This window comes from Macaca fascicularis, chromosome 2 (genome assembly GCF_037993035.2).
Source record: "Macaca fascicularis isolate 582-1 chromosome 2, T2T-MFA8v1.1".
In the NCBI taxonomy this organism is placed as follows: domain Eukaryota; kingdom Metazoa; phylum Chordata; class Mammalia; order Primates; family Cercopithecidae; genus Macaca; species Macaca fascicularis.
This window is the reverse complement of record NC_088376.1, coordinates 100501974-100752821: the sequence shown is the minus strand read 5'-3', so window position 1 is coordinate 100752821 and position 250848 is coordinate 100501974. Positions and strand designations below refer to the sequence as shown.

The 250848-nt window shown below is 47.0% G+C and overlaps 3 protein-coding genes and 1 pseudogene across 23 annotated transcripts; 2 read left to right on the top strand and 2 right to left on the bottom strand.

The window, feature by feature from the left end:
* The first annotated feature begins 38588 nt into the window (after positions 1-38588).
* Positions 38589-141214, top strand: SCN5A (sodium voltage-gated channel alpha subunit 5). 11 transcript variants are annotated; one of them, XM_065540364.2, is made up of 28 exons: positions 38589-38755; positions 54920-55244; positions 57851-57969; positions 65833-65922; positions 67329-67457; positions 74484-74575; positions 78357-78587; positions 80116-80179; positions 81501-81642; positions 82160-82357; positions 83326-83505; positions 84152-84523; positions 89001-89133; positions 90083-90321; positions 100974-101147; positions 102514-102801; positions 107218-107658; positions 109036-109200; positions 112270-112390; positions 113564-113718; positions 123064-123237; positions 127092-127214; positions 129166-129447; positions 131993-132046; positions 132698-132835; positions 133517-133621; positions 134698-134968; positions 137677-141214. In XM_065540364.2, exons 2-28 carry the CDS (start codon positions 54972-54974, stop codon positions 138912-138914), a joined length of 5991 nt encoding a protein of 1996 aa, XP_065396436.1. In that variant the 5' UTR covers positions 38589-38755; positions 54920-54971; the 3' UTR covers positions 138915-141214. The 11 variants fall into 11 exon arrangements, 9 of the variants coding, with proteins under 9 accessions (XP_065396436.1, XP_005546735.3, XP_073887812.1 ...); XM_005546678.4 differs by having other exon boundaries at positions 102514-102864; positions 109039-109200; XM_074031711.1 differs by having other exon boundaries at positions 102514-102864; positions 109039-109200; positions 132698-132839; positions 133521-133621.
* Positions 141215-161830: 20616 nt separating this feature from the next.
* On the top strand, positions 161831-162349 carry LOC123571846 (large ribosomal subunit protein eL20 pseudogene; annotated as a pseudogene).
* Positions 162350-162398: 49 nt separating this feature from the next.
* Positions 162399-191639, bottom strand: EXOG (exo/endonuclease G). Of its 7 annotated transcripts, none has more exons than XR_012430985.1 (7): positions 191470-191639; positions 190239-190388; positions 186535-186674; positions 184070-184146; positions 180860-180974; positions 175243-175361; positions 162399-165240 (listed from the first exon to the last, which is right to left on the bottom strand). XR_012430985.1 is itself a non-coding variant. In XM_074031715.1 (7 exons), exons 4-7 carry the CDS (start codon positions 186565-186567, stop codon positions 164797-164799), a joined length of 669 nt encoding a protein of 222 aa, XP_073887816.1. In that variant the 5' UTR covers positions 186568-186674; positions 188425-188476; positions 190239-190388; positions 191470-191639; the 3' UTR covers positions 162399-164796. The 7 variants fall into 7 exon arrangements, 6 of the variants coding, with proteins under 6 accessions (XP_073887816.1, XP_073887814.1, XP_073887817.1 ...); XM_074031715.1 differs by lacking the exon at positions 175243-175361 and adding an exon at positions 188425-188476; XM_074031713.1 differs by having other exon boundaries at positions 175243-175338.
* Positions 191640-204546: 12907 nt separating this feature from the next.
* On the bottom strand, positions 204547-234146 carry ACVR2B (activin A receptor type 2B). 5 transcript variants are annotated; one of them, XM_045386465.3, is made up of 11 exons: positions 233662-234146; positions 210488-210695; positions 210008-210117; positions 209686-209837; positions 209460-209603; positions 208708-208851; positions 208152-208300; positions 206508-206622; positions 205655-205793; positions 205431-205561; positions 204547-204865 (listed from the first exon to the last, which is right to left on the bottom strand). In XM_045386465.3, the coding sequence occupies exons 1-11, from the start codon at positions 233711-233713 to the stop codon at positions 204671-204673; spliced, it is 1539 nt and encodes a 512-aa protein (XP_045242400.1). In that variant the 5' UTR covers positions 233714-234146; the 3' UTR covers positions 204547-204670. The 5 variants fall into 5 exon arrangements, with proteins under 5 accessions (XP_045242400.1, XP_073887811.1, XP_015301160.1 ...); XM_074031710.1 differs by having other exon boundaries at positions 209686-209813; XM_015445674.4 differs by lacking the exon at positions 233662-234146 and adding an exon at positions 233352-233584.
* Between the last annotated feature and the right edge of the window lie 16702 nt (positions 234147-250848).

Here is a 250848-nt window from a genome sequence, read left to right as displayed (position 1 = left end):
AGATGTCATTACAACCGTTTCACATCATCGGGCCCTCACTCCTCCCTGACCTCATCTCCCCTCCACTCACTCCCTGTGCTTCGGCCCTGCTGTCCTCCTTGCTGTTCCTTAAACACACCAGGCATGCTCTTGCCTCAATGTCAAGTCCATGGAACTTGCTTTCCCTCAGTCAGTATAACCATAACACTCAGCCCTGCGCTTTCTTCAGTTCTTCTCCCACCAGCCTATCTAATCACGAGCCACATCCATAGCACTTAACACCCTCTGTCTCATACATGAACTTGGCTATGGCCTGTCTTCTCCACTAGAATGTAAGCTCTGTGGCGGCAAAGACTCTACTTTACTCATTGATGTATTCCTAGCCACCAGAACAGTATCAAAGTAAATTCAAAGATATTTGTCAAATGAGTGAAATGCTTTCTTCCTGATCAGTTTAGAGGTAGCTCCTCATGGCCCAGTACCCAAATGCTAACCATGTGATCGATAGTATAGGATAAACATGTTAGCTTCCATTTAGAAAGCACTATTTAGAAAAAGAGAAACCACATCCCAAAGTACCAATCCACAGTGTACCCTGAAGCATGTACTCCTTGACCTGAGAGTGGAGAGTTTTCTTGGTCTTGATCACTGGAAGAATTCCTCATCCACTGTCCTACTTCCTCATGAGACAAGAGCACTGGGAAGAGATTCCCTCTTGGGAATAGGCAGCTTATTGCACTTTATGTTGGCACCAATGGGCCCTAGAAATTGCCTTCAGGTTTGAGCAATCACAGGCCATTTCTTATCTGGACTGAAGTTTCTCTGGCAATGCAACTCACTCAAAACCCCAGTCTCAAAATATAAGAGATTTTTTCTGTTATATTTTACCAACTTGTGAGATCTAGTGGGTTATGCCCCTTCAATCTAGACTTAGACCTGTGTGTTACTGTCTTTTAACAATAGACCTCTTGCCCTCTCTCCCTCCAGCTCTCAGCTGAGTAGCCTTCATCATGGTTTTAGCCAGCCACTATATAAAGATACTGCTGAAAAAACATAGGCTTGGGTTTGGGGGCACAGTTTACTTCCCCATTACCCCAGTCTGTATCCCACTGGACAGCTCTTTAAATTGGGGTAAAGTCTCCCTTGCCTTACAGAGAGTGCAGGAGAGGGAAGGAGGTGTCAGGCTTCTCCCAGCTCCTATTCTTACCCCATCTCAATGTATCCAACCAGTGGTGTGCTAGTGTTTAAAAAATTAGCTCTTTAGGAGAAGAAAAAAACTGATACGTAGCATTTTCTGCCTTGTCTAGCGTAAACACTTCCACCATGGCCCATGTGAAACTACTAATGTGACCACCCTGAAGATAGAATTGGGAAGAGATGTCCAGAGTCAACTTGAGCCAATATGAGCCGGCTCTGGCACACTACCATTTCCAACCCCACTGCCTTCTCTCCACCATTATTAGCCTGGGACAGAAATTTGTTTTCTCTACTTTTCAATGCATAAGCCTATAAGATCTAGGGTTCTTGCCATAAAGAGAAAAGGCTTCCCCTTCTGCTTTAATATGGGCCAACTTAGGCAAAGTAAGTTTGTCTTTATTTGTATGACTTTGCTAAGGCTACAGAAAGTAGCCCACACCCTTCCAGATCCTAGAATTTTTCCATCAAGGCCCTAAAACTCCTACTGCAAGAGGCAGGTGGCCTGAGTCTCCAGATACAACAGGCTACAGCTAATGGTATAATAGAGATTTCCAGATTTGGATCTGGGGACAGGAAAGTCTCAGTGCTCTACGTTCAAACCTCAGTTTGGCCAATGACACATTTTAGAATCTGTTAACAGTAACAGTCATTTCCAGGTATCAATTTCTGCATCAGAATTATTCAGTTGCAAGCATAGAAAGAATCTACTAGAAGGCTATGGGAAGCTCAAAGAATGAAAGAAAATGCTGAAGAACCAGGGAGGATGGCATCCCAGGCTAGGTAAGTTTCTGGGCAGTAGGCACTGATAAAAAGTCTCTTCAGAGGCCAAGACCAAGGAGTTTCAGTTTTTTTCCCTTGTGAATCTCCCAGTTAGGATTCAAATTTCAGCTAGAGAGCACCTGATCGGCCCAGCTCCAGTGGAGGAAGACAGGGGCGTTTAGACTGATAGTTCCAACAAGACCACATGCAACTACCTCCTCTCTCCAACCCCTCCCCCCCAATAAAAACGTGAAGGTACTGTTACCGAAAGGACGAAGGAGGCTGGTGTGCAAAAATTCCCCATGAGTATTACAAGTTACAGGCTGTATTCATGTTTTGTAAAGACCCGTCTGGCCACAATTACAAATTACATAAAAGCTGAGCTTAGGTGCAGGGAGATTAGGTAGGAGGTTGTGTCCAGTGCTGACCTGATTTAGGGACTTTTGAGTCTCTCAACCAAACTAACTAAAAGCCACTAAGCCTGCTCAGATAGGATGCCAAGGACACGGACTAGGCTCCCCTTTCCCATCTTCATCTAAGGGGAGATGGCCAAGTACTTTTCGTCTGGATAAATGCTCCCTAGACCCCAAACATTGGCAGTGAACTCTGGCTCCAGAAAGCCATTCAAAGACTCCTTGAAATGGAAATATGTTTGAAATGTGTCCTCCTGAGGAGACCCAGATAAATCATCATTCACCTGAGTTCGGGTAGAAAAAGGCAGGATCTGCTGGGGGCATCAAATATACACCAAGGAAATTACCTGTCTACTGCTGACCCTTTAAATACCAGTTCTGACAACAGAACCAACAACAAAACCTGGTCCATATGCACACCACACAAAGATAAATTCTGAAGGGGGGTACATGAGGAAGACTCATTTTTTTTCCTTACCAGAACTGAGTTAATTGATTGTTAGAAATGTAGCTGTTCCTACTTCCAGCTTACAGATTTAATTGCATTATAAGGCAATATAAAGATGTGTGTGTGTGTGTGTGTGTGTACGTACTTGTTGAATAATTGTTTCTTGAAGCTAGAACAAGGAGCCTCAGAAACACTTGGAGGCCGAAGATATCTGGAAATGATCCACGCAGATGCATTCAAACTCATCTGCTAAGCGGTATGGCGCTCCAGACAGAGCTCTGCGTGAGAGGGCAGATGGTCCCAGTTTGATTCCAGGCCTTCTGTTGCTCATGTCACAAATTCCTTGAGCAAATTTTCTCATCTACACAACTAGAGGGAAGATTACTGCCCTACCAAACCCAGCAAAGAAGTTCAATGGGGATGAAAATGCTTTGCAAGGTTTGAAAGAGAAAAAACAGCTTTGGGAGGGGTTGTTATGGCGAGACCATTGTGAAATTCTGCAGCAGATAAGGAACATGCAAGGGAGTGCTTAACTTCCAGAGCTTCCTCCTAATGAAGTAGAATGGCAGAGCCTCCAAAACACCGGGCCCTTAAGAGGAAAAAGGGCTTGAGTCCTTCCTACAACACTCCCTCCTCTGAAAACATTCTCTTTCTTTCACTTTCTTTCCCTCTCCCTCTTTGAACACCTCTTCCTCTGGCCATCTTTAAATATCAGTGCTGGCCAGGTGTAGTGGCTCATGCTTATAATCCTAGCACTTTGGGTAGGCCAAGGCAGGAGGATCACCAGGAGCTCAAGAACAGCCTGGACAATATAGCAAGATGCCCATCTCTACAAAAAATTTTTTTAATTAGCTGGGTGTGGTGGTTTGCACCTATAGTTCCAACACTTTGGGAGGCTAACGTGAGAGGATCACTAGAGCCCAGGAGTTTGAGGATACAGCAGATATGGAATGTGCAAGGGAGTGCTTAACTCCCAGAGCTTCCTCCTAATGAAGTAGAGCTATGATTGCACCACTGCACTCCAGCCTGGGTGTCAGAGTGAGGCACTGTCTCTAAAGAAGAAAAATGTGAGTGCTCCCTAGAGTTCAAAGTCACCCCTCCTCAACTGGCTCCAGCACCTCCTGGTCATGTCCACCTGAATGTTCTCAGATCACTCCAACTCACACCTCTTTTCTCATAACAAGTCTCCAGTGCCCCCTGCCCTTTTCAAGATACCACTCACCTCCCAATCCACCTAGTTTGGACACTCAGAGCTAGCCATGCTTGCTGCCTTTCCACACACTCTGTCAGCTAAGTCCTGGGGTCTCTACGTCAAATCTCTACCTCTCACCATCCGTTATTTTTACTCCTCTAACTCAGGGTCTTACCTTCTCTCTAGAACAGTGTGATTACTTCCCCCAAACTCTTTGAAATATTAAATTTACTGCCTAGAAATGTATTGAGCCTCAAAACCTTCACCTCAGTCCAGTGCTGTAACTCCCATCATTCTGGCCCCGACCCACAGTGACTGAAAAGTCATGCCCACTCCACCCATGACCAAGTTTGCTTCTAGCTGACCCTAAACTGCTCTGAAGCAGAGGATGATGCTGGCGCTTCTTTGCTGCCCACTTAGGGTTGCCTTGCAGCCAGCCATAGCCCCGTTTTGCCCTCCCATTTTATGTTAAGTCGCTAAGTCCCATTGACCCCTACCCTGTATTCTTTAGGGAGGAGCACCTACAGGCCAACCATTTATTGACGTTGGCATAACTTCGAAACATTCTCATGCTAAGAGATGCCTTCCACTCCTGCCCAGAAGAAAGAAGCAGAAAGACAAAAGGGGGGGAAATTAGAGAGTCCATCCTGCCACACTGTGCCCCTCCCCAGGGGCAATGCTGCTGTCCCTGCCGCATTGAGTAGAGGGATGTTGGGTGGGACACTGTGCTCACACACAAAGGAGCATCTCACCACATTGCAGGGTCCTCTTTGAACATGCCCAGCACTTGGGTCATCAAAATAGAGGGCAGCTCCTCTAGAGCCCACTGTGGGAGGCTGTGCTCACATTCCACCATGTCAACCCTGTAGCATACACTACTGGGGCTCTGTGCCACATCCCTTGCCTCATCTGACTTGGGATGCAACTCTGCAGCTCTTCTGCCTCGGGGCCTTCTCCAAAGTCATTGGGCTTTTCTCCACTGCTATTTTCCAGGCACATGCAGCCCAGATGCACGAGGGTGGAGAGGCGAGTACCTGGGGATGTTGACACTCTTGAGGCTGACCCTCTACCCATGGAGGACAAGAGTTAGAAGATAAATATCCTAATCTCCTTGGAGAGACAGTTCTGAGCCAAACTCCTCAGAGAATCCACAGCAAGCCTAGGCTCTAGTGTAGGGCTAGGTTTTCATGAACCTGAGAGTGAGTGCCTCCTTAACTTCTGCACCCCAGGCCACTTTCTCAACTCGCCTTAGTCCCTGCCCTGCCCTCTTACCCAGGGCATTAACCAGCTTTTCTTGGAATTTCTTCCTTCATGGCTAACTCTCCCTGCTCCTTTACTTTTACTTCCTGGAATAGCCACCCAAATAAACTATCTGTCCCCAGATTCCTGTCTCAGCTCCTGTTTGGGGGAAAGCACAAATTAACACAAACCCTCAGACATCCTGCTGCTCAGAATTGGGAAGTCACTCTCCCATGCCATCCACATGCCCTTGCGCCCATCTCCAGACTTGCTACAGATGGCTCCTGGAGAAAGGAAATCACTTCCTCTAGCTTATGTGAGGTGTTGAAGGGTCCTACCCAGAAATAACAATGTCATCTCCAGCTCCCCACCCATCACCCATCACCCATCACCCATCACCCATCTGCTTCTGACCATTGTCATCTCCAGCTCCCCACCTATCACCCATCGCCCATCTGCTTCTGACCAAGGAGGTGGGTGAAACTCCTCTCTACACCTTCTCAAAGCACTATTGAAAGCTTTGATTTCGATGGTAACTGCTTTGGGACCAAGTAGATCCTCACCTCCCTTCTCAACTGTTCTGTGAGAAAGAAAAGGTTAATTATAAGCCCAAGTTCTAGCTTCTCACTGCCTCTTGTAAACCGACAAGACTCCCAACAAGTCTATAACCACCTATGGCCCCTTTTTCCATGAGTTTATTGTACTGAACTACTTTGGAAGTCACAGTTTGCAACAAGACTCTCCAAACTGGGACTGTACCCAGAAGCTGTCACGGTTCCTTTTCCTGGCACACAACATCAGGCTAAGTTGCTGTGGCTTACTGTTTATAAGCAGCTTAGCTATTGCTGCTCAGAGCAACAGAAGACTGTGGGAGAAACTCTTTGGCTTCCCCTTGTTGTTCACTTCATAAAAGAAGTCAGGGGGCAGCCAAGGCTCTCTCCTAAACATGGAGAAATAAGGGCTCCAACTGGTGGCTTCACTCCAGTGGCATCATATGTATGGACCATGAGGTCCACCTACCCCACTCACTGTCCCTGTTTTGGGCAGAGCCTCTACGGTATCTTACTAAGCTCTAAAGTCTTTCTAAATAGGGATCGCCTTGAGGATGATGGAGCACATTTCAGATATATTTATCCTGCCAGCTTGAACACTTCCTATAGTTCTCAAAATCCCTCCCTGAATCTCTTCCATACGGAGTCTATAGGACTAAGATGAACTGCTCCCGCAATGTGTTGCCATGGTGGGAAGAGCACCTCTGTGTCAATCTTGGTCCTCCAAGAGCCAGTGTCTCAAGTCAGAATTATATTGCAAGAGATTCATGGAGGGGGACATTTATAAAGAATAAAAGGGAGGGGAGCAGGAATCAGCAGGAAAAACCTCCGATGTGATGCAGGTCTGATGTCTATAAAAGGAGAGAAGGAAGGAAGTAGGATTAGATTGGAAAAGCCTCGGTCTGCAGTGCAGCCAGCAGTGGAAATGTCTCTAACAGGCTGGTGAGGAGTCTTAGAATAAAGAGTGGCCAGCAGAGGGGTCTTCAATGGGCAAGAATGGCCTAGTTCTAGAACCCCCACTCTCTTTAGTCATTGATGGAGGCAGCACCGGAAGAACATGGCTTCTGCATGAACATTATACAGTAGAGTAGATTCTGAAGGTATCACAGATGGAGGCCTTCAGAGCAGATGTTCAGCAGTATGTCATCTGAGCATCCGTAGTCATCTTGGACCAGAAAAGCTGCTTTCCAATTAGATCTAGCAACAACCCTTCCCCTCCCTGAGTGCCCACAGTCATCATGGATTGCCCTCAGCACTGTGAAGCAATGTTTCTGAAGCAGAGCCCCCATTCAAGAAACTCCCATCCAGTAATTTTGACATCCTCAAATCCGTACCTCAGGTCTAGGCTTCCCCTACCACCTGCAGGGTTGTGCTTTCTCCTCTAGTACTGCCCGTCAAGGTGGGGACCAGAGTGAGGCAAGCATGGTGCCCTGGACGCAGGATTGAAGGAGGCACTCACTCTCAAGTGCTGATCCTGCAGTTGCATGAGCCTGAGAGTTGGTGTCTCCTTAAATTTTGCTCCCTGGCACATTGCTTGCCTCTTACTTCTGTATTCAACAATGCAACTTCATTTTTGTCACTCATTGCCCCCTTAAATTTCATTCAGAATGGAAGTTGTAACACTTCTGAATTGAATCTTGATTGTCCCTTGCCTCTTCTGATTACGTTTATGTAACAAGAAGTCCACTGATCACTTTTGGTCACAAAATAAAGTCCCAATTTGGTACTTAGAATGCCAGTCCTATGTAATAACCAAGCTTTCAACCTCGTTCAAAGTTCCAGTTCCTGGAAAGGGGTGTTGCTTGTTTCCTCTCACTTGCCTTCTCCATCTTCTAGCTGCTGTCTCTGACCCTTATGAGGTTTGGGTGTTAGAAAGGAAAGGGAACTGGAAAATTCTTTCCAGCTGTCACTGTTGTGAGTTGACCTCCGGCTCTCTGAGCCTCACCAATGTTTAAATATGACTCTGTGGGAGATTTTATGGGTTTACCTCAAGCTCTCATTCCTGGAGCTCTCCCACCTGTAGTTTCTTCCTTTGGAGTAAGATGCTGTCCTCTAGCTCATCTGTCCCCTCCCCCTACTTCTATCCACAGCCCTGAGAAGCCCTGAGGTAGTCCCCTACAGATTTTTTTCTGCTGAGATCCCTTGGTTCTTCTGGGCATCCTGTTAGATGACAAATTGTAGGAAGGCTTATCTATCCCAACACAGCCACCCTGCATTCGGCCTCTATGCCAACAGTTAGCTAGCCTGTCTTCAGATGCATCACATACCAGGCATGAGAAACACCAGCCACTGCCCATCCTCAAATCAGTGCTTCAGGAATAGGTTGGTGATCAGCACTAGAGGGGAGGGAAAGCACCCTCAGGGGTCACAAAGTTGGCCTGTTGAAATGCTCCTCACAAGGCTCAGATACAAGCCAGGCAGTCCACCCACAAACACCACACATCCAGGTTCTACCCACTGTGAGACCTTGGATAAGTTACCTAGCCTCTTGGTGCCTTACCTTCCTCTTCTGCAAAAAGGGATAGTGTATTGTTATGAATATTAAGTGACTGAATCCAAGACTTGAATCTGTGCCTGGAGTATTGTAACTTCTTAAGAAATGCTGTCAATCACATTTGTTTCAGATATCTTCCTTTATTCTTGAAAGAATTCAAACATTAAAGAGTTGAGATATCCCTTGTATCCCTTCCCAGTCTGATTCTCTTTCCTTCCATCCTAGAGACAACCACTGTCATGAATTTAGAGCACATTTTTTTGCAAGATTTTTATCTTTATATTATATAACAAATGTTTTGTGTTTATATTATGCAAATTTGTTTAATGAGTAATATATGATATTTTGGGTATTTTATACACTTTTCATAAACAGCATAATATTTCCTGTATCTTTCAATAATTTACTTTTTTACTCAACATTTTTTAGCTCATCATTCATTTTAAGTTTTAATTATTTTTCATTTTTTGAACACACCACAATTAAACCATTTCCAACTGATGAATATTTACATTGTTTGAAATTTTTGCTACTCAAAACAGTGCTGATCAGAGCAATCTTATAAGCAATTACTTGTGCATATTTGTAAAAATTGCTCTAGGGTACCTACTTCAAGGTTTTCTGGGGTACATTCTGCACCTCAAGGACTGTATGTACTCCAAAGTGGTCAAACCAAATTATGCCAATAGTGTGGAAAGCTCCCACTTGCCCATGTCATTATCCGTACTAGATGTCAGAAACTTTTATTTTAAATTAATTTTAATTAAATTTCATCAATTTTAAATATGATGAAACGACAAATCGTTGGCATTTTAGTGATACTTTCCTGGTTCCTTTTTTTCTCTTATCACTTAGAATTTTTATTTTGTATTTATTGAAATAGCTCTGGGCCGGGCACGGTGGCTCAAGGCCTGTAATCCCAGGACTTTGGGAGGCCAAGGCAGGTGGATCATGAGGTCAGGAGATCGAGACCATCCTGGCTAACGTGGTGAAACCCCGTCTCTACTTAAAATACAAAAAAAAAAAGCTGGGCGTAGTGGAGGGCGCCTGTAGTCCCAGCTACTAGGGAGGCTGAGGCAGGAGAACGGCGTGAACCCAGGAAGTGGAGCTTGCAGTGAGCCGAGATCGCGCCACTGCACTCCAGCCTGGGCGACAGAGCGAGACTCAGTCTCAAAAAAAAAAAAGAAAAGAAAAGAAAAAGAAAAAAAGAAATAGTTCTTTTATATTATTTAGAGATAGATTATATATTATTTCTATGTGTATATGTGAAAGAGTATATAAGCAAAACTAAAAATTTAAGGGATTCCTAAAACTTCTTCACAGAGTCTCAGTAACTTAAAAACAAACAAAAAAACACCCTTGCACTCATTTGTGTGAGTGTGCCTGTGGGTATATTTTGTTCTATGAAGTTTTGTCACATATAGATTCATGTCACCAACACAGTGAAGATACAGAACAAAGATCCCTGTGCTACCCTTTTACAGGCACAGTCACCCCACCTCCTTTTTCCACCCCTAACCTCTGGCAACCACTAATCTGTTCTCCATTTCTATAATTTTGCCATCTCAGTAATATCAAATAAATAGAATCATACAGTATGTAAGCTTTGAGATTGGATTTTTTTTCACTCAGCATAATTCCCTAAAGATCCCTCCAAGTGGTTGTGTGTATTCATAGTTCATTCTTTTTTCATTGCTGAATAACATCTCATGGTATAGATGTATCACAGTTTGTTTAACCATTTACCCATTGAAAGACATCTTGGTTATTTTAAATCTTCATTAAGCATAATGCTACTATGAGTGTTCATGTACAGATTTTGTGTGAACATAAGTTTTCATTCCTTTGAAATAAATGCCCAGGAGTGCCATTACTGGTTCATACGGTAAGTGCATGTTTACTTTTGTAAGAAATTGCCAAGCTATCCTCAAGTGGCCGTACTATTTTACGCTCCCACCAGCAATGTATGGTTTCTGTACATCCTACTCAGCATTTGGTGTTATCACTATTTTGTATTTTAGACATTCTGATAGGTGCATAGTGATATCTCATTATGGTTTTAATTTGCACTTCCCTAATAGTTAATGATGTTGAACATCTTTTCATGTGTTTGTTTGCAACCTATAAATCCTCTTCAGCCAAATGTCTGTTTATGTATTTTGCTCATTTTCCCATTTGATTGAGACTTTTTTATTGTTGAGATTTGAAAATTCTGTATATATTCTAGATAATAGTTTTCCATTGTATATGTGATTTTCTCCCTATCTGTAGCTCATCTTTTCAACCCCTTAATGGTCTTTCACAGAACAAAAGATTTTAATTTTGATGAGGTGCAATTTATCAACTTTTTCGTTATGGATAATCTTTTTGGCATCAAGTCTAAGTCCAAATGTCTTGAAAGTTTTTACGTAAATATTTTTCTTAAAGTTCTTTTAGTTTTACATTTTACACTTAAATGTGTGATCTATTAGAGTTTATTTTGAGGTTGCGGTTCATGCTTGTTTTTTGTTTTGTTTGGTTTGGTTTTTTTTTTTTGAGACGTAGTCTTGCTCTGTCACCCAGGCTGGAGTGCAGTGGCCGGATCTCAGCTCACTGCAAGCTCCGCCTCCCGGGTTTACGCCATTCTCCTGCCTCAGCCTCCCGAGTAGCTGGGACTACAGGCGCCCGCCACCTCGCCCGGCTATTTTTTTTTTGTATTTTTTAGTAGAGACGGGGTTTCACCGTGTTAGCCGGGATCGTCTCTCGATCTCCTGACCTCGTGATCCGCCCGTCTCGGCCTCCCAAAGTGCTGGGATTACAGGCTTGAGCCACCGCGCCCGGCCTTTGTAGTTATTTTCTACTAGACAATTATGTCATCTGCAAATAGTAATTATTTTATTTCTTCTTTTTTGAATGCTTTTATTTCTTTTTATTGCTTTATGGCACTATCTAGAACTTCCAGTAGTAGTATGTTGCATAAGAACAGTGAGAATAGACATTTTTTCTTCATTCTCAATCTTAGGAGGGAAGCATTCAATCTTTCACCATTAAGTATGATGTTAGCCATAGGTTTTTCATAGATGCTTTTCATCAAGTTGAGGAAATTTCTCTCTATTTCTAACTTGCTGAGAGTTTTTATCATGAATGAGTGTTGGATTTTTACAATACTTTTTTTCTCAATCAATTAATATAATCATAGGATTTTCAGCCTGTTGATATGGTGATCATATTAATTGATTTTCCAAATCGTTTTCAAATCAGCCTTAAATACTTACAATAAATCCCACTTCATCATAGTGTGTAATAATTGTTAAGTGTTGCTGGATTCAGTTTATTAATATTTTGGTGAAGATTTTTGTGGCTAAGCTCATAAGAGACACTGATCTCTTTTTTTCTTTTTTGTACTTTCTATGTATGGTTTCGGTATCAGGGTAATAGTAGTTTCTTAAAATGAGTTCGGAAGTTCTCCCTCCTCTTCTGTTTTCTAGACTATTGTGTGAATGTGACTACTCTTAAAAACATTTTTTGGTTCTGTATTTTTTCTTCTATGTACTGCCTGTTTGTACTTGTTGTTCACTTGTCTATTGCATCAGTTGTCTTTTTCTTACACACTTTCGGGTATTCTTTGCATATATCTTTACCTGCTATAAATTGAAAATGTCTTCTCCCAGCCTATCGTCTGTCTTTCTAGTCCATTTAGAAATCAATAAGGAGCAGCATAAAGTTGTGGTCAAGTGTGTAACCTCCAGCACTTGATTGCCAAGGTTCAAACCCCCTTCTACTACTTATTAGCCCTGTGACCTTGGGCAAAGTATATGAACTCTCTGTGTCTTAATTTCCTCATTGTCAAAATGGAGATGGTAATAGCATACACCTCAGAGCACTGTTTTGACCATGAATATGTAATCACTGAAAAGAAATTTAGAAGAGTCACTTGCAAAGAATAAGCCTTCATCATATATAGTTACTATTGCTTTATTTCAATGATTTTTATAAAAAGAGGATTTTAATATAAATATAGTCGTATTTGTCAATCTTTTCCCTCTTTTGGTCTATATAAGAAATCATTCCTTATATAATTGAAATTTTAAATATATTCTCTTTTTCTTCTAAAAATTTCAAATTTTGTGTTTTGTTTTGGCTTTTTAATTCACCTTGAATTTTATATTTTAATACACAAGGTATATATTTATGTTAGTTAGGATATAGCCTTGGCTATTGTAACAAAGAGACCCCAAATCACGGAGGCTTAAACAGTTAGAGGTGCATTGCTTTGTCATATGAAAATCCAAGTGGGAAGTATAGGACTGAAGGCTCCACAGCCACCATGAACCAAAGACTCCTTTTACCATGCTGCTCTGACATCTGCATCATGAAGCTTTCATCTCAAGTCCCAGAAGGGCTGTTCTGGACCCCACTATTATATCCACATTTCAGCCAATGGGAAATGGAAAAGTGGAGGGCACATTTTCTCCCTTTAAAGGTATGATTGGAAGTCACCCACATTTCTTCTCTCATAGTCTCCCTTATAGCTAGGTGCTGCCACCTGACTAAGCTCTGGCAAGAACACATTCCCTTCCAGGTTCTGGTCTTTCACTCTGTCTATTTAGCACAGAGGACCAGCTCTGGCTGCACCCTCAGGCAATGACATACCATCCACAATGGAAAGTGACTTCTACAGAGCAGGCTTGGCCTGCCCATTTATTATGCCAATGGCGGGCCACTTGTAAAGACTAGCTCCTGTCCACACTCTGTGGCAAATTTCTTCACTACCAGTAGGCTGTGTTCCTGTGGTGGCCACACCATTTTCAAAGAGGTATTAATCTCAGCCTTGGGTCTGGGTCTGTGCCCAACGGAAAATATATTAATTTATGAAAACAGGGGAAGGATAATGGATATTAGAAGACAACCAATCATCTTCAACACAGAATCCAATATTTTTCCATATTAATAGTGATTTGTTCCAACACCATTTTGTAGAGAGCCATCCATTCCCTAAAATTTGAAATATCACCTCTGACACATGTAATATCAAGTTCCCATCCATGCTTGGGCCTGTTTATAGACACTCTGTTCAATCTCACTAATGTACCTCTCTGCCTTTTTACAGGAAAGACACTATATTACTATAGCTCTGTAATAAATCTGATAAGCAAAGTCTCTCACTTGGTTTTACTCAAAATTTTACTATCATTTGTGACCTTTTAGTTTTCCATATAAATCTTAGAATTATGATTTGTTCCATATAATCATCTATTAGAGTAATTTTTGCAAATACATTGAATTTATAGATTAGAAAAGAACTAACATTTTAAAAATATTCAATCTTCCAATCCAATATCAAGATATGCCTATTCATTTACTTAGATCTTTTATGCCCTTCAATAACACATGACATTAATTTTCATAAAGTACTTGCACAACTTTATTATATTTACTCCTAGGACATAGTTTGTTGCTACTACAAAAGGCATATTTTGCCTATTACTTTTTATGATTATTATTACTATTGTATAGGAACACTATTGATTTTCAAAAGTTGATCTTGTGTCTGGAAATTTTTCTGAACTCTCTTATTAAGTACTACAAGTTTATACATTCTTAGATTTTCCTTGTCGATAATTGGGTCTTATGTAAAAAATAATATATTTGTCTCTTCCTTTCAAGACTTAAGCCACCATTTCTTTTCTAGTCTTAATGCATGGAGGACCTCCTGCACGATGTGGAATAGAAAATGATAAGAGTGGGTATCATAATCTTGTTTCTGACTTTAGCACGTATATCTAAACCTTTCAGAATTTATTGAGATATTTGCTATCAGTTTTTGGTAGGTTTCCTCAATCACATAGTGGAATAAACAGCTAACTGCTTCCCAAAATCCAGTCTCTTCTTTTGCCTTGGTAACAGAATTCTGACAAGTATCCTCAGCTAGAACACAGCCTTCCCAGCTTCCCTTGCTGCTAGGTGTGGCTTTATAACTAAATTCTGATTAAAAGAGATATAACTAGAGGCATTTTTATGACTTTCAGAAAGCTCCTTAAAAGAGAGGAGGCGAACTATTTTGAGTTCTGTTTTAACTCCTCCATCCAGCTTACCATGCAAATGAGACAGATGGAGCAACCACCTTGGACTATGAGGTGACAGAAGCTGTGAATTAGGATGGTGAATTAGAAAGACAGAATTGATGGGTTCCTGATGATCATAGAACCACAAAACTTGGCCTAGACTGCCTATCTTCAAAATTAATTCACACAAAGGAGAAATAAACTTCTCTTGTGTTTAATCCCCTATTATGTTGAAGTTTTGTTAAGTCACTGGTCTTTATGTTAGCAGATACACAGGTTTAGAAACTTCTCCTAGTCATGTGCTGAGCAGCAGAGCCTTCCCAAAGCAGCAATTAAATCTAGTTTGCATTTTTTCCGCACTTGCAGAACCAACTCCTTCATGATTTTACCCTAGAAACACCTCTACTAGCCAGCCATAATCACCTCCTAAAAGTCCAAGTTTCAGCTCCTCAGGACCCCTCCTTCCAGGTCTTTCCTTTGTACCTCCAGCTCTATCTAATTATAATTATATCTGCTTCCTGTAGATCCTACTGCTGTGAGGCCTTAATGTTCTCTGTTTACCTTTTCGGTTACTTAGTTAACAGATTAATACCTACTTCATAATTCTCCATATTATATTATATCTACTAATTTATCTCTATTAAAATAGTGAGAACTTCCAGCTCAAGCTTGAAGATATAGAGAACTGGAAACAGCATTGCTCCCACCCTTATAAGAAAAAAGCCAAAAAAGTAGTGACTTTTCTTAAATCTATGAGAGAACTGAGATCACAGAGAACAACTAACCCAATATCTGGAGAGAAACAGGTGCCTGTAGGGAAAAACAAGACCGAAGCATTTGCTTACCTAGGACAGATGTTGCTAAATACCATATAAGCCAATGAGAAGATTTAACTAGAATTTTTTCTTTTTTTTTTTCTTTTTTTTTTTTTTTGAGACAGAGTCTCACTCTGTCTCCAGGCTGGAGTACAGTGGCGCAATCTCGGCTCACTGCAACCTTCGCTTTTTGGGTTCAAATGATTCTCCTGCCTCAGCCTCCCGAGTAGCTGGGACTATAGGCGTGTGCCACCACGCCCAGCTAATATTTGTATTTTTAGTAGAGACAGGGTTTCACCATGTTGGCCAGGATGGTCTTGACCTCCTGACCTTGTGATCTGCCTGCTTCAGCCTCCCAAAGTGCTGGGATTTCAGGCGTGAGTCACAGCACCTGGCCTAACTAGAAATTTTTAATAAATTGTAAAGTACAATGGGAGGGTAGCATGAAAGAGTAAAGCCTGTAGGGAGCGGAGAGGCACATAAACAGAGGAGTCTACATTCTCTTGCATCTTTTTATTCCGGGAACCCCAGCTGGTTCTCACAGGGAACATGGGTAAGAAACTTGCTAAAGCTCTCTCCCCATCTTTGCCTGGGGAAGGGAAACAGCAGTCACTGGAAAAAAAAAAAAAAGAAAAGAAAAGAAAACCTCTACCCAGACCCATGTTCTCTATCTCCCCTAGTTTTTTTTAAAAAAAGCCCTAGTCCACAGAGGACAGGTAACAAAATGATAGCCTTAAAACACTGGTGGAAACTCACTGCAGCCAGGGGAGGTCAAATAAATAAATAAAACCAAACAAACAAAAATCCTGTATCCCCAGAGCGGAGGAACTGGAGTATAACAAGGCCTAGTATTATAAGAAGCAGCAAGAATACTTTTGGAGACCACACTTCCAAGACCCAGGTTCTCAGTACCTGCCTAAGAATGAAGCTAAATTCATACATCAAAAAACATTTCCCTCTCCTGTCCACTAGCACCATGCTAACAAGTGTCATGTAAAAATACAGTGGAATACAACTGAGAGCTGCAAGAAATTCATTCTCTCTGAGGGGCAGCACAGGGAGATAACTCAAAGCCAAGTGGGGAGCAGCCCTCAACCCAGCCCAACTACTAACTAGATTAACACAAAACCCCAAACTAAAGCCCTAGCAAAAACAAAAGCATGTGCATGTCCAAGCATAAAAATATTTACCCCAGTTTCTACTGACTTACACATTGTGCCCAGCTTTTAATAATAAAAAAAATGTGAGGCATACAAAATGGCAAGACAAAACATAACCTGAAGACAAAAAGCAATAACCAAAACTAAACTCACATATGACATGGAAATTGGAAATATCAGACAGGGAATTCAAAATATGTATGGATAATATGTTGAAAGGTTTAATGGAAAATATAGACAATATACAAGATCAGATTTCAGCAGGAATGAAAACTGTAAGAGTCAAAGGAAATAGTATAAATTTAAACCACAACAAGAGCAGTGAAGAATAACTTCAACTGTTGCATTGGTGGATTCAAAACAGCTGAGGAAAGAAACAGTGAGTCTGAAGATAGGTCGACAGAAACTACTTACTGCAAAGAAGAGTCACTGCAATAAAGAGTCATAGCCTGTCACCCAGTTTCCAAACCTTAAGCAGTTCACAAACTAAGATTCCTTTGATTGTAGAGACACAGTGCTATTGAAAAAAGATTCTGCAGAATTTCCAAAAGTATATACTATAAATCTTTCACCAGGCTTTTTCCAAAGGAACTTGCAATCATTTACTATAGTAATTGTGCACTGGTGAAAAAGAAATATCCAGAGGGATTAAAAGACACTGACTCTGAACTGACAGTAATTCCTGGGAACCCAAAATGCCACTGCAATCTAAATGGAAAACGGGTACTTATGGAGGTCAGTGATTATGGAGATGTGACCAAAGTTCAAATCATAGTGGACGCAATAGGTCTATTGACATACTTCATGGTTACTGGATCTAGATCTGCATAGTCCAATATAGTCACCACTAGCCACCTGTGGCTACTTAAATTTAAACTTCCATTATCATGCTATCACAGAAAGTTTTATTGTATAGCGCTGGTCTAGACCAGAGGTTGGCAAACTACGACCTGGGCCAATTATGGCCTATAGCCTTCTTTCCTTCTTTCTTTCTTTCTTTCTTTCTTTCTTTCTTTCTTTCTTTCTTTCTTTCTTTCTTTCTTTCTTTCTCTCTTTCTTTCTTTCTTTCTTGGTACATCTTGTGAGGAAAGAATAGCTTCTATCTTTTTTAAAGGCTGAGAAGAAGAAGGAGGAGGAGGAGGAGGAGGAGGAGATGACAACAATGTGGCCCACAAAGCCTGCAACATTTACTATCTAGTCCTTCACAGGAGATGTTTCCTGACCCCTGACAGCTGGGAGAGGCATACCTGGAAGCAGGCAGAATCCTCATATTGGCTCATTGACACATGGAGTAAGGGCTATTACTGTAGCCCTTTGAAACCCCTGGGAGAATTTCAAAGATTAGTGCCACTAACAAAGACTTTAAAGTTGCACAGGTAGTGTTATCTATCACATCCCATTTAACTCGCTAATTTAGCTTGTTCAGAAGATAGGCAGATCTTAGAGAATAACTGCGGATTACTGTAAGCCTGATTACGTAGTTACTCTAATTGCAACAGCTATTTAAGATGTAGTATCTTTACTGGAACAAATCAACACAGGTTCTGAGTCCTGGATGCAGTTATTGACCTTGCAAATGCTTTTTCCTTCACATCAATTTGCAAAGATCAACAGAAGCAGCCTGCTTTTACCTAGCATGACTAACAATGCACCTGCAGTTTTGCTACAGGACTATTTAAACTTGCTTTCCCTGCAATTATATAGTCTGAAGAAATTTTCATAATATTGGTATTCTACATAACAGCAAACTGATTCACATCATTCTTGATATTATGCTGATTGGATATGATGAACACAAGTAGCAAGTTTTTTAGTTGCCTTAGTAAGACGGATGTGAATCAAAAGATGAGAGTAAACCCCATTAAAATGCAAGCACACGTAATCTCAGATTCCAAGAGTCCAGTGATCTGAAGCATGTTGAGATATCCCTTCCAAGGTGAAATATAAATTGAAATTTTAAAAAGTAAAATTTATAACAGCACCAAAAATCATCAAACACTTGGTATAAATCTAATAAAGTATGTACAGGAGTTGTATGTTGAAAACTATAAATATAGATGTAAAAAATCAAGTAAAATCTAAATAAATGAAGAGATATACCATGTTCATGAATTAAAAGACTTAATATTGCAAAGATGTCAATTCTCCCATAAGCTGATCTATAGATTCAACACAATCTTAGTCATAATCCAAGCAGGATTTTTTGTAGAACCTGACAAGCTGGCCAGACACAATAGCTCTTGCCTATAACCCCAACACTTTGGGAGGCTGAGGCAGGCAGATTACTAGAGCTTAGAAGTTTGAGACCAGCCTGGGCAAGATACGAAAACCCTATCTCTTAAAAAAAACACAAAAATTAGCCAGGCATGGTGGTGCATGCCTGTAATCCCAGGTACTCATGAGACTAAGGTGGGAGGATAATATGAGCCTGGGAGGCAGAGATTGCAGTGAGCTGAGATCATGCCACTGCACTGCAGCCTTGGCAACAAAGCCAGACCCTGCCTCAAAAAATAAAATAAAATAAAATAAAATAAGAAATTGACAAACTGAATCTAAAATTTATATCAAAACGTAAAGTAACTAGAATAGTCAAAAGAAGTTTTCCAAAAAAGAAAAAAGGAAAGAAATTCTTGTTACTTGATTAATTTATTATAAATCTTTAGTAACCAAGACAACACAGCATTGATGAAAGACGAGACATACAGATCAATGGAAAAGAATATAGTTTCCAAAAATAGACCCACATATACATGGTGAATTTATCTTTGACAAAAGCACAAAGACAATTTAATGGAGAAAGGATGGCCTTTTCAACAAATGGTGCTGGAACAATTTGATATCTATATGCAAAGAAAAAGAATTTCTATTCGTGTTTCACATCTTATACAAATATTAAACTATGCCTAATATATGCCCATATGTCTAAATATAAAATATAAAATTATAAAATTTCTAGAAGAAAACATAGGAGAATATATATTTTTGACCTTGGATTAGGCAGAGCTTTCTTAGATATAAACTCAAAAGCAATAAAATTTAAAAGAAAAAAATGATAAATTATAAATCATTAACATTTAAAATTTCTATTCTGCAAAAGACACTTTTTATTTGCTTGTTTTGTTTTTGTTTTTTGTAATCAGATTTTTTATTTTTTAAATTAATTATTTTTTATAGTGGTACATAATAGCTGTACATATTTTTACAGTACATGTGATAATTTGATACATTTATATAATTAAATCAAAGAAACTGGGATATCCATCACCTTAAATATTTATTTTTTCATTATGTTACGAATATTTGAATTATTCTATTCTAGCTATTTTTAAATGTACAATTAATTAATGTTAACTACTGTCACCCTAATAACTATCCAACACCAGGTCTATCTATCTTAGTACGTATTTGTATCCATTAATCAACTCTTCATTCTCCTCACTCTTACCCTTCCTGGCCTCTGGTAACCATTAATCTACTCTCTATCTTTAAGAGATTCACTTTTTTTAGCTCCTACATATGAGTGAAAACATGTGATATTTGTCTTTCTGTGCTTGGCTTATTTTACTTAACATAGTAACCTCCAGCTCCTTCCATGTTACTGAAAATGACAGGATTTCATTCTTTGGTGGCTGAATAATATTTCCTTGTGTTATTGTGAATAGTGCTGCAATAAACATAGAAGGGCAGATATCTCTGATATATTTATTTCCATACATATGAAATATATACATATATGTGTATTATATATACATACATATATATGTATACTCAGTAGTGGAATTGCTGGATCATATGATCATATCATAGTTCCATTATTAGTTCTTTGAGGAAACTTTATGCTATTTTCCATAGTGGCTGTACTAATTTACATTCCTGCCATGGGTCGGAACAAGGGTTTCCTTTTCTCCAGATCCTCACCAGCATCTGTTATTCCACATCTTTTTAATAAAAGCCATTCTAACTTGAGTGAGATGGTATCTCACTGTGGTTTTGATTTGTATATCTCTGATGATTAGAGATGTTGGGCATTTTCTCATATACCTGTTGGCCATTCATATGCCTTGTTTTGAGAAATTTCTATTCAGATATTTTGCCCCTTTTTAAATCAGATTTTTAAAATGTGGCTATTATAGCTTTGTAGTGTATCTTGAAGTCAGTTAGTGTAAAAATTCCAGCTTCATTCTTTTTGCTCAAGATTGCTCTGGCTATTCAGGGTTTTCTGTGGTTCCATATGTATTGGACCATTCTTGCATTGCTATGAAGAAATTCCTGAGACTGGGTAACTTATAAGAAAAAAAAGGTTTAACTGGCTCATGGTTCTGTAGGCTGTACAGGAAGCATGACACACATCTGCTCCCAGGGAGGCTTCAGGAAGCTTAAAATCATGGCAGAAAGTGAAGTGAGAGCAGTCACATCACATGGAAAAAGCAGAAACAAGAGAGAAAAAGAGACAAAGTGAGTGAGGGGGCAGGTGCTACACACTTTTAAATGACCATACCTCAAGTGAACTCACAGCGAGAACTCACTTATCACCAGTAGATGGCTCAAGCCATTCATGAGGAATCCATCTTCATTATACAAACACCTCCCGCCAAGCCCCACCTTCAACATTGGGGATTATATTTCAACATGAGATCTGGGCAGGAACAAATGTCCAAACTATATCACCATATAAGTTTTAGGATTTTTTTTCTACATCTGTGAAGAATATCCTTGGTATTTTGATAGGAATTGCATTGAATCTGTACATTGCTTTGAGTAGTACTGTCATTTTTAACAATATTAATTCTTCTATTCCATGAGCATGAAGTATTCTACCATCTTTTTTATTTATTTCATCAATGTTTTATAGAGTATTTTTGTACAGAACTTTCATGTCTTTGGTTATGTTGATTTCTAGGTATTCTATATTCTTTGTAGCTATTTTTAGTGGGATTGCTCTCTTGAAATTTTTTCAGATTGTTTGCTGTTAACATATGTATTAGTCCGTTTTCACACTGCTATGAAGAAATACCCAAGACTGGGTAATTTCTAAAGGGAAGAGGTTTAATTGACTCACCGTCCACCATTGCTGGGAAGCCTCAGGAAACTTACAATCGTGGCAGAAGGCAAAGAAGAAGCAAGCACCTTCTTCACAGGGCAGCAGGAAGGAGTCGGTGCAAGCAGAGGAAATGCCAGGTGCTTATAAAGCCATCAGATCTCGAGAGAGAACAGCATGGGGGAACCACTCCCATGATCCAATTACCTCCACCTAGACCCACTTTTGACATTGTGGGGATTAAGAGGATTACAATTCAAGATGAGATTTTGGGTGGGAACACAGCCAAACCATATCAACATATAAAAATGCTACCGATTTAGTGTGTTGATTTTGTATCCTGCAACTTCACTGAATTTCTGTATCAGTTCTAACAATTTTTTGATGTGCTCTTTAGGTTTTTCTGTTTCTTTCTCTTGACTAATTTTCTGACCAGGACTTCCAGTATTGTATTGAATAAAAGTGGTGAAAGTGGTAATCCTTGTCTTGTTCCAGATCTTAGAGGAAAGACCTCATTTTTTCCCCCATTCGGTATGATGTTGGCTGTGGGTTTGTCATATATGGCCTTCTTTTCAGGTATGTTCCTTCTATGCCCAGTTTGTTGAGGGTTTTTATCCTAAAGGAATGTTGAATTTTATTGGATTTGTCATCTACTGAAATAATCACATGATTATTGTTCTTGAGTCTTTAATGTGATATGTCACATTTATTGATTTGTGCATGTTAAACCATCCTTGCATCCCTAGGATGAACCCCACTTGATCATAATAAAAGATCTTGTTAATATGTTGTTGACTCCAGTTTGCTAGTATTTTGTTGATTATCAGGGGAACCCTACCTCCGATACTCAACGTGGGTTCTTTTGTATTTCCCTAAGTGTTGGCTGGTCTGAAAAATAAAGGGAAAGAATACAAAAGGAGAAATTTTAAAGCTGGGTGTCCGGGATGAACATCACATGTCGGCAGGTTCCATGATGCTCCTGAGCTGTAAAACCAGCAAGTTTTTATTAGCAGTTTTCAAAAGGGAGAGAGTATATGAATAGGGTGTGGGTCACAGAGATCACATGCTTCACAAGATAATAAAACATCACAAAGCAAATGGAGGCAGAGCGAGATCACAAGACCACAGGATGGGGCGAAATTAAAATTGCTAATGAAGTTTCAGGCACACATTGTCATTGATAACATGTTATCAGAAGGCAGGGTTTGAGGGCAGACAACCGGTCTGACCAAAATTTATTAGGCAGGAATTTCCTTGTCCTAATATGCCTGGGAGTGCTATGGGACACCGGGGCTTATTTCATCCCTTTGTCTATGACTATAAAAGACAGCCGTCCCCAAAGTGGCCATTTTAGAGGCCTCCCCTTAGGGACGCATTCTCTTTCTCAGGGATGTTCCTTGCTGTGAAAAAGAATTCAGCGATATTTCTCCTATTTGCTTTTGAAAGAAGAGAAATACCGCTCTGTTCCTCCCAGTTCACAAGCAGTCAGAGTTTAAAGTTATCTGCCTTGTTCCCTGAACATTGCTGTCATCCTGTTCTTTTTCCAAGGTGCCCAGATTTCATATTGTTCAAACACACATGCTCTACAAACAATTTGTGCAGTTAACGCAATCATCACAGGGTCCTGAGGTGACATACATCCTCCTCAGCTTACAAAGATGACAGGCTTAAGAGATTAAAGTAAAGACAGGCATAGGAAATCACAAGGGTATTGACTGGGAAAGTGATAAGTGTCCATGAAATCTTCACAATTTATGTTCAGAGATTGCAGTAAAGACAGGCATAAGAAATTATAAAAGTATTAATTTGGGAAACTAATAAACGTCCATGAAATCTTCACAATTTATGTTATTCTGCCATGCTTCAGCCAGTCCCTCTCTTCGGAGTCCCTGGCTTCCCACAACAGTTGGTAATTTTTGCTTCTGTATCCATCAGGGGTATTGACCTGTAGTTTTGTTTTTTTGGTTGTCTGTTTTTGGTATCAAGCTAATACTGGCCTCATATAATGAGTTTGAAAGTATTCTGTCTCTTCAATGTTTTTCAGAGTTTGAGTAGAATCGGTACTGGTTCTTCTTTAAATGTTTAGTAGAATTCAGCAGTAAGGCCATCAGGTCCTGGGCTTTTCTTTGATGGGAGACTTTGTAATTACAGTTTTGATCTTGTTACTCATTATTGACTTGTTGAGGTTTCTATTTCTTCATGGTTCCATCTTGGTAAGTTGTATGTGTCCAGAAATACATCCGTTTCTTCTAGGTTTTCCAATTTGTTGGCAATAATTTTCCATAATGGTCCTCAATGATTCATTGTATTTCTATGGTCTCAATTGTTATGTCCCTTTTTTCCTTTCTGATGTTATTTATTTGGGTCTCCTTTTTTTGTTAATCTAGCTAAAGGTTTGTTGATTTTATTTTTCTTCTCAAACAACCAACTTTTTATTTCATTGATCTTTTATAAGTTTTTTAGTCTTAATTTTATTTATTTCTGCTCCGATTTTTAGTTTCCCTTCTGCTAATTTTGAGTTTGGTTTGTTCTTGCTTTTCTAGTTTCTGCAAGTGCACCATTAGGTTGTTTATTTGAAGTCTTTCAACTTTTTTGATGTGGGCGTTTATTGCTACAGACTTCTCTCTTAGTACTGCCTTTGCTGTATTTCATCTTTTTGGTATGTGGTATTTCCATTTTCATTTGTTTCCAGGAATTTTTAAATTCCTTTTAATTAATTTTAGTTAATTAAAATTAATTAACATTAATTAATTTTAATTCAGGAGCATGTTGTTTAATTTTGATGTGTTTGCGTAGTTTCCAAAGTTCCTCTTGTTATTGATTTCTAGTTTTATTCAGTTGTGGTCAGAAAGTATCATTGGTATGAATTCTACTTTTTTTAATTTGTTGAGACTTGAGTTGTTCCATGTACTGATGAAAAGAATGTGTATTCTGCAGCAATTAAGTGAAATGTTCTGTAACTGTCAATTAGGCCTATTTTGTATAGTATGTACCTTAACTCTGGTGTTTCTTTGTTGTTTTCCTGTCTAGATAATCTGTCCATTACTGAGAATGGGGCATTGAATTCCTCTATTATTATTGTATTGCAGTCTAACTCTCCTTTAGATCTATTAATGTTTGCTTTATATACTTGGGTACTCCTGTACTGGGTGCATAGACATTTGTAATTGTTATATTCTCTTGCTGTACTGATCCTTTTGTAGACTGTTTTATCTGATACAAGTATAGTTATTCCTGCTCTTTTTCGGTTTCCACTGGCATTTCTTGTAAGATGGGTCTGGTGATGGTGAATTATCTTAGCTTTTGTTTGTCTGGGAAAGATTTCACCCTTATTTCATATTTCAAGGATCACTTTTCCAGATAGAGTATTATTGGGTGGCAGTTGTTTTCTTTTAGCACTTTGAAAATGTCATTCCATCCCTCCTAGCCTCTATGGCTTCCATTGAGAAGTTTGTTGCCAGATGAATTGGAGTTGCTTTATATATCATTTGTTTTTATTTTTCTGCCTTTAGAATCCTATTTGTCCTTGACCTTTGAGAGTTTGCTTATTATATGCCTTGACGGAGTCTTGTTTGGGTTGAAACCGTTCGGTGCTCTCTGACCTTTCTGTACCTAGATATTTATATCTTTCTCAAGTTTTGGAAAATAACCCATTATTATTGCTTGAATATGCCTTATACCCTTTGCCCTTGCTCGACTCCCTCTTGAACACCAATAATTATTAGGTTTGGCCTTTGAGGTAATTCTCTATATCTTGTAGGAAATCTTCATTCCTTTTTATTCTTGTTTCTTTTTTCTCCCTTGACCATGTCATTTCAAATAGCCTGTTTGTGAGTTCACTGATTCTTTCCTCTGCTTGATTCATTCTGCTGTTGAGAACCTCCAGCGAATTTTTCAATTCAGCAAGTGTATTTCTCTATTCCAAGATTTCTGTTTGATTTTTTAAAAATTATTTCAATGCCTTAACTAAATTTCTCTGATTAATTTCTGAATTATTTTTCTGTATTACCTTGAAGACCACTGTGTTTCTTTAAAACTGCTATTTCGAATTCTTGGTCAGAAAGCTCACATATAACTGTCTCATTAGGGTCATTCACTGTTTCCTTGCTTTGTCCATTTGCAAAGGTCATATTTCCCTGTATACAACTGTTTTTGCATTGAAGGATTAGTTACTTACTTATGCCTTGTATGACTTGCTTTCATTCTTGTTGGGTATATTTACTTAGACATTCTTCATAATCTACCTGTTGAATTTCTTACTTTTTTTATACTAGGTCACTGCCTCCCTTTTGGCACTAGATGGCACCTTAAGTCCAGGATTGCCTCAGCCCTAGCAAGTAATCAGAGAGCTGACAGTCAGGAAGAGGTCCCAAAGGGGATATTCAGCAATGTGGAAAGGCTGACAAGGGGTTTGTGCCCAGAGGACCTGTGCAATGTACCTCCTACGATGCATCGCTGCTGAACAACCACTCTGATTTGCCATCTCCTTCGGCTAAGTTACAAAGCAAATTTTCTAGAGCCAGGGGTGATAATCCTACCTCCCCACTTTGTCTCTTGCTGTCCTCAGGAATATGTCCCCTTTAGGCGCTCACACTACTTCCTGTGGGTTGAGGCATGGACAGAGCTCCTGCCAGGGAATCTAGAAAGTGGAGAAGCTGGTTATCCACCTTGGTATCACTTTTCCCAATGTAGAAACTATGATTTGGCACCTGTAATCCCAGCACTTTGGGAGGCCAAGGTGGGTGGATCACTTGAGGTCAAGAGTTTGAGACCAGCCTGGTAAACATGGTGAAACCCCGTCTCTACTAAAAATACAAAAAGTATCCAGGCATCGTGGTCTGCACCTGTAGTCCCAGCTACTCAAGAGGCTGAGGCATGAGAATCACTTGAACCCAGGAGGCAGATGTTACAATGAGCTGAGATCGTGCCACTCAAGCCTGGGTGACAGAGTAAGACTCTCTCAAAAAAAAAAAAAATTTTTTTTTTTTAGTTAAGAAGGCGTGGAATTTTGCATGCTTGCTGCTTGGCAGCTTGGGGGAAGGGGCATTGCAGATATGAAAATCTGGTTCTCCTACTGTCTGCTTGGAGTTTTTTCACTCTTTGTGGCCCCAGGAATTGACTCATTCTCATATTTGAGTTCTGGGATATTGCTGGTGATAATCCTAGCACTGTATAATTTGGGTTTGGTTTTCTGTTGTGAGGAGGGCAGTGAAGCTAGCTTGAATTTACGCTGCCATTTTGAAACCAGAAGTCCACAACACTGTAAAAAAAAAAAAAAAAAAAAGGAAAGACAAGCCACATACTGGAAAAAAATTGTAAAACACAAATTTGATAAAGGATTCAGAATATATAAAGAACTCTCAAAACTCAATAATAAGCAAATGATGATCAAATATTAAAATGGGTAAAAGATTTGAACAGACACTTCAAAAAGTAGATACCAGGATAGTAAACAGGCACACAAAAAGATGCTCAACATCATCAGTGATTAGGAAAATGCAAATTAAAATCACAATGATATACTATTAAACACTCAGCAAAAATTTTTAAAAACTGACCAGACCAGACCAAGTTTTGGGGAGGTAATGGAGGAAGTAGAACTTGCCACTGCTGGTGGGAATGATGTAACCACTTTAGAAAATAATTTTATGATTTCTCAAAAAATTAGACATTCCTCTACTATACAATCCACTCATTTCATTCCTTGATATTTACCCAACACAAATGAAAGCCTATGTTCATACAAAGATTTGCACATGAATGTTCATGGAAGCTTTATTTATTATAGCTAAGACTAGAAACAACCCAAATGTCCATCAACAGGTAAATGAGTAAACAAATTGTGATACAACCATACAATGAAATACTACTCAGCAATAAAAAAGAATGAGCTATCAATACGTAAAATGACATAAATAAATCTCAAAATAATTATACTTAAAAGAGACAGATAAAAAATAATAATAATAATTATCCCATTATTGAAAACTCCAGACAAGTACAGACTAATTTGTAGTAACAGAAAGCAAGGGCAGTAGATTAGCAGTTCCCTGGTGACAGGGGTGAGGAGGTGGGTGTGCAGGAAGGGACAAGAGGGAAGGATTGCAAAGGGGCACAAGAAACTATTGGAGGTAATGGGTATGTTCACTATCTTGATTGTAGTAACAATTTCATGGATGTACACATGTGTCAAAATTTACCAAGTTGTACACTTTAAACATTACCCCATGTAAATTATGTCTCCATTTAAAAAAGAGTACTAATTACAATAGCTTTAATCCAAGCATCAGTGTTTCAGTTGTCTATTGAGATACAACAATCTATCCCAAAATTTAATGGGCTTTAAAAAATTACCTTCTAGGTTGGGCACAGTGGCTCACGCTTGTAATCCCAGCATTTTGGGAGGCCGAGGCTGATGGATCACCTGAGGTCAGGAGTTTGAGACTAGCCTGGCCAACATAGTGAAACCCCATCTCTACTAAAAATACAAAAAAATTAGCCAGACGTGGTGGCGGGTGCCTGTAATCCCAGCTACTTGGAGGCTGAGGCAGGAGAATTGCTTGAATCTGGCAGACAGAAGTTGCAGTGAGCCAAGATCGCACCATTGCACTCCAGCCTGGGTGACACAGCGCGACTCTATCTAAAAACAAAAAACAAACAGAAAAAAAACCTTCTAATTTGGTCATAAGTTTGTGTGTTAGGAACCTGGGCAGGTTCAGCTGAGTGGTTCTTTTGCTGCATGTGGCATTAGCCAGGGTCATTCACTCAGCTGCATTCAGCTGTTGTTTAGGATGAGCTAGAACATCCAAGAATGCTTTACTCCCATCTTGGCATCTCATTGCTCTTTCACATGGACCATCTCTCTACCTATGGCAGTTCTGAGCTTCCTCACAGCATGGTGATCAAACTTTCTACATAATGTTTGACTTCCAAGAGAGTGCTTCAAAACATGAAGGGAGAATTCACCATGATAGGAAAGCCATTACACCTGCTACATGTTATTTTTTTATACTCATAAATCTAGTCACAGGTCACTGGAATACTGATAGAGAAAAGCCCAACATCTCTCTGACTATGCTTGCCAGGAGAAACAGCCAAAACAGTAGGAAGATGATTTCTGCTTTAAACTGCTATTCAAATCTCATGCCAGCACATCTAATTGGTGGAATCTAAATTTAAATCCAGAACTCTATCTGCAAAGGAGTCTGGGAAATCTAGTTGCTAGCCTTCTGGCTTGGGTTCAGAAAGGTGCACTAGAAGGATGTTGAAGTTGAGGTTGAGTGTCCCATCCACTCAGCCTCAGAAGCATTAAACAGTTCAATTTTGCTTCTTAGTGTGATCCAACAGGTATAGACCAGGCACATGAGCCAGGAGGCAAATGGAGGGCCTCTCCCTGCTATCCACCCCCAGAGGCTTGACAACAACCATAGGAGAATGCATTTCTATTGGATATTTATCTGCCTGGGAGAAGCATCCCAGGTGGGGCCCTAAAAGGCATTACAGCTAATGTCTGCACCCTGGAAATGAATGAGAGCTATTCAGTGGAAACTTCCAAAAGAACAAACGGCAAGCCCTGTGTTCACCCTGTTCCCATGGAAAGGTCCATCAATAAGGATGTGGTCCCACAGTTGGCCCAGGGCCCAAAGTTGGCCAACCTCCCTGGGAGTTGTGGCTGATTGGGCCCCCAACACTCCTTTCTCAGAATGGGAGCCACAGGGATTCTGTTCTCCACAGCACTCAGAAATTACAAGGCTGCCTCCATTTCACAGCTAAGTCCAGAGTAGCTCCACTCTTCCCCAGTGCACATTTAGGCGGACAGGTCCCCAGACTCTCCCCAGGGACCCCAGCAACAGCCGCTGCCACTTGCAGGCCCTGGGCAGGTCACTGCCGGTGCCCAGACCTGTCTCCCTTCATCAGAGCAGTGTGGGGGCTGGAATGGTTGACGTCTCCGCCCTGGCAGCCCGGATCTCCGTGCTGGTGAGAGTGGGAGGCAGCTCTTCTGTTCTCCTGTCAGCGTTCACTTGAGAAGCCTGCACTCCAGCCCCCTGCCTCTTATCTCTTTCAGAAGCCGATACACTTGCTGACAACAGGCAGCTTTTGTCAGCCACTGCCAGGTCTAAGCATTTTCTGGCCCGAAGCATTGACTTCCAGTAAAAAAAAAAAAAAAAAAAGAACCAAAGTCTCCTGAATTCTCTTGTCAGGTCTAACACCTTTGTTCATTCACTAATCTCAGGCAGCACGGGGTAGGCTAGGACACCCGGGACTCCTGTTAGCATTTGGCTGCAGAAGTGAAGGAGGTAGCCCCAGGCAGGGGAACCGCAGCAGGAGACGCTGAGTTGCTCCCTGTGTGCCTCCTTCATTCATTATGACTGCATTCTTGCTGAGTGGGGTGGGGCAACTGGAGGATTTCAGAATCCCACAATTTTGCCCCTAGAGATGGGGAAACTGAGGCCTGGGGCAGCCTCTCAGCTATCCTATGTAGTACTGGGACTTAAGTCAATGGTTCTGCTGACCCTGTATCCAACCCTCTTTCCAAATCCCTAATGTTTTTATTTTTAGAAATCTGGATGCTGGGGAAGGAACGGAACTGAGGGAGAGGCTCAGGAGTGCCCCCAGCGTGGGATCACTGGCTCCCTCGCTCATCGGCTCCCTCCCTCTTCTCTACCACCAAAGAGAGAGGGAAGAGTGCGTTAGGGAGAAAACGTCTGATCAACAAAACAAAACACAGTCTTTTGTTTCAAAGTCCAAACTCCTGTTTCTGGGCAACGAGAGCCCCTAGACCAGGCTTATGTACAGAGCAGCAGAGATGAAATACCTGAAATCCAGGGACTGTTCCAGAACGGCAGCTCTGACCACCATCTCTCTAAGAGCCAGAGATATCTCCTGTTTCTCCTCCACTCCACACACACCCACACACTCACACATTCCTGAAGGAAGCACCACTTCCGCTCACAAAGGTAAAAATGCCTCCTTTCTTGTTTTTTTAAACCATTTATTTATTTATATTTTAATTTACATTCAGGGAAATTCATTCCTTTTGGTGTCCAGTTCTGTGAGTTTTGACAAATGCAGAGTCATGGAACCACTATCAAGGTCAAGATATAGAACATCCCATCACCCTAAAATGCTCCCTCCCTCACTCTGCCCCTCTGTCGTCAGCCTACACCTCCCTCCATCCCCAGCCCCCACGGCCACTGATGTTTTCTGTTCCTTTAATTTTACCTTCCCCAAAATGCCACATAAATGAATTCATAACATCTACAAAACCTTTTGAGGCTGGTTTCTTTCACCTAACACAACAAATTTAAGATGCATCCATGTTGTGTGTGTGTATCAATAAAAACACTTCTCAAATGTATAAAAATAAAACGCTGGTAGAAACCCAATGCCCAACCACAGTTCCCATCCAGTGAGAGTCTCCAGCTCTGAACTCAGCTCACTAGCTCCTCTGTAACCAACGTCACCCTCCCCTCCATCCTCAGCCCCATTCCTGTCCCTGTCTGCTTGCTCATTGCAGCATGCAGCCTGCCCAGAGCCTACCCACCTCCTTCTGAGCCTAGTTCGTGTGGTCACACTGGGTGCTCCACAATCCTCTTGGTGCTGCTTGGTCTAATCCAAGAGAGAAAATCGCAAATGCTGGCAGAGCCAGGCAGGTAATTTAATAAACATAATACAACACGGAATGGTGGGGATCAAAGAGACCCGGCGAGTGCATGTCACAGACAAAGATATTCACATTGCTATAAACTATTTGACACCCTTTACCTACACACCAGTCTCCCTGCCCCCAAAAATACATCTGTGGGATGAATTCAGGCACCAGGATTCTGGATCTGCAGCCTCTAAATCTCTCACCCTGACCCTCTTACACAACTACACTACTGCCCTGATGTGAAATATGACAAAACAAAGGACAACCATCACACCTTTATGAAGGTGGCAGAACTCAGGGTGATCATATGTCCCCAGTGGAATGTAATGGAACATGGGGAAGCAGATCACCCCATGTGGACTTGAGAATATGCTTTGAATAGAATATGCTTTGAGCAGAGTCAGCTGCCAGAAAGGCCAGCTGAGTGAAAGGGATAATGCCCAGGAGACCCACCCCGGCCACAGCAGTCTGGTGCTTCTTACCCTACAAAGCTCAGACCCAGGAAGGCTGTGTAATGTACAGAATCAATGGTTGGCTCTTTTTCTTATGGCTTCCATATTGTGTGCACAAACAACACCCCCGACTCCACATATCCAACCAAGGGAAGAGAGCATGCTGCAGTGAGTTGCCCAGAGCCCCTCTTAGGATGGAGTTTCTCCATCTTGCTCCTCCTCCAGCTGCCAGGAGTGTGGCTGTAATCCTCTGTGCCCCTCTCTGGACATTGCCCTTGCCTCATGGGAGCTGCTCACCCGAGGTTATGGCCTCTGATCAGGAGCAGGCCACTGCCGATGACTGGTTGAAATGGAGGTAGACAAGCTTGCTCACACGACTCTGGCCTAACATTGGGACAACTCCAAGGGGTCATCCTGATTCCTGATCATCCCAGCTTCTAGGAGGCTTGGCTGAGGCTTTGGTTGCAACTGCATTAGAGTTCAACTTCCTCTGCCCAACCCTGCTTCTCTCACATCCTTACAAATATTGTTTCCAAGTGCACTCCCTAGAAACTTCCTGTGTGCAAATCTCCATTTTAGAGTCTGTTTTTAGGGTTTTTCGGGAACCCAATCGAAAGCAAAGGATGAATAGGCTTTAGATAGTATGACTGTCAAATTCAATCTGTAAAATATTTATTTTTAAAACATCTTCCCATATTATTTAATTTGCTCCTCTTAACAACTCAACTAGGTAAGTATAGAATTATCTCATTTTATATATGAGTAGAGTAAGACCCAGAAGGGTTGTGTGTTTAATACAAGGTCACATGGGTTATAAGTGAAGAAACCTATCTAGGCTTCTGGCCCTCCAAATCCTGCTCCCTAGTCACTACAATGGCCAGAGCTGATGGGTGAAGGACTGCATTTTGTAGCAAGGAGATGAGACAGGTGGAGGCAGGAGCCGATGCCAGGGACCGTCATGCTTCACATAACCTGGGTTACTATGCACATTCCTACTCATCAGAGATTTTTATTTTCTCTCAACTTTCCAGCAGATGGCAGTCAAGTGTCTTGAGGAAGGGGCGACTCCTCCTCATTTGCATATTTGCAGACTGGCATTATTTGAGTTACTGGGGCCACCGGTAGAGGCAAGAGCATGTGTGTCTGACTTGGGCTGAGGCTACATATAAGAGACAGCAGATGCTTCCCACATGGGAATGGTCCCTCAGCTAAGAGCATTACCTTGTCCATTGTCTAGGTATAAAGGCAGGATCGGGTCACCAGCCCTTTGGCAGCAGGTCATGGCCTCGACCTTGAATACATTTATTTTTTCTCTGCCCCTTCTAAGATAGAGGGTCTCAACTGCTCAGGCCTTCAAAATAAAGCAAGAATGCTCATAACCCATGAGGGTAGTATCTGGTTACTACTTAAAACTACCTGGGGTAGAAACTGAAATGGAAGACTTTCTTCAAAATATAGTGGAAGATATCTATTGAAATGTCACTAAAATGACAGTGAAATAATTTTGTTTGTTTATTTGTTTGTTCTGAGACAGGGTCTCATTCTGTTACCCAGGCTGGAGTGCAGTGGTGCGATTTCGGCTCACTGCAATTTCTGCCTCCCAGATTCAAGTGATTGTCCTGCCTCAGCTTCCCGAGTAGCTGGGATTACAGGCATCTACCACCACATCCGGCTAATTTTTGTATTTTTAGTAGAGATGGGTTTCACCATGTTGGCCAGGTTGGTCTCGAACTCCTGACCTCAGGTGATCCGCCCGCCTCAGCATCCCAAAGTGCTGGGATTACAGGCATGAGCCACCGTCCCCAACCAACAGTGAAATCATTCTAAAAGGACAAAATGTACGGAAGAGGGGCCAACAGCGGATATGATGACAACTTCCTGGAAGTTTGAGCCGTAACTGCCAGAGCAGAGTGTGCCTGCAGAGGGAAAGCTGGCAAAAGAAAGCAAGGGGTAGCCACTCTCTTCAAAACCCTGGAAAGTTCTCAGGATTCCAGGCATTGGGTATCTTCAAAAATGGGGAGGAAGAGTGAGGTTAAAAACACGAGACCTGGTAAACAGTTTGTATTCAGAGCAATTGAGCTACCAGGCCCCTCCTCACCCAACACAATCTGGCTGCAGGCGGCAGAGAATCCTGTCTTATTTGTTTAAACAAAGAGTGAAAGAGATGGCTGGGCGCGGTGGCTCACGCCTGTAATCCCAGCACTTCAGGAGGTTGAGGCAGGCAGATCATGAGGTCAGGAGTTCGAGACCAGCCTGGCTAACATGGTGAAACCCTGTCTTTATTAAAAATCCAAAAATTAGCTGGGTGTGGTGACGTATGCTTGTAATTCCAGTTACTCAGGAGGCTGAGGCAGGAGAATCGCTTGAACCCTGGAGGTGGAGGTTGCAGTGAGCCAAGATCGCACCACTGCACTCCAGCCTGGGCAACAGAGCAAGACTCCATCTCAAAAAAAAAAAAAAAAAGTGAAAGAGAAGTACAAAGGCATTAGTTCTATGGTTCACTGTTATCAGGGCCAATGTTTCTGCAAATCTCTCAGCCTTCCCTTCAAGGCTGAGAGAGGTTTTGTCAGCTCCAAGCATCACGTCCTCATTCAAGGTGGGGAGAATCAAGAAGAGGACGACAGTAGAGTCAGCAGCTCTTGTCCTCTTTTACCAGGAAAACAAATGCTCTCTCAGATGCTGCCCTTCCCCAGCAGAGGTTTGCTTCTGACCCTTGGCCCTCATCAAGTTACATGGCCACCACTGGGTACTGGAAAAACTGGAAAGGCAAATATTCTTTGCCTCTTACAGCCTTCATGGGAGAGGCAGGCAAGGAGAAAGAGGGGTGGGGATGAATGTGGAGCAGGCAGAGTCTCTTGACAAGTGGGCAGTATAGATGGTAATGTTGGTGCCCAGTATCAGAGATGTTTTCTCTTGGGCTGGTCAGTGTCTCAATGTGAAATTTCCCAGCCCCCTGCCTAGTGGGAAGTGCACGTTAAGAGTCAGAGTTCCAGCACTCAGCAGAAGGAGGAAGCCAGGGTTCTCACTAGACTCCCTTACTTTCAGTAAGGCTCCTCGAGTCTGCCTCCACTGCGCCAGATGCCCCCCATCTAGAGCTCAGAGATAGCCATCTGTATGAGGGAGGACCAGCCTCTGCCGGGGAGCGCTGAGCAAGGCATTTCTGGGTCTGCTGGCCTTTGTGTGGCCTTTCCCCCAGGCCTCCTGTTCTCAGCCTCAACCTGCACCTCCACAGTCTAAGATGCCTCCTGGTCCTGACTGTTTATGGATCTGAGACCCCACTTGCTTCTTTGTCCACCTCCACTCCTGGAATTAGCAGAGTGAAGAAAATAGGAACACAAAACAGTTACTTACCTTCTTCAATCTCTCACGTTGAGGGGAATGGATTAATAAAGTGTCATGGATGCAGAATACAGAACATTCTGCAGCTATCACAGATACAACTCAAAAGCAGGGTGTTGAGGGAGAAACATAAGGAAAAGAAGGAAATCTAGAACAATACCCATTCATATAAATAAAAAGCACATACACACCAACGGCCATTAATCATAAAAAATGTGCTCAATTTCATTAGTCACAGGGAAATGCCCATTAAACCCAGAATATGAAACCTCTGCACACCCACTGAAGGGGATAAAATGAAAATGACAAAAGTATTAAGTGTTAAAGAATGCATACATTCACTGCTGGTGGAGTGAATATTGGTGGAACCACTATGGAAAACTGTCTGGCAACATCTGCTAAAAGTGAACAAACACTATCCTGTGACTCAGCAATTCCACTCCCAGATATGTACCTGACGGAAATGGGTACATATGTTCATCAAAATTTCTGTACTAGAATGTTCATAGGTGTGCTACTCACGAACCCCAAACTAGAAACTACCCAAATGCCCATCAGCAGTAGAATGGGTAAAGTCTTGTATATGCATACAATAGGATTCTGTACAGCAACAAGAATGAACTACAACAAGCAGCAACATGTGACTCTCGTGAGCATAAAGCTGATCAAAAGAAGCCAGATGCAAAAGAGCCTATTATACAACTCCACTTTAAATAAATATCAAAACCAGGCAAAACTAGCAAGGGGAATTTGATGTGACTGTAGTAGTTAACTCTGGGTGGGTGTAGTGGTGGTGACGGAAAGAGAGCACAAAGAGGTCTTCTGTGGTACTGATAACGTTTGGTTTCTGTGTTGTACTGGTCACACGGATGTGTTCAACAACAGAAAACCCTTTCAAGTGAACACTTAGGATTTGTGCACTTTTCCATTATGTAGGTTCAATAGAAGTAAAATATAAAAAGGAAAGCTTTGGGCTGCTAGAAGAGAAAACGCATATGCACAAACAACAATACTACCTGTTTTACAAGGATGTGCACATAAAGACCTACTTTAGCTCTTAGAGAGGTGCCTGTGTGGAGAAGGAGATGGCAGTGGAGTGATGATGGGGGAAGAAATAAAACAAAAACACAAGAGAGGAGTAACGATATGGTTAACCCAACTTTGAACCTGAGGCAAAGTAAAGGCAAACCTTGGGTGGAACTGAGGGGTGAATAAAGGAAATACTAGTTTTTAAAAACATTTATCTCTGACAGCCAATGACATGTTCCTCTTATTGCTTTAATTAAAAAGGGTTAGCCAAGCATGGTGGCTCACGCCTGTAATCCCAGCACTTTGGGAGGCTGAGGTGGGCGAACCACGAGGTCAGGAGTTCGAGACCAGCCTGGCCAACATGGTGAAACCCCGTCTCTACTAAAAATACAAAAAATTAGCTGGGCATGGTGATAAGCACCTGTAATCCCAGAGACTCAGGAGGCTGAAGCAGAAGGATTGCTTGAACCTGGGAGGTGGAGGTTGCAGTGAGCCAAGATCACGCCACTGCATTTCAGCCCCGGAGATAGTGCAAGACTCTGTCTCATACAACAAAACAAAAAATTTAAATAGGGTCTGGCAAAGAGAAGGGAGTAGCCAAGATCTTGGCAAGGGCTCTTTGTAGGAAGTGCCTGTCTCCAGACACCTGTTGCCTTTCTCTGCACTCTGAGGCCTCTCTTGGACCACAAGGTGTGCTTTTATGGATGAACTTCTACAGGGTCAGAGCTCTGGTTCCCCATCCCCTGGGCTTCTCTCCCCCTGTTTAAATTCAGGGTGCATGTAGACTTACCAGGCTCAGCCCACCTCTCCTGCTGGCAACATCCAGTTGCCCAATACTAAACAGGAGACTGAAAACTCCACTTCTGCTACGTATGGAAGGAGGAGAGGCAGGTCTCCAACCCTACCCCCAGCAGCTTCTATCCGAGCCTTGTCTCCTGCTTGACCCAATGTCAGTTTGCAAGTAGAATCTTCATTCTGAGGCCGAGAAGCCCGTGAGGGAAGTTCTTAGGGGAGGTAGGACCTTCCTGCTACTGTACTCTCCTGCCTGGTAGGTGTGACTCTGGGAAGGCGGTACGGCACGGGGGCTGAAACGTTGACATTGCCTGCACTTCCCCTTCTGGCCGATAGTGGGAGCTGCTAGCCAACCTGAGGCTCGTCAGGCGCTAAAGACTGGCAGCCGACCTGTAGTCCATCCGTCTGTACCCCAAACACCCTACTCAATTCAGGGCCAGAAAGGCCCGTGTCCTGAACTTTCCCGTAGACTGACTTTCTTACTGATCCGTTCCCGCAAGCAGAGCAGCCCCTCCGTATGTACCTAAGGTGTCCAACGAAGCCCCACACCCAGGTCGCAAACTGATACTGTCCCTCACCCACCTCGTTGCCCTCCCACCTCTCCAAGATCCCCATCATGGAGGAGCAGGTCCCAGCCTCTGGGCTCCCAAACCCAGCACCTCTGTGCCCACCCTGGCACCCATTTGGCTCTCTAAGAGCGGTTCTTGCTTCTGGGAGCCCTGAAAATGTGGCAGAAAAGTGTACCATCACTACCAATGACTGTAGTGATCTGTGGGCAAAAGCTGATGACCTGTTTTGTTTTGTTTGTGTTTTGTTTTTGTTGTTGTTGTTGTTGTTTTGAGAAGCAGCAAGATTTATTGTGAAGAGGGAAAGAACAAAGCTTCTACAGCGTGGAAGGGGACCCAAGCGGGTTGCCCTGATGGCCTGTTTTGTTTAAACAAGAAGTGTGTCCCCATAGGTCCTGGGCATGGGCGTGTGAGCAACTGTTTGTCAGCATATGTCTCCGTGTGTGTGTGCCTGTGACCATGTCTCTGAGTGAGAAACAGTTGGTGTGTGGGTATGTGACTCCAGGCACACATATACATACATATATGTGTGTATACATGTATATATGTGTGTGTGTTTGTGTGTGCGCGTGTGGGTGTCTCTGTGTTGGTTGCCTGCTTCCTTCTGGGTCTGGGTGTGTGTTTGGTTCTGTGAGCATGTGCGTCAGTATGTTCAGGTAGTGTGTACCGTTGTGCAGATTTCTGTGGCATCACTAAGTGTGTCTCCAGGAAAGTGTGGTTCGAGTGAGTGTGTGTGTCTCTGTGTCAGTGTGTCAGTGGATGTGTGTCTAAGTCATGTGGGTGTCTAAGTTTGTCAGAGTGTCTTCCTCAGTGTCAGTGTGTGTCAATGATGTGTCTGTCTGGGTCTGTGTGGGTGTGTGGGGGTGTGTATCTGTCTCAGGGTGCATGTGTGTGTCTGTGTCAGTGCAGGTATGCCTATGGCAGCGTGTGTCTGTCTCGGCATGAGTGTCAGTATACGCCCATGTCCACGTGGGTGGGTGGGTGTCTGATGTAGCCTTTCCAAGTCAGCAAGGTTGTGTGTGTGTGTGTGTGTGTGTGTGTGTGTGTGTACTCCGGCGTGTGCTGGTGTATATGCCAGTGCTTGTTAATGTGTGTCTGTCCGCGTCCGCGTGGGTGGCCATCTGTGGCAAAGCGTCCCCGGGTCGGCGTGTGTGTACCCCCGCCTGTGTCTGTCTGTCCGCGGCCGCGTGGGCGGTTGTCTGTGGCTGTGCGCCCCCGGGTCAGTGTGGGAGTGTGTACCCCGGCGGGAGCCGGTGTATCCCCCACCTCCGAGCGGGCGGAGCGCCACGTGCGGAGCCTCGGGCGCGTCGCTCTGGGGCGGAGCCAGCCCGGGGCCCCAAGCCCCAGGCCGAGCCCAGGCGGGGCCCGCCCCGACCCCGCCCCCGACCCCGCCCCCAACCCGAGCCCGCGCGCCGCCTGCCCAGCCCGGGAGCCCGAACCGAGCCGCGGAGCCGAGACGGCGGCGGCGCCCGTAGGATGCGGGGATCGCTCCCCCGGGGCCACTGAGCCTGCGCCCAGTGCCCCGAGCCCCGCGCCGAGCCGAGTCCGCGCCGAGCAGCAGCCGCCCACCCCGGGGCCGGGCCGGGGGACCAGCAGGTGAGCGAGCGCCCCCGCGCCCGGCAGCCCTGGCCCGGCCGGAGCCCCCTCCGCCTGCCGCCGCCCAACTTTCCTCCCCGAGGGCCGAAGCCTCCAGCCCCAGCGTGCTCCTCCCCTGCCCGGGTCCACCCAGCCGCTCCCTCCCCGATCAGTGCCCCAGAGAAACGGAGGGGGAGAAGGGGCGCAGATCCGCCCGGCTGGAGGGGATCCCCGGGGGAGACGTCTCTAATCACCGTGCGCCCCCCTTCCCTTCTCTTTCCTTCCGGGTTTCCCGGTGCGCTGTCGAGGGCCGGGGGAGGGGGAGCTGCGGCCCCAGCTTCCCGGTCATCCCTGGCGCAGGCTCGGGGAGGGTCTGGGATTGGGACCCGGATTCCGGAGGCCGGAGACCCCAAGGTCAGAGCGGCGACTGGGCGCGCAGTGAATGTGGTTTCAGAGAGCGGGAGCTGCGGGGGCTGACTGAGCAGGGCTGGATATGGGGGAGGAAGCCACGCACCCCCTTTCTCTGGGCCCAGGGGGAACCGTCCGCTGGGGCTGTCCTCTCTGTGGGACGAGATCTCTGCGCGCTTAGACCACGTAGAGATCTCGGTGCCCTTTGACGCCCTAAAGGGGCCACATCTCCTCTATCTGATCTCTGTGCTTCTCGAAGGGGTAGAGATCTCTGTGCGCTGAGATTGGAGAGAGTTCTCTGCCCCCCTCTCTCTGAGCCGGACAGATCCACGCACCCTGATGGGAGGTGGCTCTTGACCTCTGTGTTATTTGATCGTCTTTGGTGGCGCCCTGGAAGAAAGTAGAGGTGTCAAGCCTTGTCCGAGACGCCAAGGGCTGGTGGGGGCCAGAGGTGTGGGCACTGTTAGTGGTGGTGATGAGGATGGGGGGAAATGATGTTGGGGACAAGTCGCTGGCTGTAGGCCTGACTTGCAAACACCTGTTGGAGAGCAGGGCACAGCCAGATCAGGACGCCATGGCTAAGATAGTGCAGGACTCACTCTTGTGCTCCTTAGTGCCTTCAGCCGAGCCCCGGGCCATGGGATCTATCTCCTCTTAAGGTCCTGGGCCTATGTTCCATTCCCAGGCATCTGCTTGCCTCCTGCTGAGACCCCAGGTGTCTCTCCCAGTGAGCCTAGGCAGTATCATCCCGACAGTCACACCACGTGACCCCCACCATGCCATGGCATCCAAAGCCCTCTCCCAAGTTCCAACCATCCTTCAGGATCTAGTGGGACCCTGAGCAGCAGAGGCCCCAGCTACTGGGGGCCCAGGCCCTTGCCACTGCCCTCAACTCCATTCGGTTAGAATTGGGCAGGTGCACATGAATTGATGGTAATGAGTGAGAGGTGGAATGAGGGTGGTCAGGCTGCTGTCGCAGGAGCACGGAGAGGGTGAAGTCAGGCGACAGACAGCCAGGGTGTGGAACACAGCTTCTATGTTACAGTGTCCAACTCTGTGCTGAAAAGAGCCTCATTAAACTTTTAATCATATCATCACCACCATATTGTACAAGTGGGGATACTGAGGCCCAGAGGAGCTCAAGGACTTATTCAAAGTCATCTAGAGAATCAGTGGATTGGGGGCACCACTCAGTGTGAAGATACCTTGAGATCCTAGAACTGAGCCAGGAGGATCTGGGCAGAAGGGGAACTGGCCCTGGGGTGCCAAGAGCCAGCATTCAGCCCAATGCAGCATGGGCAGCTGCTGGGCTCTAAGGTGCTCAGCCCCCTCTCTGTGTGTTGATCAAAGCTCCCCTGGAAAAATTCTAGGATTGACTCACTTAGCATGAAGATTGGGCTCGGAGGACTGGTGGGAAGCACCAAGACAGCTGGGGATGGGGGAACAGCGGAGGCTGGTGCCCAGGCAATCCAAAGAGAAGGGAGTCCTGAGGGCAGCCAGGGACAGTGCCAAATTGCAGTCTGTGTTCTGTTCAGAGGAGGCTGGCTTCTGCTCACTCTTGGGAAGGTTATTGGAAGGGTGTGCAGTGATAGAAGTGTGTCCCCAGAGCCCACTCACAGGAGAGGTGGTTACCTTTGACTGGGATAGTCAAGAGTCTTATTCTAACAAAAATAACCTTCCACACTGGGTTTTGAAGGGTGAATAGGAGTTTTCCAGGCAAGGACAATGTAGTCTAGCTGTTAGGACCAGTGTGTACAAAAGCACAGAAATGTGAAACAGCACAATTATTAGTTGAGTGATTCGTTGGGCCCCATGGTGTGAGGAAGAGAAGAGCGGAGTTAAAGCCAAGGTCACAGTCACGGGGGCCCTTGTGAGCTCTGCTCAGGAATTGGGAATTTATCCTCAGTAATGTTACTAAAAATAGCTAACATTCACTGAGTGCTTTCTGCAGGCCAGGCATGGCACTAAGCGCTTTATAAGGTTAATCTCACTGAATCCTTGCATCAACCCTAGAGATAGGGACCATCATAATGGCCATTTTGCAGATGGTGAAACTGGGGGTCCAGAAAGGTTAAATAGTTGCATACCATCACATTTTCTAAGTAGCAGAACTTGGGTTTGAGCCCAAGTGTCAATATCTGCTGTGTACTCTACCACCTCCCCAGCTCAGACCATGGGTGCCATCTGAAGTCTTTCCATTGAAGGAGAGGTGACTGGCAGTTTACCACAGGTAATAGAACTTATGGTGTCCCATCTTCCTTCTCTGTCAAGTGACATGATGCTCTCCCATTCCCCACCTCCAATGTCTTACTAAGTGAGATGTGCTGCCCCCTGGCGCACCATGAGAAGAAGAATGGGCAAGTTAAATTTGGGTTGGCAAACTTGATGAAGAGCAAAGGAGAAGTGACAGATGTTTCATGGTTCTGATTTGAACCTGGTGTACTTCCGGGGACAGATGCTGACATCCAGAAGGTAGTTGGAGGGAAGGGCCCAGGAAGGAAGTATGTTCAGGATGGAGATCTGGGCTGGAAATGGAAACTTGGAGTCTTCAGCAGAGGTTGGTCATTGGAGACATGGCACTGAATTAGATTGCCCAGCGAGAGTACAGACCTGGGGTTCTCAATCCTGGCGACATTAGCACTTGGAAAGCTTTAAATAAAAATACCTATGCTCAGGCTCTACCCCTAGACGTGCTAATTCATTTGGCCCTGGGATGGGGCCTGGGCATCAGGAGTTTTGAAAGCACTCAGGTGATTCTAACGTGGTGTAGAGGGTAAGAAGGAAGGGGGTTGAGTCAGGAGCCCAGAAACACTCCAACCATCAAAGCAGGAGAAGTCTGCAGAGAAGGCTGAGAAGGAGCAGCCAGAGAGGTAGGAGGAAAGCCAGGAGTAGGAGGTGCTGCAGAAGACAAGGAGAGTGCCCCGCTCAGGGGGGGAGGGAAAGTGCCCTGTTTCCTTCTGCTGAGAGACTTAAGGTGCATTCTCATAAGTTCATGAATAGATAGAAAAAGAATGAATAATTTAAAAAGAAGTGTCCATTAGATCGAGCCACGGTGAGGGTGCTGGTAACCTTGGTAGGAGAAACTCTACTCAGCGCCCGCAGAATGTATGCCCAGCACAGACAGGTTCTTGTTGAATGAATGAATGAGTGACTTGGTGGGAATGGAACCCAGTTTGGAGTGGGTTGAGAAGCGAGCTGGAGGTGAGGACGTGGAGACAGCATGTGTAGACAGCTCTTTCAAAGAGTTTGATGGTTGAAGAGGTAGGAGAGAGATAGAAGGGAGCTGGCGAGGGGTGGGGTCAGGGAGGGCTGTCGGGAGAGCCTTGAGTGGACACTGTAGACATGCGTGTCCATGCAGCACATCGCCATGCGGGAGGAAAGCCTTTCCCTCAGCCTCAGGTCTGTGAGTTAAGATTGTGCCAGTGAAGTGTGTAGTGGTTACTATTTGTTCATGGGGCAGTTGGGAAGGCCTGGGTAGGGGGAATAACTCTTTCTGTGAATCCCCGAGAGGGAGATTTTGATGGCAGGAACTGTGATTCCTGCTGTGGGTGATGGGCAAGAAGGGAAGGGAGCCCTTGCTCTGCAGAGAGAAGGGTGTTCCAGAAAGCCATGTGTGGGGACAAGATGAGGTTGTCTAGGGCAGGTATCCAGGGTGATAGGATTAGGAGAAGGGAGCTGGAGGAAAAGCCCTGTGGCTAAATACATGAAGAAGGCAGAGAGAGGAAAAAGCAGGGCGAGTGGGTAGCCTGTGGACAGAGACTGGGCCCTGTGGGAAGCAGACCCACTACAGGGCTGGCCAGGGCTGCAGGGGAAGCCTGGGATGGGAGAGCCCCATGGCCTACTGCCAGCCCAGTCTGCCCTGATGCAGAGGTCTGAGGCAGAGTTCATGCCTTTGGGCCACGGAAGGTTCTAGAAGGTGGACAAGCTATAACAATTGCTCTCATGAAGTTTACATGCAAGTAGGGAGATAACATTAAACCAATCCATGCAGAAGATAATTTGAGATAGGCGCTAGTGCTATGAAGGAAATACAACAGGACAATGTGATGGAGAGACATGGGGGTGACTCTAGACTCGGTGGGCAGGGAAAGCCCCTTGAAGGAGGAGACTGAACTGAGACCTGAATAACATGAAAAGAACCAAGCCTGAGGAGATCTAGGGAAAGAATGTTACAGAGGGAACTGCAAGTGCAAAGGCCCTGAGACGGGGCGAGCTCCGTGGGTTGGAGCAGAAGGAATGGGGTGGGGACGGAGAGGTTCTGTGCCTCTGTTTCTGACCCACCCCTTCAGACTGCCCATTCGGCTATACACAGCTTACACCACTTGCCTCAGGCTGGCAGCGGTTCCTAGGGATGAGACTATTTTTAGACACAACTCTCCTCTCCGTGGGCCTAGAACATACCGTGTCTTTTTAAGATGATCAATATGGAATGACGCTATTTATAGAGACCCCACGTCAATTCTCGGAGCCTGGGACCCCCAGTGTGGGGAAAGTCCCAGGACCAGGCTTTGTGGAGGTAGGCATCACCCCTGGCACATCACTGGGGCCGTCTGACATCAATTCTTTAACACTTATCTTACCTTCTCCACCCTGCCTGCTGTCACCTGCCTTCCCTGAAGAACCACAGCCATGGGCTGGGGAGCTTGGTACCACAGCCTCCCCCTGCAACTTCATTTCCCCAAGGGGTACCTGGTGTGCCCCAGGCCCAACATAAAATTTAGTTGTGATTTTCGAAGCCAGAGTCTGATAGAACAGTTTCTCAACCTCTCTTGTCCATTCCTCACTCTGTTTACTATTCTGGAGGGGCAGAAAAGGACAGTGAAAATCCTTAGGACCGGCTAGGTTCACCTCAGAGGGCCAGGGAGAGATCTGCCCAGGACAGGAAGAATGCAAGGTTGAACTTAGGGGCTGAGCTTCCCTGGTGGGAAGTCAGTGTGGCCCAGAGCAGCCAGGGGAAGCTGCCTGGAAGAGGTGGGACTGGAACCCCTCCACAGAGGATGCACAGAATTCGGAGAGGTGAGTGCTCAGATTATGTGGCTGGGCCTGTTGTCGAGAGAGAATGTCTATGCTCTGAGGCTTCAGTTCTTTCCCTCCTCTTCAGTTTCTTCTCCTGATTAAATCTCCTAGGGTGGCAGTGGAAAGTCATGTCCCCACAGAGCTATTAGCAGAGTGGAGGGATGGAGATGCTCTCAGCGTCCATGTGCACCCAGGAGGGTCCCTTGTCCACTCACAACCCCCTGTCATCATCACCAAGGGCTTTCCCTGGCCTCTGAACAGCCCTGGGTGGCCGAGGCTGGTGCTGGCTGCCCCATAGGCTCAAGGTCACACGGGGATGTGGGCAGAGCTCAGACAGGACCTCACCCTTGCGCTTGCCCAGGGAGCCCCCGTGGTTTCTGGGAATGGATTTTGAACAGGAGAGAGGCTTCTCCTGGCACCAGGAGAATGGTAAATGCCATTCTGGTGGGTATTGATTCCTCGAAGGCCTGTGCGAGGCAAGAGGCTGCTTTCAAAGAGAGGCAGAGCAGAGAGAGGTAATCTGGCTTCGGGCACCAAATCAGTTCTCAGGGTACTCAAGCTACATTAGCCATTCCCCTACACTCAGGCTAGGCCGGGAGGTACCCCAAATGATCTAAGATGGGGGAAAAAAATCAGACTATGGGTGGGACCAGCCCAGCCCAGCCCAATCAGTGCACCCTGCCTGGCCGTCAAAACCCCAGCCTCATCGACCTGGGCCAAGCGCAGGAAAGTGGCCCAGACAAGCCCCTCAGAGCCAAGGCGCCAGCCCTTGGTTGCCCAGCTCCGCTGCCTCTGGGCTTGCTCCTAGGAAGAACCCCAGCCCGTGTTCATTCTCTACTGAGCCCAGGGCTCCACTCAAGGGACACCAGCGGGTGTGGAGTACAAGGAGACTGAGGGCCAGAGGCTACCCACCCCAGCCTCTGTTCCTCATGTTCTGCTCATAGACGTGATCGGAAGAAGACACAGAGCTCAGGCGGCCGTTTGCAGCGACAGCCCTACCACTGTGCTGGGTTAGATGCAGCACAGACTGCCAGTTCAATAAAGCAACAGCTAGTTGCCAACAAAACTGAAAACCCAAAGAAAGCCCCCACTTGCTTGCTGAGCCCAGGTGCCTATTAGATGTCTAATTACTGAGCTTCTGTTTCAGGAAGTCTGAGGAAAAGAGAGAAAAAAATCTCTCTAAGGATCCCTTGAGGCCTACGGTCCCCAGAGATAGCTGGACTTCAGGTCCCTTCCAGTCCTCACCTTTTATGATCAAATTAAGGACATGTTCCCAGATGGGTGACTTGTATTCACAGTGCATTACACAGGGAGCTTAGCTCACACTCGCCAGCAAATAAAAAGTAAAACTCTCAAACATAGTGTTGAGCAAAAGCAGCCTGACACAAAAGAGCCCATAAGGTAGGATTCCATATGCATGAAGTGCTAGAACAGGCAAAACAAACCTAGGTGATAGAAATCAGAGCAGTTGACTGAAAGGAATAGTGGGAAACTTTCTGGGGTGAGGGGATGTTTACTGTCTTTTTGGAGTGGCACTTACACAGGTGTATGCGTTTGTCAAAACTCATCCAACTGTATACCCGAAGCATTTTCCTGTGTTTAAAGTATACCTCAGTATAAAAGAATATTAAGAAAAAAAGGTTGCACATTTGGCTATAATACATCATGGACACCTTTGTGGCATAAGTTTAGTGTATTGGTTGATTGGCTTATTTCCCTCTGGACACTAAGAGACCCTAGAGGTGGGCCTCCCAGGTTTCCATCTCCCTTAGTGCACACAGTAGGTACCCCATAAATGCCTCAGTTGCCATGGCATCAATGCACAGTTCCTCTGTGAAGCTCTTTTTCAGCTCAAGTATTGAGAAAAATGAGTTGGAAGGAATTGAGCTAGAAAGAGACTTAGAATGCTGATTGCTGTCTCAGGCACCTGTGTTCCATGAGGGTGTTTCCTGGGCCACATGTGGGCACCTTTTGGCCTGATTATGTGTACCATGTGGGTGTACACAGAGATGGTCTGGCGTCTGGGGTGAGATGCCCTTGGTGACTGAGCTGGCTCTCCAACTCTGCATCTCTGTGGTTTCAGGGTATTAGACCATCCAGGTCCCCACTCTGGAGACCCAGGGCCAGGGCAGTGCTGCCTTGGCTGACAGCGAAGTGCCACTCAGCATATTCTAGATCCCCTGTGGATGGACCTGGGCATGTGTAAAGGGACTGACAAAGAAGACTCGGGCCTGAGGGAGGGGGATGCCCTGTACCCTGTGGAGGAGGTACCTGAACGATCTGGGCCTTTTGCAGTTCCCCTGGCCTGACACTCAGACACTGATGAACAGTCGAGGGGTTGAATAAGCTGCTGCCAAGCCCCCGACCCCCATCCTTACTGTGGGGAAGGGCTCTGAAGAAAAAATCAGGGCAGCCCGCCTTTCAGGGAAGAGAGTGGCTACCCCTAGGCCAGTTTGTCCTTGGGAGGTGGGCTAAATTCAGGGCTCAGGCCGAAGGGCCCACTCTTCCTCAGTTCTCACCTCTGGAGGAGGACCCTGTCTTAGGGACCCCCATTTCATTTCATCCCTGCCGGGGGAATCACTTCAGCAGAGCAACAGAGCTAAAGCGGGTAGGGTTTTCCTGTCAGCTGAATTAGCCTCGGTTTCAGCCTGGGTGTTGGAATAAATGAGATGCAAATGCATGTAAATGAGGGCATTCCCCGGCTTCAGGGTGGGTGTGTTCTCCTCCACCTCCGGGAGGGATGGGGATGATTCTGAAGGACTTAGCAAGATCGCTGGAGGCAGAGATTAAGAGTAGAGAAGGACAGGCTCCTCAGACTCCCAGCTCCCCTAGAACTGGGCTGCAGACTGGACAGGGTTAATGCCTATGCAGCCTCAAAGGAGCGGAGCCTGTGGGGAGCTGGTTAGCTGAGGCCCCGTGCAAGGACGGACCAATGTGCCTTTGATCTGGGAGCAAGGACCTGAAAGCACAGGCCACCAGCACCAGCTGGCACCCCTACCGAGCCTTTGTCCAAGCTGTTAGCCCGGGAGAGCCGAGACTGTGCAGATAATTGCCTGGGCGGGAGGGATGGTCTGAAACTTACTGTCGATCCCTCCTACTTACATCCCCCACCATCCCAACCTGTGGCTTGAGCCTCCACAACCACCCACAGCCACTGCCAGAAACCAGGATGGCCACTTTCTGGTCTGTGGAGGACAATGTTCTTTCAATTCTTCCCTACAGCCCCAGCCTCCCAGCTCCACCCCCACCCATCACTTATCTCCCCCAGAGACTAGCTTGAGGTTCAGCCCCAAAGCAGGTAGAAATCTTTTTTTTTTTTTTTTTTTTTTGAGATGGAGTCTCGCTCTGTCACCCAAGCTGGAGTGCAGTGCAGTGGTGCAATCTTCGCTCACTGCAACCTCCACCTCCCGGGTTCAAGCGATTCTCCTGCCTTAGCCTCCCGAATACCTGGGATTACAGGCACCCGCCACCACGCCCGGCTAATTTTTTATATTTTTAGTAGAGACAGGGTTTCACCATGTTGGCCAGGCTGGTCTCAAACTCCTGACCTCAGGTGATCCACCTGCCCTGGCCTCCCAAAGTGCTGGAATTACAGGCGTGAGCCACTGTGCCCGGCCTCAGGTAGAATTTTTTAAGGGCTTAGGGCCTGGTGGCTGGAACTTGATGTCAGTGCCATCCAATAGAAATATGAGTCACAAATGCAAGCCACATTTGCAATTTTAAATTTTCTAATAGCCATATTTTTAAACCAAAAAAAGTGAAATTAAACTTGAACACATTTTATTTAATCCAGTATAATACTATCAAATATTATCTGTTTAACCTGTAATCAGTATTAAAAATTATTAACGAAATAGTCAACATTCCTTATTGTACTAAGCCTGCAAAATGGGTGTGACTTTACAATAGCACAACTCAGTCCACAGTAGCACTTGGTCGCCACATGCAGTGAATGAGTGGCCGCCCTGTTGTTGGATAGTGCTTGAGCTGGAGAGAAAAACTGCTAGGGAATCGGTTCTGCCAGGAAAACTGCTGACTCTTCGGGCATGGGCAGAAATCAGCTAGGTCTCCCTGGGAGCATCTGGGCTGCATAGAGGGAGAACCAGGCCCAGATGAGGCTGACAGGGCTGACTCTTAGCCTTGAAGTGGGGGTCACAGACCCAGTCCAGGCAGGTGGGCCATAGGCAAGCCATGAGCCTTTATCCAACTCTCTGCACGCAGAGGTAGGAGGCAATGTGGTGCAATGGGTAGGCTCACAGGCCTGGCTTCAGACAGACTGAGACAACTTCATCCGTCCTAGAGTCAGATTTCCCATCTGTAAAACGAGGCTAATAACCCCCATCTTCCTAGGATTGTTGCAAGGATGAAGTAAGGTGATCCACCAACAGTACTAAGTGCAGCGCAGGGCACAGAATGAGCATGTGATGCTGCTGGGGCAGTCCTTAGTCCAGTGCCTGGGATTGGAAAAACTGAGGTCTAGAAAGGGCACTGAGTCACAACAGTGTGAGTGTGTATCCAGGCAATAGGAAGGTTAATCTCACACTCCCTCATTCTTTCATTCCTTCATTCACCAGTCCCTGCTTTGGGAGACCAGGACAAAAATCCAGGGGAGAGACAGGCATGCAAGTAAACTAATCCATCCTGTGCTGAGGTAGGAATGGGAATTCAAGTGTGCCAGGAATACAGAGAGGAGGGAAAGAGCCCAGGCAGGGAGGGCTGGTGTGGGCAACAAGGAGGCCTTCTGAGGTGGATCTCTCGTAAGAATAATAATACAGTAACCACAGTCGCAACTAAATTCATTTGGCACTTTCTGTGTGCCAAGCATGTACAAATATCAATACATTTATGTTTCACAGCAGCCCTGTGAAATAGATATTATTATTAACCCCATTTTACGAATGGAAAAACTGAGGTAGAGAAACATCAATCAATTCATCTGCCCAAAGACACAAGACAAATGCATGGCCAGGGCCCAGATTCACTCAGGTGAGCTGACTTCCAAGCACAGCCCTAACCACTTCCTTATCCCTAAGAACAGGAAATCTTCAAGAGGGTGAGTTGAGAGGCCAGAGGGGGAGGCAGAGGTGGATGCAAGGCCTGGTTCTCTGGCTCAGGGCATTTCCTCGTTGCCAATGTCAGCAAATCTGGGTGAATTTCCTTGCCAGCCACCACAGACTCTCTTTACTGATGACTCTTCCTCATCCCCCCATTATGCCTTGTTGATTTGGGATCCATCACTTTGGGAAGAAAAGTATTCTGTGTAGTCATTTTTAGGACCGTGTACATAATGGGTGCTGATTAAATGTTCACTGAATCATTCAATTAATAAAATGAGTCTGTGAGGTGTTGATGGGTTGACATGTTCTCAAGGAAGAAATGCAGTTGCCTTACAAGCAGGGCTAGAAGTTCTGATGGGCGACTCCCGGCAAGGAAGCCTGGAGTGAGCGAGGTTCCTAGCTGTCGTCTCCCCATTTGGAGGCCCGTGGATGACTGGGGTGAAGTTACAGCTTGTCAAGCTACATCTAGTCCCATTCTCCTGTCCCTGGTGTTGCCAGTCCAGGAGCACCCAGACTCGTCTTTGGAGGGTTTCCAGTCAGCCAGGGTAGAGAGCAGGGGCCCTGTGCTCATTTGTGGAGTGTGATCAGAGTATGATCAGGGAGTCCTGACCTCCACCTTTGGGGAGTGAGCTCCTGTTTTGAGGGCATCCACACCCTTTTCCTGAGCCTCTTCCTTAGCACTGAGGGGCAGGCAGAAGGGGAGTGCCCTGTGGCCGGGCAAAGCTGCACTGTGTTCTGGGGTTGGTGAGACTGCAAACCCTAGGTGCTGGGTGCTCCAGCCCAAGGTCACCCCAGCTGCAGGGCAGGAGAGAGGAGCACAGAGTGGAGGAATCCCACAGAGATTTTCTAGGAAGCCTGGGAACCACTTCCACACAATGCTTTGCATAAATTTACGTGGCAAAGAATATTCTTTGCATGCTGTGTTCCAGAGGCTCCGATTCCAAGGAGACCAAAATGCCAGACGTGACTCAGGAAGTTGAAGTGTGCTTTCCTTTGGGATCAGGGAGGGGAGTGAATAGGGAGGGGCTGCAAGGAAAGGGAAGGCTCCCCAGGGTGACCAGCTACCCTGGTTTGTCCAGGACTGGGGGTGTCCCAAGGTGCAGAAATTTTACTGCCAAAATGAGGAAAGTCCCATGTAAACCGGGACAAGTAGTTCACCCCACATCCATCTCCCACCTCAAACAGTGCCTACAGCTGCACTCTACCTGCCTGGCTGTTGTGTCCATGTCATAGCAGTGGCACCATTGCTGATTGAGCACCAGCTCTGTGCCTTTGCATTCAGAAAACCCTCCTTCAGGAAAGCCAGTTGAGAAAACAGTGCAGGGGGGTCTAGTTTCTGGTGTGAACAGTTAATATTCTCCCTGTGCAGCATCTCTACCTTGATGTGAATACACGTACTACAGGGCCTGTCAGTAACCAGCAGAGGCCAGGAAGGGGCCAGAGCTGGGTGAGGGGGCACACAGGAACGAGTCAGTTTGGGTGAGTGGGCAGTCAGGAGAGGTGTCCTGGAGGAGGTGGAGTGGAGAAGAGAGCAGGAGGTGACTCTGGCGTCACTCAGGGCACACAGAATGTTGGAGAATGTCTAAATCTAGGAGCAGGGGGCTGCATGTGTGGGATAGAAGGATAGAGGGAGGCACTGCCATGGTCCAAGCAGGGGCAAGGAGGCCTGTCCCAGGGCAGTGATGTTGGGTGAGGGTTGGAAGCTTGTGGCCAGTGCCAGAAGAAAGGGTGCCAGGAGGAGCCAGTCTGGAAAGGAAGATTCACAGTCTGCTCCCATCTTGTGCTCTCAGGAACCTTCCGGATGCAGGGAGGGATGCATCCAGTTCCAGAAGCTGATGAACCTGGGGCAGGATGGAGTTGGGGGTGGAGCTCTAGAGTGAAGCCCAAAGGACAGGGAAGCCTGGCCCGGGAAGAGTGCATAGCCGGATGGAGCAGTCCCAGCCTGATGAGCTGCGGTAGGGCTGGTGCAGATGGCCAAGCTGATGCATATGGAGCAGCTGTCCTGGGGGGTGGAGAATCATGAGGTGCTGGCATCTAGGGGATGAGCGACTGTGGTCTTACAATCAAGCCAGGTCCAGCTTCCCCAAACGCTGGGGCTATGTGAGACCAAGACCAGGGGCCCCTGCTTACCTATTTTCCCCTGCAACCTTCCACAGCCAGGGGATGGGTTCTGAAATCTGCAGGCCTGACATCCTAGGCCTGAGAGGTGTGGCTGAACCTGAGCACAGAGCATCCTCAGACCACCTCTGAGCCCTCTTCACCCTGGCAGCACCGGAAACCCTGCAGCCAGGACTCAGCCAGGCTTGGCCACAGCAGGGCGTGGGCCCTGAGTTGCTAAAGGAAGGGCAGGGCTGGAGCCAGGTGCAGGTGGCTGGAGAACAAGGGAGAAAGCAGATCCCACCCACCCACCAGGAGCTGCCTGGGGGCCCCAGAGACAAAGGACACTCTTGGTAGGTTTACTTTGGAACATGAGGCTGCCCAGCTGCTACAGCAGAGAGCTTCATCTGGAATCTGGTTTCAGCAGCTCCCCTGGACAGACTATACCCCTCCCAGGCCAGGGCCCCGAGGGGGTGGATGCTCTGCTGGAGGCCAGCCGGGATAGGATCTTCCTTAGGACCTAGGGCTTCTTCACCAGGCCTTGGATGGAGAAGATTGGAGAGGTTATGGAAGTGCTTGGACATAGGACATCTGCCTCTCTGGTCTTCGTCCATCCCACAGGGCTACTGCAAGACTCAGAACGGAATTTCTCAGGTCCAAGGGTGGGGCAGACTGGGGTCCCAATCCACACCCGGAAATGACACAAAGTCCAGGTAAGTCAGAGCCAGAGGCCAGGGTAGTGGCTGAAACCACTCACGATAAAGAGCGTTATAGAATCCCAGAAAGGACTTGGAGGCTCGCTCCATCCTTCTTTACAGATGAGAAGCTAAGGTGCAGAGGAGGGGACCCCACGGTCAGCATCTGAGCAAGGACCAAGCCAGGGTCTTAACCTTCCTCTACCAGTTGAATGAAGCCTATCTCAGAAGCACATATTTTGAGACAAAAGAAAACACATAGGATTTAAAAGGAAACCACCTATATTGAAATACAGCTCTCAGAACACAGAAACCAATTTTTGATAGATAGTATATGTCTTTATTCATGTTTTAAATATTGAGATCTAGCAGCAAATCTAAGTGCTGTAATTTTGAAGTCGTGATGAGTATTAATGTTATTTGAGAGGCCAGCAGCAACTGTAACACGACAGGGAAATATCTGCAGTTTCTTTTGGTCACAATTTCTGCTTTGTTGCCTACATTCACAACTGAAGGAAATGGTCAATTTGAATGAGAGGTTAATGAGAAGGAGATGTGATTTCTCCCCTAAATCTCTCTACCACCCCTTCACGGAGTCTGTTAAGAAGGGCCCCCTGAACTATTAATACATAGACAGGCAAAACTAATCTATGCCATTAGCAGCGAGGAGAGTGGTTCCCTGGGCAAAGGAGGGTGTTTAGTGACTGGAGGGCAGCCTAAGTCTGAGAGACTGGGAGCATTTTATCTCTTTTTCTGGGTGCTGGTTACCAGGTGTGTTCCGTTTGTGGAAATTCATCCATCTGTACACTTATGTGCACGTAACTGCGTGAATCCTTTGTTTAATACAAATTAAAAACACACCTTTACTGGAACAGACGTATGTGCAGGTGTCAGCTTGCACCCGCACAGGCGCACTCCCTCTCTCTCTCACACACAAACCCTTGCCAGTGTGTACCAGTGAGCCTCTGCAGATCCATGGGCGTGCATGTGTCCCCACAACCCTTGCAGGCATATGGACACAGATGGATACAGTGAGACAGAGAACACTATTTTTAGGAAGTCAGTCTAAGCAAAAGAGGTGGCTTCCCAATTTATGGAACTGATTGCTCATAGCGGGGAGGGTTGCCCTGTAAGAAGCTGCTGTCATCCAGACTTTTTTTTTTTATTTTTAAAATAAAAAGACGAATGAGTTTTATTGTTTCTGTAAAAATAATGCAAGCTCATTTTAAAGAATTCAAGCAGTGAAGACAAGTATAAAGAAAATAGTTTAAAATTAACCCAAATTTCCACAAGCTAAGAAAAAGAAGTCCTCACTCACATGCGTTGATGAGTGTTACGGATGTCTGTCTGTTCACGCAAAGATGGAAGGGAGACAGGGAAATGCTTTTATAGAGTGGAAACCTACTCCCTCACTTGCTATTTTTAACAAAGATGTTCCTTTAACTTTACTTGAATGAAACAAGAAAAAGACATAGAGTGGCTCTTCACGTGCAAGTCCTGGGACCTCTGTCCTGCCTCACTTCACAAATTTCAATCCACACTTCCCCGGGGACCAGAGGCGCCCTTGTGAGGTCTGAGTGTGTTGTGTTCGCTCACCGTTTACCTGTCTCTTGGCCAGGTGCCTGCTTCACAGCAATCCAGGGCTCAGGGCTGCGGCCCCAAAGTCCAGGCCCTTTGGCGGCCACGTGCAGGGGTTGCTACGGCAGCAGCTCGTTGGGGTCATCAGTGACGTGTTTTGCAGGAGTAAGATCAAGGCAAAGCTGACCCTCGCGAGGGAAAAGGATTTTGTTCTGGCAGAGATGTCCAACAGGTGTCCACCGTGCCCTCTTGAACGGGTGCCCACCATTCCCCGGTTTGATGTGGTCATTAGCGATGCAGCCTGCCGGCTTGGTGTCACGGTCAGGAGCTGTTCTGACCACATCCTGTTTTGGTGAGGCAGTTGGGGCTGCATTCTTTTGCCTTGGTGTCATAGGCAGAGTGTGTTCACACCAGGTTCTGGATTGTTTGAGGCCACCAGGGGCCACATTCTCCCGGTTTGGCGTCACATGCATGTGCCGGCTGGATGTCCTCGCTGATGAGTGGTCACCGTTTTCCAGTTCTGCTGTCACTTGGGATCAGCATTCATTTGTTCTCATTTGGAAGGAGGGGAGCAAGGAGCAGTGTGAGGAGCCAGAGATACTCCATCAGCTCTTCCCTTTTTTTTTTTTTTTTTTTTTTTGCAATATGATTCAATTTATTGCTAGAATTTTATTTGGTTATTACAAAATCTGTAAGCATGTATGTATTTTTAAAAGGGATGGGGGAGATGGAAGGCAGAGTTACCTGAAGTTCAAGTTACCTAAAGTGCCAGGCTAATTTTAACCTTTCCAAGGAAGGGAAATAGCTCAGATGGGCAAGGGAGGCATTGCCCATTTTTTGAGCCAGATTGTTTCGGAAGGTTTCTGCACCCTGGGGATTTCCTTGGGAGCCTCTCCGCAGGGGCTCCACCACAGCTGTGTACACCAGGGTGCCAACATGTGGATGACAACTCCAAGCTGAGAAATGTCTCAGGTGATGACAGCTAAGAAACCAAAAGATGCAAGTGTTTCCTCTTGTGTGGAATGGGACAAAAAGAAGGTGCTTGGATGACACAGTCACTCTTGCCTGCTTGAATTCAGACATGCTTGTTAGGAGGGGAAAGAGGAGGTGACCCTGCTGCCTGTCCACATGTGTGCCCCGTAGCCTGGGGGGCTTTGGGTTTACCCACGCCAGTGTTGCCCAGGTGTGCCTGTGGAGTTGTTGGCATCCTGGGGTCTGGAGCCTCTCTGCAGATGGTGTCCCTCCCTCCATCAGCACAGCCACCCCCAGGAGGTCTGCCCACCCTGCCCTCTGTCCCTGGGCATAGCATCAGGCCCATTGTCTGTGTCTTCCAGCTTCCCCGCAGGCAACGTGAGGAGAGCCTGTGCCCAGAAGCAGGATGAGAAGATGGCAAACTTCCTATTACCTCGGGGCACCAGCAGCTTCCGCAGGTTCACACGGGAGTCCCTGGCAGCCATCGAGAAGCGCATGGCGGAGAAGCAAGCCCGCGGCTCAACCACTTTGCAGGAGAGCCGAGAGGGGCTGCCTGAGGAGGAGGCTCCCCGGCCCCAGCTGGACCTGCAGGCCTCCAAAAAGCTGCCAGATCTCTATGGCAATCCACCCCGAGAGCTCATCGGAGAGCCCCTGGAGGACCTGGACCCCTTCTATAGCACCCAAAAGGTGACTACCACCCACCTCCAGCCCTGCCCACCCTTCTGTGCAACTCCCTTGTCCATGGAGCAGAGAGGAAAGAGGGCCTGGCCTGCATATGGGGCTCTGTTTAGGGGGGCTCACCAGGCTTTGGGGGAATGAGTCACTGGGGATCTGTATTCCAACCACCTTAATTTTGGAATTCAGGAATAAAAGACAGGAATTATGCAGCCTGAGATGCTGGTTTGGTGTCATGAAGAAGAGAGGGTACCCTCAGGGAAAACATGCCTCCTGTGACTACCTTCTTTGGGAATTACCTGTGGTTAGATTTTCACCCCTGAAGGACTCCTCCCCGTTGTGTGGTGTGTGTGTGAATTGGAGTCAAGCCCTGAGTTCTGGCCTGCGTTTGGGCCCTGCCTGAGTTTGGGCCACAAAGCGTAGCACGTGGTCCCTTCTCCCTACTGGGGACAGCATGTAGTCCCCACACCCACGAACTATGCATGGCTACGCTGACTGGCTCAGGCCACAGCCACAGCAGCAGTTTCCTGAGCTTTGAGGGCTGGCAACGGGACCAGGAAGACCAGTGGAAAATCTAAGAGGGATGGAGAGGGCAGTGATCACTGGGGGATTTTTGGAGGAGGGTGGCGTGTGACATTCTGCCATTGTCCCTTCTGATCATAGGGAAGGGAAGTGGCTTTTGTCCACTAGGGCAGGGAGACTCAGGCTTCCTCCTAGCATGGCTCCGACCCAAGAGGTAACTGCCCCTGTCTGAATCCCCTGCCTGGCCTCCCTCCTCCAGATCTCAGGTCCGTTTGTGCCCCAGCCCTGCACCCTACCACATACAGAACTCCTGCAGAGGCTTGGTCTCCAAGCTGCCCACGCTTCTGGGCCTTACTTCCAGAGGAAGGTGGATTTGAATTTGGGGGAGGTCTTTTTCCCAGAAGGCTGAGTACAAGGAAGACAGTGGCCAGGCACAGTACTGCAGTCAGCACCAGGCTGAGGAAGCCTGTGGGGGTCAGACAGGGCTGGTGTGGCCAGTGCAAGAATGTGACTGCAAAGGTGTGTGACTGTGGTTTAAGACCAAGCGCCTGGGGATGAGCCTGGGGTGCATCTTTGGGTGTGCATGCGTGCATTGGATGTGTGAGTGGGTGTGTGTGTGAAGTAAAAGCCCACCCAGTCCACATAAACAGGTGGGGGAGGAGGCCTTGAACTTGGTCCTGCTCCCAAGCCCCCAGCTGAACTTTCCCTTGGTACAAGTGACTCCAGTGGAGTCCAGGCAAGGTTGGGGCCACAGCTGGGGTCAGAGTGAGGCTGGAAGGTGGGCTTAGTCAAGGTGGGCAGGCCTAGGTCATGGTTGGTGAGAGATGGAAGTAGGAATTGGGGTTGGGGTTAAGGCCACAGCTGGTAGTAAGTCAAGGTTATGGGGAGAGGATGAGTGGCAATTAGGCTGAAGTTAGCTGGGACAGGCAGGCTCCACAGCAGGTGGACCCGACTGAGGTTGAGGTCAAGACTGGGCTGGGCTTTTGGGGGCTGGTGGCAGCTGAGCATGTGAGGGGTCAGGGGCACCATCTCTTCTGGCCTTGGGTCTGGGAATGCTTGAACAGCAGCTCCAGGGATGATCCCGGCCTCTCACTTGCTGTTTCCACTTGCTGATCCCTGGCCACACTGCTTGCAGCCTCCCAAGGCAATGGAGGCACCACAGCAGAACTTTTGGTCCTAATCTATCCAGTCAGCTTGTCTCTCCAGACCAGATTAGGTAGAACCTTGTCCCACCAGCTCATTCGGCAGGCCAGTGGACTCACTGCCTTGCCCTTGGGTGGAGGTGAGGGAGGTCTCAGGGGAATGTCAGGTTGTGATATTCCCCTAGACCTCTGTGAGGCCACAGAGCTGTGACCACCACACACCGGGGCAGGTGGGGAGGCACCGCTGTCCTCAAGGGCTCCTTGGGCACCTGATGTGCACATGTCTCAGCATTCAGCTCTCGTTGTCCGCTCCTGGGCCCCATTGTGCTGTGTAGAAAGGATCTTCCAGAAGCTCAGGGAGGGGTTGCATTGCTGTTCATGATCCCCTGGAGGGAGGCAGTAGGCTGTGTCCTGTGGGATGGGGCTGACATTTGTCCCAGACTCCAGGAGACAGGGTCCCAAGAAAAACTCTCGGGGGACTGCTTCTGCATTTTCCTTTTCTCTTCTCCTCACCTGTAAGTCCTCCCTGCTGACCCAGCTTCCCTATCACGTCCTCCCTCCAGGTGGGCCTGGTGGGGACCCCACGCAGGCTGAGGAGGGGTCAGCTAAGGGAGAAGGGGAGGGAGGAGGCATCCCCAGGTCTGCTGAGCCTCTGCTGTGACAACAGCTTGGCAAGGACTGGAAAAGATCCCTTCTTTTTGTGACTATAATTTTGAAACTAAATCTCAACCAAACTGACATTCCCCTGAGACCTCCCTCACTTCCACCCGTGGGCAAGGCAGTGAGTCCACTGACCTGCCAAATGTGCTGGCAGCCGCCCGTCCCCGTCTCCTCCCTCAGTCCCTCTCTTCCTCCTCCCACCCCACCCCTCAGCCACAGTCCAAGGGCTCTGAGCCAAAAGCTGCCCCCAAAAGCCTTTCTACACAAGGGCCTAATGCTACTGTCTGTCCCCAGACTTTCATCGTACTGAATAAAGGCAAGACCATCTTCCGGTTCAGTGCCACCAACGCCTTGTATGTCCTCAGTCCCTTCCACCCCATCCGGAGAGCGGCTGTGAAGATTCTGGTTCACTCATATCCTTTGCAGTTAATACCTGCTGAGTACCCCCTGGGGGCCCACACTGGGGATGTGCACGGGGTGCTGCCCCCAGCCCACCTGCATTCTAGTTTAGGAGAGTGGTGCTGATTCCCTGCTGGTCCTAAGACAAACTCATGGTCATGACCTGGGAGCTGGTTGGAAATGAAAAACCTCTGACCCTCCTTCAGACCTGCCAAGTCAGCATCTGCATTTGCATTTGATCCCCAGGGGATTCTTGGGCACGTGAAAGTTTGAGAAACCCTCTTCTGATTCTTCAGGAGAACATTCTAGAAGCTAAGCTACTGAGGATCCCAGAATAAATGGCATCTGTCAGGCTCTGATATTGGCTCCAAATGTCCCTTCCCACCACACCCCCTTGGGCCATCCTTCTCCCCACCCACTTGCAGGGACCTTCGAGCAGGTCACCAGAACTCAGCCAAGGAAAACTCATTTCCCAATAAAGAGGCCTCCAGTTTATTCACATGTGGGCATCTTTCGAGGGCGGCAACACTCGCTTTTTGATTAGGCGTTGACAAAATGTTTGCAGTTTCAGAGTATCTCAAAGAACTCTGGTTAACATTAAATTATATAAACCACAGCTGAAAAAAGCTCCAGCCTGCAGAGGAGAGCCATTGGAGTGATGCAGCGTAATGAGGGACTTACCGGGCTTGGGCCTGAGAGGGGCGTCATTTGGGCAGCACACGGCATGGGGCGCCAGCACCTAATCACTCTGTTCTCTGGACTTCAGAGAAGGGGCACCATAGATGGAGCCTTCCAGGAGGGCGGTGCCAGCTGCAGAGTCAGAGGCATGAGTGTTTCACTGCGAGGGCCTGGGCAGGCCTCCCTTTGGCCAGTGGCAACCGGGGTGAGTGCACGCGTGCAGGTGGCCCTGCTGTTCATTTAAGTGATGCCGCTAGGCTCAGCAGTGCGACTGACTGTGGGTCTAGTGGGCTGGCCCCACAGAGCTCCTCAAGGTCCCCTTCAGCCCCCTCTCTGAATGGACTTCTTTGAGGCCAAGACAAAGACTTCACTCACTAACCTCCAGCCAAGGTAGGAGGCATCAGGATTACAGATACCTAATGAGGGACTAAGTAACTGGGACTGAGGCTGGCAGGTCAGGAGCTTTTCCTGTTGGGGCAGGGATGGGGGATGCTCCTCCTATGGCTCCACTTTCTTCCCACCTGTTCCCAGTGCCTGATCCTGACCCCAGGGGTTCATTGGAGGGGCATGCACAGCAAGTAGTGTCTGCATGCAGATGTGCAGTAAAATGCATGCTTGCTTCCAACCACTGTCTGCTCTCCTCCGGCCCACCCTTGCCTTCCTGGTGGGGTTCCTGAGACAACCCCACATGCAAACCATGGCTGTGGCATGAGCAAGGTGGGAGGCAGACACTGTGGAGAGAGACCGTGTGTCGTGGGCAGCCTGCCATTCACAGCTGCATCTTATTCTGTGGGGCAAGTGTGGGCAAGTGTGTAGATTTCGTCTTGAGCCATCCTGAGTTTCCTGTAGGTGTCAGACTGTTTGCTGGACACGCTGGGGTATCAAGCCAAATAAGACCTGTCTGGGCCCTTGGCAATTTTATCGTCCCCTAAAAGTAATAAGGCAGCATTGCAAATAGTTATCATTTCTGCCAGAGTGTGGTCACAGCCTGGTAAGAAGAACAGAGCAGCAGGAGGAGGAAAAGCCAGCTTTTCTTGCTCTGAGCCTGTCTCCGGCCTCACTCCAGGGGCGTGGCCTCTCTAAAAGCATCCTCCAGCTCTCACCTGGGGCTTCTCCTCCAGGTATCTAACCAACCCAGTACTGTTTGGCAGCCACAGAAGCCCTCAGGGATGTAGCAGAAGCTCCAGGGCTCCTGCAAGGGGCTGAGCTGGGTCTTGAGGGAAATAAAAGGTCAGGGAGGTAGGTGGGCAAGGGAGGGAGTGGGGGGCCCTCGAGTGCCCAGCCTGGCCAGAGTGTCCATTGAGCAATGGCTCTGAGGCTGTGAGGTGCTGCTTCCACCTGGAAAAACTGGCCCTGAGGGCTCGGAGCCAGGCTCCATCCCCCAGGACAGCTGCCCCAGGGAAGTGTCGAGCATCAGTGAGGACCTGTACTGGGTTCCCAGTGGCTGCCTTGACACTGCTGCTGCCTGGGGATGGGAGCACATTGCTGGACCTCAACAGCGCCACTTGGTGGGCTCAGTGGGCACTGGGGGGAAGAAGAGGTCTAGATTTGTGGGGTTTGGGAGCAGCCCCTCTGCAACACTGTTGAGCCTTGACATTGAGTGTGGTATGTGGACCAGTAGCATCAGCTTCACCAGGATGTTATAGGAGTGGCCAAATCTGGAGCCTCACCCCAGAACCTGTGTTTTAGCAAGGTCCCATGTGCATGCCACCCTAGGGCAGTTGCTTCCAAATGCCAGTCTGAGGGCCACCTCAGTCTCACCTGGGAAGTTTGTAAAAATGCAAATTTTTAGCTCTAGAAAGACCAGAATTACCAGTGTGAGGCCTAGAAATCTATAAGCACTCCATGAAGGTTTTTAAAATTTGAGGTATACTACTTCATATACCATAAAATTTATCTTTTTTTTCTTTTTTTGGGAGGGGGGTACGGAGTCTCACTCTGCCACCCAGGCTGGAGTGTAGTGGTGCAATCTCAGCTCACTGCAACCTCTGCCTCCCAGATTCAAGCGATTCCCTGCTTCAGCCTCCCGAGTAGCTGGCATTACAGGCACTCGCCACCACAACCAGCTGATTTTTGTATTTTTAGTGAAGATAGGGTTTCACCATCTTGGCTAGGCTGGTCTTGAACTCCTGTCCTCGTGATCCATCCGCCTCGGCCTCCCAAAGTGCTGGGATTACAGCCATGAGCCACCACACCCAGCCAAAATTTACCATTTTTAAGTGCACAGTTCAGTGGTTTTTAGTATATTCATAAGGTTGTGCAACCATCACCACTATCTACTTCCAGAACATTTGCATCACCCCAAAAGAAATTCCATGCCCCTTATCAGTCACTATGCATTTCTAAAGAACATCAGATCTCGTGTTTTGAATGGTGAACTTTTGCTCTGCTTAAATTTTTATACTCATTCAAACATCTACTAAGTTCTATATGTGCAAAGTTCTGTGCTACGCCCTTTGGGAAGGGTAAGTGGGGCGAAGACAAACTTAAAAGTGGACAGGAATGCAGCCTGGTGAGAAAACCTGCTCACTCATGACGATCCAGGAGCTCACAGACTACAGCAAGTGTGCGGTGATTCCACTTGGCTTTGTTCTTGGCTCCATGCTTGCAGTGTGTCTCTGGGAGGTTACCAAAAAGTAAATATGGGCATGTGGAATGATTTTTTGTATGTATTTTTGTTATAATCCTGCAGAATGTGTTCCTGCTGGGGTTAAATAAAAGAAACCAACTGAACTCCATATCCTACCGCAGTCACATTCAGAGAGGCCTCACACACACACCAAGAAGCATTTTGCCTTCCTGGTTGTACAGGATCTGTGCACAAAATCCTCCCACGTTCCTCTACCGGATTCAAATGGGCAATCAAACCACATGTCCGTGTGTGTATGTGTGTGCGCATGTTGATTTAATAGCACAAATACATGAAAACACCCCTCCACAGTTAATTACCTTTTCTTTGGGAGTTTGTTGTTGTTGTTGTTGTTGTTGTTGTTGTTGTTGTTGTTGTTGTTTTAACTCCCTGGGATCTGAAGACTTAGGCAGCCCAAGTGTCAGGCATTCCCTACAACTCAGGCAGTCCTTGCTGGCATTTTAATCACGAGCCTCGGAGTTGGGTGTTTGGGGACAATGACATGACAAGATTGAAGATGTTCAGCCGAGCATAGACCTGGAGAGCTGGCGTTTGCCTCAGCCCACACAAGGGACCAGCTCAATCATCAGCCTGAAATTACGAGGCAGTGCAAACAGGTGTGCCCCGGCCAGGAGTTCAGTTGATTCATCTCTCTGGTGTTGGCTACATGCTGGGCGCCATGGGGGACCTGGGTATGCTTTAGGCAGAGTCATATGGACCAGGGGCTCAGTCTAGGAAGGAAGAGATCTCATATATGCAGAAGAAGGACTGACAATTGTGCAAGTGCTGTCCTCAAGGCCATGGGAACCAGGCAAGGATTTTGAGCAGTGAAGTGGCAGAGAGACAAGAGCTTGCTACACGTCACCCTAAGCCATTGCTGTGTCTGGAAAAGATAAAACCCAGGTAGATAGCTCCTGTCCTTGCCCACCATGGGACCCAGGCCCTGACTGGTGGGATTCAGAGGGCTGTGTACCCTGGCTCTTCCCTGAGTCTGGGTGTTCAAGTTCTCACTCACCTCTGTCTGGGTCCAGCCAAGTCCTGTAGTACAAGGCAGCCTGTTCACACCACTGCTCCCTGCAGTGGGGCCTGTTCCCCACTCTAAGGAGAGCTGTGAGTGGTTCCCCTAGAGGGACTTGGCTCTATCGAGAGGAGTCCACCACCCAGCCTTCAGCCCACGCTGCTTCACCATGACCAACTGGGCTGACTGGTTGCCGGAGCAACCCTGGCCAGCCTTGGTGCTTATCTAAACGCCTCCTCCAGGAAGCCTTCCTGCCCAGCCCAGCCAGAGGCCTGTCTGGTTTTTTCATAACATCCCATGTCAGAGCGTTTTGGGGACATGGCTCCATTGCCCCCCTGGCTCCCACTCAGAGCCAGATACACATGCTCAGGTGGGATTTCCTCTTACAAATAACAAATAATTTCCTCCTTCCTGTACGGTAGTCTCCCCACATTCGACAGTGCTCTTTACCTCGTTTGGTTTTCATACCGCCCCATGGGTGGCAGAGGCCAGGTGTGGAATAGCTTACCTGCTTGGCACGTGAGAGCCAGAAGCAGCATGACTCATGCAGGCCCTCCAGTCCGGAGGCAGGAGAGTGGACCAGGTGGCCTTGAATGTCATCTTGCAGAGGTGGTGCAGCATGGGGCCTCAGAGTGGGGCCCGGATCAGGAGAGCCAGGGTGCGGGCTGGCTCAGCCATTGATCAGCTTGGTACCGGGAGTACTTTCCCAGGACTGCTGTAACAAATTACCACCAACACAGTGGCTTAAAGCAACGCAAATTTATCATCTTACAACTTTGGAAGTCAGAGGTCCAAAATGGTTCTTGCTGGACTAAACTCAAGGTGTTGGCAGGGCTGCACTCCTTTTGGAGGCTCTAGGGGACAATGTGTTTCTGAGGCTTTTCCAGCCTCTGGAGGCTGCACCGGATTCTTGGTCTGTGGTCTCCTTTCATCATCAAGCCAGGAATGGCCGGTTGAGTTTCATGTCACAAAGCTCTGCCTCTCCCTCTTCCGCTTAAAAGGACCCCTGTGATTACACTGAGTCTACCTGGATAAGCCAGAATGATCTCCCCACCTCAGGATCCTTAATTTAGGGCCAGGAACAGTGGCTGATACTTGTAATCTCAGCACTTTGGGTGGCCGAGGTGGGAGGATTGCTTGAGCCCAGGAGTTCAAGACCAGCGTAAGCAATGTGGTAAGACGTTGTGTCTACAAAAAAAAAAATTAGAAATTAAAAATTAGCTGGCTATGGTAGTGCGCATCTGTAGTCCTAGCTACTCAGGAGGCTGAGGCGGGAGGATCTCTTGAGCCTAAGAGTTCAAGGCTGTGGTAAGCTATGATAATACCATTGCACTCCAGCCCCAGTGACAGAGCTAGACCCTGTCTCGTGGAGGCCACGGGAGATCCTTAATTTAATGACGTCTGCACAGTCTCATTTTGTCCTACAAATTAGCATATTCACAGTTTCCGGGGATTCATCCGTGGCTACCTTGGGGATGGTAGGGGCGTTATTCTGCCTACCACAGTGACCTTCAATTTAACCTCTTTGTGCCTCAGTCTTCTCATCACCTAAAACGGAAACAAAGTCTGCACCACATATTGTTGTTGGGAAAATTGAATTAGCTGATGGACACGGAGAGCAAATTCTGGTACCTAGGAAGGGCTCAATAAATATTCACTCTTGGTATCATTGCTTGCATATTTTAGGAGTCACCTGGACTCCTCAGTAGACGCTTAGCAGTAGATCCGTGGGGATGAACAAAGGCTGGTTGGGGGGCTTGTTAACCATCTGCCCAGTGAGGAAAGCCTTGGCACATAGCCCGCGTGTGGGCAGTATGTGTTTGTGTGTGTGTGTGTGTGTGTGTGTGTGTGTGTGTGTGTGTAAGGGAGAAAGCGTACTGATACTGAGATGATTTTCTGATCCTACCTTGAAAGCTGGAGAGGGACATAAGCCTGGCCCTGGAGACCCTCACACAGACAGAGGACTGGACAGATACCAAACTGATGGAGAGACCCCAGGGCCTGAAGTGATGCCTTCTGGTCAGGGAGAAACCAAGTCTTCCTGGAACCATGGCATTGGAGCCCAGCAGTCCTGTTGGCTCAGTCCTCGTTTGACTAAGGGAGATTCCCAAAACCTAATTCCCTCTCGTCCCAGATGAGAAATTAGATAATTATAAACTGGAGGCTGGTTTGAGATGCTGATTTCCTGATTGCCTGACTCCCTAGAAGAGGACTGGCAGCACGGAGGGCATCTACCTGGTTAGATTCCTGAGAGGCCTTCCCACTGTCCCTAGCTGGGGCAGTCGGCACCGCAGCCTGGCCTGGTCTGTGGTCTGACTGCACCGGCCTCCCCGTCGGGTGAGGTGGAGCTATGCTAGGGAGGAAAGAGGCAGTCCCTGGAGCTCAATTACTGCAGCTCCTGGGCGGCCTGAGGGAATCACCAGTTTGGCAGCTGTGCACATGGGGCTGAGGCCAGGCGTGGTGTTGAGTGCTTGGGGGCTGGGGAGGGATTTGTGAGAGAAGTACAGTGTCCCTGCTCTAGGCCAGGCCCCAAGGGGTGGTGAAGCCCACAGGAGGCCCAGAGTCTGCCCCTTTGTTCCTCTGCAGGCCTTGCAGAAGTGAGGCAGAGGTGGAGGAGGGTGGTCAGAGCTTTGTCTAGCCTGAAGCAGCAGCTAGGAATTGTAGCCAGAGTCAGGGTCAGAGAAGGCCTGGGCAGTTCAGTTCAAGGCCAAGAGCCCACAAGTCGACCTGAAGCACAGCTCTGGCATTGGAAGCACTCCCTTGTGATGGGAGACAGACGGACATTGCCGTTCAGTGAGCCACCATGGCTAAAAGAGGGGTGCCCGAAGCCCGCAGGGCACAGAGGTAGCACTGTGTTACCAGAAAGGCAGGACAGGCTGCTGGGGAGTTGGGTGGGGTCCTGCTGAGGGGCTCCTGCAGGGTGAGAAGGAGATTCCCAGGTGGAGCAGAGGGCTAGCTTGAAGAGTAGGTACACAGGCAGGGAGCAGCCAGAGGAACGGTCCCCTGCCTCCCCAGGGGTAGCAGGCCCTGGCCAGGTGTGCAGTTGGTTGGCAGCAGAGCATTCTGAGAGAACTTCTAGAGAAAGCCTGGCCTGGGCTGCTCCCCTAGAAGTCGGGGAGGGAACTCAGAGCCCTGCCACTCTGGCCTTGCCCTCCCCTGAGGAGCAATTTATAAATGCCCATTTCTCTCCTATGTGACTGAGGACAGGGCCCCTCGCCTGACTGCGGTTAAAAGCCTTTGAGGTCTAGGGCCCACCTTTCCTGCCTTCCCTCCACACAAGACCCTACCAGCAGTGTGGTTTCAGGTCTCTGGTGCCTATTAGGTATCATGGAGCAGGCCGGGGGCCAGCTGTCAGTGCCGGGGAAGGGACAGAGACCAGCCTGGGTGGAGGGGGGTTGGCATGGACTGGTCACAGCCCCAATGTGTCTCCTTGGAGACCCTGTTTATTGCTGTGGTAGCACTGTCCTGGCAGTGATGACTCCCAGGGGCAGGACCCCCCAGCGGTGGTGGCGTGGCCGGCCTGCACTGCTCGCTTTCCTTGACCCCACACACGCTCTTCAGCATGCTCATCATGTGCACCATCCTCACCAACTGCGTGTTCATGGCCCAGCACGACCCTCCACCCTGGACCAAGTATGTCGAGTAAGTAAATCTTCAGGGCCTCTTCTCCATGTGGCCCTCTCTCTTCCTTTCCATTCCATGCCATGGCTCCTGAAGCTGCCCCGGAAGGGGGCTGTGTCCAGGCCCAGGAACTTACCCGCGGTGGTGGGGCAGCCCTTGGCTCAGCTTCTACCCTCTTTTGCCTTTCCCAGTCCTGCCAACTTCTGGCATTCATTTGAGTCATGCCTTCTAGGGAGGAAGCTCTCCAGATTGGCAAAGCAGGGAGTTTCTCCCTGTTCTGCCTAAAGAGGAATGATGACATTGGAGAAGGCTCTGAAATAATAATAATTTATCGAGCATTTTGTACACGCCAGGCACTGTCATAAGAACAATAAGCATCATCTCCTTTAACCCTGATGGCCACCCAGTAGGGTGGGGGCAGCCACCTTCCCCATTCCACAGATAAGACTAAGAATTAGAGAAATAGCTGGCCTGATGTCATGCAGCTAGGAAGTGGACAGCTAGGAGGTGCCCCAGGGCTATCCCCACTTCAGTAACACAGTCCGCTGCCTTTTTTCCCAAGTCCTGCCTCCTATAACCATTTGCACAGTTCCAGAAACTGCTTCTGGTCTTTTCTTCCCAAACAAAAGTACCTTGCCTGGAGGTTCTAAGCAGATTTGATAGGCGCTTACTGCATTTGCCTGCAGTTTTCAGGAGACCAGCAGAATGTTGGGGCAGCCTCTCTTCCCAAAGCAGCCTGCCTGGTTGTTCTCCACGTTCACATAGATCCTAGCAGTGCTCTCAGCTGGTACGTGCAGCTGCTCTGAATCCTGGGATGCAGTCCTATCCCGCTTCAGCCCTGGGGGCCCCAGTCCTAGCATCCAGGCATTTTGGATTCTTCAGGCTGCCCTAGGCAGAGAGAACAGCACCCCAACTCCCACCAGCCCCATGCATTATAACATCACCCTTCAAGCCCAAGGTGGACAGCTGGACCCACCTACCCTGTAAGCAGTTGAGGATTGACTGGGCCCATTGCTAGCTGCTGAGGACCCACAAACAGAGGTGAGGGTCCATGTATATGTCCTATAGCACAGACCCTGTGGCCACTGTATGCCTGTTAGATGCACAGCCCCCCAGGGCTAGGGTAAGGAGATTGGGAGGAGGTCTTCTTCCACTAAGACAACTGAGAGAGAACACAGAGAGTTCAGATGGACACATGGCAGTTACACGATAATATGGAATAAACAAATTGGACGATGGATTCGTTAGCCAGATGTTTAGAGCAAAGCTCCATCCCCAACTCCAGCTCTACCATGGGGGCATTGCAGAGAGCCCTGTTTGATGGCCCCTGTTGAAGGGAGCTGTGTGGGCTCGCACCATGTAGGGAACCTGGAGAACCTGGCCTGCTCAGGCCTCCCTGAGAAACCCCATCGGCCTCTCCTGCCCAGGTACACCTTCACCGCCATTTACACCTTTGAGTCTCTGGTCAAGATTCTGGCTCGAGGCTTCTGCCTGCATGCGTTCACCTTCCTTCGGGACCCATGGAACTGGCTGGACTTCAGTGTGATTGTCATGGCGTAAGTATCTCGTTTGCCATGCTGTGCTATGCCATGCAGGCCACACTAGGGTGGAGTGTGCACACCCCAGGTCCCGGACCACCCCTCTCTTTCTGGCTTCCTCCCTGCAGTCCACATGCAGCTCTGTACACAGGCTGGAGGAAGGTAGGGTGGAGGCCCTCAGCTCATCCTGGTGGGGAGAGATGGCTCAGGCAGGCCTTGGTGGTCAGGCCTACTGGCTCACCTGGGGCTCCACAGCAGCTCTGGGCTCCAGGGACACCATTAAGATTCTGGTTTTGCATCCTCTGCTCTTTCCACCAAGAGAAAACAATATTTCAATCCCTGGCCCACTGCAAATGGTGACCTGGATTTCAAGATGATTAAGAATGAAATTGCAGTCAAGAGAAGGAGCCTGGAGAAGTGACTAAGCATCCCCAGGAACTCGCACCAGGCACACCAGCACATCAGCTTGCTCCATCCAGAGACTCAATGCTTGGCACATTTTAAAGCACCCGGCCACTGACACAATACAGTGGATCCTCACACCAGCCAGAGAAGTAGGGTACATGGGGATGGCTTAGCCCATTTTATGGGTGAGAAAACTGATGCCAAGAACACAGGGAGCCTGCCAGAAAGTAAATGTGACCCCAGGCCTGCCGCAGCCCAGGCCGAGGCCCCGCCTCTTTGCCTAGGAGAAACTCTTGCTGAGGGGTCAGTGTTGAGGCTGCACTCCACCATGGAAGTGTCAGGGAACAGATGCTGGGTTCTGATGGGACATCTGCAGAAGTCGTGATCAGAGGCTCAGCCACCAAAGCCTTTTTGAAGGCTGAGTGCAGTGGCACATGCCTGTAATTCCAGCACTTTGGGAGGTCGAGGTGAGCAGATTACTTGAGCTCAATACTAGCCTGGGCAACATAGCAAGACCCCATGTCTATGAAAAACACAAGAATTAGCAGGGCATTGTGGCGCACACCTGCAGTCTCAGCTACTCGGAAGGCTGAAGCAAGAGAGGATCGCTTGAGCCTGTGAAGTCAAGGATGCAGTGAGCTGTGATCACATCACTGCACTCCAGCCTGGGCAACAGAGCAAGACTGTCTCGAGAAAAAAGAAAAAAGCCTTTCTGAAGCAGAGGACCTAGTGTGTGCAGGGTTGAGCACTGCACCTCAGCAAGGAGCAGAGCTGGTGAGTCTCATACCCCCTGCCCTTGCAAACCTTCAGTTTCCCAACATGTGAAAGGATAGTGTTGGGTGCTGTGGTATCAGAAGCTCAGTTCAGCTCTCACTTTCTAGGATGCTTGGAATGCCTGAATCTACCTGTTGAAGACAGCCTTTAACCCCAGGCATAAACAGCCCTGAGCTCAGCCATGCTGTCGGGGAGAGAGGACAAAGAGGGAAGCTATACCCTGGTGAATGGGGCACTTTCAAACTAGATGGAGAACCTGGTAGTGGGAAAATGCATCAGAATCTCTGTTTCTAGGTATACTATTTGTGAGCCAACTCTAGCCCTCCATTTTACAAGTGGGAAAACTGACTCTGAGAGACAACATCACTTGCCCCAAACCCAGTATGGATTTAGGCCTGGGTGGAGTTGAGCGAGCAAGGAAAGAGTGACGGGAGATGAAGTTGCAGAGTAGTGGGATGGAGGACAGATTGTGGTAAAAGCCAGGTGTGATGGGAGTCACTGGGGTGTAAGAACAGGCAGAGCTGTGACCTGCTTTACATTCTGTAGAGACTTCCCCAGCTATGGTGTGGACCACAGACTGGAGAAGGTAGAGAAAGACGGAGTAGTTAGGAGGCTATATCTTGGTAGCCAGGAGAGAGAAGATAGTGACTGGAACCAAGGACCAAGTGGAGAAGGGGAGCACCTGGTCAGATTCTGGACATATTTTGCAGGTAGGGCTGATGGGAGGCCCCCAAGGTGGTTTTTGGTTTGAGCAGCTGCTGGGTGGACGGTGTTCCCATTGGTTGAAATGGAAAATTGGAGAGAGCGGCACTAGCTGAAGTAGGAAGAGAATCAAAAATCCAGTTAGGGATGTATGACATTTGAAGGCACCCAGGGTGAGATATTGAGTAGGCAACTGGATATTCCAGTATAGGGTTCAAGAAAGAGGTCTAAGGTGGAGGTATAAATTTAGAAACCGTGGGGATACAGATGGTGTTTAAAGCCAGGAGACCAGATGAGATCACCTAGGCATGAGTGTAACCTGTAGCCTGAATGTACTGTGGGACGCTTCAACATCTGGAGGCCAAGAGAGAAGACTGGAGGGCAGAGGCAAATCAGAAGAGGGTAATGTCTAGGAAGGAATGTGATTCCAATGGAAACCTGCCACCAGGAGGTTGGGGAAGGTGATGACTAAGAATGGACTATAGGATTTCACAGTGGGAAGGTCACTGGTGCCCTTGACAAGAGGGATTCCAGTGGAGAAAAAGGACATGCACCTGGTTAAGGAGGGTTCGAGAGAGAGTGGGAGGAGAGGAGGTGTGGCAAGTAGAGACATCTATTTTGTGGGGATTGCTATAACATGGGACCGAAAATGGTGTGGTGGTCCGTGCGGAATGTGGGTCAATCAAGGGAGGGCTTTTAAAGAAGGGGGGTATCTTTGCAGGCTGGTGAAAATGATCCAGTAGAGAGGGGATGCCAGATGATGTAGATGAGCAAGGGGATTGCAGGAGCAAAGCCCCTGAGCTGGCCCAAGAGGTTGGGAATCCAGTGCCAAGGGGGAGCGTCAACCTGAAGAGCGGGGAAGGCAGAATTTCAGGTGGAGATGGAGGTAGATTGATAGAGTTGATGATGAAAGAGAAAGGAATTTCTCTTCTGATTGCTTCTGTTTTCTCAGTGAAGTAAGAAGCTGGATCATCAGCTGAGAACAGAGTGGGGGGGCACATCTGAAGTCTCAGAGAGAGGGAGAACTTTTCATGTCAGAGCCGAGGAGGTTGCACTGACTTGGGAATGGAGTAAGATTGCCAGGCTGGGCCCTGGGGTGCCCTGTGGGTGGGAAGCAGTAATCCATGGGGTCCTGAGGCTGAGTGTCACAGGAAGGAAGGTGGCTTCGGGCAGGAGAGGATATAGCATCTGCCTGAGCCTTTCCTAGCTCCCCAACCTGGAGCCTGGGCAAGACAATGTCACCACAGAGGCAGCCCCAGATCCCAGGAAGTCATTGCCCTGGCCCAAGCTTTGGCTCAAGCTGTGTCTCTGGGAGATGCCCTGAGTGACCTCAGGCCCTTAAGCAGTCTTCTGCCCTGTCTCCTGGGAGAATCCTGGTTTCATTTCCAAACCACTTCTTCCACTGGGAGTCACAAAGCAGGTGTGCCTTCCTCGCCAAAACCTGCTTGCCTTCGCTGTGTGCCAGGGCCAGGGCTGACAAGGCAGAACTCAGCCTCAGAAGCTCAGACACTCTCCATGTTTCCAAGCACCTCACAGAAATGGCACATCCACTTCCCAAAGGGCTGTGTGACCTATTGGCACATCAGCTGTTGGGCCCTTGGCTGGCCTGGCCTGGCAGCTTCGATTGATGGGGATTCTGGCTTGTGAAAACCAGTTAATTACTGCATTTGAAATGCATTCTCTTAGAGATGCAATGGTTCAGTAACAAGGGACTCCAGGATAATCAAAGGAGACTTGAGTGAAGGGAAACATTCCATTCAGTGAAATCCTCCATCTGACCTCCATTACACAGATGGAGAAACTGAGGCTCAGAGAACCTCACACTTGTCCAAAGTTATAGACTGAATCAGAAGCAATGCTGAGACTAAAACCAAGTCTCTCAACTCCAAACCATGGGATGGATGGGAGAGGCATGCCGAGTCTGATGTTTCTGCTGGGGTGATCCTCCACCCCACTGATTTAGAGGCTGTGGGAGGGTCTGGGGCAGGGTGCTGGGAAGCCTGCCAGGCTCAGCTTGCAGCCCTCCAGCCAGAGCTCTTCCTGTGGCCCCACTCACAGAAGGGCATTACCTGCTAGTTAGCACAGCCTCCCACCTCCTGGGGTTGTTATGGAAACCAAACCTGGAGGGGAAGGGAGGAGGGCAGAGAGGAGGGTGGCAATTCCTGCAGTCACTAACGGCGTGGGCTTCACCATCTCAAGATAAGGGTGGGCAGGAAGAAGGCTTCCCTGCACTGGGGCTGGTGATGGGATAGGATTCTCACCCACCACCCTTTGCTCTTTTTGCCCCTGTCTGTTGTCCAGCGGTCTGCCCCTGGTCAGCAGCTTAGCCATCACTGAAGGAGCAGACTGGCTTGGAGGAGAGTTTTGCCAGCCTGAGAGGGGCAATGCTCTGTCTCCTCACGTGACCCCACACTTGCCACCTCTGCAACTGGCCCTGTGTCATACCAAGCATTCCTCCTGCCCTGCCACACTCAGAGGACCCAAAAGAGGCCTCGGTGGGGATCTGGGTGGAATAAGAGAGGCAACAGCCCACCATGTCACCAACATGGTCCCAGACATTCCACACCCTTACCCTGCAAGTCCTCTTTTAAGACTTCCTCTAACTCATGATTGCTCTCCCAGACAGACACACGGCCACCAGCTGCACTCCTATTTCCAGCCACTCAGCTGGCTTTGCAAGCCTGCCAGGAGCACAGATATGGTCCTCCCTTATTCTGTCACTAAGCTGTCCTTGTCACCTTGGGACACCAGCTGCCTAGAAGGCAGACAATGAATGGAGGCCAAGCACTGTCTGTGCTGGGGACACTGTGCTGGGGGCAGGTTCCACCCCAGGACAGGCAAAGATAGGCAGAATCTAAGCTAGAGATAGGCAGAGTTTTCAATGGAGACACCAGGGGACAGACTGGGTCTGTAAGGGACAGGAGGGAAGCAAGGACGGTTGGTTCCCTCTCTGACCTGCACAGTATTCCACTCACTCCCTGTAATTAGAAGAGACAGCCTTGAAACCAGTATCCTGGGCAAGGGGAGCTGCTGTCCCCAGGCACAGTTGGTAGAACAGCAACCAAAAAAGGAGCCCAGAGCCTCCAGCAGGCCAGAGCCGTGGTTTCCATGGGATGGCAATGTCAGCAATATCCCAGGCTCAGCCAGAAAGTCCTGTGGCAGCACCATGTCTGGAGAGAGACCGAGAGAAGAATGTGGGACAGAGGCCTTAGGGTCTGAGCCATCATGGAGAATGGAATAGCTCTCAGAAGTTGAGAGGGACCTTGGATCAAATTAGCAGGTGTATGTGGACCAAAACAAGCACAGTGACTTCTGCTCCCCAGCAGACGATGGGACTGCATCTGACTGCCACACTGGAGAAAGATGTACATGCTGAAGTGAATACAGGAGATGGAATGGAAACCACACCACAGAAAGGGTCTGGTGTCGCCAGAGGAAAGCAAGCTTTGGCAATGTGTCTGCTGACATCATCTGTGTAGGGCTTTGTGAGTAAGGAAAGATCAGCGTGGTGCATAGGGCCATGTGAAGATGGAGGGGCTCCTCCAGTGGACGTAGAGAAATCTGCTGTCAACCCAGTGTCAGTTAGAGCTGGACCTATGGACCCCAGGGCATTAAGCCCCTTGACTCAGCTGGCCAAGTTCTTTCCTGTAGATATTCAAAGCCCGAAGGGGAATTGGGAAGCTGGGAGCAGACTGGAAGGGCCTGGAGGTCCAGACTGCCCAGCAGAGTGAGTCTGGCAACAGTGCCAGCCCACCCTTGCACTCACCCAGAGCCACAGGGCTGACGTCCTATGTCTGACATCACTCAGACACCTGCGTCAGACGCACTTGGTTAAACATCAGACATCCCGAGTCCAGTGTCCTTTGTTAAACACCAGACACCTTCGGTTAAATGTCACACACCCTGGATGCAAAGCCTTTGATTAAATGTCACAAGTCACTTGCCACTGTCCCGATGGCCTTGGTTACACACTGTCCATGGTCCTCGTGGTCATGTGGCCCATCTACTGCATGTTCTCATGCTCTGCTTGGGCAGGTCCCTGCCCGCCAGCGACCACCTTCTTTCTCCTGTCCCTGTGGAGGCCACGGATCAGCAACTGTCCAAGTTCCAGGAGGGGGCCCACAGCCGCTCACCCTGTTGAGCCTCGCTCGGACCCAAGTAGGACAGACCCCAGGAAGGGCATCTTGCCTCTGGAGGCCAGTCCTCCGGTGGAGATCCAGAGCCATCCCTGGAAGATACCAAGGGTCTGGGGGTGGGACCGGTAGACTTGTTGGGAAGGCACTCCACTGCCTTGGGGCCCCTCATCCTGCCCTTTTCTCTTCTTGGGTTGCTCCTTGCCTGTGAGTAGTTGAAGAACTCAGGCAACCTCTCTTCCCATCTTCCAGCGCCTCTGTCTTGGGAACTCTGTTTTTTCCAATGAGTATTCAGGCCACCTCCGCCTCGTGACTTCAAGGACTTCTGAGCCAGGCACAAGCTGATCAACAGATGGAGGTTCCACAGAAGATGTAGACCAAAACTAGGACCAGAAAAGCACTTGCTTCCTGTATCACCTGACCTGAGCCTCTTGGAAAACAGGCTTCTCTCTTCACTCTGATGTGTCCCCAGCCCCAGACCCCACATGTGGCTTCATGTCATGGATCCCAGTGGTGTGGAGAGAGTGGCAAAGTGGTTGCCTCCTAGCACCAGTTATCCATGGCACCATCACCAAAAGAGTCGCCGGGAAGCTTGCCGTGTGGACATCCTTACGGCACTGAAGCTGAAGTCCTGTGTTAGGAGGGTTGAAATCCAGAAGAAAACCTGAGGGAGGTCCTGGGCTATCCACAGCACTGCCCCGCACCCCCATGGGAGGGGGCCAAGGGAGAGGGCTGGTCGGGGAGGGCAGGCGGAGGTTCTGCTTTGTAATTCCCAATAACTGTGGTTTGATTCTGCAGGTATGTATCAGAAAATATAAAACTAGGCAATTTGTCGGCTCTTCGAACTTTCAGAGTCCTGAGAGCTCTAAAAACTATTTCAGTTATCCCAGGTAAGATGCCCAGGTTTGCCTCTCAGATCTCAGCTACAAGTGACTCTCTCTCTGTCTTCCCCACCCCCTTTCCTCCTCTGACTGTGTGTCTCCTATTGGCGTGTTGTCATTGTCTCGTGTGTGAATTTCCCTTGTTACAGATACACAACTGAATTTGTGGACCTGGGCAATGTCTCAGCCTTACGCACCTTCCGAGTCCTCCGGGCCCTGAAAACTATATCAGTCATTTCAGGTGAAAATCAGGTTAAACGCCAAGGCTGGAGGGATACGCCTGGGCCTTTCCAGCCACCTGGGAGCCAAGGCAACCCTCCAGAAGGCCCTTCAAATGTGCCTGTCACCAGAATACCTTTCCTAGGGCTCAGGTGCCAGGGGCTAGTGGCAGTGGACATGCCTGTCCCCCTGGAGCCTCAGAATGGGCTTCAGGCTGCCCACCGCAGCAAAGCCCACTCTCACAGACACCAGGGGGCACAGAGCACCCCACGGTGGGGCCCACATTGAACCCAATTTTTTTCCAAGATAGTGGACTACTTTTCCAAACCACACTCAGCTATTTGAATAGCTAAAAGTTTTACATGAATTGCTTCAGCCTGAAATGTCAGCTTCTGATGAGGAAACCAAAAGAAATGCATTTGTGGGAACCCCCATACACACCTGGAATGAAAGAGGAAAACTCCAGCATGGTCTTTCATGACTGAGTGCCTCGGCCCGCCTTGTGCCCCATCTGGTGATATAAGTAGGGCCAGAGCCCCAGCCCCATTTTGCGAAACAAAGTGTAATCTGTGGACAGGCATCATCGGGCCTTGGTGTCTAACAGCCCTCGCTGCATGGTGCGGTAGAGGTTTAGCAAACCATGCATGGTAGCCTCAGGAAGAAATTCTCCTTGACAGATGTTGGCAATTGCATCTGGGAAATCTCCTAGGCCCAGATGACCTCTCTAGAAATCATTCCACCCATCCATTCAGGAAAACTCTGAAAAGACTTGTGATTTCTGAGCCTGCTTGTGCGATGTGCCGGTGCTGAAGCTGAGTTCCACCCAGGAGACATTCCTGTCCTAAGTTTGTATTCCCTCTCCCCAGACTCAAAGCTCCTCCTGTTTGGAGGAATTTGCTCTGGAGGGGCAGTGCCCAGAGGTTCATTCCAGAAGTCTTTTCCAAAAGCAGCCACACTTAGAATTGGGGGAGGCACTTCTTTTAAAAACGCAGCTTGGCCGGGCGCGGTGGCTCACGCCTGTAATCCCAGCACTTTGAGTGGCCGAGGCGGGTGGATCACTTGAGGTCAGGAGTTCAAGACCATCCTGGCCAATATGGTGAAACCCCGTCTCTACTAAAAATAGAAAAAGTAGTTGGGCATGGTAGCGCACTCATGTAATCCCAGCTACTCAGGAGGCTGAGGCAGGAGAATCGCTTCAGCCCAGAAGGTGGAGGTTGCAGTGAGCCGAGATCACACCACTGCACTCCAGCCTGGGCAACCTAATGAGACTCTGTCTCAAAAAAAAAAAAGAAGAAGAAGAAGAAGGCGGCTGGAAATAGGTTGCATGCCATCATTCTGGGGAGGTGTGAGAGCTGACAGGAGGATCGGTTGAACCAGATGGCTACATCCACTCCTGATGTGGAACCTGGTGGCTCCCAGGCCTATTGCCTGCTTTGAGCTATGTTGCCCCCAAGGAGTCAGAAGCACTGCTCTAAGCTCCAGTAAGAAATCTGGACTCCCCGTGGTAGGGCTAGTTATCTTGCCAGAGGAGTCCCCAGTTATGCTATGTTCACACTGAGCTTTCTAACCTCTAAACCCACTGTTTGTAAGGGCCGCATCTCCCCCAGGGCTCCTACAAGTGGCCCAGACCCCTGCCAAGGGCCAGTAGCAAGGGGACAGTCTGCTCCCGCTCAGTCCCACGGAGCCACCTGCATTGAGACAGACATCGTGGGCCTTGGCATGCATAGACTCAGAAACCACATGGTCTCTCCTCTAGGGCCAGGGGACGGCCTCACAAGCACACACCCCACCAAAGTAGACAAACACTGACCGCAGGACTTAAGGCATATTCCTGGTGTGTTTTATAAGAAACATTTACAAAGGGAAATATTTCTCTGTCCTGGGGAAAAGGAGGAAGCCCACCAATCTCAGCCTAGCTCCATGGGACCTCTTCAGAGCTGCCAGCAACCTAGTGAGCCAGCAGGCTCTGAAAGTGGCCAATAGAAAAATGCTGTGGTTGGCATTATGGAAGGCTCTCGGGAGGAGGTGTCCTCTGATCTGAGTCTGAAATAGCCCTAGTCCTCTCTAGACTCAAGTCGCTTTTCCATAAAATGAGAGTGAAATCAGAATTGGTGGTTTCCAAGGGCTCTTCCACCCAGCCCGTTAATTCAGTGGCAGGAGGATTTCCCAGTTGATATACTGGGGCGCATCCCTTCCTGGGTCTTTTCAGAAAGAATCCTGCAATTCTGTTGCAACCATTCTTGCCAGAAGTGAAATCTATCATCAGTATGAGAAATGTTCAAAGGGGTGAGTTATCCTTGGCCACTATGTCCACAGACCAGGTCAGGGGGTACTTTGCTGGCCTTGAATGGGATACTTCAGGCCAAAGAGACTTTAGCCTAACAATTGAGGCAGAGACCAGTTTGGGTATTAGAGCTGCTGTCCATCAGTCTTCACTTCGTTCCCCTCGAGACATGCAGGTGTCCAGCCCAGTAAACCCACCAAAGGGTACAGGAAGCTCCGTTACAGATGAGGAGCACTGGACCATGAAGAGCTTGTGGATCCCACCACCACCACTACTCTGGGCCCAGACCTGCGAGGTCCACCCACTGCCCAGGCAGTTGCCAACATCTGCCAGGACGATTTCCACAAGGAAGGCTGAGTGCCTCTGAGCGCTGGGCAGGCAGCAGTGTCAGTGGCACCATGGGGAGGTCATCGTCTCCCCATCTTGTATTTGCCCACCATGGCCTCCTTGCCTGTGGGTCACAGGCCCAGCAGCAGCAGGCACAGAAGCCACAGATGCTCCTAACACATTAACCAGCGGGACAGTGGATGGATGGAGCTTAATCTGAGATCTGGCCGCTTGGGACAGGGGCATGAGGGGCAGGGCCCTGCTGCTGGCAGAGGATCCCCCTCATTCCCCATGCTCTGCTTGCACTTGTCTTAGGACAGTCGCTAAGGGCCAGACTGGTGTCTACACATGCTTTTCTGTCATTCTGCTATGTGGTGCTGGCTTCTGCAGGGAGCTAGGCTGTGCAACTAACAGATCACAGCCTCTCAGCTATGGAGAATGGGATGGATGGGGGCGTGGGGAGGTCCTAGAGGGACAGGGTAAGTGGGAAGATGCAATGCAGGTCAGCCCTGTTTCTGAACCTTCCCTAAAGGTGGGCCTGAGCCAGCGCAGGCCCCTTAGACATCACCTACCATGACCCTGCCAGACCCTCACCCAGAGCCCCCAGCACACACCCGACCACAGCCCCTAGCCCCTACCCAATGAGACCCTGGGCCCCTAGTTTCCTCCAAACAATCCACACTCCCTGTGCATCAAATAGAACCAATCCCAGCTGTGGGGCAGGGGGAACCCCAGCAGGAATGGCTCTATTTCTCCCCATCTCAGGATCAAGGCTGAAGCCCCTCCATTGCCTCCATCTCCTTTTCCATGGACTACATTAAAAGGGGTAGGTCTGGCACACCTTCAGATCAGCCAAAGGGGGTGATGCTCTGAGTATGTGTTTTCTCAAGAAAACAGCACTTTCCATGCCCATGCCATATATTTGGCTGGTGGGCAGCAAAGAGGAGCAGGTTCCCTCTGAAACTACAAAGCCAGCCTAGACTCCTGCCCAGGGAAATCAAGACAGAATCTCAACTGCTGAGGAAAGTGGGGCTTGGGTCTCCAAGCCCAGGAGAAGCCGCCCTTATTCTGTCCCCACCTCTGGTTGCCTACTCAGGTCCCAACCCAGCTCATCTCAGGCCCAGCCCCCCACCAGTGGAGCACAGAGCTCAGCACCCCTGGGTGACCCCATGCTTGTTCTTGCCTTCCCTAGGGCTGAAGACCATCGTGGGGGCCCTGATTCAGTCTGTGAAGAAGCTGGCTGATGTGATGGTCCTCACGGTCTTCTGCCTCAGTGTCTTTGCCCTCATCGGCCTGCAGCTCTTCATGGGCAACCTAAGGCACAAGTGCGTGCGCAACTTCACAGCGCTCAACGGCACCAACGGCTCCGTGGAGGCCGATGGCTTGGTGTGGGAATCCCTGGACCTTTACCTCAGTGATCCAGGTGCGAACTCTCTCTGCAGCTGGGGAAGGCTTTGCGAGACCAGCAGGGCGGGGTCACCTCCCACACATGCGTCACCAGCGGGCAGGCCTCCAGGGTTGTTCGAGCCCTGTCTGATCCCCCAGAGACCCAGACAGAGGACAGATGGGGAGCAGACTTAGGGCCTGCCTTGTGACTTCCCAGGCTAGATGGGGAGGCGATGCTTGAGGAGTGGGAAGTACGGAGTTAGATGGAGGGCCAGCTGGGGTAAGAGCAGCTGCAGCATTTGGAGATGGGACTGACCCTAGAGTGTTGCAATGGCAAGGTGACCAGCCTGCCCACAGACTGTCAGCTTAGGAAAGGGCTGGACACGGAGCCGGAGTAGTTGATGAGGCTTCAGAGTGAAGCCCCACCTAGCTGGCATGGAGATCTCCCGGTTGACATCAGTGTTCCTTGCCAGGATGCTAATTCCATGTACGTGTACCCCAGAACCCTGCAAGGGAGTTGGAACAAGCCCAGTGATTGTGCCAAGTTGTGTGAGCCCCTCTGTTGTTTCACCGCCCTGTGGCTCACACTTCCATTCTCCAGGCTGAGGGCCAGCACCACTCTTGACGAGAGCCATTGGTCTGTTTCAGAGGTACATGCTGCTGCGAGGCCAGATTCCAGGCCACAGGACCCTGGGCCAGAATGACTCTGAGGGCCATTCTGAGGTTAGGGCCTCTTACATACACCAGCAGTCCACTTTGGAAAACGAAACATAGACACTCAGTGAGTAGTTCAGCAGTGGCCTCATAACAGTGGTTCTAAAACTTCCATGTGCACCCAAGTCACCTAGAAGGCTCTGGAAAACAGATTTCTGGGCCCCACCACCCCTAGAGTTTCTGAGTCAGTAGGTCTGGGTGGCAGTCAGGAAGTTGCATTTCTGAGCAGTTTCCAATTGACACTGATGATGATGGTTCGAGGACCACGCTTTGACAACTGTCGCCTAAGACAAAGCCAGGTAATGGTGAGTGTTGGGGACTGATGACTGCCACAGAGAGGAGAGGACAAGACAGGCAGTCCTGTTTGGTGCAGCTCCATCCAAACAGACCACAGCATTAGCATGGTGACTATGGCAGACATCACTTCTACCATTTTATGTGATGGAAGTGAGTACAGAATTGGGCAGTAGCCGGCCAAGGCCCCATGGTGACTCGGCAGCCAAGCTGGAACTCTGCCCAGACCCTTGCCTCCTGACCTTGGTGGGCCCCCTGAGTGGTTTCGGGTGGGGTGCAGAAGCTTCCTGTGGGGACAGCTGAGGCCCTGCCTAAGGCTTCCCGTGTCTTCTGAGAGCATGGGGACACTGGCAGCAGGATGTCTGCAGAGGAGCAGGAGGAAGGCCAGAGGCACAGCCAGAGTTGCCTGAAGCCTGGCCAGGCAGAGGGTAGGGGCAGGGAAGGGGCAGAGAAGAATGAAGACCACTAGTGAGGTCTCCACCTCCCCAAAACCCTGGATGCAAGGGAGAAACTTTTGGGCCAGCGTGCCCCTCACCAGCATGATGTTTCTCTTACAGAAAATTACCTGCTCAAGAACGGCACCTCCGACGTGTTGCTGTGTGGGAACAGCTCTGACGCTGGGTATGTGGCACCCACCGCCCCAGGTCTCTTTGTCCTGACAGGGGAGTCTCCTGGTGTTTTCTCAACTGATTCTATTTTCTATTGATGCCCTGACCCCAGGGACAGTGAGGCCTTCTTTTGTCTCCCTTCCCTGCCAGGACCCTTCCCCAGCTTCCCACCTTGCCCCCAGCACAGAGGAGACAGCTGTTGGAGAAAGGTCAGGGACAGAGCTGCAGGGAGAGCTAACGGAGCCCTGAAGGTGGGCTGGGACTGCGGGATAGCTCGGGATGCCTTCTACAGCCCCCCAGCCAGCCCACCCCCAACTCCATCCCTTCCAGAAGCTCCCCAGAACTGCTCCCTCCAGCTCCAGTCTTCCCTCCCTCGCTGCTGAGCTGTCTCTTGGAGTGAATGTGGTTTCCCCAGCAGCCTGGACTTTCCTTGAGATGCCCCAGTAGCCACGTGCAGCTTCCAGGGCCCTGTGCACACCAGGGTCTGGATCAGTGTGACAGTGCCATGGAGTGTTGGAGAAGGGGGTCACAGAGGGTCACCTCAAAGGAGAAGTACCAAGTTTGTTGCCTCCTTCCTGTCACCAAAGAGATTGTCTGAAAGGTCTTGGGACATTAACAAGACACAGAGGTCCCTTGGATGCATCCATCCACTTGCTAAGTCCGTGTGTGTGTGTATGTGTGTGTGTATCACACACACATACATGCACACATGACTCCAGACCAGCATTTCCTCTTTGGGAGAGAGGCTATCACCTCCAGCTCTGTGAACTGTGGATCTGCCTCACTGAACCAGTGACTGTGTGCACAGTTGTGCAAATGGGCTCCTGACATGGCCAAGCCCCAACCCATCCCCTCCAGAATCATTTCTCAACCCCATGGCCCTGCCTTTGCCCTGGGCTCATCCCGTTCAGCTCAGCCGAGGCTCACTGCTCTCCCCAACCCTGCTCTTCCCCATGCCCGTGCTGTACTCAACTCCTCATGGGGTAGACGGGCAGAGGAAGAGACATGAGCCAGGCTTGCATGCTTCCTCTCTGTGAGGAGAGGCAACTTAATAGTAGCTGGGGATGGTGTGTCATATGGGCAGAAGGGAGCTTGATTTAGGCCTAGCAGAGTACAGATAGGTAAAGAGGAAGATAGTGTCCCAGTGGGAGGCACGCACGAACAAAGTCACGGAGGCAGGATCCAGCCATGTGGCACTAGGCTTGTGAAGCTCAGCTTCACAGAGCAGTGGGGCATACACTGGGTTGCCCAGGGCGACAAGTCCAGCCCAGCAAGGGTCTCAAGGGCAGCAGACCCCTGACAGCATGGAACAAAGTCTCTGTGTGTGGCTGCAGGACATGTCCCGAGGGCTACCGGTGCCTAAAGGCAGGCGAGAACCCTGACCACGGCTACACCAGCTTCGATTCCTTTGCCTGGGCCTTTCTTGCACTCTTCCGCCTGATGACGCAGGACTGCTGGGAGCGCCTCTATCAGCAGGTGTGTGTGCCCACAGAGGGACAGCAACTGTGGGCTCAGGGTCCAGGCTACACGAGTGACTAGCCAGAAGCGGCCCCAGCAGCCTCCCCACTGGTGAGAGCTTTGGAGGGGACAGGGGACAAGGACCTTTGCTTCTGAGGGAGAAGGGATCCGCAAGCAAAGGAACTTTCTTTTTGCTGGTGATGAAGCACCAGTCCCTTCATATAGGATGCTGTCTGCTCTGTGAGTGGGACACTCTTTCTCCCTGTAGGATGGAATATTCTCCCTCTGTGGGCACAGCATGCCCTGAGTTGGGTGAGACATTCTGCCTCCCTCCTTGGGTGGGACACAGCCCCACTGTGTGCAGGTCATTCTCTGCAGGTCAGTACATGTCCCTCTCTATAGGTGGGACATCTCTACCCTCCTCCCTAGGCTATGGCTATTTGAACGCCTGGTACAACTAGACCAGGTGACTTGGAAATGCCATAACCCAGTAGGGGCCCCAGTGAGGGTGACCTCTGCCCCCTTGCTCCCCCAGACCCTCAGGTCTGCAGGGAAGATCTACATGATCTTCTTCATGCTTGTCATCTTCCTGGGGTCCTTCTACCTGGTGAACCTGATCCTGGCCGTGGTCGCCATGGCCTATGAGGAGCAAAACCAAGCCACCATCGCTGAGACCGAGGAGAAGGAAAAGCGCTTCCAGGAGGCCATGGAAATGCTCAAGAAAGAACACGAGGTGGGTGAGCAGTGCCACCAAGGAGCCTCTAAGCCCTCACCTGACTGTGGGTGCTTATAGGTGGGGTATATGCTGGGTAAAGCTGGTGCCTGCAGGCATGGTGCAGTCCCTGCTGGGTAAAGGTATTTTCTGTGAATGTGGTATCTGCTGAGTAAAAATTTGGAACCTGCTGGGTTAAGACATGCCTGTTAGTGAGGAGCCTACCAGGTAAAAGTGACATCTGCTGGGTAAGGTGGGTCCTATGAGTGGGGCTTGTGCTGGGTAAACTTGTTCCTATGGTCATCCTGTCTTCCAGATGAAAGTGGCGCCAGCTGGGTAAAAATGGTGCCTGCTGGGTGGTAGCTCCTGGGTGAAGATGGTCTCGGTGAGCACAGTGCATGCTGGATAAGAGATCCGTGTGTCCATGCACATAGTTTATTCCGGTCAAGGGATGCCTTCTGGTGGGGTAGTGAAGAAGGTCCAGTGTCAGAGAACAGAGCTGTCTCAGAAAATAAGCACTGACAATGCTGCCCTAGCCGTCCCCAGTCCCCCACATGGTGGAGCCTGGAGGCTGGCTATAGAGTGAGCTATTAGAAGCCAGGCTGTGGGCACCCACTTGTTCTTCTCACTGCCCCATGCCACATCTTCCAGTACACTTTTGGCCAGTTAAACCTTCTAGGAGAGCCTCTGCCCTCCGGTTCTGCCACTTCTCTGCTCATCCACACCCACCTCTCACCTGTTCCACACACTCCCCTCTTCCAAGACTGCCCACTTTAGCCACTCCTATTTTCCTTCCTGGATCTTGATCTTTCCCAGAATATTGTGGGGCTGTCTGAGTTTATCTCCATGATGTCCTCATTTTGGAGTAGGTGTGCAAGTCCACTTACTGATAGAGAAATCCAAGTCACTGAGAGTTGCCTGGCCTGCCTGAGCCTGAGGCTGCACAAAGTCTCAATGATGGAAACATCCCTTCCTCCACTCTTTTCCAGGCCCTCACCATCAGGGGTGTGGATACCGTGTCCCGTAGCTCCTTGGAGATGTCCCCTTTGGCCCCAGTAAACAGCCATGAGAGAAGAAGCAAGAGGAGAAAACGGATGTCTTCAGGAACTGAGGAGTGTGGGGAGGACAGGCTCCCCAAGTCTGACTCAGAAGATGGTCCCAGAGCAATGGTAATCCCAGCTGTGGTTCTAGCTTTTCCAGGGTGGGTCTGGCATGAAAAGCCCATCATGCTAGGCCCCTGTACAGTCACAGCCCCCGCGGTTGCTCCTCTCTGCCCTTCCTGTTTCCCATGGCCTTCCTTAGAGTAGGGGAGCTCTGGGCAGAGGGACAGGCTAGTTTTGGGTGTTGTGATATCCCCAACCTGAGGCCAGTATCCCAGCACTGGAGCTGGGGCCGGGGGACGAGGCCCCATGGTATGGGTTGGTAGGAGTTCAAGGACATGCCCATAAGAGTGAGGGGCCATTCCGAGTGCCCCAGGTCCTGCTCAGACCGGGCCTGTCTGCAACACCAGGAGCCTTCCTGCCTCCTTCTCCCTTACCCAACCTGAGCTCTAACTCCAAGCCCAGTTAAGTTTCAGGCTCCCAGCTCCAGAGACATAGATTTGAGGGGAGTAGAGATCCCAGAAGATACAGGATTATCTCTAACCCCACATCCCCTTTTCCAAGTACCCCTGGCCCAACCTACCCAGTTCCTGTGTGGCAAAAAAAAGCCCTCAATGCTCCGAGAAGTTTGGCTGAGGCCAATGGCACAAAAGACAGGCTGGGAGCACATGAAGAGCACATGTCATGGTCGTGTCCCCTCTCCTCGTGCCCTTAGAATCATCTCAGCCTCACCCACGGCCTCAGCAGGACTTCTGTGAAGCCACGTTCCAGCCGCGGGAGCATTTTCACCTTTCGCCGGCGAGACCTGGGTTCCGAAACAGATTTTGCAGATGATGAAAACAGCACAGCGGGGGACAGCGAGAGCCACCACACATCACTGCTGGTGCCCTGGCCCCTGCGCCGGACCAGTGCCCAGGGACAGCCCAGTCCTGGAACTTCGACTCCTGGCCACGCCCTCAATGGCAAAAAGAACAGCACAGTGGACTGCAATGGAGTGGTCTCCTTACTGGGGGCAGGTGACCCAGAGGCCACATCCCCAGGAAGCCACCTCCTCCGCCCTGTGATGCTAGAGCACCCACCAGACACGGTGAGCCAGCCCCGAGATGCAGGCACCAGGGCAGTTCTGGTCTCTCAAACCGATCACCAGTGCCAAGTCCAAAAATACTCACCAAATATTTGTTGAGCACCTATTATGTGCTGGGCTCTAGGTGCATAAACTTACAAAAAAAATCTCTGCCCTCATAGAGCATCCATGCTAATGGGGACAGACAGACAAAAATCAAAAGGTAGCCAGGTGCGATGGGGCATGCCTGTAATCCCAGCACTTTGGGAGGCCAAGGTGGGGAGATCATGTGAGGTCAGGAGTTCAAGACCAGCCTGGCCAACATGGTAAAACCCCATCTATACTAAAAATACAAAAATTAGCTGGGCGTGGAGGTGCATGCCTGAATCCCAGCTACTTGGGAGGCTGAGACAGGAGAATCACTTGAACTCAGGAGGCAGAGGTTGCAGTGAGCTGAGATCACGCCATTGCACTTCAGCCTGGGCAACTCCATCTCAAAAAAAAAAAAAATCAAAAAAGAAAAAATGTCTATATTGTGTGTGGTGGGGATAAAGAAGGATAATAGTTAAATATGTCACAGCTAGTAACGCTGCCATGACCATCATCTGGGGAAGCCTGTTCCGGGCACAAGGAACAGCAAGTGCGGAGGCCCTGAGGCAGAATCTGCCTGGTCTGTTGGAGTAGATGCCATGAGGTCAGTGTGGCTGGAACAGAGGGAGCGACGGCGAGAGAAGTTGCAGTGACTGTTCCAAAGGTGATAGGAAGGGACTGGCCAGATTGTGAAAGGCCAATCAGAACTTTGGTCACTTAGTCAATCCTATGACAGACTCATGGCTGCCCAATCAGCCATCAGGTGTCCTTGCGGACCCCGGGCCCCCAACACAATGACCAGAGCAGCCCACCCAGGAAAAAGCTGAACATCTGGCTCAGCCCCCGAGGCCTGCAGGGTACACTTGGAGAGGAAGGTAGAACAGATGGGAGGCTTGACCAGGAAGGTGGAGGGTGGCCTGAAGATGCAGGGCTCCCAGCCGCATGGCTTATTTCATGCCACTCAGACTCTTGCTCAGTCTGTGGAACATGGTACAGGTTAATTAATCTCTTTGTGCCTCAATTTCCTCATCTGTAAAGTGAAAATTATACGCCAGCAAGTTGTGGTGAGGACTGAAAGAGTGCAACTAGGTCCAGTGTTGAGACCCGGACTTGCCTGGTGTTGGAGTCATCAGTATTATCTGTTATCGGTATTAGTGAGCAGGAAGGAGTGAGGTTCCTGGGGCACACTGCAGAATGCCCAGGGTCCCACACTCCTCTGGAGCACAGTGTGAAGGGAGGAAACTGGGCACCCCTGGGGGCAGACCACAGCTTTAGGTAAAGCTGGGGAGGCCCTGGCCCATCTGAAGGGTGGGGTGTCTAGCTTCCAGGAACACTAAACCAGGCAGGTTCAGCCCTGGAGCTTCAGCCTCATGGAATCAGGTCAGCAGCTGCGAGCGCTAATAGAATTTCCTAATCTCGTTAAGGAGAAAATCATCTCATTGTACTGCACATGTCGGGAGGAATCCAAGTTCAAGCACTTCATTACCAGGAATTCTGACTTCACCCATTCTCACTTCTGTGGGGCCCATTTGTAACCTTAAAGGGATTAGCAGGCCAAGACAGGGTCATTTGCAAAGTTAAAGGAATTAGCGAACCAAGATGGAGACATTTGAAGAGTCAAAGAGATTAGCAGGCTGCAGGCCCAGGGAATGCCTTCTGTGCTTTCACTGGGTCCCCAGTGACACATTCCTGCCCACTTCTAGTCTGAAAACAGAGCACAGTGTTGGGCACACTGTGGATGCCTAATCAACAAGGATGGGGAGGAAGGGCCAGCCCAGCAGACAGCTCACGTTCAGTTTATCCAGATTGGGAGGTAGGGACTGAAGACTTACTTTGCCCTCTGCTTGTATGAGACTGCCTGGTTCCAAAAGTCTAGATGTAGGTGGGAGACGCACACTGAATATCCATTCCTTTTCTCCCCCTGCATGTTAAATCTTCATCCTCATTTCCTGTGGCCACCTAGCAAGTTAGGAACAGAGCTGGAACTCTAACCCAAGCCTTCTGATTGATTCCCAAGAATTTATCCATCTAATATTTATCTAGTGCCAGCCTGCCATGTGGAGTGCCAGGCAGTGTTGAGACTCCAGGGTTATATCAGCAAACAAAGAAGGCAAGATCACTGTCCTCTTGGAGTTTATACCATAGTTAGGAAAACAGTAAACTAATCAATATTTTCAGGTAGCAATAAGTCATGTGATAGCAAGTTGCTAAGGGGAGAGATGAGGGTGAGGGCTATTAGAATACTTGGGAAAGGCCTTCCCAAGGAGGTAACATTAAAATTGACAGGCAAATGATTTTAGGGAGCCAGCCCTAAAGATGCAGAGGAATAGCATTCAGGTAGAGGGAATAGCAAGTGCAAAGCCCCTGAGGAGGACACATCCAAGGGATGAGAGTGACTAACAGGGCCAGGTGTGGTGAAACATTAAAATGAGTTTCATGAGTTAGGATTTGGACTGTGCAGGACCTTCTAGACCATAGAAAAGTTTGGATATACTGTGTGAGTAAGATGGGGAGGAGTAGGATGGGAGGAGTTGTTGAACAGAGGAATGACATTATCTGATTCACTTTTTAAAGGAATCCCTTTCTACTATGCAGAGAATAGAGGGACGAGAAGAAGGAAAGAAGCCAGTTAGGAGGCTGTTGTAGTGGTTTTGGGAAAGGGATGATGACCACCTGGACTAGGATGGTGTATTAGTCAGCTACTGTCATAATAATGCCATGTAGCAAACTACCCCAGAAGTCAATATCTAGCAACAAGCCTTTATTCTCATGCTCACTTATCTGCAGGTTGACTACAGTGTGGCCCATGTAGGTTAGGCTTAGCTGGGAAGCCCTGCTCCAGACTGCACACTGGCTGGGCTGGGCTCCATGCTGTGGGTTAGGCTCAGGGCTGCTCCACGTCTTTGTTCTGAGGCCCAGGCTGAAAGGGTGACAGCTACCTGGGGAAGCTCTTTTCATGGAGAATTCCTGGAGCACAAGAGCAAGATAAACAGCACTAGCCCAGTTGAGGTTTCTGTTCACAGCGTGTCCACTAACATTCTGTTGTCCAAAGAAAGCCATTCATGCCCAGGGTAGGGAAGTTTAATTCACCTTCAGTGGGAGGGGAAAGAGAGTGCATTTGTGCCAAGTGATAACCAAACTATGATAGATGGCAAAGAAGGAGGGGAGAAGTTGGAAAACTTTAAAACTTGCTTGTGAGTTAAGCTGGCCAAATTCATGGTTGCGTTGGACCTAGGGTAGTACCGTTGCACCAGCCACCTCAGCCCTCTCAGGTGCCTCCACTTGAATACTTCCATGACTGGGAGTTCACTACCTCCCTAGGCAACATTTCAGAGCAGTCCTACCAATGGCCGGGATGTCCTTAACTTGAGCCCAGATCTATTTGGTACCCACCCTATGCCCTGCTTCTTCTGCCCTGGGTAGTCTAGGCCCATCTTCCCTCTGCCCTGCGAAGATTACAGAGTCTTGCTATTGCATGCTGAACAGCTCAGCGCCTGGGCTGTGGTCATGCAGGGCCCTGCTGAAGTGAAGGCTTTGTTGGCCCTCCTTCTCCCTCTCCCCTCCCCAACAATCCCATTCCCCAGATATGTCCACTTTAATCATTTGGTATGCATTTTCCAGATCTTTTTCTTGTTTTTTCATCAAACTGTTTGCCTTGGAGATGTCCCCATGGGAGCATACAAAGAACTGCCTCATTCTCTTTGTTGTCTATCAGAGCCCAGATTTGGATTGTGTCTATAATTGATTTGAATATGGTTGCTATTGATTGGTTGTTTTGTTCTTATGGTATTAGGAACAGTGCTGCAATGAACATCATTTATGTGTATTTCTGATGCATATATGTAATTATTTATGAAGTTAGATTACCAGATGAGGACTCGGAGGGCCAATTTAAAGTTTTCTTGGTAAATCCAGCCTAACTGCCCCCACAAAAGACACAGCCTCCCACCAGCCACGTGTAAGCATTGTACTTTATCCTTCTATTAGCATTATCTTAGAGCATGTTAGATTTTTTTTTCAGCTTCTTTATGCTCTTGACGCTAGGAAGCTTGTGGTCAATTAAGACTCCCAGATCATTTTTGCATGTACTAATGTGTATGACAGCATCAGGCTCAGGGAGGACCTGTGATATATGTAGCTTCCTGAACACACTCAGGAATCACTGCTGATGAGAGGCAGTGAAGAAGAAACGAGAATGAAGGAGACAGTGATTGGCAGGAGGGGTGGAGGGAGTTCTTAACTGGGAGGGAGTTGGGAACAGAGAAGCCCAGCATCCAGTGTCCCATCAAGACCTTCATCTTGATGGCATCCCCAGCCTGAGTCTGGACTGGCCACCCCAGCTCCAGCAGGACTAGAGCTAGAGTCAGGACCCCTTTCCCCAGGCTGACGCAAATCTCCTGATTGCACTCAGACCACACCATCGGAGGAGCCAGGCGGGCCCCAGATGCTGACCCCCCAGGTTCCATGTATAGATGGCTTCGAGGAGCCAGGAGCACGGCAGCGGGCTCTCAGCGCAGTCAGTGTCCTCACCAGCGCACTGGAAGGTCAGCACCCCCAGGTCATTTAAATACTCCCTACCTCTGCTGCAGGCACCCTTACCTTCATCCCAGCCTGATCCAGGCATCCCCCATTTGTCTTGGCCTGCTTTGGACATCCCCACACTGTCCCAGCCTTCTCTGTTCTGTGGAGCCTTGCCTGTCCTTCCGTCCCTTCTCATCTGTTTCAGCTTGTTCTCTCCTGGGCATCACTATGTCTGTGTTTCTCCCAAACACTCCCACATCTGGCCTGTCCCAGATGCTTATCAGTCTCATTCCATCGTCTCCCAACCATAACCATGTCTGTCTAGGACCATCCTGTCCTGAGCACACCCGTATCTGTTCTAGCTATTCCCATATCTACTTCAGGCTATTCCAGGCATCCCACATCTTTCCCAGCCATTCCTGCCCTAGGCAACTCCACATCCCTTCCAGTCTGAATTTGGCACCCCCATCCTGATCTTGTTCCCTCCTATCTCAGATGTATTCTCATCATTTCCAGCCTGTCCTCGGCATCCCCTCTCCCATTTGTCCTGACACATCCCAGATGTCCACATCTGTCCCTACCCATTCTGTCCCAGGTGTCCTTGTGTCCGAACTTGCCTGTCCCCATTACTGTTTCATCATTTTCAGCCTGTCCTCCCCTGAGTGTCCCCAGGTCTATGTGGGACTGTTGTCTTAAGCAGTTGTACGTTTGTCCTAATAATCTCTCCTGTCCCCATTTTCCCCGCCTCCATCTTTGTTTCCTGTCCCTATGGCCCTCTTCTCTCATATTTCCAGACTAAGGAGCCAAGACACAAGCCACCCATTCCCTCGGCCTTTGCTGCCCCCACTGTCCCACTGTCATGTAGCAGCCCTGTCATCTCCCAAAGCAAGTCATAAATCTTTTCTGGAAGGTATTCCAGATTCCTATGGCTCAGTCAACAGAATCAAACTAACTCACTGGCTGTCCCCTCAGAGTTAGAGGAGTCTCGCCGCAAGTGTCCACCATGCTGGAACCGCCTCGCCCAGCGCTACCTGATCTGGGAGTGCTGCCCACTGTGGATGTCCATCAAGCAGGGAGTGAAGTTGGTGGTCATGGACCCGTTTGCTGACCTCACCATCACTATGTGCATCGTGCTCAACACACTCTTCATGGCGCTGGAGCACTACAACATGACAAGTGAATTCGAGGAGATGCTGCAGGTCGGAAACCTGGTAAGAGCCACCTGCAGCTGGCTATCAAATGGGCATCCTGGCAGGAGGGAACCTCGGGCAGCTGGCACAGCCTTCATGGGTAAGGGAGAAGGGATCCTGCACACAGAAGGATCTTTTGAGGGTGGGAATCATCATATAATTCATCTTGGAGGAGGGAGGGAATCTCAAGGTCGGCTTCTAAGGAGCTGAGAAATGTAGATTTGGAGTGGGAGGGTGGAGTGAAAAGTTTATGCAGATGTTCACAGTCTAGAAAACAAAAGTGAGCTGGGGGTAAACCTGAAATGTGTGGAGACTTGAGATTTTGTAATTTGTAGATGGAGGAGAGTGTGTGCAGGAGGTAGTTCTCTTATGGACCGAGCTTGCATCAGTGTTGTTGGATGGGGGAAATTGTGGATGAATGGTTGGATAGAAGGAGGGAAAGATGGAGGGATGGGTGGGTGGATGGATGGATGGATGGATGGATGGATGGATGGATGGATGGGTGGATGGATAGCTGGGTGTAGTAAGTAAATCAGGCAGAGCCAGATTTGAATTCTGACTCAGCTCTTACTAACTAGCTGATCTCAAGCAATTTACTCAGTAATTGGCCCAATAAATATTTGTTGAATTCAATAAATGGGAAATTAGTATGACAATATCAACCTCATAGGAAGGTAATGAGGATTGAATAAGATAATATCTATAATCTGCTTGGCTCATAGATTGATAAGCAGTAAGCACTCAAAACAAATGATAGCTGTGCTATTGTTGTTGTTGTTAGATTGCTCCTGGAAGTCAGAATGTCTGGGTTCTAATTCCGATTTTTTTTTTCTTGATACTAAATCAAGTCCTGCCTCTTTATTATACGGATAGGGAAACCGAGGCCCAGAGACCGGAGGGATGACATGGCAGGGGCAGAGATGGGCATCTCTCAACTCCCAGGACAGGTCCATATTGGATCAGTCCAGGTAAACAGAGTCAGCTCATCTTTAGAGGATCCCAGGGCAGAGTTGCCATGAGCCCACTGGCCTCAAAAAGGAGCTTCTGAGATCACCACTGAGGTTGGTGTGAGGATGGTAGGGGGACTTCTGGCCCCATTTGATCTAAGCTTGCTCTTACTGCAGACCCAGCCTGTCTCAGGCCCAGCTGTTCAAGTGACCCCCACAGGCAGGTAGGTCTCTCACACTGTGGGGTATGAGGATTTTCTTTTCTTCTTACTTTCCAAACCCAGGACTCTAGATAGTTCTCTGCAGGGCCTATTGAGATTTTTTTCACCAATTTGAGTCCACTTGCTGTAATTTTACTTTTCTTTCCTTCTATGTGCAAACAGAAGGGAAAGCTACATCTCAGTGGGTAGAAGTCTCATGGCACTGTTGGGAATGTTGGGTGGTCTTCAGATGGTAGTTATGCAGGGTTTCAGTTGAGTGTGGTTTATCGGGTTGTGACCATTGGGTTGGACTGAGCAGCAAGTTAGGTGTGATGAACAGCACTGGTGGCTTCACTGGGTCAGCAAGTTGTGGCTAAACTGCAGTTGTATTAAACTTGTCATTAAATTATAGATAACAGGCGGTGTAGTTGGGTTATAGCTATATTTTGTTCTGTTTGAATAGCTTTATTGCTAGTATGTAAGGTTTTGATTTTATTGCATTTAATATATTCTAGGTAGTTTAAATATTAAGTGTTAAGAAATAATACCATAAAAATAAGCATGAGTAAATAATCAGCTTAGGAAAAGCCTTTCTAAGCATGTGTCTGAAGACAAATTCCATAAAGGAGAAGATTGATAGATTTAACTAACTTTTTAGCCCATCACACAAATAAAGATAAAAGGCAAATGAAACTTCTGTTTCCAGCAATATTATGGACAAGAAAATCTGAAAAGTCTCCTATTAATAAACAATTTAAAATACAGCAAACAGTCTTTGAATTATGTAGCTAAGTGCATGAGAAAGTATAGTAGTTCCTCCTATCCACAATTCTGCTTTCCATGGTTTCAGTTACCCATGGTCACCCATGATGTGAAAATATTAAATAGAAAATTCCAGAAATAAACAATTTATTAGTTTTAAATGGCACACCGTTTTGAGTATTACAATGAAATCTCACACTGTCTTGCTCCATTCTGCTCGGGGACATGAATTGTCCCTTTGTTCAGCGTATCGTGCTCTATATGCAACCTATCCATTAGTCATTTACTAGCGATCTCTGTTATCAAATAGACTGTTGTGGTATCACAGTGTTTGTGTTCAAGTAACCCTTATTGTACTCAATTGTTATTCTCCAAAGCAGAAGAGTAATGATGCTGGCAATACAGATGTGCCAAAGAGAAGCCAAATATATAACAAAGAGAAGTTGTTCATCTCTTATTGTGCCCAATTTATAAATCAAACTTTATCAGAGGTATGTCGATTTACGAAAAGGCATAGTATATATAGGGTTCAGTAATATCCATGGTTTCAGGCACTCACTAGGAGCCTTGTTGGAATGTATTCCCCATAGATAAGAGGGGGCTACTGTAACGGAAACCCGAAGTGCCAAAAACAAAAAGAAGCTTAAAAACCATAGCAGTAAACTTGTGAAATGGCTCTGTAGCTGCCGTGGGTAGGGTGGGGAGGTGTTGATTTGCATAATCTGGAGGCTTGGATTTTAATGAGCATGTAGAGACAAGACACTCAACCTTGGGACAGTGTGAGTAGGGGTCGAAACTGAGTAGCCCCATAAGAATATGACCATACATTCAGAAAAATGGTGATCCAGAAAAAACCTACACACAAACCCTGGGAAATGATAAAGAAGCCCTGTCTTAGCCAGGGCTGGAAAGAAAAAAAGTAACCCCTGAAAGGCTGTGACTATGGATTTGGCCTCATACAGATTTGGGGTTCATATTTACACCTGAGTAGTCCTGGAACCTACATCTAAAAAATTAACATAGAAAGTGATCCTAGAATAATGTCTTGGGGCCCCTAAAAGGGAACAAAACTTCTCTGGAAGGACACACCTTTAGCCCAGGTCAAACTGGATTTCCCAAATTATAAAACACAGAAGGAAATATTCCACCATGAGGAAGAGTCAGCAGACACACACACGGACAGACACAATCAGGCTATCCCCTTTAAAATGTCACATAGTAGAATTGCTTGATAGAGATTATAAAAATGTTCATAATTGGCCAGGTGCGGTATTTCACACCTGTAATTCCAGCACTTTGGGAGGCCGAGGCGGGCAGATTGCTTGAGCTCAGGAATTCGAGACCAGCCTGGACAACATGGCAAGACCCTGTCTCTACTACAAATACACAAAAATAGCCAGGTATGGTGGTGTGCACCTGTGGTCCTAGCTACTTGGGAGGCTGAGGTGGGAGGATCACTTGGACCCCCCAGTGGGGCCGAGATTACAGTGAGCTGAGATCATATCACTTCACTCCAGTCTTGGTGACAGGACGAGACTCTGCTCAAAAAAAAAAAAAAAAAAAAAAAAAAGTTCATAATAACCAGAGACATAAAATAAGAGATTAAAAACATAAGAAAATAATACAGCTTTGAAAAGGAACCAAATAAAATCTCCATAAATGAAAAATATAGCCATTGAGATTAAAATTTCAATGTACACATCAAATAGTATATTAATACAGTTGGGGAGATAATTAAATGATTGTAAATTTAGATCTAATACAGTTGCCCAGAATGTAATATAGAGAGATGAAGAGAAGAAATAGAAGAAAGAAGGAAGAAAAACATATCTGACATTATTTTCCAGATTATGTTGTTGTCTATTTAAATCATTTTAGAAAATCTACAGAGAGGCTGTTAGAACTAATACAAGAGTTCAACAATATTAGTGGGTACAGCTTCAGTATTCCAAATAGTGTTCCTAGTCACCATCAACAATCAATTGGAGAAAATAAATTTTTAAAGTTATCACTTATGATCACAATAAAAACATGAGAAATTTAGCAATAAATATAACAAAAGATATGCAAATTTCATATGAAAAAATATCAAATTGCCAAAAAACATAAAAGAAGACATAAAAGTGGAGAGATGTGCCATTTTCATGAATGAAAGTATGACTATTGTAGAGATACAAATTCTTCCCAAATTGACCTATAAGTTCAATGTAATTCCAGTCAAAATCTCAATACTTTTTTTAATGGAACTTGACAAGATAATCCTAAAACTCATATGGAAAGTAAAGCAGATCAAGACAAATTAAGGACTAAGGTAGGGAACTTACCATAGTATGTTAAGATATCTTAGAAAGCTAAAAATATTATAGTATTGGTGCAGGGATGGAAAAAAAGATTGTGCTACAGAATTGAGAACACAGAAATAGAACAATCCATATTTGGTAACTTGATAAATAACAGAGATGGTATTATAAATCAGTAGGAAAAGGCCGAGTGTGGTGGCTCATGCCTGTAATCTCAGCACTTTGGGAGGCCAGCCAAGGCGAGCAGATCATCTGAGGTCAGGAGTTAGAGACCAGCCTGGCCAACATGGTGAAAGCATGTCTCTACTAAAAATACAAAAATTAGCTGGGTATGGTGGCATGCACCTGTAGTCCCAGCTACTCAGGAGGCTGAAGCAGGAGAATCACTTGAACCTGGGAGGTGGAGGTTGCAGTGAGCTGAGATCGCACCACTACACCCCAGACTGGGTGACAGAGTGAGACCCTTTCTCAAAAAATACAATAGAATAGAATAGAATACAATAGAATACAATAGAATACAATACAATACAATAGAATACAATACAATACAATACAATACATCAGTAGGAAAAGGATGGGACTGTTTAATAAATGATGCTGGGAGAATGGTTATCTGTGTGGAAGAAAATCAATTTAGATCCCTACCTCACATCATATTCATAAATTAGATGCAGGGGAATTGTACTTAACACCTAAATGTGACAAAGCAAAACTTTAAAGTTTTTAGAATAACAACAGGAGAAAAAGCTTTAAGATCTTGGGGTTGGGAAGGCCTTCAATAATCCAAAAAAGCTTACATCATGAAAGAAAAGATTGCTAAATTATAAATTGTTAAAATTTGTAATCTCTGTACAACAAGGGATATTACAAACTAAGTGAAATCACTACCACAAACTGGAAATTGATATTATAGTAAGTATTTAACTAGAAATATATGGAATCCAGGCAATATTGAAGATTTACACATCAATAGGAAAAGAGGGATAGTGATAAAATGATAAAAACACAACCACAACAATGGACAAAGGAAATGACAAGCAAATCACAGAAGAGGTAATTCAGATGGTTATAAACAAATGAAGAGAAACAGAGGAATGGAAGTTAAAGCAACATTGAAATACTGTTTCTTGCCCTAACAGAATAAAAACTAGGCTTCTGTGTGTTGACAAGGATGTGAAACAGTGGGAATTCACAGCTTGTAAGAGTGTGGATTTGGTACAACCATTTGGGGAGCAATTGAACAATATCTGCTAAATCACAGATATATACTGTATACCCTACTACTCAACAATTCCATATATATATATATATATATATATATATATATATATATTCTTAAGAAAGTCTCACACATCTGTACAAGGAAACATGTATAAGAAAGTTCTTTACAGTATGTTTAGTCATAGGGGAAATTAGAATCAATATAAATGTCCATTAATTTTATAAAGTGGATAAATAAATTGTGGTGTACTCATACAATGAAATACTGTACACAATTAGAATGGATACATATACATGTGTCAATAAATCTCAAACACAATGTTAAAAATAAAAGGAACTTGAAAGAGAATATATAAAGCATAGCTTATTTACATAAAGTTAAAAGAATACAAAAATACTGGCCGGGCGCGGTGGCTCCCAAAGCCTGGCCGGGCGCGGTGGCTCCCAAAGCCTGTAATCCCAGCACTTTGGGAGGCCGAGACGGGCGGATCACGAGGTCAGGAGATCGAGACCATCCTGGCTAACTCGGTGAAACCCCGTCTCTACTAAAAAAAATACAAAAAACTAGCCAGGCGAGGTGGCAGGCGCCTGTAGTCCCAGCTACTGGAGAGGCTGAGGCAGGAGAATGGCCTAAACCCGGGAGGCGGAGCTTGCAGTGAGCTGAGATCCAGCCACTGCACTCCAGCCTGGGCGACAGAGCGAGACTCTGTCTCAAAAAAAAAAAAAAAAAAAAGAATACAAAAATACTATGTGGTGTTGTTATATACATTAAAAATGTAAAAATGTGTAGAAATGATAAACATCAAATTTGGGATAGTGATTACCTTGGAATGAATACAGTACTATGGGTGGCTCCTGGTTTATCTGTGATGGCATATGATAGGTAAGAATTCATAGTGGAAGCCATTATTTGAATTACTGGTTTAACTCCTTTATATCTCAGTTTCCCTATCTGTAAAATGAGGATGATAAACATTACATATCTCATAGGGTTACTGTGAGGGTTAAATGATTTAATATATGTAAAACACTAGAACAGTGCCTGGCATACATCAAATGCTATTTAAGTATTTGCTTTTTTTTTTTTTTTTTTGGTAAAGAAAAAGAAAACAAGATTTGAAACAAATATGGCAAGATGTTAACATTCGTTAGAGTTTGGTGGTAGGTGCACAGGTAATCATCTTATTATCCTATACTTAAAAAGTATTTTAAAGTGTAAACAAATACAATAAAGGTGAATGACAAATCAGGAAAATTGTGACGATACAAATAGTACTAATAGACAAAAGGGTAATATCCTTAATATATAAAGTATGTTTATAAACCATATAAAAAAGGAAACAGCTTAATAGAACAATTAAGAGCAAAGGATATGAACAGAAAATTTCACCAAATAAGAAATACAAAACAAAAAGAAATGTCCAATAAAACAAGAATGTCCTGTTGGATGAGAAAAGGTCATGGGAACGGAGTACCCAGTATTAGCATAGTTAAAGGGAAGCAGTTACTCACATGCAGCTCGTGGAATTGGTTAAAACCTTTCTCCGAGGATCATTTAGCACTATGTGTCAGAATCTCTGAAAAACATTCATTGACTACACAATTTCATCTCCAGAAATCTTTCCTAAGAAAAGAATTAGACAAGTTGCTTTAAAACAAGCATGTAAAAGGATATTTATTGTGGCAATGTTTTTAATAGGGGAAAAGGAATGACTATCACAGGGAAATGGCTAAACCAGTTATAGCATATCTGTACAGTGGAATGTGCCACAAATGTAAAAAAAAAAAAGAAAGAAAGAGAGAGAGGGAGGGAGGGAGGCAGGAAAGAAAGAAGGAAGGAAGGAGAAGGAAGGAAGGAAGGAAGGAAGGAAGGAAGGAAGGAAGGAAGGAAGGAAGGAAGGAAGGAAGGAAAGAAGGAAGGAAGGAAAAATGATGCTATAGATTGTGTTTAATTGGCATGGAAGGATGTTCACAAGGTACTATGTTTTAGATACAGGTCTATAGTGCATGGAATATGGTCCCATTAAAGTCATATGCCAAGGTCAAAGAGAATTTGGGGTTCCCCATAAGTTCCCCCAATTCCTGGAAAGCAGCCATTTGCACTCATTGCTCAGTGAACCTCCTGCCAGGAGTTAGGGGAAGTGGGTCACCATGCTCAGAGCCTCCATCTGCCAGATCCCAGTGAGCCTATAAAACATGCAGAGTTGTTTATATCTGAAGGCAGCCCCTGCCTGGGTCTGGAGCTCTTGGCCACTCTCAGCAATCACAATAAATGCTGCTGACAGTAACAGTAATCACCCTCTCATGCAGAGTATCCACTTCACAGCCATTAGCTATAACTCCTAGAAACCTCCTATGGAGTTGTTATTATTATCCCCATTTTATATATGAGGACCCTCAAGGCTCAGAGAGCTGAAGAAACTGGCCCAAGATCACACAGAGGCAGCCCCTGCTCTGGAATCCGGGCCTGGCCACCATTCTCTGCATATCTTAAACCATCCAGCTTTGATCACATGGCCTTAGAAAGCCTGGCATGAGCCTGTGGAAGGAGGAGGTCTGTTACCAAAATGTATGTACTTCTCAAGCTTAGCTACACATTAGAATCACCTGGGAAGTTTTTTTCTCTTTTTAATCCCCATAACTGGGTTCCACTGCAGTCCAATGTGAGTAGAATCTCTAGGATGCGACCCAGGCATCCATATTTTTAAAGCTCCCTACGTGATTACAGAGTGCACCAAGTTTGAGAGCTCATGGTCAAAAACAGCACTTGAACTTTAAATCCCAGGAATCTGGTCAAAACGTAGATTCTAATTCAGCAGGTCTGGGGCCTTACAAGATTCTGCATTTCCAAAGAGCTTCCAGGTGATGCTGTCGGTCCCTGAAAAACCTTTTATTGTTTCCCCGAAGGGCACTCCCCAAGAGCCTCTCCTGTCTTTTTTTCCTGAGTCCTAGCTCCACCTGATCACTGCCATCTCGCCACCAAAACAGCCGGGAGCCTGGACAAAGTGAGGTGCAGGGCTTTTCCTGAGCTGCCTTCTCTAGAAATGAGTGTCGGCACTCATGGGTGTCAGACCCACCCTGGTGCACCCCGGCAGTGCTGGGGAAGATCAGAAGGGGGGGTCCAAGGGAGGCGCTACCCGGGCCCCACCTGTAGGGGCTCTCAGAGAAACTGCGCAGGCTGTGCTGCTGAGTGAGGGCTCTAAGCACAGCTGTGTGTGTCTGAGGCTGGGTAGGGAAGGCTCCTGGAAGTAAGCAGAGCAGCACAGGACAGGCAGGACGTGGCGCACGGAAGGTCAAAGGCTCAAACATTCGTTCATGTATTCAACAGATACTAGTGGACCACCTATGGGCTGGGCATCGTTCCAGGTACAGTAGGGAAAGGTCCCTGCCATCACAAAGCCTATCTTCTAAACAGACGAGGCTCGATAAACAAATAGCTGTTAGATGGTGGTGTGAGGCAGAGGAAAATGAAGCAAGGATGGGAAATAAGGAATTTGGTGGGAGGCAGGCACATTTTAAGTTACCAGGACACCCATGGATCAGGTGGCTCTGAAGGGAGTGAGTTATGCGGCTGGGGAGAGGCATGACCCAGGGAAAGGGAGCAGCAAGTGCAAAGGCCCCGAGGAGGGGACAGCAAGGAACAGGCGTGGCTGGAACAGGAGAGCAACAGGCAATGGGGCGGGGGTTGGAAAATGTATGGAAACAGGTTTGGGTGCTGGGGAGAGAAGCAGGTCTCAAGGCTGTCTCTCTATGTGAGGAATGCAAACTGAGGCTGGAGGATTTCAGGGTCCCTCCCTTTCCCAAGACCTGGCTGATGGAGGAGCAGTTCCCTCTGGGCATAAGCACTAAAGGGACCCCTGAAGTCAGGAGGGCTGGGCTGGTGGGTGGTGCCCTGTGTGGCAGTGCTGAGAAGCCCGCCCACCTGCCCTCCTGGTGCCTACCCCTGAGCCAACAGCATCCTGCTGCCCTCCAGCCCACCTCCACAGGGCCTCTTCTGAGCTGATGGGGAGAGGATGGCACTGGGGTGGCCAGCAAATGCCTCTCTTTCTAGCACAGAGCTCTGTCAGGGCGGGTGCCCAGACCAGAGTGACCTCCCCACCTGATTGCCAACCCCGGTGAGGTGCCTCGGCAATGCCCGTCTCTGACCCCCACCTCCTCACAACTGCTGCAGGCCTGACACTGTTCTCAGGGGTCCTCTGGCCCTCTGGCTTTAGCCCTCCCCTCCAAAAGACCCTGAGTGCCTCCTCACTGCCCTCAGGACAGCCCCCCAGCTCTTCAGCATGGTCAAGAGGCCCTGCATACAGGACCCCCACTTCCTGCCATCCACACCGTCACAGAACATTCTCTCCTCAGTTGGCACACTGCAGGGCAGCTGGCACGGCTCTCTGGTCCTCTGCACCTTGGGATCCTTGACCACAGGGTTCTGCCGGCCAAGGCTGGGCAGCTTGGGACTCGTAAGTCCAGGCAAAGTTCAGCCTTGCCCACTCAGGAATGTTTCTGGAAGAGAAAGGAGGTTTCCCTAAATTCTGGAGAGCAGCACTGGGTTCCTCTCCTCATTCTCAAACCTAATAGCTACGTGGCCCCAGACAAGTTACTTAACCTCTCAGTTCCTCAGTTTCCTTACCTGTAAACTACAGGCAATGATACTTCCTAATGGGGTTGTTGGATGAATCAAAAGAAACCACATGTGCTGAGTGTTGTGACCAGCACTTGGCACGTAGCCCTCGGGAGGCAGTGGCTGCTGATTATCACAGCGGGCAGAGTCCAGTAGGTGGATGAGGAGGAAGGGCCTCCTGAGGAGCAGGAACAGCAAGGACAGAGACTCTGGGTCAGGGAGCCATGAGCGTCATGGTGATGCGTGGATTCGGCATGTGTTGGGTGAAAGCCCTTCCTGTGGACACACAGATCAGAAGTCTAGCGCTAGGTCATGTCACTGTCCACTGCAGGTGCCCCCTAGAGCTGTGAGTCTCTGTGGAGCCTGCAAAGGGCCCAGGCCCTTCCCGACAGCCAAGCTGTGTGCCTGGTGTGCTTGGTGAGCAGCTGCAAGGGCTGGGGGAGCAGGCTGGAGAAGAGAGCTGTCCCCAAGGGCTGGGCCATGGCCAAGCAAACCCCCACTGGGAGCCTGGGCACAGTCAGAGCTGGCAGCCCTGGAGGGAGCCCCTGCCACAGCGAGAGTCAGGAGGCAGGTGCCCCTGCTGGCCAGGGGCTCTTTCCATCCTGAACAATGCCTGCTCCCTCCTCAGGTCTTCACAGGGATTTTCACAGCAGAGATGACCTTCAAGATCATTGCCCTCGACCCCTACTACTACTTCCAACAAGGCTGGAACATCTTCGACAGCATCATCGTCATCCTTAGCCTCATGGAGCTGGGCCTGTCCCGCATGAGCAACTTGTCGGTGCTGCGCTCCTTCCGCCTGGTACCTGGCTGGACCCACCGCAAGCGGGGGTGGGCGGGGTGGGGTGGAGGGCCGGGCACAACCCAATCTGAGGTCATCACTTGGTCATCCCTACTTTGATCTGTCATGCCTTCACCCAACAGCTATTTGCTAGGTACCCCTGGATGCCTGGCCCGGTGCTGGTGATGGTAGGGTACAGAGGCAGGCAAGGCAGGAGACATTTCTCCAGAGGAGCAATTGTGGTGGCCATCCTGATGAATTGCAAAGCCCTTTGTGGTCCAATGTGACCCCTTTAGCCCTCACAGGATCCAGGAGTGGGGCTGGTATTACTACATTTCCATTTCACAGATGAGGAGACTCAGAGAGATGACACAAATTTCCCACAGCTACATGGCAGATAACAGAGGGAGCTGGGCTGCTAACTGCTCATCCGAGGTTCTGCCTGCTGGTTTCTGAATCAGCATCTTTAAAATATTAATGCACACACACATCACCTGGGGATCTTGTTAAAATGCATATGCTGATTCAGTGAGTCTCAGGTGATGTCAAAGCTGCTGGTCTGTGGACTACACTTGGAGCTTGAAATGCTTGAGAGGTCCAGACATGGGGAGGGAGGTGTAGTCAGGGAAGGCTTCCTGGAGGAGGTCCTGAGCACTGTGGGTTGCTGCACATACAGTGGATGGGTGTGGAGCAGCGGGGAGTGTGTAGGAAGGCAGGATGGTGGAGGCAGGAGGGAAAGCTAAGGCTGTGGGTTCTAGTCCTGACTCCACTGCTATGAACCAAGGGACTTAGACCTAAGTTACTCCACCTGTGAGGGTTGGCAGCTTCTTCTGTCAAATGAGGTAATGCCAGTGCCAACCTCATGTGGTTATTGGGAGTTCTGACTGAGTTCATCCATTCTAAGCACAAGGCCTGGCACGCAGACATTCAGTAAGTGTTAAGCACCTTCCCCCCTTTCTCTGTGATGACTGAGAGGCAGAGGTGACTGGACGACTCAGAGATGGTTTGAGCTGCCCCAAAGGATACCTGATGAGGACAGGTATGAAAGAGCAAGGACACTCCCTGTTGAGAGAATGTAGTGGGCAGTCCCTGGAAGTGAGGCCAAGGCAGAGAGGAGGCTGGTGTGGGGACGAAGAGAAGGGCTGAGCTGGGGAGGTGAGGCTGGAGCTGTTGACCTGACTCCCAGAGCAGTGCCCAGTGAAGCTGCCCTCAGGCTGTGGAGACAAACAGTAGTGGGTGCTCTGGGAAAAATGGGGGGAAAAATAGGTGTCAGTGCCCTCCAAGGACTCCCTGGACTTTCAGGCAGGAGTTAGAGAGAGTGAGGGTGACCGTGGGCAGCAGGAGCCAGAGACCCTCACAAGGTCCCCTGCTCTTCCTCCTTCCCCAGCTGCGGGTCTTCAAGCTGGCCAAATCGTGGCCCACCCTGAACACACTCATCAAGATCATCGGGAACTCAGTAGGGGCACTGGGGAACCTGACGCTGGTGCTAGCCATCATCGTGTTCATCTTTGCTGTGGTGGGCATGCAGCTCTTTGGCAAGAACTATTCAGAGCTGAGGGACAGCGACTCAGGCCTGCTGCCTCGCTGGCACATGATGGACTTCTTCCATGCCTTCCTCATCATCTTCCGCATCCTCTGTGGAGAGTGGATCGAGACCATGTGGGACTGCATGGAGGTGTCTGGGCAGTCATTGTGCCTGCTGGTCTTCTTGCTTGTTATGGTCATTGGCAACCTTGTGGTAAGTTGGCCAAGGGCCTCACACACACACACCATCCACTCATCTACACAGCTACCCACCCATCCAATTATCCATTTACTTACCCTTCTATCACTCCATCTACCCATCCATCTATCCATCTATTCATTTACCCACATTTCCATCTAACTACTCACTCATTTATTTCATCCACCCGCCATGCACTCACTTACTCATCCATCTATATACTTATCAACAAACCATCTATTCAATGTACCCATTTATTCTTGCACCTATATGCTCATACAGCTTGTCTACCTATTGATCATCCACTTTTCAATCACCCACCCACCAACAAACCCACCCATCCATCTATTCAGCACTCCAGCAATCAGAAGGATCAGCAGATCCTTCCCTAGTTACCAAGCCACCCATCCATTTTCCACTCATTCACCTTGTCATTCATCCATCAACCCCCTTTTGCTCATTCACTCATCCGTTCACTAATCTGCTTATCAGTCATCCATTCAACCCCCATTCACACACGCATCCATATGCCCATTCATCTATCCACCCATCCATTCACTTACACAACCATCCATCCCTTCCTTCATCCATCACCCATCTGTCCACTCACCCAACCATTCACTCCTCTACTCATTCATCCACCCCCATCTATGAACTCACCATTCACTCATTCACCAATTCCTTCTATCTACTCATCCGTCTATCTAGTTGTCTACTTACTCACTCATTGACCCATCCATCTATTCACTCACTCTTCACCACATTTTTTTTTGAGACTGAGTTTCACTCCTGCCGCCCAGGCTGGAGCGCAATGGCATCATCTCGGCTCACTACAACCTCTGTCTCCCAGGTTCAAGTGATTCTCCTGCCTCAGCCTCCCAAGTAGCTGGGATTACAGGCATGCACCACCATACCTGACTAATTTTTTGTATTTTTAGTAGAGACAGGGTTTCACCATGTTGGCCAGGCTGGTCTCAAACTCCTGACCTCAGGTGATCCGCCTACCTCGGCGTCCCAAAGTGCTGGGATTACACGTGTGAGCCACTGTGCCTGGCCTCTTCACTGCATTTTGCTCATTCATGCATTTACCCACTTACTTACCTATTATTCATTATTTACTCATTTTGTTTTCATTCATTTACTTATCTGTTCATCTACCCATTGTTTTACTGTCACACACTATCAATGAATTATCACATGGTTTTTCAATTTATCTTAAACATTTGCTAAGCCATTGTTGCATGGAAAACATTGTGCCACATGCTGTTGGGCATACAGAGGCAAATGAGGTCTAGCGCTAGCCCTGACATCACTCACCAGCTTGAGAGATGACTGGGGAGGTGGAGAGTTCAAACAGGCCTGAAATAACTCTCAGACTGGTCAGAGTGATCAGAGCCATTAAGGAGGAGACCGTGGGTACTGTTCCCACTCAGCTAGGAAAATCAAGGAAAGCTTCCTGGAAGGGATTTTGGAGCTGATCTGATAAACAGGCAATGCTGAAGAGGGAAGGAGCAGGATGAGCAAAGCACAGGTGCAGACAGGTGGTGGTCCAGGTAAGGTGGGGCCCATAGGAGCTTTATATGTCATCCTGAGTAGTGTGGTAGGAGTCTCTGCTGTCCCATCATGAGGGGCCCACACCGTTGCTCCTGTGGGTACCTGTCTGTCCTTGGGCAGGTGCATCTTGTCTTGTGTCTTTACAATGTGGGGAATTCTGGAACTGAGAAAGGTCAAAATTTAAATACCAGAGAAGGTGCCTTAGGAAGAGGCAAGGTTGGGGTCAGTCTGGTTCAGGCAGCAATCAGTGTCCACTTTGGATGTGAAGCTACCTTCCTGGGTACACAGGTGGCCCACACATGCTCAAGCAGCATACCTTCGTTGTCTGGCTCCCACCCATAGCTGTATGTCTCTGTTGTGGGCAGTGCGGTCACATCAGCTCATAGAGAGGTTTTACATTCACTTTTTCAGCCTGCTGTGGGGCAAGTACTATCGGCTATAGATTCCAGAGTCTTCCCCCAAACCTGTCTGACTTCTTCTCCCATGTGCCTTATCCAGGCCAGGACAGGGCCAGCCAATTTGGGATCATTCCCCCGCCGGCCCATGAGCCCAGAGGCCAAAGGAATGTGGAGCCCAGAGAGAGCGGAGCCAGGGCTCAGTGCACAATGCCACTAGAACCCTGCTCTTTGGCTGGCCCCCAGCCCCCGCTTATGTCCCCTCAAACTAGCTATCCCTTGGGGTGGACGGTTGCTCAGCCCATCCCAACCCCAGGGCCTGCCAGGCTGTCTATTCTAGGGAGAATGAGAGTTGCCAAGCACTCAGCCCAGGGCCACGCTGAGCCACCCCTCACACGGAGCCCTGCGATTTCCCAGCAGATCTGCCTGAGGATGAGAAAATTAGAGGCTGCTGGAGGAGGGAGCTAATGCCAGCCCACGCAGCCCCCTCCCCGGCCGCCTGAGGAATTGGGCCTCTGCTGGGCGTGGGAGGAAGCAAGATTGCCATTGAAATGGGAAGTGATGATCAGGCAGGGCTGGGAGCAGCAGCAGCACGATTGATGGGGAAAGCACTGGAAGAAGCTGAACTTCTGAAGCCAGCGACAAGGAGGGCCCTAGACTCCTGTGTGGGTGGGCATGGCTGCCTAGGTACTCACCCTCCGCCCCCTCACCCTACTCCCAGCCTAGGCCCAGGACTCCTGGAGGTTGGAGGATGCAGGGCCTGGTGTGAGTGAGGGCTGTGGGGGAAGGATCCAGTGGGCATTCTTCCTGGAAATAGAGGTGGCCATGCCTGGGTCCTTGTGGACAAAGGCCAGGGGCCAGGCCAGAGGTCGGTGTAGAGAGCAGCTCAGAATTGCATCACATGCTCTACCCCGTAGTAATGATAAAGAAGGCTGCCAGGTGTCAAAAGTGATCATCTCTCCGTAGAGAGAGTATGGGAGAGCCTACCTCTTCACCTTCCATACTGTCCGCATGAATATGTATTACTTTTAAGCCAAAGGCATGTTTCTGAGGCTGCTTTTGTCAGAATTCTCATTCCCAGCCTGCTGATAGGGATGAAGTCCCTGGTAGTGGCGTGTTTTAGAGGCTCTTGAGAAACCAGAACAGAGTCTCAGAGTGGATTTCCAAACAGAACTGTGCACCCATCCTCACACACCACGCTGCCATAAAGGCGCTGGGAGGGAGGAGACACCAAGCCCATGGTGGCCTGGCGGCCTGGTGAGCCATGGGCCAGTCTGACCCATGCATGTGGGAATCAGCCCACCGCCATCTTAACTGACCCTCCATGAGACTGGGAAATGGACACAAGCCCAGCCCCTTGCCACACAGCAAAGGCCTTCTTTTTAAACAAAAGCTAAAGCTTCACTCTTGTAGGAGGGCTTAACGGCAAGCAATTCTCCAGAACCATCCAAAGGCAGAGGGTTATGCAACCCCTCTTAAGAAGTCTCAAGTCCCTAAGCCCTGATGATAGACCTCAATAAAATACTGCACCCTGTGGAACCTCCAACACTGCACCCTCCCCTGGCTCCCTGCAGCATAGCAGGCCTTGACCTTCACACAGTACCCTTCCTAGCCTAGACTACCCTTCCTAGCCTACCCTCACAGCCTAGATATGGTCAGCTCTCAGTGGCCTGACCCCATGGTTAGTCCAAGTGCCTGAGGGCTGCGTGTGCCTTCCTGACCTCTTTTCCAGTAATTGCACCTTTCTCTGCCCAGTCCCAGCATCCCTCACCTGGAAAGCGTGGCAGACCTGGGCCTCAGGTGGCATGTGCCCTACAGCAGCAGCCCCAGGCCTCTGAGCACCAAGCTGGCTTCAGTGGGGAACTCAGAGGCAGGTCACTGCTCCCCCTCTTTCCAACAAAGTCCCAAAAGCTCTGGGTGGCTTCTCAGTGGGATACTGTCTTGTCCCCGGACTCACACTTCCCAGAAAGGAGACCTGTGCCCATCCTAACCCCACTGCCCCTCACTACTCGTAAGGCAGCAGGAAGAGGAAAAGGGAGAAGAAGGCTTGTGTGTAGAAGCCACTGGTGCCAAGACAGGGCTCAGTGTGTGTGACTGGGCTAGCCCCTCACTTTGACACTGAATGCACGCATAGTTCTCCCATGAACCTGAGCCAGGACACGACATCCTCAATTCAGACTGTGTCTGAGCCCTTGGAAAGAAGAATTCGAGTTTGTATTTTCTTTTATAGCCAAACCTTCCATATTCAAGAAAATGAGGGGTTAGGATGAGGGCTCAGGGCCCTGGATTCGAGCCTCGGAGCTGTTTGTCACAGGCAGTCTTAAAGGTCTCTAGCCCTCAGTTTCCCCATCATAGAACCGGGACTGGATGGCTTGGCATGACGCAGTGCCTTGGTGAGCCTGACCCATTATCTCAACAGGTCCTGAATCTCTTCCTGGCCTTGCTGCTCAGCTCCTTCAGTGCAGACAACCTCACAGCCCCTGATGAGGACAGAGAGATGAACAACCTCCAGCTGGCCCTGGCCCGCATCCAGCGGGGCCTGCGCTTTGTCAAGCGGACCACCTGGGACTTCTGCTGTGGGCTCCTGCGGCAGCGGCCTCAAAAGCCCGCAGCCCTTGCCGCCCAGGGCCAGCTGCCCAGCTGCATTGCCACCCCCTACTCCGCACCACCCCCAGAGACAGAGAAGGTGCCTCCCACCCGCAAGGAAACACGGTTTGAGGAAGGCGAGCAGCCGGGTCAGGGCACCCCCAGGGATCCAGAGCCTGTGTGTGTGCCCATCGCTGTGGCCGAGTCAGACACAGATGACCAGGAAGAGGATGAGGAGAACAGCCTGGACACGGAGGAGGAGTCCAGCAAGCAGGTGGGCCCCCACCCCTGCATGTATATACAGGGCCCAGAGCTCTGCTGTCCGGGCCACCCAGCCTCGCTCAAAGTGGCTGCCTCTGCCAGACTGCCTTGGCAGTGGGTAGGGGTAGAAGGCAGGCCCTCCGCACAACAGCCAGCCTCTCAGAGCGGTGCTGAGACCAGCCCTCAACCCTCTCTTCCTAACTCAGTCCAGAAGCCGACCTGGGGAGGCGCTGCTGTCCACCACTCACGCCCTGGCTGGGCATGGGGAGCTCATTGTACGACAGGGAGACTGAGGCATGGCAAGAGAGACTTGCTAGGTGTTCCTCATGAGTTTAGAACAGAGCCTGTAGCCCCCAGTCCCAACACTGACCATTGTCCCCCTCCAGGACTGGCAAGGTAGTGTCTTGGTGAAGGAGAAGTACAGTTTTCTGACCTCCAGACTGCCCCTTCCCCTCCTCCCACGGCCAGGGCTCATTCTGAGATTTAAAAATAAGCATCCCTAAGACTGAGGTGTCAGGGACAGCACTATCTTATCTCCCAACCTGTTATTTTTAACACTGGGGACCAGAGTCTGCACAAAGCAGGCAGGGCCCACCCCTCCCCTCCCCTCCATTTTCCCTTGGCCTGAGCCAGGCTCAGATGGCTTCTCCCTAGGGCTTTAGGTCAAGCCCCCAGGAGTGTTCTCCCTGTTGAGTCCGGCCCATCTTGGCTGCTTCCTCTGGGGCTGCACTGGGTGGGCCTGGCTGTGGAGAGCAGCGGCTCCCCATGTGTGGAACTTGATCTAAGGCTCTGGGCTTGGTTTCACGTCCTCCAGCCTCCCTGTGGTCCCAGAGGCCACCCTTTCAGTCAGGTTGTGGGGCAGTGGCAATGTCTGCTCAGGGAGGGGGCGTGTTGGTGTTGCCAAGACCACAGTTTCCAATGATCTCTAGCACAGGAGGGGAATTCCAGCTGCCTCTGCTTTCCCTTCTCCGTTCCTTCTCTTGAGCCCGTCGACTCTGGCTCTCTGGGGGATGTGTTTGTGTTCTCATCTGAGAGTGCCACGGGGACTTACGAGGGAAGTCAATGTGCCCTTCCTACAGTGGCCAGCATTTGTGAGCTGGCCATCGCGGCCCAGCTGCACCCTTCCAGGGAGTCTGGGGAGGAGGAGTTATGCCAGGCTGGCCAGGGGCTTCGTCTGGCTCTAGGCCCTTTGCCTGAACCTACCAGGAACCTCCCACCTGCCTGCTCAGGCCCCCTGAGGGAGGGGTCTTCAGTGAGATGGAGGCTCCATGAAGAGAGCTGGAGGCAGTGAGCGAGATGCACGGGCAGGGTCTGAAACCCCCAGGGTCAGGGCCCTGGAGACCTTCTGGCTGGGTGTGTGGACTCAGCTCATAGGCTGGGATCTTTTCAGCAGGAATCCCAGCCTGTGTCCGCTGGCCCAGAGGCCCCTCCGGATTCCAGGACCTGGAGCCAGGTGTCAGCGACTGCCTCCTCCGAGGCTGAGGCCAGTGTATCTCAGGCTGACTGGCAGCAGCAGCAGCGGAAAGAGGAATCCCAGGCCCCAGGGTGTGGTGAGGTAATGCATGCCTTTGTCCATGAAGCCAGCGGGGCACTGCTGCTTGGGTCAGAGCCAGGCTGTGAGAGGTGCACGCCTGCATTTGCTGTTGGGAGCCACAGCCACTGTCACAGGCAGCGTGGAAGACCAATCTGCAGAGGGGAGAGTGGGCATCCCTCTCCTGACAGGGGAGAGATGGTGCAGGGCCCAAGGCCAAGGGGAAATTCTGGAAATTCTGGTCCCAAACTCTGATGCAGTACTAACCTACTACCTCCATGTGTTCACCTTCTCCACACACTCCATCCCTGTGTTTTGGTCCTGTTTGGCAAATGTTTGTCCTGTGAATATCCTCATCCAAAGACTTCAGGAGGCTGGGCACAGTGGCTCGCACCTGCAATTTTAATACTTTGGGAGGCCAAGGCAGGTGGATCACTTGAGGTCAGGAGTTCAAGATCAGCCTGGCCAACATGGTGAAACCCCGTCTCTGCTAAAAATACCAAAATTAGCTGGGCATGGTGGTGCACGCCTGGTAATCCCAGCTACTCAGGAAGCTGAGGCCTGAGAATCACTTGAACCCTGGAGGTGGAGATTGCAGTGAGCCAAGATTGTACCACTGCACTCCCGCCTGGGTGACAGAGGGAGATCCTGTCTCAAAAACAAAAACAAAGAACAAAGAAGACTTCAGGGAGCTCTGAGAATGAGCACATTGCCCACCAGCAGCTTCTTATCTGCACCAGAGCAGAGGCCACAAGTGGGAGGCCCACCCAGCCTACCACTGCATTTTGATCTGGTCACAGAAAGGTTTTACTTTAAAATAGCTGCCACTATTTAAAAATTGGGAGCTTTTATGTAAAAATCTGCATTTCCGGCTTCTCTTGAAAAATCAGAAGACGTGCCACCCTGCCAGAGGCAAGTGAGAGCCACCTCCTGGATGCTGGCTGGAGTTCTCTAGTTTGCCACAGAGCCACCTGCCTGACTGCATTTTGTTACCTGCCTGATTCTGTAAGCACTGGAGTTTGCAACCCCTGAGCAAGAGGCTGGTGGCATTGCTGACTAAGCCGCCCAGCCTCACTCACATCTAGCCCACAGAAGGTGGAGGGCACATGTTCAGAATGCTTGGTGGCCACTGTCCTGCAGCCCGACCTCACTCAGTGCAGCACTTGTGCCTTTTCCTCTTTTGTGAGATGGGCCCATGTAAGTTTTGCAAGCATGGTCAGTTTTTGGAGCACAAGGGCCTACTAGAGTCATCTTCCTGACTGTGCAGATCACGGTTCTCCACTTGATGGTCTGAGCCGTGAAGGCACGTGGGGACAGGAAGACACAGGAGAGAGGCAGAATGTCATGGGAGAGAAGAGGCTCTCACACGGATGCTAACCTTTGAATGAATTTTAAAAGTCTTCCTTTCTTCAAATCAGTTCATGGGGGAGCCTATATAAGGGAGAGATAGGCTGGGGTTTTCCTGGGAAAGGGACTCCCTCGTCTCACCTGCAGTAGGACCTGAGAACATGTCCTCTCACTCCTCTCACATGACAGCCCCATGGACTTCAGACAGCTCCAGTGTTTGGAAAGAAAAAATAAGCATGCTGCTCTCCTCTGGCCTGCCTCTTTCATCCCCCAACTCCTTTCATCCCCTAACTGAGCTGGGAGGAGAGGGGAAGGAACCCTCAAAGCCACGGGGGACCACGAAAGGCTGAGCCCCATCTCTCTGGCCAAGGATCCACCTGCACTGAACAGTAGGCTCTGTTTTCCCTCCAGAATCCATCCCTTTCCCATCACAGATCTCAAAAATGGAAAAGAAGCCCCTGAGGCATCAGCAGATTGATTCATCAAAGGAAAAGAAAAGAAAGAAGGCAGCCGTAGGAGCATAGCCATGCCCAGGAATTCAGACAAGCCCCTCTCTAAATGGAGCCTGGGCCTGAGCTCATGTGAGGTGGTGGCAGCCAAGGTGGGGGCTTTGGACCTGACCTGAAGGGAATGATGGATTTTCCCCCAACATACCCATCTTTACGTCCCGTTCCCTAGAAGCAGAGGGATTCCTGTGCAAATGACTTGTTGAGGGTGTTCTCAGGAGAAACCCATGAGAAAGTAAGAGAAACAGGATGAGGCAAAGGAGGAAGCTACGGAAGGGCTTTCCAGCTGGAGTCAGCCTCATCCTGTCCCAAGTAGAGCTCTGGGGCACGAACTGCACCACAGCATTGTCCCAGCTCAAGGCTAGGGGCTGGCCTTCTGTATTCCTGTATCAGTGGCTGCTGGGCACTGGCCACCCCTTGGGACGGCAGCCCCCAGCTGAAGATGATTTTCTGGAGGAGGGCCAGCTGAGCAGCTAGTGTTCACAGTGGCTGGGAATGGGTGCACTAGTCTCATGCAATGGAATTGAGCAGGGTACCCACAGTGGCCCCTGTAACACCCCTCCACACCCACACCCACAAGTGACACACACGGACACTCACGAGGGCACACCTGCATGCACATGCCTCTCTGTAGCCTCCCTATAATCAAGTTATTGAGGTCAAGGCAGCAGACTTACAAGGGCAGGAAGTGGAGGGCTCCATCACCTTCCCAGTCTCCAGGCTCTGCCCAGCACACCAGAACCCATGGGAATTGGGCAAAACGTGTGGGTGGGGTTGCTGGCCTGTTCTCTGCAGTCTGACCTTGCTTCCTGTGTGTTGCCCGGGATCCGGGTTCTGACTTGTTCTGGATGTGGCACGCCTGTTTCCACTGTGTGTGCCATGCCACCACGATGTGTCCATGTCCCACCGTGTGTCCACGTTGCTACCCCATGTCCGTTTTGCTCCCAGCTAGATGCAGTCCCCATCCCCAGTGGCTTCTCAGACCCCTTTCACAGCCCCCACACCCTAGCCCCAGACTCCAGCAGACCAGAATCACAGACCCGGGAGCTCCCAGGTCCAGCCTTGGCCCAGCCCTGACCGGCCAATGGTGGCTCTGTGGCAGGTCCCAGGGTGCGTCATGAAGATGCTGCCTCCCGTCAGGGAGCCCCAAGCTCCTTCAGACTCTGGGCTCGAGGCCAAAGGCTGCTACTCAGCCCACACTCACACCCTTTCCCACCCTGCCCCACACCCCTGTCCACAGACCCAAGAGGACAGTGGCTCCGAGGGCAGCACAGCAGACATGACCAACACCGCTGAGCTCCTGGAGCAGATCCCTGACCTGGGCCAGGATGTCAAGGATCCAGAGGACTGCTTCACCGAAGGTAACGGCCCGGGCAACCCTCTGCCCCAGTCTCAGTTCCACCCAGAAGGGACAGGAGGACCAGCAGCTCTTCGGAGCCCAGGGCCACGTGGCACCAACACCCTGCCTTAGATATCTGCTCACCTCCTCCATTCCTCTGCTACCCTGGGGGTTCCTCTATCTGCCTGACGTGTCTGCCTACGGAGTGCTGGGCTGGACAGCTGCACCAAGGACTGGAAACACTGTGTTTGTGGTGTGTTAGCATCACTGTGTGCCCCACAGCAGCAGGGTCTGGGTCTAATTCGCTCCTGTACCACCAGGCCCTGGCACAGTGCCTGACACATAGTAGGCCCTCTGTAAATCCTTGAGGCAGGTATGACATGTGGCCATGCTGACTGGCATCTATAGTTTTTATGGATTGGTGGTATATTTGGAGGGTAACTGGGGATAAAATGAGAGCTTGGCTGGGCGTGGTGGCTCACGCTTGTAATCCCCACTATGGGAGGCCAAGGCGGATGGATGACCAGAGGTCAGGAGTTCAAAACCAGCCTGGCCAACATGGTGAAACCCCGTCTCTACTAAAAAAACAAAAAGTTGGGCGTGGTGGCGGGCACCTGCAATTCCAGCTACTCGGGAGGCTGAGGCAGGAGAATCGCTTGAACCCAGGAGGCGGAGGTTGCAGTAAGCCAAAATTGTGCCATTGCACTCCAGCCTGGGCAACAAGAGTGAAACATCTCAAAAAAAGAGAGAGAGAAAAAAAAAAAATGAGAGCTTGCCCTCCATGGGGGGTCTGCCCTTCCCAAGGCTCAGGAACTACAAACATGGAGAAGGCCCAGGGAATGCCCAGGAGTTCCTATCATTTCCCCAGGGGGACAGTTTCCCAGATGAGCAGCAGACAAGCTGGAACCTATCCCAGCCCAGCCTTGTCCCTGCCCAGGCCTGCCAGGCTATTCACCCACTCACTGGATGCTCAGTCCATCCATCCTCCTCACAGGGTGTCTGCAGAGTGTGCAGCCCCCCTGGGTGGTGCCCACGGCCCTCGCTCACACGGCCCTGCTCACCATATTGCCCTGTTCGCCACCCCCACCATCATAGCTCTTTCTGTCAGTCATCTCTTCATCCATTCAACCTTCTGCCATTAGACGTGGGCATTCACAGGTCCTGAGCTGGGCCTGACCCTCACCCTCTCCCATAGGCTGTGTCCGGCGCTGTCCCTGCTGTGCGGTGGACACCTCGCAGGCCCCAGGGAAGGTCTGGTGGCGGTTGCGCAAGACCTGCTACCACATCGTGGAGCACAGCTGGTTCGAGACATTCATCATCTTCATGATCCTGCTCAGCAGTGGAGCGCTGGTACCCTCCTGGGGATGCAGGGCTGGGGCAGGGACGGCTGGAGGAGGAGGGGAGGGCAGGGAAAGGAGGTCTCCAGCTGGAAAGTCAGATCAGAAACTGGGGCAGAGCCTCTGCTGAAAATGTGCTCCCCAGCCCCCGAGAGCAGGGAACAGCTCACAAACTCTCAACACCCACGGCACATATGGAAGCCAGAGCAGGAAGGGCTCGCAGAGGGCATGTGTCCAGGCCGTCGTCTTTGTTCCACAAAAGGGAAATGATTTGCCCCAGATCACCAGCCTCCTACACCAGAGCTCTGGTGACACACCCACCTGCACACAGCATCAGTGTTCGGTCAAGCTGTCACGGTGCAGTTAACCACGCTGGCTCATAGTACAGTGCTGGCTCCACTGAGTCCATGTCTTCAGGCTGGAGGCTGCGCCCTGTAGTTCACACATGGTGATGTTTAATCCCCATGACAACTCTTTGTAGAAACATTAAGTAACTTGCTCAAGGTCCCACCACTCAGGAACCACAGATCTGGTATTTGAACCCAAGCAGTCAGATTCCAGAGTCCTTTGTCTTGACCTCTCATTTGTTCGGTCAGTCTTCTAAGCTCTCTTTGTATCTAGTTCTGTGTATTCAGCCATGTGGGAGCCACAGGAGGAGGCCTCAGCCCTGGCCTCAGAAACACCCAATCAGGGTGATGGGAGGTCAGAGAAGGTGGAGCAATCAGGGTAGTCTCCCTGGAGGGAGCAGATAGAGCTGGACTGTGGAGAACAGGAAGGTGTTGAAGCCAGGAGGAGCAGTGAGGCCCTCCAGGGTTGCCCCATCTGGCTCCTAGGCACGCCGCTCTAATCTCTCAGAGCATTTCCAGGAAGAGATGGAACAGCCCTGAAGGGGGTTCTGAAAGATGCTGGTGAAGCAGGGAGAGGGGTGAATAAGAAGGCAGAAGACGGCCAGGCGCGCTAGCTCACACCTGTAATCCCAGCACTTTGGGAGGCCGAGGGATCACCTGAGGTCAGGAGTTCGAGACCAGCCTGGCCAACATGGCAAAACCCCATCTCTACTAAAAATACAACAATTAGCCAAGTGTGGTGGCGGGTGCCTGTAATCCCAGCTACTGGGAGGACTGAGGCACGAGAATCACTTGAACTCAGGAGGCAGAGGTTGCAGTGAGCCGAGGTCATGCCACTGTACTCCAGCCTGGGGGACACAGCGAGACTCAGTCTAAAAAAAAAAAGAGAGAGACATGGAAACTTTGCTGGACCAGGGGAAGTAAGAGCCTGTGGAAACTTTGCTGGACCAGGGAAAGCCTGTATTGCTGGGGAGGTGAGAACCCCATAGATGAGCAACTAACAGAATGCTTTAGACCACAGAGTGAGAGAAAGGGCACTTTGATCCAAAGCTATGTGCCTCCATTCCATGCTGCCTCCTCCTGTGGGGTTAGGCCATGGGGAAGCACTGTGGCTGTCACTTGGAAACCTCTGGGCCTCCCACCCGACCCCGTGCTGCCCCGCCCCTGTTCCAGAATGGGACTGGAGCCATGACTTGCAGCCTGCCTGCTGTTTTACCATTGGCAGCTAGAGCCAAATCTCTGTAGGCTTCAGAGAAAGATGGTTTGACAATATGTTAACGAGTTTTGTTTTTAAACAGCCACAAACAAGGGCAGCCAGAGCCATTTCGTCTGGGCTGTGGAGGGAAAGCTCAGCTTGGCATAAGTGAGGAGGAGTTTTGGCAAGCATCTGGTGAATCTAATCAGGGTAGACAGCCAAGCTCTGTTGTTAAAAAACCACGTCAATGATATATTGAGAAAAAGAGAAATCTGAGTGTGTTATTTAAAGTTGTAAACTTGTTTAACAGAAAGCAAACTATATCCTTTCCAAATTGCTGAGGGATTTTTTTTTTTAAAGGAAAAACAGAGATCTCACAGCAAAAGATAGAGGAAAAAAGAAGCAACAAGAAAACATAAAATCAGAAAACAAAATAGTATAATAGAGGCAAGATCAAACATGTGTTTTAATAATAAATGTAACTGGATAAAATTCGTCTTTTAAAAGGAAAGGACTCAGAATGGATCAAAAAAAATCTTCAGCCATGTGCTCTCAAATGACAAACCTAAAACAATGTGACTCAGAAATATTAAAAGCCACCAGGCATGGTGGCTCACGCCTGTAATTTCAGCACTTTGGGAGGCTAAGGCAGGAGGGTGACTTGAGCCCAGGAGTTCAAGACTAGCCTGAGCAACATAGTAAGACCCCACCTCCACAAAAAGATTTTTAAAAATTAGCCGGGCATGGTGGCATATGCCTGTGGTCCCAGCTACTCAGGAGGCTGAGGGGAGAGGATCACTCGAGCCTGAGAGGTTAAGGCTGCAGTGAGCCCTGTTCACACCAATGCCTTCCAGCCTGGGTGACTGAGCAAGACCTTGTCTAAAATATATATATATACACATACACACAAATATATATATATATAACATATATATGTATATATGTTATATATATAGTGAACTAATAAAGTAGATCAGGCAAATGCAAATAATGACAACAAATTCAGGGTGCTCTTTGTTTATTGAATTCAAGGTTAAAAGCTTGAGATGAGACACAGAGGGTCCAACCTATAATGAAAATATAACTATTGGCTGGGTGCAGTGGCTCATGCCTGTAATCCTAACACTTTGGGAGGCTGAGACAGGAGGACCGCTTGAGGCCAGGAATTCAAGACCAGCCTAGGCAACATAGTGAGACCCCCATCTCTACAAAAAAGAAAAATTAGCCAGGCATGATGGCACATGTCTGCAGTCCCAGTTTCTCAGGAGACTGAGGTGGGAGGATTGATTGAGCCCAGGAGGTGAAAGCTGTAGTGAGCCATGAACATGCCACTGCATTCCAACCTGGGTGACAGAGCAAAACCCTGTCTCAAAAAAAGAAAAAAAAATGTGTGTGTATGTGTGTGTGTATAAAATACATATATATTTACACACATAAATATAATATATAAATATCTATAAAAGAATATGGATTTATACAAAATATATAAATATAGATTATACAAAATATATAAATATATGTAGAAATATATAAATATATAAAATATATTTGTGTATTAAATATGTAACTATAATCTATATAAATATGTTCATATAATATATGAATATATCTTTATAAAAATATATATTTATATAATTATACATATAATTATATATACATATATATTTATATAATTATACATATAATTATATATACATATATATTTATATAATTATATACAATTATATAAACCTATATAAATATAAGTATATATTATAATATATAATCATGTATACCTATGTAAGTTCATATATATTATTATAGGTATAGCTATTATGTATACATTTGCTTGGGATTGCATAGCACTTCAATATACAAAACCAAAACCACTGGAGAAAAAAAACAGGAAAAAGTGACAACAGTGCACTAGTACTGGGAAACACTGCCATATTTCTATTAGTTCTCGACATTCCAGTGGAAAGAACAAGACAATCAGAGATCTAAATACATATATATTTATATATAATAAATTTGACCTAACATCATAATAATAAAGACAATAGCTAACTCTTAAATAGCACTTGCTATATTCCAGATACTGTTTTAAGCATTTTATAAGCATTAATTCATTTAATTCTCACAATAACCCTATAAGATAGGTACTATTATTAATCCTATTTTACAGATATGGAAAGTACTAGAAATGGAAAAAATAGGAGGATAAAAACAAACATCTGACCAGGCCTGGTGGCTGATGCCTGTAATCCCATCACGATGTCAGGAGATCTAGACTGTCCTGGCTAACACGGTGAAACCCCGTCTCTACTAAAAATACAAAAAATTAGCCGGGCGCGGGAGCGGGCGCGGGAGCGGGCGCCTGTAGCCCCAGCTGCTCGGGAGGCTGAGGCGGGAGAATGGCGTGAACCCGGGAGGCGGAGCTTGCAGGGAGCCAAGATCGCGCTACTGCACTCCACCACTGCACTCCAGCTTGGGCGACAGAGCGAGACTCCATCCCCCACAAAAAAAAAAAAAAAAAAAGAAAAGAAAAAACGCAGCTAAAATATAAAACCTTGGATCAAACAGAAAATAGTTTGGTGGTAGTTTAAGGGGGTTCAATTGATTGATTAACTAATTAACAAAAGAAGGCCATTCATGCACCAAAGGTGATAGTGTGCTGTAAATCAAAGATTGAGATTCCATTAATTCTGTCCACATGAGATCTGGAAAAATAAGAAAAGTGTAGAGGTAGAGAAAAAGCTGTGGCTGGTAGAAAAAAACTAGAAAATAACAGTATTGAGAATACTGCATGTGGAATACAGCCAAAGTTGTAATAAAAGGAAAATTCATTACTTAAATATTTTTATTATTAAATAGAAAGAACATAAATTATTTAACTCAAGAAATTAAAAATATAACAAAATAATCTTAAAGAAACCTAGGCAAGTAATTAATAAAATAAAAACATGTTTTCTTTGCCCCATATGATCTGCAGTAATAAAAACATATATTAATGAATTAGAAAATAAATAGTAAAATTGACATGAAATTCCAAAGCTGATTCCTTGAAAATGTAAAGCAACCAAATTGATAACCACTAGCTCATCGAATTTCTCACATCTCCAAAAACAGATTCTTTCACATTCTCAAGGAAGAAAATAATTCCAATGCTATTTAAAGTACTCTAGTGCATGAAAAAAGAAAGTCTAGAAATTGTTTTTTGTGTGTGTTTGTGTGTTTGTTTTTGAGATGAAGTTTTGCTCTTGTTGTTGCCCAGGCTGGAGTACAGTGGCATGATCTCAGCTCAATGCAACTTCTGCCTCCCGGGTTCAAGCCATTCGCCTGCCTCAGCCTCCTGAGTAGCTGGGATTACAAACGTGCGCCACCACACCTGGCTAATTTTGCGTTTTTAGTAGAGATGGGGTTTCTCCATGTTTGTCAGGCTGTTTTCGAACTCCCGACCTCAGGTGATCCGCCCACCTCCGCCTCCCAAAGCGCTGGGATTACAGATGTGAGCCACCGCGCTCGGCCTAGAAATTGTTTTTTTAACAGCTAAATAATGCTGATTTTTAAAACCTCACATATACCAAAAGAAAAACCTAGGCCAGTTTTCATGCTTCATACTCCGTACTTCTGATTAGTGATGCAAAAATCTTAAACAAAATACACGCAGATAGGATCTAGAAATATATTTAAAAGATTAGGCCGGGTGCAGTGGCTCACGCCTGTAATCCCAGCACTTTGGGAGGCTGAGGCGGGCGGATCACAAGGTCAGGAGATCGAGACCACGGTGAAACCTCGTCTCTACTAAAAATACAAAAAATTAACCGGGTGTGGTGGTGGGCGCCTGTAGTTCCAGCTACTCAGGAGGCTGAGGCAGGAGAATGGCATAAACCCGGGAGGCGGAGCTTGCAGTGAGCCGAGATGGCACCACTGCACTCCAGCCTGGGCAACAGAGCGAGACTCCGTCTCAAAAAAAAAAAAGATTGAGTACATCATATGACAAATGTATCATATCCTAAAATGTGAAAATAGTACCATATTAAGAAAACTATATTAATAGGACAAAGATGAAAAACCATATAATTATTTCAATGAATGCTTGATTTTCAAAACTCTTGTAAGAATAGAAATAAAATATATTTTATCCTACTGAATCCAAAGAACAAAAAAAAAGAAATAAAACGTGTTTTCTCAATTTAGTAAAAAACTGACTCTGAAATTAACTTATATCATCATTAGTAGTAAAACCACTTGAAATGTTTTCATTAAAGTGAAGAATAAGAAAAGGATGATTTAACTACCTTTTTAGCTATTGCTCATTATTTAATAATAGTATTGAATTATAGCCAGTGTAATTAAGAAAACTGAACACATGATATAAAAGTTGGGTAATAAAATAATTGAAGTTAATCCAGTCAAGTATAAAAGCAAGAGTTAAAAATGATAGAAATATATCATTATTTACAGATAATATGATTGCCTAGAAAAGAATTTAAACCTATTTTAAAAACATTATATAGCCAGTTATGAAATAAATATGCAAAGAATTGTTACTATTGTTGTTGTTTTATCCTAAGAGAAACCATTTAGTCACAAGTAACATCTCTCAAATATTTCTTACATGCCAAGCACTGCAAGCATAAAATAACTGGGAATAAATATAATAATAAATGTATAAGAGATGCATCAAGAAAACTGTAAAACTTTGCCAAGCAGTGTAAAACAGAACAAATAGATAAACATACCTTCATCTTGGGTAGGAAGACTTCATATTAGTTCCTAAAGTAATTAGTAGATTCAATGCAATAACAAGTTTGCAACATTTCTGAGGAAATCTGACAAAACATTGGTAAAGTTTATCCTGAAAATCATTTAAATGTCCAGGGAAATTCATGTGATACTAATTCAGGAATAGACAGAGAACAGTAGAACCACATAAAGAGATCTGAAGTAGATTTAAGTAAATAGAGAAATGTACTATATGATAAAGTTGACTTTTAATCAGTGGATTTTATTTTTTTGTTTGTTTTTTTTTTTTTTTTTGAGATGGAGTCTCGCTCTGTCGCCCAGGCTGGAGTGCAGTGGCCAGATCTCAGCTCACTGCAAGCTCCGCCTCCCGGGTTTACGGCATTCTCCTGCCTCAGCCTCCCGAGTAGCTGGGACAACAGGCGCCCACCACCTCGCCCGGCTAGTTTTTTGTATTTTTTTTAGTAGAGACGGGGTTTCACCATGTTAGCCAGGATGGTCTCGATCTCCTGACCTCGTGATCCACCGGTCTCGGCCTCCCAAAGTGCTGGGATTACAGGCTTGAGCCACCGCGCCCGGCCTAATCAGTGGATTTTAAATGGATTATTTAATAAAGTGTTGGGGCATTTGATGAGCCACATTCTGAAAAAAAGTATTAAATGGATATTTACTCCCTAGCAAACTATATTTAATGTTTTTAATGGTAATGTAAAACAATGAAACCACAAAAATTGTTTTCAGAAGCTCGGTTTTTCCTAGCCTCGGAATAGGGCTTTCTAAATGCAGCACCAAAAATTTTACTAAATGAAAATTATAATAAATGATATGATAATATTAAATAATATAATAATTGAAAATGAAGTACCTAGAACTTCAGTATGGTAAACAAAAGCAAGTGAGATTTACAGGCAGGTTGGTGCCACAACCCAGGCTTGTGTTACCAAACAAAGAGTTAATGTTCCCAAATAAACCAGACACCCAAGTACAAAAATAGGCAAAGGATATGAAGAGGTAATTCCCCCAAAAAACACAGCAAATATCCAAAGAAGCGATGTCAGCATCACTCCTAATAAAATAAATGAAAATGTAACGAAATACAAGTTTCTTTCATGAGGCTGGGAAAAGTGAAAAAGGAGAAGTGACAGCAATGTCGGTGGGGCAGTGGAGAACGGCCCCCTTCCTGGCCCAGAGATGGAGTGTCAATTGGTGTTGCCTTCAGAGAGGTCCATTCCCAGACTGTACCAAAAGCGCACCTTTCGCCTGGCAACCCAATTTATCCTCAACAATCCCCTGTCCATGCAACTTTATTTCTACTAGAGATAAACTGTAAATAACCGAAATGTGCGTTATTAATAAGGTTATTGGCTAAATAAATAGCAGTGTATGCAAATAATGAAATATGCAGCCCTTTAAAATAGTGATAGATATTATTGTATGTATTCATATTATTGAGTGGATAAATGTTCATAACATATTGTTTGATGGAGAAAGTAATTTCAAGGCAAATATTGAGTGTGTCTCATAAAATTGTGGTGATTGTGTGTGCACACATGTACACACTGTCAAAAATAATACTCACCTAAATGTTAGCAGTGGTTACTTTGGTGTCATGAAATTAGAGATGCCTTTTACTTTCTTTTTTATCATTTCCATATTATTTAATTTTTATAAGATGCACCCATTTTTATACTCAGAAAAAAAAAATACAATACCCCTACTTTTTTTTTTTTTTTTTATCTTGAACAACTCCCAAAATCCATTTTGGGAGCTGAATTATCCTGTTGTGCCGTCTACAGTGACCCAGTGAGCCATATGTATGCCCCGGCAGTGCCAACAGCACTGGTCTCTTGGGTCACTGTCGCTCACAGAGGCCCTGAAGTCGGATAGGGAGGCCCAGGAGTGGGAGGTGGAGGCAGCTACCCCAGAGCCCTAGTGACGCGTTCAGTTGCCTAGACAGGAACCTCAGAGCACACTCTGGACAGAGACAGAAACAGGAACAAATCAGTAGGCTGGAGGTAGAAGCCATCTGGGAGCCACTGGAATTTTTCTGTCAGCTCAGGAATTTGAGTTGAGGCAGAAATGAGGAAGTGGAGAAAGACTTACAACTCCTAGGATTTTGGAAACTGACTCTTAGAGCCTGAGAACTGCAGATTTGACTTTATCTACACCTGTGGTTCCTAAACATCATATCTACAAATGACTTTTACTCTAATTTCTTTAAAATTCAGCTTTACATCAACTCTCATTGGTTTTTGCTTATTTAAATAAATGTTTTGTAAAGTGAAACTTAATCATTATTATTAATTGGAAACCAATATTTTTCCCACGAAAAGTAAGTAACCGTATAAACAAAGCTAAAGCAAAATGGAGTGAAAACAAAAAATATTTTATGTTGTTTCCAACAGAAAGCTGTGAGCTGAGCCTACATACCCTCTCTCCTTGTTAAAATGGCAAGTTTTAGAAAGGCCTAGCCCAAAACTCAGACTTGATCTTTATTGCGCAGGGAGAGGGGATCACACCATTCATTCGCCTTACTATCCATCTACCATGTAAGGCCATCTCATGGCCTGCCAGTGGCACAGGCCCCGCTTGGAGGGCATTCTCATCTAGTCCAGCACTGCCCAGGAGGAACCCTGTCCACAGCATTCCTCACCCCTTCCCTGCTCTCCTGGGCAGCAGGAGGTATTGTCAGAAACAGTGCCTAGGCCAGGTGCGGTGGCTCACGCCTATAAACCCAACACTTTGGGAGGCCAAGGTGGGTGGATCACGAGGTCAGGAGCTCAAGACCAGCCTGACCAACATGGTGAAACCCCTTCCCTACTAAAAATACAAAAAATTAGCTGGGTGTGGTGGTGGGCATCTGTAATCCCAGCTACTCAGGAGACTGAAGCAGGAGAATCGCTTGAACCCGGGAGGCAGAGGTTGCAGTAAGCCAAGATTGCACCACTGCACTCCAGCCTGGGCAAAAGAGCAAGACTCTGTCTCAAAAAAAAAAAAAAGAAAAAAGAAATGAAACGAAACAGTGTCTGGTGCAGGGTGGAATCGGCAGTGGTCCAGACTTCATGTCCGCCTTGTCCGGCCTTGTCTGCAGGCCTTCGAGGACATCTACCTGGAGGAGCGGAAGACCATCAAGGTTCTGCTTGAGTATGCCGACAAGATGTTCACCTATGTCTTCGTGCTGGAGATGCTGCTTAAGTGGGTGGCCTACGGCTTCAAGAAGTACTTCACCAATGCCTGGTGCTGGCTCGACTTCCTAATCGTGGATGTGAGTGTGGGCACCCGAAGGGAACAGGAAGGGGAACCCCATTGCAGGTGTGGGAGAAGGAGGTGAGGTAGAGGGCCCGGTGGGAGCCAGCAGGCTGAAGGGGAGGCACGAGGCAGTGCTGCAGCGCAGACAGAGAGGAAGGAGGATGTGAGTCTGAGACTCAGGCCTTGTCCTCAGGTTCCCAGGCTCAGAGGAAGACAAGAAATAGGAGACGGGTCCTGCCTCTAGAGCCCCCAATTTGGAGCCACAGCAGGCAGAGACCTAGGCCCCTGCTTCTAGGGGAGATCGTTCGAGAGTAGTCAAGGTAGGGGTGTGAGCCAGGGCAGGGGCTGGGGGCTCAGGGTCCAGAAAGGGAAGTGAGCAGACAAGCTTGTGCTCTAGCACACACCACAGCAGACTGTAAGTGTCCATCGGGCCCACTAGACAGATGGCCAGTTCAGAGCCTCCATGCACACACGAGGGGCACAGTTCAGAGCCTCCATGCACACATGCCAGGGGGAGAAGGCTGCTGAAGGGATGCTGGGCAGGCAGGGGAGAGCCTCCAGCTCAGGGGGAAGGTACTGGCTGGGGAGGATGAGAGAGGGGTGGAGTCACCACAGAGGAGGAGGAAGCCGTGAACACTGGCTCGGGGGCTCTGGGTTGCTGCCCTAGACGATCAGGTAGCTGTGAGGGCTGCCTGCCCAGGCTGTGTCCAAGGAGGGCCTGGGGCAGGAGGTCAGCGTGGCTTCTGAACATCCAGTTGGCAGATGGAGTGTGAAGCCCCTGCCCCACAGCTACCCAGGCCCCAAGACACTGCTGGGTGCCAGGCAGCATGAATGCAGGGTTACAGGGAAAGTAACCAAGCAGGGAGAAACAGGTCGGTGCAGGGCAGCTCTGGGTCTGCACTCACTGAGGACAAAGAAAGAGAAGGCAAAGGGTGCAGGCAGAGGGACCTCTCTGGGGATCAAACAAAACAGAATGGGGGTCAGGATCTGCAGACTGAAAAGGGCTTTCCAGAAGGCTTTGTTGATGGCTTCCGGCCTTGACATCGGGCTCTGCACACCAGCAGGAGCTATCCTTCCTGTGCTTACAGGACAGGCTCAGGCCTGTGCGGTCTCCATACCCCACTCAGAGGCTCAGTCCCCAATAAGCCTGGTCAGAGTCCAGGTTGAGGCTACCAAGGCTGGATGGGAAGTCAAAGTGTGGGTGGCCGTGGTGGCAGAGGCACCTTGGGCTAGAGGGATGCGCAGAAATGCAGATCCAGGTCCTTGGACCTGCAGTTCAGGCCTCTTCCTATCACCCCAGGTGGCCAAGAGGATGCTGATGCTGGGGTGAGGGTGTGTTGTGGGTGGAAGAGGGGCGAGGAGAGCTCTAGACACACTGGGCTGCCTGGCCCAGCCCTCAGAGCCTCCCTGAGATGAAGGAGAGGCCCCTGAGGACTCCCCGTTGAGGGAACATGGGAGGGCCTGGGATCCTGGCCGCTCAGCCCTGAGGCTCCCTGACCCGCTGTTCCTGAAGCATCTTGGGCAGTTGGGTCTGCTGAGGGTCTCCAGCAAGGCAGGCCAGAGGGAATCTGCACAGACATCTGCAGAAGCCCATCCACCAGCCGCTGGCCACCTTGGGGAGCTCAGAGCCAAGTCAGGGGAAAGGGAACTGGCAGTGCTTCCCTGCTCAGGCCCAAGAGAGGAGAAGAAGCCTGTGGAGAAGGCAACCAAGGCTCACAGCAGGGAGGGGCCTTGCCCAAGGCTGAGCAGAAGGAAGTGGGTATGGAATGCAGCTTTCCTGACACTGGCCACACTGCTGTGCCTCTACCCCATCCACATGCTTCATGGGAAAGTTTGTCTCCCATGACAGAGTCTAGGGAAGGATATTTCCAAGAAGAATTCTGCATTATTTTTCAGTAAATGCTATTGGGTCTCTACTGTGTGCAAGCACGGTTATGGTGCTGGGGATCTTAGGGAACAAAACAAGAATGCTTCCCCACATGGAGGAAGGTGGCTGCAAACAATCAGCATAACCAACAAGCCACTTTTACATTATGTGGAAAAGTGGTATCTATCATGGAGCAAAGAGAACTCGGGAAGGGAAGTGGGTGGGGTGGAGGGGAAGGTGCAGGTTACCACGTTAAATAGGACTATCCGGGTAGGCCCACTTTGGTAACATTTGAGCGGGTTTGAAGTTGGGGTTAGCCAGGCCAGTGTCTGGCAGACGTTCCAAGCAGAGGTTGGAAGAGCAGTGCAAGGACGGTGTGTCGGGAGCACGCCTGGCATACTGGGGGAAATGCAGGGAGGCTAGAGCCACTAAGCAGAAGGAAGTGCAGGAGATGAGGCCAGATTGCAGGGAATGCAGCCAGATTGCCACCTTTGAAAAAATATGGGCTTTGATTTAGAATGAAATGACGGTAGCGGGGCAGAATTAGAAGGCTCTGAACAGAAGAGTGCCGTGAACTGACTGATTTTCTTTAGGGCTCACTCGGTCATGGAGGCCAGGGGAGACAGGAATGAGTAGAAGCAGGGAGAAGAGTTAGGAGGCTCAGGCCATGATCCAGGGAGAGACAATAGAGGCTGGGCCAGGATGGTGGCAGTAGAAGTGGTGAGAAATATTTGGACTTCAGATGTATTTTGAAGGCAGAGCCAACAGGAAATCCTGACGGGTTAGACACAGGGTGTCAGAGATAGAGAGGAGGCAGGGAGGACGCCAAGGATCGTGGCCTGCACAGCTAGAGGGATGGAGTTGCCGTCACCTGAGACGGGAGGCCATCACCGGGGCAGATGGGGCAAGCTTTGCAAAGAACAGACCGCAAGGCAGCCTGTTAGGAACTGGGCAGACGGACCAGCTGGACCTGGCACTCTGGAGGTCCTGCCCTCAAGGAGAGGTCCCTGAGAGATGCCCCCCGACTCTCCAGGATTGAGGGCCCATAGCCCAGCATCCTTGAGGGGTGAGTGAGGGCAACACCGAAATCAGTCTGGCGTGTCTTCCTCCCCTCGGCCTCTTTGCTCAGCTCCCTCCGACCTGGTGCTGCCAAGCCTGGGAGGAGGCTGTGGGAGTCAGGCCCCTGCCCCTAGCCTCTCCGAACCCCAGGCTGGCCTGAGCACCAGGGCAGTGTGAATAGTGACTACAGGGGAGGTCAGGCAGGAGGCCATTTTTGGCCTGTAATCACAGGCCAGCGGTGAAATAAGAAGGGAGTGGATACCCACGGAGCTTTAGAAGGACAAAATCCACAGAGTGGAAGTGCCCTGGGAGGGGTGGGCCAGAGGGAACAGAGAGCTGAGGCTCCTGGTGCCACCAAGTCCCCACCTTTGCTTTCCTCCTTTGAAGATGTTGAAATGCTGCACAGTCTGGCCTTGGGGAAATGCCCCGCAATTGTCTATTTGCTCCTACTCAACCCAGGACTGTCTCTCCTTCCTCAAAAAAGGCTTCTTTGGCGAAGAAGGAGATAGGTCCAAGAATTGGAATTGAAGGAAAGAATGTGGAGACCAAAAGCCTAGGCTTTGTGTCCCTGCTCCGCCACACCAGCGAAGTGGCTTTGGAATTCAGTTTTCCCATCTGTAGAACAGAGGTGACACATCGCAACATCGCAGGGTTAGTGGGGTTATTACAGAGTATGTATGTGAAGTGCACATAGCAGCCTCTCAGTAAAGGCCCAGAAGCCAGGACACTCTTGGGCTCGCCCCAGCTTGGGCTCTGGGAAGCCTGGCCCAGTGCAGAGCTGGCCTGTGATGACAGTCCACCCCAGGACTAATAAAGAGTGGACATGGGAGGCCTGTGGCTCTCTGGCACCCAGCGCCATCTTAGCAGGGCCAGGAGCCCTACTGTCTGTCCCCAACAGTGGGGAGCTGTTCCCATCCTCCCCATTTCTACTTTGCCTCCCCCAGGTCTCTCTGGTCAGCCTGGTGGCCAACACCCTGGGCTTTGCCGAGATGGGCCCCATCAAGTCACTGCGGACGCTGCGTGCACTCCGCCCCCTGAGAGCTCTGTCACGATTTGAGGGCATGAGGGTAAGAGAGGCGGCTGCCTTCCCACCAGGGAGTGGGAGGCGGTCCCACGGAGGGACCCCCAGCCTCAGCTTGCTGACCCACAGGCCCAGCGCACTGCTACCCAGGGCCCCTCCCTGTGTTTCTGATGTCCTGTGGCCACGGAGACTGTGGCTGAGGCTGACTTGGTAGGAGCATGGCCCAGAACCTCCAAGAGAGGCACAGCTGGACATGGAGGCACCCTGAGGGTAGGCAGCTGTGAGAACCCACCTCCAGGGCTCACCCTCCAGCCCTGTGAGCTCCTGTGCGGGCTGGGAGAGCACTGGACAAAGGAGAGGAAGCAAGAGACTTGCTGGGCACAGGGGTCTCAGCTGTACCCCAGGCCACTGGCACCAGGACCCCTGTATTTCTGCTGTCCCGTGGGGCTGCATCTCTGTGTGCCCACTCGGTGTGCCCCTCTGCATACTCTGCCTCCTGGCAGACACAGGCTGCCAGCCCTCTGTGATGGGCAGTGGGGCTGTGGTCGGGAGGGTGAGGGAAGAGGCATAGAGCAAGCTGCATTCCCAGCATCAGACAGAGGCTGTACAGGAAATGACCACGTGCTTAGTGATCTCCTGTGCACCATTTTCCTAGTGCAGATCCGTAAGCATTTTTCAAGTCACCACATTTTACCGAAGAATAAGAGCAGATAAGTCAGATTTGAAAGCCCACCAAGAAAAACATCAGCCGTGATATATAGCAAGAAAACAAATACACATGTGTGTGTTTGTGTGTACTTGTGTGGGGTATTTTTTTTTTAACAAAACATACACAGTTCTGTGTGGCTTCAGAAGACATGTTTGTTTGTCTCTCACTGACCCAGCAGGCACCACGCACAGCTCAGATTGATGGCTTTGAACCTTGCCCACGCCCCCAATCCATGGAGACACACAGAGCTCATTCCTGGTGGGAAACCATCCACAAGATATTATTCAGAGTTAAATATCTCTTTGGGAGCAAGGACATTTGATTCCAGAGGGACGCAAGGAGACACTAGGTGCCAGGGATGCCTCTGCGGTGGCCGTTGGCCACAGAGCCAGCCAAGGGCAAACTCCCAGGGCTTCCCCGCCTCACTCTACACCCAGATGTTCGGTGCCCTAAGAGCTTGTTTCCCACCCGGCTCCAGGGTTCAGCATGCCTTCTGGGGACCAGCATCCCCCAACCTGGCATCTGGGCCACACCACACGGTCCACACCAGCTTCACCTCCAGTCTGTGTGGCGCTTGTGTTCCTGGTGCATGGACAGCTGGGGACTTGGTCCATGAGTGGGGTGGAGGGTCCCAAATGCCTCTACTAGGGAATCTTCTACAGGGTGCTCTGAGTTTAGATGCAGAACATGAGGCTGTGGCTCCATGGGATGTGAGAGCCCCTCACTAGGGAGCGGGTATCACAGGGAGTGCCCATGCCACCTGCTCTCTGGCTCTGCTCTTATGGGAGCACTGGAGAACTGCCACAACACCCTCTAGACACTGCACTGAGGTCCCCTGGGTTACTTCAGGGGAGAACACACATCCATCCCAATAGCAACAACCTAAAATAAACCAGAATTTAGCTCCAAAAATGTAAGGACTCTTGGGATTGTTAGGAAACCCAGTCTTGGGGACATGTTTTGAGAGGTCTTTCCCATCAAGTTGCTGGCATCCTCAACCAGCACACACCGTGGTGAAAATCAGGTTTTAAAGATCACAGAATCAGGGCAGGGCCAAGAAGGGAAAGCAGATGTTCTGAAGCCACACCAGACTCTAGTGTGTACTCCCCTCACTCCCCACCAGGGCTTCCAGCCATGGAGCTGGCCTCTCCCATGAGTGTGGGATCTGCACACCCACCTGCACAGCCCCCTGCAGCCAGGGAGTTCATTCTTTCATGGGGGAGGGTCTTGAAAAAGGCATGCGCTTTGGGCCCCCCCAGGAACTGAGCCACTTCTCTGTCCACTTGAGGTGGTGGTCAATGCCCTGGTGGGCGCCATCCCGTCCATCATGAACGTCCTCCTCGTCTGCCTCATCTTCTGGCTCATCTTCAGCATCATGGGCGTGAACCTCTTCGCGGGGAAATTTGGGAGGTGCATCAACCAGACAGAGGGAGACTTGCCTTTGAACTACACCATCGTGAACAACAAGAGCCAGTGTGAGTCCTTGAACATGACTGGAGAATTGTACTGGACCAAGGTGAAAGTCAACTTTGACAACGTGGGGGCCGGGTACCTGGCCCTTCTGCAGGTGGTAAGTCCTGGAGAGAGGGACATCCTTCCTCCCAATAGCTGTCAAGCAGCATGGCCATCACCCATGATGTGGGCAGGAGTGGGGCAGTGGGGCCATGCTGGATTTTCACAGGAGGATCGTAGTGCCCAAAGGAGACTCAGGACTCTCCAGGGATTTGGCTCCTTGGGAAATCCCCAGACTTTCAGTTCTAGAACCAATACCACATTCTCCAAATTGCAGAGTATAGGGATGGCTCCGTGGTGCTATAGAACCAACTCCCCAGCCAGTAGTCAAGTTGACCTCTTCAGGCTATCAGTTAGGCAGTGTGATGGCACAGGTTAAAAAATGAAAGACCATAGACTACTCAGGAACTGAACTGTTAGCAAAGTTGTGACTGTGGCCACCCTCTGTTATAAAAGATAGTGTTAGCTCTTGTGTTATTTAAAAGAACATATTTCCATCTTTGATGTGCAATGTTTAAGCACACACAATCCTTCTAGGGTTTTCATTGATTTTGTGAGTACGATGGCTTCCGTGATTATAGCACATTCCATAAAATTAACCTACCATTAGCCTTGACTAATGCAGCAGAACCACAGTGCAAAAAGCTACAACTTGCTTGTCTTGCTATTCCAATCTTAAGCCCAGACACCTGTCTCTGGTTCCCAAAGCAGAGGAAAACTCAGCAGACTCTTACCTGGAAACTTGAGGCATCCACTCACACCTCCACCCATCCCTTAAGCCCCAGTGGTAGTCCCACAAAGACTCACCTGCACTGCCTACTGGAGAACGGTAGATTAGTGCCAAACCCAAGGATCTGTCTATTCCTGCAACTGTCCCTCAGAATGTTGGAACTTTGGAATAAAAGGCCTCGTTTTGTAGACTAAGAACTGCTCACCTTTCCAGACACAGCCGCTCGGTGTTTGGGAAGAATTCAATCATAAGTATCTCATACCCTTGGGTGGTCCCCAGCAGTTTCCAAAGTATTTCCGGGCCTATCTTTATAGGCAAGGGCCTGTTGGTACAGGGAGCTGGAGTAGCTTGCCTAATATGGGCGACCTCAGCTTCCCCTTCTGCCTTACCTGCCTCATAAGAATTCTTAGACACAGGAAGTTTGTGTTACTGAGCTTGTGCTTAGAAAGGAGGCTTGGGGACTGGCCACGGTGGCTCACACTTGTAATCCCAGCACATTGGGAGTCTGAGGTTGGTGGATCATTTGAGGTCAGGAGTTCGAGACCAGCCTGGCCAACATGGTGAAACCCCCGTCTCTACTAAAAACACAAAAATTAGCTGGGCATGGTGGTGTATGCCTGTAATCCCAGCTACTCAGGAGGCTGAGGCAGGAGAATCACTTGAACCCGGGAGGCAGAGGTTGTAGTGAGCTGAGATCACACCATTGTACTCCAGCCTGTTTGACAGAGTGAGACTCTGTCTCAAAAAAAAAAAAAAAAAAAAAGAGGCTTGGGGCAGGACAGGACTGGATTTGGCCAAAAACACAAATGAGACTTCACTGGGGAGTCAGTCTCACCACCAAGCATGTCTGTTGGGCTCTTTCTGCATAGCAGCCCAGACTAGGGCTGGTGCCACCAGCACCAGGGCCCTCTCTGGTTCATCCCCCCTCTTTGCTCCCTTGGTGTAGTGTGCTGGAGCCAGCTTGTGCCAGCTCACAAGAGCTCATCGTTACATTTTCAGAAATTTTGCAAGCTGTTTATTAAACATAGCCATTAAAAAAAATTAATTCTATAAACTTACAAAATTAACTAAATGATATTAAAGCAAAGGTAATAAACACTCAAGATTCATCATTACTTTTTAGTGTTATCATCTATGCTTTTGAGGTTTTTTACATCTAGTTTGTCTGTATAGTGGGAGTACCATAATGCTAAGCTCCTATGCATCTCTTCTCAACTCCATTGAGTAACTTCACATTGGTAACCTGAAATCAACCATGGTGGGAATATTTACACAAGAGAAATTGGCAAACCAACAATCAGGGTTTTTTCTTTTCTTCTGGGAAGTCAGCTGTTAACTATTTACCAATACACCGTTGACAAAAGAACCCCCTTAAGTACAAGGGAAGGTTGAGATTCTTCGGGAACTTCCTTTGAAAGTCCATGGAGCAGAAGCCACATGGTTCTCTGAGACATAGGACAAGAGGGACCAGGTCAGCCCTGGAGTCTAGAACACAGAGTTTAAGCTCCACCTCTGTCTCCCTGACAGAATCGCTGGCAGGATTCTGTGATGTTTTAGAAATGGAAATGAGTGTGGATCTGAAGGACAGACCTCCTGCAAGCCCCCTCAGACTCTTGGCCTCAATCAAGAAGCTTATTCCCTGCTGCATGGCCTTCTTGGGGCATCCGCTCAGTTGCTTCCCCTCCACCCCTAGCCCTAAACAAGGTCTTTCTCTGACCACCTGGGCATTCGGATGCTGCTGAAGGGGTGAGGTGGGGTGGCTTGCTTTTCATAAGAAGCTTGCTTCTGGCTTCATCCGTCCAGACCAGAGCCCTAAGTAACTCAAGCGAGGTGCAGAATTAAATGATTGTCCTAATCTTGTCTTTCCTCCCAGGCAACATTTAAAGGCTGGATGGACATTATGTATGCAGCTGTGGACTCCAGGGGGGTAGGTTGCCACAGTGGCCCCTTCCACCAAGTCAGGCACCTGAGGCTTCTGGTTGCTTGGCCACCAGGGAATCAGCGTCTGCATCTGAAAGCCCAGCCCACAAGGGCAAGATCTCGTGTCACTCTGGAGTACAACCTCTCTGGAATGCCCAAGCCTGGCTCTGGGGCAAGGTTGCTTGGTCTCCTAAAAAGTCCCAAAATTCTCAAATGTCTTTAATTAAACTCACTGTAGTTTACTGACTTTTACCCCCAGGAGGATGGGGTGGAAGCAACAGAGATGCAAATCAAGCTGCTTCTTTGTCCAGCACCCCACCCGGTCACACTGACAGTTCAGTGAAGACTGAAAGAGGTCCCCATGTACTCCAGCCTCCCATTGACCCAGGGCCAGAGCCAGGCACTGATACTCTGCCAGCCCTGAGCCCAGCATGTCTGCTGTCCTCACCTGCCACCATCCACTCCTCTCACCTCTATCGCCACCCACCTCTGGCCCACAGACTCACATAACTGGGCTAGTGACCTTCCTCTAGATACATCCTCTCTCCCACAGAATGGATGCCCCTAGCCAGCCCTCTGCCTCCACCCCCCACCCCTCCCCATGTGACCCCCGAGACCCCAGCCTGTCTGATCTCCCTGTGTGATTTCTCCCTCACAGTATGAAGAGCAGCCCCAGTGGGAATACAACCTCTACATGTACATCTATTTTGTCATTTTCATCATCTTCGGGTCTTTCTTCACCCTGAACCTCTTTATCGGTGTCATCATTGACAACTTCAACCAACAGAAGAAAAAGATATGTAGAGCACCAGCTCCCCGCTGGGCTGGGCAGAGCAGGGCTGGGTGCCAGGGGATTGAGGGGCCATTCGGGCTCCGGGCCCCATCTCACCTTCCCTGCTGGGGATGGTTCTCTTCTTGCTGCTGCTGGAATGAGGTGGGGAGAAGGGTGTGTCCAGGGATGTAACATGTCTAGGCCTGTAAGAACATAAGAAGGGGCTTTGGTGGGAGGCCCCATGTCTGCCCTAATCCACCTGAGAGATGAGACTCCTGGGAGAAGCTGGTGTGAGAGCTGCATCTGTTCACCTGGTCCATGATCAGAGGTCATGGGTAAAGCCTGTGCAGAGGCCCTGGGTCTTCCCAGAGCTTCATCAGAGCGGCTATAACTGGGTTGTAGACAAACTAAGTGAACAGAGAGAACATGAAGGCTGGTTGAGCTAGGAGGGGGAAAGGGCGGGGGGTGGATACTGGATTTGCAGGTCATAAAGCCAGAGAGATCTCAAGGTGAAAGGGGACAGGGCTCCTGGATAAATAGATTTGGGGAAGAATCTGTGGTGCAAAATAGGGACATATTTTGTCCAGGAGAGGAAGCCAGGAGGTGGTTGACCCTGGCATCCTCATCAAGGAGGCAAGATCCTGGTGCCCTCCATGCTGGGGCCTCTGAGAACCCCAGAATGAGGTTGGTGCCTTCTCTCTGCACTTAGGGGGCCAGGACATCTTCATGACAGAGGAGCAGAAGAAGTACTACAATGCCATGAAGAAGCTGGGCTCCAAGAAGCCCCAGAAGCCCATCCCACGGCCCTTGGTGAGCTAAGCTCCTGGTTCTGTGGGAGTGGGGAGGATCTTCTGGGGTCCCTGGGAAGCTTTCATGCCACACGGCCAGCCATCAGGGCCACCTCACAGTCTTTCAGCCCAGCCTGAGGGACGCTATCAGATGTCTGAGCATGAAGAGAGGTCCCAGCCTCATACAGATAGGGAGGAAGGTATGAGAAGGATGTAGCATCCCGGGACACTCTCCTCCCACAGGAACCCTCTGTCTCTGAGCAGGTCTCCTCCTTCCCCTCAAGGATGCAGGCTTTCCTCGGGAAAAGCAGGGCAGCCTTCACAGCCCCACCCCACCCCACTCAGAGCCTCATCCTTGGACCCCCAGAACAGTCAGGGAGCCGGATTCCTGAGTTAGCTGGTGGGGAGAGCCAAGAGCTCTGGAGAGTGGGGTCCTCTCAAAGACTGACTCCCTTGGCCCAATCAAGCCATTATCCAAAAAAATGTGTGTGTGTGTGTGTGTGTGTGTGTGTGTGTGTGTGTGTGTGTGTGTGTTTGTTTATAATATTTTCTAAGTGGGAGAACAGAAAAAAAAATGTGTATATATATATATATAAAAAATCTTATTTATTTCCCCAAATAATCTGGGCTGATTTACAATTAAAGACACATGTAAATATGGTTAGTACAATAAATAAATTACATTAAAAAGTAGAGAAAATATATTAATCTAAGCACTGACATAATTACTAGGGTTGAAGTTGAAATTTACCCTTGAGCCTTCAGACTGTGGCAACTGAAAGGGAAGCACAGTGAACAGTATGCTAAGGATGCTCAGGGCAGGAAAAATCTCCCCCTGAAGATCCATCATGGAAGTCCTCATGGAAGATGGAGCCTTGGAGCTGGGCCTTGAAGCCCAGGAAGCATTTCAGCAGGAGAGCCAATGGCTTTAACCTCCAGGAGTTTTTCCTCTGCACTCTCTGTGGCAGTGTGGCAGGGGTTTTGGGCTCACTAGAGGGAGAGTGGGAGGGTGGGTGGCCTGGGATGAGAGGCAGAAACGGGCATTTGCCAGCCTCCCAAGGGCCCTGCTGAGCGCTTTCCATTTGCCTCTCCTTTCAGAACAAGTACCAGGGCTTCATATTCGACATTGTGACCAAGCAGGCCTTTGATGTCACCATCATGTTTCTGATCTGCTTGAATATGGTGACCATGATGGTGGAGACAGATGACCAAAGTCCTGAGAAAATCAACATCTTGGCCAAGATCAACCTGCTCTTTGTGGCCATCTTCACAGGCGAGTGTATTGTCAAGCTGGCTGCCCTGCGCCACTATTACTTCACCAACAGCTGGAATATCTTCGACTTCGTGGTTGTCATCCTCTCCATCGTGGGTGGGTATACAAGTCAGCTGGACAGAAGCCCTCCCCAGCCAGGCCTCTCGTCCGGCCCCTGAGTCTCTGCTGAATGCCACGTACAACCCTAGGTTCTTTCATTCTTTTTTCAGTGCATTTCTCACCCCCCTCCCCTCATACATACATGCACACACACACCTCTCCAGAGAGAACTTATCTGGAAGGGTCCACTTGGGTCAAGGAGACCAACCTGGCAGAGGACCCAGCACTCCCTCCTGGCCCCACCCTCCAGAGGACCTGGGAACACAGTTCTCTAACTGCTTAGATAGCTTCAAGGATGAGTCTGGGAATGGGAGTGGGTGCTGTGGAGGCTAGTTCTGCCCGCACTTAGGTTGAAGGAGAAGGAAGCTCACTAAGGATGAGGTGGGTCCCCAAGGATGGGGAGTAGGTGGCCCTCCAGAGTAGAAGTTATCCCTGAAGATGGAAAATTCTGGAGCTAACCGCCAAGGTGTATGCCAGACTCTTTCAGACATACCTGCCTCATGCAATTCACCCAGTCAATTCAGCACTAAAGGAGGGAGATTGTACAGCTAGGGAGAAGCAGAGACCCAATCCTGACCCATGTCTGTTTGACCTCAGAGCTCAGATCTTTTTTTTTATATGACAGCTTTCCTGAGACATAATTCACATGCCATAAAATTCATGGTTAACTTTAAAGTCACTTTAAAGTATACATTTCAGTGTTTTTTAGTATATGCACAGAGCTTTGCAACCATCACCACTATCTAATTTTAGAATATTTTCCTTTCCCCAAAGGAAACTCTACCCATTTAATAGTCACTCCCCATTCATTTCCCCTCTCCCTCAGCCCCTGAAAGCCTCTTATCTAAAATTTTGAGGGACCACCAAACTGTTTTTCAATTTGGCTGCACCTTTTTACATTCTTACTGTCAATGTATGAGGATTCCGATTATTTCGCCCTCACCAACACTTGTTATTGCCTGCATTCTTTTTATGGGAGCCCTCCTAGTGGGTGTGAAGTGATATCTCCTTGAGGTTTTGATTTGCAAAACCAAATGACTGATGACTAACGATGCAGGACATCTTTCCATGTGTGTGTTGGTCATTTATATATCTTCCTTGGAGAAATCTCTATTCAGATCCTTAGCTCATTTTTTAATTGGGTTATTTCTCTTTTTAGTGTTGAGTTGTAAGAGTTTACATATTCTGGATCATAGTCTCTTATCAGATAGATGACTTGCAAATATTTTCTCCGAGTCTGTGAGTTTTTTCATTTCCTCGTGGTGTCTATTAAAGGACAAAAGTTTTAAATGTTAATCAAGTCCAGTTTACTTACATTTTTTCTTTTGTCACTTTGCTCAGAGCCCAAACTCTTAACTCCACCCCCATGGGGCTCTGCCTTACAGTGACTGTAACTTTCATCTTTCTGCCATATACAACCTCTGCCACTGGTAAATGCAAAGGATAATGCAGGGGCTAAGGCAGGCACTGCTGTGGCTATAGTGATGGGCAGATGGAAGCACAGAGTAGGGTCAGGAATCTCTGGGGGGTCTCAAGCAGGGTGAGGGTGAGAGCGTGCCTCATGGGACTGGAGAGGAACTTTAGAGAATGCAGGATGTGAGCAACAGGAATGGAACCATTGAGGGACAGTCTCAGAGGCTTTGGAAAGTGCAGCATGTACTTTAGGATCCTCTCCTGGCCCGGGGTTTGGGCAATACCAGAGAGGAGTGGTTAAGAGATGAACTTGGAGCCCGAATGTCTGAGTCAAATCCCAGCTTCTCACTCACTAGGTGGCAACTTGGGTAAGTTACCTCACCTCTGTTTCCTCTTCTGGAAGATGAGAATGATGGCATCTGCTCACTTCCTAGGACAACGGGAAGGACTAAATGAAATGATGGCTATAAAGTGCTTGGCCCATTGCTCCACTGACCGTAAACCCTGGACACATGTCAGTCAGTGACATTTTTATATGAGGAGTCTGGAAAGGGCACTTGGGCCATATAAGACAAGTTTATTTCACTCTTTATTCTATCATTTATATCCATGCCCCTTAAAACTCCAAACCCAGGTAGTCACTGGAGACCCAGGGGTAGTGAAGCCCTCAAAGGTGGCAGAGTTAGGAGGGTGATAAGAACCATCACAGACAGGCTGAGAGAAGACACTGGCCATGGTGTGGCATCAGGGAGCACTGACTTCTGGGCCAGTGTTTCATGCCCTTCGATGGGCCCATAAATCATCCGGGTGTATTAAGATGCAGCGGGCTGCGGTGGAACTGAGATTCTGCATTTCTGATAAGCACCCAGGAGATCCCAAGGCTGCTGGTCCTCACACCACACTTTGAATAGCAAGGAGCTAAAAGGCCTGAGTGCTAGTCCAAGCTGGGCGGGCAGGATGCTAAGCAGAGCCCCTCTGGCCTGAGAACCCAAGACACAGAAGATGGGCCTAGGACAGCTCTATTGTGCAGGTACACACTGAAGATTAAGGAATGAGGGGGCTGAGAAGGAACCCTGCAAAGGACCCATTTTTCTGGGTGACAGATGCAGACCTGGAGACTCAGACAGGCAGGAGCAGGCAGAGTCCTAGCATGCCCAGTGGACGCAATCCTCCTGGAAGGGCCACCTCTCCTTGGCTCCTTGCCTTACAGAGACTCCCCCACCCCTGCACAGTGATGCTGGCTAGAGGACCGAGGTACCACCAGTAGCCACAGTCTCTGTTGTTTCCCACAGGCACTGTGCTCTCGGACATCATCCAGAAGTACTTCTTCTCCCCGACGCTCTTCCGAGTCATCCGCCTGGCCCGAATCGGCCGCATCCTCAGACTTATCCGAGGGGCCAAGGGGATCCGCACACTGCTCTTTGCCCTCATGATGTCCCTGCCTGCACTCTTCAACATCGGGCTGCTGCTCTTCCTTGTCATGTTCATCTACTCCATCTTTGGCATGGCCAACTTCGCTTATGTCAAGTGGGAGGCTGGCATCGACGACATGTTCAACTTCCAGACCTTCGCCAACAGCATGCTGTGCCTCTTCCAGATCACCACGTCAGCCGGCTGGGATGGCCTCCTCAGCCCCATCCTCAACACCGGGCCCCCCTACTGTGACCCCACTCTGCCAAACAGCAATGGCTCTCGGGGGGACTGTGGGAGCCCAGCTGTGGGCATCCTCTTCTTCACCACCTACATCATCATCTCCTTCCTCATCGTGGTCAACATGTACATTGCCATCATCCTGGAGAACTTCAGTGTGGCCACAGAGGAGAGCACCGAGCCCCTAAGTGAGGACGACTTCGACATGTTCTATGAGATCTGGGAGAAGTTTGACCCAGAGGCCACTCAGTTTATTGAGTATTCGGTCCTGTCTGACTTTGCCGATGCCTTGTCTGAGCCACTCCGTATCGCCAAGCCCAACCAGATGAGCCTCATCAACATGGACCTGCCCATGGTGAGTGGGGACCGCATCCATTGCATGGACATCCTCTTTGCCTTTACCAAAAGGGTTCTGGGGGAGTCTGGGGAGATGGACGCCCTGAAGATCCAGATGGAGGAGAAGTTCATGGCAGCCAACCCATCCAAGATCTCCTATGAGCCCATCACCACCACACTCCGGCGCAAGCACGAGGAGGTGTCAGCCATGGTTATCCAGAGGGCCTTCCGCAGGCACCTGCTGCAACGCTCTGTGAAGCATGCCTCCTTCCTCTTCCGTCAGCAGACGGGCAGCAGCCTCTCCGAAGAGGATGCCCCTGAGCGAGAGGGCCTCATCGCCAATGTGATGAATGAGAACTTCTCCCGGCCCTTTGGCCCACCCTCCAGCTCCTCCATCTCCTCCACTTCCTTCCCACCCTCCTATGACAGTGTCACTAGAGCCACCAGCGATAACATCCAGGTGCCGGGTTCTGACTACAGCCACAGCGAAGATGTCGCCGACTTCCCCCCGTCTCCGGACAGGGACCGTGAGTCCATCGTGTGAGCCTCGGCCTGGACACATCATGTGAGCTGGCCAGGACACACCAAAAAGCAGCCTTTTGCACCGCGGCAAACCCAAATGCAGTCAGTCACAAACAGCCTGGGGCCTTCCTGGCTTTGGGAGTAAGAAATGGGCCTCAGCCCCGTGGATCAACCAGGCAGAGTTCTGTGGTGCTGCGTGGACAGCCGGAGCAGTTGGCCTGTGCCTGGAGGCCTCAGACAGACCTGTGACCTGGTCTGGTCAGGCAATGCCCTGGGGCTCTGGACAGCAACTTCATCCCAGCTGCTGAGACGAAATATAAAATTGAGACTGTATATGTTGTGAATGGGCTTTCATAAATTTATTATATTTGATATTTTTTTACTTGAGCAAAGAGCTAAAGATTTTTCCATGGACATGGGCAGCAATTCACGCTGTCTCTTCTTAACCCTGAACAAGAGTGTCTGTGGAGCAGCCGGAACTCTGTTCTCAAAGCAGAAGTGGAATCCAGTGTGGCTCCCACAGGTCTTCATTGCCCAGGGGTCGAATGAGGGCCCCTCCCACGTGACCTGAGATGCTGGGAGGGCTGAACCCCCCACTCACAAAAGCACACACACACAGTCCTCACACATGGAGGCCAGACACAGGCCATGGGACCCAGACTCCCACTCTAAGGGAGACAGGCCTTTCCCTGCCGGCCCCCCAAGGATGGGGCTCTTGTCCACGGGGCTCACTCTGGCTTTCTGTTGTCTCCAAGGTCCCATTTTCCCCCTGCATTTTCACACAGGTCATATTGTCAGTCCTACAAAAATAAAAGGCTTCCAGAGGAGAGTGGCCTGGGTCCCAGGGCTGGCCCTAGGCACTGATAGTTGCCTTTTCTTCCCCTCCCATAAGAGTATTAACCATAAAACCAAAGGGCACAAGGGTGCCAGCCCCACTCACGGCCCGGCATACAGCTTGTCCTTGCTCCTGGAACCTGGCAGGCCCTGCCCAACAGGCCAAGGGAAGAGAAGGCTGAGCCATGTGGGTTTGGGGCTAAGAAGTTCACCAGCCCTGAGCCATGGTGGCCCCTCAGCCTACCTGAAGAGAGAAAATTGGCCATCTCCCAGGGCTCTCTGGACCATGTGCGGAGGAGTGTTCTGTGTGGTCCCCAGCTCCCCTCCAGACACAGAGACACGGGAGTGGGGAGGGGAGCTTGGCCCTGTGCCCTCTGCAGGGAAAGGGATGGTCAGGCCCAGTTCTCATGTCCAGAGAGGGGAATGAACCATGGCTCCTCTGAGAGAGGGGGCACTGTGGTCAGGCCCAGCCTCTCTGGCTCAGCCCGGGATCCTGATGGCACCCACACACAGGACCTATTTGGGACAAGGTCCAGGTGGTCCTATAGGTCTTGTGAAAAGGCTTTTTCAGGGAAAAATATTTTACTAGTCCAATCACCCCTAGGACCTCTTCAGCTGCTGACAATCCTATTTAGCATATGCAAATCTTTTAACATAGAGAACTGTCACCCTGGGGTGACAGGGTCAACTGGCGGAGCCTGAGCAGGCAGGGGCTTGGCTGCCCCATTCCAGCTCTCCCACAGAGCCCCTCCATCAGGCGCATGCCTCCCAGGCCACCTCAGTCTCACCTGCCCGCTCTGGGCTGGCTGCTCCTAACCTACCTCGCCGAGCTGTCGGAGGGCTGGACATTTGTGGCAGTGCTGAAGGGGGGGCATTGCCGGCGAGTAAAGTATTATGTTTCTTCTTGTCACCCCAGTTCCCTTGGTGGCAACCCCAGACCCGACCCATGCCCCCGACAGATCTAGTTCTCTTCTCCTGTGTTCCCTTTGAGTCCAGTGTGGGGCATGGTTTAACTGTCCCAGCGACGTTTCTCCAAGTGGAAATCCTATTTTTGTAGATCTCTGTGCTTTGCTCTCAAGGTTTGGAGAGGTGTGTGCCCCTGCTGGGCGCTCACCGCCCGCTGCACAGGCAAGAATGCGGTTGGGAGGCAGGCCAGGCTGCCAGCCCAGCTGGCCGGAAGGAGACTGTGGTTTTATGTGTGTGGACAGCCCGTGAGCCTTGAGACAGGTGCCTGGGGCTGGCTGCAGACGGTGTGGCTGGGGGCAGGGGTGAGCCGGACCCAACCCTTAGCTTTTAGCCTGGCTGTCACTTTTTTGATTTCCAGAACTGCACGATGATCAGCAGGAGGGGAAAAGAGAGTAGGAAAAAGGAGGGAAAGACAGACATCAAGTGCCAGATATTGTCTGAATTAATAGAGCACTTCTCACCAAACTTCATGTATAAATAAAATACATATTTTTAAAACAAACCAATAAATGGCTTACATGACCTGGTCTAGGCTCTGTCCTTATGCTGAGATTTGACAAGAGTGGTAGCAGAGGCCCGAGGGCCTGGGAGATGGCCTCATCCCAAGCAAGTCTGGGGAACTTGCTGAGAGAGCATAACACTGACCATCATAACCATGGTTTAAGCCTACAGTTCTGTGGCAGTAAGCACATGCATACTGTGGTACCACAATCACCACCGTCCATGTCAGGAACGTTTGTGTCAGCCCAAATTACAACCCTGCGCCCATTAAACACTAACTCCCCACTCCTCCCTTCCCCCAGCCCGGGGAACTGCCATTCTGCTTTCCATCCCTACAAATTCGACTACCCTAAGTGCCTTATATAAGTGGAATCATACAATATTTGATGAATTCGACTATCCTAAGTGCCTTATATAAGTGGACTCATGCAATATTTGTCCTCTTGTGACTGGCTTATTTCACTTACCATAATGTTCTCAAGGTTCATCCAGGTTACAATATATTTCCTTCTCTTTTAGGATTTTTTTTTCAGAATTTTTTCTCAATTTTTTTCATAAATTTTCAGAATTTACATCCTTTTTAAGGCTGAATAAGATTCCATTGTATGTATTTTGCTTACCCTGTCACCCACTGAGGGACACTTGAGTTGCTTCCACATTTTAGTTATTGTAAATAATGTTGCTGTGAACCTGAGTGCACAACTCTCTGAGACCTTGCCTTCAATTCTTTCGGGTAGGTACTCAGAAGTGGAATTGCTGTTTCATATGGCAATTTTATTTTTAATTTTTTAAGGAACTGCCATACTGTCTCCCACAGCACAAGGGCTCCAGTTTGTCAACATCCTCATCAACTCTTGTTATTTTCTGTTTTGTTCAAAGAGCAGTCATCCTAATCTGTCTGAGATGGTATCTCATTGTAGTTTGTTTGTTTGTTTTTTATTTTTTGAGATGGAGTCCCAACTCTGTCACCCAGGCTAGAGTGCAATGACACGATCTCAGCTCACTGCAACCTCCGCCTCCCGGGTTCAAGTGATTCTCGTGCCTCAGCTTCCCGAGTAGCTGGAACTACAGGCACCAGCCACCACCAGCTAATTTTTGTGTTTTTAGTAGAGATGGGGTTTCACCATGTTGGCTGGGCTGGTCTCGAACTCCTGACCTCAGGTGATCCACCCGCCTTGGCCTCCCAAAGTGCTGGAATTACAGGCATGAGCCACTGTGCCCGACCTCATTGTAGTTTTGATCTGCATTTCCCTAATGATCAGTTATGCTGAATATATTTTCATGTGCTTATTGGTCATTTGTATTTCTTCTTTGGAGAAATGTCTATTCAGGTCCTTTGAATGTGGTTGTTTTCTTTGTCACTGTTGACTTTTAGAAGTTCTCTATATATTCTGGATATTCTTTATCAGATATATGATTTGCATATATTTTTCCCCATTCTGTGGGCTGCCCTTTTACTCTGTTGATACTGTCTTTGGATGCACAAAACTTTAATTTTCATGAATTCCATTGTCTATTTTTTCTTTGTTGCCTGTGCCTCTTCCCATCTTATTGACTGTTTTTTCAGCCTCCCTTGGCAGAACATCCTCTGGTGTCTAATGTTCAAGTTCTTTTTTTTTTTTTTTTTTTTTTTTTGAGACGGAGTCTCGCTCTGCCGCCCAGGCTGGAGTGCAGTGGCCGGATCTCAGCTCACTGCAAGCTCCGCCTCCCGGGTTCACGCCATTCTCCTGCCTTAGCCTCCCGAGTAGCTGGGACTACAGGCGCCGCCACCTCGCCCGGCTAGTTTTTTGTATTTTTAAAGTAGAGACGGGGTTTCACCGTGTCAGCCAGGATGGTCTCGATCTCCTGACCTCGTGATCCGCCCGTCTCGGCCTCCCAAAGTGCTGGGATTACAGGCTTGAGCCACCGCGCCCGGCCCTAATGTTCAAGTTCTTTAGGCCCTGTGCTCTATCCTAGAAAGACTGGAAAACACATTCTTTTCCCTTCCCATGGCTTTGAAGAGTCTTGATCTTTTCCTGAGGCCAGGTCTCTCCCTGGAGCCCCAGGCCAGCAGATTCAGCTGCTTACTTTGGACATCTCCAGAGCTTTCAGGCCCAGCCCAGCCAACTCTGAGCTCCTCTGCCTTACCCTGAGCCTATCTGTGAAGGTGCTCCTACAAATCCATCCTCAGCCACATGCAGCCCTCACCTCTCACCCCTCACCTGGTCCAAGCCCCGTTGGCTCCACCTCCTTCGTGTCTTTCAAATCCCACCTTTTGGCTCCATCTTATTGTCCCTTCCTTGGGTGAGGCCAGCATCTCACCTCATGGAGGCCACCAGGGAAGCTCCTTCCTCTAACCTCATCCATTCCAAACTCTTCTCCACTCAGCTACCAGAGTGATATAATTACCCCCTGGAGAAGACTGCACAGTGGCTTTCTGTTGCCTTAGGATCAAGGCAACCCCCTCAGAGGTCCCCCCAGCCCTGCCAACCTCTAACTGCATCTCTTCCAACCCCTCAAAGGCTCCAGACTCTTCCTCCTCCCAGCCTTGCCAGAACACTCTTCTCCTTTCCACTTGGCCTTCAGGCCTCCCTGCGTGTCCCTTCCTCTGGGAACCTCCCCTGACACAGCCCGGCCCCTCCCCACAATGTGCCCACTCTCGATGCTTCCCTGCAACAGCCCTCCACGCTCTGCGCAAACCCTGCAAAGCCATTGTGTGAACAAACACGATCCCGGATGTAATAGAACCCAGGCTTGGTCTCTATCCCTTCCTGTCCCCTTCAGCTTCATTCAGTGGTGGTCATCTTCCCTGACCCTGGGGAAAACCTGGGCAGATCCTGTAGCTTTGCAGCTCAGTCTTAGGTTATTTTACCTAATTAGTCAGTTTGTGTTGTAAATACAGACTCAGCCAGGCCAAGAGAGCATTTGATCCCATGACTTGTCAGAGACAGGGCGGCTGGTGGCTTCTCCTCCCCAGGCCAGGCAGATGGTTAGGGATGCTGTCACACAAGGCATGTTTGTGGGATCTCTCTTCTGGGTGCCCCCTTATGATCTCTTCCTTTGCCCATGGGAACCATGAGCCTAGCCCTTCCTGGCAAGGCCCCTTGTCCCTCCAGGTGGCCCTGTCATAGTGGTGCACACTGGCTCTCTCTCCATCTGCCCACCTCTGGCCCATAAGAAACACTTGGAGCACTTGCCCACCTACTCTGGGTAGTGGCCATGCCCTGACAGCAGTGCCTTCTGCAGCCAGCCCCAGCACTGCTGGCCCACAACCCTTCCTCTGGGTTCTCAGGGCAGGAGTCAGGCCACACTCGCTCATCCAGTTGAGCTTTCTTGGATCCTGCAGGCCCAGTTCTCTGTGTCTCCAACACCTCAAAGCTCTCTGAGAAGCTCTGGAGGCCCCTTGGCCTGCCCGGAGTTAGAAGGTGGTGTGTACCTGCCACAAGCCTTGCCAGAACCTCCTGCAAAGGAAGGCTCGGGTCCTGGAAACAGCACAGCAGCAGCTCTCTCCGAAGAAACTGGCTCCCAGGGTCCCGCAGCTCTCCACTCTCTCAGACCCCTTTTTATATCCTTGATGTGCCCAGGGGCCCAAGTGGGTGGCACCATTTATTTCCCTTGCAAACCAACTTCATAGGAGAGGCATGTGGTTCAGTGCCCTGAAACCTCCAATATTGGTTCCTTGGTCCAAACTGGGACAGGGATAGTCCATTCACCACTGGGTTAACCATCTTTCTCCAGCCACACAAGAACTTTTTCAAATGGCAGACTGTGTCCAGTTTTTTGGTTTTTTTTGTTTTTTAAAGAATATCAGAATTTAAAATAGCGGTGTATCTCATGTGGTAAGAGTGAGTGTTGTTTGGCGAAACTGTTGATTCAGCTCTATATAAAAGTTGGGTGAGTGCCCATGTGTGTGTCCTGGTGAGTGACAGAGAATAAACTTTTTACTAGGAATCTCAGTGAAAAGAACTTAAAAGCAGCACAAGAACAGAGTCTATGTCTGCTTTACTCAGCACTGCATCCTGGGACTAGCTCAGTGGCTGGCACATGGTGGTAACTCAATGACTATTGCGTGTGTGAGGTGAGGAGGGAAGCTGGAGACTACGACCCCACCGTGAGGCTGTGGGGGAGTCAGGTCTTTCTCACAAGCTCCAGGGATCCTAACTACCGCCTTGGTCTGGGCCAGCGGGAAGCTTCCTGCATTGTTCTTGAAACCAAGGCTTGGAGCCCGGGCTTCTCAGCCCCTTGGGTGGGGTCTTCCCTGGCTGCCTGAGGTGGGCCCTCACCTGGCCTGGGATGTGGGCGGGCTCACCTGGAAGGAGGAGTGAGTGAGGCTGGGACGTGGCTGAGGCCGGGAAAGGAGGCCTGTGCTTGCAGCAAGGCTGCAGCTGCCACTGGGTCACTCTGGGGTGAGGCTGAGGTCCAGGCAGAGGGTGGCTCTGTGAGTGATGGATGCGGCTCCTGTGTCAGCGGGAAAGCATGCAGCCCAGAGATCTCAGCCCTTGGCAGGGAGAGAGATGCTCCTGGACAGACGTCAGCTCTCACCCTGGGGGCCACGGCAGTGTTGGCAGCTTCCCTACCTCCGTGCCAGGAGCTCCTCTGACATCAGCCCTGATGGCCACGAGACTCAAAGCCCAGGAGGTTGGGAGGGGCCAGGGAGACAGAAGCCCAGGCACTCCTACAGGCAGAGACAGCAACTGGGGACAGTAACTGAGAGCGAGGCAAGGGTGTGGTGGCAAAGATGCCAAACAGCAGCCACTGATGGGCTCAGAGAAACAGCAGGGACTAGTGTCTCCTGACCCTGGCTGCTTCTGAGACTCTGTGTGTGCTGGCATGGTGCCTTTGCACCCTACCATTGCTCTAAGCACACTGTTACTGTGCAGCCCACCTGTGAGTCTAAGGGCTGTGCAAGGCCAGGCCAGACCTGTTTGTTCATAACACAGTCTTCAACCCCTGCCCCAGCACCTGGCACAGATAAGGAGCTGGGAATATTTGCAGAAGAAAAACTGATTGATCAGCCAATTCACTCTCTGCTGAGTTCCCCTGGACCTGCTCCTCTGTTTGAACCCTTCTTGTCCCCTCAAGTTTCCTGCCCCTTTTCTCACCAGCAGTCCCACCTTCCACTCTGTTTTTCTGGAAGGAGGTCAGACACAGGACCATTTGAAATTCTCGCCAGATGGAGAAACACACGTGGATTCACCATGCACTTGTGCACACACAAGGCACAGAGGCTGTAGTCAGTCTGTCAGGGATGAGGAGGGGCACAGGGAGATCCCTGAAATCCCAGGAATGAATGTCAGGCTTCCTGTCCCAAACCTCCTTGGGCCAGGGCCCTCAGGACTTTCCCAGGGACAGAGGCAGGCAGACAGGCCAGAGAACAATCAAACAGAGAGGATGGGTGAGGAACTTAGTTCAGAAATGATACTTAAAGGCTGGCAGTTGCCAGGTTCCATCTGAGAGCATCCCAGAGGGACCCCAGGGTCCCTTCAGGAAGCACCACCCTCCCAAGCCAGCCTGAGTGGCAGGGGTCAGGGCCAGGCCAGCCTGAGCCCAGCACATGTAATGGCCATCCTGACAAGCACTTCCTCCCATGCCAGCTCACGGAGCTGGCATCCCCGGGCAGCTGCCAGGCACCTGCTGCCGGAGAGAAAAACCCCATCATCCCGGCCTTTGTGGACAGACAGGCCGGCTCGGATTCCAGAAAGGCGTGCAAGGTCAGAGTGGAGCCCCCTTCCCCGGATGTGGGCTGAGCAGCCAGCAGTATATCCTGTCCTCCCGCCTGCCCTACTCCGTGCTGGCCTCTGTGTGAGGCAGGGCATCAGGGAGTGTGCACTGGGATCTTTGGTGCAACTGGCCAGGGGGCCGAGCTTGCCTCCAGTATTTGTCCTGGGAGCTGTCTCCCCTTGGGGCCCATGTCTGCCACTCATCCTCCCAGGCATCACTCCCTCCCTGGCAGAACCAGGCCACTTCTGTACGGAAGACTGTAGGACTTGTGGCAAGGAAGGCAGAGGGCAGGGAGGGCTTGCCCAAGAGCCCTCCCTGTTTAAGAGAAGCCAGTTTAAGAGAGATAATTGGGGCTCCTGTATCCTGTATCAATCTGTCACATTTATAGCCATCACTCCAGACAGGAGACGAGGAAATGACAAAAGCCAATAAGGCCAATAAATAAAGGGTAATGGAATAATCAGTATGTGCAGCCTATTCCCTGAGCCCCAGAGCCAGGAGCAGGGCTTAGCCCCTCCCTTCGGTCTCTGTCTCAGCTTCACCCACAGGCCCCAGGAGACAGTTAAAACCACTCAACAGCCCCCACGGGGGTGCCCGGCTGGATTTCCAGCTGCTCAGGCCAAAACCTTTGACATCATCCTTGCCTCCTCTCTTTTTCTCACACCCCACATCCAATCCGGCCGGAAATCCTGTTGTCTTTGCCTTCGAAATATATCCCAGGTTCAACCCCTTCTCAACATCTCCACTGCCACTGCGTTCGTCTGCACCGCCATCATCTCTCTCCTGGATTCTTGCAGCGGCCTCCTCACTGGTCCTTGTCCCCAACTGCTCTCAACACGGCAGCCAGCATGGTCCTATTAAAATCAAGTCAGATCATGCTCACCGAGAGCCCTCCAGCAGCCTCATCTCACCCAGAGGAAAAGCCTTTCCACAGCCCTCACCCAGACCTGATCCATCCCTTGCCCATTTGCCTGGCTGAGCCCCGCTATGGCCGGCCTCTTGCTCCACTTCAGCGACACCAACTCCTTACGGGTTCCTGAGCAGGCCGAGCATGTCCTGGCCTGGCACTGAAGTGCTGACTGTTCCCTCCCACCTGGAATGCCCTTCCCCCAGGGATCAGCCCTAGCTCCCCTGCTTTCTTTTCCAAGTCTTAGAGGTCACTTTTGCAATAAGGCCGACCATGACCATCCTATTTTCTTTGGTTTCCCAGCCCATTGTTTTTATTTTTTAATCAGTTTTAAGAAAGTATAACTTATATACAATAAAAGGCACCCTTCTTAAATGCACAGTTTGATGAGTTTCGACAAATGTTTAAGCGGTACAGCTGCCACCATAATTAAGATATGGAACATTTCCATCACATCAAGAAGTTGTCTCATCTCCTTCATGGTCAGTCCGCTGTTCCTGCCAATCACTGATCGATTTTCTGTTCCTATAGATTTGCCTTTTCTGGAGAGTTCATATAAGTGGAGTAATTTTCATATGTAGCCTTGTGTGCCTGGCTGTTTTCACTTAGCATAATGCATTAGAGATCCATCCATGTCATTGTCTGTATCAGTTGTTCCTTTTTATTGTTGAATAGTATTCCATTATATGGGCATACCACAGTTTGTTTTCCATTCAGTAGTTGAGGGACATGTGAGTTGTTTACCATTTTTTGTTATTGTGAATAAAGCTGCCATGAACATTTGTATATAGATGTTTTTGTGGGCTTATGTGTTTTGGGCATTTTTTTGTTTGTTTGTTTGTTTGAGACAGTCTCTGTCACTCAGACTAGAGTGCATTGGCACGACCTCCGCTCACTGCAACCTCATCTTCCCAGGCTCAAGCAATCCCCCCACCTCAGCCTCCCAAGTAGCTGGGACTACAGACATGCACCAACATGCCCAGATAATTTTTTTGGAGAAGAGACAGGGTTTTACCATGTTGCGCAGGCTGGTCTCAAACTCCTAAGCCCAAGTGATCTGTCTGCCTCAGACTCCCAGGCATGCTGGGATTATAGGTGTGAGGCACCACACCTGGCTATGTTTTTATCTCTTGGGTAAATACCTAGGAATTGAATTTCAGAGTTATATAAGTAGTGTATGTTTAACTTTATATGAAATTGTCAAAATGTTTTCCAAAGCATTTGTTTGCTTTTCATTCAGCAATGAGAGTTCCAGTTGCTATATATCCATGCCAGCATTTAGTATTGCCAGCCTTATCTTTCCTTTAACTTTAGCCATTTGAGTGTATCTTGTAATTTTAATTTGGATTTCCCTGATGACTAATGATGTTGAGCATGTCTTTTTCTTCTTCAAGAGACAGGGTCTCACTCTGTCACCCAGGCTGGAGTGCAGTGGCACAATCATAGCTCACTGTAACCTTGAACTCCCAGACTCAAGCGATCCTCCCACCTGAGGCTCCTGAGTAGCTGGGACTACAGGCATTAGCTATTTTTTAAAAAAATTTCTGTAGAGATGGGGGGTCTTGCTATGTTGCCCAAGCTGGTCTCAAACTCCTGGGCTCAAGCAGTCCTGCCTAGGCCTCCCAAAGTTCACGGATTACAGGCAGGGGCCACCGTGCCCATAATGTGAGCATCTTTCCATGTGCTTACTGGCTATTCCTCTATCTTCTTTGGTGAAATGTCTGCCACTGTTTTAAAGAGCTCTCAACAATGCTTATATGCTTACATCATCATTGGAAGGAGCAAGCCTCCCTGTGTGTAATAAACTCCCACTGCTCTGACACGGGCTTTCTGTGTGATCTGGGGAAACTGACCTCACTGTTCCGGTCTCTGTTCCCTTGTCTGTAAAATGGGGAAAATAACAACAGCTGCTTCCCAGGGTAGTGTGAGGACTATGAAAATTAAGATTTGTAAAGAATTTACAATGATCCCTGAAATACAGTAAGCACTTAATAAATGTCTAGTATGATGACAGTGATGATGATTACTAACCCCTATGTGACCCGTTCATGTCAATCCTATTTCCCTCTTAAAGCCTGATGTTTTCATCTATAAATGGTTGTGGGAGAGGGTGGGGGCTGGACAATCTCTAAGTCCTGTCCACAGTAGCATCCCTGAGTTCTAGAATAGCTCTGTTTATGGACACACCCTTACAGGTCCCTTTCCCCTCCCAGGGCACGCCCAGGAGCCACCCACCTACGGGACTCTAGAGTTACACACACAAGGCAACAGGAAGCTCACCTCGAACTACTGCCCTCCAGAAATGGCCTAGGGCCCAGCTCCTTAATCACCCACAAGAAGAACCATGAGAAACTGAAAGGATCAGGGGGAGATGGCTAAGTCAGAGGCAGAGCTGGGAAGGGCAGGTGACACCAAGCAAGACCAATAGACAGTGGGAAGCTGGGGAGAGCAGTGTGACCTTACAAGGCCGCATCTCCTGCCCCGCAGTGGCTCCGCATGCTCTCCCACTCCAGTCCTCTACCTCCCACTAGGCAGCTCCACAAGTCTGCAGGCCGAGGCCTCCAGCTGCCCTGCCTGCATCCCTCCCTGACTCAGGGGGAAAGCTGGGCCCCCCAGGGAAGCGTCTCAAGTCCTTGAGCCCCTCCCTTGGGGGCAGTGGGGTAGGGAGGAGGACAGGAATGTTGGGAAATCAGTGCACACAGATCTGGGGCTGGTGCCAGGGTGCCACAGGGAGCGAGGAGGAGGTGATGAGAGAAGGGCACGGCAGCTCAGCAGGGCCCAGGCCGCAGGCAGGGCAGGAGGAGCGGCGGGGATGTGACTGGGGGAGCGGAGGGGGCTGGGAGGCTGAGAGCAAGGGGTTATAGAGTTTCGAGGCCAGAGATTTCTGAAAGACCAGATCAGGGAGAAGAGGAGTTCCCGAACAGCCAGGGTGCAGGAGGGGTGAGGAAGATGAGAGCAAGGAGTAAGGGCGCCGTTACGCCCAAGGAGCAAGGGAGAAGAACTTCTGGTCCTCCCAGCCTCCCAGACCTTCACTTCCACTAAACATACTCTTCACACTCATTGTCACCTCCTTGATCATGGGCAGCCCTACCCAGCCTTCCCAGCTACCAGCCCCCGCCAGGACTCTCTTGGCACCCCAGCCACCCAATGTCCTCCTCCCTTCCAGGCCAGCCTCCACCTCCATGCGGCCCTCACCACCCACCTGCTGCAAGGCCCCCAGCACAGAGCCCCCCTAAGCCAATTTCTCTGCTCCCACACCCCAGCTGAAACCCACCCAGCCCCAAGCATAGGCTCACTATAAAGCCATGCATCTGCCCCCTGCCAGCCCTACCTGCCACCTTCTCTCTCCTGTGGACACTCTCACATTTGAAGAATCAATGAATACTGAGCAGCGGGGCCAAACGAGAGGCTCCAGAACCAGAGGGTCCCCTTCCTCACTCACTCACTCCCACCAAGTGAGATCAGCCCTCATAGGGACCAGCTGGGAAACCAAGGCATCTGTCCACTCTTTGTTTAGTAACCACATATTGAGCATCTTATAGATAAAACTAGACAAGGTCCCTGTCCTCAGGTAGCTCACAGTCAAGTTAGGAAAACAGGTATTCACCTCCAATCCACAAAGAAGGCTGTTTTTAGTTACAAAACTATATGGCGGGGTAGGGGAGTACAAAGTGCAATGAGGGAGAATAACCAGTCAGGTGATCTCTATAGGGAGAGATGAGCGTGGCTTGGACCAGGATGGGGATAGTAGAGAATGAGAAACCTGGGAGCTATTTTGGATGCAAAATTGGTAGAGTGCTCAGAAGTGGGAGAGGAGGTATCTCTGGTCTCTGGCTAGGACAGCCGTGAAAGTGCCACAAGAGGCTTCCTCAGATCACCTCCCAGGCAGCCCCTCAGGCCTCCTACACCTGCCCCACAGAGCCCTTGGCAAGCAGAATGGATGGCCATTTGGGGACCTATTCTAAGAATGAATCCCAGGTCCCATCCACCCAGATCCTGCCGCCTACAGCTACCACTGGGAACCAAGCTGTAAAAAAGAGCAAGTTCCCAACACCTGTTGAGGCAGCGCCCATACGTCGCTGGTGATGGTGAAGACACTGGCATCTCTGGTATCTGTGAATGCAGCTGTTTGAACTGTCCCTTGGGCACAGAGCACAAAGGTGGCCTCAGTCCACTTTTAATTTTTTCTGTTAACCAATCAGGAATTTACATGACACATCCAGTCCCTCCCTTAAGGAATTTTTACTTTCTGTTTTTTTGTTTTGTTTTGTTTTGTTTTTTAATAGAGATTGGGGGTCTGACCAGCACTGCCACATCACTATTGAGGACACTCATAGCATCCTCACAGGGACAGTATCACTCCTCAAAGTCAACTGGAGCCCAGGGGCTCCCCACTATGACTCATATCTAGGTGGCAGTCCCTGGCCAGGAACACAGGTACAATGTCAGCATGGCAGAGTCTCCAGAGCTCCCAGCAGTTAGCCTCACGCCATGCTAAGGACAGCCTTACCCCAGGAAACACATGTGGGTCCTTGTTGTAAGCCCCAGGCACCACCCTAGACTCACGTGTTCCTCATATTAATCTCATTTCAGAAGCCCCATGGCCCAACGCCTTTATTGTGGCCACCTCACTTCATCTCAACAAATTCCCTTCACTTCAAATCCCAGGAGCAGCAGTTGGATAGTGTTTTCTTCCCTCACAGAGGTTCTGGGCTCCCTGTGTCAACTGATGCACTTCCTCCAGGGAACAGCTTCGCATACCAGAGATCTCAGGGAGAGGAGGCTTTGGATCTAGTCTCAAAACAATAAACTAACTCCAAGTGGGGGACCAAGACTACTCATTCTTCACCCTATGTTTGCACAACTAAGAAAGCTATTTAAGTGGCTTTCACTAAACTCCAGTTATTTCATTTATGAAATATTTTCAGTTATGTCCCTGTGACTTGTGGACACAGAGAGTGAACTTCACCAGGCACGTAAATCCTCCTCATTGGTCCCCAGAGCCTTGAAGAGGCTTATCTGGAGAACAGACCTCCCACAGCACCCCATCCCAGCCTCCACACAGGCTCTGCTCTGAGTGCTTTTCAGGCAGGAAAAAGGAACACGTCCAGGTGGAAATCTTCCAAATGTGTCTTCCCCAATCACCTTGTCACTGGATTGTTCTCAGCAAAAATTTTCTCATAAATTATCTTTGCCTTTGGCTGTTCACACACAAAGGTCACATAGTTGTCTGCCTCTGGTATCACACGTGTAGCTGTAGAAATGGTTTCAGAGGTTCCCACAGCTGGAATCTCCAGAGGAATTTTGATCAAGAAAAGGGAAATGAGGTCATGATGAAGAAAGAAAGGGAGGAAAAGATAAGGTGGGGAAGACCTGGAGAGCTAGAGGAGGAGAGGGGAATCTCTACCTAGGTCATCTGGCTCCTTTCCCCCTTTCCATCCCTAAGCCACACTTTCTTCAGTGGCACCCTCACCATCGCATCCAAATGAATGGATAATAAAAAAGGCCAACTGGAAGCAATAACACACCAGTATGAATGAGCACCCACAGCACCCAAATCTTGGTTTCTAAATATCATTCTCCATTAAAAGGAACCAGGGCTTCTTGGTGAAATGGCTGATTCAGGGCTAGAGCCAGGAAAACACCAGAAAACCTGGAACATCTTATTGTGCCAGAAAGCAAAAAAGTGCTCAAAGACAGATAAGGATAAATGTCAAAAGACACAGGAGCCCGTATGAATGGGCCCACTAGTAAGTTTAGAAGTAATGATGGTGTAAAAATTATTAGTGGGCAAAAACTAGTGGGTAGAAGTTTGATGAGGAATACAGTCTCAAAGTATCTCCCCACAATTACTTAATAATTAGAAAGAGAACATAGTAATTCTACAGGAGGGAGAACAGACACCACTTAAACTAAGTGATCAAAGATGATATCACTAACAAATAGAAAAATTGACATAGTGTGCCTCCTGATGTAAGACTCTGAGACAGACACACCTTCAGTAATCATCCTCAAACATATCACCTGAAAGTCATAATGAGGACACATCCAACAGGATTCAAGCAACATTATTCTTCAAATAACTGGCCTGCACTTTTCAAAATTGTCAAATTCAAGAAACACAAAGAAAGGCTGAGGAACTCTCCCAGATTAAAGGAGGCGAAAGAGACATGAAAACTGAATACAATGAGTGGCCCTGGAACATTAAAAAGAAATAGAAATAGGTTGGGCTTGGTGGCTCATGCCTGTAATCCCGGCACTTTGGGAGGCCGAAGTGGGTGAATCATCTGAGGCCAGGAGTTCGAGACCAGCCTGGCCAACATGGTGAAACTACATCTCTACTAAAAATATAAAAATTAGCTGGTTGTTGTGGTGCATGCCTGTAATCCCAGCTACTTGGGAGGCTGAGGCAGGAGAATCACTTGAACCCAGGAGGCAGAGGTTGCAGTGAACCAGGATCACGCTACTGCACTCCAGCCTGGGCAACAGTGAGACTCTGACAAAAAGGAAGGAAGGAAGGAAGGAAGGAAGGAAGGAAGGAAGGAAGGAAGGAAGGAAGGAAGGAAGGAAGGAAGGGAAGAAGGAAAGAGAGAGAGAGAAAGAAAGAAGATATGATGAGACAACTGATGAAATGTACATATGGACTGTGGATTTGATAACAGTATTAATCAATGTTAGATTTTCTGATTTTGAACTGCACTATGGTTTTGTAAGAGAATATCCTTGTCCTTACCAACACACACAAGTATTTAGGGCAAAAAAGGCATGATGTATTCAACTTATTCTCACGTGATTCCAAAAAAATATGTGCGTGCATGTGCGTATATGTATATATACTATATATAGTAGATATGTAATATAGAGTACATCATAAACACACACATATGTATGAGGGAAGAGAGAATAAAATAAATGTGCAAAATATAAACAATTGCTGAATCTGCATAAAGGGCATATGGGAATTTCTTGCAACTTTTCTGTATCTAAGTTTGAAATTATATTAAAATAAAATTTACAAAAATATTACTAATGGCCAATGATTACATTGTATCCGATATGGTTTAAAACACTTTATGTATTTTAGCTCATTTGGTACTTAAAACAGTTCGACAAGGTATGTGGTATTATCTATCATCCATGTCATCATCTTCATTTTACAGATAGGGAAACCAAGGTACGGGGCAGTTACGCTACTTGCTCTAGCTCCCCCACCTGGTTCAGATGGCAGAGCTGAGATGTGACCCCAGGCTAATCGGCCTGGGTCAAGTCTGTGCTCTCAGGATGCTCTGATGCCTCCTAAGCTATGCAGAGGCTGAGAATGGAACCCATAGACAGGAATGCACACAGGGGAGGACAGGCACACCCTTCCCCACAGACACACACACAGTAGGGCTGCCTGGAAAGGTATGGTTACAGCCTGCTAATCAAAATAGTCTTCAGGTCTGAACACAGAGCCTTTTAGAGCATGGGAGGAAGTTCAGAGTTCAGTGTCATAGAGCTTGGGGGCTGGACACCTGGGCCAAGACCCTCCACCCTGAAGGGTTTCCTGTAGCCTCTGGCTTGGTCCTATTTGTCTTCTCCTTCCCCTTCCCTAGAGCTCCAAGTTTCTGTCTGTCTTTCTCTAAGACTCTTCTGCTCCCTCCACCCCATCCCAATGAACCCAGAAATAAGAAGTTTCTGGCATGGCCTTCTGGTGAACAGTAGCCTTAGAGGAAAGAGGTGGGCCCAGACAGAGAAATGGCCCAAAAGCCAGGGAGTTGGAGGGGGAAGACTGGAAGCTGATGGTCACAGTGATAGAGGAGATGGGGTAAGGAGAGGAGACAAGAGGATCAGCCATTCAAGTTTGCCCAGGGATAAGAAGCACTGTGTGTGTCAGGACCCAGCATCAGCAGTCACTGCAGGAACAGGTCTGATGGGGGTGGGAGGTGGTCATCCTCCTTGGCACTTCGCCAGAAAGGACTGAGGGAGATCTGTCTCCTACCATCTCTGAGAAGGCTGAGGCCACATGGAGCAGAAAGAAATCTCCAAGCCAGGGGCTCTCAGGAAGGGTGCTTGGTTGCTAGGGCCTGTCTAGTCTGACAGGGCAATGGGGGTTGGGGGAAAAAGATGCTGACATCTGAATTCAGAAGTGGAGTGGACCCCCACCATCACCCTCCCTGCCGAAGGGCCTGTCACAAGGCGGCCGTGGCTCACACCTGCTTATCAGCACTGGGGTGTGGAGAGGGTGTCGCAGACGGGAGATATGGCTGGGACAGGGCTGTCCACACCGGCCCTGCTCTACCTCCCTCATTCACACCTCCTCAGAGGCCCTCGGCCCACTTTGCCCCTGCGGCCTCCAGCCTGCCCCACTGTGCCTCTTCTGCAAACCACCCCAGCAGCCTGCCTTGCTCCAAGGATTGCTTTGCCCCGGACAATTAAGAGACACCAAAGAGGAGGGACGCTGGACACTGTCTAGCCCCAACCCCTCACTTTACAGACAGAGGAACTGGAGAGTGAGGAGCAGCCACTTACCTAAAATCCTATCGCAAGTACACCGAGGAGCCAGAACTAGAAGACAGGCTCTCACCCCAGACCAGAACATGAAAGAGTCTGAGTTTCAGCGGGGGCACCCCCGAGAGCAGGGTTCCAAGGGTCATAGTGAAGGAGGACTGAGGGGCACATTGATCCCTGAGGAGGGCATCTGTTCATATTTTAGCCTCATGCAGGGAGAGAGAGCACAATCACATCATCATATCATCGTGAGCTCCACCTGCCTTGGATGAGACCCCCCAGGGCAGGGCTCTTCCATCTCTGCCTCCAGACAAGCTCTCTTCCATCTGAGTGGTGATGGCTGGCAAGGGGTCAAAGGCTGTCTCTGAAGTGGTGGGCAGAGTAGGGGCACGGAGCACATCAATCAAGAGGCTAGTGTGAGAAGCCAGGGTCCCTTCACGGTTGTGGTGAGGGAACCCGAACATCATCCCATCTGGTGGTCTAAGGAGCCAGTTGGGCCCTAGTTGCACCAAGGCCTCAAAGGTGCTAGGGAGACTCAGCAAACTTAAGGCGACTGCATGCCATTGTTCCCACCCCTTCAGCCTCGGAGGACATTTGGGTAGATCTTTCTGTCCGGGCATCACAAGAGGTAGGACATTTCATCCTGTGCCTGTGGAGTAACTGGGGCTGAAGGAGGGAGAGGATGGGAATAATTCTGAGATCCTGGTTGGGGGTAGGTAAGGGGGTGGTGCTTCACACCTGCACACAACTGGAAGACCTAATTTTAGCTCTGCTTCTCCCAGGGTCAAACACACAAAAGCCCTTGCTCAGCGCACTCTGACTGCCACCTCCACACTTCCATCTTCACACCAGGGTGACTGCTTCAGACCAGAGACCAGACTGCAGAGCCTAACATAGGGTGCCCGGGGAAAGTGCCCTGGGAGTTAAGGCATGCGTTCAGCAATGCTCAGTACCCAGGTGTTATTCAAGACACAGGCTTGCCCACAGCCACAGAGCAGGACCCAGGTCCCCACCCTTCTGTGTCCCCACGCCCCCCACCCCAAGTAAATGAGCACATTAGCACTCAAGCAGGATAAGCTCCACCTTTCTGACTTGCTACGTAACTCCAAAACATTTCTTGAACACACACTATTTGCAAAACCCCGCAGGAACCTCAGAAAAGAATCAATTCCATTATGTGCCTGCCTCTAAAGAGTTAGCAGGGCACTGTAGGGCTAAAATGGGTAAATGCACAAATGACCGAATTAGAAAGCAAATGAAAATAACTACACAACAACTTTGAGGGACAAGGAGTTGAGGGCAAACATTAGATTGGAAGCTGGAAAATCGTGGTAAATTCCTAGTTTGTTTCTTTGTTTGTGAAATGGGATGAATCGCGCCGATTCAAATGCATAAATTCTGACTGGAAAGCGCTTTGCAAACTGTAAAGCATGGATATGCTCAAAGGGCTGGTAGCAACACATCACAGTCTTAGGATTTGGGAAGAGATTAAACCGCTTCCACCACCATAGGTTAACACCATACTGAGGTCTGGCTCTGTCCTTCACTCTCTCAGATCAGGATGACCTTTATCAGTCACCAATAATCATTCTCAAGAATTCACAGTAACTGGCTACTATTTATTAAGAGCTTACCAAACTGCTTATGTTATCTTACTCAATCCTCAACCAATCCTGCAGGTCTTTCTCAACTTGCTTGCAGATGAGGAACCTGATACAGAAGAATGAAGTCAGTTGTCCTCAACTGCCCCGCACTGATAAGTGGAAAAATGATTATGTGGGACCCCAAGTCTCCCCAGCAGCCTCCCCCCTCACTGCTGGTGTCCAAGGCATTGGCCCAGCCATGCCATGTGGACCCAGAGATGCGGCAGGCACTCTCCCTGTCCCAGAGTGACTCACAGGCAAATTGTGATGGAGACCTATTTCTCCATAGTGCAATCAATTCAGTGTTTTTCTTTCTAAAGAAACAGAAATGGGTTGAGTGACTTGGCTCAAGTCCATAATCCCAGCACTTAGGGAGGCCAAAGTGAGAGGATTGCTTGAGGCCAGGAGTTCAAGACCAGCCTGGGCAACATGGTGAGAACTCATCTCCAGAAAAAAAATTTTTTTTAATTAGCCAGGCATGCTGGTACATGCCTGTAGTCCTAGGTACTCAGAAGGCTGAGGCAGGAGGATTGCTTGAGCCCAGGAGTTCAAGGTTAGAGTGAACTGCAATCGCACCACTGCACTCCAGCCTGGGTGAGAAAGTGAGATGCTGTTTCTATAAATAAACAAACAAACAGAAATGAACTTAATAGAAAATATCAGAGCACATTATCACATGAAACTTGCTGGGTATGTGAAGCAGGTTGCCATGTAAAGTGAATTTTTTATCAGAGGGATTTTCCATGGCTCTGTCTTGTTCAATGTTTTTAACAAACACATTGAAGGCTTGTTTATCCAATCTGCTATCTCAAAGCTCGGATGCATAGCTAACATGTCAGATGGCCAAATCAGGATCATCAAGAATGTGAACTCACTTGAAGATGGGTAGAAACTGTAACAAGATGAAATCTTAACAGTTGGGCACACATCAAATCTCACATTTTCATCCAAAAATTGGCTATGTAAGTTCATAATGGGAAAGTGATTTGACAGCAGATTGATCATGTGAAAACGACTTGAGGCAGTTAGTTGGACCGAGTTCCACAGGAAGCAATGGTATATAGTGTGAAAAGTGGAGCGTCCCTGAGAAGAGTGGTCAATCCCCTGGACTCAGTTCAGCACTGCTCTCACTGCACCCTGAATGCTTTGCTCAGATGTGGCTGCCACATCATGACGGCATATAAAATCATGACGGTGAAGGGTCTCAAATTCATAAGCACCTGAGCACGACATGAGATGCCACATGTCTTTATAAGCTGCATATCTCGAAAGGACTATCAGGTGAAAGGAGGTGTCAGTCAGTTTTGTGTGGCCTGGAATGGCAGTTTGGGCCTGTCATTGATGGGTAGGAATCACAAGGGAAGGTTTCAACTTCATCTTATGAAGACCTACTACAAAGAAAACTGCATAGCTGGTAGCTGCAGACCCAAAGGGATAGGAGAACATACTCCCTTAGAGGTATTTGGAAGCTCAAAGACCACTTATCTGACAAAGGACTCCTGTATTGGGAGAGGGTGGAGGTATAGTAGGGGGCCAGTCTGGCTCCAAACCCTGGTTGATCAGCAGAATCACCAGTGTTGCTTGTTTAGAAAATACAAATTCCAGGCCAGGCGCAGTGGCTCACGCCTGTAATCCCAGCACTTTGGGAGGCCAAGGTGGGCAGATCACTTGAGGCCAGTTCAAGACCAGCTTGGCCAACATGGTGAAATCCCATCTCTACTAAAAATATATAAATTAGGCAGGTGTGGTGGCACTCGCCTATAGTTCCAGCTACTCAGGAGGCTGAGACAGGAGAATCGCTTGAGCCCAGGTAGCACAAGTGGCAGCATGCTGAGATCACGCCACTGCACTCCAGCCTGGCTGACAGAGCGAGACTCTCCCAAAAAAAAGAAAAGAAAATACTGATTCTAGCCTCACATCAAATCTACAGAATTAAAACCTCAAGAAAAGTTAGAGAATCTATTTTTTGAAGCAGATTATTCTAGATCGAGACTAGTTATAACAATATGAGCTTCAACTGAAACCTGTATTTAGGGAAAAAAATGTATAAATGACATTTTGGAATGCCTGGGCCAGTTTTAATAGGAATTGTTTATTAGATGATATTGAATTCTGGTAATTTTCTTAGATGTGATATTTTAGAATTATAGGGGAATGTTCTTATTCTTAGGTAACACAAGCTGAAGTATTAAAAAGGTAAGTGTCATGTCTATAATTTACCATTAAAAAAACAGCAAATTGCTTTTAATAATTTGGAAAACAGAGAAAGCAAACAAGACAAAATTTGGGGGAGGGGCAATCATTACACTCTTCTTTCAACTTTTCTGTGGGTTTGAAATTTCTCAAAGTTTGGGGGAACATTAAGCTGTGAGGCTATTCTGGTGTGAGCCAAACATGAGACCCACTGGACAAGATAACCTCTGTTATTCCATCCAGCCTGAGTGCCTGGTGCCTGATGTCTGAGGCTGAGTTCTCTGTGGCTTACAGAGCCACACTGGGGTGTGGTAAATTCCATACTGACTGGGGTGGTGCCACAGCTGAGACTAAGTCTTGCAGTGACACTAGGCCACAGTGACCCCTAGAGGTACTTGGCGCACTCAGGAGCAGTCCACCCCTTGCCACAATTGGCACGTTCAGGAGTAGGAAAGAGAAGCCCATGGGCACCCCCACTGTCCTGAATTGCATGGGGCCCGTGTCAATGCAGTCTATCTTGCTTGGCCCTAATGACCTGAGGTTTGCTCCCTGAAGGTGGGGCTAGACTAGAAAAAGGAATACCAGATCCCTGATAGACAATCTCCAAGAATGATGACACCCAGGAAAGCATGCCAGATGGAGGCTAGGCCTGGAGACAAGCAGGAGCAGGAGTTTCATGCCTGATATGAGCCCAGCCCTGACCAAATCCACCAGAATGAACTATAGTGAGGATACAGGAGGCACATGGAGGTGTGCCAGGATGGGGAAGGACACACGGGGTAAAGGTATGAAGGGGCAGGCAGGGAACAAATAGCACCCTGGGTGCAGGGTTAGGTTCAGGGATGGGCTGCTAATGGGAAGTTCGTGATTCATGGAGGTGATATCAAGGACACTTATGTACTCACGAGGATGAGGCCAGGGGACACAGGTAGGTGACATGGTAACACTCAGAGTCATTCCAAGTATAGAACTCAGCCTAGAGCTCTAATCAAAGGTCTGAAGGAAAGACAGTTTTCCGTTGCTTGAAGGTCAAGGTGCAAGGGGCAGAAATATTCACAGGTATTTAATTAAGGGCTGACATCCATTCTCCTAACCTTTGCAATTTGTTGTATTGCTACACACAACAATATTGGTGCAAGAGCCTTAATTCAGAGACCAAAGAGTTTGGAATTTCACAATAAAGATATAACTGAGGGCGGAGAGAAACTTGGGATGTAGGTTTCCAGCAGAAGAGCCTGTCCGGACTGCACTTCCTCCTCAGCTGCTTTCCCTCAGACCAGGGACTGTCTGAGGGAAAAGAGAACAGACAGGCAGAATCTAAGGCTCAGCCTATGCTGCATCTGAGTCCAGGATGATCAACAGTCACACTGAGGGCTGAAGCAGTATGACAGGAGGAAAATGCTAACCTCTAACCAATTATTTACATTTCAAGTTTGTTTGGGGGAACTCTTAATGAAAGCGTTGAGACAATTAAAACACCATTGTTACACACTAACAAACTTTTCCAAAGGCTGCCGGATTCGTGAATCACATAAATAAATAAATATAAATAAAAATGAGGACTGGCAGACTGCAACTTTGTATTACAACCTCTTACCTCCATTTTTCACAATGACCAGGCAACATCTTTCAAAATAAATAAAAACCTAAGAAACTGTATTGATCTGTCCTTTTGCAGGTGGCGGCGAGGGTGGAGAGGATGCCATGAAGGCCTCGAGCACACTATGAGAGTACAAGGTCGTGGGTCGCTGCCTGCCCACCCCCAAATGCCACACACCAACCCTCTACCACATGCAAATCTTTGCATCTAATCATGTCATTGCCAAGTCCTGCTTCTGGTACTTGGTATCTCAGTTAAAGATGAAGTCTTCAGGGTAGATCGTTACTGTAGGCAGGTGTTTGAGAAATGCCCCCTGTGGGTGAAGAACTTTGGCATCTGGCTGCGCTATGACACCCTGAGCAGCACCCATGTGCCGGGAATACAGGGACCTGACCACTGCAGGTGCTGTCATCCATTGCTACCGAGACATGGGCGCCTGGCACCATGCCTAGGCCCACTCCATCCAGACCATGAAGGTGGAGGAGACCACAGCCAGCAAGTGCCACCGGCCAGCTGTCAAGCAGTTCCATGACTCCAAGATCAAGTTCCTGCTGCCCCACTGGGTCCTACACTATCAGCACAAGCCATGCTTCGCCACCAAGAGACCCAACACCTTCTTCTAGGTGCAAGGCCTTCGCTTGGGTGTGCCCCAAATAAACTCAGGAATGCCCCGGGGGAAAAAAAAACTTTATTGATCTAAAATTAGAGATTCTACCATCTAGGTGAAGAGGCAGGAGCAAGAAGAGCATGAGAAGTAACTCCAAGGCTGCTGGCAATGCAGGTTGGCAGAACAGAGCATAGCAACAGGGGAAGGAAGTTGGGGGCCCGCCTCTAGAAATGGGCAGTAGGTACCTAGGACTTATCCCACAGAGCTGCCCACTTACACTCCTGGAGAAACACCCAGGCCACACCATCACCTCTCCATTGAGGAGAAAAAATAACAGATTGTTTGGTCACAGTGACATTTTGGCTCTACATCCCCGAGAAGAGGAGAACTGGCACAAGCTAATGGGGAACAGTGTGATAAAACAGAATGGTACGAATCAGGCTACTGTGTTCTGACCCCTCAACTTTTCTTTTTTACCCAAATAAAAGAGCAGAACAAGGTCAATCATTATTATCTTATCTTTATCTTAAAGCCTTGGCACTTCTCTTAGAACAAACACACCACAATAATCTTTCTTGTAATACCACTCGGAATGGCCTGACAGATTCAGACAAGCTTTTATGCCCCAAGACATTTTATTGACAATGCTCAGGATAGTCCACGAAAGGACTCCAGGTAAACCCAAATCAAGAGATCTGGCTCAGAAAAACAGCCACAATTTCCCTTAGGAATGCTAAATGCCTTTGGACCTTTGGCCCACTATGCTAGACAAGCAGGCACAGAGGAAGCAAATAATAAGCTGGTGATTTTGTGGACAGATCTTTCTCTTTTTTCTTTTTTTTTCTTTTCTTTTTTTTTTTTTTTGAGACAGGGTCTCCCTCTGCGGCCCAGGCTGGAGTCCAGTGGCATGACCATGTCCCATCGCAGCCTCGACCTGCCAGGCTCAAGCAATCCTCCCATCTCAGTCTCCCGAGTAGCTGGGACTACAGGTGTGCACCACCACGCCCAGCTAATTTTTGTATTTTTTTGAAAAGACAGGGTTTCATTATATTGCTCAGGCTAGTCTCAAACTCCTGGGCTCAAGCAATCCACCCACCTCGATTTCCCAAAGTGCTGAGATTACGGGCCTGAGCCACCATGCCTGGTCATAGACCCTTCTTAGGTTTCTTAATCTTAAGAACAAAAAGCTCACCTGGAAAGCAAGAACACATCAATTTGGCAGTATCTGGTCACTAAAAGAACTGCATCTCTGGAAGCAAGCATGGGCTCTAATAAACCCCACAAAATATTGCCCTCTAATTCCCAAATACTCCTGACTGTCTCTTTCCAAAGAGCTAAGGAGGGTTCAGTTCAAAGAACATTAAAGTCCCTTTGGCTTGCATAGCAGATGAGAAACCAGACTCTTCTCACCAAGCATGCCTTGGGCCCACAAATACTCATGGAAATAGGTATATATTTCTGAGTAAAAAGCCACCATCCATGTCAGAAAAAATCTGAATCTACCTCAGCTGTCTTTCTTCTCTTAGATCTGTCTGCCTCATACTTTGTGGATGACTACTTTGGAAAAGTGAAACTCGGGTAAGACACTAAGCTCTCTAAGCGTCAATTTTCTCTCAGGTAAAATGGGGATAGTGGTATTTACCTCAGAGGGTCATTGTGAGATAACACATGTAAAGCACTGAGCCTAGTATATAGAACAAATCTAGTCAGCAGAAACTAGTTGCTGAGTACTTCTACATAGACTGAAGTAGAAAAAAAGAGCAGATTCATGAGAGGAGAAAGAAGAAACAAATATACAGTGTCATGTGGACAGGAACTACATAGATGATTTCTAAAAGCCACCTCCAAGACCAATTCAGGTCCTAGGGGGAAAAATGTACAACACTGAGTTCTGAGAAGGCTAGGCAGATACATCAAAGACAATGCATGGTTTGGAGGTATGAAACTGAACAAATGCCTTCCCAATACTCTACATCCAGCGGGATGCAAATGCAGTGTCATCTGTGGGCAGTGTTCCTGTTAACTTGACACAAGATCAGTCCTCCATCTGCAGGTGTCAAAGCTCCCTTAATCATTAGTTCCTGAGTCAAATATAATACTGACAAAAACATTGTAGATCTTTCATCTTTTGGGAGAATTTTTAGTCGTAAATTTAGGATTCCATTTGTTTCTTTAAAGCAAAGCCACTAGTAGCTGAGGGTGATGGTGTGTGCCTGTAGTCTCAGCTGCTCGGGGGCAGAGGCAGGAGGATTGCTTAAGCCCAGAAGTTCGAGTCTATAGTGAGCTATGATTCCACCACTGCACTCCAGCCTGGATGACACAGCGAGACATCTCTTAAAGAGAAAAATTTTTTAAAAAGCAAAAAGCAAAGCCACTAAACTATGTTAGCCTAAAGAGGGCATGCCTGCTTCATTACAGACGGTATGACACATCTTGAGATAAAAACAAGGATGGCTTTCTTGTCTAGGTTCCTGACTGCTCCTTAGCTTTGAGTTCCTCTAGCTTCTTCTCATAGCGACTCATGAAGTAATCATCTGGTTCAATCCCTGCATTCTTCAAGTTTTCCATGATCTTTTCCAGTCTGAGCACTGATCGGGCTCCTTCAATCTTTCTTGTACTCAAGTACAAAGTGAACTCCTGGAAATCCAGAAGCTTACAGGTGTCCACAGAGCAGATATTCCGGATATCTCTAGTTCTATCCAAATGAGGAAAAAACACCAGTCCTGACAACTTCTCTAGGTCCTGGAGGCTCACTTGGAATTCAGTTAACTGAGGCTGGAAGCCGATGGCTTCGTTCGGTACCACAAAGGCCCCTAGTGCCAGTGGTTCGGTAGATACTGAGCTTCTGCGGGCCAGGATTACCTTATAAAGGTGTGAGGGGACTGCCACGTTGTCCTCGCCAATCACCTAAAAACAAAGCAGCCATATTAGTGATGCCAATTTGTGCTAACAGTTCGCAAATTTTTTCTGAAAAACTTATTTAACGCATTGCTGAAACGTACTTATAAGCCATCCCACTCTGTTCTAATGAATTTACATTCAACTGCCAAACATAATAAACTGATACAGAGATTCACATAGAAGATAAGTATCTAACAGGTCAATTCTGATCACATTCTTTAAAATAATATAACCCCAGGTGAGGCACGGTGGCTCATACCTGTAATCCCAGCACTTTGGGAGGCCAAGGTGGGCGGATCACTTGAGGTCAGGAGTTCAAGACCAGCCTGGCCAACATGGTGAAAGCCCATCTCTACTAAAAAAGAAACACAAAAATTAGCTGGGCGTGGTGGCAGGCACCTGTAATCCCAGCTACTTGGGAGGCTAAAGCTAGAGAATTGCTTGAACCCAGGAGGGGGAGGTTGGAGTGAGCCGAGATTGCACCACTGCACTCCAGCCTGGCTGACGGAGCAATACTCCATCTTGAAAGATAAAATAATGCCAACCCAAAGATCAGGGGTCAGAGTCTCCATTCTGTTTGTAGGACAAAGGACAAAGGAATGCCATGAGTGAGTCCTGGTTTTTTAATAGACAAGAAAAGCTGTAATTTTCTCTTCATCTCATAATCAGAACTTCTGGTGCTCCAAACATTCAAAGGTCAAAACTGCTAGCTTGGGTACTCCCAGCTCTAGAAATAAAAACATAGCCTTAGTTTATGAAATTCACTAGAGAACTAAATAGCCCTTAGAGAAGCAGCCAGGTGTCAAGTCAACATTACCATCTCCAGGATCACCTCAATTAGGGCTAATTTTTAAAATTAAATTACATAAATGTAAATGCTGTTTGCTCTGAGTTTTGCACATCCTTGGGCTTGTGATCAAAGAACTTCTAAATATGTTGTCATATCAAACACTTTGGAAAGGTATCCACACAATGAAGAAGCCAGGGTCAGGCCTAGATAAGATAAATTAGTTGTGTGGTTTGGCTGAAATTAATGAAATAACATTATTACCAAACCTTTTCAAATTTCCTTCCAATTGGCATCTCGGCTGGGTGCGGTGGCTCACGTCTGTAATCCCAGCACTTTGGGAGGCCAAGGCAGGCAGATCCCCTGAGGTTGGGAGTTTGAGACCAGCCTGACCAATATGGAGAAACCCCATCTCTACTAAAAATACAAAATTAGCTGGGCATGGTGGCGCAAACCTGTAAACCCAGCTACTTGGGAGGCTGACGCAAGAGAATCGCTTGAACCCAGGAGGTGGAGGTTGCAGTGAGCCGCGACTGTAGCATTGCACTCCAGCCTGGGCAATAAGAGTGAAACTCCATCTCAAAACAAAACAAAACAAAACAAAACAAAACAAAAAGCCTTTTTTGAAAAAGAAAATACTCAACATCTATTTACTTAATGGTCCCCAATAACTGACATAAACCAACTAAAATATGCTCATTGGTATTACTGCCCCTCCCGGGCCCTTCCCTGGTAAGAGTCAGTTTTCTTTCCCGATCAGACAGCTCTGCCTGCAGCAAGATTCCTTCTTGGGAGCCCAAATAACGCAGAGACACGACAGTTACAAAGGAAGTTTCTTTTCGGCTTTTTTCAAGCTCCTACCTACATGGCACACAGACTGGGGACTCCATGACCATCTGCTGTCTGTCACACATGAAGGTCCCACTGCCAAGACCAACTGCAGAGCTTCAGGGAAGACCCATGCACGGGAATGATTTCCATAACCAACTGTCTTCAAAGTTACTGAAAGTGGTTGGTCAGGGTGTGGTGTAAAGTCTATGAAACTATACAAACTAGAGACATAAAATCTCCATTTCACCCCAAAAATTCATTTATGCACCTGGGAAGATAAACATACTCTTCAAAGCAAAAAATATACTGCGGGAGAACCCTATGGAAGTCCACAATTAACTCACAAATCACCAAAAGATGTTAATTCAACAATGCAACTCAGAGGTCCTGTGCCTGGCATTGCTGGAAATACAGAAAAGAATATGCTTTCAAGTAGATGCAGCTGGTGCCTCCACTCAAGAAACTTACCACCTAGAGTGGGAACCTAGAGTGGGAACCAAGACTTACAGCTTTTGTATTGGTTAGGTGCCAATACAAAGCCCAAATAACAGCACTAAGGGGATTCAGGGGAAGCTGGGGACCAGAATTTAGGGCACAGATGCAGCTGAGCCATAGTTTGCGAAGAAGGAGAAGGTAAAAGGGGCTTCAAGTATTCCAGGTGCTAGCTAGGAATCCAACAGTTAAACAAAGTCTTGGTGCCACCACGTGGACATTCCCCATCACTGCAGTACAGTTCAAGAACATTCACTTGATTTTCTCTCCTCATGGACTCCTTGTCTACAAACGGCAATTTTCAAATATAATTAACATGCCCATTGCTGCCACGCAGAGCTTCTAATCAGACTTGTAAAATTCCAGCCAAAAGTAAAGACGTTGGACATTTTAAGTTCTACAGCTTTGCTTTATGCAAATGTACCATTTCTACAGGTGTTTAAAAACTCTTACGATTGCTAGAGGACCTCGATTCTACTTTTGAGAAACCTCATGGAAACAGAAATTCCTATTAGGAACCACAGGTGTGATCCTTCTACCCATGACCTTCTCACAATATTTCAAGGGGGTAAAATACTATCCCTAGAACTAAGGAGAAAAATAAAAACTTAGCCACTCACTGATCTCTTTTCTGATTCAGTCTGCTTTGTTCTTAGGAAGCAAACATCTTTAATCTGTCTAATATAGGGACAGGTCCTAGTAGGATATTCAGAAAAACCCACTGTTTCTTCCTTGAATTTAAGATAATTTTTTTAAACAATCAATCTTGAAATATTTTAGAGCTGTCTTCTTTAAAGACAACTCAACCTACATAATAAATTTTTCCTACTTTTGGAAAAATTGGAGACTTCCAAAAATGTTTCTAAACACTACCAGAGCTTCGGTGGACTGGAAGCCCAGAGACCTGGTCAAAACTGGCTTTGCCACTAAGCTGCAAGTCACATCCACCCATTTCTTATTTCTTCATTTATAAAATACATAGCAGCCATCCCCATGGGTGGATTGTTATTTATATTTTATAAATGCCTCTCTCATAGAATGGTTATGAAGATACAATGACAGGTTAGTTAAAAAAATTTCAAAATCTACAAGATCTTGTAAAAAGCTATTTTTGTATGGACATCATTCAAAAGATACAACAGCATTTGGTACAAAAGATGGTTTTACAGAGGGATGGGCAGGCGGAACGTATAATCAAGCAGGATTAGACTAGTTACAGGTCAGCAATGGGGTTTCAGGAGGAGAAAGCAACTTGGGCACAAATGATGTCCGTAACAAAGGACTCAAAGGCTTAACATAAACCAAGTGTAGTTAATCAGTGAGTCAGCAAACAACCCTTTTCATGTAAGATTTAGGCATAAAAATATCTTGCAAAGGAAACCCTTGCTGCTGTTAAATTCCCATGAAGCACTGAACTCTACTCAAGACTGTAGCAAAAACTGGAAGTCAACTGGGAGTTAACTAGAAAATACAATACATAAGCTGGCACTCATTTGCAACCTGAAGCTAGTTTTCTTATATGCTGACCTGAGCTTGTTTCCTTCCATCCAAGAGACAGAAATGACAATTTGCCACCACCACCCAGCCCCAGAAGAGACCCAAAACAAACAATACCACATTAAGCCTGCCATTTGTAAGGTCATACATACTGTAACTGTGCCTCCAATAAAATATTAAGCAGCATCAAGAGGAAAAAATATGTACCTGCTAGAATCAGATAGATATATTTGGTTACAGTCCCCTGGTAAGACAAAAAAAGAAACTCCAAAAATAAAACTAGAGGGACAGATCAAGAGACCAAGCCCTTAAAAAGTCATGCCAATCAAGTCAAAGAAAGAAACCATGGGAGTTTGATAAACAACAAATCCGAACCTGAGGGGGAGAAGGAACATGAAAAGTGAGGGAGTCACAAAGTGTGGTAAAGTCAACGAGATTGTGGTCGCCCCCTGTGTTAACTATAAAGCCTCAGCAGATGCTTGTGGCAGCACAAACCCTGGAAGACAGTACTTCTCACACTGGGGTACCTGTTCCAGGCCAAAGGGTAGGAGCCTACTAAGAGTAAAACAAGCACCCTCTTTCTAGGCTGTCAATGGTACTTGAAGATTTAGGGTGAGGGTAGAGAGACAATCAGTAAAATAATTTAACTTTCATTAAAAGAAATAGATATGGAAATGAACAAAAGCTTTCCCTAAATATAAACCAAGAGACTTAAAAAAATTATTACTCCCATATCACTTCAAGTGATGTCTCAAGACTCCTGAGGGCATTTTCAATTTCCTCCCCTTTAGGGTTAGTATAGTGGAAGTTTGCAAATTGCTGTTATAAAAGAACACAGATTGTTAAATATTTCTAACATTACCACCATCACTGAGTTCTAAAATCTGAAGCTCACTTTCTTGTCAGACCATTTATAATGTCCAAACCAGAATCTTCAGGTATGTTTCACTTGTCTGGAATCAACCTCTTCTTGAAACAGGAACATCAGAGAAAGCAGAGGGATGACCTCAGCTATAATAAAGGGTGTGATTCTGATTAGAACTGTCAGATGACTACTTCTGATAAAATCACTGCTACGAATCTTCCCTTAGGCTCATATTCACTCAAGTTCTATGATGATGTGATCCTTTCCTACATATTCTAACAGACAGTTCTGCCTGGCTATAAGGAATCCTCCTCTTGGCCCATTTTCTGTTATTTTTGCATGCTAGCAAGTATCACTTGTAACTCCTCTCTCCATCCACACCATCTTTTATTATCTGCTAACCTTAAGCTTTTGTATATATGAACAGCACAGCAATTCATTTACTATAAACTTGAGTGCTTCAAAGAGTAACACTGTAAATGACTGGCAATTATCAGACAGACTCATGTTTGGATACCCTCTTTGACAATTATAAGCTATATGCCTCAGACTCGATCCTTAAAGTCTTGATTTCCTTGTCTATAAAAGAAAATGGTCACTACTTTTTTTGTAAGGGTGTAGTGAAGATTGAATGAGACGCATGTATAAAGCTATTTACATACTGGCTGGTATACCTAGCTCTCAAGAAATGCCAGTTTATGTGCTTTACTTCCTCCAAAGTAAAAACACATATATGCTTCATTGCCTGGATAGAAAACTAAATAAGCCCTTTTATTGGGTACAACCTCCTAAAATAAGGTTCCAAGTATAGTTGTAAGCAAGCAGTAAATATTAAATGGCTAGATCTGAGAAAACAAAACACTTTCCAAGCATTCTGAATTGCTGTACGTAATTGTAAGACCCTGCCTTGGAAGCGGGAATTCATGATTCAAATTATTCATTGCTTGAGAGAAACAGACCAGTCTCTAGCACTGGGCAATGCTGTGTCCCCTTTCCCAGAAGAATAAAAGGACATCATTTTATCCATATTTGTTTTACAATTAATTGCCTGCTTTTCAAAGGCCCTGCTTGCTAGAAAATTATCTTGAAATTCTTGCCTGAACTTTTTAACTGGTCATTTGAAGTTTCTGCCACCAGGCCCCAAACTTTCCTTTTATTTTTGTCTCCTTCCCTACATGAATGCTCTAACTTAACTGTTTTCTCAGCACATATCCTATCTCTTCTCATCTCTTCACCTTGCCTAGGTAGACCTCACACGTCTGTATTTCTTAACCAAATTCTCCCAAGTTTATAGATACAAGTGTATGCATACATATAAAAATTTTGGCCCCACTAAATTCTTAAATCGGCAAGAATTTCAAGACAATTTTTCCAATTTATTTCACTAACAAACTATATTTTGCTTTCATCTAATAGATACACCAAAGATTTTTAGGTTTAAAATTCTACCTGAAATAAAGTTTGATTTGAAATATAATGCCAAATCTAACAAAAGCAGTATTATTATGGACATATTTGTTAGTGAAACACAAAAATATATAAAAGTAGACGTCAGTTTGATATGCTTCTCCAGAAATATGGATTCCTGGAGTCAATATTCAACTTTACATATACATACACAACACACAAACACAGTGAACTGCTTTCCTAACGAACAGTGTCTGTCAATCTCTGTTTTGAAATACAAGAACACAGAAAGCAGAGGAGAAAGGCCTTCTCAATGGTGAGCCACTAAAGGCAATAGAATTCATGTACTATGAGCTTTGGGGCTCTCTCCATCTACCACAAAAGATTAAAAACAAATGTGGTGAACATACCTGACAAACCAAACAGCAGAGCGAGCACTCAAGAATCAATCTGAATTGCTGTTCAGATCTCGGTTTCTGAACATCAGTCCCCACCAAAAGGATCCAGTGCTCCTTGGAGAAATGGCCGATGGCCAAGATGAACATGGAACATACATAGCCTTATGCCAGAAAGCAGGAAATGCTAAAAAATGATGAGGATGCATCAAAAGGACACAGGAGACACTTGAAGGAGCTCCCACTGGCTAAATCTGGGGCAATTTGAGCATCAAAATGAACAATCACAGTAAACATTAAAACTCTTTGAATAAAAATAAATCTGTGAGTCTACACTGAAAATGAGAAGCTCTAACAGTGGAATGTCAACTAATAAATGAAGGAGTAAGAATTAGAAAGTCAACATTTAGCAACTATCATAATAATAACTAATTCAGGCAAGAAATATCAATGGATACTAAAACTATTGAGTGAAAGTCTGAAGAGGAAAAAGATGCTTACATCACCTCAAAGTATTTCCACAGATTACTTACAAATTCCAAAGGGGGAAATGGTGAAGAAACCTGGTAGACACCACCTTAACCAAGTAAAGTTAAAATCATCAATAACCAGAGAAACTGATATTATGCACCTCCTGATGCGATGCACTGAGAAGGACACAAGATCACTGCTGCTACATTCTGCCAAAAACAAAACGAATCATGAGCAAACAGCAGACAAACCCAAAGGAGGGACACACTGTAAAACAACTGGCCCATACTCTTCAAAAATATCAAAGTCATTCAAGACAAAAGGCTGAGTCAGAAGCTAGTTCAGATTAAAGGAGACTACAGACATGATAATTAAATGCAACGCTCAATCCTGGTTGGATACCAAATCAGAAAAAGAAAAAAAAAAGTATAAAGGATATTATTGGGTAATTTGTAAAATTTGAATATGGACTAAATGTTAGATAATATTTCCATATGTTCTTTCATGAATTTGATAATTATTCTGTGGTTACATGACAGAATGCTTAGGAGGAAAGGAACAAGATATTTGCAACTAACTCAAATGGTTCAGAAAATAAAAACAGGTGTATGCCTATCTATATAGGGGAGCACAAATGTGGCAAAATGTTAACAACTAGTAAATCTAGGTGAAAGATACAGGGGAGTTCTTTTTATTGTTCTTACAATCTTTCTATAAATTTGAAATTATTTCCAAATAAAACATTAAGAAATATTAACCTGCTAAAAGCAAAGACAAAAAAAAAATCAACCTGCTTTGCAAAAAACTAATAAATAGAGATTAAAGTAGCGTTTCCAGTTAAAAAAGGCAATCTGAACATGGGTTTTTGGTCCTCTCCTCTGCAAATTAAAAGGAAAATACTTATACACACACACACACACACACACATATGGATATCCGTATACACATTCCATATAAATATATGAAATGGCAGTAAAAAGGTATAAAAGTTCTGACAAATGACAGAGTAGTGCATTAGTAGACTAAGAACTACCGTGAACTTATGGAAGATGAAAGATGGATGTGATAACATTGCTAAGATAAAACAAACTGGAAAAAGCCAAAGCTGACATTAATATTTTTGCCACCCCTTAAGTAGTATTCCAGCAAATAAAGGGTATCAAACTCAAAGTGTGTGACTGAAAAAAATTCATCTGCAGAATTATCGTGCAACTCACAAAAGTAGCAGGCCTTTGTTTTACCTTCACATGAGGATAGAAAAATACTCTCTAAAAGAATGGGTCTCTCTCTCTGCGGCTCATGCCCTTCCTAGAGCTAGACACGAACTTGCCTGCCAACCAAGTGCCTGCAGGGCTGGAGAAATGGCTCTGTGCCACGGCCTCCATCCTGGGCAAACCCAAGGATGGGAGCACGGGCCAGGGAGCACAGGACGAGGGCAGCATGTGAACATGATGGGTGTGGTGGGCCTGACCATGGTGCTGAGTAGGTCCACTGAGCCCTGGGCGCAGCTGTTCATCTCCTCCACCAGCGTGATGGACACCACTAAGGAGAACCGCAGCCACAGCACCCACTTCTTCGAGTTTCTCACTGAGGAGCTGGCCCTGGGCCAGGACCAGATAATTTTCCACTTTCCCCCGCTTGGAGCCCTGGCAGACTGGCAAGAAAGGGATGGTCATAACTTTTTAATGACTGGCCTCCAGGGATCCAGGGCATCTGTGAGCTGGCTGCCCCTTCCAGAGAGTCCTCCTGGCAGAGTGCCTGGTGTTACCAGCTTTGGGTAATTCCCCATGAGACATTCCTGTGACCTCATAATCCTCTTCTTCTCCATCCTCAAGTCAAATAAAGGGATCATCCTCATTAAAATAAAATAAAAATAAAAGAATGGTGCTATACATAAAACTATCCTAGAGAACTTGTCATACATAAAGATTCCTGAACCCATCTTCAGAGTTTTAGGACATTTTCAGACAAGCAAGGACTCAGAAAGGTTATCATCCATTGACTCTTCCAGAAAAAATTTGAGGATATACTCCACCAAAGCAAAAAAAGTTATCTATAAAAAAGGGTAGCCAGGTGCAGTGACTCATGCCTGTAATCCCAGCACTTTGGGAGGCTAAGGTGGGCAGATCACTTGCAGTCAGGAGTTCAAGACGAGCCTGGTCAACATGGTGAAACCCCGTCTCTACTAAAAATACAAAACATTAGCCAAACATGGTGGCAGGTGCCTGTAATCCCAGTTATTCAGGAGGCTGAGGCAGGAGAATTGCTTAAACCTGGGAGCTGGAGGCTGCAGTGAGCCAAGATCGCACCACTGCACTCCAGCCTGGGTGACAGAGTAAAACTCTGTCTTAAAAAAAAAAAAAAGTGGGGGGTTAGGGGGAGGGTGGAAAAGAGGGATTTAAGATAATATTTAAGAGGAAAAAGGAATTTAAGGACCCACGCTAGGAGTATAATAAGAAACAGAAGGACAGATACATAGATAACTTAAAACTAAAAAAGCTTACTGGGATTGCAAATGATCAGTTCTCAACTGATCATTGCCTCCTTGAAATGCTTTCTTCACTTGGCTTCTGGAACATTACTCTCCCCTAGTTTTTCTCCTACCTTAAAGGCTGCTGCTCTGACTCTTTTGCTGGATCTTCCTCTTCTTGACCTCTAAATGTCCAAGTGCTCCAGGGTTCAGAATTCAATCGATTGTTCTCTCCTGTCTATACTCACTTATATAATCTCATCATAGCTTTCAACATCATTGGTGTGCTGATCACTTCCAAGCACATCCTAAATCAGACCACTTCTCACCATTTCTAACATCACCATCCTACTCAAGTTATTATTTCTCATGTAGACAATTTCATTAGTCTCTTAACTGGCCTTCCAGTTTCCACACTTTCTTCTGTTCTTCACAAGAAGCCAGTGTGTGCTTTAAAAATGTAAACCAGATTATGCTACTAACCTGATCAAAACACTGTAAATGTCCCATCTCACTTAATACAATCCACATTTCTTGCCATCGCCCCCCTCTATAATTTACTTTCTTCTCCTCCTCGTGCTTACGCTGCTCTAGTCACACTGAGCAGAGCACTTGAATGTGCCAACCTCAGTTTCATCCATGTATCTGCACCTTCTCTAGCTGAAAAACTTCATATGGCTTGCTCCCTCACTTCACTTAGGCTTCTGTCCTATCTCACTTCCCCTTGTCTTTCTTTCCCACCCTAATACAATCCTTTACCGTGCTTTATTTTTCTACGTGGCATTTTACTTACTATATATCTCCTCCACTATAATGCATGCTCCATGAGGGTACTCCTTTCTGCCTTGTTTACTGCTGTATCAGAAGCACTCAGAACAGCACCAGGTACCTAGTAAAAGCTTAGTTAAGTCTCTGTTGAATAAAAGGAAGGAAAGAAGGGAATGAAGGAGAAAGGGATGGAGGGAGGAAACAAGTAATTCAAATTAAAACAGAAAGTCAGAGGGCTCCAAGAATATATCTTCAAGAAAAAACTAACTTACCTTTTTAAAAAATCATATGATGATATGCTTAAATGACCTAAATTATCTGAATTAGAAAGTAAAAACATATTCCATTTTTAAAAAGAGCAATTATAATACACTGCCACCCTTACCTTCCACTTCTCAGTTTTTCCGTTGTTTGTGGTAATACTTCTCCTCTCAAGTGGCACAGATTTAATGATGTAGAATTACATCTACTTCCTTATAGGTCCAAACATACTACTTACACACTTATAATAATATAAATGTTGGTTAAATATTTTCCAATAGATCTTGGATTACAAACTCAAAGACCAACAAGGGCTAGACAGGAAATGTAAATGAGTAAAATGGGGCAGGTAAAGACTACGGTGAATTGAAGATGTGTGTTCAATCTAAGGAAAGGTTGATACTCTTGTCTAGTAAACTGGTTGCCTATGGGAGTATATGCCAATTGTTATGGAGTCATCTGATTTAAGAGAGGCTAAAGTCTGGATTTATGTGAAATCTCCCAATTATTAAACATTATCAACTAATTAAAAAATAACATATAGTCAGGTTGGTGGCTCACGCCTTTAATTCCAGCCCTTTGAGGGGTGGAGGTGGGAGGATTACTTGAGGCCAGGAGTTTAAGGCCAGCTGGGGCAACACAGTGAGACCCCCATCTCTACAACACAAAAACTTAAAAATTAGCTGGGTGTGGTGGTGCATGCCTGTAGTCGTAGCTACTTGGTAGGCTGAGGTGGGAGGATCTCTTAAGCCCAGAAGATAAAGGTTATAGTGAGCTACAATCGTGTCACTGCACTCCAGCCTAGGACACAGAGGAAGACCCTATCTCTATGACAAACTTAAAAATATATATATATATATGTATATATATAACATGAGCCAAATAAAATACCTCTACGGGCTGGACTTGCCATAAGAGGCCTCAGTTTACAAACCCTGCTATAGGCAAAACTCAGACTACATTATCATTAGCAAACATAAATGTAAATGCTACAAACCTTGACCAGTATAAATGATAGATCAAGATTAAAGGTTTAAGTATATTATGTAAAGTATATGATGCAAAGTTTACCAACAGAAGAACTAAGTATATATGACTAGCAGAGTATGGTGCAGTGCAAGAAGTAAACTTAATAAATTTCATAATTTTATGGAGATAAATTAACTGTTAATAAGTGACAAGTCACAAGTTAAAAATATATTTTAGTGCTCATTATTCTGAGATATAGAAATAAGCACCAGAACAAATAAAAACTGGACAGTGGGATAAGGAGTATAAGTGAGACTTTACCTTTTCATCCTGCTTTGTACTGTTTAAATTTCATTACAATGTCATATACTTCCACAATCATGTTTTAACATTTAGCACTTTTACCATTATGCACATATAATTGCATAATTTAAAAAATTTTTAAAGTTTAAATTCAAGGAAAGATAGTTTGCCAATCATGACTTTAATGCCATGAGCGAAAAAAAAGCATCAAGACTAAACCATGTTTAATATAAAGTATCTAATTTCACAAGTCCTAACATAACATGAACTCACAAACTCAAAAGCATTATCTCTACTTAGAAGACTACAAAGATTGTGCTTTTAAATTAATAAAGAGGCACCTGAGCTTTGGGCTTCTGTGGATAAGAAAGGAGAAATAAAAAAGAATCTTAGAAATCATAGGTTTATGAGTACATGCACCAAAGAATACAAAAAACACTGGTCTTCATTCTTACGTTAGCCTCCAAGGGAGTAATAGTAGCTAATATTTACTGAACATTTCCTATGTGCTAACTACCAAGCTAACAATGATACTAGCAACTCAGTGAGGTAAACACTACTACTATCCAAATATCACAGATAAAACTGAACTTTACAGAAGTTAGGTCATTTTCCCAGGACCACATGCAAGCAAGTATCAAAGCAAAGATACAAGGCCAGATCTGACATGAAATATATAACTATAACCACCCTGCCTTTCCTACTATTGCAAGGTAAAGGGATAAACTCCAAGTTAAACACCAGAAATTTCTTCTGTGGTCTGCTACCGGTAGGTCTGAATTTCCTTACCAATTCTAGTACCCTGTCCCATGCTTTGATAAGAAGAGACATGTCAAATTAACATCCTTTATAATTTGGTCCAAATTTCACTTTATCTTGCAGATATTATTTGAAAAATTCCTTGATACCGGACTGTGAACATTCCCCAATTTCAGTATAAATGAAGTTCCCTTTTCTCTTCTTTTAATGTTATTCTTTTCTATGGTTCTGAGGATTAGGAAAGTAACTACGTATACTTTCTCTGTCACGGTTTCTGTACTCCAGATAGACTGGTAGCCAATGCAACTGGAAGCAGAGAAACTCATTAGAGGCCTCTGCAATACTGCAGGTGTTCAGAGCTTCAGTATGTCTAAGTAGAAGTTATTTTTAAAAAAGAGAATTAATAAAAGTTATTGGTTCAAAGTAATTAAGAGTGAGAGATGACTGCCAGGATGTGAAATACAGGAGAGGAAGAAAGTAATCAAGAATATAAGTTTGGGGCATGCCATTTACAGTTCTGTATACCTTCCTCCCACATGACAGGTACTTGAAGATTTGCTGCACTGATGATTTACCGAATTAAAGATTTGCCAGTGTGAGCATGGATAGGTCCTATAAATTAACAGACATATGGAAAACTAACGATATGGGCTAAGAAGCCCAGAATCTGAAAGAGAATACCTAAGACCAGCAAGCCTTTAAAATAAAAACAAGAAACAAGACTATTACTCAAAGTATACTCTTCAGGAAGCTGATCTTCACTGACCTCACACGACTGATCATTATGACACTAAACAGGGTGGGGAGACGTGAGAGGTCTTTTGAAACTCTTCAAGGCTAGCTTGAACATGCTTGAGTATCATTTCACCGATAAACTATTTTAATATATCTTTTAATATTTTATTTAAATATCTATATAATATTTAATATATAATTTTTAAATTCTGAATTAATTCAAAGCTTAGGATTTGTAAGAACAGCACAAAGAACTCCTTCCTTTATATCCTTCGATCAGATTTACCAATTGTTAACCTTTTGCTCTATTTGCTTTATCACTCTATTTTCCCCAAGCTTTTTAAAAGTCACAGACACACCCTTTTACTTCTAAACACTTCAGAATATAACTTCCTAAGAGCAAAGATATTTAGTTAATCACAGAACAATTTTAAAAATCAGGAAATTTAATACTGAAAATACACAATTATCTAATTTACAGACCTTGAATGTTGCCAATTCTCCCAATAACATCCTTTTTAGCAACTTTTTTCTGGTCTAGGATCTAATCTAAGATCATACTCTGTATTTTGTTTGCATGACTCTTTAATCCATTAATCTAGAACAGATAGTTTCTCAGCCTTTGTCTTTTATGACACCAACACTTTTGTAAAGTAGAAGTCAGCTGTTTCACAGAATGTCCCTCAATTGGGGTATGCCTGATATTTTATCCTGCTCAGTGCATCACACTAGGAAGTACAGCGTATCACTAAGTCCCATCACTAGCAATACTAAACTTGATCACTTGGGTACGGGGATGTTTCTTCACTGTAAAGTTACTTTTTACTTTGTGATTAATAAATAATTTATGAGGAGATACTTTCAGACTATGTAAATACTGTATTCCTCACAAAACATTCACTCACTAGTTTTAGCTAGTGATGATTCTTGCCTGAATCAATTATGGTGATGTGTGCAAAATGATTTGTATAACTCTTTCATTCTTGCAAATTTATTAATTGACATTCTATGGTAAGCCGAAGCTTTTCTTTACACCCTATATATTTACATATTTATTATGGATTCTTATTTAATTCAATAGGTTTATAATCCATTTTATTTTGATATTCAATAGCACCAGATACGGTAAATGGGAGCTCCTTCAAGCTGATTCACATGTCCTTCTGACATATTCCCACCCACCATTTGTCTGAGCACTTCCTTGGCTTACTCCTCTTCAGGTATACCACTTTGTAAACTACCAATATGGAAGGCTAGCTAAGAATTTCCCAGCAACATTAGATGTCTGAAGCTCTCACACCACTAATTACACTCTCCTATCTTTAATCTCTCTTTCAGTCTTAAAAGTGCTCACGTATTTTGCATATTTAAAAAAAGAAGCTTCTAGAAGAAAAGCTTTTCTTCCCATTTATTCAACTCACTGTAACACTGTAATCTGGTTGTTTTTATTTTATTTTTATTTTTATCTTTTTTGAGACAGTCTTGCTCTGTCGCCCAGGCTGGAGTGCAGCGGCGCGATCTCGGCCCACTGCAACCTCCGCCTCCTGGGTTCAAGCGATTCTTCTGCCTCAGACTCCCAAGTAGCTGGGACTACAGGCACGTGCCACCACACCCAGCTAATTTTTGTAGTTTTCGTAGAGATAGGGTTTCACCATATTGGCAAGGCTGGTCTCGAACTCCTGACCTCGTGATCTGCCCGCCTCAGCCTCCCAAAGTGCTGGGATTACAGGTGAGCCACTGCACCTGGCCTGCAATCTGGTTGTTATCTGGAACTTCTCCCTCTTCCTTACTCAAACAAGTTATTTACTCATGGTTACTCCTTCCTGTGTTCCTCTATTATTCCTCACTCCAACGGCTTGTATGTCTTAACTCATCTCCTTGCCTCCAATCTCTCCTTTAAATGCTCCCTTTTCCCACCTATCTCTTTACATGCTGCTGCCAGAATATTTTTTATAAAACCCAAATATCACATTTATCCCAGGCTTAAAACAAATCTATGACTTCTTAGTGCCTAAAAATTAAAAACCAAGTCTTCATCATAGAATAGAAAGTCGTGTATTATCTCACCCATCCACCAGTTGTTACAGAACTCTTCATCCCCCTTGAGCCACCCACACTGTTTTGCACCATAAACTCCAAACTTTATGAATGATATATAAATCCCAAAACCCTGATGTTGACCACAAATGTCCTGTGCTCATCCTGCTCCATCCTCTGGAATCCTCAGGGTCCACTCCTGACTCTTAACTGTCAAGGTATAGCTCAATATCACTTCCTCTTTTAAACATTCCGGACCCATATGAGTAGAGCCCATCAGTCCTTTCACAAGACCGCACCGTGTTTATCTCTATTACAGCATGTCACACTTTAATGTAATTGTTAACATCTGTCTTCCACTCTAAACTGTGAGTTCCTTGAAGTCAATAGTTGCTTTTATTCATCACTATATGCTCTATGCCTATCATTCCTAATAGGTGTTCAATAAATATTGTTGAATAAGTGAAATTAAAAAGTAGAATGCAAAATTTTTTAAATGATAAAAATAAAAAGCAGAATGCAAAGTGAGATTATAATATCATACAGATAACATAAACCTGACTGTTAAACATCCTTACCTGGTAACTAACTACTTTTTTTCCATCGCTTCTAGTCTGAGGTAACGTCAAAGGCCCAGATACCACCCAAACATCTTCAAACCTTTCTGTCAGTTCTCGACAGTACATTTCTATTCTGAAAAACAAATCAAAAAAAGTATGATATTCTCACATATATACGTGTAAGACAGCAGCAAATCATATCAATCCCTACGAAAGATACCAAGAAAAACTGCATTTGAGAAATTAACAAGAACATAGCACAAAACATTATAAGCATACAAACAATTATTTTCCCAGTTTGCTTACTGCACAGAAAAACCTTAAAAATCACATATACTAACAAAACTGTCTACATTTTTCTTCATGTGCACTCAGAGTACATTCTGGAATTCAAATTTCATGAACTTAAAACTTTTTTTATGCCATAATTCCCAACCAGCTTTCAAGAATTATATATCATTCCAACAAGATGATATACTTTATTTAACCATTCCTCTTGCAGGACGGTTGGGCTTGTTAACATTTCTTAAATAATGCAACACTGTATCAATTCCTTCAGATAAATTTCAAGGACCAGAATTACTGAATGTATTTATTTTAACTCGTCATCATATGTAAAACTAACATTTTTAATAGGGCTATATCAATTTACTCTATAAGCTCCAAAATACAACAGCAGTTTCACAACAATCTTTATAATGCTGGGATTTATCATTTAAAAACTGTTTTTGTCAATTTACCAGATAAAAATGGCAAGTATTTTTTTTTCTTTTTTCTTTTTTTGAGATAGAGTCTCACTCTGCCGCTCAGGCTGGAGTGCAATGGTCCAATCTCAGCTCACTGCAACCTCAACCTCTCGGGTCCAAGTGATTCTCCTGCCTCAATCTCCCGAGTAGCTGGGATTACAGGCGCCCAAATGGCAAGTAGTTTTAATATGTACTTTCTTACACTGCAGTTGGAAGATTTTTTTTTTTTTTTTGAGACGGAGTCTCACTCACTCTGTCACTAAGGCTCAGCTCACTGCAACCTCCGTCTCCTGGGTTTAAGCGATTCTCCTGCCTCAGCCTCCTGAGTAGCCGGGATTTTAAGTGTGTGCCATCACACCTGGCTAATTTTTTTTTATTTTTAGTAGACACATGGTTTCGCCATGTTGCCTAAACTGGTCTCTAACTCCTGACCTCAGGCGATCTGCCCACCTCGGCTTCCCAAAGTGCTGGCATTACAGGCATGAGCCACTGCGCCCGGCCCAGTTGGAAGAGATTTCTAAATGAGAGATAACAATGCATTTCCTCATTCCTCAGTTTCTTATCCAAAAAGTAAAATCCAATTATTTTTATAGGCTGGTATAAGTGCAGTGGTTTACAACTAATTGTTCACAACCGGTTATATACTTCCTTGTTCCTTCTCTACTCCCACTGCTTCACTTGACTGGCCTTAAAAAAAATTTTTTTAATTATTTTTAATAGAATATATATATGCCCAATTACAAGGTAAAGTTTTCCTCCCAGAAATTTATCTCTTGGGAAAAGAAAATGTTAAATGCTTCCACAGGTATGCAATCAGCAAATCCAGAATATGGAAAGGAAATTCTAGGACAAACATCCTAGATCTTCAACAGATAATTTGAATGGGGGGGGAGGAAAGAAAGGGAAACTTACAGATTAATAGGAACTAAAGAGATATATCAACCAAATTTTTGTGTCTATCTTGTTTGAATCCTGATTCAAACCAACCAACAACAACAAAAAATCAAAGACAACCAAGAAAATTTGAACTGACTATAAAATTGGTAATAAAGAATTATTGTTAAATTCTTTAAGGGCATTAATAATACTGTGGTTATATTTTAAAAGAATCCTTATATTCTAAATATATATAACAAAACATTTATGGATAAAATATCTGTCATCTGCTAAAAATAATCTGAGTGTATCAAAGTGATGGTATGTAGATGAAACAAATGTCGCCATGACTGATAACTGCTGAAGTCTCTCATTGGTGCAGGGTGCTCTCTTCATTATTTTAAACCACAAAGTACTATATGGGGAAAAACACAACAGCCTGAAAGAACCTCAAACTGTTAGTTTTAGATGCATAAAGAAACCACCTGACAGTGTCAGAAAAATGTAGAAGGCCCAGATTATTTTATAGTTAGGTTCTATCAAAAACTGGTTAATAGTGGTCAGGCATGGTGGCTCATGCCTGTAATCGCAGCACTTTGGAAGGCCAAGGTGGGCAAATCACGAGGTCAGCAGTTCGAGACTAGCCTGGCCAACACAGTGAAACCCCATGTCTGCTAAAAATACAAAAATTAGCCGGGTGTGGTGGTGTGTGCCTGTAATCCCAGCTACTCGGCAGGCTGAGGCAGGAGAATCGCTTGAACCCGGGAAGCGGAGGTTATAGCGAACTGAGATCGTGCCATTGCACACCAGCCCGGGCAACAATGTGAGACTTTGCCTCGGGGGAAAAAAAAAACAACAAAAAAAAACTGGTTAATAGTTATATTAAACTATGCCCCAATTTTTTTTCAAGTTCAGGAACTTTTTTTTTTTTTTTTGAGATAGGGTCTTGCTCTGTTGTCTAGGCTGGAGTGCAGAGGCACAATTACCACTCACTATAGCCTCAACCTCCTGGGCTCAAGTGATTGTTCCACCTCAGCCTCCTGAGTAGCTGGGATTACAGGCATGGACCAACACACTTGGTTCATTTTTTAAATTTTTAGTAGAGACAAGGCTTCAGTACGTTCCAGGTCAGTCTCAACTCCTGCTCAAGCAATCCTCCTGCCTCGGCCTCTCAAAATGCTGAGACTATAAACATGAACCACAGACCCTGGCCTAAAGCTCAGGAGCTCTTGAAATACAAAACTGTTTTTTTAAAAAAGCTAAGAAATATTGGAATACAAGAGAAAATAATAGTGTTCACTGAACATACTCAAAAAAGATGCTGCCTCAATTACTAAGATTATTATTTTGAGTCATTTCTTTTGGAACTTGACTTTTGAATAGTGGCAAACATGATCAAAAAAGCAGGCTATGTTTTGAAGTCTGATCTTCTGTAGAAGATTGTACTCCCAAAATACAGCAGAGAAAACTGGCCCAAAGTACTTACCTTCAGAGGCTTAGCTTTTGAAAAATAAAGACAGAAACAGCTAATAGGCACATTAGTACATTGTCCTGTCACTTCATTTATCTTCCACAGAATCATGTTTTTAAAACTCTCATCCCTCACCTGTTCCAATATCCAGAATTATTATCAAAATCCTGAGGCACAATGTTAGAAAGGTAAAAGGTTTCAGCCATGGCTTTCTGTAAAGAAAGAAACATAGTAACTTGCACTGAAATGTTTCCTCTTTAAAATACATTTTATTAAAAAGACACACAAAAAGTTTCCTATTTATACATTAGTGCTAGGCAATTATTGACTACTTGTTTCAATAAATGAAAGCCATAATTTGGATCACAAGGTCAGGAGATCAAGACCACGGTGAAACCCCGTCTCTACTAAAAAAAAAAATACAAAAAATTAGCTGGGCGCGGTGGCGGGCGCCTGTAGTCCCAGCTACTCAGGAGGCTGAGGCAGGAGAATGGCGGGAACCCGGGAGGCGGAGCTTGCAGTGAGCCGAGATCGCGCCACTGCACTCCAGCCTGGGCAACAGCGTGAGACTCCGTCTCAAAAAAAAAAAAAAAAAAAAAAAAAAAGAAAGCCATAATTATTCCAGGACAGAAAGCTCTTATAATAATTATTCAAAATGGGGACTACAAAGTAAGTAGTTAGCTATGCTTATCGATGATAAAATCCAAACCTATAACGTGAATTCTAAGAACTAAATATTTCCAACACAAAGCTTAAGGGCAAATTCTGGTTTTAAGCCTCTGGCAGAGTTTCTCAACAGAGATCAATTTTCACAAAAGTTATTTTAGTACAGTACAAACACACTAGTTCAAAAGTGGCAGAGAAAACGTCCTTTTTCTTCTGAATATCTGGCCACTATGTGTTCATTCACTTCACATTTCTGACCCAAATACCCAAGGCTCTACCTCACTGTAATTTCTTCACTGATCTATACTAACTGCCAATGCTACAAGTACCTTCTCTTCAAGCAGTCACTCTCAATCTTGGGTGCACACTGGAAAAATCTTGGAAGCTTTAAAAATATTGACATTGATGCCTGGGTCTCATCCCTGAGATATTCCAATTTTATAAGTATGAGGTTCAGATCTGGGCATCAGGATTGTGAAAACTTCTCCAGGTGATTATAATGAGTGTCCAAGGTAGAGAATTACCATCTTAATGACATAATCACCAATAGTTCACATAACAAATGTCAATATCATGAAAGACACTCCTCCACTTTTTGGCAGGAAAAGCATTCTAGATTAAAGAAGACTAAAGAAATATGGTAACTAAATATAATGCATGATTCATGATTGAATACTGAATCAAAAAAGCTATAAAGGACATAATTAGGACCATGTGGGAAAGCTGACTATACATTGTATTTTAGATAATATTACTGCACAAATATATAAAAATGTATTAATATACACTTCTTGATATACTTGTATTTATATATATTATATTCATATATACAAACATCCTTATTCTTAGATGATGCATACTCCTGAGCAATCTATTTAGAAATAAAACATTATGTCTGCAACTTTGTCAATGGTTGCAGAATTTACATATGTATACGTAAATGTATCAATATGTTTGTTGTATTATTTTTTCACCTTTTCTATGAATTTCTACAAATTTTCTGCAAATTAAAAGCATTTTCCAAAATAAATTAGCCATGCATGGTGGCACATGACTGTAGTCCTAGTTACTCGAGAAGCTGAGGAAAGAGAACCATATAAGCCTAGGAGTTCAAGACTACATTGAGCTATGATTCCACCACTGTACTTCAGCCTGGGCATCAAAGCGAGACTCTGTCTCTAATTAACTAATTAAAAATAAGTGAGTAGCTGAGCACAGTGGCTCACGCCTGTAATCCCAGCACTTTGGGAGGCCGAGGTGGGTGGATCACCTGAGGTCAGGAGTTTGAGACCAGCCTGGCCAACGTGGCGAAACCCCCCGTCTCTACTAAAAATACAAAAATTAGCTGGGTGTGGTAGCAGGCACCTGTAATCCCAGCTACTTGGGAGGCTGAGGCAGAAGAATCACTTGAACCCGGGAGGCAGAGTTTGCAGTGAGCTGAGATCGTGCCATTGCACTCCAGCCTGGGCAAGAGACAGAAAGACTCCATCTCAAAAAATAAACAAACAAACAAAAATTAGCTGAGCATAGTGATGCACACCTGTAATCCCAGCTACTCAGGAGGCTGAGGCACAAAAATTGCTTGAACCTGGGAGGCAAAGGTTGCAGTGCACCGAGATCAGGCCACTGTGTTCTGACCTGGGCAACCGAGTGAGTGAAACTCCGTCTCAAAAAAAAAAAAAAAAAAAAAGTGAGTAGCTTCAGCTCCCAGTGGCTTTCCAGTTCCCTTCATATACCACTTAGTTTTCCTCATTCAACCTGTTTAAAAATGTCTCAGCATGTGATTGAAAGAAGAGAAATAAAGTCAGGAAGAAAAATAAGAGTATGGAAATTCTCAAGTTTTAAGGTTTAGCTCCTAGGTTTTTAATCTCTAATTCCTGTTGTATGTATAACATCAGCCCCATATTTCCATCCCTCCCCCAAAGTATGCCTACACTTGAAAATTTGTTATTTCCTGCTGGAGCCATGTGTCCTCGTGACCACCCACTTCCAACATAATCTTCATTGAAGGCACTGAAGGTTGGAGGGATATTGGGATCAGGCTTAAATTTACAATGCTTTCTGTCTGCATCACCTGAAGAAAAACACACAAAATGGGTATGTTATCAGTAGACAAATGTCCCTCAAGATTCTCTAAGCAAGGCAAGCTGGCTGCTACTGGCTGGTATCTCTTCAAGCAATTAATATTAGGGACTGCATGCATGTCTCAAGTTCCTGGGATAGTTCAGATACTTCATCTGAATTTAGAAAGTACTAGTCTAGGAAAGAATGCTTTTCATACAGTGTAGCTATCTCCTACAATTTTGACTCTGGCCTTTCCAGTTAAAGAAAAACTCCTCTGAATAGTATTTAAGTAAAAACAATCAACAATCAAAACGCTAAACTATATAAAAAGCTTGGCTACTAAACAAATGCTTGTTTTTTAAAAAAGACACCCATGTACTGTATTTTGTATGATTGTATTTGACCAGTTTATGTGTACTAAAATAATGGATATATATAGACACGAAACAATTTGTTCTAGGCAGGCACAGCCTTGGGGAGAGGAGTGTCTCTGATATCTTGCTTACTGCCTCTTGAACCATGACAAAATAAACATTTAAGTTATGAGCTCCACCCAGAAGTTTCTAAAACAGAGTATCTTAGTACCACATAGGAAAGAAGAAATCTCAGATTTTATTTATTTTCTGACACCTCCAGAATGGTTTGTCACAGAGAACATTAGCAAATCCTAACATTACCTACTGCACTATCGTGAGGTGAGACCTTCTTAAACTACAAAAGTTATGACAACAAATGAAACATACTCAAGACTGTTATTCAAAGAAGTGTAAAATGGAGAACAGTGAAGTCACTGATTCCAAGGTGATTTCATCCAGCCAAGAAAAACTTAGTATCAGATCCCAAAGTTCACAGTAAAGTGTCATATACGTAAACTTTTTAGAATCACTTTATAAAGAATACAGGAAAATTATCATTAGTAAATTTCTAAGTGTCATTACCATTGGAATCACTTCCTTCTACAGCTAGTTATTTTTGGCTGGTGCTCACTGTCACATAGAAGCAACTTGTAGGAATTTCCAAAGGCCTAAAAAGATATCTTCCTTGAGAAAAGATGTAAATTTACTGCTGTAAGGTGTCTAGCAACATTACCAGTGGAGAACCATATTAAACCATGCTCAGGGATTAAGGTTCCCTGATCTCCTCTCGATGCACAAATTTGGGCTATAAGTCTGCATGATAGCCAGTTTTTGACCTTACCTTCTCTGGAACAAAGCTTTTATCTTTCTTTTGACCTTTCTCTGTTCAATGCCAAGACAACCTTCCATGTAGTCCCCAAGAGTGGGCAGGAAAGTTAGTTCTAGTTCACTCTTGCCTGAGGATGTAGCCCTTTGGAGTTCCAAGGTAACACAGGAAGGGTCTCCTACACTGCAGGACCTACAGGACAACCTACCTTGGGTGAGCCTTAGGTCTTTCCTTCAATCCTCCTCACCCCATAATGCTGTGAATTCAAAGGCAAATGTGGTTTCGGTTTGCCAAGACTGCGCTTACCTCTTTGGATTCTGGCTTTCTCCCATAAACACTAGCCTGGCAATTCTCCACTATGCTGCTGGCTCTTCATTTTTCGTAAGTGATTTTTTAAAAGATACGCTTTTAGTTGGGCATAGTGGCACATACCTGTAATCCCAGCTACTCAGGAGGCTGAGACAGGAGGGTCACTTGAACCCAGAAATTGAAGACTAGCCTAGGCAACATAGCAAAACCCCATCTCAAAAAAAAAGTAAAAAAATATAAATATGTATATACACTTTTTATATACTAACATTTTTGGTTTTCAGCAGGAAGATTCCATCTGAATAACTCAGTCCATCATTACTGAAAATAGAAGTCCTTTTACATTAAAATCAAGTAAAACACAGGTACATTGCTCCCTATTTTCAAACATTAATTGGCTCTATTTTATTGCCTCAAAAGTACACAGCTCACAAGATTTATTATACAATATAAAATGCCCAGGTTTTCTTATATGCTGGATAAAGTTTTCACTTACATCAGTTTCTCTCTAACAGCAAGTACATTCCAAGCCTCCTGTTATTCTGCTGGTTGCTATGCACTCTAGAATGGCACACACTTACTTTAATATCACCATTTTAATATGCACAGCCATAGCACACATTTTAAAGCAAAGGAGAATATGTGGAACACACAGCAAATTAAAAAGCAAATAACAAAAGGGAACAAAACAACTGTGACAAAAGGTAATCTCCTTAATAAATAAAAGAACTTCTAAAAATAAATTCAAAAGAGAATACCCCAACTGAAATGGGTAAAGAATAACTTACCAAAAAAGACTAATTCACAACATGTTAACTCTCACTAATAATCAATAAACACGAGTAAAATCAGCATTAAATTGGTAAAGCTGAGTAATGCTCACCATGGGTGAGGGTTGAGAGAGAGAACAAACAATGATGGTAGGAGTGTAAACTTGAAGAATCTACCTAGAAGCCAATTTGACATTAATTATCAAGATCTGGTAATTCTACAGGACCCTATCAAGACATAAGGACACGTGAATAAAGTGACACACCTGCCTATTTCTCCATCCTCATTTCACATCACCTTCTCCTTCATTCACCTACTGGCACTCTTTTAGTTCCCTAAAAGAACAAAACCCCTCTCCATATTAGGGGCCTCCAAAGATGCAAGTGTTCCTTTCTTTCTAGAATGCTCTTCTCCACATCCCATGGCACATTCAACCCCCTGCCTACGTAATTTCCATTCACTCTTCAGTCCACTTTTTCAGAGAAGCCTTACTAATCAAAATCAGGTTCTCCTGTTATAATCTCTCATCACACTTTTTTTTTTTTCGGAGACACGGTCTCCCTCTGTTGCCTAGGCTGGAGTGTGGTGCTGCACTCTTGGCTCACTGCAATCCCCACCTCCTGGGCTCAAGAGATCCTCCCATCTCAGTCCCCCAAGTAGCTGGGACCACAGAGGTGCACCACCACGCCCAGCTAATTTTTGTATTTTTTGTACAAACGGGGTTTTCCCATGTTAGCCAGGCTCATCTCAAACTCCTGAGCTCAAACGCCTCAGCCTCCCAAAGTACTGGGATTACAGGTGTGAGCCACCATGCCCAGCCTCTCATCAAACTTTTTACTGTTCCTTAATTATACTACACTAACTTGCAATCACTTCCTTTGGAAAAATTATTATAATTATACATTCATAATTATTTGTTTGATAGGTCAACCTACTCTCCCAACTCAAAGTGTCATGGGGGTAGAGATCCTCTACTCAGGTCACACATAGGTCCCCAAGTGTTATCACAGTGCCAGACACATAAATATTTGTTAAGGTAAAACTGAATGGTGCTCATTGCTGTAATATTTATGACAGAGCCTCCCAACTAGTGTGTCAAGATATGGATATTTTCCGCCCTGAAACAGCTGGAAAGGGTCTGGCTTACTGGCTGCCAGGCAGGGTTGATTTAACCAGTAAGCTATATAAATATAATTTTCTACATGTGCTATGATATGAAAAAGGTTGAGAATATTAATAATCATCTCTGTTTTACATTTGGAGACATCTTTCATAAATACTGTCACTTCAATTTTTTTGTCCAACCACCTACCCATTATCTTGCTTTTGGAAATATGTTCAAGAACCCATCTAGGCACCCGCTTTGCCTGATCATAAGACAAAGCGTGATTAGTGTAACACCTTGTCTCTGTTCCAGTTAAAGGGAATCCAAATTGTTCCAAGACAGCCTTTTCCGCAGATCCTAAAAATGAAAACAAAACAAAACAAAACAAAAACACAAACACACAATTAGTGGCTCTTAAGAACAAAAGATTATAAGGAAAAGGAGAGCGGTGTGATTTACAAAGGACTGGCTCAAAAGTCTAATCAACGAGAAAATCTCATTTTTGCAACTATGAGATGAAGAAAATAGTAGACAAAGTACGGATTTGCCTATAATCAATGAATAAACTGCAGCTACAGCGTTAACTTTTGAATAAAGACTTGATCTTATTAGTCTTTCACATCAAATTTCCAAATCATCTCTGAAGCACTGATATGTGTGCTGTTGCAAGATGACAGTAAAACTGGTACTGTTTTTCCGAGTGGGAGAAACCAAGCACACAATCAATAGTGAGTCGGTTTCGAGATAATCCTCCCCTGATGCCTTCTCAAATCCTCAACCCACCAAGGGGGTAGTTCTCTTGCTAGATGCCAAGTATCCAAAGGAGCAAGTTAAATTGGCACATCCACAAAGTGTAAGAAATGAGCACGTCTTAATTTTTTTTTTTTTTTTGGTCAAATGTAAGGTACTCATTGCAACATGAGTTTTTATACACTTTGGAGAGATAGCAGGTATTCTTCAACTGAACAATGACGAAAGAAGGGCAGTTAACTAATCTACTAAAACTATGTATTAATTTATTCCTTCATTCATACTTACTGAATGCCAATTATGTACCAGGTACTGTGCTGGTTAGATGATGGAGACCAAAACAGACATAGTCTCAAGTCTTACGGAGCTAACAATCTTAGTGGAGGACACAGACTTTTATTAAAACATAGATATCGCGATGAGTAATTTGGGGGAAGAAAGTCTGGCGGGGGTGGCTCTGTGAAGAAAACTAAGATGCCCGGGGTAAGGAAGGACATGAGGGAAGCCGGCCAGACGCGAGGTGGGGAAAGGAGGCCGAGCCGGGAGAAAAAAGGTCAGAAACCAAGGGCCGGGTTCGGGGCCCAGCAAACGGTGAAGGCTGTCCGTCAAGCACTGCCATTCACATTCCAGGTAGGAGTCGGAGCCTGAAACCTGGGCCAGGGAAGGGAGGACGGGCCCACAGACTTACCATCCGGCTGCTTCCCTGTCAACGCTCCCTCAGCGCCCTGACTCCGGAAGAACTGCAGGGCCGTGAGCCCAGCTCCCGCAGCGCCCACTACAGCCCCGGCCACGAAGCCACTCAGAAAACGCCGGGAGCCCCGGAGGCGGGAAGCGATACTCTTGGTAGCCATCTTGCCCGAGGTACCGGCCTTTTATCACGGCGCATGCGCGCGCAGGCCGGCCCCCGTCCCGCCGCCCGCCAAACTGAGGGCCTCGTACGCCCCCTGGTGACAAACCTGGATGCCCTGGCGCATCCCCGCTTCATCCCTGGTCCACTGGGCGGGGCGATGGATGGGGAATACGATGTCTAGACGGTTTAGTGGTGTGCTATGTATAGTCTTGAGAAGAAAATGCCTTTAGTCCCATTTAACAGCGAGTAAACACTTGCATATGGTTACACTAAGGTCTCCAGAGCCGATATTCCAACTCAGGTCTATTTATTTATTTTTTTAGCGACAGGGTCTCTGTTACCCAGGCTGCAGTACAGTGGAATGATCATAGTTCATTGCGATCTCGAACTCCTTGGCTCAAGCGATCCTCCTGCCTCAGCCTCCTGAGTAGCTGGGACTACAGGCACGTGCCACACTGCCTGGCTAATTTTTTTTGGCAGGAGTGGGGGAGTAGAGAAGGGGATCTCCTTATGCTGCCCAGGCTGGTATCCAACTTCTGGCCTCAAGCAATCTTCCTGCCTCGGCCTCCCAAAGTGCTGTAAGTCCAGGTGTGAGTCACTGTCCCCAACCTTCTCTTTTAAATTGGAATAACAATACTTAGACCATAGCGTTCTTGTGACGATTAAAGGAGATGACACATGTAAAATGTTTAGGGAAGTACCAGGGGCATGTCGTTAAGTGCTCTGTAAATGTTAGAAATGTTTGAGTCATCTCTACTCTTTGTCTTGATAGAATATAAAATCCAGATTGCTGAATGCCTGCTGGCAAAGAAAGGATAGATAGATTTCATGGACTACCACTCACAAATAAATGAGTTCATTTTGCAGCACAATCTCCAGCATTCCGTGTGGACTTAGTTCTTAGTAGAACTTTCAAGTTTCCTATTTCTTAGAAAACTGGTAGGAATAACTTTCATCTGATCCCACTGATGATTCACTGACCAGGAGGCCACTTCTAACAACCTACTGAAGTATGCACATTATTTTGACAGCCTCAAATGGGAAGTTACCCCCTTGCTAGGAATACCTGTTGTGAAGGACCCTGACTGGTTAAGCTACATCAACCAGAGTCCTTCCTAGGGATTTTGGATCTAGTACTCTCTCTGGGTAGCAAAGCTGTGATGTGAAACTCTGGCACTGGGCCAGGCACAGTGGCTCATGCCTGTAATCCCAGCATTTTGAGGGGCCGAGACTGGAGGATCACCTGAGGTCAGGAATTTGAGACCAGCCTGGCCAACATGGTGAAACCCCATCTCTACTAACAATACAAATATTAGCCGGGCGTGGTGGTGCGTGCCTGTAATCCCAGCTACTCGAAAGGCTGAGACAGAATTGCTTGAACCCAGGAGAGGGAGGTTGCAGTGAGCTGAGATCGTGCCACTGCACTCCAATCTGGGCAATAGAGTGAGACTGTTTCAAAAAAAACAAACAAACAAAAAATGCAAACCTCTGGCACTGTCTACAGCCTTGTTTCCTCCTAAGAAGTCAAAGGAGCAGATACATCTGGTCTTGCTCTGAGCAATAATGGAAGAAATACCAGGACACAGGTGGAGAAGGCCTGCAATGCTGTGACCCCAACTCCCAAGGCTCCTGAAGCCCACATACATCCTGCCTTTCTGAAGGCTTGGCTAGTCATTTCCCCCAGAATCCTTTCAGTGAAACCCCCTTTTTTGTCTAATGGTTTCTGTCACCTGCAATCAAGGATCCTGAAAAATACAACCAGACAACACTGGTATCTGTAGACTTCAAGGCTACTTCAGCAGCTTTCCCCAGAATTTACTAAATACACAATCACTGAGGTACTGTATTTCTTAAGGCTCTTTTAAGTGCCAGACACTGCTAAATACTAGAGAAATAAATAGTAGATGGCTTTTCCTAATCCAGATCCTCTACTTCTAAACAACAGTGTAACCCCACATTTGGTCCCAAGAGGTCAAGAACTGGAAGGGCTGCCTGCCTCTGGGTAGGAAAACTCCCTCTGGGCCTGTATGCCCACCTCTAAAATTGGCATTGGGCCAGCGATTTGTAAACTTTAAACAAGGTTCCTAGGTGTTCCATAGGGATGCCTGAGACTTAAAGGGATGAGAGGGTAAGTGAAATGGTCCCTTGGCCCTCTTCTACTTGCTCATTCAGACAAGCCTGGTTAATATAAACCAACTTCTGTGTCAAATTTCTTTTGGTGAAAGAAGTCCTTTGCTAAAGGGAAAGTTTGACCAGATGACTCCTAAGGTCCAACCTTTCAGCTTTTCCAGCTCCAAGATCCTGTGTCAAAAATGTCAGCCCTTTGCCCTCCTTCCTTCATTAGGGGCACTCACTAATAAAAGGTGAACTTTCTAAATGTGGAAGAGCAAAAACAGCCAAATATTGGGCAACTGGTTCCTGAATAAAGGGTCCTTTCATCAAAAACTTTCTCCAAAAGTATCAACAGTTGCTTAATTCTCATAATAAAGGGTGAATTAAAAGGGTGTTTCTCCACGTAGGCAAGTAAGAGTCATGGACCAAAACAACTTGTTAGTGCAGAAAGCAGTGAGATGATTTCTGGGGCCTTCCTGTTAAGTATTAAAGACTATCATTATTTTATTGTTGGGGAACCATGAGTTCCTTTAGTGAGATTAAGTCCAGATCTCTGAAACCGGAGACCTGCTTTGCTAATTCCAGGTTGGGGATAAGGACCCATAATTGTATTTTTTAATCGCTCAGCAAATGACTGCAGTACTCAGCAACGTTTGGGAATGGCAGTTTGTCATCTGCAGTAGTCCTGAATACAACTATTTTCAAGGCTTCTCTGCTCCACTTACAACAGTATTGCTCAGGGTTGTCTGCAAAGTACAGGACTGGTGGCAGAGGATGGGGGAACGGGGGAGTGTCTTGGACATTTGGAAAATATGCTACCCTGCAGAAACTTACCCAAAATCCCAGAACAGTTCGTTCAGGAGAACGGTCCCCATTCATAGTGTCCCCAACTAGACCCTGGACTTCCGAATGGCAGAAATGGAGACCTGTGCTTAGCTCCAGCCCACAGGACCATGGCAGACTAGGCATTCAGCCATTAACATCTGTTAGTATTACACATACCAAACAGGAACTGACTTGAGTCAGCCCTCTAAGCAAGGGAACGCCATTTTACTTCTAATCCTCATGAAAGGAAACTCCAATCCCCGCCACGTAATTAAGAGAGACAAGATTGTTTTATTATTATTTTATTTTCATATACAAAAAGATAAAACTTGAAATAGTTCTAGATTTTTCCTCCTATTGTTGGGGTGTAACTGCTTCTTCACACAGGGGGAAAAAACTACATTCACATCGGTTTATTTGAGGACCCAGTGCAGAGTTCAAGCAGCAAAACCCCAACTTAGCAGATCTAATTTCAAACTTGACACTCATTTCTAAAATTACCACAGTAAAAAGGAACAAAGATCCACTGCAAATGAATGAACTATGATACAATGTTCTTTCCAAAATGTTTTCATTTTGCAACTGTAATTACATGGATGTCTGCTTTAGGCCATTTTAGGGGTGTGTGTGTGTGTGTGTGTGTGTGTGTGTGTGTGTGTAATATATATATATAAATCAGCACACTTTTCAAATCCAGACAGGGTAACAGCAACAAGCTTAACTCTGTATATATATATATATATTTTTAAAACATGATACTTTAGTATAACTTTTGTTAATTCAGTAGTACAAGCTATTTCTGTTCTACAAAATTTTTATTTTATAGCTACAAGGGTGAAAAGTGACCTACTACATTTACATCTCACATATCCTGGCATACAAACAGTACTTATTGAATTTGAGCCAAAAACTAGAAGTCTTTAGTTTTAGCACTTGAAAGAGCTTCCTTGCTTCTATAGCCTTAAATCATATACTGTCACATTTCCAGAATTTGCAATTACTCATCATTTTAAACTGTGAGAAACAGGTGAACCCAAACTTTTAATTACAATTTTTATATACAAGTTAGGTAACACAGCTCAATAAGACTTAGCTATCCATCCTAAGCCCAACACACACATTCTCCACTAAGTTAGACAAGTCTTAGGGTTTTCCTTCTTTCCCTTACAAATAATGTACAAATTTAGAAGTAGCTGGTAAAACTGATATATATATATAAGATGGCAAATAAAAGGTGACATTTTCTGTTGGTTCCAAAACTGTTCCTGCAAATTTTGTTCTTTGCTGTGTTCTTTAACCGTATGTGTTACATGCAGAAAGCTCTTTTCATAAGAATTGACATCAAACTTGATGTAAGTTAAATTTACAGTACTGTATAAAGTTATTCAGATTCAAGGACAAATGTGGAAAAATATTAACAGGTGAAAAACTTGGCCTTTGACACTACCAATTAAGATCATGTCAAGTTCATAAGCAGATTTTTGTACAGTTGAAAAATGGCATTGTTGTGGATTTGTGGTTTGGAACTGAAATCTAGAAATATATTTCTACTCTGCGGTAACCCTCTCCCTCAATTCTGAAGTACCACTCAACTTTCTCTGCATTTTTACAGAATTATAGAAAAAAAAGAGAAAAAAAAAAAAAACCGCTGGCATTTTAACAATTCCTTTCCTCACTGGCAGTCTTAACATTTTCAGATGAGGTCTCCTAAAGAATCTCTAATAATCACTTGCTCCCAGTCGGCCTTTCATGATGACTTGGACACTTTTCCAATTAAAACTCAGATGTTGCCTAATCTTTCCTACTCTCATCTCTGTCATTGTTGGTAAAATTTGGGCGACTGCATTTTTCCCTTATGGAGAAATTATTTGGCTAAACACACACTTAACTTGTGGCAGTGCTCTGAGAAAACCCCACTCGGGCTAAAGCACTTGCAGGGACTGAAGTCAACAGTCCACTGAATGGGGCAGAGACCAAACACTTAAGATGACTGACTTAGGACCTTCACTGGGAACACACTGACCTTGTGTCCCATGGTCTGCGGAACAGCAGCTCTGCAGGACAGCAGGACAGCCCAGGAAGGTAGACCATGCTCATATGGCTGAGTTACCACTTTTAATCTTGGTCTGCCATCTACGCCCCAGAGACAAAAATTCAGATGTGGTGACTGCTGGTTAATTAAACTTTTTGAACTGGTAAAAAAGGCTCTTTAAAAAATATATATATTTATTTAAAATACATCAAAATGACAAACAGCCATATCCCACAAGGCCTAATTTCACAGCAACATATGCTACAGACATCTTCCCAAAATGCACTATGGTGGATAGTGGGTTTTTTATCCTGCCATTTAAAGGAATGTTCTACATTTGAGCATTAGCGACTGGAAATGTGTTACAAAGAGCTTATCTTTGGAACTAATTTGCGTGCAAGACCAGCCAATTAAATCGCTTTGCCTATTCAGATACACGAGAATACTGAAAATGGCAGAATTCAAAGAGGAACACAGGAAGCACCATTCAGATGACACTCTAGACCCATCCCACCACAGTGCCAGGACGAGCTTGCCAGAAGCCCTTTCTTCAGTCCTTGGGAAGAGTTTTGCTTTAAAACAAGTGCCCACGCTCAGTAGGGTTCCTGCATGTGTACGTTAAAAGTCTGCAGTATCAAGAGGACCCAGATGGTGACACTGTTCAACATGAGGTCTGAGGTAACTGGTTCTTAAAATATCTGGATCACAAAAGTGCATCCAGAAATTAGAGCTGGGAAAAAGGAAAAAGGTAGAGGTGGGGGACTAGAAAAGACAAGTAGAAAAAAGCTTACAGCAGTTGCTTTTGGGGGGAAGAGAGTGACAAAAACAAAGGCACAACAGAATTACATTCCAAGACACGTGGCTGCAGAGCAGAGAAATGTTCTTTTTATGGGGAACAGATGGGGTTGGTTTCTGGAGTGCTACTAGATCTGCTGGAACTAAATTTATTCCAAGTATAAAAAGGGTAAAGTGTAAACCTATACGCTTAACCAGAATGAATAATAAGCACAGCTGGTTTAAAATGACACATTAGGGATTCTCTTGATAAAACTATCCAGTCCAGTGCACCTCTGTCTGGAAGCAGCAGCTTGAAGCCAGCGGGCAGGGTCTGGGGGACAGGTCTTTAGCTGGGCCTCAGGACTGGCCATTATGCATACCAGAAATTAATTATTCATTATAGATCGCCATCAAAAGTCCCACACAAATAACCATCCACTCTCTGCCTAAAAATAAACAGGCTAAAATGAAGACCACTTTCCATATTGTGGCAGTGATGCTAAGCTTCCTAAGAAAAGCAGGAAAACTCTGGAGCTATTTGAAAGATGCTCTGCTGTTACTGGGGTTCCGAGCTTCTTCACTGGGCTCCTGGCTGACTCCACAGATTGAAGCAGCGAGCCAACCCAACCATTCTCACCTCCAAAAGAGCCCTGACCAGAGAGGACAAAATGTGCCTGGCAGCTCTCCATTTAATTGGATCACTGCATCCACATGCCACGCTCCCCACTTTTCTGAACAATTACTTAACTGGGTAATTCTGTCCCCCAACCTGGATAATGTGATCTTAGGTAATTCAGTTTGGTGGATTACTCAAACCACCAGATTCTCATTTCAAAGTTTTTGTACCTGAATCTTATTCGAGTCCCATCCCACCCCAATCTGCACCCCTATACAATTTCTGTTCCCCCAAACACTCTCACATGACTATGTCCTATAGCAAAAGCTTACAAACCAATTTTTGACCGCAGAACCCTTTGTTCAACAGAAATCTCAGGAGGAAGCACCAATGTAAAACACACTGCAGGCCCTCTCTCCTCCCAGTCTACAAGAAGCTGAGCTGAAGTATCACTGTCCTACACAAATACAAGTGGAGTTTTGGCCAAAAAAGACCCGCAAATTGACTCCAGTCTGCCAGTGTATCACAAGAATCCATATAAGCGCTAAGTAAAAGTTCCACACCACTCATGCTCCAGTGTACGTTTCTCTTGAAAGGTAAAGCTCATTAGCTCTGATTACAAAATCATTCAAATTCACTAACTTTATAAAAATAATCTGTGGTATAAAACAATCTCCACACTGTGTAGAAGAAATCTGTCAAGTGATATAACTAAATATATATGTAGAACTATCGATTTTTTTAAAGTAAAGTTTCAAGTGTTGTGTATCTATTATACAACCTATTCTTTTATTTACAATGCTAACATTCTGACGCAAACGTGATTAGGACAGTCAGGGAATGAGCCCACACCCAACCAACAGAGAAGTTCCCAGGACTCAAGACAGAACTCATGCATTTGCAAGAAGACCCATCCTCACCTACCTGAAAAACTTGCGGGTCATATTTTTCGTAACTGTGAGCTCAAAAATGTAAACTTTCCAAGTGAATGTAATACTCTTCTGTAGATGTCCAGCATAGCCCAGGTTTATATAACCCATTACGTGCACACACAGAGTGGTGTGTACATTGCTTTAGTGTCCTGTGGTTGGTTTACAGTAGTTCTCAGAATTACCTAGGCCCTAGACAATCCAAACACTGCCCTAGAGAAATAAAGGCAATGCAGGGCCCATCACCACACATTGGCATTTAGAGAATATGTGTTTCAATTACTGAGGAAAAATCACTTCAGTTATCTCTATGAGCTGCCGTAGGAGCAAATAAAGTATCACTGGTTTTGGCACTACAGGGGATACGGGAAGTACCACAATAAAAAAAGTCTTGTTTCATTCATACCTGGAAGATACCGTCATGAAAATGTAAAAACTTGGTAAGAATTTAAATAATGATAAATTCTTTAAATTCAAATTCTTGTTCGAACCAAAGTTTACAGTGGACCCAAAATAAACATAAAACATTCAAAGTGTCCCACTAGATAATTTGGACTTTTGTTTGTTGGCAGGCCTTTTGGAGCCACCAATTGTTTTAAAAAATGTTATTGGGTCAACTGAATTAATTTCCAAAGGGGTGTTTTTTCTACAAAACTAAATCATTATTTCAAAAATCTTTTCCAACCTTCTAAAGGTTTGGGATACATTCATAGGTAGACTGCTGGTTACAAATCAACTACCTGGAATCTTACTTAAAAGAATTATGTGTATAACCCTGAATTCATTAAACATTTACAAAACTAAACTGAGAAGATGTATATACAGTTCATCAACTGAATTACTGGGCCTGTTTATCTAAAACATTATCTAAAACATTACTGTCAATTGAGATTTAAACTAATCATTACTAGATTGAACATGTTAGCTGCTGAGTATTTCATTAGTTTAGAATTTGCAAACAGCCATTAACTAAAAGAATTCATGTCACCCCAGTGAAAAGGAGAAAAAGACACCTTGTCCCCTTCTCATTCTGGCTGTTTGCCCAGGATGCAGGGTAGATAACTAGATTCACGGAGCTTCTTAAAAAAGTATGGTCTGATGCCCCTGAAATGGGAATCAGGCCTGGCCATCTCTCCAAAGGTGTGCCATCAAAAACTCAACAGGCTAAAATAACTGAGACTGAAAATCAAACTGAGTTAACTCCTGGAAACTGCTTTCCAATTAGTTTATTTTTCTAGTGAAATCAAGTTCTCGAGAATAATAACTAGCTGTCCAACTTCTAGTACCAATTCTAAAAACTTAAAAACGTACATACTTATGCTTATTAGATTATTTTAAAAACCAGCAAGTCTTTGTGTTACCAATAGGTGCTGGAAACTTTATACTACATACTAAAAAAGGCAAAATTCTAGTTTCAAGAGGGCCATCCAATACTCCCACTTTAATAGAACAGCCACCTCCCCACCCTCATGGCTCAGAGCACAGGGGCCAAGTGACAGGCTTTCTGAGTCACACACAACACACGAAGGACATTCAATACATAGCTGGGCCTCCTTCCACCAGGGAAAAACCCCACACACAGCCAGAGCTCACAGGGCATAGTAGCAGGATGGAGGAAACGAGAATATGGCCAACTAAAGAGAAAGGTGACAGAGCCCAACTACAGGACGAAGTGCTTTGCTGTCTAAGTCATGTCAAGAGGGTCAGCCTAGCCTCTTAGGGCAATCGAAGAACTATCTCTGTGGCTTGGAGAAGAGAGACCCTTCCCTTTGCTAAGAATATGTGAGCAAGAGTCTCTATCCTCCTGAAGATGTTCAAGGCTGGAAAACAACCTCTTTGTTCTGCAGAAACACCCCCAAGTCCAGACAGGATGTATTCAGAGTCAGAATCAGCCGGCATGTGTGGATATGCCCTCCCCCCTCCCCAGGCAGGACTGGTCCCACAGGCTTCTCTCCAGAGCAGACAGGACAAGAAGGCCATGCTGGACACAAAGCCTAATAATGCTCACCATCTTCCCTCACAGGCCGGTGTCACTTTCTCCTAAGAATAGCCCATTGGCAGCCCTTGCCCACAAGCAACTCATGCAAGGAACTCCTGTTGAGGACCAATGGTCCCAGGAGAAAATCCAGCTTATGCCAGGCCAGGATGTTCTGATGACTATGTCTATGGCCTTCCCCAGTGCCCCATCACTGAGGGCCCTCTGCATGACACTGTAACACAATGGCCTCTGTCCTCACTTGCTTCCTCCTTCTGCTCATTACTGGATTTCTCCAGCTAGGGATGACTTCTCAGTTATCACAGATGCTTTCAAAGAAGATTGTTCCCCACGGCCCATCCCTACAGCCAGGAGTCTGCTTGGATGACAGCACACTAGAAACGAAGAAGCAAGGATCCTCGGCTACTCTCTGCTAACTTGGTCCCCTCCCACCCTGCATGGAACAGCCCCTCCCATTGACAGGGAAAACGATGCCAGGCCCCATTTTCCCCAGTCTGTCAAAGAGCCTGAGGTCAAAAACAAAAAGAAAGCAATTATCTGAGCCCCCGAAAAGTGCATGTTGCATGAAGTTATTACAGAAAACAGCACAGGCAGAGGCTGTATGACCCAGTAAATTCAAAGTAGGGCTCTAGATGGCTCACTCCTCAAAGAACACATGACAGCAAACAGACAAACATTTTACCTGGGGCAAAAGGCCCACCTGTGCTCCTAGACCCATGCCCTATAAGGAGATCCCCCACTTTTTTCTTGCCATCAGAACCAGATATACCACCTGATGGGTGAGCTTTACACCACAATATGAGGGGAAGAGCGGCCTGAAGCCCAAAGAACTGGCATGGACCACCCTCCTCCCCAGCCCCACCAAAAACGTACCATCTCCTGACACACCATCTGATGGCGAGGCCCCACAGGGACACTACAGTGGCTGAGCACACAGTGGGCCGAAGGGGGAGGCCACCCAGAGAAAAGGCAGGCAGGCCTGACCTGTCTGTACTGTGTCCTGACTGCAAAGTCCCACACCAGAACCATGGCTCAACCCTCCCTTGGCCAGGTCAAAACTTCTCACAAGAATCAAGCCAGCACACAAAAGAAAAACCACCCAGAGGAACTAAAACGAAACAAAGAGGCTGGGGTTTAGTGTTCAGGTAGTATCATGATCTAACTATTCCTGCAGTAAATTTGCTACATTTGTTAGTGGTTTGTTTCTTCTGAGGATGAAAAGTAAAGATGCCTGCCCTGCCTGAGGAGAAAGCTAAAAAAATTAGATATGGCACTTTTCAATAAATATTTTAAAGCTTCTTAAAGAAATAAATGGTAAAGAAAAGCAACTGCTGTAAGGCCTGTTTTGCCATTAAAAATTATTCCAAGGGAAGAAAAATACCACAGCACAAAATCAAACCATTTAAAAATAAAAATTAAAAAAAGACAACACAGCTTACCAAAACCCTGTTCCTGTAACCACTTGGCCAGCCCACATTTTGACCCATGAAGCAAAAACTGAGCTCTGAGAGGGAAGCAAACGGGCCTCCCATAGCACCCTGTGCCTCAACACCCAGAGGAAAAGACCCCCGGGCAGCAAGCCCCAGACACTGAACATAGCACGCCAGGTAGATGGCCAGGCGTGTGCAGTGCCCCCCCACACTGTGGACTCCAAGACCAGCAAGAGCGAAACCCTTCCCTCCAGACACGCTACACTAGAAGACTGGCCTGAGTCATGGTGTGCTTCACGGAGGTGCCACAGATCTCTTCCAACGTTGCTGCTAATTTGCTGAAGAAGTTAAATCTCAAGTAAAATCACCCCATTCAGGTCTAAGGGCCATCCTTCTACCAAGTTTAAGTGGGGTTGTCATTCTGAACATCGACGGATCAAGTTACATGTTACATGTGAATTCCATGTGAAGCTCCAAACAACCCAAGAGGAGGCGGACTCTTCAGTTCTCACCCAGGTCAACCTCTCCCCACAGCCCCCGCCTTGCCTACCCTCACGATGAAGAGATGCACTGTTTTTAAATAAAATGATCTAAAGAAACCAGAAGGAAAAGCCTTCACAAACAAGACTGATGAATGCCCAGACTTGGCCCAGACAGCCAACCTACAGCTGATGACAATTATTTACAAGGGGGCGTTATCAAACAAAAATGGTAGCACTCCCTAGAAGATGCAAACTTTTTTCTTTTTCTCTATTTCTTTTAAACTTTCTTGTCATAAAAGCCAACTTACATTAAAATATACTTACTACAAGACAACACAACTAACAAAATATATAATAAACCTTACACAAGTAGAAAATTCTGAGGTATTTCTGGTTTGAGGTGATCTGTGGTCGTGAAGTTTTAATTCTTTTACTTTTCAAAATTTAAACCTTGGAAGCCACATAGCAAAGCATGTGTATATGTGGATGTATGTGTTTTGTTTGAAAAAAAAATTTAGCATGTTTCATAAATTAAAAAGAATTCAAATGTTGAAACAGCAGCATTAGGAACATTCACTGACTAGAGCAAGGTTATGGCATAATAGAAAAACAGTTTTTTTAGAATATGTACCACTTTAAGGGGTCTGGAGAAAGTCTTGTCCACGAGCCACAGAAAGGGGACAGTATTGTTACCACCTGGGGCAGAACCAGAGCTGCAGGACTCTGGGTCCCCAGCGAGGCAGGCCTTGGCAGACTCCACCCAGGAAATCCTCTTGCCCTATCTGTGCAAGACAACCCCCTGTGGGCATTTCCCTGAACTGCTCCAAGAGGAAACAAAAGTATTTCAACTTTTCGTCCATTAAGGGTATTTACAGCATCGTGTCTTATGAAGAATGTATTCACTAACCTGTGATTCTACCCTCACCTAATTTTAAAATTAGGGAAGAAAAAATGTTTCACCCTATGCCCAAGGCCAAGTTAGTGAAAAGAAACTGGTCAGGGCCAACAGGTAAGTCAGGGCTGTACCCAATCTCAGACTTTCTCCAAACCCCACTCTTGCTATTAATGCTCGGCCTCCACAAGGTCCTTCCCCTCGATTCCTGGTTACCTGAGAAGTAGCCTCCATAGTAAAGGATGCTGCTCCGAATGTGCCCGAGTCCAGTGTAGCTCTGTTCCAAATCCTACCCCCAGTACTGTCCTCCCCTTCCAACTCCAGTCCAAACCATTCTCATCCCAGTTTTTTTCTCGGTCAGGACAACACCCGTTAGATCCGTGAAAGATGTATCTGCTGTTTCTTAAGCTCACTAAAACAAAATAAAAGGGAGGGAGGGAGGGAGGGAAGGAGGGGAGAAGGGCAGAGGGCAGAGGAAACTCCTCTTCTGAGGAAGGTATGTTCTTATGTAACAGTCTTCAAAGGTTCCTCTAGGTAGAGTTTGCAGCATTAGGTTTCCTAAGACAGGAGATGGGTTTCTTTGTGTCACAGATTCTGAGACGACAAACAAAGAGAAAGCGGGAAAAACGAATCCCAAAGGACAGGAGGTGGCTGAGGCTCTTCAGCATGGCGCTGGTTCTGCATTCACAGCTCAGCACCTCAACGCCTGCTGACGTGTCCGCTGTTTGTGATACAGTAGAGCAATATGCTGGTAAAAACTGATCCAATCCAAAAAATAATATTAATAATAATAATTATAATAATTATAATAATAATAATAAGTCAAGGTAAAATAGCAGCTGCATTTTATGTGTTTGTTGGTTTTATGGGATTTCCAAAACAAAACACAACTTTTTTTCCTTTTTTCTTCAGATCCACTGAGTCTGGACAGACACTCATGTCCTGGGCTTAGATGCTTGACTCTTTAGGGGGCAGGTCCACATTGGTGACAGAGGTCACCAGGGAAACGAGACAGTCCGAGGTAGTGCCGTTGACCGACCTCCGAATCAGGGACACCCGCTCCTCCACACAGCCCGCAGACAAGCGAGCCTCTGCATCATGGTCCCAGCACTCCTCGATGGTCACACAAAGCTGGGCCAGGCCCTGAGCAGCATAGGGGAGATGGGAAAGACACCTTTGTTAGGGCCCTTCAATGAGGAAAAGCTTTGGGGGACAGTAAACTTGATGTTCCCAAGGATCAGGGAGAGCCCACTAGCCCCAACCACAGCAGCAGGTCCACCAGCAGAGGCCTGGGGCAAACTTCAGGAATCAGCATGCCTGCCTTCATGGCAGTCATCTTTCTGAGCTTACTGGCCTCACTCCACAGCCCTAGGAAAGGTTCATTGAACCTCAATATACATAGGAGGGAGAAGGAGACACCCAGGCCCCTACTAGGGCAGACATGACTACTTGCCTTGAAGAACTGATATTCAAAAAAATCGTATTCAAAGCCCAAACCATACAAGGGCCCAAAATGTAGCAGTTCTGGGGATCAGAAGGACATCATCCTACCTTACTCCCCATAACCCCTGGAACATATTCCTGGAGTCCAGGGAACGTAATAGACTTTCTCTTTGCTCATTCCCCCTTGATTTCAGCTTACCTGCTACACATGAAGGGTTTTCCCTTCTCCACCCCCTTGCAAAGTTGCCTGCACCAGGCCCCTTACCGGGTGTTTCAACCAGTGATCCTTAATGGTGGGCCTCATCTTCTTGTGCACCACCACCTCCTGCAGCTCCTCCAACGAAGGGTGCTGGCCAATCTCTTCCTCAAAGGGCAGCATGTACTCATCCACGGGTCCTAGGAGTAAGAGAGAACCTGGCAGGATCACTCCAAGGTCCCACTGCTCCCTATCCCTCAACCTAGGATGCCCAGGGCTGCCATCCTACTTACCGTCTGCAGCCTTGCAGCGAGACACAAGCTCCCACAGCACCAGCCCCATGGCATACATGTCAATGCGCAGGAAGGCATCTCTCTGGAAGTTGATGGCTCCCTCGAGCACCTCAGGAGCCATGTACCGTCTCGTGCCTACCTATGTGAGGACAGAGGAGGACAGGGTTTACAGTGACTGGCCATACACACACAGCTGGGACATGGGAGTTACAGCCTCTGTGCACCAGATGGGGGCAAGACAGAGCAAGTCAGACAGGTTATCAATGATGGCAAACCTCGATTCACCACATTCACAGCAGTTACGAGAGGTCACAGCATCAATTATACTTGGATAATACTTTTTAAATACTATATTCTGGAGATAATAGTAATCTAAAATGGAATTCTTACCAAATTAATACAAGGAACTATAGATGATGTGTATTTTACTGAGATTAAGACCAAAAACAAAGGGAGAGGGAGAACACTTAAAAATAATAACAGTGATTGTTTTAGGAATTATTTCCTAAGTTTAATTTTTAGTTAATTTTTCCAGGTTCTTTGTTTGGATCCTTAGTACATTTCTTTCTGTTTTATCTTAGGAATTAAAACTAAAAAAGTGAGAGCCAGACTACGAGGACTAGTGGTCAAAACCCCAATGTGGAATCTCTACGTTTCCCAGCTGACTGTCAGCTACACTGCCTTCCTGGCCTTGGTTTCTCCACTGGTCAAATAAGAGCATTGTTCTGAGTTCTCAGACAGCTCTGAACACATGCAGTCACCCTCATCTGTGCACCTCGCCAGCTGAGCACGAAAAGGGCAAAGTATCTACCCTGGGCCTGCCCCTGTCTTCCTGCCCTGTGAGGCTTGTTACCTGTCCGTGGGTGTCCCCTGGAGGTTTCCCTGGCTCAAATCGAACAGCCAAGCCAAAGTCAGCCAGCACGGCTGTGAGGTCGCTCTTCAGCAATACATTCTTACTTTTAAAGTCCCTGTGGAAACAAGTGGGCAGAGATAAAGCTTAACATCATGATCAACTCCCACTTTGGTTCCCAAGATACTAGAGTCTATGCCCTAGTCAGTCCCCAGACCAGGTCATCCCCTGCTACCTGGGGTGCAGAGGTGAAACAGCACAGGCAGGCAGCTGCAGGAGCCCACATAGGTGTGAGAATCCCTCAGTGCACTTCAGATGGAAGGATTCCCCCCCTCAGGATTGGCAAAGCAACACCTACCCTAACAGCTGGGCAGACCCTGTCCCAGTCCCCACACTATCACAAAGGCCAGCCCATATATTCTCAGAGGGGTTGTGGACAGGCACACTGGCCTGGGATGCAAGTTTTCTGAGAAGAATTTACAGCATTTGGAATGTGAATGAGAATAGGAATTTAATATTAGCTTTCCTAGGATCCTGCAGATATCCCTTAGGGCCTCGAGTTCACCATGAAGGCCGGGTGAAGCAAGGGTGCTGTTGCATGCGCCCAGCTCCACCTCTAACTAAGCAAAGCTATTTGTGGTACTCAATTTCCCCAGTGCCTGTCTCAGCCCTGTGAGGATTCGACTGAGTGGTAAGTACAAATGCTTAGGGCCACACCGGGAATACTTACTAGTGTTCCTATTAAGTTGAGCCATATAGTGGAGACAACATTCAACCTTTTGACCTATAAGAATAGCACTTTCATACAGTCAACCTTCTATGTCATTACTGTTATTACCATCAGGGACCCTTCAGCTGTGAACGCTGGAATTTGAGGATCATTCCCCTCCCTCACAGTCACAGAACCAGACTCAACTAGCTATAGGACCTTGGCTAAGTCATTCAACTTCTCTGTACTACTGTTCCTCATCTGCAAGACAGAGCTGAGAAATACAGTACTTGTCTCAATGGGCGGTAATGAAGGTTAAATGAATTGACACTTCTCAAGTGTTTAGAGCATTGCCTGCCATTTAGTAAGCAGGACAGTGATGAGCTCATTCAGAGTTTCTTAAAGTGTGGTTTGAGGACCCCAGAAAATCTCTAAGACTGTTCCAAGGGAATCTATAAGGTCAAAATTATTTTCATTTATTTGCTTTTTGAAGGCTCATTCTCTTAGGAGCATAACTCTATGCTCCTAAGAGCTACATGAGATGTGGTGTCATCACTCTGACAGCGAATGGGATGTGTGGGTGTGCTCGAATACAGCAAATATCAATAGTCATAATCCATTTACACAAAAGTCCTTTTAAGAGTATAAAGGGGTCCTAGACAATTTGAGAACTACTGAGCCAACTCTCCAACCAAAGTAATGGAGTCAGCACTTCATGTGGCCATTAGAGGGCACCACAAACCAGCTTCGGAGGCCATGCCATCCCCAGGACACAGTGGGAAGGCCAGGTTTTGTGCCCAGCTGCCTCAGACACACAGCAAGCAGAATAAGTATGTTTAGGAAGTTGAGACATCTCCAGACACTGCTCTCACCCACTTGGAGCTGACTTCCTACAGCTCCAAGTCAAGTGCAGGAAAGGCATGTGCTGACCCTAATACCTGTGGGCAATAGACGGCTTGTGGCCCTCGCCACGGCACCAGGGCACGTCCTCATGCAGGTATGAGAGGCCTCGCGACATCGTCTCTGCTACATGACACAGTTCGTTCCATGTGATGATGTTCCCCTTGAGGTAATCCGTGAGGGAGCCCTGAGAGAAGACAGCACAGAACTTGAGCGCAGATTCTGGGTACAGGACAGGACCCAGCCCAGCCCTCGCAGAGAAGTCTCAGTGGGCCAATGACTAGGCTGCCCTCCTGGGAGGCTACTACAATTGATATGGAAGATAGATGAGGCCAGGAGGCAGGGAGGGCTAGGGGGTGGGAATCATGCAGTCACTACTCTTATCACAAAAACTTATCCCAGGGTGAGAGGTTCCTATCATAGGGGCACCTATGTCCACTCCTATGGCAGGGGTAACCTCATCGTGGATAGTGCTACCGGGGCAGAGTACCTCATGGTGGACACCTCCACAGGGAAGGGGTCATCATATTATGGAGAGCCACCAAGGGGGCATTCTATCTCCTCTCAGAGTCCATTCTGATGGGTGTGGCTCACCTTGTCGTGGAAGGCCGTGATGAGCCACAGCTCTACTTCGAGGTTGGAGCCTCGCTTCTCGGCAGCAATGAACTGTAGCAGGTTCTCGTGCTTCATGCCAGGTGTGCTGAAGATCTCCCGTTCACTCTGCCACGACTGCTTGTCCTGAGGCCGGGGGTGAGGGGTTGGGGGGACAACTGGCTGGTTTAGCCCTGCTACAGTCACATTGCCCTACAGCAGAACAACCATTCCCCATTCCCCACTCCCGAGCCTCCCAGCTGATTCCCCACCCCGCAGCCTCGCAGCTTCAGCATTTGTAACAGGACCAGGAGAAGATCTGTATTAAGCTAGGTCCTGGAGCATGAGGCCAACAGTGATCCCTGGGATCACTTAAGGCTAGCACTTTGATTTACAAACGGGGCCACTAAGGTCCACGGACGGGAAGTGAGTGACCCCGTATCACCCAACAAATGAGGCAGAGCCAGACCTGGTGTCCAGGGCCACTGGAAAGAACTCAATGTCAAAAACAAAACCTTGGAAACCGGGGCAAATCAAGGTTTTGCAAAGCCCTACCCTAGTCCTATGATAAAATTCCACAGTTGCATGAAATCTACAGACCAGCCAAGTGTAACATGAGTAAATAGGCCCAATAAGGCTCACTTTTCTCTAATACCACAATGTATTTGGGGTTTGGATTGCCTCAGGGCAGGAGAGCCTCCAGTTCAAGCTACAGTGGAGGCAGAGGACCTGGATGGAGCCCCTCAAATACTCACCTGGAGTGGGAAGATCTTGACAGCTACAAAGTCATTCATGAGCTGGGCCTTCCAGACACAGCCAAAGCGCCCCCGAGCCTTGATCTCCAGCAGCTGCAGTGGCTTCAGGCCCACCAGAGGGGATGGGGGTGGAGGCCCAGGGTCCTGGGGGAGAGCAAGGCTTAATAAGGTCTGGCCTGTCCTCCCGACCTCTACCCTGCCCTGCCCCAAGCCAGCACTGTCTCACCTCATGGATGTCCACATGACCGTACGGGGGCTTGCGATGCCGGTACATCCAAAAGGCCAGCAGGACGATGAGGGAAAGGCCCCCAATGGGCAGCAGTGAGTAGGCCAGCACCGTGAGCAGGGTGGGGGCTGTCGGAGGTGGCTCATACGTGACTGGGGGACACACAGAGCCCTGTGTCAAACAGTCTGCCCACCCTCACACCTCCAGAGCCAGACTACAGGGCCCTGTAGCCACACCCCACCCAACTGAGGAGCCAAGAGCTCCAAGCCAAAGAGGCCCAGGTCGGCTGACTCAAGGCCCCACTTCCACACTGCCCCCTCACCTTCCGGGCCCCCAGCCTCTGGCAAATGAGTGAAGCGCTCGTTGCAGAAGTTGCCTTCACAGCAGCAGAAGTACACCTGGGGGTTCTCCTCAGTGGCCACACACTCCTGCCTGGAGGCACAGAATTTTCCATACACCCCTCACCTGGGGGATGCAAGACTGCCCCAGGCCTGCCCCGCCAACCCCTCCTCACAGACAGAGCACCTCATGGGCAACATCAGGGGGATGGTGTGAACTCACCTCCCCTACAGGAGACCCAAAGCCAAGGAGGAACAGCCAGGGGTTGACACTCACTGAGACCCCTCCTCAGGGTTGAGGTAGGACAAATAGGGTGTGGAAGGGCGTGGGGCCCTGGCTACCATCTCAAGAGCCCGTTCTCGGTCCTTTATCTCCCGCTCAGACATCCTGAGACCCAAATGGCCCAGTGGGCAGTATAAGTGCAGGCGGGTCCAAGAGGAAAGGAGGGCGAGTCGTGGAGTACCTATCATAGCAGTTGAAGTCATCTAGCCAGCAGCCCTTCTTCACGAGCTCGATGGTGCCAGAGCTGTTGCGCCAGGAGGCGTAGCAGTGCAGCCGCTTGTCCTGCTCGCCCTCGCAGCGCTCCAGGCCGCTCTGGTTGGTGCGCTCCAGCTCCCAGTTGGCGTTGTAGTAGATGCACTCCCGTGTCTCAGCCTCCCCACGCCCAGAGCCTGTGCCCCAGAGAAAAGAGAACCACTGAGCATGCCCCTGGGACCACCACCCAAACCCCTACTCCCAGTCCTGGGTGCCAGGCCACCCTGAGGGAGGGAGGCCGGGTGGTGGGTTGGGGTCACCAACCCCCTGCACTCACCCCTGGACGCAGGCCACCCATCCATCCAACACCTCTTAATTTACATGTACCAGTTGGCACCAGCCCCCACCTTATTCTGCAGCCCATCACAGCTGCCCCTAGGCCTAAGCAAAAGAGAGGAGGCAGGAAACCTAATGCCCCAGAAGGATGGATAAACAGCCAGCCAGACAGAGGCCAGATGCACAGAAAGGCCACCAACACCTGAGGCTCCTGGGTGGGGGTGGGGCTACTTCCCTGCTGCAGCAGAAACTGATGAAGGGGCACCCTTAAAACCCCAGGGCACATCAGAATCACCGTGTGTTGGAGGTGTGGGAAAGAGGACCACTGTTCACTCAAATATATATTTCCAGGCCCAATCCAGACCCATCCCAATGGGAATGGGTACAGAATATGTGCTTTTAACCACCCCTATCTGTCTCAGGTGATTGCGACAAAGATCTCAAGGACCACTTGGCAAAACTGCAAAGGGGAGTGGCTTCCTGCTGCTCCTGTCTCTGCCCCCAAACCCCCTTCTCACGACAGTTCCCCAGGGAGACCATGCCAGTGGGTCCTCCACAACTCCCTGCCCATACGTAAAGGGAAGCAAGGACCCTGTAAGCGTCCTTTCTACACCCAGCAACCACACCTGGTACTGAAGAACATAAGGAATGTTTTCCATGCAGGGCTGGAGAACATAAGGAATGAGGCCTGCGTGTACAGGGTAAGCCTCTCAAAGTCACCAAGGGGAATACGTGCCTCAGGCAGAGGAGGGCTAGATGGTGGCTTAACCTTCGATGACAGATCATTCTCCTGGCTAGGCTTCTGATGACCCCGGGGCACTCCCCATCACTTCTGAACCCCTTTCCACCTGCTGCAGGAAGTGCCATCCAGGTGGACAACCACTTCAACCCCCACCATTCAAACACTTTCCTTCAAACTTGATTTCAAACATTCCCCAAATCCATCTTCCTCACCATCCCCTATAAAACAACCTCCTGTCCCAGCCCCAGTCTACTCCCACTACCCCCAGGAACCACATAGCCCTGAGATGGGAAAGAATATGGAGATGCCAAAGGAGGTTCGGTTCTGTCTGAAAGCTCTGCCAGCACCCCATTATAGGCCGCCCACAATGGAGGGAGGTGGTGACATTTACAACCTCATTGCTAGAACCCCACGCAGACACCTGAGAGGATAGTTGCACCAAGCATCCAGCCATCCTGTCCACACTTCTTGGGCCCAAGTAGGCCAGTGACCTGGCACCACTCCTGGCTGGTCTTCTACCACTATTCCCGACCCAGGAAGGAGGGAGGGGTCAGAGTCAATCCCACCAGACAGCCAGCCCATCAGCAGCCAAGAGCCCTAGTTCGCCATCAGCCTCAATGGCTGACTGGAGTAGCAAGGAACACAAACCCTGCCCTGACCTTTGGGGAGGGCAAAGTACCCTGAACGCTAGTGTAGCCTAAGGACATCCTCACTCTCCTCTCCACCCCCATTGGTGGCCTTCATGAGGAAAGAGCTTGATTTCCCAGGGTATACCCCAGAGAGAAGGATACTGACTGGCTGTCAGGTGAAAGAAGCCCTCCACCACTGGAGCAGCCATTCCCCTTTCAAACCCAACCCCTTTCTGCATCTCCGTGAAGTGATAGGATGTTTCTTCCAGGGGCAGGAGCAAGCAATGAAACTCAAGGATCCAGGTAGCGCCCAAGGGTCCGAAATGTCACCCAATCAGAATGGCAGTGCCCAGCCACAGCTCTGGTCATTCTACACCAGGTAGCCTAGGCTCTGACACTTGTGAAAGGCAAACGCATGGCCTCCTGACCAGCCAGTCAGCTGGGACTCAGCCTCTTCCAAACGAAGGGCCTCAGGGTCCACAGAGAGGCTTACAAGGGTACACACTGGCTTCCCCAGTCAGGCCCTTCATCAAGCATGTGGCTTTAAGGTTTAGAGGGAGAACCTGAGAGGGTGGGGTGGGAGTAGCTGACCAAAGGCTGAGCAAGCACACCAGGGCCAGGACTGAGGCTTGCACCTACGTTGCCCCAGTCTGCCTGTAGCAGCACCCAATGACTGGGTTATTCGAAGCACCCTGCCCAGAGGCCACAGGGCCTCCTCCCGCCAGGCTGGGCCCCACTGCATCCACGGCAGCAGTTCTAGTGGGGGTCCGTGGAGACCTGAGACTTGTGGGGCCAGCCAGGAAGCTGCACTGCAGACAGGGAAGCTGGGCACTCCCCTAACTTCCTTCCCTCACTGCAGCCACACCATAATGTCACACCCTTGAATGTGATCAGCTTCTAGGCTTCGTAAGTTGGAAGTTACCACCTCTGACCGTAGGGTTCCCCACCTTCCTCTGATTTCAGCTCTTCCCTCTCCCTCAGCTGAGACCACGCAAACTTTCTACTTCCACTGGCCCTTGTGCTTCCCCTGCCACTTAACTTAACCACCCTTGACTAATGGCCTATTGTTGCTTAAAGGAATATCTCAGACATCTGAAAAGTGTACCAACAACATAACCAAAAATAATCTCCAAGATGAAATAACACAACGAACACTTGTATGAGAAATAAAACATTACACACGTACTCGACAACTACTTCCTAAATGTCAGGCTTTCCCTACAAGACTGGAAAGCCAATGAAGGCAGGGCCCTTGCTGTCCTGAGTGGTAGAATCATTCCAAACACATCATGGATGGATGGGTGGACAGACAGATGGACAGAAGGGTGTAGGTATCATGGCTAGAGCAAGATTTCGAAAGGAGGGAACAACAAGGAAGGATGGCCTCAGCCTGCAGCCCAAGCCCTAGGTCCTTAGAGTTTCCATCTCCATTGAGACAAGCAACAAGCCTCTGTGCTGAGGTAGGAGTCCAAACAAGGGAGGCCAACAGAGTAACCTCCTCTCTCCAGGCCATTGATAAGTCAGGGACCACCCTCTAGCCACTACCATGGGCAGGACCCAAGTGAAGAGGCTGGGAGTTCCAAATCTCAGAGGACTCAAGGGTTCAAGATGTCACCTGGGCCAGGCACAATGGCTCACGCCTGTAATCCCAGCACTTTGGGAGGCCAAGACAGGCAGATCACCTGAGGTCAAGAGTTCGAGACCAGCCTGGCCAATGTGGTGAAACCTCATCTCTACTAAAAATACAAAAATGAGCCAGGCGTGGCGGTGGGCACCTGCAATCCCAGCTACTCAGGAGGCTGAGGCAGAAAAATCACTTGAACCCGGGAGGCAGAGGTTGCAGTGAACTGAGGTCGTGCCATTGCACTCCAGCCTGGGCGACAAGAGCGAGACTCCATTTCAAAAAGATGTCACCTGACCCCCATCTGACCAGATCCTCCTACTGGCAACCCAGCGAAACATGGCAGCCATGAGTGGGCCAGACTTCAAGTCCTACTCCAATACTTCACAGCTAGGGAAGTTGTAGCAACTAATTGAATTAATGCACTTTAAGAGTGGTTAGAACACTGCCTGGCACATTGGCTGTATTAGAGCCACACCTACCCCCTACTCCCTATGACAATCCCTTACAACACAAGTACCCTGTATGACTCCCAGCCCATCAAGTCACACCATGCCTACAAGAGCTTTATGTTCAGAGCCCTATGTAACATTCCATGCCCCTCCCTCACCACAGGGCTCTGCTGCCAGCTGGAGACCCAGGGGCCTCCCCCATTCCTCTCTCTTCCCCAGACTCTCCTTCACACACTCAGCTATTTATAGCCTCTGGCAATACTCCAACCATAGGCCACCTCTGCCTTTTGATAGAGAGAGATTCCCACCCACACCCAGGAAGCCAGGGCATCCATGCACAGGTGGCTCCCCTTGACCCCCAGCCCACTCAGCTAACCTGGCAGGAGGAGAAGCCATGCTCCCAAGATGGGGGTGCTTATGGTACCCCCTTAGGCCTGCTGCCTCATAGCCCTGAGGTAAACGAGCATAGCTCCCAGACACCAGGACAAGGGGCTTGCTGCATCCCTGAGTCACAGCCAAACCAACTGCTGGCCTCCAAAGGAAGCTGAAATACAAGTGGCAATGTCCCCAAGGAGGCAGTCCCTATGCTCCAAGAGGCCTCCCAGTGGAAAGAAAGTACCCAGGGCTCCCCAAACCTTCCCTCCTGGCAGGACACCACTCCCAGATACACCACTCCCGACCCCCACACAAACACGCAGTACATGCACACACACACACACAGTACATGCAGACTGCACTCTGAACTAACATTTCTGGCAGCAGAACCTAAGCTGGCTAGTTTTGATGCTCGAAGACATGCACTGGGAGGTCAAACACTGGGAGGTTCGCTTCTCCTATGAAGCAGCTCAGCCCACTAGACTTTGGACATACCCACTATGCCCTGAGGAGAAAAGGGAGAAATCTCACCAGGGTCCTGTCTGCGAGGGGCTCAAAGTGCAATGGGGAGAGAAAGAGGAGGAGATGGTTCAGAGGTGGAGTGTCCATGCCCACCTCCCCTGGAGTCCCTGAGCTTTGCACTTGGGTGTCCCCAGTCCAGCCAGTGTCTCCTAGAGGAACTGACCCCAGCAGCCAGCAGAACCACTGCTCGGTTGGCTCCTGGAGGCCCCTTGGCAGCCACCTACCCCAGGGAGCAGGTGCCCAGTCCCACCTTTGTGAGGAGTGCCACTCACCACTACATCTATCTAGGTCTGCTTCTGCCAGCACACTGGGGCACACCCTCCCAGAAGCCTCCATGGCCAAGAGGAGGACAAGAAAGAATGTCTCAGGAGGGCCAGTGTTCTCCCTCTGGTGTCCAGCCTTCACATCTGCCCAGAGAGAAGAGGCAGCTGTCCCCACAGACAGCACCCCTCGAAAGGCAGCCCTGAGTCTGCCCAGCTGCCTTTATTGCCCTAGCAGGTCCCTCCATAAGAGCCAAGGAGGGCCAAGAGCAGTGACTTATCCATGTTATGATTCCACACCCCTAGCTCCACAAAGCAGCATCTACCACCTCCCCAGGACCAGAGTAAGGGCAACCAGGTGTAGAGATGGAGGGAACCTGAAGAGACAGATGGGGCCAGGAAGGAAGGCTAGAGTGTATAACAAAGACACTGACACACGCACACACGTGTATGCACATTGTGGAGTGGCATGTATAATAGGGGAGAAAAAAAACCCCAAATATTCCAACATTGTGTCTTTGCATTTCTTTTACCTGAGAGAGTAACTCTTGACTGTTTCTGGCAATCAAATACAATCGCTAATACATATGCTTTTTCTCCTTCATCCATGTATTTATAAGCCATCCAGGTTGACACACATTTATGTAATACTTATACAGCTCACACTACATCCCAGGTCTAAGCATTCTTCTGCAAAGAGTAACTTATTTAATCCTCATAATAAACCTGTGCAGGTCCTCATTTTATAAAAACTGAGGCACAAAGAGGCTAAGTAACTTACCAAGTTATTTATTAAGTGTCAAAATCAGGCTTCAAACCCAGGCAGCCTGTCTCTAGAGTGCATGTTCTTTATATACTGCTGCCTCTCCTGCAGCTCTGAAGTGCATTTATTTCAGAAGCTTAAAACCTCACATAACTTTAAGCATCCACTCACCTACTGGACTCAGGTTATTTATGTTTGTTGATCTCAGCAATGCCATCATGAATTTTTTTACATTTTTGTTTGTGTGTGTGCTCATGTGTGGGCATTTCTTGGCTAGGTCATAGGGTCTAAACATCATCAACTGACTAAATACCGTTAAACTGTTCTCCAAAGTGGATGTGTCAATCTAAGTTCCCAACAGATGACAGCCCCACCTGGGGTTCACCTGGTGAGTGTGAAATGGTACAATTTGGATCTGCATTTCCCTGATTACTTGTGAGACTGATCATCTTCTCACGATTATTAACATTTCCTTCTGAGAACTGCTTGTTTGTATCTTTTCTCATTTTTCTACTGGATTGCTTTTCCTTTGAGTTATAGAAATTATTTTATATATTCTTGGTAATAAAACTTTTCTTACTATATAGTAACCCTCTTTATTTGCAATGAATGCTCTTTGCCAAAAGTCCATTTTATCTGATGTTAACATAGCTATATGACATTTCGTGTGTGTTAGTATTAAAGAAAATTATCTTTTCTAACTTAAAGAAATCTTTCTCTCTTCCCTCCCCCCAAATCAATCTAACACCATCTTTTAATTAGAGTTCAGTCTCATTACATTTATTATTACTGGGTATGTTTACATATATGATTACTGGGTATGTTTAAATTTGTTTCTTCTCTACTGTTACCTCTGTTTGGATTATCTTTTAAAATTTCCTATTTTAGCCACTTTTGAAGTTATACATCTCATTCCTATTCCGTTGTAAGCTAGGCCTATAAACTTTAATGGGTACACTTACACTAAAAGGGTAAATCAACATCTCTACCATCCTTCATTGGAACTTAAATATTTGAAACTCTAATGACTCTTCCAATGTACATCTAATTTAACATATTGCTTGTGTTCAGTATTTAGTGTCATTGTTCTCATTACCCAGCTCCCAAATCAGACATTATTTGTGTCTGTATTTTGTAAGTGTCCATACAGTCATCTTTCCCTGCATCTCTGCGTTTCTGAGACCACTGTCCTTACTGAAAAAAAATCTTTCAATAGAGATCTCTTGGCAGAGGAGCCTTTGTTGCTTTTCTCAAAATATTTTGTCTTTCTTCCTGAATTGCAATTTAGATGAACATAAAATTTTAGATTGTTATTTTATCTCAGCTCTCTGAAAATATTATTCCACTATTTTCTAGCTTCCACTACTGTTGCTGAAAAGTCTGCTATTAATTTAACTTTGTAGATATTCTGTTTTTTTCTCTCTGGCTGCTTTCTCTCTTTGCAGTTTCACTACAAGATACGTGTCTAAGTATATATTTAAATTTATACTACTTGGGGTTCACTATGCCTTTAGATTCTAATGAATTGTGTTTTTTGTCAATTCTGACAAATTCTTGGCTATTATCAACTTGAATATTGTATCTCCATATTCTATGATTCTGAAATTCCTATTACAAGCATATTAGACCTTCTCATTCTGTCCAGTCTCTTAACTCTCCTTTCCTATTTTCCAATTCTGTGTCTAAACACCATTACAGGTAATTCCTGAAGATCAACTTCCAATTCACGAATTCTCTCTTAAGCTATGTCTAATCTGTTGTTTAGTCCTTCTACTCAATTTATAAATTCAATTATTCTATTTTTCATTTCTATAAGCTCTATTAAAAAGAAACTTCCTGGTCAATTTTGATACTTCTGTACTTTGGCCTACTTCCAAATCTCTCTTAGAATTCTATAATTTAACTTCTTGAAAGTTTGCTTCTGACATTTGTTATTTCTGACTTTACTCATGGTACTGTTTCCTCATAGGACTTTAGAATTTTGAATACTGAGCTTATGTTCATTGGGGCCGTTTCTGTTGGACTACTTTGAGGCCAAGTTTGAAGGGGCAACCTTTCAAAGGTAACTTATATTTTTGGCTTCTGCCAGTCTCCCTAGGACATTAACTATTTGGAATCACTTTAATTTCTCAACTTAGTTTACCAGAGAACAGGATGGTATAAACGCCAAGCTCACATGAGCATAGGCCTATGGTCACAAATTCTCAGGGAAACTACCCCAACCCCAACCCCGACCCAGTCTCAGACAATTTCATTATTTAGTCTCTTTGTCAACAAAGACATATTTCCTCTAGCCCACATTTTTACTGAAGGTATAACACAACAGAAGTCTGAGGCCATGCAAAGGCCTCAGTCTCAATTCTACATCTTGTCTCCTCTTGTCCACACTGCTACTAAACCCACATCTCTAAATTACAAAGACAGGCAAAGTCCCCAAGGAATCAGCAGTTTCAGCCAGTGAAGGCATACAGCTCTAGTTTCCAGCCCTTTCTTGCTTTTCCCTTACTTCTTATACATGCAGCAATGTATATGCATTTTTAAAAGGGTGTTTATTATACTTTTTCCAGCATTTCTATGTATTTTACATGAGGATTTTCCACTGTTTTGTTCACTACAAATGCCAGAAATGTAAATACAAGAGCACCTTCCAAGGTGACAGGAGGAATTCCATCTGCCTTCAGAAGTCCCGCCTAGGAACAAGGAACCAAGCCAGGTGACCTCAAGTCACTTCCAACTTGGACTTTGTAAACAAGGACCTGGCACCATCCTCCCACAGCTCTGAAATACATGCCTTTTCCCAGGCCCCATCACTCCTGGACAACACTGGAAGGAGAACTTCCAGGTAAACGCCAAGGATTATACACAAACATTTCCTTTTGCTCCCTCCAGTAGTCCCACTAAAACCACAGTAAAGTATTTTAAGGCATAAACCTGTAAGAACAAAGAGAACAGGAGAGAACCACAGAAATGACATTTCAAGGCTGGAAAGCATTTACACACATGGTAACTGATCACACAGATTCCTAAGTTGGCTCTAGATAAAGTAGAAAAGCAATGTGACTTCCCCCACAGAACCCTTCAAAACTCAGGAATTTGTGGCACCAAATGTCTCTGAAAGAATAGGGTAAAGATGAGTCTAAAGACAGAAGAGTTGGTTAGTAAGGTACAGTCAGATCCTCAGATCCTACCACCACTCATCATGGTTGACCCTCTCCAACCCAGCGGAGATTATGTTTATTTTCCAAAGAAAATGAACTGAGAGCCTCTTCGACAAAGAGGAGCAGGCAAATCTGAGGGCACAGGTATCACATTGAAACAGGAGGAATACAGAACAATATACCAAATACAGGAACCCCTAGTTCTCATCCCCTGTGACTTCCAGGATGTTAATATCCAGGCTTGCCCCCTCCAGACAGAAAACAGAAGATATTTCTCAGGGAAATCCAATTAATTCCCAAAACAGCCCAATCAGATCACCCTTGATTAAGCCAACTCCACCCACAGAGTCAGAGCTTTTAATAAGTATTCAGATCCATCCTTAAATATTTATTAAGAATTTTTACATCAGGCCCGGCATGGTGGCTCATACCCACAATCCCAGCACTTTGGGAGGCTGAGGCGGGCAGACTGCTTGAGCTCAGGAGTTCGAGACAAGCCTGGGCAACAGGATGAGACCTCATCTCTTCCAAAAATACAAAAAATTAGCCAGGCATGGTGGTTTGCACCTGTGGTCCCAGCTACTTCAAAGGCTGAGGTGGAAAGATCGCTTAAGCCTGGAGGAGCAGTGGTTGCAGTGAGCCAAGAATGCGCTGCTGCACTCCAGTCTGGGTGACAGAGTGAGACCCTGTCTTAAAAATAACTTTTACATCATATATTTATTAGAAATATTAGCTGTATTTATCTCATCTGGTCTATGTTCCCTTGTCTCTTATTGCTTTCTTCTCAACTGAAGAATTCTCTATTATTCCATGCCTCCTTTTTTTTGGACACAGGGTCTTGCTCTGTGACCTAGGCTGGAGTACAGTGACTCAATCACAGCTCACTGCAGCCTCAAACTCCTGAGCTCAAACGATCCTCCCACCTCAGCCTCCCAAGTAGCTCAGACTTACAGGTGCATGCCACCACACTCAGCTGATTTTTTAAATTTTTTGTAGAGATGGGGTCTCACTACATTGCCTAGGATGGTCTCAAACTCTGGGCTCCAGTGATCCTCCCCACTTGAACTCCCAAAGTGCTAGGATTACAGGCATGAGCCACTCACTCGGCCCATTTGTCTGCCTTTTTTTTTCTTTTTTTCTATTTTGAGACGGAGTTTCGCTCTTGTTGCCCAGGCCAGAGAAAAATGGCACAATCTCAGCTCACTGAAACCTCTGCCTCCCATGTTCAAGCGATTCTCCTGCCTCAGCCTCCCGAGTAGCTGGAATTACAGGCATGCGCCACCATGCCTGGCTAATTTTGTATTTTTAGTAGAGATGGGATTTCTCCGTGTTGGTCAGGTTGGTCTTCAACAACGCACCTCAGGTGATCCGCCCACCTCAGCCTCCCAAAGCACTTGGATTACAGGCGTGAGCCACCGCACCCAGGCCATTTGTCTCTTTTTTAGCTTGAAAGTTATAATCTATTCTTTAAGTTACCCTAGAGATGACAGCATGCCTTATCAAAATTTAGTATTACTTGGTAGTTCCACTCTCTTCCTGGCCATTGTAAGAATCTTTAGAACAATTTAAATTCATTTTCACTCCACTCTCACATACAGCATTGTTGCCAAGCATTTTCTTTTGTGGTATTTCAAACTCAGTAACACATTCTCACAATAAATGCCTGAATATTTATTATTTTCATTGCTCTTCATTCTTCTCTTCATCTCTGACATTCCATCTGGATATATTTTCCTTCTGCCTGAAGAACACATTCCTTGACATGTTCCTTCTTTTTTAAGAAGTTCTGTAGGCCAGGCGTGGTGGCTCATGCCTATAATCCCAGCACTTTGGGAGGCTGATAGGGGTGGATCACGAGGTCAGGAGTTCAAGACCAGTCTGACCAACATGGTGAAACCCTCTCTCTACTAAAAAATACAAAAATTAGCCAGGCGTGGTGGCATGTGCCTGGAGTCCCAGCTACTCGGGAGGCTGAGGCAGGAGAATTGCTTGAACCTGGGAGGCAGAGGTTGCAGTGAGTCGACATTGCCCCACTGCACTCCAGCCTGGGTGATAGAGCAAGACTCCATCTCAAAAAAAAAAAAAAAAAAAAAGGGGTTTTGTTTAAAAATTGACACGTAATAACTGTACATATTTATGGGGTAGAATATGTTTTGATACATGTATACACTGCGTAATGATCAAATTGGGGTAATTAGCAAATCCATTACCATTTATCATTTCTTTGTGGTAGGAACATTCAAAATCCTCTCTTCTAGCTATTTTGAAATATACCATACATTCTTGCTAACTACAATCACCCTACGGTGCAACAGACCAGAACTTATTCCTTTAAATGTAATTTTGTACCCTTTGACCACCCTCTCCCCATCTGACCTCCTACCTACATCCTTAGCCTCTGGTAACCACTATTCTGTGCACTATTTCTATGAGATCAACCTTTTTAGATTCCAAATATAAGTGAGATAATATGGTATTTGTCTTTCCATGTCTGGCTTATTTCACTTAACATCATGATGCCTTCTTTCCGGAACGACAGTTTCACTTGATACAGAATTTTAGGCTGACAACTACTTCAGACAGCACTTATTGTCTTCTGGCTTCCACTGTTTCTATTGAGAAGTTAGCTGTCAGTATAACTACAGCTCTTTTGATAATAATGCCTTTTTTCTCTAGCTGCTTTCAACATTCTCTGTCTTTGGTTTCCATAATTTTTACTGTGATGGATATAGATGTGGATTTTTAAAATTTATTGTCTTACCTGGGATTCACAGGACTTCCTGAATCTGTGGCTTGATATCTTTAATTTTAGAAAGTTCTCAGCTATTATCTTTTCTGCCTCATTCTCTCTCCTTTACTTCTGTGGCTGTGATTTCATGAATCTTGGACCTTCTCATTTCATGCTCTATGGGTTTCTCTTTATTCTGTTGTTATCCATTTTTCTGCCTGTCCGTGGTTCAGTTTATACTTTCTTCTGATCTATCATCCAGTTCACTAATTCTCTATCCAGTTTCACCTAATCCCCTGATAAAAGCATTCACTGATTTATTAATTTCTGTTACTATGCAGAACAAGTCTTTAAGAGATTTTTCCTTTTCATAGTTTTCAGCTATCTGCTGAAATTCCCACTATCATTTCCTTGACCACAGTGAACCCTCTTCTCCTTCTCCTTCTTCTTTTTTTTTTAGATGGAATCTCGTTCTGTCACCCAGGCTGGAGGGCAGTGGTGCAATTTCGGGTCACTGCAACCTCCGCCTCCCAGGTTCAAGCAATTCCCTGCCTCAGCCTCCCTAGTAGCTGGGATTACAGGGCGCCTGCCACCACACTCAGCTAATTTTGTTGTATTTTTAGTAGAGACAGGGTTTCACCATGTTGGCCAGGTTGGTCTTGAACTAGTGTCCTCGTGATCCACCCACCTCGGCCTCCCAAAGTGCTGGGATTACAGGTGTGAGCCACTGCGCCTGGCTGAACACTTCTATTTTTAAATATGTACATGGCAACTCCAACCTGGAGGCCATCCAGGTTGGCTTCAACTGTGATGTTTTGGCTGGTTGTTTACTTAAAATTACCAGTCATTGTATTTGAAAAATTATAGAGATAATTCGAGGCCTAGGATGGCATAAATCCTCTAGAAAGAATTAACATGTCTAAAGGTACCATTACCCAGAACATATTTTCTGGTTTTGGGATAGGTCTTACTATATTGTTCAGGCTGGTTTTGAACTACTGGGCTCAAATGATCCTCCCCACCTCAGTCTCCCAAGTAGCTGGGATTATAGGTGTGCACCACCACACCCAGCACCCCAGAATATTTCAATCTAACTTTAGTGTTTGTCTACATGTGGGTCCCCCTAACTTCTATATCTTTAGGATCTCAATCCCAAGTAAGTGATTGACTCTGCCCACCCTTTGCTTAGAATTCCAATTCCTGTCTTCCCAGCCCCACAAAGCTACAAATGCAGCCTCTCAGTTGACCCTATGACTAAAAACAGACCCAAATACCAAAATCATCACCCTAGGCCTTTGTTCTCATGCAGATACTGGCCTGGCAGGTCTTCAGTATCTTCTTAGATATACAATGCCTTCAACCAGAGAAGTTTTATTTTTTCCAGTTTCTCCAGTTACCTTTAGAAAGAGATTTGGTCCTGATTATCAGAAAAGGACATCTCCATATCTACTTTTTACCCAGCTTTTAGACATATTTTCAGGATCGTAACATGCCCAAAGGCAAGGGAACCTGCACACATACACAGAAATTAAGCCCACCAGTGTAGATAAGATTGTCCATGGACAGTATTAAGCAAGAACAAAAGAGACACCAGGGCAAAGCCCTGAAAAAAGTAACTTCCATTCCAAAATGTCACTCAAGAGGAAAACAGAATTCACTTTCAACCAAACTTTATTGTTTCAGACAGTCATAGATTGAAGTGAGTCCCACCAAAATTCATAGGTTGAGGCCCTAACCTCCAATGTGACTACTGAGTTGGTGCAAAAGTAATTGCGGGTTTTGCCATTAACATATTTACAGATAGGGCCTTTAAGACGGTAATTAAGGCTAAATGAGGTGATAAAGGTGGGCCTCCAGTCCAACAGGACTGGCATCCTTATAAGAAGAGACACCTGGAGTGGATACACACAGCAAAAAGGACAAAGCAAGAAGGCTACCATATGCCAACCCAGGAGAGAGGAATCACTGGAAACCAATCCTGACAGCACCTTCATCTTTAACTTCCAGCCCCCAGAATTGCAGGAAAAGAAATTTCTGTTGTTTAAGCCACCCAGTCTATGGTATTCCATTATGGCAACCTGAGCAGACTAAGACACAAACAGTGCACATCATACGTATAATGTGGGAAAGATGATTGGAGTATCATTTGTACTAGAAACAGTTCCACAAACTTGAGTGTCATCTAAATTCATTAGCAGGGCCTGACAAGTGGACTTACATAAAGAATCCTAACATAACAGTAAAGAGTAGGCAGCAAGCTGAAGAACAAGACTGGGAAGCAAGAGCTTTGGAGAACAAGTCATCCCAAACTATCTTCCCTAAGTCTTCTGCCAACTGTGGCAGAGAGTTATACAGGGAACAAGGCATACACTCAGCCAGGAACAGAAACTCACCAGAGCTCCTTCTGTCATGAAAAGCTTCTCACCATACTCTAAAATAGTTTTTCTACAGGTTTCTCCAATACCCCCACCATCATTATCACCACATATGAAATTAGAATTTGTCACACTCAGATTTTGTCAAATGCAGTAGGTTCGCCAGTAGTGCCGTTACCCAGAGCTCTTCAGCAACCTTCAGCAAGTGCCTTAGTCTCTTCAGAGTCTGCAGGCAGCATGGAGCCTGGTAAGTGAACGCACATATGCACTTCCATCCCAAACCCAGACCAGCACATCCTGGCTTGTCCACTGCTACTTCCCTCATCAGCACAGTACCCAGGAGACTCAGGCACAAGGTAGGAGACGCAGGCACGAGAAGTTATCTCCAGGTCTCCTCATACATTAAGCCAGTGGAAATGAGCCCTTCCCATGTCCCAGCATCCTTCTTGAAGCCAGGCTATTTCTAACCTCTGTAATCTAGCATGTCAGCAGGGGTTGGGGTGTGGGGGTGGGAAGGATGCTCACAGATTACCGCAGAGAGCCAACTGCCAAATCACCCAGCTTCTACCCCCACTGCCATCACTTGGGTAGCCTCAAAAAATAAATAAATATATAAAATAGTGTAACCATTTTTCAGTATCTATTAAAACCAGTAATACACGCCTTAAAATCCAGAAGTTATTTTCTCATCTATCCTTGAGAAACAGTCTGCATACATTCTATACAATCATAAAGTCCAGGCCGGGCGCGGTGGCTCAAGCCTGTAATCCCAGCACTTTGGGAGGCCGAGACGGGCAGATCACAAGGTCAGGAGATCAAGACCATCCTGGCTACACAGTGAAACCCCATCTCTACTAAAAAATGCAAAAAAAAACTAGCCGGGTGGGTTGGCGGGCACCTGTAGTCCCAGCTACTCGGGAGGCTGAGGTAGGAGAATGGCGTAAACCCGGGAGGCGGAGCTTGCAGTGAGCTGAGATCCGGCCACTGCACTCCAGCCTGGGCGACAGAGCAAGACTCCGTCTCAAAAAAAAAAAAAAAAAACCCTTGGTTAAAGTCACAAACATGGTGAGGAAAAGATGGATGCAAAGCAGTTTATTCTGTAAGGTTCTATTCATATGAAACACAGAAACAGACGAAACTATTTTATGCTGTTAGAAGTCAGAATAGTAGTTAACCTTAGTGGGTGTTGGTAGAGACTGAAATGGAACAAAACAGGGCTTGCTGGGGATGGGGGGCTGGAAAATTTCTGATTCTTGACTTGGATGCTAACTACACCAGTGTATTCAGTTTGTGAAAATGCTTCTCAGCTGTCACTTCTGTTTAATTACTTGTACATTCTTCTGTATATGTTTATACTTCAATTAAATGCTTGAATACCATTTTAGGTGGAAAAAAAGCCTATTTCTTTTTTTTTTTTTTTTTTTTTTGAGATGGAGACTCACTCAGTTGTCCAGGCTGGACTGCAGTGGCGCTATCTTGGCTCACTGCAAGCTCTGCCTCCCGGGTTCACGCCATTCTCCTGCCTCAGCCTCCCGAGTAGCTGAGACTACAGGCATCCACCACCACGTCCGGCTAATTTTTTGTATTTTTAGTAGAGACGGGGTTTCACTGTGTTAGCCAGGATGGTCTCAATCTCCTGACCTCATGATTTGCCCGCCTCGGCCTCCCAAAGTGCTGGGATTACAGGTGTGAGCCACGGTGCCTGGCCAAAAACCTGTCTATTTCTGTAAGTATTTCTATAGATGCACAGGTAAAAATGTCTGGAAGAATATACCTCAACCTTCAAAGGATTACGTTTGGAGGAGGCCTCAGATGGGGAACAGAGATGATAAAAGGAGACCCTAGTTTTATCCGTAACATCTAAATTTCTGTGATACAATGTAGGTATATTACTTGTTTAAAAAGTAATAATTTGTTTTTAGAAATGGAAAAATTAGTTAGGGCTGAAGTGACTTCTACTCCCCAAACTACACCCCAGGGTGGCTAACCTTTCAGTGATGGGAGGTTTGGATGGCAGGTTTCAGGGCAGGGGAGATAGACTGCATTACCCTGGCCCTCCTTCTACTCCCACACAGCCTTGCAGGTCTCACCCTCAGCCAGAAGGTTCACAGGAGGAGCCAGCCAGGTGGGAAGAGAAACCAGAATTCATCTCTCTAACCCTTCTGCTCCTCTAGTTTCTAAGCCCCAGAGCAGATGAGCCTTTACTCACTATGCCCTCACTACACAGAGAAGCTGGACCTCCTGTGTGAGCCCTGGGCCACAGGACTCCCCTCTAACCCAATATCAAACTACAGTGAGAAGGAAATTCCCAAAAAGTGCATAAAATAAGAGTTCTTAAACCATGGTTGCCAGCCCAGGCTGGGAAAACTCATGCGTGCTTTCTAAATCAACGGACACATAATAATCCAGTTGGAGGGGAAGGGGAGGAGGGGTATCAATGACACTGGACATTCATTAAAAGGCATTGTCCTCATACCTGAAAACACTGTGCACCACTGCACAAGCCAGAAGGAAAAAACATCCTGGCATCAACACTTGAGAGAGTCAGCTTCCAAGTCAGTCTCCTGTTTTAATTGGTTCAGGTCTGGGAGGCCACAGGGACCCCTCCCTCTCCTCAGATGGACAGATAACAGCTGGTCTGGTCTCATCCTCCGAAATGCTCAGGCACAAACCTGGGAAGCAGCCTCCTCCATTCTCCAGCCAAGGGCTTGGGTTTCCAACTAGCCTTCCTTTTCCTTCTCCAAAACTAATTTTAGCTTCCTTGGTTGTCAGAGTGGAACTGAAATAGTCGGCAGAGGAACACACGCAAAGAGCATGAGCTCGCCTCACAAAACACCTCAGCTCCAGCCCAGAAACTGGCCAGGGAGAAGCCCCATTGTCCAGCAGGTCAGACCTGTCCAGACAACATTCCCCTGGGAAGAGGGCCTCACATTTGCCCAGTGGGACAGGCTTCCTTTCCACACCCGCTTCCAGAGGTCATGTGTCCATGAATGAAAACACCCAGTTGGAGCTGCCAGTCCCAGAAAGAATCTGAAAAAGGCACATGCATGTGTACAGCAAGCCTAGAATAACCAGAGGAAAGCATGGGGCTATCCGAAGGCAGAAAGCTATTATTGGTCCTGGGCCCTGCAGGAAGAGGCATGGCTGACCCCTGAACAATCCCAGTCTGCTTTATCCGTTGATTTCCAGCACCTACCATTGTCTTAGTCAGAGACATCACTGACCAATGTCATAAATAAAGAGTCAGAAGAAGGCAGCAGCATTTCCACCCCTGGAAAACCTGGGCATTCAGGAGTGGTACCCCAAGGACCACAAGGAATAGGCACCTCTAGGGCTAGGATGGACCCCTAAGTCTGGTGCAGAATGAGAGACCAAAAAAGGAAGCCCAGAACAAGGGGGTGGGTCTCTGTTTTGGAATACAGAATTAGTGACAGAATGGGAGGGAAGGAAGAGAAAGAATTCTGAGAAGGAAATAAAGTCCCCTTTGTAAAGACCCCAAAAACAGATGGAACTAAAGTCTGAACCTCAGCAAGCACTTCACATACCAGTGATGTGGAGCACTTGGAAACTGGGGCTTTGAAAAATGCTTCCGCCATCCTAAGAGTCCAGTTTGTAATCACTTCCCAGTGCAGCAAACTGTGTCTCACTGAGTTCAAGATGAGAGAGAGTCCCACAGAAGCATTCCCTAGCCAAGCTCGAAGCAGGCCAGGGTAGGAGTAGAAAATAAACATGGGGGCAGCCACAGGGGGCTGCCAGCCTGCCAAGCCCAACAGACAAGCTTCCACAGATACGAACCGCTCCACCGGGGCCTCCAGTGCTGGCTGCCGCATGTCTAAGGCAGCGCTGCCCACACCTCCCCAGGTCCACAGCAGGAAGCCTGGCCCTGCCCTCAGATTCCCATCTGGCCACCACACCCTGAAGAGAGGGGAGAGACTTGCACCCATACCTTTGGGGAGAGGCTGCCCACCTGCCCTGGTGTCCCCGGCCTGGGGGCTCCAGGCCCACAGCCTCTGCGGCTCCCCGGAGCGCCACACGGCAGGTCTGCTCAGGGGAAGGGGCATGCCCACGGCCTGCTACAACCCCAGTGCTCCGCTTGGCAGACAGGGCTAGCCTCAGCTCCTGAGGCCCCTAGGTGAGCAGAGAGGGGGTGCTGGGCAGGCAGAGAGTCCCCAGCAACAGGCACTTCCTGACATTCTGCGTGTACGGGAGGAAGAGGCTGAGTGCCAGCCTTAAGGCAACGGTCAGAGGCGAGTGGGCGGGTGCGGGCAGGCAGGCTGCCCAGCCACCCACAGCCTCCGCCTCCCTGAAACCTGAACCACTTCTGGGAAAACTCAAGGACGCCAGAATTCTCCTCGGTGGCAAGCTGTACACCAGAACCACTAATTTTGAACCAAACTCTCACGTGCTGAGCAGATTTCACTAAGCAGGAATCTCCTTGGCCTTGAGGAGAACCTCACCTTCAACCCTGCATCCAGAGTGGGGGGATGGATATGCACTCATAAGCCGTTACCCCTACCTACTTCTTACAACTGTGTGCCTCTTTGAAAGCATGAGAACATTCTGGATCAGTGGTTCCCAACAGGAGATGATTTTGGTCTCACCTCTGCCAGGGACATTTTAGCAAGATCTGGAAACATTTTTGGTTGACATGATCTACTGGAATTTGTGGGTAGAGGTAGGGATACTGCTGAATATCCTACAATGCACAGAACAGCTCAACCCACCACTACCCACACACAACAGAGTATCATCAGGCCTAAAATGTAAATAGTGTCAAGGCTGAGAAACCCCGTTCTAGAGTGAGGCCCATGCAACCAGGACCCTACCTCAGGACTATCTAGAGTCTATCTGGAGTTACCCACAAAAAGATTATCCAGACCCAGTCCTCAACCCTCCAGATCCCAATCCATGGTGACAGGTTAGTATATGTGAGTGGATCTAAACTCCTGAACTGATACTCCTTGGTTCTCATTTGCACTACCCTGAGCTCCCAAGCAGAGGGGCTGAATGCATAGGCAGGCACTCAAGAGGGCAGCTTTCTGGAAAGAGACACCAGGGCTAGAATCTAAACATCCAGCGGGATCACAAAAGGCAAAGTAAGTGAGGTACCAAGGTGGAACAAGCACCCCTCCCACCCCAGAACAAGCTGCCCCTTAGGACTGCTACAGTGGATATGTGCAGGGCAGCCAGGACTTCAAGGAGTTTAATCAGGGGGCAGCAGGTTCCCAGTATCTACAAAACAGAGTGGGTGCATACAATGTACAGCCACATGCACACATATACCGATTTACATTTTCCTGGGGGAAGGGTCCATAGCTTTCATCAGATTCTCAGAGGGGTCTACGACATCAAGGACCACTGTACAGAATGTGGGCTCTTCACTGGCTCCCTATAACGGGAGCTCCTTAGGTGAAGTGCCAGCGGAGGTCCAGCTGCTTTTGGAGATTCTTGATGCCCAGAAAGACCCACAGAGTAGTATACCACAGAGGCCCACCCAAGCGATGGGAGGCCATGGGGTTCAGATCTTATGTTTTCACCCAGCTGTAGGGCCTGGAAAGATGGCCAGGTTTCTCACATCATCTGTCTTGAAAGGGCCCCCAAGAGCTAGGGATTCCTCCCGAAGGACAGCTCACCCAGATGGGGCAGAGCCTCAAGTGCCCAGCAGATACAAGGACAGATAGCAGAAAACACTCTTCCCTGGGAGGGGCACCCATGGCCCATGGCTCTGCAGCCCATGTCCTTGGCAGCTACCACTACACTAGGCCTGAGGGATGAAAGTCACTTCACTTCACAAGCTCGTTCCCTCCACCAAGGAAGTGGCCAAGAAACATCTTTGGGTCAAAGAACGGTCAGCCTATCAGAGCAATCAGGGCCTGCACTTCCTGATGGGACAGACAGGAGGCAGGTCCCTCTCCAAGAGCTCTGGACACTTCACCTAGAATACTGTTCACTCCACCCCCATAGGCCCTTTGATCTGAACCCCAAGTACAGAGAGACAGGTGTTAGGAGTTCTTGTAGGATACAGCGTTGAGTGTCCAGGATGTCCACTGAAATGCAAGAGCCAAATGGCTTGTTTCCCAAGGACACTCGGCCAGACACAGACCACAAAAGACTTAAAGAATTATTAAAGAACTAACTGACCACTGACTGATCTTGTGACAAGCACCATGTGCCATTATTACACCATAAATTCTGCCTTCCCTTCTGAGACTCCATTGTCCAATATGGTAGCCACTAGCCAAATGTTCCGCAGAGCACTGGAAATGTGGAAAGTTGGAGTTGAGGATGTTCTGTAAGGCACACACAGGATTTTGATGACAGTACAAAAATGGAACACAAAATGTCTCATTTTAATACTGATTTCAGACTGAGATGATTACTTTGTATATATCAAATTAAGTGAAATACACTTTTTTTTTTAGATGGAGCCTCACTCTGTCACCAGGCTGGAGTGCAGTGACACGATCTCGGCTCACTGCAACCTCCACCTCCCAGGTTCATGCGATTCTCCTGCCTCAGCCTCCGGAGTAGCTGGGACTACAGGTATGTGTCACCACGCCCAGCTAATTTTTGTATTTTTAGTAGAGATGGGGTTTCACCATGTTGGCCAGGATGGTCTCGATCTCTTGACCTCGTGATCCTCCTACCTCGGTCTCCTGAAGTGCTGGGATTACAGGCATCAGCCACTGCGCCAGGCCAGTAAAATATATTAAAGTTCATTCCATCTCATGGAAAGCATGTGTACCCCCAAAATTCATATGATGAAGCTCTGACCCCAATGTAATGGTATTTGGAGATGGGACCTTTGGGAAGTAGTGAAGGTTAGATTAAGTCAGAAGGGTGGGGCCCTCAGGTAATGGGGACAGGATTCAGTCTTATAAACAGAGGAAAACACCCCCTAGCCCCATCCCACCCATCATGTGAAAATGTTGTAAGAAGGCAGATGTCTGCAAGCCAGGAAGAGGGTCTTCACCAGAACCCAACCATGCCAGCACCCTGCACCCTGGGCTCAGACTTACAGCTTCCAGAACTTTGACGATATAAATTTCTGCTGTTTAAGCCACCAGTCTACAGTATTTTGTTATGGAAGTCCCAACTAAGACACAGCTGTTTCTTTTTCCTTTTATTAACGTGACTACTAGAAAACGTTGTTTTATATGTATACATAGTTCATATACTATTTCTGTCGCCAGGACAGCATTCTTCTAGATGTTCCTTCTAGCAGGCCATTGTGTGCTGCACAGGGTGGGGGTTATTCCAAACAGCAAGCCAGGAGCTTGAAATAAAAGGGCATCCCTGAAGCCAAAACAACGGAGGGTCAGGTCCGCTCCAAACTGGGCCTGGGGCAGCTCTTTTCACAGTTCCTCACAGGTCAGGGACTGGCTGGTGTGACTACACGAAATATCCAGTGACCCCCGACCTTCTTCCCAGGACAGGATACACTGCTCAGCACTGCCTAAGCTAGGTGGCTGAAACGGACGAAAAAGAAAGAAAATACACTCCTTCCAGGGGTCTGATGCCACCCTGCCCTGCCTAATGAGGGAGGTGTGAGACTGGTGTGGTCCCCAGATCCCAGGTTTGAAGCTGTCCTGTCTCGGGAGGAAGCTCTCCTAAAGGCCTGGGCTTGGAAGAGCCCCAGCACTTCCAGGGATCAGGCAAGCAGCGGGTCTGGAGGCAGCCCGGTGGGCTGCTGTGTGCCTATCAAGTCAGCTTGCTGCCGCCCTCCCTCTGGCAGACCAATGCCTCCCCTGTCACTTTCAAGCCCTCCTTGGGGAAAATGCATCCCAAGGGAGCGGGGCAAAAAAGAGGAGCACAAAGTCCAACACGACCACCACTTTGCCTCCAGCACACAGGAAGCGGCTCCAGGAGAGCTGCAACACCCTCTTCCATATAGTTCTCAGGTGCCAATTGGTCTTTGCCTTCCCGTCTCCGCACTCAGGCTGTGCGCGCGCTACTGGCCTACAGAACTCACTCGCTTTCGGTGTAAACTAAGCCTCACGACGACGCAAAGGAGGAGGTAGAACTATGGTGGGAATGGGACGGAGATGCCAAATCCCCAAATCTCCACCTCCGCAGCAGCGTGGGGACTCCGGCCCCGCCCCTGCACGCCTGGCCCCGCCCCTCGAGGGTTTCCCAGACTCCAGGCTGCTGCCACCGTGGGCGGCTGGGGACCCGCGCTGCATGTGTAATGGGGGCTGGGAACAAAGACGCGCAGGACCCGACGGCCGGGTACCAGCCGCCCCGACCTACTCGCCAGAGCTTCAATGCCCAGCTCCCCACGTTTCCCAGGACTGGCCAAGGGACGTCCCGGCGCGCCCGCCGCGGTTAGGCGTACCCGGGCACCACTGGGACAGGGAAATTGGTGCTTGGGCCGCAGGAGAAAAAAGCTTTACAGGCGGAACTCCGCTTGTTTACGCCCGCACCCACATACCCCCAAACACACATGCGCTGGCCGAACACCTCCAGCCACACGCCCGCAGCCGCCGGGGAGCTGAGCGCGGGTCACCCACCCCGCCACGTGCCTCCCGGAGGCCCGAGCGAACGGGGACCTGTTGGTTTTCCATCTTACCCACCCCCTCCCCTCCCAAGTGCCCAAACAAAGCGGTCCCGCGAAGCGACCACACTCCGCATCCCGGGGCCAACGGCAGGGAAAGAGGGAGCAGGTGGGAGCCAGCACCAACAGCCCGCTGGGCCGGTAACGCGACGCAGACTGGTGGCAAGAGATGCAAGGGACTTTGGGCTGCGTGAAGCCGCCCCCCTTCGCTTCGCTACACTTAGTGACTCTGACGGACGTGCAACCCTCCCGCCGCTGCTGCACCTACAATCCTGCCACCCCTAATGAGATCTGCCCACCCCTCTTGGCCGCCTTCCCCACGCTCAGGTTTTCCTCACTCTTTCCCTGGGTTCCACGCGCCCGCGTAGCCCGAACTCCGACCCTGAGGCTCCGGGTCCCGGCCCCCATCGCAGGGGCACCTCTAGGAACCAGAACTCTGCAGACGACTGCACAAACAAGATCGTGTCCCCAAGATCGGCGAGCTGGGCGCCCACCGCGCCCCCAACCCCCGCCCCGGGAGATGCGAGCTGAATACAGGTGGCGCGGCGACGAGGCCGCGGGCCCGCCCTTTGTTGGTAAACACCGCGCGGCGACAGGGGCCAGCCCTGCGCGCCCTCTCTGCGTACCCGCGCCGCGCCCAGTTCTTACCGGCGCACAGCGATCCCCAGAGGAGGGCGAGGGCCGCCCAGGGCGCCGTCATGTTCCGCTGCGCCGCCCCGCGCACACCCGGAGCCCGCGGGCAGGGCCGCACGGCGCTCCCGGGGCGCGCAGGGCCCAGCGGCGGCTGCGCTCTCCTTCCCGCTCCTTCCTTCGGTCTCGTTCCGTGCGCGCTTCCTGCGCCTTCGTCCCCGAGCAGCGTTCGGGCTCCAAGGGCCGGTCGGCGGGGCCGGGCTCAGGGCCGCTGCGGGCGGCGCAGGCTGCGGCCCGGGCTCCGGGGCGACGCGGGGGCCGGGGGGCGGCGGCGGGGCACTGGCCGGGGCGCGCCCGACTCAGGCATAGCGCGGCGGGGCTGGGCCCGGGCCCCGGGCGCAGGGGCCGAGTCCGGAGGGGCCATGAACGGGGGGAGGGGTGGGGGGGAGGGGAGCTGAACCGAGTCCAAAATGGCTCCTGAGCGGCGGCCACGGAGCCGAGCCAGCGGGGAAACCCGGATGTTGGATACAAAGAGGCGGGCGGGCTGGGCGGGGAGGGGGAGGGGAGGCGGGCCCTCCGGCCGCGTGGTCCGCGCCCCCCTGAGGGGCGGGGCCCCAGAGAAACAACAACACGGAGGCCCCGCCCCCAGCCCGCGCCCGATGGGAGGACGCGCATGCACCACCCTGCGCACTGGGTGGTGGACGGAGGTGGCGGGAGTGGGTTCCTGACCACTTTGCCCGGGAGCCTCTGGCCACTGCACTCGCAATTAGTGCCCCGCACGCTCGAGCCCACGCTCCTGACACATGCTACCCTACAACCCCGGAATGAGTGGATAGCCCCGGGACTCTGGCCCAGACCCCTCCGCGCCTTGGATTCCCCACCTGTGCAATGGGGGTGACGGTGGACCGTGGGAAAATCGGATGTCTTCTGATGGGCGAATTAAGTGGCAGAAAGAGGCTGACTTCCCTGAATTGACAAGCAGTCCCCTGTCTGCAATCCCTTGCCACACACTCAAAGGCACAGGTAGGGATCCTGGGAAATGGTGATTTAAACCCAACCAAGTGAGGGAGGGGCAGAGTCCCGCCCCTCCAAGCCCAGCAGGTGGAAAAGGGCCTCTGGCAACCTGCTTGCCCTCCCTAACCCCATCCCGTCTTCAGCATTTCCTGCGCCGCCCGCAGCAGCCCTGAGCTTCAATCTGCACCTTCAGAACTTCTCAATTGCTTCCAGAGCCCTGCAGTTGAAGATCTTGTCTAGCACATGGTTTTGCTGTTTTCCTCACCCCCAACTCCCTCCTTGGAGGGCCATCGTTCTCTGTCTCGGATTCCACCCTCCTTATCACACAACTAGAGCTTCAGAGGAACCTGATGGGGCTCCCAAGTAAAGAGGGAAAGACCATCATAGCTCAGGGATGAGGCTCCGAGATCCTCAGATAACATTAATTGTCCTTTGTCTCTCTACTTGACATCCTTGCTTGGAGCAGGGCAGGAGCAGCTAAAAGGGTGGTGGCACCTTGGAGGTCTGGGTCATTTCACTTTTCTGAGCCTCAGTTTTCCCATATGCAAAGTGAAGAAGTTAGACTCCTTCAGGGTCTTGCATCTTCTTAATGGCAGAAACCTATTCAAACAAAATCTTATGTAAATGTTCACTATAGGTGGAGCGAGGTGGCTCACACCTGTAATTCCAGCACTTCTAGAGGCCCAGAAGGCACTTGAGGTCAGCAGTTCGAGACCAGCCTGACTAACACGGCAAAAACCTATCTCTACTAAATAATACAAAAATTAGCTGAGCATGGTGACACACACCTGTAATTCCAACTACTCGGTAGGAGGCTGAGACAGGAGAATCGCTTGACCCCAGGAGGGCGGCGGAGGTTACAGTGAGCTGAGATTGCACCACTGCACTCCATCCTGGGTGACAGAGTGAGACTATCTCAAAAAAAAAAAAAAGTTTACAAATAAATGTATATTGTTCTGATTGACACTGATATATGGTCAACTACCCCTGGTCATCAGAGCACCAGGAACACCTCAGGGACCACACTTTGGAGGCACTGCCCAGAAAGATTTCTGGGTCTTTAAAAGTCCCTTCCAGTTCTGGGAAATCCTATGTGAAAAATGATGGCCCCTGCTTGATGCAACCCCTACAGGTGACCTATTATCTAAGCCCTTTAACACAGAATTGAATACTATGCAGCTGTGTGCCAAGCAAGAAGCAGTGTTGTATGGTACACCCTAGCTGTGTATAAGGTATCTGGTAATACCACAGGAGGCCACAGTGATAGACTGTGATAACGGAAGTAAGTCCATATCCAGTTTAAGTGTCTTTTCTAGGGAGTATAAATTGTTATCTCCATTCCAATATGGACTGAAAGGTATCAACTTATCCATGTGCCAAAAATTAGATTGGCTGGTTCCTCTCTTCTACTCCATACCAGGTCAGGTATCATAATAAGGGCTCAGAGTGGTCCAAGCTGCCCAAATATCTGTGTCTTCCACTCTGACCTGTCTGGGAACTCCAAATTTATATCCAACTGCTTACTTGACAACTGTAGTTGGTAACCTATCAGGCATCTCAAGTTTGACCTAGCCAAAGCAGAAGTCCTCGTTTTCCCCATAAATCTCCTCCCCCGTTTTCCCTGTCTGAATCAATGGCATAAGCAACTACACCATTGCCCAAATCAGAACCTTATGAGTCCTACTGAAACCAGCCAAAGAGTCCCATAGACAGTTGTTTTTGTTTTTGCTTTTAAGACGGAGATTCACTCTTATTGCCCTCACTGGAGTGCTGTGGCACGATCTCGGCTCACTGCAACCTCCACCTCCTGGGTTCAAGTGATTCTCCTGCCTCAGCCTCCCAAGTAGCTGGGATCCCAGGCACACCACCATGCCCAGCTAAGTTTTGTATTTTTAGTAGAGGTGGGGTTTCATCATGTTGGCCAGGCTGGTCTTGAACTCCCAATTTCAGGTGATCTGCTTGCCTAGGCCTCCCAATGTGCTGGGATTATAGAAATTGACCCTTTTGCTGTTAAAGCTTGAAACTTATTTGTTTTATCCGAGTTCCTTCCTCAGGAAAGGACCTTCAGGCCTCTCACAAAAAGTATCAAAGAACTGAAGCCACAAAAAGTATCAAAAAACCTGAAACCAGATCACTGCACTAGATGGTGGGCTCCTCAGTCACCATGATTGCTTCCTTGCCCCTCCCATGTTCCTGTTTTCTTACATATCGTTACATTTCTTTCCTGCTGTATAAACCCTTGGTTTTGGTCAGTCAAGGAGATGGATTTGGGACTGCACTCCCAACTCCTCGGCTGCAGCACCTGATTAAAGCCTTCTTCCTTGGCAATACTTGTCATCTCAGTGATTGGCTTTCTGTGCACTGAGCAGCAGGACCTAGACCAAACCCCTGATGTTTCGATAACAATACTTGATTCCTCCCATATACAGTCCATCAGCAAAATGGCCTCAAAAGCGTTTCCATCACCCGACTACTTTTTTCCATGTACACTACTGCAACATTGTCACTGTTGCAAAAGCAGTGAACTAGAAGGGATCTTAACTGGTCCTCTGAATTCATTCTTGCCTTAAATAAATCTTCCATATAGTAACCGAAGTGGATTCCCTGCCATTTTGATCATGAGCTCATCAAGCAAATACTAGGCTGGTTGAGAAAGGTGATAATGGATATTTGAAAAAGGAGTTCTTTTTGGGTTTTCTGTTCTTTTGAATGACTACAGGATTGCTAAATACCACATTTGATGTCAGACATGGGGTGACTGAAAACTGAAAGGCAAAAAAATCCAAAACCCCAAATGTCTGCTGTAGAATTTATGTCAATGAGTTCTGCCATTAAGGCATTCAGTGTGTTAGGACCACTCTTCCCTGGCTTACCCACTCTTCAACAATCAAGACCAGAAACCAAGGAAATGAGAAGAATCAGTTGAACATGACATTCTTTAGGATCAAGCTCATGAAAGAAGATGGAAAACTATAGAATTGTAATAAGACTTAGTATCTATACAATTATAATGAATTCTATTAAGGGATTAAATACATTTGTTTAGCAAGATAAACTTTGAAAGTAACCACAATTTTTATAATGTTATTTGGGGATTTCTTCATTTGAGAAAATATAAGTGGCCTCACCCTTTCTCAGCTTCTGAGAGGCCCTGGTTAGACATACTCTGTAGAGGGTAATTTAGGCATAGCAATATGAAATTAGACAATTTTATGAGAGTACCATTCACAGTGTATAATTGTGGGGGGAGAGGTGGGCAGTGCATGCTTTCTTTGATAGTACAATTCCCCCAAGACTTAATAAGCTATCTGTTATTTCCTAGACATAGTTCTCAAAGTGCTTTATTTCTTTGCCTTATTTATTTTCTTCCGAGACCTTGTACTTTTCCCTGCCTCCTTCTCTTAACTTAATGGTAGTTACTTGAGGTCAACTAAATGAATTGGCCTGGGTAGAAAGCTAACACTATCTCTCAAGAGAGATTAGATTATGCTGTGCTAATGGAAAAATCCCAAAACCTTAATGACTTAAAAGAACAAAATTTATATCTTTCTAGTGATACATGTTCATTGGAGGTCAACAAACAAGCTCTACTCATTATAGTGACTCAGGGACACAGACTAAGAGAGCTACCTTTTGATATATGCTTCTACTATTGGAGAGACAAGGGGAAGAGAGCATGTTAAATGCTGGCTCTTAAAACTTCTGCCAGACTGGGAAGATGATGGTTAGGTTGTTGGTTGCATTGTTTTTCAATCTTTCAAAATCTTCACATGAAAACACAGAATAAGCTGGGCATGGTGGCCTATGCCTATAATCCCAGCACATTGGGAGGCTGAGGCAGGAGCATCACTTGAGCCCAGGCATTCAAGCCTAGTCTGAGTGACATAGTGAGACCCCCATTTGTTAAAAATAAATAAAAGTAAGGCTGGGCATGGTGGCTCATGACTGTAATCCCAGCACTTTGGGAGGCCAAGGTGGGCAGATCACGAGGTCAAGAGATGGAGACCATTCTGACCAACGTGGTGAAACCCCATCTCTACTAAAAATACAAAAATTAGCTGAGCGTGGTGGCACATGCCTGTAGTCCCAGCTACTCAGGAGGCTGAGGCAGGAGAATCGCATGAACCCAGGAGGTGGAGGTTGCAGTGAGCTGAAATCGTGCCACTGCACTCCAGCCTGGTGACAGAGCGAGACTCGGATGTCTCAAAAAATAATAATAATAAAAAATTAACTTAAATAAATAAAAATAAAAAACACAGAGCAACTGTATGGAAAAAACCAGACCATCCAAGTGCACTCACCGAAAAACTAGGTGACAAGATTTCCCTCAAAACATCAAAATACAAGCAAATGGAGACAAACTACTAACAGCAACAAAAGCTGTGTGGGCCAGCCTCTGCGCAAGAGGGAGCAGGATATAACAGGGTATATGACATACCTGAGAACCTCCAAGAATTCCCACAGGATGGGGAAATGTTTAGCTCCACCCAGCAAAACTGGAGTCTTCATGGAAAACTCAGAACATTCAGTAGAGACCTAGACAGTCACTCCCTAGTAGTGGAGCTAAACCAGCCCTAGATAATAAAGGCTATTGTAAACCACAATACTAAGCTAAAGGAACAAGCCTTGACATGATCAACCTGATCTATAAGTTAATTTACCCACCAGAGAAACCATCACTTTTTAAAGAAATTCTATCAATCTGGCATTCAGTAAAAAAATATTTTAAATGCCCAACAGCTAATAAAAGAATTACTAAGCATAGGAAGAAGCAGGAAAATGTGACCCAAAATAAGCAGAAAAATCATTCAATAGAAACAGATACAGAAGTGACAGAGATAATGGAATTATCAGGCAAGAATTTTACTTTCATTTGATTTTTACAGGTATTTTTGTACAAATTCATGGAGGACATCAGAAATTTTGTTGCATGTATATAATGTGTATTGTTCAAGTAATGGCATTTACGTATCCATCACCCAAGATCAATACATTTTTGTTAAATATAGTCACCCTACTCAGCTATCAGATATTGAGTTTATTCTATCTGTGTTTGTAGCTTTTAACCCAGTTCTCTTCACCCACCCACCCCAGCTCCCTACTCACCCTTCCCAGTCTCTGTTATCTATCTCTCTACCACCATAAAATCAAATATTTTAGTTTCCACATACAAGAATATATATTTGTCTCGTTGTGCCTGGCTTAGTTCACTCAAGATATATCCAGATCCATCCATGATGCTGCCAATGACAGGATTTCATTTTTTTTAATTAAAATTTATGAGACAAGGTCTCACTATGTTGCCCAGGCTAGTCTCAAACTCGTGGGCTCAAGCAATCCTCCCTCTTCAGCCTCTCGAAGTGCTAGGATTGCAGTCATGAGCCACCATGGCTGGCCAATTTCATTCTTTTTAATGGTCGAATAGTATTTCATTGTGTATGTATACTACAGTTTCTTTATCTATTCATCTGTTAATGAGTGCTTAGGTTGATTATCTTCTCTTTTGAGAATAGTGCAGTAATAAACAAGAATGGAGGTATTCATTTAATATATTGATTCCTTTTCCTTTGGGTAGCTATCCAGTACTGGGATTGCAGGATCACATGGTAATTCTATTTTTAGTTTTTAGAGAAATCTCTATACTGCTGTTTTCCATAATGACTGTGCTGGTTTACATACCCACCAACAGTGTATAAGAGTTCCCTTTTCGGCCAGATGTGGTGGCACATGCCTGTAATCCCAGCGTTATGGGAGGCCAAGGAGGGAAGGTTGCTGGAGTTCAGGAGTTCGAGACCATCCTGGACCAACAAAGTGACCATCCTGGACCCGCTTGTATCTACAAAAAAAATCAAAAAATTAGCCAGACGTTGGTGGTGCATGCCTGTGGTCTCAGCTCTTCAGGAGGCTGAGGTGGGAGGATCACTTGAGCCCAGGAGGTGAAGGCTCCACTGAGCCATGATCATGACACTGCACTCCAACCTGGGCAACAAAGTGAGACATTGTCTCCAAAATTAAAAAATAAAATAAAAAAGTTCCATTTTCTCTGCATCCTCATCAACATCGTTATTTTTTTGTCTCTATAATAGTAGCCATTCCAGCTGAGATAAGATAATTATATCATTGTGGCTTTGATATGTATTTCTCTGATGATAAGTGACATTGAGCATTTTTTCATATGCTGTTATCCATTTATATGTCTTCTTTTTAAAAAAATGTCTATGCATGTCCTTTGTCTAATTTTTAATGGGATTATTTGGGATTTTGTTCCTGTTCAGTTGTTTGAGTTCCCTGTATATTCTGGATATTAGTCCCCTGTTGAATTAATACTCAGCAAATATTTTCTCCCATTCAACAGGTTGTTTCTTTACTCTCTTGATTGTTTCTTTTGCTTTGCAGAAGTCTTTAGTTTCATAGAGTCCCATTTGTCTATTTTTGTGTTTATGGCCTGTGCTTTTGAGGTCTTAGTCATAAATTCTTTGCCTAAACCAATGTCCAGGAGAGTTTTCCCTGGGTTTTCTTGTAGTATTTTCATAGTTTCAGATCTCAAGTTTCAGTCTTTAATCCATTTTGAGTTGGTTTTTGTATATGGTGAGATATAGGGGTCTGGTTTCCTTCTTCTGCATGTGATTACCCAATTTTCCCAGCACTATTTATTGAAGAGGGTTTCCATTCCCCAATATAAGTTCTTGTCAGCTTTGTCAAATATTCGTTGGCTATAAATATGTAGCTTTATTTCTGGGTTCTCTATTCTGTTCCATTGGTCTATGTGTCTATTTTTATACCAGTACTATGCTATTTTTGTTAATACAACCTTGTAATATATTTTGAAGTAAGGTAATGTGATGCCTCCAGCTTTGTTCTTTTCACTCCGGGTTGCTGTTGATAGGTGAAACCAGGTGGACTTCTGGATTGGGTGGCAACTTGGAGAACTTTTCTGTCTTACAAGAGGATTGTAAAATGCACCAATCAGCGCTCTGTAGCTAGGATTGTAAAACTCACCAATCAGCACTCTGTGGCTACCTAGAAGTTTGTAAAATGTGCCAATCAGCACTCTGTAAAAATGCACCAATCAGCTCTCTGTGGCTACCTAGACGTTTGTAGAATGGACCAATCAGCACTCTGTAATCTGGACCAATCAGCACACTGTAAAATGGACCAATCAGTGTTCTGTAAAATGGAGGACCAATCAGCAGGACATGGGCGGGGACCAATAAGGGAATAAAAGCTGGCCACCCCAGCCAGCAGCGGCAACCCACTCGGGTCTCCTTCCATGCTGTGGAAGCTTTGTTCTTTCACTCTTTACATAAATCTTGCTGCTGCTCACTCTTTGGGTCTGTGCCACCTTTAAGAGCTGTAACACTCACCACAAAGGTCCACAGCTTCATTCTTGAAGTCAGCAAGACCAAGAATCCACCAGAAGGAACTAACTCCAGACACATCTTGGCAACCACAAAGGGACTGTCACCAAGTGGTGAGTACCATTGGACCTCTTTCACTTGCTATTCTGTCCTATTTTTCCTTAGGATTCAGGGACTAAACACCAGGCACCTGTCAGCCAGTTAGAAGCGACTAGCATGGCTGCCGGACTAAAGACATGGGTGTCAGGCTTTCTGGGAAAGGGCTCTCTAACAACCCCTGACTCTTCGGAGTTGGGAGCGTTGGTTTGCCTGGAACCAGCTTCCACTTTTCCTGTACTTCTGGGCTGAGCCAAGGGTTGACAGAGAGGAAAGCCATTCAGCTCTGAGGTCCCAACAAAATGTTAGTTGACCCTGTAGCCATGAGCAGAACTCTCAAAGTTACATTGCCCAAGCAAGACTCGCCCATCTCTCCTATCCATCCTGACTCTTGCCTCCTGGTTCCTAACACCTGTCAGACAAACTTCCTCCTGCCTCTCTTCTCTGAGACTATCCCACTTCTAAAAACCACTCCCTGTTTCTGGTGCTTTTCTAGTTTCTCTTATAAGAATGATTTCTAGTATAAATTTCAGGACTCTGTTCCCTCCTTTAGGCACCCAGGCTCACCAATTAGACATAATTTTTGCCCAAAGTCCTGTCGTGGTTGGGGGGCGGGGAGTGGAGATCAACTATCCCTTTAGGATCCCTCCTCAGACAAGCAGGCCTAACAAAGGCTATATGGGGAGCCTCAGAAATGATATCCTTCCTATCCATATGATGAGAAGTGAGGACAAAAGGCGTTACTCTTCCAAGCCTGGAGATCCCTTCCCTCCCTCAAAGTATGGCCCTCCACTCCATTCTGGGGGCATATCATCTTTATAGGAAAGGGGTAAGGTCCCAATACTAACAGGAGAAAATGCTTAGGACTCTAACTGGTTTTCAAGAATGCATCAGTAAGGGCCACTAAATCCGATTTTTCTTGGTCCTCTTTGTGGTCCAAGAGGAAAGGCAAGGGTGCAGGTTTTCAAGAATGTGTCAGTAAGGGCCACTAAATCCAACCTTCCTCAATCCTCTTTGTGGTCTAGGAGGAAAACTAGTGTTTCTGCTGCTGCATCGGTGAGCACAACTATTCTGATCAGCAGGGTCCAGGGACCATTGTGGATTCTTGGGTGGGCGGGGGGTAGGGTGGGGGCAGAAACAAACCAAAACCATGGGCGGTTTTTTCTTTCAGATGGGAAACACTCAGGCATCAACAGGCTTATCCATGAAATGCATGCTAAGCCTTTGGGACCAATTTGACCCAAAAACCCTGAAAAAGAGGTGACTCATTTTTTTCTGCACTACGTCCTGGCCCCAATATTCTCTCTCTGGTGGGGAGAAATGGCCACCTGTGGGGAGTATAAATTACAATACTATCCTGCAGCCTGACCTTTTCTGTAAGAGGGAAGGCAAATGGAGTGAAATACCTTATGTCCAAGCTTTCTTTTCGTTGAAGGAGAATCCACAACTGTGCAAAGCTTGCAATTTACATTCCACAGGAGGACCTCTCAGCTTACTCCCATTATCCTAGCCTCCCTATAGCTTCCTGTCCTATTAATAATAGGCCTCCTCTAATCTCCCCTGCCCAGAAGGAAACAAGCAAAGAAATTTCCAAAGGACCACAAAAACCCCCAGGCTCTCAGTTATGTCACCTTCAAGCTGTAGCGGGAGGGGAATTTGGCCCAACCTGGGTACATGTCCCCTTCTCTCTCTCTCTGATTTAAAGCAGATTAAGGTAGACCTGGGGAAGTTTTCAGATGATCCTGATAGGTATATAGATGTCCTACAGGGTCTAGGGCAAATCTTCGACCTCACTTGGAGAGATATCATGCTATTAGATCAAATCCTGGACTTTAATGAAAAGCATGCGGCTTTAGCTGCAGCCCAAGAGTTTGGAGCTACCTGGTATCTTAGTCAAGTAAATGATAGAATGACAGCCGAAGAAAGGGACAAGTTCCCTACCAGTCAGCAAGCTGTCCCCAGTATGGATCCCCACTGGGACCTAGACTCAGATCCTGGGGACTGGTGTTGCAAACATCTGTTGACCTGTGTTCTAGAAGGACTAAGGAGCATTAGGAAAAAGCCCATGAATTATTCAGTGATGTCCACCATAACTCAGAAAATCCTTCTGCCTTCCTCGAGCAGCTACAGGAGGCCTTAAGAAAATATTCTCTCCTGTCACCCGACTCCCTCAAGGGTCAATTGATCCTAAAAGATAAGTTTATTACCCAATCAGCTGCAGATAGCAGGAGAAAGCTCCAAAAATGAGCCCTGGGCCCTGAACAAAATCTGGAGGCATTATTAAACCTGGCAACCTCGGTGTTCTATAATAGGGACCAAGAGGAACAGGCCAAGAAGGAAAAGGAAAATCAGAGAAAGGCTGCAGCCTTAGTTATGGCCCTCAGACAAACAAATCTTGGTGGTTCAGAGAGGACAGAAAAGGGAGCAGGCCAATCAGCCGGTGGAGCTTGTTATCAGTGTGGTTTGCAAGGACACTTTAAAAAAGATTGCCCAGTGAGAAACAAGCTTCCCCCTCGCCCATGTCCACTATGCTGAGGCAATCACTGGAAGGCACACTGCCCCAGAGGACAAATGTTCTCTGGGCCAGAAGCTCCCAATCAGATGATCCAACAACAGGAGTGAGGGTGCCCAGGACAAGCACCAGCTTACGTCATCACCCTCACTGAGCCCAAGGTACGTTTAACCATTGAGGGACAGGAAATTGACTTCCTTCTGGACAATGGCTTGGCTTTCTCAGTGTTAATCTCCTGCCCTTGTCAGCTCTCCTCAAAGTCCATTACCATCTGAGGAATCCTGGGACAGCCTGTAACCAGGTATTCCTCCCACCTCCTCAGTTGTAATTGGGTGACTTTTCTCTTTTCACATGACTTTCTTGTTATGCCTGAAAGTCCCATACCCTTATTAGGGAGGGACATATTAGCCAAAGCTGGAGCTATTATCTACATGAATATGGGGAACAAGTTACCCATTTGTTGTCCCCTGCTTGAGGAGGGAATCAATCCTGAAGTCTGGGCATTGGAAGGACAATTTGGAAGGGCAAAAATACCCGTCCAGTCCAAATCATGCTAAAAGACCCCACCACTTTTCCTTATCAAAGGCAATATCCCATAAGGCCTGAAGCTCATAAAGGATTATAGGACATTGTTAGACATTTAAAAGCTCAAGGCTTAGTAAAACAAATGCAGCAGTCCCTGCAACACCCCAATTCTAGGAGTACAAAAACCAAACGGTCGGTGGAGACTAGTGCAAGATCTTAGACTCATTAATGAGGCAGTAATTCCTCTATATCCAGTTGTACCCAACCCCTATACCCTGCTCTTTCAAATACCAGAGGAAGCAGAATGGTTCATGGTTCTGGACCTCAAGGATGCCTTCTTCTGTATTCCCCTGCACTCTGACTCCCAGTTTCTCTTTGCCTTTGAGGATCCCACAGAACACATGTCCCAACTTATGTGGACGGTCTTGCCCCAAGGGTTTAGGGATAGCCCTCATCTGTTTGTTCAGCCACTGGCCCAAGGTGTAGGCCACTTCTCAAGCCCAGGCACTCTGGTCCTTCAGTATGTGGATGACTTAATTTTGGCCACAAGTTCAGAAGCCTCATGCCAGCAGGCTACTCTAGATCTCTTAAACTTTCTAGCTAATCAAGGGTACAAGGCGTCTAAATCGAAGGCCCAACTCTGCCTATAACAAGTCAAATAGCTAGGTCTTATCTTAGCCAGAGGAACCAGGGCCCTCAGCAAGGAACGAATACAGCCTATACTGGCTTATTCTTGCTCTAAGACATTAAAACAATTGCAGGGGTTCCTTGGAATCACTGGCTTTTACCAACTATGCATCCCCAGATACAGCGAGATGGCCAGACCACTCTATACTCTAATCAAGGAGACCCAAAGGGCAAACACTCATCTAGTAGAATGGGAACCAGAGGCAGAAACAGCCTTCAAAACCTTAAAGCAGGCCCTAGTACAAACTCCAGCCTTAAGCCTTCCCACAGGACAAAACTTCTCTTTATACATCACAGAGAGAGCAGGAATAGCTCTTGGAGTCCTTACTCAGACTCGTGGGACAACCCCACAACCAGTGGCATACCTAAGTAAGGAAATTGATGTAGTAGCAAAAGGCTGGCCTCACTGTTTATGGGTAGCTGCAGCAGTGGCCATCTTAGTATCAGAGGCTATCAAAATAATACAAGGAAAGAATCTCACCATCTGGACTATTCGTGGTGTAAATGACATACTAGGTGCCAAAGGAAGTTTATGGCTATCAGACAACCGCCTGCTTAGATACCAGGCGCTACTGCTTGAGGAACTGGTGCTTCAAATATGCATGTGTGCAGCCCTCAACCCTGCTACTTTTCTCCCAGAGGATGGAGAACCAGTCAAGCATGACTGCCAACAAATTATAGTCCAGACTTATGCTGCCTGAGAGGATCTCTTAGAAGTCCCCTTAGCTAATCCTGACCTTAACCTATATAGTCCTGGAAGTTCATTTGTGGATAATACGATACAAAGGGCTGGTTATGCCGTAGTTAGTGATGTAACAGTACTTGAAAGGAAGCCTCTTCCCCCAGGGACCAGCAATCAGTTAGCAGAACTAGTGGCACTTACCCGAGCCTTGGAACTGGGAAAGGGAAAAAGAATAAATGCGTATACAGATAGCAAGTATGCTTATCTAATCCTACATGCCCATGCTGCAATATGGAAAGAAAGGGAGTGCCTAACCTCTGGGGGAACCCCCATTAAATATCACAAGGAAATCATGGAGTTGTTGCACGCAATGCAAAAACCCAAAGAGATGGCAGTCTTGCATAGCCAAAGCCATGGGGAAGGATGGGGAGAACAGCAGCATAAGCAGCTGGCGGAGGCAGGGAAAGACCAGCAGAAAGTCAAAGAGAGAAAGAAAGAGGAAAGGTGAGGGGGGAAAGACAGAAAGTCAGAGAAGGAAAGGTGGGGGGAGACAAAGTCAAAGAGAAGGAAAGAGAGAGAGGAAGAGACAGACAAAGAGGGAGTTAGAGAGAGGAAGAGGAAGAGACAGAAACAGAAATCAGAGGGAGAAAGAGAGAGAGAAGAAAAGAAAGAGAGAGACAGAAGTAGTAAAGAAAAAAGTATGTACCCTATTCCTTTAAAAACCAGGGTAAATTTAAAACCTATAATTGAAGGTCTTCTCTGTAACCCTGTAACACTCCAATACCACCTTGTTGTCAGTGTAACCAAGAGCATAGCCCAAAAGCACTGAGGCCACTGACAATCCATAGCCTTCCTATCAAAAATCTTTAACCCAGCAGGTTTCCTAACAGGGGATCTAAATCTTAATTAAGTACCATACAAATGTCTGACCAGACCTAGGAGGATCTCCCTTTGGGACAGGATGGTTTAGATGGTTCCTCCCAGGCGATTAAGGGAAAAAGACACAATGGGTATTCAGTAAGTGATAAGGAAACTCTTGTAGAAGCAGAGTTAGGAAAATTGCCTAATAATTGGTCTGCTCAAATGTGCGAGCTGTTTGCACTCAGCCAAACCTTAAAGTACTTACAGAATCAGGAAGGAGCCATCTATACCAATTCTAAGTTAATATGGACTGAATGAGGTTTTATGAATAGCAAAGAATTATTGAAATCCCAAACTTACAAGGTTTTTAACAAAAGTAAAATTTGCTAAAAGTTAACAGTGTAACATGTATTATCCTAACTTCTAATCTTGAGGAAATCAGACCCTATTAGTGCCCCTCAAAGCTGAAGTCTGTTAGCACAGGGCCATACAACTAATAACCCTACTTTATAGGGTTAGGAATGGCCACTGCTACAGCAACCAGAATCGCCAGTTTATCTACTTCACTATCCTACTACCACACACTCTCAAAGGATTTCTCAGACAGTTTGCAAGAAATAACAAAATCTATCCTTACTCTACAATCCCAAATAGACTCTTTGGCAGCAGTGACTCTCCAAAACCTCCGAGGCCTAGACCTCTTTACTGCTGAGAAAGGAGGACTCTGCACCTTCTTAGGGGAAGAGTGTTGCTTTTACACTAACCAGTCAGCAATAGTATGAGACACCGTCCGGCGTTTACAGAAAAAGGCTTCTGAAATCAGACAATGCCTTTCAAACTCTTACACCAACCTTCTGGAGTTGGGCAACACGGCTTCTCCCCTTTCTAGGTCCTGTGACAGCCATCTTGCTATTACTCGCCTTCAGGCCCTGTATTTTCAACCTCCTCGTCAAATTTGTTTCCTATAGGATCGAGGCCGTCAAGCTACAGGTGGTCTAAAAATGGAACCCCAAATGAACTCAACTAACAACTTCTACAGAGGACCCCTGGACTGACCCACTGACCCTTTGGCTGGCCTAGAGAGTTCCCCTCTGGAGGACACTTCCACTTCAGGGCCCTTCTTTGCCCCTATCCAGCAGGAAGTAGCTAGAGTGGTCATGGCCCAATTCCCAACAGCAGTTGGGGTGTCCTGTTTAGAGGGAGAATTGAGAGGTGAAGCCAATTGGACTTCTGGGTCAGGTGGGGATTTGAAGAATATTTCTGTCTTACAAGAGGATTGTAAAATGCACCAATCAGCACTCTGTGGCTATCTAGAGGTTTGTAAAAAATGCGCCAATCAGCACTCTGTAAAAATGCACCAATCAGCTCTCTGTGGCTAGCTAGAGGTTTGTAAAATGGATGAGTCAGTGCTCTGTAAATTGGACCAATCAGCACACTGTAAAATGGACCAATCAGTGTTCTGTAAAATGGACCAATCAGTGTTCTGTAAAATGGACCAATCAGCAGGACATGGGCAGGGACAAATAAGGGAATAAAAGCTTGCCACCCCAGGCAGCAGCAGCAACCCACTCGGGTCTCCTTCCATGCTATGGAAGGTTTGTTCTTTCACTCTTCACAGTAAATCTTGCTGCTGCTCACTCTTGGGGTCCTTGCCAGCTTTATGAGCTGTAACACTCACCACGAAGGTCTGCGGCTTCATTCTCGAAGTCAGCGAGACCAAGAACCCACCAGAAGGAAGCAACTCCGGACACACTACGGCTATTCAGGCTCTTTTTGGTTCCTTATGAATTTTAAGATTGTTTTTTCTAATTCTGTGAACAATGATGTTAGTATTTTGATAGATATTATGTTGAACCTGTAGATTGCTTTGGGCAATATGGTCATTTCAGTAATATTAATTCTTCTGTTTCAAGAGCATGGGATATTTTTCCTTTGTTATGTCTTCTTCAATTTCTGGTCATCGGTTTCTTATAATTTTCCATGTACAGGTCTTTCACCTTGTTGGTTAAATGGGTTCCTAGGTATTTTATTTTATTTATTGTAGCTATTGTAAATGAGATTGCCTTTTTAAAAAAATGGAGACAGGGTCTTGCTCTGTCACCTAGGCCAAAGTGCAGTGGTGCAATCAGCTCACTATAGCCTTGAATTCCTGTGTTCAAGCAATCTTCCTGTCTCAGCCTCTGGGTAGCTGGGACTACAGGCACAGGCCACCACACTTGGCTAATGTTTTATTTTATTTTTTATTTATTTTCTTTTTGAGTTGAAATCTTGCTCTGTCACCAGGCTGGAGTGCAGTGGCACGATCTTGGCTCACTGCAACCTCCGCCTCCTGGGTTCAAGTGATTTGCCTGCCTCAGCCTCCTGGGTAGCTAGGACTACAGGCACACACCACCACACCCAGCTAATTTTTGTATTTTTAGTAGAGATGGGGTTTCACCATGTTGGCCAGGCTGATCTCGATCTCCTGACCTCGTGATCTACCTGCCTCAGCCTCCCAAAGCGCTGGGATTACAGGCATGAGCCACTGCACCCGACCTATTTTTATTTTTATACAGGGTCTCACTACGTTGCCCAGGCTGGTCTTGAACTCCTGGCCTTAAGTGATCCTACTGCCATAGCCTCCTAAAGTGCTGGGATTACAGGCATGAGCCACTTTGCCTTCTTGACTTATTTCTCAGCTAGATCATTATTGGTGTATAGCAACACGACTGGTTTTTGTACATCGTTCATTCATCAAATCTAAGAGTTTTTTGGTAGAGTCTTTAGGTTTTTCTGGATATAGGATCATATATCATATCATCAACAAACAGGGATAATTTGACTTTCTCTTTTGCAATATGGATGCCTTTTCTTTCTTTCTCTTGCCTGATTGCTCTGGCTAGGACTTCCAGTTCTATGTTGAATAGTCGTGGTAAAAGTGACTTGTTCCAGTTGTCAGAGGAAAGGCTTTCCACTTTTCTCCATGCAGTATGATGTTAGCTGTGGATTTGTTGTATATGCCCTTTGTTAATTTGAGGTATGTTCCTTCATTGCCTAATTTCTTGAGAGTGTCATGAAGGGATGTTGAATTTTATCAAATGCTTTTTCTACTTCTGTTGAGTTCATCATACGGTTTTTGTCCTTCATTCTGTTGATATGGTGTATCATGTTTATTGATTTATATATGTTGAACCATCCTTGTACCCCTTGTATAAATCCCACATGATTATGGTGGATTTTTTTCATTTTTGTTGTTATTATTATTATTATTATTTTAGAAGGAGTCTCACTCTGTTGCCCAGGCTGGAGTGCAGTGGTGTGATCTTGGCTCACTGCAACCTCCACCTCCTGAGTTCATGCAATTCTTCTGCCTCAGCCTCCTCAGTAGCTGGGATTACAGGTGTCCACCATCATGCCCGGCTAATTTTTGTATTTTTAGTAGAGATGGGTTTTCACCATGTTGGCCAGGCTGGTCTTGAACTCTTGACCTC

What these genes read in the sequence shown, in the direction of transcription:
- SCN5A (XM_005546683.5), top strand. Translation starts at nt 54,972, where the DNA reads ATGGCAAACTTCCTATTACCTCGGGGCACCAGCAGCTTCCGCAGGTTC. An exon ending in AGGCCCCAGGGTGTGGTGAG is followed by an intron (nt 109,201 to 112,269) that starts GTAATGCATGCC and finishes CCCTGTCCACAG; the next exon opens with ACCCAAGAGGACAGTGGCTC. An exon ending in TCAACCAACAGAAGAAAAAG is followed by an intron (nt 132,836 to 133,516) that starts ATATGTAGAGCA and finishes TTCTCTCTGCAC; the next exon opens with TTAGGGGGCCAGGACATCTT.
- EXOG (XM_005546676.5), bottom strand. Translation starts at nt 191,632, where the DNA reads ATGGCTACCAAGAGTATCGCTTCCCGCCTCCGGGGCTCCCGGCGTTTT. An exon ending in GACAGGGAAGCAGCCGGATG is followed by an intron (nt 190,389 to 191,469) that starts GTAAGTCTGTGG and finishes TTTCATTTTTAG; the next exon opens with GATCTGCGGAAAAGGCTGTC. An exon ending in GAAATAACAAATTTTCAAGT is followed by an intron (nt 184,147 to 186,534) that starts GTAGGCATACTT and finishes CTTTCTTTACAG; the next exon opens with AAAGCCATGGCTGAAACCTT.
- ACVR2B (XM_045386463.3), bottom strand. Translation starts at nt 228,520, where the DNA reads ATGCCCCTTCCCCTGAGCAGACCTGCCGTGTGGCGCTCCGGGGAGCCG. An exon ending in TCAAGATCTTCCCACTCCAG is followed by an intron (nt 208,852 to 209,459) that starts GTGAGTATTTGA and finishes CCCCGGCCTCAG; the next exon opens with GACAAGCAGTCGTGGCAGAG. An exon ending in CAGGGGACACCCACGGACAG is followed by an intron (nt 205,794 to 206,507) that starts GTAACAAGCCTC and finishes GTCCTCACATAG; the next exon opens with GTAGGCACGAGACGGTACAT.